Source organism: Onthophagus taurus, chromosome 7, assembly GCF_036711975.1.
Source record: "Onthophagus taurus isolate NC chromosome 7, IU_Otau_3.0, whole genome shotgun sequence".
Lineage (NCBI taxonomy): Eukaryota > Metazoa > Arthropoda > Insecta > Coleoptera > Scarabaeidae > Onthophagus > Onthophagus taurus.
In genome coordinates this window covers 30,455,130-30,710,474 of record NC_091972.1, presented here as the reverse complement: position 1 = coordinate 30,710,474, position 255,345 = coordinate 30,455,130, and the positions used below count along the sequence as shown (strand labels likewise).

At 32.4% G+C, this 255,345-nt stretch overlaps 1 protein-coding gene, 2 long non-coding RNA genes and 7 other non-coding genes across 16 annotated transcripts; 5 read left to right on the top strand and 5 right to left on the bottom strand.

Annotated features, from left to right (window-relative positions):
* The first annotated feature begins 34,583 nt into the window (after positions 1 to 34,583).
* On the top strand, positions 34,584 to 249,445 carry LOC111418615 (multiple C2 domain and transmembrane region protein). 7 transcript variants are annotated; one of them, XM_071197280.1, is made up of 13 exons: positions 34,584 to 34,878; positions 91,662 to 91,870; positions 127,768 to 127,918; positions 175,080 to 175,204; positions 188,474 to 188,591; positions 188,979 to 189,148; positions 189,202 to 189,366; positions 240,574 to 240,725; positions 241,255 to 241,597; positions 241,653 to 242,209; positions 242,262 to 242,588; positions 247,090 to 247,297; positions 247,859 to 249,445. In XM_071197280.1, the coding sequence occupies exons 1-13, from the start codon at positions 34,842 to 34,844 to the stop codon at positions 248,021 to 248,023; spliced, it is 2,727 nt and encodes a 908-aa protein (XP_071053381.1). In that variant the 5' UTR covers positions 34,584 to 34,841; the 3' UTR covers positions 248,024 to 249,445. The 7 variants fall into 7 exon arrangements, with proteins under 7 accessions (XP_071053381.1, XP_071053382.1, XP_071053380.1 ...); XM_071197281.1 differs by lacking the exon at positions 34,584 to 34,878 and adding an exon at positions 75,340 to 75,444 and having other exon boundaries at positions 247,934 to 249,445; XM_071197279.1 differs by lacking the exon at positions 34,584 to 34,878 and adding an exon at positions 75,340 to 75,444.
* On the top strand, positions 91,517 to 91,589 carry TRNAF-GAA (transfer RNA phenylalanine (anticodon GAA)). The gene has a single exon. It is a non-coding gene; the product is annotated as a tRNA-Phe (tRNA).
* TRNAE-UUC (transfer RNA glutamic acid (anticodon UUC)) lies at positions 108,107 to 108,178 on the bottom strand. The gene has a single exon. It is a non-coding gene; the product is annotated as a tRNA-Glu (tRNA).
* On the top strand, positions 112,178 to 112,249 carry TRNAE-UUC (transfer RNA glutamic acid (anticodon UUC)). Its single transcript has one exon. It is a non-coding gene; the product is annotated as a tRNA-Glu (tRNA).
* Positions 127,436 to 127,509, top strand: TRNAN-GUU (transfer RNA asparagine (anticodon GUU)). Its single transcript has one exon. It is a non-coding gene; the product is annotated as a tRNA-Asn (tRNA).
* On the bottom strand, positions 132,015 to 132,088 carry TRNAI-AAU (transfer RNA isoleucine (anticodon AAU)). The gene has a single exon. It is a non-coding gene; the product is annotated as a tRNA-Ile (tRNA).
* TRNAY-GUA (transfer RNA tyrosine (anticodon GUA)) lies at positions 150,362 to 150,457 on the bottom strand. The gene is made up of 2 exons: positions 150,421 to 150,457; positions 150,362 to 150,397 (listed from the first exon to the last, which is right to left on the bottom strand). It is a non-coding gene; the product is annotated as a tRNA-Tyr (tRNA).
* Positions 150,581 to 150,674, bottom strand: TRNAY-GUA (transfer RNA tyrosine (anticodon GUA)). The gene is made up of 2 exons: positions 150,638 to 150,674; positions 150,581 to 150,616 (listed from the first exon to the last, which is right to left on the bottom strand). It is a non-coding gene; the product is annotated as a tRNA-Tyr (tRNA).
* On the bottom strand, positions 161,787 to 162,355 carry LOC139430381 (uncharacterized). Its single transcript, XR_011640866.1, has 3 exons — positions 162,271 to 162,355; positions 161,945 to 162,215; positions 161,787 to 161,866 (listed from the first exon to the last, which is right to left on the bottom strand). It is a non-coding gene; the product is annotated as an uncharacterized lncRNA (long non-coding RNA).
* Positions 165,215 to 165,784, top strand: LOC139430380 (uncharacterized). Its single transcript, XR_011640865.1, has 3 exons — positions 165,215 to 165,301; positions 165,357 to 165,626; positions 165,705 to 165,784. It is a non-coding gene; the product is annotated as an uncharacterized lncRNA (long non-coding RNA).
* Positions 249,446 to 255,345: the final 5,900 nt, after the last annotated feature.

Sequence of the window (255,345 nt, the reverse complement as noted above, 5' to 3'; positions counted from 1 at the left end):
TTGACGAAAACATAACAACATACACATAATGATGTAACCTACATCACGAAAACGTTTTTATGCAATGTGTTTGATATTTTAACATCGTAGGATTTAATTTAATTAAAACACTTTTTGCACTTTAACGATGTAATTAAATTTTATTATTTTCTATTAGTTTCGGGGACTAGTTATCGCCATCTTCAGGAAAAACCTGGATGCAAGATAAACGACTTATACGTGAATTTGATCCACATGTTGAAAAAAGCTATTTAATGGAATTGCTCCTCACCGATCATCAAAATATCGAATGTCTCAATGAACAAATTCAATCAATTAATCGACCCCTATACACATATCTGAAAAAATCCTTTACACCATCTAGAAAAGAATGAGATCGTCAGGGCAAGATAGCACCTTGACGATACAACTTCTCTAGTTCCTTGGTTATCCATCAATTTTCAAACCTATTTACCTTTTTCCTTCATATTTTTCCAAAATAGTCAATGTTCCTTAATCATCCTAATAAAAGTTAAATCAGTAACTGAAACTGATTAGGAGATTATATAATTAACGGTGAAATTTCGATAGTTATAGAAAATTTGTTTGAATACATAATCAGCTAGATAATGACATAAAACATTGTAACACATTTTGGATTGTTATATCAAAATACTTTTTCTGGCAATAATAATTGGATAACTTTGAGGATATAGAAGTTTACAAATAGAACAATAATAATGTTTGTTGTTAAGTTACTATACGGAAAAAGTGTTGAATAGGAAAAACCTTATAAAAATTAATTAATAAAAATAAAATTAATGATTATCATTAAAAACCATATTGAGCAAAATACTGCAAAAACTCTTGCAAATTCAAATTTTGCTCTAAAAATCGACGAAACAACAGATATTACAGGAAAAGCTCAATTAATTGCATTCGTTAGATTTATTCACGAAAATGATATAATTAATCAATTTTTATTTGTCGGGAGTTACCTGATTTTACAACAAGCAAACATATTTTTGATGTAATTAGTTTATGTTTAGAAGAAATTAAAGTTTCGTGGAAGTCATGTATTGGCATTTGTACAGATGGTGCTCCAGCTATGACTGGGCATCTAAAAGGATTAGTAGCATATATTAAAGAACTGAATGGGGATATATTTGTTACCCATTGTTTTTTGCATCGAGAAGCACTTGTTACAAAATATTTGCCATCAGAATTGAAAATAGTTCTGGATCATCAGCTATTAGAATCATCACCACATTAAGAAATCCTAGAAATCCTCTGTACAATCCCTCTAATAAATCCCTGTATGAGAAAGCACTAATTATTCCAATCCTTGAACGCTTATCCGTCCTAGCACAAACGTCATACACGAAAATGTCTTCAAACCTTTCTTTCTATTCCAACGCTCTGATTTTGACACCATTTCTAAAACCATCAACGAATTTAAACAATGATCAGCGAACTTTACATGGGCAGGAGTACCACGGTCGGCAGCCCGTTTCAGTACTATGGCTAATGAGTGTTATATAATTTATTGTATGATATGTTTCAATATTTAATTGTACATTTACTGAAATAAATATCTTCTCTCTCTCAAGACCATTGAAAAGTCGCTTATTTAGTAAATTATGCTAAACTATGGAAGCCAAGTACGAATCCTTGTTACTGCATACGGAAGTAAGGTGGTTGTCCAGAGGAAAGGTTTTATCTCGTATGCTGGAATTAAAGGACGAAATGAAAATGTTTTTTGAATAAGATAAAAATTATGATTTTGCTCATTTGTTGGAAGATAAAATATGGTGTACTAAACTGGCTTACTTATCAGACATTTTTGTTATTTTTAATAACATAAATTCAAGTATACAAGGGCCTAATGAAAATATCTTAAACTCAACCGATAAACTGGTAGGATTCCAAAAACAAATAACTTTATGGAAGAATAAAGGTCAGAAAGGCAATTTAAAAAAATTTGATTCAGTACCAAAAGACTGTTATAAAAATATTAAAATAATTATTATTGACCATTTGACAACATTAGAGGAACTCATTTTGCTTTCCAATAATCGAGATTTCATTTTAAAACATTCAGAAGAATCAATTAATTCATTTTGGATGAACATTAGATGCGATTATCCAATGATAGCCAAAACAGCTTTAAACATATTACTACAATTTTCCATATCTTATTTGCAGCATTAACCAACATTAAAACTAAAAAAAGATCAAGATTGTTAAATGTAGAAGACGATATGAAGGTAGCATTGTCATATGACCAAATATAAATGAAATTATCAAAAACCATCGAGCCCAAATTTCGCATTAAAAGTATTCTTATTATTAACTTGTAATTAATCCCTTAATAAACGTACTGCTATTTTTGTAGTACATATTATATGATTTCGCACATTTAAAGTTATTATCATAAACTGTTTTACGCAGTGTGTTATAGGTAACTAAATAATTTTTAAACTTATCTTTTTGTTTGTGTGCCGCCAAATTTTGAAATCGTTAAAAGTGTGCCGCAACAAAAAAAAGGTTGAGAATCACTGCTCTAAGAACTAGCAAAACTTTTTATCAAGATTAACTTTTTTCAATGAAATTGAAAATAAAAAAGTTTTTCCTATTCAAACCTTTTCCTATTCAAACCTTTTCCATAGACATACTGTATACAATGATATGAAAGATTTTTTATTCTTTGAGGTTCTCTTTGTTCCCGCTCTGGACAATTCGTAAGAAATATTCCTAAGTTTTAGTAGGGTACTTGGTTTTTAATAGTCTTGACTTAACGAAACGAGACTGAACCTAACTTTTTATATAATAAACCACATGAAAACGTTATATTACAAGGAATTTTACTGGTAACTTTTTATTTAATTTTTTTACAACAGTTAAATATCAAAATTGCGATCTAGAATGGTTTTGAATTTATGATATTAGTTGTATTCAATAATACGACGTAAGTTTTATATTTTGATATTTCATAATGATATTTAATTAAGTCATTTATCTTGTATCCAGGTTTTTCCTGAAGAACTATTTAGTAGAAAATAATAAAATTTTATTACATCGTTAAAGTGCAAAAAGTGTTTCAATTTTAATTTTTATGTTATGTAAGTTTTTATGTTTCAAGATCTTCTTCTCAAGTTCTATATAAGATATCAACTTAGATGTATTTTTATGTTTAAGATGTCTTTTCCATCATTTCCTCACTTTCAATCCAATGTTTGCTTTATCTTGCATTTCCCTATGTAACCATCATTAAAACTTTTTACAGTTACGTAAACCGGTGTTAGAGTCTCACAAAAATATTTCAAGAAAAATATCCCAAATTTCGTTAATAAAGAACTCATTAACGTTTTGAGTTTGTGCTTTTCCCTGCAGTTTCATCTTTTCTACTAAATCTGTGTTTCTCCTCATTATCATGCCATAATTTTGTATTGACCCAGATATCACTTTTTTTTGTATCTATCTCTAGTTTTCTTGTGAAAGAAGAAGTTTATACACCAATTAATTTTAATACAAAGAATTACCAAAGATTATATTATTTTTTAGTAGGTGGGTTAATTTGTAACAAAATGTACTTGGCCTTCAAACCATGACATAGTTTATCTAACATAGTAATAATAAAACAGCAAATATAAATCCCTTCAATCACATATCAATGGTTACCATCAACTTCCTTGCAAACAATTTTTTTATTGGTGCTTTTAAATACTTCTTAGTATTTATCTTTGGGGGGCCTATAAAAGCCGCTGTACTAATTTGTATTCATGATAGAGTTGGTTGGTTGGTTGGCCATCGGGCCGAGTCCCCGTAAACGTCTTGAGCTATTGCGATCACGTATGCATCGCTTCCGCCACCGAACAGCGCAGCGTCCGAACAGGCGTCGTCGTCGTCGTCGCCGTCGGCGTCATCATCACCGCCTGTCGATTTACGACCGGGGAGTGGACGCGGTGGCATGACACTATCCGACGACTCTTGGACTTGGTGCGCCTCCGCGAGACGACTACAAATTACTTAAGTCGAGGTGCTAAGTGGGGCCTTCTACATAAAGCCCAAAGGGAAATCGCTTCGAGTAAAACCCAAACAAGCTACCTGGTTGTGTTTTGGATTTGTAATACGAGAATAGATTCTTTTTTTTAAGATTTCTAAGAATTTTGTGTGAATATTGTTTGTTTCAGAACCCTATTTAGAAATTTTTTTATGTTTTTTAAAAGAGGATTTTGGTCAAAACCGACAATGCTTAAATTACTAAATGTATTCTCACAAAAATACGACTTAGAAAATTCTTTTGTTCAATGATTTTAATGTAAAAGTTAAAAAAACGTTGAGATTTAAAATTCACACGCAGACAAAAATTACAATTTAACTTAAGTTTAAACTTGTTTTAGTCAAAGTATTATAGAATTGACTGAAATAATGCAGATGTAGACTGAAATGTGACTTAAAACTACAAATAATTAAGAAATAAGTAGTTAAAAGAATTATTTGCTTGGACCCATTTACCAACGAAAATCTCATTCAAACTCGTATCGATTGAAAAAATCGATTAAAAGTTCTAAGTATATTAAAAAAGCAGTCAGACAAGGAATACTATTGATAGTAGGAGATTTGTTTCTTCAATCCCGTTAGCAACTCGAAAAAATACGCTAATTCAGGATAGGATTGAGGACGTTAAAGAACAATTATTTTTTCATTCACCAATATTTCGCTTTGTTTATTAAAGCTTCTTCAGGGTTTGAATTTCTACAATCAAACAACAATTAACTTTAACGTTAAAACAAACTAACAGTTAAAGACTTACAAATTGATATGAAATGGGCGAAAAAATTAATAAAATCAGCTACAACGTAAATCTCAAACCATGTGAGAACCGTAAAGGTTGAACATCGGTCAAATAATAAGAACAAGTTAAAAAGTTTTGAACGTAAAACACGTGTTTCTCGTGAACCGGGAAAACGTGGAATTAAAAATCTTTAAATTTAAAATTAAATTTATTTGGTTTCTTTGATCATTGACATAATTGTTGAAAATTGGCATCATTTTGCGGACCAGTTTGATGTCGACAGGGACCTGTTTCTCAGAGCCCTTTCTTTTATTTGTAATAACACCTTTTTCAATTTTAATAATAATAATAATTATAATAATAATAATAATAATTTATTATGTTAATAACCCAGAGGGCATACATTCGTCACAATCGAAATAGAAATACAACATAAAAACATATATAAGAAAGAATAAATTACTAAATACATTACATTACACTAAACCCTTGATAAAATAATCGGTGTAATAAATCGGTGTCCGGTCAGTAGCGACAAAGGCACAGTCGTAATACATCATAAAAATATCAATCGAAGGACTGTATATCGTTTAAGAAATCATCTATGGAGTAATACGCCTTCCCTACTAAAACATTTTTAATTTTGGTTACAAAAGCTTTATAAGGTAAGCTTCTATAACCACAATGCAAGACATTGAAGAACGTCACTCCATAGTAATTATATGCGTTTCTCGACCTCTCCAGTCGCAGTGCCTCCGGTCGAATGTCATTCCTCCCCCTAGTGCCATAATTGTGAACATCACTATTTTTCCTGTGCTGACTATGATATAAAAAAGTGAGCTTTAAACATTCCAAAATATATAATGAAGGAAGTGTTAATATTTTTAATTTGATAAAAGAACGCCTACAGTCATCAGTATAGTTCAAGTTACCAACATTTCTAATAGCTCTTCTTTGTATCCCAAATATTCTTTTATTGATCGGGGCATGTCCCCAGGCCAGTAACCCATAACTTAGATGGCTCTGAAAAAGCGCAAAATACGCGGAACGCAATACCCGAGTAGAGGAAAACTCAGACAGACGACCCAACAGAAAGGCAATGGAGCTTAAGCGTGAGGCTAATTTCTCACCATGAACATTCCAGGTAAGAACGGAATCCAGATGAACACCCAAAAACCTGCCTCCTCTATCCGCTATATAGGATTTAATAGTAGTTTGCTTTAGTGTAAAGGTCATTACTTCTGTTTTATCACCATTCAGTGTTAGACGATTACTTGCAAACCAATGCCTTGCCGATTTTAACATTAAATCTTGCAATCCCCTGGCATCAACGTCAGAATCATGTTTTGTCAGCAAACTTGTGTCATCCGCATACAAGATTGAACTTGAGCTTCCACCACTCAGGAAAAAAGGCAAATCATTTACATATATTAAGAATAAAATAGGACCCAAAATTAACCCCTGAGGAACACCACTTGTAATATTCCCAGGGTTAGACATCACCGAGTTAAATTTAACAAATTGACTTCTATTTGTAAGAGAAGATGACAAAAGCTTGCAAGCGTCCGGGGCGACATTGTAAGCGTACAATTTACGTATTAAAATAGAATGGGACACGCAATCAAAAGCTTTGGTAAGATCCAAAAAACTAACTTCAGTCTATTGCGACGCCTCAAAACCATCGACCACATACTCGATAAAATTTTGTATAGCCAGTGCCGTAGAGATTCCTTTTCTAAAGCCAAATTGTTGTTTGTTAAAAATATTATTAGTTTCAAAATAATTGATTAATTGATTTTTCAATAGCATTTCAAAAATTTTCGACAACACTGGCAGTATACTAATTGGTCTAAAGTTCGAAGGATCATCAATATCACCTTTTTTGAATAGCGGCAAAACACTTGCCAACTTAAATTTATCAGGAAAACATCCTGTGTTTAAACGCTGTACATACCAGCAAATTTTTGGTATTCCCATGGGTTCACCTATATCACCCATTTTGGCTCAAATAGTAATGGATCACAGTCTTAATAGAGTTATACCTAAATTAAATTTCAACTTATCCTTCATTAAGAAGTATGTGGATGACATAATTTTAGCGTTTGCTATTGGAGAAGGAGGTCCTTCAGACGTTTAATGGTTTTAATAATCACATTCAGTTCACAATTGAAATAGAAAATAATAACTTTGTTCCTTTTCTTGATACAAAGGTAATCAGGGATGTTGACAATAATATAAGGTTTGATTGGTATAATAAACCAACATTTTCAGGAAGATACATTCAATTTAATTCTTTTCATAAACTTAAACATAAAATCAATACTGTCCTCGCTATGAAACATGGAATTATCAACATCTCTGAACCTCACTTTTTGCAAACTAACTTGACTAAATTAAAACATATTTTTTTGTAGAATTCTTACCCCCACAAATTACTTTTCAACGCTAACACTAACAATATCACTGAAAGCCTTCGGCCACCATCTAACGAACTTGTTATATATCAGAAGTTGACTTACACTCCAGAATTAACTGACAAACTTATAAAAAATTTTAAAACTTATTCACTTAATAGTAATTTAAAAATAGTAGAATATTATCCCTTCAAACATAACAAAATTTTTTCAAAGTTAAAAGATAAAGTTCCAGTTGAATATCAATATAATGTCATCTGTGTGCCGTGTGGTTCATGTAACCAGTGTTATATAGGTCATACTGGCCAATAGTTGAAAAAACGTTTAAGTCAGCACAGAAGTGATATTAGAAATATAAAAGGTGGTTGTGCGTTAGCACAGCATAGCTTAGACACAGGTCATTTATTCAATTTTGATGAAACAAAGATCTTGGATAGAGAGGATAATTATCATAAACGGTTGTTTTTAGAAATGTTTCACATTGTCCACACCAATAATACAGTTAATTTCAGAACGGACGTCAACTCGTTAAGTAATGTATACTCCTTAATTTTTGAAATTCATAAAAACATTAACAACAGCTTTGACCCTCAACCCTCTGATTAACACTCTTTTGGTTGGCGACGTATTTAATTTTAAATTTAAAGATTTTTAATTCCACGTTTTCCCGCTTCACGAGAAACACGTGTTTTACGTTCAAAACTTGTTAACTTGTTCTTATTATTTGACCGATGTTCAACCTTTACGGTTCTCACATGGTTTGAGATGTACGTTGTAGCTGATAATATTAATTTTTTCGCCCATTTCATATCAATTTGTAAGTCTTTAACAGTTAGTTTATTTTAAAGTTAAGATTAATTGTTGTTTGATTGTAGAAATTCAAACCCTGAAGAAGCTTTAATAAACAAAGCGAAATATTGGTGAATGAAAAAATAATTGTTCTTTAACGTCCTCAATCCTATCCGGAATTAGCGTATTTTTTCGACTATTGATAGTATTATCCTCGACTTGACATTGCACGCCAAGCAGTTACTGGTTTGGGGTGGTGACAATTCTCCATTGCTAATTAGAGATTTTTAGTTCAAAAAGATCAAATTGCGGTATTTCTACTTATTACCATATTTACTGAAATGAAATTGAGCCTCGCCGCTATACCAAACCATTCACCGTAAATTCTTGTTTGTCAATCGCATCGACAACAGTGTTGACAAAATACAAAAGCCGTTCAATGGCGATGGCGTTCAATGTCTTCCAGTTGAAGCCTGTTGTAACGCATGTCTGATCGACGTTTGAGCTATTTAGATACATAGTTCGTGTTTACTCGATATCTCTGAAACGCAGTATTTCAAAATTTTTAACGAAAAATTGCAACAATGCGTTGCAATAACTCAAAATAATCTCTAAGTTTTAACTCAACCCCGTCAATGGTCTAAAATATCTTATTTTTTTTATACAGCTCAATAATAAATTATCACCATGTACAGGTGTCCAAATTTCGATGGGTTTGCAGGGTATTTCAAGATAGAAAGTTGCGGCTTTCGCGAACCTGAGCTACTTTTTTGTGAAACTTACAATGGCGCAAACCAAATTTTCATAGCCCTCTTCATTTTTGATATACAGGGAGTGCTTCAAAATTTACGATTTTCAGACACCTCCTGTATCTCGGCTATCCGGAAACGTAAAAACGGGTTGTAATAGATTTTTTCATGTAGAATCCAATGGTGCACGTAGAATTTTTCTAGTCGTCACGGTTTTTGAGTTATAAAGAGTTAAGTATTTTAGAAATTGAGTATTCAGTATTTGAGTTGTGTTTATAACTCAAAAACCGTGATGACTAGGATTCCACGTGAAAAAATCTATTAGAACCCGTTTTTACTTTTTTACTAAGTTTCCGGATAGCCGAGATACAGGAGGTATCTGAAAATCGTAAATTTCAAACACTCCCTATATCAAAAACGAAGAGGGCTATGAAAATCTGGTTTGCGCCATTGTAAGTTTCACAAAAAAGTAGCTCAGGTTCGCGAAAGCCGCATCTTTCATAATAACTGAGATACCCTGCAAACCCATCGAAATTTGGACACCCTGTACATTGTAGGATAAACTATATTGTTATTGGCCATTTACGAACATTTTCAATTATAAAAATTCACAGATCAATAAAACCCACATTGAAGTACCCGCTTCAATTCCCATAACTTATCATTTTCAGTATTATCATTCTGCCTGAAACATATAACATACAATATACAAGAATAAATCATCAGTTTCTTTATGTGAAATGTGAATTTTATGGTTTTTCTGGGTTACACTACTTGTATTATTTGTTGAAGTTCAGCTCATATCAATACCGTAATGTGCATTGATATGAGTCAACCATCGATGCCACCCCTTTTTTTATAAAATTTCATCTAGTTTCTTTTCACGATAGCTAGAATCGTTGATGTCAATCTTAACAGTCGAATGATACGGAGAAAGTAAAGAAAGACAACATACACGCCTAAAGATTGTGGTCATAGACAAACTCGCTGTTGTATAACGGTTGTATTTTCATATTCACCAATATTGGTGAAATTTCTATGAGTCTCTTTCGAATCGTATCGATGACTGACACATATCACTGCCTCACGATTTGCTTTGCTTTCATTGCCACAACATGCGCTTTTAGGATGAAATAAACTTTCTTACCAATATCGAGGTGCAAAGTAATATTATTAACGTCTTATATAGCCTTAATTTGATTTTACTAATAACATTCATGTAAGGAACTACCAGTTACTTCAGATATAGATGAATTCAGATACGCAATGCAGCATATCTGAACTCCTAACCTGTACTGGTCCTCCTGGTAAGTCCTTCAGGCTGGTGCTCCACAAATAGAATCGTATGGCTATCAAAGACACGAAGGATAAAAAAGTTCCACAACATAGAAATCTAAGCAGTCTATGGCGATCTATCTCGTCTAAAACCATTTAGGTTGTTAACAACTCAATTAGATATATTCAAATAAAATAAAAATCGATCAACTAGTTCAAACGTTGTGAAAAAGACATTATAGACACACATTCTTAGTTGATAATATTATTCAACGATTCCTTCTGATGAATTTTACTATTGGTCAGACATGTTACGTTAGACCTGTTATGACATACGCGATAGTGACAAGAGCAAAAAAATATTACCACAAGAAGGATGCACAGAACAGATGAAGACCTAAGGTCATTAACAGGATAGACCATAGGACAGTATGAACGCTGAAGCTCAATTTGATATTTTAAATAATAATAACAATATATGGAAGAATACTTAGAAATAGAATTGAAGACGAGTACAGCGTAATCGAGGAAAATGAACAAGCCGACTTCAGAGCAGGGAGATCCATTATTGACCATCTATTTACTTTAACACAAGTCATAAAAAAGTACATCAACACTCCACACTTTGGCAATCGCTGACGATCAAGTTGTAATTGCACAGGATGATGATGCATATATGACGCGCAAACTAATTGAAGAGATCAGTGATAAGTGATAAATGGGGCTTAAAGGTTGACTTGAAAAAAAACTGAATATATATGTATTAGAGGAGCACAACAATATATGCCTATCTCTAGAGACTAAATATCAAACATTGCTGCTCATACAAATACTTGGGCGTAAAAATATTGAAAGAGAGAATACTTGACGAGGGGATAGCGAATAAACAGGACAGACATTTTATAATACTATATAATAAGTATAAGACCCATTAACAAGTTAACATAAACCGTTACTTCAGGAGGATAGAATAGAATACTTGGAAGCAGGAAATATATATATTCTATAAAAAGAATGACAAACGGCATATGTTCGGGATTGGGAAACATATACATAATATAGAACATAATATAGGATATGTATTACATATATAGAAATGATTAGAGAGCCGTCAAAAAAACTTTTACGAATATTGACAACACTCATAAGGAAAAACCAAATGGATACAAAATACCTTACGACTGGAAAAAATCATGGATCATATCAATACATAAAACGAAACAAACAAATTGTCCCGAGGACTATAAAAGTATCGTAATAATGAATACATTAATTTAGTAGTGAGTAGAATAGGTAATTGAAAAAAAAATACGAACTGTTTGAAAGCGAAGAACAAGCTGGTTTTCGAGCAGGGCGTTCGACGATAGAAACGAACACATAGGAAATATAATTAAAATAAAACGTGACATTATAACGAACATGTACAAAGAGTTGGTCAAGTCCGATTATAAAAGAAAGTACTACACAGGATACCATACCGAAGAAGAAGGAGAGGAAGACCACGGAAGAGTTTGAAAAAAGGTATTGATGGCGAAATGCGGGTGAGTGGGTTGGAAGAGAAGACATGGAGAAGTAAACGCGAATGGAGATTAGAAGTCGGGTAACGTTATAACCCGATGGATATATTTATACTAACAACATAGACAGTTAAGATGTTCTATAAATTATACCGCATGTGACCTCTTGGCATTAGCATTACATAGTATACAGGGTGGTTCAGTTTTTAATCGAGAAACTTTACTAGGACGTAGTACTTGCCAAAATAACACAAGTTTTCTATATAAACGTAGTGTCGCAACTGGTTTGTTTTCGAGCTATGAGCTATGACATAAAAAATATTGGTTGTAATGTTAATTCTTTCGTGGTACTTTTTTGTCTCTTTAGTATTTGCTTTAAAGTTAATAGCTTCCGTGTCAAAAAATAAAATATCGTGTCATGTACCGCTATGTGTCGCCATGTTTATCTAAAATTATTCTAAAAATTTTTGTCTGTTATTAAGCAAGAGTATCAATTTTTTAATGTTGTTTAAAACAACGTAATTTGTTCAGACAGATATTCATCTTATTTATAGTTTTTCTTATGAAAATCACAATTAATTGGTGTTACTTAGTTAGTACAAGATCCTAGTAAGTGCACAACTTCCATAGACATATATAAACAATAATTTTTTTTTAATAATAGCAGCATTTTACAGTACAATAAAAAAAAGCGAAAAAACTAAAGAGACAAAAAAATACCAATAATGAATAAGCTTTACAACTTACAACCCATATTTTTTTATGTTAATATTCAAATCATGCCAATTTAGAGCTTTTTTAAACGAACGTTGGCTGAAATATAGAGTTTTAAAGAGCATGGTAAAATTTAGGTACCAATAACTTTTATCAAAGTCAACATATTTATTACGTACACTTAAAAGGTGCAATAAAAACTATAGCATTCATCATTTAAAATAACGAAGTTATGGTCTACTTTCGGCAGACCGGAAGTGGCGGCCATCTTGAAAATATTTTAGATCGAAAGTTCCGAATGAACTACCCATGCTACCAAAATTTCCAACTGCTACGAATAGTGGAACCTGAAAAAGTTCTAACGAACCAGTTACGTGAGACATCCTGTATAGATAGGCATCTATAAACGTTTGATTGGAATGCGTAATTAGTTTTGAATACTGTCATCTACAGCGCTGAAATCATTGGTAGGCGGGAAATAAAAATTAAATTTGATATTGGAAAGCTTTATCGATGTTTTTTTTTGAAAACATTGTTTGGCGACAAAACTTTATAAACCGTACAAAATTTTAAACACATTAAATTTTGTGGTTTACAATGTTTTACAAAAAAAAACATCGAAAATCCATGGCAAGGTATTAAATTATTATTTGGTAAAGGGTTTATTAAAAAGTCTTTAAATGAATAACAAAGACTTGATTCTTTAATTTTTTTAATATTATTTATACCACATCGTTTCCTTTTAATTTTATTGTATTTACCCAATGCTGCTTACGCATGACTGATTATAACATGAATCGAACTACTTATTATAAAGCAACAAGAAATCGCTCTTTCTTCAAATCAAAAAAAAATAATCAAACGCAATCAAAAACATTACCACATATGTCGAACCTGGTCTAACCAGTCAAACTGACAACTCAAAAATGACCAAAATGGCTTCTGTAATCGAAAGCAACGCTATAGTGACAGTATACAGAATTAAACGCATGTTCTCTTCTTCATTAATACGAGTGAGTGCTGCATGTGTCAAATTCGACTTACAGACACAGTCTTCTCTGACACAGAATATCGAGCGGCTGCATTTTTTTATCAAACCATGTTTCTGGGGGCATTTTATGCCTAAAGCTAAGTTAAGTTATAAAAAAAACTAAAATGGACAAATCCGCTAATAAACCGTCCAATAAATGGACATTAGAACAAACAGTACTGTTTCTAGAAACGTATGAACAATATCCTTGTTTGTGGAATCAGAAAATTCCACAATATAAGGACCGACTAGCACGAAATGAAGCTGTCAGAAGGATAGTTGAAATTATGAAGAAAACTGTTCCTAATTTTGAGGAAATCTTGGTAAAAGCAAAAACACGAAGTATACGCAATGCGTATACAATTGAATACCATAAAGTTTTATATTCATGCAGAAGTGGAGCATCAGCTGACGATGTATATAAACCCACAGTACCATTCTGTGGTTAATCGGTTTCTACACTCACTTGTGGAAATAAGAGAAACGCAGGATACTTTGGTAAGTATTTATTAATTATTATTCTATTTGTGTATAATGTTTATATACAAATATATATTTAAATGTTTAATTTTAATTATCTTAGCAATATTCAAATCATATCATTTTGCCACGGTACTTTTCCGGAATTTGTAAAATATTCAGAGTATCTATCTCGTATTAGTGTCGCTTCTCTTGAGCGATTATTACTACCAATGTTCTGACTCTAATGTAGATCAGATGACTGTCGTTCACGCCATATATCAGGGATCATCTCTCCAGTCTCTAAATTTTCAAAGTCTATTAACCCCGACGTTAAGGGAAACGCCTGCTAAGAAAAAATATCTAGAAATAGAACTTTCTGTCTATTTAGAAAAATATCACGAAAGTTATCCATATTCACCAAAATAGTTAATTGATTATTAATTAATTTGTCCTAAGGACAATTAAAATAAAACAACATCAAAAAGTATATTAAGAGAAATTTTAATTCAATTATTTAGAAAAATGTTAGTAATATACTTGCTGTGACCAAAGCAGTTGACGCTTTAAAAGAAATTTCACAGCAACTCAATACACCTCAACCTACCTGCGATGAGTTTGAAGCATTTGAGAAAACTATTGCTGCCCACCTACGGCAACTTCCATTAAACAAAGCCTTGAAAAGTCAGGCTAAACTTCATAATTATTTAGTAAAACAAAGCCTAAATCAGCCAAGTTCACTATCAGCATCCCATCAGGTTCAAAATTCAAATTCAAATAGCTGTTCGCTTTTATGGAAGATTCATCTACCGCTTTTGGGTTAGGAACAGAAGGCACAACTTATGATGACATATAACACTGGGCGACTAATACGGTAAGCAATGAATGATGTAGACTTAAATTTATAAATATATCTAAATCACGAAGAAAAGTTGTAATAAGGTAGTAGTTAATAAAGATGTTTTTCTTATTAATTACCAGAAGTATTAATCAAAAGTCAAACTCACTTTTAAATAATCCTTTAAAGCTTCGTAAATAGCATCAAGCACATCACATATAAATTTAGAAATTGTGAGCTGGAATGGCATCTCTCATATGCGTATGTTGTTTTTGTATTTTAGAGGATACTTGCCTCAACAAAAACATGAAACTCTCTTCAGTCATTCTTAAATGATTAAAAAATGCTTCTTGATCTTCATGGCATAATTCTCTAATTAAAGTATTAGACGCACCTAGGTTATTTCTACGTGCAATCCACGATCTAACCCAGCAACTATGTTTTCGCTTTTTTTTGTTAATAACGTGTGCAGTTCCAAGGAGCACATTTGGACTACCACATTGATGACAGCGCGCAGTACATCACTTGACGCCATTTTTATTACTGTCAATTTATTGTGGCAGTACACAATTATAATAATAATAATAATAAATTGCTTTATTGTTCTCATAGCATACAAAGAAAATCATTGTAATAAATCATTGAAAATATTAGAAGAAAAAACAAAATAAACAGAAAATTAAATTAAATAATTACCAATAATAAAAATAACAAAAAATCATCCATGAGAACAATCTTATGGCGTGGTTCAACCCATGTTGTTCTTCCACCATACCATAGAGAATTTAAACATTAATAGAATGCGCATTAACTGTAACATACAACAAAAAGAAAAAACCTAATGCAGATACAAAGCCATTTTTACAAACGTGAAGGTCACTGCCGCCCTTGCAAATAATTTAGCATGTGTCTTTTAAAAGTTATTGATGATGCACACACTGTCCACTCAAGAGGAAGTTCATTCAGTGTCTTAGTGATCTGATAGGAAAATGAATTTTTGAAAGAATCAGTATGAAAAGTAGGTGGAGATAATCTCCCTTTAAATCTAATATTTACAGTGTGTACATCCTCGCGAAAGCTTATTTTGTTATAAAGGTAAGGTGGCTTATAAAGATGGAGGATTCGGTGGTAGAGATATACAGAGTGCAGAGAGCATTCCCTGCACGTTTAACCATTTTAGTTCCGGCAACTTATCACTTATATGATAACTTCGGTGAAGACCAAACAGTAAACGTATACAGGAATTTTGCGTTTTTTGAATTTTTGCTTTTAAGACATAGGACAAAAAATGAGAGTACAGAACATCTGCATAGTTAAAAAGTGACAGGACCAGACTTTCACAGAGACATTTCCCTGTGTTACGGTTTAAATAATGTCTGTTCGAGTAGATAACCTTCAAACTCCCATACGGCCTTTGTATGCATTTGTTGATGTGATCATTAAAAGTCAAATTCTCATCTAATAAGACACCCAAATTCCTTACTGTTTTATGGAATTGTAGCGATTCATTGTTCACAATTAGATGGAGATTGTCTGCAACTTGCTGTCTGAGGCTCTTCGGGCCGAAAATAATGGCAAGAAACTTACTCTGATTTATATGAAGACCATGGCGGTCAGAGATATCACATAAAGCTTGCAAATCACTATTTATATCTACACCCGCTTTAACCACCTCAGACGGAGGGAAGGACACGTACAGCTGAGTGTCGTCTGCGTAAAAGTACGCCTTACAATGTGAAATCGATTTGATAAAGTTTGATGTATATAATGCATACAAAATATGATATTTATATGGAAACAACTTCTGTCGCCAGCTAATTGCCACTAAACTGGCGTCGCACTGGCGCCAGTAATCCGTGCATGTGGAAACTTAGCTTAGATTAAGCTTTTTTCTTTTTGCTGCAATATCTGTAATTTCTTCATGTACCATTATTTGGCCAGACCGGTATTTTACAAATAGTAAGACGACACAAGATTTTGAAGTATTTACTCAAACGTCAAATTGATGCTTTAAAATTATACATACAACATACAAATATAAGTTTTGAGGTAAGTTACTTGATGGAACACTAAATTAAAACTTATATTTCGCGATGTTGGCAAGTTTCGCGGAATTGGACACTTATTTTGGGACAGAGGGAGTACAATATCTACAATAAATTGTAGAGTAGCAGAGCATAATAAATAGAATAAAGTAGTTTTAACTAGTATAGGAACCATAATTATTCTTTTATTTGCCATTATTTTCACTGATTTAGATATTTTATTGATTCTTATCAATCTTTTAGTCAATTTATCAATTACTATAATAAACTATCGCATAGAGCAGAAAATTTCCAATCGATTCTATACGGTATCGGAGTTTTGTATGTGTCATATCAAAAACTGTTCATCCTAAAAAGTGGTTTATGCGTGACAAAAATGCACCGACATGGCTGTTTTTTCGGAAAGAAATGTTTTCAAAACCTTGTAACCGTTTTTTGTTGTGTACCGATAGTAAAAGCAACAAATTTCAAATAACTTTTGTCATTTATTTATGCTAATTAAAAAAGTTTTATTCAGGATCAACCTACCGATTATATGTGTAGGATTGTTTATTAGGCCGACAAAATCTGTGGTTAGAAATGAATAACAATATACAGCAAAATAGGAAACATTTATGCAAGGAAAATTAGAAATGTGTGAATGTAATGCATACAAATCAACTTAATTGTTGCATTACAGAAATACTGCACGGAAAGGTGTTTAAAAAACATTATTGCAAAACAAAGGAAAAGCAAGTTTTTAAAAAGTCATACAACGTTAGTATATTTATCACAAATTTACAGGTGTGCCTAGACGAGCGGATCGATACAGGAAGTAATTTTCATAAACACGTGCAAACCCCATGAGGGTACTATATAAAAATCAATAATAATGGTGAAAAACGAGTTCAGTTTCAGAATTTATGCACAACTACATTTTCTTTGCAACATTTTTTTTAAATGCTATGAGATTAATAAGTTTCTTTCCATGGAAACAATTTAATCACAATAGTATTTGTCAATTAAATTTTTTTTTAGTTTTTACTAAATTTTCAAAAATTCCTAAAAACATGGCGAGCCATTCGGAAATATACATCGCAACGCATCAACAATTACACGAATTTCACCACCGAAGATTCAAGAAACGTATTGAAAGTATAAGGCGTCTTCGGCCAATTTTTTTACATTTGATAAGTGATTTGAAGCGATCGAAAGGAAAGGTGTCTTCGTTACAACAAAAGTACCAAGATATTGCGGAAAATTGTAAACCAGTGAGTTTAAAATCGTTTTCCTTAAATGATTTAAATCACCGCGAAAATAGGAGGAATAAGAGATACCGTAAAATGACGAAGACAGCGTCTGATAATGTTAATAGTAGGGATTCTTCGAATCGTCTTTGTCAAGATAAACGCTGCTGTACCGCACCTGAAGATTATAAACGACACGATAAGGAATAACTGTGTTTCCGTTGTGTGTGTCCCCACTTTATAACTTCCGGTGTTTGCTTTCTCGAAATATTTTTAAAATCATTATAATGTACGTGACGTACTGTGTTTGTTATAAAATTTGATTTTGCTTTGATTCAAAATAAAAATAATTTTAGTTTTTTTTTATACTTTTAATAAGAAAAAATATTAAACACCGTGATTTATATAACAAAAACAAATAGAAGCATGACTTACCTTGCATGAGATAATCACGCAAAACAATTTAACGTTCGACGATGTACTAATAATAAAAGAAAAAGCGTTGTGTCGCTTAATGCACTAAAAATTATCACCACACTTGACATATAAACACACAATTAACACAGTTTAAAAGGTTTGGGTTTTTGATTATACTATGGTGCGGTACGGACTTGGTGAAACTGTTGAATTTATTCATGCACAGGAGAAAATAAACACATTTTCACGATAACTACACCGTATTTACCGCGCTAACCGCACATCGAACATAATCGTTGTCGCGAACGAATAAAATGAACCATTCTAACAATAGCTTAAATTTAAAATAAAAATAAAAATTCCAACTTGTTCTTCGTCATTTTTAATCAAGGCCTTAATCAAGGTTTCTCGAGACCTTTTTGTTCGTAATAAAATTAAAATTTAGAATTAAGATTAAAAAATATCTCAATACAAATCTAATTTTGTAGATGAATAATAAATATTTTGTTGATGTTATAACATATACGGGCAATTCGGACCACTTACGGTAATAATGCGAAAATCATGTACAATGAATGATAAAATAACAAAACGTTGATTTAATGGAATTACCATGAAATAAATTTAAATTAATGCTTGTAACTGTGGAATGGATAAACGAGGATCTATGGAAATTTATTTAATAATACATAATTTCCGGTTATATTGATAAATCATTCTACTTTTTGCTCAAATAGTTGGGGTCAAATTGAAAGTACAGAATAAGTTGTTATTTGTGTTGGCAAATTAAAGACCATTAAAGTATTATTGGTTGCAGAATGGTTTGTTTTTTCTTTACTTTATTCGCAAATAAAATAATTTACAATTTTTCCTTTTAAGTTAATAGCTTCAACATGAATTTAAAAATTTTATAAATAGAAATGATACGTTTATAAAATTAGTCATTTTTTTAAAAAATTATTTTTTAAAGTTTGATTTCAGAATAAATTTTATACACTATCATTTGTGGTGGAATTGATCCAAGAAATGTTTTTTTTTTTAAGAAATGTGGAACAATCTGTCGATAAAGGACTGGGACATGTAAAGAGCATTAATATTACTTTTCTGATCAATCTCGAACTTGTTTCGGAACGAGATTGATCACTGAACTTGTGATACATATAAAGTGAAGTGGGGTAAGTGTTGAGCAAAATTTGAATAGTTCAACTCTATAAATATCTAATTGTAGTGAAATTAATATCGGGTATTGCAGCCAAAGCGCTGAATTAAAAGAAAACTATCCTTTTATAACGTTTAGCTTTCGGTCTTTATTTAGGCCTTCGTCAGAACATTACATCTACAACAACATCTATAAATAACATATATAAAATAATAGCAGACCTTTCAATAACATCCTTAATATAAACAAATAAGATAGTTTTCAAATAAGCAATTACACATTTTTTTATTTTTTAATATTATTATTATTATATTACACTTGCCCCACAAAATGGGGCGTATCCAGGCATAGACATATCACTCCTCTGAACTAGCTTTAAACTTGGGCAATCGTGTAAAAGAGCGTAAAAAATTGCATAGACCAAAAACTTTATTTCAAAATTAAAGTTTAACATATCACTACAAAATATTTTAAAGAAAAGCTGGAATGGTAACGTAATTAAACTTCTACGGTTAAAAACTACATCATGACTTCTTTTAACGTATAAGCTATTTTATAACACACAAAAAAATAAAATTAAAAAGTAAGTTTTAAAATTCGTAACAAACATTGTAGGAGGAAAGATCTACTTAAAATTTTAAAAAATTTCTTCGGTGTGATAAATTTGGTTTCGGCGATATCGTTTTGATACCGCTTCTTGGTACCAAAGAATCATCTTCATCCACCCATGTAAAAGTGGATGATTGGGGATTTAAAGAGGGTACTCTTTTAACAAACTTGACATCTACAAATTCATCTTCCGTCGAAACCACTTTGCCAATATAATATTTCAGCATTTTCTTTCCTAAAAATTTCACCAATATCCAATCGTCAGTTGTGATATCTTCTATAGGTTTACTGATTTCAAAAAAAGATTTTTCTAAATTTTCTTGTTTTCTTATTTCTTCTTCAATATCCTCATCATCGTCTTCATAAGTTAGTTCAGATTCACTCTCACTGCTATCTTTTTCTATTAAATTCTTGTCGTTCGCGGTTGTAATGACCTCTTCTTGTCTTTGTTGGTTTGAATCCTCTACACTAGTAATTACCTAGGCACCTTTTCATATTCCTTTCCATGCTTTCTTTGGTTCTGAAGATGCTTACTTAATAGTCTCTAACAATAGTTCATAAAAAGTGCAGTGGCTGTGATTTGGTGTTGGTGTGCTTGAAGATGGCCCAGGCTGACCATTTTCATGATTATTTACTAAACCATCTAGCAGTTCATTGTTATTGTTTTCTGGAACGGTATTGTTATTGGCATCATGCCGCTCCCATCTTTTGTAAGCCAGAGGATCGTATTGTTCCTTTTTAATGACATTTGAGTCACATGGAAAAATCCCTCCTTTTTTGAAACCGTTAGAGATAACTTCTGGAGTTATTTGCGACCAACTTGTCCCACCAGCTCACTAAATTTTTTCTTACTTCTTATTTTTTCTGTTGCGGCATATCTTGTACCTGGATATGCTTGTGATGGAGGAGCAACCCATTCGTCCCACATGTTTTTACCTTTATACACAATTAGTGGTGGTGCCTTATGGCGGTCGGCACTTACCGCCATTAATACGGTTATATTTTTTCTACCAGATTCGGCCGTGGTTCTGGAAGACGGCGTTCCTCTTTTGCCCACGATTTTTGTTCTTGATGAGTCTGAGGAAACGTTCGTTTCATCAAGATTCCAAATCTGGCGTGGTTTATTGTCTAGTAAGAATTTCTAGTAAGAATGATTAATAATATAATCCGAAAAATTAAAATAAAACAAGATACCTTATTTTCTAAACAAACCGTTTCTAAAATGTATAAACCAATAGCAGCTAGGCACATTTTTTTAAGATATAATATTAATTTAGCATATTCTAATATTACAACACTAATTAAATTATTCTCTAACTACCATCATAACGATTGCAGTATAAATACTGAAAATACTGAGTGGTGTATATTTGATTAATTGTAATAACTGTAATAGTATTTGTATTTTGTAAACCGGATGTAAATTGGAAAACAGACTAATAGAACATAAAAACAGAATAATTCTAATGTGTACAAACATGAAATGGAAACAAATCACGAAATAGATTACGAAAATGTAAAACTTATACATAAACGTAAAAAAAATTAAGTTATACCTCTTAGAGGGATTCGAAATTAATAAATATAAAACACGTGCCTTTCTTTTCAAGAGATACTTTGTGTTATATTCAATACTTTTTAGGAGTTCTATTTTCGTTAAGCGTGTATTGTCTGGTTAAGTATTTAGTTTAAATAATAGTTTCTTATAAATGTTTAAAGAAGTTTGATATGTTGTTGATTTATGTTAATTTTTGAAAAGAAAAATTTGACCGTAAGTTATTTTTTATAAATTAGACAGTATTTTTTTTTAAAAAGTACATAAGATAAATAAAATTTTCCAATAAATCGGCTGATGATGAGCTAATATAAAGGTCGAAACCGGTACCGAGGAAATTTATAAAATAACGCAGGAGAGAAGTTTTTTAAAGCGTTTTCTTATTATTAATACTTCATTTAATCCTGCAACATGGATTCTATCAAACGAGTCCGTACACCTATCTGTTACAGTTATTAATTTATCAAAATCATACAAAATGTGTCAGATATTCTATTGTTTATGTTCTTATTTGTGCATTTGGACGAATTATAAAAGCTAGTAAAATAGGTAGAAGTACAGCAATAAATACAAAGTAGGTTTTTTTGTTAAATGAACAATTATTTTTAATTAGTGCAAATTCTATCGAAATTCTCACATTTGTTTCTCACAAAAACTTCTTTCTGAACACCAAACGAGAACGTGGTTTAAAACTTTTTCATTATTTTACTTACTTGTAGTTCAGGCTATAGCTCTAAACCTAAGTTTTAATGATCTATTTGACTGAATTGTTTCAGATTATCTACAGAGACGAATGCATCAACCACAAAAACCCGCCTTTTTGTTTTGCAGCTCATAATCACAGTGATTCAGATTTCACAGTCACAACAGAGTACAACACGTTGCCGTTTTCATTTCAATATTTATTAACAAATGATCTTTTACTATGTAATTTCAATGTTAAATGATAATGAGAAAAAGGTTATAATGATATTTTTGTCTACTTTCTAAAGAAAACACAAAAAGAAACGTTGTGTAACATTATCTTTTACACTAGAATATCCCCAAAAGCTAAGTAAGTACCTCGCTGAATTAGATTACAAATGTTATGTTCTGGTTATGTGTGTTGAGAATAGCGTCATTTTCAATCCCAGTCACTGTTAGTCTATTGTAAAGAGTAGAAGGGACATTCGTTCTACATGTGCATTTGAAGGGGTCTCCGCTAGGGTAGGCAAGGAGGTGTGTGACATTGATTGTAATGATGTTTTGTTCTTTGTGTCGTATAGAATTTGGGTTGAACGAAGTAGAGGAATCTCTTAAATCCATTAAGCTTAATAAAACCGTAGGAGCTAACGGTATCTCTTTGATTCTAGTTAAAGAATATTCTAGTTCTCTTGCGTTGTCACTCACTATCCTGTTTAACAAATCTCTTTATTGTGGTGATTGTCTAATAGTTTAGTCACGCCTACGTTCTTTTTATCCTTAAATCGGAAGTTCGTGGAGCTGTTACCAATTATGGTCCAAATCATACTAATATTTGGTAAGATTTTTGAGAAATTACTGCATACTCGACTTTTCTGGATTTTCGCCGATGATTTAAAGCTATTTATACGAGTTGTTTCCCTTCTTGACTGCCCCTGGTTATAGTGTGATCTCGATAATCTTCACTTTATTGTTTAAACAATAGTCTCACTTTAAATTACTCTAAATGTAACGTCATCTTTTTCTCTAGGAGGAGTACTACATGCTACAATTCTACGGCTGCTGTGATGTTCGCAGCCGTGTATGTTCCATTAAGGATCTGGGTGTTACTTTCGGCAATAAGCTATTATTTGACATACATATCAATTTGATGGTATCCAAAGCCATGTGATTGCTAGGACTTATGAAGAGATGCACAGTTTCTTTTACAAATGTTAAGTCGCGTTCCCACAGACTGTTCGAGAAATACTCTCCGTGCGAACAAAGTGTCGTGAGTTAGTTACTGACGTTGCAGGCAAACGTGGTGCTCACGCTTCAGATCATACTGGTTTGATTTTTATCGTGACTTCGCTATAGCGCATCAAGATGGCAAGTAATGCAATGAAAAGTGGTATTATTAAATTACAAAACAATAAGACCATACGGTTTCTTGAATTGTATGCTAGTGAATCAAAGTTGTATGACGCAACTATCGAAAAGTACAGAAACCGAGATTTGAGACTGGTAGCAGCTGAGAAAATTCCTAACGCGTTAAATAATCCTGGATTTCGACCGAAACACGATATTTAAAAATTTAGAAACCTAAAGAATTTGTCAAAACTGTCAGGAATCCTTAGTGTAATTACTTTATAGATTAGACCAAATTATGTGGTTACCTTACCGATATCCATTCCAGTATCCAATTTCCAATCCACCACCACCTTTTCCTTTATAAATTTTATAAAGCAGTTTCCTCTAATTTAAATAATTAAATGTACAAATATTGTAATCAGCTAATAAATATATAAAAATATACAGATATATCCTCCGAAATTGAGGTAAAATTATGTTATGTTCTTTGATTCTGGTTCTTATAGATCAGCCAATGTCTTTAGGATCATATATGTATGTAACGGTCAAGCTTCTCCGCAATGCGTTTACTACCTCCTCGCATATACGAAGAAATCAAAATTTATATATAGAAGTTCCAAATGTAAAATTTATATATAAAAGTTCCAAATGCTAACTTTATTGAATTTTGGAAAGTTTTTAACTATGACACCATGTATCAACATAAAAAGATATACAGTATGAATACGTTTAATACAACCTAAACATAATCATGATTTATATACAGGGTGCCCATTATGTATGGAATATTGTATATATCTTGGCAAGTATCAACTTTATAAAAAAACATTTTATACAAAAGTTGGTTAGTATTTTATTTGCCATAATAAGACACCATTCAATTGTTTTTATTTCAGAAAACAAATGAGCAACGAATAACATTTAATTTTTTTTAAATGGCAATGTTTCCTTTTATTAGGCTTATTTGATAGAGATTTCTTTTCTCTTTATGATGACGTAAAATTTTTGTACCCTTACATCAGAAAATTTTTGCCTAAAATGTAAAAATTGTTTATTAAGAAAATTTAACCAATAACATTAATCTAGATATTCGAGATCGTCAACTACCTCGAATTATTACCGTAAATTAAATCTACATACAAAATAAAACAAATAAACTAAAAATTAGTGTAAATGAAAATTATTAAACTTTGAAGACAAAACGAAATTAGCACTAAAATGGTTTTCACGACAATAAATGTTCAAAATGTTCACCATTAACTGCAAGGCAGTGGCCCAATCTATCATAAAAGGCTTGAAAAGAATTTCTTAGCGATCTGGGAGAAATAGCTGCAGCTTCATCTTTTATTCTTTGCTCTAATTCTGTCAGATTTTGAGGTCGGTTTACATAAACTTTAGATTTTAAATATCCCCAGAAGAAGAAATCGCAAGGTGTAAGATCCGGAGATCGGGGTGGCCACTCTACAGACCCTCTTCTGCCTATCCAACGGGCCGGAAATACCGTATCTAAATATCGGCGTACATCTAAATGATAGTGGGCGGTGCCCCATCTTGTTGAAACCAAAGATCATCAAGATTTTCTTGGCAAGCTGGGATAATTTGCTGTTGCAATAATTGTAAATAACGGTGACCAGTTAGAGTACCTCGAATAAAGAAAGGTCCAATTATGTGATCTGCACAAATTCCCACCCATACGTTTAATTTCTGTGGTGTTTGAGTATGATTTTGAATCATCCAATGGGGATTTTTAGCGGCCCAATATCGAGAATTTTGCTTATTTGCATTACCATTTAAACAAAACGTAGCCTCGTCAGAGAAAACCATATTATTGAGAAAATTTGGATTGCTGTTGATTCGCTCCATCATAAATTCACAAAATTCAACACGTCGACCGTAGTCATCTTCGGATAATTCTTGCAATAAAGTCGGTTTGTACGGATGTAAATTTTCTGCATGTAATATTTTGTGTATTGAACCTTTACTTAGAGCATGGTTTAAACATAACTGACGAGTTGAAATGTTTGGATTTTCTTCGCTTTCTATGAGAATATCGATCTTTTTATCTTCATCTGTTGCAGATCTCTGCGGACCAGTCTTTGGCAGATCTTTAACGTTACCAGTTTCCCTAAAACGTTTCGAAGTTTTGCTAACTACTGATTGACTGATTGGTTCTCGATGTGGATAACGCTCATTGAAAATTTCACATACTTCTAATTGTGTTCGTTTGCGATCCCCATAACCGACCATAATTAAAATTTCTATGCGTTCAGTTTCTGTTAAATGAACCATTTTTCTTTTTTGATCTACCAACTTATTTAAATAAACAAGATTCTGTCACATTCAATAGCTTACATTCAATTGTTAGGACAAATAAGATTTCGGATATCTAGATTCATGTTATTGGCAAAATTAACTTAATAAACTGTTTTTACATTTTTTTCAAAAATTTTCTAGTATAAGGGTACTAAAATTTTACGTCATCGTAAAGAGAAAAAAAATCTCTATTAAATGAGCCTAACGAAAGGGTACATTGCCATTTAAAAAAAATTAAATGTTATTCGTTGCTCATTTGTTTTCTGAAATAAAAACAATTGAATGGTGTCTTATTATGGCAAATCAAATATTAAACAACTTTTGTATAAAATGTTTTTTTGTAAAGTTGATACTTACCAAGATATATACTATATTCCATACATAATGGGCATCCTGTATATAGTTATGTAGAGATAGTTCATTTTAATCGATTTACAAAACGAAAGTCATTATAACCTCAGCACAACAGATGTCATTAATCGAACTGTTCAATTAAATAGAGGGAGCTTTCTACTGTTTATCCTGGAACATAATGCTTAACTGTGTAAGATCACTCACCGACGCCGACGTAAAGGAAGCCAACAGCGAAATTTTTTTCGCAAAATCAGATCTGGAGCCAATTATCTAGGCGAGCGTTCTAGCGAAGCTTTAGTTGCCGCTCAATACTCATTATTCCCAAGATGTTCTAAAACAACAACAACCAATTCTTACTCGCTTAGACTATTTCTATTGTATTTCTAATTGTTACGTTTTTATTTACAGTCGTTAATTCCGTTTGTTTTAAAAAGTAGAACTATTGAAAACAATTAATAAAAATCTTTATCTTCAAAGATTGTTCTTTGTACTTTTCCTTCGCGGTTTTCGGATGATATAAATCGGTAAGACTTCTCATTTTCAATCGCCATTACTAAACCTGATTCTCCAGATACATATCGTCCACCTATTACCTGATAAATGGTGTTTCATTAAGGTGTTTCATTAAAAAAAAAACAAAGTTGACCCATTTTCCGGAAAAATACCAGTGATAAACATCTGTTTATGCTTATACAGTGAAATTCCCCTAACTCGAATCACTAAGGGAGTGGAAGAAAACTTCGAATTATGGAGAATTCGAGTTAGAGAAAAATTAGTAGAATTTCAGCTCTAAAGAAAAAAATTAGAAATGTGCTTTTTTAATACGTATATTTAAAACAGAAACCTTAATACTATTGTAAGTAGAAAATTAATCAAGTTTTTTAAAGTAATCCGTAATTTTCTTTTGGCTTAAAGTGGACAACCGCTCTTTGTCGAAAAAATCTTCTATTAAATGTAAAGAATTATAAATATTATCTGGAACATTCTCTCTTAATAATACAAAGGTATCAAGCTTTCTAAGAGACGAATAAGCTTCATCAAATGTAGACACAGCGATAAGTATTTCATTTTCAAGATTATCATCACCCTCATCTTATTCTGAAACAATAAGAACATTAGGTTTGTTTTGGTTCAAGAGTCTGTAGTTTCTGAGCCAGAGTCTATGTGGTTTGATTCTGTAGTTAAAATTACTTACTTCTTTGGTAAATTCGACTTATAAAAGTAAAAGATGAAGAAATTCCACAGAAGTTCAGTTCGAGTTACAGAGAAATTCGAGTTAGGGAAATTCGACTTAGAGAGATAAAAACACATTTGAAACCTGGTCAAACGTTTGAGCTTACGAAAATTATTCGACTTAGAGGATAATTCGAGATATAGACGTTCGAGTTAGAGGAATTTTACTGTAAATTTGGGAGGCGTTTACTTTTGACTCTATATATACATGACATCAACAAAATCATCATCGACGACACAGTCATGTTTGATTGATACGGTTTATTCATGAAGGAACGCGACGTAGTTATAGCATTAAGAAAATTTCAAGCAAACGTATTTAAAATAAGCAATTAGTGGAAATTAAAAGTCAATGAACAAGTATATGCTGCAATCTTGCTCAGACTAATAAATAATCTCTAGCAACTAGAAATGAGTGATCAATAGATTGAATGGAGATCTAATGTAGAATCGGTTAAATATTTGTAAACTACAAAAATGGGGGCGATACAAAACAAGGTACTAAGAATAGTTGCATTCGTGTGTTACAAATAAACATCTTTCCAGGGAACTGCGAATCAAGATGAACCAGGACTTTATAACATTAAAAAGAAAAACATTCTCGAGAAGCTACACAATTGAATGTTTTGATATTTTATAAAATAAAATTTTTCTTCTTATTATTTAACTTATTTATTTAACTTTGTCATAATTTTCTTAGGAGCCATTTTTGAATGAGGCCACGAGCGGAATTAAAGTGGATAACTATGCACTTTAAGTCCATCATCATGGCTGGAGTAGAACTAAAGTGAACGGTAGTTCAACAAGATTTCAACTTTAGGGGTCTTGATAAAAAGACGTTTGAAATAAAAGCTAAATACCGATTAAAATCAAATAAGTATATGAAGATATTCACTTTCGATGAAAAGATTTTATTCCGTCTAGAAACTATTTTCTATGATTCGTAAGGCATTTATAGATTATAATTTAGAAGGTAATATAAAAACTATAACTTATACCCCATATGACTAATTAAACAAAATAACATCATTTGAATTTCTTTTTATTTTATTTATTTTGTATAATTTGTGGATATTTTATACATAGCTGTTTTCTTTATACAGTTACTTTACCAACTCGTAATACAACTATTTAAATATTAATTCCCCCAAGTATCGAAGTCTTTTCCGCTCCACGAGACCATTCATAAAATGGAAATCCGAAAATGTTTAGTTCCCAGCATTTAGTTTCATGAAAAGCTGTAATAGGATTTGCTTGTTCTGGTTCGTGGTAATTCACAACGCCATTTGGGTATGAAGCTAATGAAAACCTTGTTAAAGACAATGATCGGTAGACCGTGCCTGAGAACAGTGATGTTAAATTCTCTAAATATATAAAGTATATTCTAAATATATTCTCTAATATATGTTTTGCATTATAATATTCAGATTTCTAAGAGTTTAAGGTTTTCCCAAAACCCTTGCCATTCGACATTGCTGCTTACTCCCAAAAATTTAATGACATGGTTGCAGGAATATTATGTGGTAGCTTACAAGTGGTAGTTTACTTGCCACTGAATGTTGACTTCGGGATCTTTCTTGGCATATTAGTTACTATATTTTAATGTGAATTTCCACAGGGAGAAATTGGGGATTACTGAGACACTACTTTGCATGTTGTATTATTCATACTAACTTCTCCTGTGTTGTCGCTTGAGGTATTCAGAATGACGTTATTTTAATAAAAAGTTTTTTGTCGATTTTATATCGCTTTTTACAATCCTCCATAGAGTTATCAAGAGATATCAGCTGATGGTATTAGACTGGGAACGGAGACGATTCAAACGGTAATGAGTCCAGCTAACAATACTGGCGGTAAATTTTTTCATTAAAACTTCTGCTCACCACAGTTGTAGCAATTTTACAGGATACTGCTGTAATACTGAAAATTTCTGCGGAGCTGCTTAGAGAAATAACTTAATTCGATCAACTTAACTTAATTCGACTAACGCAGAAAACCAACATGAAGTGGTTATGGGATATAAAACAAAAAACAAAGTTTTTAATAAAAATTAACAACGTGAACTGTGTAAGTATTTAATCTGTTGCGCAAAAATGTATTTTGATCTTTCTTTGAAAGGTGAGGAAATTTGCGTACGAACTGACAGTGGTATAATTTGACTGGCCAAAAATGGTTTCGTTCTTTTCAAAAAAGAATCCCCGATTTCATTATTATTATTACATTCAATAAAACCAAAATAAATAGGTATAACCCTACAATACTATTCCTTCATAAAATGTACAATATCCTCGTATATCAAAACCACTATGTATTCTAGGGTTAATGACAATTTAACAACTGTTATGGATCGTTATAAGTTTGAATCAGAAAATATGTATCTATAATGCTGATGAATCTGATGTGATTAAGATATGGACCAGTGGGGTTAAAAGGCTTTGCCAACCCTTCATGATGAATGCAAGAGATGTGTTTCACTTGAACTCACCTGTGCGATCGAACAAAGTTAACGAACACTCTCTTATTAATCATGGGAATACTTCTTGTAAATCTAGAGAGAACACAAAGAGCCGAATCATACATTAAAAAAAGGAATTTGCAAAGTTGTTTTTCATAAAAGTTTCTATTAAATGCTAAATATATATCTAAAAATAGAATATTAACGAATTTGAGCACATTTTTGTTGTCTTTAAATCTAATTTTTAGATTCAGCATTATATATTAACATTACGATTTTTAAAATAAAAACTGAAAAGCAAGATATATACGGATGTGTCCAACATATATTTGAATATATTCAACTTTCGGTAGATCGGAAGCAGTGGCCATCTTGAAAATATTTTAAATAGAAAGATGTACAACCCTTATAATTTTAATTTTGAAGATATAGAATCCAAGGAAATTCGAATGCAACATATTCTTGGGAATACTTTGAATATAGCACGTAAAACAAAACTATCTGCAGAAATTCTGTTCTTTATCTCTCAAGTAGTAAATATAAAACTTGACGACCTTATCATGCAAATAACTATCGCATACTGAGGCAAAGAAGATATATTTTTGCTAGTCGTACTAGTTTCTAGCCGAGATCGTTTGCGGCTGAGGGGCAACCTGAATCTCGTTGTACCATTTGAAGTCATTTCTCATTATTATTCATGTTAATTTAAAAGCCTTGGATTGTTGCCAGAAAATTATATCATGCTCCAGAAGCGGAAGTCTAGTAGATCTAGTAATTTCACTTTTACTGGTTAGTAAAAAATCTTGTATTAAATATAATACGTCTCTTTATTTACATGTTTCGCCTGTCCTGGCAGGCATCTTCAGAATAACTACAAAAGAATGATTGAATTTATGATAATTTAAACATGTTAGATTATAGAATCAAGGTAAATTAAATCTAAATAAAATGATACTTACAGAGTAAGGTATAAGTTGAAAATAAAATTTTGAACCGCGGAAACTATTATATTGTTGAATTAATGGTAAAATTCTGTTTAAAAATCACAAATGGGCAGTTTTTGGAGATAAAACAATCTTTACAATCTCTCATGGTAACGTGTCGAAAATGTCTTAATAACTGGTATTGAAAAATGTAAAACATGTTTTTATGTTGATATCTAAATTTAAAAGTAACTAAATAAGTAGATAAGGTCAGGATGGTGATATAGGAGACAGGGAGGGGGGGGGGGTAAATCCAAAAGCCAAACAAAACCTAAAATCTGCCACTCCTATGTATGGCTAACCATTGGAGTCCTCGGTATTTTGGAATAAGGGTCAGATAGGGATTTATATATTGGTACCTGTGAGCAATATATCTGATCATTCAGACATTCTATATCGTTTGAATTGAATCTGAATCTATCAATTTCATAGTTTTCGAGTAGATTAAGTTTGAACTGTCGTTGTTTATGAGAGTCAGATCTAGGAAATTAAGTTCGTTATTTTGTTCAACCTCCATAGTAAATTTAATTTTATTGTGCAAGGTGTTTATGTGAGCGTAAAAATCTTCGATTAAACTCAATCCATCGTTGTTCCATATCACTAACAATAAGATATCGTCTACATATTTCCGCCACAGGATGATGTTATCGTTAATGTTATTGTGTTTATCAAGTAAATTATGTTCCATATGGTTAAGAAATAAATCAGAAAAAAGGCCACTCAAAGGTGAGCCCATCGGTAAACCTTCGTTATAAGTGTAAAATGTATGGTGAAATTGGCAAAAGTTCTGTTCAATACAGATTTTTATATGGTTGTACATATGTGTAGCATTATCAGTGCCTATCTTATTGATTAGTAAATTTTTGGTGATATCTAAAGTGTCTCTTATAGGCATGTTCGTGTACAAGTTAGATATGTCGACTGAAATCAAAGTAAAATTACGTAGATATTTTAAGTTTTGTAGAGTGCTAATTAGGTCGTATCGGTTATTATATTTAAAATTAATAAATTAATTTTAAAATATTGTAAGTTTATATATATATATATATATATATATATATATATATATATTATATGTATATATTGTAAAGTTTCTGGTACCTGAGGAAGGTCGAATGTGTAGAATAAGTACAATGTTGGGCCAAGCACACCTCCTTGAGGAACTCCGGCTCGTATTTAATGTATTGGTGAATAAGCGTTTTCGTATTTTACTCTAAAAAAACCCATCAGAAAGATACGATTTTAATAGTTGACTATATACGTTGATGGTAGTATTTGGTCTAGTTTGTAATTTGAACCATCTAACCAGACTTTGTCGAAAGCTTGTGCAACATTGGAGGTGTATGTGTTTTTGGAACCTTAAGCTTTCTTGTTGGCTTCCATAGAGAATAATCAGTACTGGCATCGTCGGTAAGATCTTCTAAGTAATTTTGATTATTTTATTTGTGGCTATCTGTTAATGCTCTTAATGTGGCTGTTATTTTATTTAATTTAGTTTTATCACTAAGAAATCTACTGGTTGGTAACTTCTTTCTCGCTTTACGTTTTTCTGCAATTTTGTCTCTAATCAATTTAAGATATATGTTAGATTTAGGTTTTGGTGTTAAAATAGCTGTTGAGGTCCAGGTTGAGTTTTGTATGTCTTTTAAAAACTTTTCTACTTCCCTGTCAATGTTTTCGTTAGTTTTCATAAGAACATTAAGATGAATTTTATTATCTAATGTTTGTTGAAATAGATTCCAGTTAGTGAATTTATTAGTTAGTGATAAAAAGGGTTCTTTGTTACATACTTTGTTATTTAGGTCCGGAATTTTACTTCTATCTGTTGACCAGTAAGTTGGCTTACCAGTGGAGAGCACCTCACAATTTAAGGCCTCTATTGCATGTTTCAGTTCTCTTCCTTTTGTATTTGTCAAGCGAGAACCCCAAAACATATGTTTTGCGCTAAAGTCCCCTACGAGTATAAATTTGTATTCAAGATGTAGTAGAATTTCTTGATAATCTTCTCTTTTGAGATTATGTCTTGGTGGTATGTACGTTGCTGCTACATATGTATATTCAGCCATTAACGATTTGAACTTTTACCACTGTAGTTTGATGTTGTATTTTAATTTTTACATTTTAATTTCTTTTTTGAATCGCGCCTTGGTTTAAGTTGCTTTCAATGAAATCTAGACGTATATGTAATATTTTTATTGTTTCTTCTTGTTAAAGTATTTTGAGGCCTTGTTATCGACTAATGTACTTACAGTTTTCTCTGCAGTTTCACCACTCGACATTTGTTTTGGCTTTCTGTACATTTCGATTTCGACACGCATTCCTAATATGTTTGTTAATTCATGGATTCTTTTTACATCTTGTGACGGTGCAAAATCCAAGATGTACAAAGGATTTTGTTTTGTATTTTAACATTTGGGTTACTTTACAATTGTTGTAATTGCGCACCAATAGTTTATCTTTGATATCATTAACATTACAGCTTTAATGCATCTTTTTAGCTACCACTTTCAGATTTCTGGCTTGCTTATTTTTATAAGTGGACCAGGACAAATTCTTTTCAGTAAGTATCTTGAATACCAAAATAATTTGAAAAGATTGAAAACTTAAGCAGTTAAGAAAAAAGTAAACGGACAAGAAATTAAATGGAGATGAACAACAAGAAAGAAAGTCAACACATTACCTGAATCTTCAGAACTGGAAGAAGATGTTTTTGCCTGAAAGAAAATCTGCAAAACCTAAATAATGACAATTGTATTTGTAAAGTACAAGTAATCTGCAAAGATCAATGTTGTCAGTTACTGAAATTTTTTAGTATTGATTTCAGCTTGACAAACACTTTATCTCACAAACCAATTATATTTTAATGGTGTCGATAATCCATGGACGAAAATGTTTTCCTAGAATTATTGTTCAAAATCATCCCTTGCATTAACCCGGCAGTGGGAATGTGAATAATCTTCACATACACTTTATATATGTCCCTGGGTCAGATCGACCCAACGTTCCCACTGCCGAGTTAATATGTTGCCCAATTAAAATGCAAGAAAATTGAGGCTAGCTATTACAAATTTAGTCATCTATATTAGATCATCATCAAAATGTATTTACTTTACTGTAAAAACCAAATATTGCAGTGAATTTATTTGTAATCTTCTTATCTACATATCAATCTGCTTTAGTATTCCAACACCTTCATAATACATCAAACAAAGAAAGAAGTTTTTTCCCATCCATAAAACAACATCAAAACATGTCAGCACCATTCAGTTATTTATGAAACAAACAACAAAACTCCCATTCCATACATCTCGTCAATATAGGTTAGTGTCACCACGACCCCATTGCAGTCACGTGACCTGTTTACAGAGTTCAGGGGTAGCGCCATCTTCATTAAGAATAAAGATCGTTCAGAACACCGAACCGTACTAATCCACAAAGTTTTCTTATGATGGACGACTTTTTATTAAATACATATTTTTTTGGACATAATTTAAATTTTCTTATATGATAAGAACGTGTTCATATCGCGGTTTTCCTACCGGAAGGTGGGACTCTGGGAATCGATATTGCGAACGCCCGGCATCAGTTCGTAGACGGAGTTCGAGACCGACGCACACGCCGTCCCGACGCCGGTCGCCATAACCTATAAAACGCGACTGCAACGGCGCGATGTAATAAATATAAAGAGAAAGAAAAAATAAAGATAGATATAAAGGTGCTTTGTGGTGCGACATGTGGAGGTTCCGGGCGGTGATTAACTACTGCCTATTACAATGATTTAGTTTACAGATAAAGAATTTAGAATAATTTAAAAAACGATTTGGATATTAGCCCAAGTTTTTACATTTATTTTTTGTGTCTTCGCCGAAGAACCAACGGAAAAATCCTCTTATTCCGAAATGATTCCGTCTCATTACTGTGATCAATCATCTTCCAGTAAGCATCAAACAAATTTTTTTTCTTAAATAATTATTTTGAACAAATCTTTGATTTATATTATAAAAAAAAAAGTGATAACTGTTTGAAAGGGCGATTAATTTAATTGACCTGGAAAAAAATATTGACAAAAAGAAATGCGTGATGGACCAAAATAGATAGATGATGATGGATCGTAATAGAATATCGCAGAGTATAGAAGCACTTGAATACTTTTTTGTTTATTTTGTTTTTGTTTTATTCTCGCTTTGAAGCTTTTTTTCAATAAAATACAAGCTATCATAAATTTCAATAATATCTTGGAAAATTATTAATGACGTGTCAAACTTTAACTGTTCATATCATAACTGAAAACTCGTTAAAGTTCCTAACGATCGATTCGAGACCACGTCTTGTTAATAAAATTAACAAACTTTTAATTATCTTTGATAATTTTTGACAACTTCTAATTATTAATTTAGTAAATTATTAAACTCATTGTTCATTGTCAAAACATTGTTAAGATGAGCCAATTTTCTCATTTATACCTTCAAGCGGGTGTTTAAATCACTCATCGGCTATATGTAGTTATTTCCAATCATCAACAACCTTATAAAATAAGAGTAATATTATAAAACCAAAAATTATTTGGTTTTAGATATAATTTTTACATTACAGTAGTTGAAGTTTTAAATTATAAAACGGATACCTGCCTATTACGTTTTGTACTCATCTCCGAGTCTGGTCTAAATATAGCAAGTCATCAATTTTTCGATTCTTATTGGCACTAACTGGATCAATATCACACTGACGCTTCAGATGTTCCCGACAAAGGTCGAAAGCTATTGACTTATAGAGTCAAGTACTTTAGGAAAATCCTGTCGTTTCATCAACTTTGCTGGTCATTTAGGGCGATTATAGAAGGTGGTAATAGAAGGGTTTTTCTTGTCACTTGTTGAATCGTATGTAGATTAATGCGTCGTTGAAGCTACTCACAAATGTATAGCGTTTCCTCGAAGAAATAAATGCTAGTTAATAAACGCTGTCTTTTTATTATGTCGTTTAATTCCAATTAGAGTCAATTTCTTCTTTAATAATTCTTGGTATAACGGGATGGAAGTAAACCAATTATCGTTCGAGAACGTTTGTACCATTTTCTTTCGGATTTGAATGCACGACCTGAATTCAGATATAAACTTTCATGTACAGGGTGTAGTAACACGCAGTGTTAATTAGTCTGAAAATTTTCAAGGCTTATTTAATAGTTAAAAGGTATTAAACGCAGTTTTCAGAAACATAAATCTATTCCATCAAACTCCATATGAGCTTTTGGCAGTGACCCAAACCGATAATTCTAAACTTTCCATTGAAAATCAATATGACTTATTGTTAGATCATTCTGGCATATAATGAGTTTGGTGAACTGCAAACAAAGCCTTTTGGTGGAAGTGAGAGTGCTAAACCCAACTCCAAAATAATTTTAGACAAAAATCAGTTAAAACTCTGCTATGTGAGGTACCATATTTCTTTGTAAGCTATATAGGTATTTATGTAGGGGGTTTCTATAGAACGTCTAAACCTGAATGCATAATCAGAAAACAACATCTAATAGTTATTATGTAAATCTGTCATCATATTTCCATCAGGTTATAACACTATTCATCTTTCGATTCCCAACCTCCATTAGCATTTCTCCATCAATACCTTCTCTCCAACTCCTACGTGGTCTTCTTCTCCTTCTTCTTTCTTGTGGGGTTCGACACAGTACTAATTATCATATTATATTCTTTGTAAGTCGATCTCGATTATTCTTTGTACATGTCTATACAATCTATGTTGGGCAATTCTTATGTCATCAGCAATGTCGTGTTTTACTTCGTCAAGTATTTGTCTTGCTATAATCAAGTCTTTCGATATTGTTACGTCCAGGTATTTGACGAGTTACAATGATTGATGTTTTGTTTGTCCGAGATAAGCAGATTTTGTTGTACTCTTCCTATACACATGTATTCAGTTATTTGCAAGTTGAGCTTAATTAAGTTTAGCATATTTTTTTCCATCTTAGTAATGCGCTTTCTAAATAAGTTATAAACAGTGTTCGCGATAATAACCTTGTTTGAAATATGAGGAACGATATAACGAGTATTCCCCTTCTTGTGCTAAATTTCATTGTATATTATGTGAGTGTTGATTTCTGTGATCATTAAGAGCTAGTAAAATACCTTTCTCCACCATTTCATTGATTTCCTATCGAAATCATAAAGGCTTGAGACAATGTGATAAAACCACCACTCCCATGTATGCGTTATAGTCGGAAATAGATAATGGGCACTCAAAAAGCAGATTATCGCCATTTTTCAATTTTCTATTATGTTTATGTTTATTTTCTTAATTACCTCCTTTACTTCGTCGTTGACATAATATGACATGTTAGATATTAGATATGCAAACTCTTGTACCACTTCAAACTTGTATTCGTTTATTGTGATGTTTCGTCCAATCTGATTTCGCAGTTTCTATGATTAGAATAATGTAAATAGTTGGTCAATAGTGGATCTCCCTGCTCTGAAGTCAGCTTGTACTGTACTTTATACTACTTGTACTGTACTATATCTTCGGTGATAGTATCGATTACCAATGTTTCTCTGTAATTGTCGCATTTATTTTTATACCCGTTCTTGTGCATTACTGATTGACATTTATTTAATAGATTTCCGAGCATCTGGCTTAGTTTATCTGTTTCATATTTAATAAGTTCTCCAGATATATTCCCCGGTCCCGTTGCTCTTTCATATTTTATTGCGGTGATTGTTGTTTTCACTTCTGACACAGTTATTTTAATTGGTGATCTCTGCGTAATTATATTTGTGTAATTGTTATCTGTATTTTGAAACTTCTTTCTGTCTCCTATTAGCATTTTTTTTTTAAATATTGATCCCATGTTTCAACATTTATTGGTGAAATTATCTTGTATTCGTTTCCATCGCATGTTCTTGAGTATTCTCTTACTCTCTCTGGTTTTTTTTCCTCTTAGGTAGGTGTTAAGTATAGAACTATTCTATACCATTTATCAAGATTATCGTTTAACCTTTTAGAACTTAATACAGTGTTGTATAATTTTCTTTTTTTTCTATTTCTGATATATCCTATACATATATTATATACTTGATTGAAATGTGACTTATTCAAAGGAAAATTCAAGCAGGGTTGAATCAGTGCGGTAGGAAAAACTGAATTAAGCACAAAACACGTTTTACACCTGAAAAATGCGGAAAATGCTAGGAAATCTTTGCACACCGCAAAGCATCGTTTATTTTAATTAAAAACCAGATTCATGCGTTTACATTCCACTTTGAAAAACTTTACCATTTGGTACAAACTTGATTCATAACAAATTATAAAAGAAAATATGTATAAATAAAACCAAGGAGTAAACAAAGTAATTGAAAGGTATTATTAAATAGTCAGTAGTAAAGTGTAGTCTTTACAAATGCTATCTAATTATAGTTCCTGGGAGAGTTTACATATAATAATAAAATTAACTGTAAGCAACAAACTAAATAAATGTATATAATAAATGTGTTGAGTGGATATACATATAATATGATATGATGAAATTTTGTACGATACAGTATGTTGGAAGTTGTATGTAATATAAGTTTAATACGCTCAAAAATTTGTCATTTACGTAGAGAAATTGTCAATTTTCGAAGCCATTCCACGACGGAATGTAATTTCACGTTTAATTTTCCGGGAATATGTAGCTACCTAAATATACTAATATTTAGAAAACGTAAAGTCAAGTAAAATTTTCATGTTTTTATCATTTATCTACATTTTTGTGTTGTAATAAATATTATGCATAAAGGTGTATTTTTAAAAGAAATACACTACCCACGATAATGTAATAAGTCTTGTTCCACGTCGAAATCTTCCTATTCAATAGCTCAAAAGAGTTTCTCGTACAAGCTTTAGGTTCTTTCATAATATTGAATAGACACTTTTTCTTTGATGTTTCTCCATCAAGTTAATATCAATAAGTTATGTAAATTTCAGTAATAAATGATTTTTACAGGAATTCATGGGTTATCCTATCAAAGGACTTTCAGGACACCCAAAGGGTTTTCAATTACCTTGGATATGTTGAAAGTATTATAATAAATCCTTAAATTAATAAAGAAACCATTTAAAAACGTAATTGTATACCCATAATCGATCTCAACGGCCTATATGTTATTAATTAAAGTTCATAGTTCAAGAATTTATACTTATTGAAAAAGAATTTTTCAATAATTATAAATTAATAAATCATTCCTTTAGATGTTCTGTTAGGGTGTGTCCAAACTTGCGCGCGGCAAAATTGTCTGCTAACGCTACGTGTTGCTGCCGGACTATGTTTGGACACACATTAAAATGAACTGTTGTGATATCACAGCAGAGATTGCGGAGAGGTCATTCTCTCGGACCAGTTTAAGGACTCAGTTATAGTTTGTGCTGCTCCCCTTTCTCTAATTACTAGTATGTTGTTTTGTTTATCGAGGTCCAAATACGTAGAAAATACAACAGGTGAAGGAATTCCCTATCTGAACAGTGCTTATTCATGCAAATTCTCCGCCTTCTTGCTTCCTTTTGTTCTACCTCAAAGGAAAACTCTTACTCCTTTAATTTTATGTATTCGTTATTCTACTGAATTAGTTGGTGGGTAATATATTGGCGTTGTGTAATCTAAAGAGAAAAGTGCTGAGCCGAAAAGTGAAAATATAAAAAAACTTGTTATGTATTTGACACCGCTTATATTTAGGTAGTGAATAAATCCGTCTTAACTATTATGTAACAGTTTCCCTGAATACTATTGTGTTGTAAAATCATATGATGCTGACTACTAATACTCTCCTACAGTGCATGATCAGCGATGTTGCAGTAGAGCTTTTATTGCAGGAACATCTCTTGATTGTTGTGCAACACCAAACAGATCCGCATACTTTCAACCAAGCTTAATCAGAAGTTGAAAATTTCTCGCAGTTTTTTTGCAATTCTGGCATAATCTATTCTTCTTTGAGTGCTACGAAACTACTAATAACTCTTATTCGTGGTACTACGTGCACAACGTGGTTCTAAGATATGCAGTATTCTGAAAGTGCTTCATATCCTAAATGTTGCCCAGGTATGAATAAATAATTTCGGTAATTCCAGCAGATACACACTGGGCGGTTTTTAAGATTGAGTGACACTTCACCCTGAAAATGACATAGTTCATTTGGGATCAACTTAACATTTCTCCCTTTTAAGGTTCATACAAATATCAAAACAAATATTGAAAGCAGTGAAGATCTCGAAATAGCTTCATTTCAACTAAACAATCTCATACATAGTGTATATACGTCATGCTGTCCAATAAAACACAAAAGAGCACAATTCAATGTGCCTTGGTGGAATAACGACCTTGAAAAACAGCGAGTCATGGTTAGAAGACTATATAATAAAGTCGGGCATTGGGACTTTTATAGGAAAGCCCTAACGTAATATAACTTGGCTATTAGAATTATTAACCTCAAAACAGAAGTTAAATACCTAGGGGTAATACTAGAGATAAACTAAACTGGAACTCACACTTAGACAAGGTGAGGAAAAAGACCATCATGGCAAACCAGATCTGCCGCAGACTCCTAGGAAGGAACTGGGGTCTCAAACCACGAATGGCTTATTGGGCCTTCGTAGCAATAATCAGACCCATGGTCGCCTACGCCTCATTGGTTTAGGGGCCAAAAACAAAACATAAGACAGCACAACAACAGCTGGCACAAATCTAGCGGTTAGCATGCTTTAATATAACGGGTGTAATGACATCTTGTCCGACGGCTGCTCTGGAAGCCCTACTCGGTCTCACACCACTCCATTTATATATACAAAAGGAGGCAGCTTCAAGTGTCTTATCACTAAAAACTGTTTCTTCACTCAAGTTGATGCAGAGTAACCTCAGAGGACACCTCGAAATCCTCAAGGACCCATGTCTAAATCACCTGATTGAAATTAAAACGGATCTTATACCGACTGAATACAATTTCAATCAGCCGTATAAGGTCATATTTAGAAGCAGGGATGACGAAAAAAGAGGAGCCCTAGCCTGGTACACCGATGCTTCAAAGACAGTTAGATCCGGACTAGGTATGGGCATCAGTGGACCAAATAGCCACATTAAACTGCCCCTGGGCTCGGACATAACAATTTTTCAAGCAGAAGTTCTTGCTATAAACTTCTGCGCCGCTTTGAACCTACAGAAGGGACAGAAAGGGGCATCCATAAACATATTATTTATATATACAGACAGTCGGGACGCCTTAAAGGCAATTCAGACCTACACGTGTGACTCCGCACTGATGTACAGAGTATATCAGCAACCTGAGAAAACTCATTAGGGGCAATGATGTTACCCTATGGTGGGTTCCAGGTCACAGCAACATTGAGGACAATGAGAAGGCGGACAAGTAGTCCACAACCTGGTTGTGGACTACAAAAAAGCCACCTAAAACAAATAATCAACAGTTGGGAGGTTTCAAAGGTAGCCTTACGCTAGAAAGAACTTCCAGGTCACAGACAAGCGAAGAATTTTATGCCTCAGCAAAGGGGATTTAAGGACGCTCTCAGGTTATTTGATCGGCCATGCGCCCCTAAAATACCATCTCTTCCACATTGGACAAGCTGAGCATCAAACTTGTCGACTTTGCAACGACGTGTCAGAAACAGCTGATCATATACTGTGCAAATGCGTCGCCATAGGCCGTCTAAGACACAAAATTTTCGGTAAAACTCTCTTGACACCTACCGACATAAAGGTTCAAAACCTGAGAGCAATACTAAGGTTCATCAAGTACCTACATTTGCCCTAAACTTTTGGAGTGCTAAAGTTACAATAGATCTTATAGGTCGTGGCAACGAGGGGGCCCCCTCAGCCTGGCAGCAATAATAATAATAAGATTCATACCCATAACAGAGCGCAAGGTAAACTGTTAATCTTCGAAGTAGGACTGGAAATGGCGAACTTCTCAAAGTAATCATCAAATTGATAAATTTATTAATGTGTTATTTTCCCATTTTTTCTATAAAATACTATGTACTACTTGGGTTTGTTTTATCACAAATTACTTCTCCAGTTTGGAACGGTGAAATCAAACAGTCTTTTTCAAGAATTTCAAACTGAAGGTGGATTTTATTTGAAGGTATGATCAAAGGGCGAGCTTGTTCGTGAAATGAACGATCATAATGATGATTTTACAAATAATTGTAAGATTGTTGTTCTGTTTTTAGTTGTGTATGGTGGTATTTTTAGTTGGTTGAGCAGATGCAGTCGTTCGTATGTACCTGACAATGTACTCGTCTCAAGTGCAATATATGTACTTTTCAGTTCCTATTAAATATAATGACATCTTCAAGATAGGTCAATTTGAATTTCCGCAGAGCAACACATTTTGTAGCACAGCCTTTGAAATGTTAATAGATTTAGTATGTTAATTTAGTATGATTACTACCCTTGATGGCTATTACCTTTGCTTAACCAAAAATTAAACCCTGAAATCGCGTTTAGTGCGCTCAAATTAACTCGAGCGTGTACGTTAATGAACACATTGTTTTAATGAAGAAGTTTCTAAGTGCTCATATAAACTGGCAATTCTTAAACTTGTCAATTTTGATCAATTGGGGTTTTCGAAACGATGATTGCGATGCGACTATGGGAATTTCTTTCACCTAAACATTCTGGTTCTTAGCTATATTACCACAACTCTGGACGTGAGGATGTTTATGGCGCTGGCGTAATGAATAACAAATGTATAAAAATTCTTATAACGTTATTTTTTTTCCATGGTCTTAATATTCATGCCTCGTTTCCATATTTTTTCTTTTATTTTTTTATAATGTGCTATAAACTTGCAAGAAGTATAATTTGTAATGACTCTGAATTGAACGGGGATCGTATAACATCAGGATTCCTGGAATCAATTTGAGGTTCAATATTGTAGTTAATTGATAAATTTTGAGCACAACTAGATCATTATATGGCACACATGTACGCTGATGACACACAATTACATTATACATTCAAAAGCGAGGAGTTCTCTACGGCACGAAAAGTTGTTGCTAATGACTTAGGAAAACTAATCTATGCATCTAATCTACATTGTTTTGTAATGAATTTCTATACGTCTCCAGCTATCGTCTATGAGATCGATCGTGCTACGAACTTTCAACAAGCGGCTGAATCATTAAGTATTGTATATTTCATGAGAATAAATTCGCTGTTGCTTATAAAGCGCCAAATTTTGGGGTTATACGGAATATATCTAACAGATTTAAATAGTTTGAAAACGATTTTATTTCTTAATATCTCTTAAGCTTCTATGTACATCAAAACGTATTCTTAGCCGTGATATTTCGTTTGCATTAAAGCTTACGATAGCTAAAAACTTTATGTTATATCTATGTATGTATTAGGAACCAAATCTCTCACAGCCTTCCTTGAGCTTATTGAAATAGTCGAAACGATGCACAGTGGTTTAACTTGATGAAAAATAATAATACTTATTTTAAATGCAACATGTTGTATTGCATTTAAAGCGTCGTTACGAGGAGCAATAAAATGCTAACTTTTGAACTTTGACAATAAGCAAAATCACAATTCTAATTAATGCTATATAAACTAAAAAAAAGTTAATAAGTTAATAAAATTAAATCTGAACTTTCTCACAATTTTAGAAAGTATGTACTAATGGATTATTAATTTTTAAAAAGGCTACTTTTAAAATGTGCATCTTATGAGTAAAAAAAAAATTTAATGTTTCAGTAACAAGCAATTGAAAAATAAATCGATATCGGTGATAATTAAATTTTCTTATTTATGAGACCCTTTTGTAACCTCATAAAGGTTTCATTTTTCAATTTCAAACCATTTCTTAGAATAAATTGATTTTTTTATTTTACTTTCCATAAAAGTCAAAGTTAAATCAGCGCTATTTAAAATTGTTTGAAAAAAAAGGTATTTACTTTTCAACTAAAACATCGTTTACCACCTAAAACCAAGATTGATGAAGAAAAGTGAGCGCCTCGTTACTCCTCGATCTGCTACATAGACGGACATGCGAGTAGCTATGAGGTGAGAATTCTAGCAAGTGCAAGACTATTCTTCACTGTTTTTGTTTAAAGTATTGAATCTGTTGTTGTAATTCCAAGTTATTAGTTCATTATTTGCCCAAGTTTCAAAGTTAAGATTTAGTTTCTGAATAAATATTTTGAGTGCATTTTGGTTTCACTTTTTCATTAAATTACTTATCAAGCGCAATCATACTCACAACGTTTAAGTGCCTACTTGTATGTATATATCTATGGATAGGGGAGTGTGTACGTTACCGCACACCACACTTAGGCCCCATCGGGCTCATGGTGCATCCTTCCATCCCACACTTTGGTCTCATCAACCAGCCTAAGGATCTGCCAAAGGCTAGGACAGCCCCAAAAGGTGTATTCCTGTGAAGGTGCTTATTTACCTTACAGTGTCCTGTGAGGAGACCAGTGGCAGTGCGAAGGGCACTTTTACCAAGCCCTACGAAGAACTGAGCTGTAGTTGCCGAAGGATATTTTAACAATTCCTTGGCAAGATGACAACCCGGAGTTCTATCCCATCCGTTTAGGAACGAGAAGGGAACGAAAAGAGGGGACAATTATCGGCTCGGGTGCACGGGGTGCTCTACAATCCATTACAATCCATTACTAGCGCAGACGTCATCATTACTCTGCTTAAAGCTAAAACAGTTTGTCTACTGTCAGTATAAATAGCGAAACACTTACCCCACTTGTTGGAATCAACAATGCAGTCAGCAGCAAGTTTAATAGCAGTCAATTCCGCTTGTATGACGGTGGATCCTAAAGGTTCCGAAAGGCAAATCCGAGGATCGAGAGAAGAGAGCCTGCACCACTCCGTCTTTTTAAACCATCAGTATAGATCTTAAAGATTCAGTATGTAAACCTGCCCACTTATAACAGAAGAACTTTTTTCTCTCTCTTCCCTATGACGATGCAGTTCGCTGTCAAACTCTGGCCAACTTCACTTCTTGCCCCTATAGTTTTCTATTTCTTGTTTCTTTCTTATAATTCCGGCATCCTAGCATTTCTTTTGCATCAATATCAATCGTCTTTTTCGTGGTTTTCTTTTTGGTAGCTTTTACATTTTTCTGTGTATTAGTTCTAGGGAGTCCTTCTCCTTTTATGCTCGAAGTACATCTGCCCATTGTAGTTTGTGGATTACAATGTAATTGGATTACTTTGACTCCTTGAGGTGATAATTCTCCTCAGGGTTTTTTTTCTCAAATATATCAATATTATCCGTTAGTTTTTCAGTTAAAACCTATGTTTTGCGGCCAGATAAGGTGATGGGTCTTATTTTGGGTTTGTATACTCAAATTTTAATGTTGCGGTATATTGTTCTTGCCTTTAATATGTCTGCAAGTATAAAATATGCTTTGTTAGCTGGGTATATTAGCTAACAAAGCCTTCGGATTTCTCTTTCATCTCCGCCAAGACGAGAGAATTTCTCCCAAATAATTATATATTATCACAGAATCGACTTTATAATCTTGTTAGTTGTGGTTTTGATTTAATTATTTTACTAATAATGTTGCTATCATTTGCAAATGAAGTTATTGAGCAGTTTTATTGATCACTTGGTTGGATCTTTCTATTTCTATTTTCCTTATTACATATTTATATCTGAGGTTAAATAGTGTTGGAACAAGCCCATTTCCTTGTTTTAGCTTTTGTGTGATGATAAATTATCCGGTCAGCTGATTTTGTGTATGGACACGTGCCTCTGTGTTTGTTTGGGTGTGTTTTATTAATCTTACTAGCTCTGAGGTTATCTTAAATTCCCTAAGGACGTTAAGTAGCTACTTTTTATTGATACAGTCGTATGCTTATTTGATGTTTATAAATATGTTGTACACATGTACATAATATTCCTACGCGTTCCGTAGAATTAGTTTGGCTGTAAAAATTTGATGAATTATTGATTTTCCTCTTCTAAATCTCGTTTGATTCTCTTATGATAAGCCTATGATTTCGTCTGTTTATGGATGGAGTTGTTGGTTTAGTATACAGGCTGTCCCGTATCTTCCGCATCAGAGCATTATACGGTTGTAGGATACGTTATTCTGAAGCGATTGTTCTAATAATTTTTTTTCGAAATGTTTATAATAACCGCACGGGAACTGTTTAAAAATGTCCAATAGCGGATTCACGAATTCACAGAAAAAGTTTATTTCTCTTTCCGTGTCGAATCTATTGATGAGTACACGTGAGAAACGTGTTATCAGCGGCGCGTCAGACCGGCCGAGGGTGGGGCCGATTATCTGAATCTGATTTACGATCTGCTATGGGACGTCGTTAAATACTTCCCATGCTGTTATTATAAACATTTCGAAAAAAATGTATTAGAAAAATCTAATATAATGCTGTGATGGGGAAGATACGGGACACCTGTATACGTGAATGTCTTATATCGCGTACATGACAATGATATTCTTCGGTAGTTTTGTATTGACTTTTTGTGTCCTTTATTGTATATCTTTTTAATTTTTAATTTTCTTCCCATATCTTTTTAATCAATGCATTTCTATGATACTTTCACTTTCCATTTCGTGCTTTCCCATTTTTAATGCAGTTATTGAATTGTGAGTTTCATCTATTGTATTGGGTTCCATTAGTTCATGTTCTTCCTGTGCCCACTCGTCATCTTGTGAGTCTCTTCCTCATTTACCACTGTTTCGGTACTCACCAAATCATTGAAATATTCCTTCCAAATATATAATTTCTTCGATGTTAGTAATCATTTAACTGTTCGTGTCTCTGTGGTGTGAGGCTTGAATCACTGTCTCTGTCGCTTTATGTATTGTTGGCATTTCTTGTACTCTTGTTCTTAAATGCTTTGTTTTTATTGTAAATTGTTTTTTATTTCCCTTGCAGACCTTATCCGCTTTCTTGTGTGCGCTATAGATTTCTACCCTTTCACGTTCGTCATTCCATACATTAATGTAAGCATAATCTCTTTGCTGTGTGCTATTCCTGCATTGTTTATTGAACCACGGTTCTATTTTTCCACTCCCAACATTTCTTGTAGAATTCGTAGGTGTTCATTTTTTATTTCTGTTGGAGGTTGTTGCACTATTTATCTATTTCTTTTTCCTCCTTTCTCGAATGTGTGTGTAATCTATGTTCCCAATGATCAGTTTTTCTTGTTTTAGGCTACCATGTATTGGTCGTTTACCAATTCTGCATATAACTTGTACCAAGAGATGGTCTGATCCACAGCATCCTTTTCTGCTCCTTATTTTCAGAATATTCGTTGCTGTTCTTGTATGTATTAAGAAGTGGTCTATTTGGTTATTTGTAGTATCATCTCTTGATATTCAGGTAGCTTTAGGTATTTCTCTCTTTGAATAGTGTTGCTTATAGCATAATTTATTAAGTGCTTGGCGTTTTCACAGGTTTTCATGGAGGCTATATCTTCCTTTTCGATTTTTGTATTCACGTCTCCATATTTTATATATACTAATTTTAGTTATTGGAAGAATGTTTCTATTATTTCTAGATTTTTCTCTTCAGTTAGACACTGTACATTAATTATTGTTAGATTGAAAAACTGTGTTGTAGCTCGTAAAGTGCGTATTCTTTCGCTTATAGAGTGGAAGTCTAAAATACTGGATTTGATTTTATTACCCACAATAAATCCTACACCGTATTTTTTCACTTCAGCTTTCTTGCGGCTATATGGTATGTGTTGTTGCCTGAAATGCCATAATATAGCTTTGTAGAGCTTCAAGCATTGCTATTTTTACTCCTGGTTTACTCAATCTACATATATTCTATGATCCTACTATATTCTGCCCCAGGCGAAGTTCTAGCAGTACCAAATACGTACTTATTCCCTTTGATCATACGCAGACATGACACTTTTCCAGGAAATTTTTGCCAAGCACTTCATCCGTTTGATAAGATTTACATTACGTAAAATCGCCAGACACCATTTAATATTACGTTATACATACTTGAATTAATAATAATTGAATATTTCAAATTATTTTATTTAAAACATAGCACCCGGTATGAAATGATAGTTTTGTTTTTATTTCTTCTTGACATAATTTTTAACAAAAAAAGTTCATTATTGAGAAAATTATTAATGATGTGTCAAAGTTTAAGTGCTCGTATAATAGCTGACTGAACTGGTTAATGTTCGGTTTAAAATGATCGATCAGTAAAGCTTACCCTTCCAATGAAAAGCCCCAACTAAATATTACCTCAAAACTTTCCAAACTCATTACGAAGAGGTAAAAATGAAACTCTTTTTAATTTTGTTTAGGTTGTTACTCGATAGACGGTTTGAATCGAAACATCCAAAGCTTTTAATGAAGCCAGAGGGTAATTATCCAATTGGTTTTGCTGCTTTTCGTTTCCCACAATACTCCAAATGCAAAACTCCAAAAGCTTGATTCAACCAACAAACAAAAGTTCGTTAAATCCTTATGCGGAACGGATTTACCCAACCCCGTTGTTTCAACGATCATGTTTTGCAATTTTCGTTTCAGTAATAAACTTGTGAAAATCTTTAACGTAGTCTAATGGTTAAAGCTCTTAAAGTTTAACGCTCATTTTGTCGATAAAAAAGGGATAAAACCCTGGTTATTCGTAACGGTTGCGATAAAAACGACTAAAAAACAAAAAATCTCCTTATTACGGCTTTAAACTGAGTCTCAAGGGTCGAGAGGAAGGTTTGAGCCTAAACTTTACGGTTTCCACCGTTCCATCCCATCAATTATCCCGACCCGCGTGTATGTTTATCTTTTCGTATTCAACTCCCACATCTGCTTTTGACGCCCAGTTTGTTTGGCCACTGTAAGATAAACTCTTTACGTTCTCCTAAACCCGAAGATAAATCCGATTTCTACATTTACGCATTCCCAACACGTAGATAAAGAATAAAATATCGTACACTACCTCTACGTACGTTGTTGTATACTATAACGAAAATCCCTTGAGAACCTATGAAAACATCGAATTTAGTTTTTCATATTTTCTATGTTGTTTTCTGAATTTCCTGAAATATTCTTCATGTCGTAAATAACTAGGAATGATTGTAGTGTTGAATTCGAATGAAGTGATAAAAGTAGCTATATATTAGGTCGAAATTCAATATGCGGCACGGTTCTTCACGTTAACGATCGCGAGCGGTTGTAAATGTATCGTAAAGGTTTGGTGACGGTATAAAGCTAGATTTCTGGGTAGTTTGAGACGTAATTGAACAACATACTGTGCTTTCATAAATTAGGTAATAAGGATTTGTGAGGAGTTAATTAATTATAAATAAATATAAAAACTTTTGTATTCACAAATTAATTTCGCCCAGGTTTATCTATTTGTTTTTAATTATGCTTTGAAGGAGTTTTTGATTGAAAAAATACGTTAACAAGAACAAGCTCTTGAGGTCATGATACAAATCCAGAGTGTAACGCAGCTACAAGAACGGTAGCTCATTATTAATTAGCTATATTTGACAGTCAAACTACATTATTTTATTCATGATTATAATAGTAAAGTACACTTCGACAATAGAGCCAGTTCAAAGTCTCAAAAAACTGAAACTAACGATTTGTTTTATGTCGCAATTATTATGATTCAATGCCGAGTCTATTACATAAAGAACTTATTTAAATTTTCTGTGACAAACAAAATATTTCATTCCGGACTGGTGTGACAAAGTTCATACAAATAAAAAACTGTGTAATACAATGTAAATTTCAAGTAAATATTAAATAGCAGAGAATTACGCTGGTTTGATCCTTGACTTCGACAAATCGATTTATTGTATCGCGATCGGTTCTGTAAAGCTCAAAATTGTTTATGATGAGTGAATTTGATTCAGACGAGAGTGTCGAAGATCTTGATTTTGTTAGCGGTGGGTATGACGATAGCTTTTTTCATCAAATTACAAAGTGGTTTTAGATTACTTTGAAGTAATGCCCTTTTTGATTATTTATAAATATGTAATATTTGAAACATGATTTTACCGTAGAAGTTGGAAATTGAATGAAAATGAAAAGCTATTAACCAATACTCTAACACACATTCACCACTCGACACCGCAGAAATAAAATCAACGAGGTTCTGCGTCGAAGCTTTTATGACTAAAGAGATGGCCACAAATACTTGTACATGGAAAAATAAACTGACTAACTACTTAGAAACCAACAACAGTTAAAAGTGCATGGCAAAAATTGAAAAGAACTGTCACCCTGCCTTCAACAACAGCGTCGGGTTGGGTTGTCTATTTTATCATCCTTTTGTATGATATAATTGTGTGCCTTTACATTCCTCCATCGCAGGCCTTTCTTGAGGATTAGATTTATTTTATGTTCCATTATATGCTTGCCATGTCCGGAGCTTCGCTTTATTTCCAACTTTTCAACAAGTTCGACTTTGTTTCTTTTAGCACATCACACAGTGCTTTAATGTCTCTGGTTTCCAGCATACCTGCGTTCCTTACATAGTATGGGGTATTTATTGCTGAACACAGAATTTTATTCGTAACAATTCCAACTTATGCAGTTATTGACCATCATGGATTCTATTGTCATTATTTTTGGTGCTCCTGGAAACAGCTTATTTGCCATTCTTTTCACAATCTTTAATCTCTTGACTGTTTGTTTTCCGGCGTTCAATTTCCATTAACTCTACTCCTAGGTATGTGATTTGTTCGTTTGCAATACGAATTCAACGAGAGAAGCACTCCTTCTGTTCTACCTCATATCTCTGCGAAACTTCACTGTCCCCGTGTAATCTGCGAATTGATTTATTTCGTGTAATTGTGTATAAAAGCATTGTATAACAGAGGAGAAAGCGGACGTCCTTATTGTAGATCTTCTATCATTCTTCTTAGAAGGGACATTTTATTTCACATGGAAGTATCTATCCAAGTTCCACTCTAACCAAGTTCCCTTCCTGGTTGGCCTCGATCATCTTTGCGAGCAGACCATCTTCCCAGATGGGGTTGTAGGCAACTCCGCGTCTAGCATTACACTCGTCTGATGTCGTCTGGTGAACTGTGTAAGGTTCATAGACATGAGTGAAACATCGATTGTTGATGAATGCCTCCTGCTTTATAAAGCACGACTTCATATTGTCAATACAAAAACAAAAAGCCCTAGTGACCATAGTGACCATGGTCATACATATAATTTCTGTGTATACAGTGGAGAGGATGTCTATAAAATTGATCACAATCCATATATCGCTTCCTTGACTATGCTAAAACTTGTTGTACTGTAAAATTTATTAGATGAAGGACGAGATATTATTTTTGGTAACTAGTAGGTCTCTGTTAGGTGGGCAAAATTCTTGTTTGAGCGAGACACAAATGTGACAGAAACTATCACAGTATAGTTGTATAGTTCTGTACCTAGAGAACTTTTGACAATCGTATTCTGTCAAGCAGATTTCGAGCAAACATGTTTTATACGGAAACTAGATATTTTGCTTGTCAAATGCAGAGACAAGATTGATAATTATTAATATTTTTATCAGTATAATTAATGTCATATACACGGTGCAAGTTTTATTGAAAGGAGTATTGACTACCTGTCATGAACTATTTCAAAATATGAATATGTACAATTTCCATTTGCTAGCTTTTGTGCTACATGTAAGAAGAAAAGTCTGCATTATGTGATTCTGAACATTTTGAATTATATAACGTTATCGAGAGAACCACATCATATATGCTTGCTATATCTTGCTTTATGCTTCATATACATCAAATTTGAACCAAGGGGATATACATTGCAAGACCCATTTTTACGCCGACGACACGCAAATATACTATTCTTTTCCGGCTCATGATATAAAACAGGCTTGTGCACGAATTAATAGTGATCTAGAATATTTGTGTGATACCTCCCGCCGACATGGACTTAAAATTAATCAGAAAAAATCAAACGTTATTATGTTTGGTCCTCAGAAACAAAAACAAAAAGTCATTAATGACTTACAAATTTGTGTAAATAACGAATTACTACCTATTCAGAAAATAGTAAAAAACTTAGGCATTTTAATCGATGAGAGCTACTGACAGAGTAGATACTAACAGAGCCTTTGTTAATCGTAGTGCAAAAGTGCGCCTATGTGAAAGTTTAGTACTATCAATGTTTAATTATGGCGATGCATTGTATGCACCCTTTCTGTCTTATGCATTGAAGAGGAAAATTTAATAGGTGCAAAACACCGCAGAGTTGAAACGCAGAGATCATGTCAGCTGTAAGCTACCGGTTTTAAAGTGGTTGAACATGCAGGGGAGAAGAATGTTGCATGCTGTAGGTTTTTACCTGTAAATTTCTTAATAGTCACAGATCTTTGCTTTTGCGTTTGAATGTTTTTGTAATCTTCTTGTTCTACCTAAATTTGTTCTTAATTTCTGGGGAACCCTTTCGAGTACTGACATGGTATCGATAACGACTTGTTGTGGCCTTTGGTAGTACTCACCTAAGTATTATATGTTAAAACTCTTGTTTTGTTTATAGCTTTATACCATTGTCGCGGTTCTTTTTTTTTATATTTAACACGCTATACTGTTTTCTTTTCTCTTTATATACTTTATGGTGAGGTGGAAGAACAATATATATTGATCCTCACCATAAGATTGATCAGTTGTTTATTGGAAACCATTTTTAGTTGCTTATTCTGAAGTGTAGTACATTGTGATCAATAAACATTATTATTATTATTATCATGTAGGTATCATACCTAGGTGTCATATCTAGATATCTAAATATATGGCCTTTTAGCGTCTCGTGAGATGTAAAATTTAGCTGTTTAAAAGTCAACAGGTTTCTTGATAAGATGTGGTATGTGGTGAAGTTTACTGTCCCAATATCAACGGCTTTAATTGGAGAAGAACTCATGGCACATAAACAGATCCATAGAGTGTTACTCTTAATCACATACACATTTTAAACAATATTCTGTTATGTTGCCATAAATACTAAAACCGAATTGTATTAAGGCAGCTTATGTAAAAGAGGAAAAAAGAAGGAAAATAATCAGAAACCAAATTTCGAGTATTATTAAACTACAGATTATATGTAATAAACAGATTTTAATGTTAAAAGTTATTTTAAACTTTTCGGGTTAAAATTGTATGGGAATTAGGTTTGTGTTGTTCAAATAACCAGTATTTATTAGCGTGTAAGTATAAAATGTTAGAGCGCTGAATCGATTTATATTTGTAATCTTGTTTAGTTCAGGCAGATTAAGTTTAAATAGCTTTATTCTTTTCTGTGGAATAATAATCTAAATAGGCATCTATTTTTAATTAAAAATGCAAGAAAGAAATAAAATAAAATGTTATTCATGCTGGAAACGAGTTGATTAAAAGTACGATAAAAGTCATACATACTCGGCTGCACAATTAACCACCCAAACATATTTTTCGTCATCATGTTTATTTACTCCAACAAACAACTACATTTAGTCTCATATGAAATTTTCCGGTTTTCGTGACTATGAGTGCATTTTATTTGTTTTTGTTTCTGAATATTCAATTATAGATTCAGAAAAACTTTAGGTCGATTTACAAAATGCTATTTATTACTGGAATAGTTAGTGCTGTGAGTTTAACTTAACTGCTGCAGGATAAAGTCCATGAAGCATCGCTAGAACAGTCGGCGTAATACCTCAAATCACCGTGCGAGATGCTATTAGACGATTTTGATAAATTAAGCCAACCATTTTGTTGTCAATATCGTGTTTGGAAATCGGTTTTGCACATCCAATGCACCTTGTGCTTGTCTTTTGGAATTGATATACATTAATACGAGTGGATGAACCATTAGATGAATGTTATTATTGAGAAATGTCAGGTAGTCCAGATGGACGTCGGCGCGAATACAAACCAAGAAACTATGTCGTTATGTGGAGTGTGTATGTTCAAGCATCCAGACACATAATCAAATATTCAAGATGTAGTAAACACACTTCCAAAGATGTTTCAGGAAGTCATTTGAGACTAATTACTGCGCGATTCTGTGTAAGATGTGTCACTGACAATTAGTCCTGCCAAGATATCTCATTGGAAGAGGAATGAAAGAATAATACGCGAAAACATTGACTTAATTTAAGATAAAATAAAGATAAGAATCCAAGAATCATGTAAGAATGAACAAAGACTAAGTAAGTCACATTTCTTTTCAAACATTGAAGATAGGAGAACGCCGTCGCAACAAAACTCTCATGAGAGGCATTATTCGACATAAAGCTTTAGTTTTTTATGAAAAATCTACAAGAATAAAGAATTTAAACGATGCGGTTGTCGTTCCATTTACCGCACAGTTCAGGAAAACAGTACATGATCTTAATTTAATTCCTGATCAAGTCTACAATGTCGATAAAAGTGGATTATTCTGGAAAGTTTTTCCAAATAAGACACACGTTAACAGAGAAGAGTGGGAACCACCGGGCAGAAAAGTGTTCAAAGACAGGGTTACTGGACTTTATGTGTACCATTAGCATTGGTACAACGTATGAATCAGAATGTGATCCAAATGATAAAGACTAATTATAAAAAAAATCTCCTGAATGCAGTTTTGCGAGAAGATTTTGTATTTACCGTGACTGAGGCTTGGAATAGTGTACCTGAGACTTCAATATAATCGTCATGGCGAATGTTATGGTCATCATTAGATAATAATGAAGTAGAAGCTGAATGGTACTTAGAAGATTAGCTATCAATTGCAGAACTGAAAAAGATGCTACAAAATCGAGAAGCAAACATCAGCAAGATATTGAAGAGTGGTTTGGGGACGATCCATAACGCTGCATAACATGTTCGAATTTAAAATAACATAATAAATACAATTATCTATGCTTCTCAAATTTACATATAATAATCTAAGGCTTTTAAATTAATATAAGTTGAGTGATTGTTTAACATTACTAGCAGTCTGTGCAATAGTGCTAAATTTGTGAATTTAACAAAGTGCTACTTGATCCCACTGGTCTCTCTCGTATAAAATGATTGTGATACCGCAATTGTGAACATAGGAATACTGACTACTTCTGAATACTGTCTTTAATGTACAACTTTCTGCTGATGTTAGTGAAAACTAGATCGAAGTTTGTTATCATAAAAGAGTGCAACCATCCTTGGGTAGTCATCTAATTTCTATCGCACATTGGAGATCGTGCAAAATTATATTTAACTGTCAGTTCGTACGTAAGTGTCTTCATCTCATTCGTAGAAAGACAAAAATATAGTTCTGGACAACGAATTAAATAGTTAATTTACGTTCTTAATTTGTATTGAAAACTTTGTCATGTGCTTTATATTCCATGTTCACATCCTGTTGGTTTTCTTCGTTAGCCGAATCTCGATTTCGAATATACCGTAACTGTGAACCATCATTAACGTTGTTGCTCAGAGCAGCTTTTCGCAGAGATTTTTCCCTTTTTCTCTCACCATAAGCATCCTTTTAATGTTGTAAATTAATCTGTGCTCTCGTTTTTTCTGTAACACGTTTCCTCTGCAACCAAATAATTAAAAAAAGTTATGTAGCGCGAGAATACAGTTGTAACTCTCTAAAATTGTTACTCCTGTCACGTTCAAGTACACTATCTTGCACTCCACAACTCGACGAACTACATAACGCTGTGAATCGTGTTTAAACTTGTCAGGCGTATTATATTTCCTAATATGTCAGTTCGCACTATAATTTAGATGAAACAAATGTGAAAGACAATTTACATTTATCGCTTTGTATGATTCCTCCAAGATGAACATCCAAAGTAACAAGCGTAAATTAGACTTAACACCCATTATACTAAGTAGTTAAAAATCGCTTTATTTAAAAATAATGTTTTACAAATATTAATATTTTTAAAACGTTTGGCATTTGTTGCCACTGCTAAATAATTACCTACAAAAACACAGCTTGTATGAAATTTACTTATCACTTCTTAGTGGTAACATAAAATGTCTTACAAAACGTCAGGACTCACAAAGATGTATATAATCAGCAAGTTTTGAGAGTTTATGTAGGTACATATTAAATTACAAAAGATGAGGTAGAAATTTGGAAAATAGATTATGACAAAATTGGCGAAGATGACATAAAAGACAACAGCTAAAAAGATGTGAAAGAAGATGCAAAAGAAACTAGTAGAGAAAGGATCACAATGGAAAAGAGATGTAATTTTGTGTTTTTAAAAACCTGCGAGTTCTGGCTGCTCTGTGTTTCATAATCTGATACTTTATACGCCAATCGAACTTCCGTCCAGTTTGCCCTACATAGTATTTTCCACATCTCCCGGCTATCCGTTCTTTACACCTGAAAAAAAGGGAAGGCAGATGAAACCTACTACTTACCGTATCTGTTGTCTGTAGCTTCTCTTTTTTGGCCCGTTGGATATCATAGTATTTCTAATATCGTGTTAACAATGTAATAAAAAAAATCCTGAAATATCAACTAAGAATAGATTCAAGATGTATGTTGTAGAGAGTCCCTGAGTATCCCAATGCATCATTTCTCCTCAATGACCCATCATCCTGTTGGTAAAAGTAAATGTATTTTTCTGATGTTGGTTGGTCTAGCAACTGTAGCAGCTTCATGGGTGTAGCCTAATGAACGGTAAATTTTTTGTTACTTTTATGGAAAATTCTCCTTGCTAAATGCACTACGGGAAACTACCAAAGGAGAAGTAAAAAAGAATGTAAATGAAGATGATAAAGTAATTAGTAAATAATGTCGAAAGACGATGGAAGAGATATTAAATATGATGGAATAATTAACAAAGACGATATCCAAATGGAGATTAAAGACGTGTCAAAAAAGTATTTTAGATTTATACTTGGTATTTTACTAATATAAATAGTTTATTATGCAATAAAATTGAATAATTTGTAACTTTCGAATTCTTATGATTAACATAATAATGATTAGTGTTTACAATTGATGTACGTTGTATGTTTTATGTTGACCTTTCTCAGAGTTGGATTGAGTTGACTCAGATCGCCAACTTTCACTAATGCAAGCTTGAATAATTTACTGATTGTAAGTTAAGTAACTAAGATTTCCTGCAATCTACATTTTTAATAGTCCTATATATAATGAACTCATTCAAGCTGGAATATCACACATTTAAGAATTGTTAGAATGGCCATCTAACAATAAGTACAAGAATACTCTATCTGCATTATCAATCCCACCCTAGCTGTTATTGTACGGGGTGATTTTTTGAAAACGATCCGCCTGAGATATTTCAGAAACCAAAAGGAAACTGAAAATTTCCGAAAACAAGTCCACTTATGAACTTTATGAACACTTTTGAACTGGCGGAGATGGAAGTAATTGGAAATTTTACGATGGAGCCAACCAGTTCTTTGCGTCAGGTTGCAGCATCCATCGGACTTTCTTACTCGTCGGTACGCAAAGTGACAAAGCTGCATAAATTTCTCCCTTACAACATGCAGAAGAACTTAGCGAGGGCGATTACGACCAACGACTAGAATTTGCGAAACTATGGCCGAAATGATCATTGTAAATCCAAAATTAGTAAAAAAAATTTGCTTCAGTGATGAGCGTTTGAACTTTTTACCTAAATTGACATGTGAACAAGCATAATGTGCGATATTGGAGCGACGAAAATCCCCATATGGCAAGAGAGGAACATACCCAGAGACCTCAAAAGATTAATGTTTGGGCAGGACTACTAGGTGGTTCAATCATCGATCCTCTAATAACTGAAGAAGTGGAAAACCAGCTTGATGAAGTAATCAAATACTCGACGAATATCAATTGTTCTTCCAGCAGGATGGTGCTCCACTGCATTATGCTGCTAATGTTCGTATCTGGCTTAACCGAAGATTTCCAAATCACCGGATTGGTAGACAAAGAACAATCGAATGGCCTCCACGATCATCGGACCTCACAAGTCCTGACTTCTTCCATTGGGGTAATTTAAAGTTAATAGTTTATAAGAGACCCATAGATTTAAATGACTTTCGTCAACGAATTGTCAACGAGTGCCGAAACATTCCACGAGAAACTTTTCAGAAAGTAAGGTAAGAATTTGAAACCCGGCTTTACTATTACATGGAAGCCATCGGTGCTCATTTTGAGCAGTTCCTGTGAATGTTCTTTTTTTAGTTTTGTTAAAATGTTATTTTCAACGCCTACTTAGATGTTTAAATTGATCATTCCTTAATGCAAAAAATGCTCAAGTGACACATCACCATACTCCTTATAAGATAAGCTTTCATTTGAGATACCACGCAATGGGTCATTTTTGGGGAGGTAAATTTTCAATTTCCTTTTGGTTTTTAAAATATCTCAGGCGGATCGGTTTCAAGAAATCATCCTGTATTTCTAAATTAGTGTTGATTTCTAATGGTTCTCATCAGATACCTGTTTATCATGATGTTCAAATGATATGACATGGACCATTCTCCTTTATTTGAAACGTGTGGCACCATTACAATATTGACTTTATACTGACTTTGACTTTATGAATTGCCGAAATTGGTATATCCCTCGAATTACAACTAGCAATTCACCAACTGTTAATATTTTATACGGTATTGTTATACGGTATCCTTCTTGACAAATTTATCAAACTCCGTAATAAGTGCTCATTTATCGTACTGCCTTCTAAGCGGTTTGAGTAAATGTATATCGGCAGTGACAATTAATCTTCAAATGATTTCAACAAATTTATTATTACATAATTGTTAAGCTCTAACAGCTTCTTGATTTGTAAACTTGTGTATAGAGTACCATTAACGCTTTTCAGAACAGTGATGTTTTAGCGTGAATCTTACAGTCACGATGACTGTTATTTTTGTTTCCTTTTAAACAATCTCCTTTTAAATCGACGATATTTCTCCAATTTCACCAAATTTGTTTGGTCATGGATTTAGGTTTACCTAAACATAAATCTGAACTGCTAGGTTCACGACTAAAAGAGAGAAATCTCCTTGCACCTGGAACTACCTTCTCTTGGTATACACATCGAGAGAAGTGATTTATTGAGTTCTTCTCTAAAGGTGGTAGCTATGTTTATTGTAATAATGTCTATGCCCTCGTGCAAAAATGTGGACTGTTATATTTATGATACTGTCAATTGGAGATTTATTGATTCCTCTAAGAGAATAAGTTTGAAAGCAGTTTGGTACATAACTCCAATTCATACGCTTCCTTACCTATTACTCATTCAGCACATATAAAAGAATCATACGACAATGTTAATACTATTCTTGAAGCTATTAAATATAAACAGCACAAATGTTTTTGGTTTCACAGAATACCCATGTTTTATATGTTTATGAGATAGCAGAGATAGGGAACAGCACTATGTTAAACAGAATTGGCCTATTCGTACTTGCCTCGAAGCAGCAGACTCAAGCATTTTCAAAGATCTGTTGATTAATGCGAAAAAAAGAACTTACTACCCCCACTTCATATCAAATTAGGAATAATGAAGCTGTTCGTAAAGGCGCTTAATAAAAATGGTGCTTGTTTTACGTACTTGAGGAATGCCAAAATAAAAGACCCTCAGATTCGAGAATTGATGAAAACTACTGAATTTGAAAATGTGATGATTTGGAAGAGATGCCTGAATTAGCTTCAAAGAAGTTGTCAATGGTTTCTTAGGCAATAATAAAGCTGCTAATTATAAGGTGCTTGTCGCTGAGATGCTAAAAAACTTTAAAAAATTAGGTTGTAACATGAGCGTAAAGTTGCACTATTTACACTCTCATTTACATTGGTTCCTGACAATGTATGTGATGTTAGCGAAAACCAAGGAGAGTGTTTCCATCAGGATATGAATGAAATGGAAAACAGTAGCCAACAAATCCATTTTATTTGTACATATCCCCAAATATCTCCAAATCCTGGCGTGAAAGTCTAATTCTAAGCTCGGATTATGATTCCACCTAGAAAATTACTTCGGAAAGAAATCGAATTATGCAGATCTGTGTGGAAAACATCAACTATCAATAACGTGCAACATTGACGTGAGGTCAGGTTTATCTCTTGCATCATTTTCACGGCGATGACATCTCTTTCTTGACGCGAACTTACTGCTCTTTAAAATGTATATCATCTACACATCAAACAGCAAATTTTTCGTCTTATTCATACAAATCTTCCATTTCTTTTCGTATAACACGAAGTAGGTAAAAAGTAGATAAAACCTTACACGTTTTGTAGGGTTTTTGAAAATAAATAATAAAAATATAATAAATACAACTTTTTAACACTTAAAATTATTTTTATTACAAGGAAGTATTCAAGTAATAGATGTGTTTTACCAGAATCGCCTATTATTAATACCAAAACAGTATTTCGGATTATTTAGAGAAAATTTATGTAACGGTTAATATTTAGCATTTTCTACACATATTTTATTATGGGTGCGCGGTTAATTGTATATTAGTTTTTATATGAGGACTATTATAGAAGATCTGATTAATACTTAATATTCCAATCGGTTGTATCTGAAACCCGCTTTTCCAAGCTACAAAATTTCATTTCCTGAAAAGTGCGCTACAGGGAATATAGTTCGAGATTTCAGCCGAATTCAATATCTTCCTAGAGTTTCCAGAGATTACTAAACAAGAAATATAGGTCTACAAAATCGAGACCATTGATATCTGATTTGAGTCTTATTTAGTTTCGACGAAATAAAAATGTTATAAACTTTTGTTATATTTGAAATAAATAAAATATATAATTCATGTACTCTACTTCTAACACCTAGGGTGGCTCGAAACTAACCGGACAAAAGCTACATCGATTAAATAAATCAACATAATGCTGTATGAACATGCGAGAAACACGCACAATGGTGTTTTGTCGTCCGATTTATACTCGCAACGCCACATTGTAATAATTCCCGAGCTTGCGGTTTTAGTTTATGTTATTGTAGAGTTGCTTTATTTATAAGTAAATTCGTGCGAGCTCATGTGAAATTCTTGTATGATATAATCCTTAAATATGCGGTTTTACTAACTGTTTTAAATTGTTATACAGAAAGAATGTTATCTTATCGGGTTTTTATCATTTGTGGCTTCGCGAGTTCCTTTTTGAGTTAAATACAATTAAAAGTTGGTTTAGAATTTTGATGTAGGTATGTGAACTGTTTTTTTTTTATAAAGATTTGGCTCACTTCCAGAACTAAGGTATACTCTCAATCAATCTGCAACAAGTGTCTTAGAAAGTTTTATTCAAACATTTACTTTTTCTACTCGTATACACAAAACACTTTTCTCTCATTTATTTTTATTTTTTCTATTTCTTTTTTTTATTCTACTTTATATATTTCTTGTGATCTTTCCTTTTTGATAAATCCCTCCAGTTCTTATAACCGCCCAAGTTGACATTTCCATTGAATCTCTGACGACTCATTTAAAGTTCAAAAGAAATGCTTTAAAAGCTAAAAAGGGATCTGCCAACGACCAAGGAGTATTTAAACTTTAGGATGGCAACATTACGACCGCTTTATGGTTCCATTTCGTAATAGGCAATATTTTACGATCTTGCTGTGTTAGCTCTTACATTAAAATATAGCCGGTATTGCGATCGTAATTTTTAGTGATGTTATGGCGTTGTTTCCTAGTTGAAATTACTTCCGACTAAATTAAAATTGAAAAGGTACGAAGATATTATTCATAAGATGTCATGATACAATAAGATAAAATTTCCAACCATATCCGGAGCACGCTACAATAAAAGACCCATTCTTGGCAGAGTTCCAACTGGAACTCTGACGTATAAAGTAATGAGTTTAATTACATTATATCCATTTGGAACATGTCTTTCTAATAGTAATTGATTAAATGCTGTGTATCGTAGTTCTCCAATAATAAATATTTCAACCGAAAAACTTCAAACTATTAGTCTTGATAAGCGCTTATAATTGAAAATTAATATGGAATAATGATTGATACAAAATAGTCAATATGCAACGTATGTATACAAAAGCTTGAAGTTATTCATATGTCTTATTACTAAATGTGTACATTTACGGGGAAGTATACATAGCCCAGGTTTTTGTTGTGATATTGTCTACCTGACTATACTTGACTTAACCTATGGTTAAAGTATAGCTAAAATAGAAACAAAAATATAGATGACAAAACTATATTTAGGTATTCCTTCCATCTACTTTAATTTTTGAGTTGGCATCTATTCTTAATTCGTTCTGCTAAATATGGCAACTTAACAAAAATTTCTTTTTACAAGTTTGATGAAAATTTTTGCCATTACTGCGATCTGTCTCATATTTGGCACACTTGTTTTTACACGTGCAGCTTAGCTGGAGCGCATATATTACAACTTGATGATGTACTTGTTGTAACGAATCAGCCAATCTTTGATGGTTGACTTGTGTCATAACTGGCACAATTAGTGATGATAGGTATGAATCCAAAGGCCTTCTATGGTGAAAATAAAGTAACAATGAGTGTAATATCAGGCAGATACGAACAGGAACACAACTGTCTTTCAGATATACGACAAAAAGTGGAATTCGGTTATACAATCGCAGAAGAATCTGATAGTACCTATTAGTGAAAAATAAGCTATACAGAGTGGGACACTGAACATGATTTGTCGCTCTCCATACTGATACACGTAAAAGGTCATCAGAATAACAAAGATGGTATTCCAAATCCAGCATCTGCTACACATGGAAGTCCAAAAAAAAGAAAAATCAAAAACAAGTTACCATGAAATTAAAACTTTAAACCTTTCAGAAAATGACGAAGTTCAAAGGCTCTAAGACACTTCCTGACGTTATAACTTAAATGGATTAGCTTCCCAAATTTTTAAATATTTTTTTACCAATAAAAAGTGTTATACAACCAAAGAAGCAAATATGAATGCAACCCAACTGAGACCTGAAAGGACAACCTGCATTTCGTATGTGTTTTTTATGTCAATTGTTCATTTATCAGCATGAATCGAAATTATAAACTGTTTTGTGATAATTTGTTTATTGGAATATCTTTGCTTGTACATATATCTATCTAAAGAAGGAATACTGCCTCTCGGAAAATTTCGAATGAATCGAATTCCTACGGTTGCTACGTATTCCTAATGGAATCAGCAATGAATAAGCGAGGAAAGGAATGCTCCTTGTTGAGAAAGTTGCAAACATTCACGATGTCGATGTAAGTTCTGTTAGCTGATACTACATAAAGTGGTGACAACCGTTTCAACATATGTGGAAAGTTGACACAACACATTTTTGACACATAAATCTTTCTGAACATCCTTGAAGTTTTGAATGATTACTTATTCAAGATTTATAAAAGTCAAATTTCGGTGTTTTCGCTTTTAGATTAGATTATATTACAAAATGGATTAATGGAACAATATGGTTAACTGGAAATGCTTGTCAATTCGAATTAAAATTACAGTGTTCTTGCTTTTATGATGAGGTGGATGATATAAATGTTGAACGGGTTATAGTTAGTGCATGTTCTTTTATATATTAACTGGACACTCAATGTATCATATAATCACTGATCTAGAATTATTGAAAAGTGTAAGAGAGAAACGATAGTAATTACAATGGAGACAAAACGTTAATCTACTGTCGGGATACCAATACTAAGCAAACGGAGATCCGACCGTCGTGGATAACAAACAATGGATAACAATTTACGCTTTTGTTATCGATCATAAGATACATAAGGCCTTATAGTTCTGTATCATTCAAATTAGATGAAATTACAGGTGTTAATGTCTACTTTATTTCGTAATTTAATCTCATTTCCCGTCAGTAATTGGATTGCCTGGTCCGTACATGAACAGGATACTGAAATTCAGAATAAATTGAAAACTTCATATGAATTGGTGCTTGCAGACCTTCGTGAACTGATGCAGCAAAATTACCATCAAGATCTCAAAGTATTTAGTGGTAATAAAGGATGAATTTATTAAAAGAGTCAAAAATGAATCGGACAGAAACGTATTACATATTACCAGTACATTTCTTTTCGAAGTACAAGTTTTCTGAAAACAGTATGTAGTCTTCTGCTAGCAACAAATATATAGTATTATGTAAGCCGTATCTATTCTTCTGCCGTCAGTGTCTAGCTTCTGGCAAACTTCTGGTAGCTGTATCTAATCTTCTATTAGCAGTGTCTTCTAGTAGAAACTTCTAGTCTTCTACCATCGCACTCTTCTGTAAGAAGTATCAGCCCTCTGCTAATAATATCTAGTCTTCTGCCAGCAATATAAGATAACGAAATACTCGTAAAATACCTAAATACCCAACCTAACTACTGTACGACATCGGTTACAGTTCTGTCGCTTTTAGCACATCAATATCACAACGATTTGTTAATACTTATACTCCACTCTTTAATACATTACACTGTTCAACATCGTTTCCTTAAAATTAATCCTACCAAATCCCAACCTATACAGGATGCAACAAAACTCCCTCCCTAGTTCTTAAGATGATTAATAAAGGTTAAGTACTGCCAATCTTTGCTTTGATACTGCAAAAACTCCTTCCACACAAAAACGACGTGATTTCATACAGAAATGGGGATGGATCCAGGAGAATAGGAAATTTATTATAAAACTGTTCTAAAAAGGTATGGCTGTAGCGTAGTTTGTATTGCAAGCTCGGTATTCTTTCGACTGGAGATATCTGGCCTAAAGTCGATGCTCTTGTGGATAGCAAACTATACGGAAACGGAATCTCTTATCAATAAAACAGGTGGACGACTTCTACGTATAACTCGAACACCACATTACATTGACCCAGTTAGGCGTGCAGTTTTGTAATTACCTTAACCCATTAAGGACCGGTGATAGAAATAATTGTAAAAATTCTATTTTTGTTATCAATAAATGTTTATTTAGGTGTTACGCAATACGTAATACAATTTAATAGATTTTTTGAACGTTGCATTAACGCAACATTAGGACAAACTCCACACTAAACAACTATTGGTGATAGTGTTTAAAACAATGTGAATGTAACGGAATTTTACATTTGATGCACATAAATACCGTCGTGCTTTGAAATACCCTGCAGCGTCGTCTCCGGTTTTCATTGTTTCTTTGAATTATGTGTCCCACACTGTTCAATCTGGAGCTTCAAGATACAAAAATTGTGAAACCACGTCCTTTATTGTGTCTTGAGCAAGTTTTGGTGACACTAATAAGGCTTCATACAAGTTCCGATCTAAAATCCAACTGAGAAATTGGTTTGTCATTATATAGGCTGTGAATTATCCAAGCATTTACTATGGCGGAGTCTAACATATTTATAAATAACGGCCACCACCATTATTTTCTTCACACAGTAATTCAATAATTTGCAACGGCATTATCATGTAAATCTACACCTCCCATGTTCTTATTATGTGGCAATTACTTTTGGTTGTGGGACAGATACATCTTTTATTCGTCTTTTCGTAATTTGTAAAATAATATTCTCTCTAATTTTACTTCCTAGCAAATGAATAATTTCATTTTGAATTGTGAGGCTTAAATAATTTATGTCACCTTTTGGTTTTAAAAGGAGTTCTTTTATGACAGAATCATAATTCGATAGCAAATATAAAATTGATATGAAATTTCCAGATTTGGAATCGTGACCTCTTAAGGGTAGATTGCAGGACGCAAAGGTAGTTATGACATTAATTAAACGGTGCAGCACATTTCGCCAGAACATAATTTTACTAATGATTTCACTTCCTAAATAATTATCAATTGTTTTTCCTTGAAACCACCTGTTATATGATAAGGCTGAATTAATATGTTGTTGCGATTTTTCATGATCAATTATATTTTGCGTAAAATTGCTTCTAACCGAAACGGCATTAACCCAAGCAGGAGAATACGATTTTTTTTGACGATCTGCTAATAACCAACAAAAATGGCAATATGCTTTCTTCAAAATAAGAGAATAACACAACCACAACCTTTCAATTTTTATACCACCTTTATTTAAATATGTTTAGTGAGCTGTTGTAAAATTTCTCATTGTTTTGGGATCTTTTGGAAACGGTCCTTGAGATTGAAATGGTCCCAATATAAAAATAATTTTAATTTCGCAATCTGTCAGATCTTCACCAAAATTTCCTCTATCTGACGAAGATATACTGTGAGATTCTATCCTACTATCCTCGTTGGAATTTATTTCTAAAAAAACTTTGCATGTTTAGTAATACTTACCAAAATTTTTGGTTCCAATATTAGAAGTACCGGACACTGGATTTGTACTGGGAATATTTGCCTCATCCTCATTGTAAACCACTTCTGGCAAATCTATTAAAAAAACTTTTAAGTGCTTCTCAAAAACAAATACGAATATGAATAAATTAAAATACAATTAAATAAAAAACTAAATTTATTAAAAAAAAATTAAACAATCGAATATCGGAAGTCTGTTTTAAATTTAAGCTTTAATTTACAAAAAATATTTATTCAAATAATTATATATAAAGTAAATATTATATTTAATAGGTTTTTCTTAAATTTATGTAGGTACTTACCAAGAGAAATATTCAAATCTGTTGCACTATTTGATTGCTAAAAAAATGACGATTTTTTTTTGAAATTTCATCTTTTCACGACAATAACGTTCGATCAGCTGTCAACATCTGGTTATTTATTTAAAATTATCCAAACTACCACTACACATTGTGATATGCAGCCACAATTACACAGGTCACGTGGGTTACGATAATTAATTAACACAGTGTATATGCATCGGGTTATAACGTTATCCGACTTCTAGTTTGTAATCTCCATTCGCGTTTACTTCTCCACATCTCCTCTTCCAACCCGCTTATCCGCATCTCGCCATCAATACCTTCTTTGAAACTCCACCGTGGTCTTCCTCTCTTTCTTCTTCGGTGTGGTATCTTGTGCAGTACTTTCTTTTATAATCGGTATTGATCAACTCATCTAGTTACTAATTTAAAATAATAATTCCAACCACCACTACATATTGAGATATGTAGCCACAATTACACAGGTCACGTGGGTTACGATAATTAATTAACACAGTGTATATGCATCCGGTTATAACGTTATCCGACTTCTAGTTTGTAATCTCCATTCGCGTTTACTTCTCCACATCTCCTCTTCCAACCCGCTTATCCGCATCTCGCCATCAATACCTTCTTTCAAACTCCACCGTGGTCTTCCTCTCCTTCTTCTTCGGTGTCGTATCTTGTGCAGTACTTTCTTTTATAATCGGTATTGATCAACTCATCTAGTTACTAATTTAAAATTATAATTCCAACTACCATTACATATTGAGATATGCAACCAATATTACACAGGTCACGTGGGCTACGATAATTAATTAACACAGTGTATATATCGTAAACAACCTTTTTCTTCTCTTTAACTGACTGTATTTTGTCGCAATTTGGGTCGAAAATGAAACGCGGATCGGCAAATACATACATGCTTTTTACAAAATATATAAAATAACATAAAAACATATACAGGGTTATTCAAAAAACCGCTGACAGACTTCTAGAGTAGATAATACGTGAAAAATTAAGATGAATAGTCTTAATATACATGGAGTCGCAAATGCCTCCTTAAGGAGATATTGCGGGTCAAAGCATCTTTAAAATTAAACATTATCTGCTTTTATGCAGTCCTTTTTTAAAAATATTTTCGCGTAAAGTGATCAATTATCTATCAATTGGTCTCTTACAAAACTTTGATTAAAGCAATAGTTTTTAAGAAAAACATGTTTGTAGAAAATTTGTTAATCCAATCAAAAACTGTTGCTTTAATCAAAGTTTTGTAAGAGACCAATTAATAGATAATTGATCACTTTACACGAAAATACTGCCCGTTTGACAAAATTAGCAGTGATACCAACAACCATTCCTTATGACTCTGCTCACCCTCTCAACCAAAAACTAGCCAATTTCAGATTTCTGATAAACAGGCTCTTAAAATATCCTTTATCAGAAGATAACAAAATCAAGGAATATAACTACATACATGGTCTAGCGGCTTAGAATGGTTTCCCTAATAAAATCATAAATAATCTTTTCCGGAAAATACATATTCAAACAGTTCCACTATATGTTAAACCTGAAAAAACAAAAAATAAATACAAACCTATCACTTTTAACAGCATCACATTTAAATCAAGCATTTTGAAAAGATTTCAAAATATAACATCTCATTAGCATTCTCCAACAACAATTTACTTCGAATTTTTTCTAACTATCATAATAATAAAAACAACGATAAATTGAAGGAAAGTGGGGTCTACTCTATTGCATGTTCTGAGTGTGAATGTATCTATGTTGGACAAACAGGAAGAAACCTTGAAACGCGAATTCAAGAACATAAAACTAAAGAAAACTCAAACGTTTATAAACATGCAACAGAAACAAAACATAAAATAGATTATGAAAATGTGAACCTCATTCATAAATGCGAAAAAGGCTTTAAGCTTGATTTATTGGAATCATTGGAAATTCACAAACATAAAGTTAAAAACAAACACAAATTACTTAATGAACAAATTCAATTGCAACATAAACCTTTTTACATGTATTTAAAAAACATAACATCGTAATACCAGCTCAACAAAACAAGTTCTTCCTCTTTCAAATATTTCAATACCTCCGTTCATTCCGAAATACAACCAGTCGTTTCTTCATAAGGATCAAGTGCAGAACTAATAACATCGATAACAAAAAAATTTTTAACGTGTTCGTGATTCGTTTATATGTAGAAATGTTAGTTCTAATATAAGATATATGTGTACATCTGTCGTTTTTTTAAAAAGTTTTAATGATTGATTTGTATGTAACAACAAAATTTCCAAGATAGTTTTATTGACAGTAAGTTCACGTTTTATACTTATCTGAATATTACTAACTATTTTTATATATACAGGCTGTCCCGCAACCATTGTACAATACTGCATCAGCGTATTCTCTGATCGAAAATAAACAAAAAAAGTGTAATAAACATAGGTCCGAAAATGGACCATTTTCGAGATATTCAAAGTTTTAGTTTCATAAGTTGACCTACTGTTAACATCATTAATTGTAACGATTTAGATGCAGTAATTATATGATTACCATGGTTACGATGGTTAAGATAAAGTTTAATAAATAATAAGATAATATTAAGTTAATTAATACAGTTCATTAAAAATTTAACAAAACAAGTAACAAAGATTGTCGAAGAAAATCGTTCAACCAACATAAAAACAACGAATATTTAACAAATTGGCAAAAATTCATGTCATAAGAAATGTTCAATATGCGCACCATTTACTGCTAAACACAAAGGGATACGTTTTTTAAATGAGCTTCTAATGCGTTCAAAGATACCGAGAATTTGTTTTACTATGTCAAATGCATTACTAATTTTATTTTTCAAATCCTGCACATTTTGAACGTCTTCAGAATAAACTATTTGTTTTAAATGTCCCCAAAACCAAAAATCTAACTGATTTAAATCTGGTGAACGAGGTGACTACGGCACAGGATCTCCTCGGCCAATACACTTATTGCCAAATCTGTTATTTAAGCATGCTCAAGTAGCGCGTGCATAATATGCTGGTGCTCCATCGTGCATAAAGTAGCAATCTTCTAGAATTTGTTGAGGTAATTCATCAAATGCCTCTGTAAGGTCATTTTGTAAAAAATGTATGTAAGCATCGGCTGTCAATCTCTTTGGGAGAAAAAATGGACCTAATAACTGATCACCTATAACTCCAGCCCATACATTAACACTGAATCGCCACTGATGATGAGTTTCTAATATTGCATGGGGATTTTCATCACTCCAAACGTGCGCATGTTTATGGGAAAGTCGATATTTACTACCTCTTCCTGTATGGCGCACCTACAAAAGATCTCTCTTTTTTCGCCATCATTTTCTGTTAGAGCTTGAACGGTGTTGTAATGATAAGGATAAAGCAACTGCTCCCTTAAAGTGCGGTGAACGGTTGTTTTGTTAATGTTTTCTTGTGCAGAAATTCTTCTAATACTGGTTGAGGCATTTTCATCAACTGTTCTCAAAACTGCTTCTTCTAATTCTACCGGCCTTGTGGAATGTCTGTGGGTTACGCTTTCCGTTTCTTTTAATTTAAGAATAATTTGCTAAAGGTGTGACTACAAGCTGCTAACGATCCATTTCCATCGGCTAGTCCGTAACAATACACCATATCCGCCATCTCTTCCTTGGAGTAATTAATAGGAGCCATACTTAATAGTTTTATTAAATTAAATAGTAAAATAATAATTTCGTGAGGTATTATTTTTTTTTATTTATTAGACAACTTATCGTAATCATAGTAACGACTTAATTATTATAAAAACAAATTTAAATTCATGATGTTAACAATATAAACTTATGAAACTAAATCTTTGAATATCTCGAAAATGGTCCATTTTCGGATCTATGTTTATTAAGCTTTTTTTGTTTATTTTTGATCATAGAATACACTGATGCAGTATTGTACAATCGTTGCGGGACACCCTGTATATAGCTTCGGCTGATGATGGGAAACTGAGTTTTTCCCGAAACTGGTACCGTTAAAATAAATTTTAAAAAGCAAGTAAGAAGTTTCAATTTCCATTCTCAAAATTAGCAGTGGCGTTGAAAATATTTTTAAAAAAGGGCTTTTTATTGTAGATAATGTTTAATATTAAAGAAATTATTGATCCGCTATATCTCGTTAAGGAGACATTTGCGACCCAATGTGTATTAAGACTTTTCATCTTAATTTTTGATGTATTACCTGCCCTAGAAGTCTGTCAGCGGTTTTTTGAATCACCCTGTATAAAATAATATTTATTAAAAATATTTTATATAAAAACATATTCTTTAATTTTTATTAATTTTTTTTTGTATAAATAGTAATTTTTAATTTTTATTTATTTAATACTTTCAATGCCACCCTAACCATCAGTTTCCAGTTACAAGAACAAATTCATACAAGTTTACGAATGCAATTTATATGTATAGCTAGTGGTAGGTACTAGGACCCCATGTTGCGTTATCGCAATGGTCAACTTCAAAGTCATTTGGAAACTAGATTTATTAAAGGTATTCATCACCATTCTTGTTCTGTGAAGTGAGCTGCATATGAAAATAATTCAGGATTAAGAAAAATTATAGTAAGAGATTTTTTTTACAATATTTTTAAATGCATATTACCATCTTAAAAATTTGATCATTTTTGTTAATTTATATTTACGCTTAACAGTTGAATTATCTACCATAAAAAAATGCATAAGCGTGCTAAAATCCTTCTTAAACGAATAGTATTTCTCTTATTCAAAATCAATACTTTTAAATATTAAAAAAAAATCATTAAGGGAACCTAAATGGGTTAACGATCCTTTGGTAAACATGCGATTGGTCTGCAGCTCTTTAATCGCAGTTATTGATAAATTCTTGGAGAAACTGAAATATATTCCATCTTTTTAGAAGTGAAACAAGTGGAACCTGCAGTATTGGAGTGAAAACAATTTAAGGAAGAACTAGTACAGTTTTCACGAATAGGGATGATTGAACCTTATGTTTAAGGAAGGAAGATCATACAGTTGCTATTCATTCTGAGTGATATGTGAATATAACTGGAAAGAATTTCATTTGGAGACTATCTTTAATAAGATAGTTCACACAGCGCGAATAATATTGTAGGTTTTGAGGGCAATGTTCCATCGGTACTTGATATCCCTTAGCGATTAGCATGTTTACCAAAGGAGTGGAGACTAGGTATTTCGTGCCTCTCTTTGTTCTTTATTTGGTTTCTTTCTTTTTGTTAATTTTGTCTGTATATAGAATAACTATAGTTTATTATTTGTATGTATTTGATACGCCTTGCACATCTGAATGTCAGATCGCTTTTGCCTAAATTAGTAGATGTTAAAACTATATTATGTGATAATCATTTTGATGTTTTGGTTTTGACCGATTTTAAAAATGCTGTTATGACATTGTTGGATGTCATCGTCACATCTTGCTGTCGTTTAGTGAGTGTTAGTGGTGTATTGCCGTGTGATTTGTCTGATCATGACTTGATTTTTTGCGAAATAGATTTGAAAGTACCTAAGATTCCTCCTCGGTTATTAACCGTGCGTATGCTGCGTGGTGTCGATGAGTGTGCTTTCAATAGCGATCTGCAGTCGGTGCCTTTTCACAAAATATTTTTCATGGATAACATTAATTGTAAAGTTCAAAACTTTAATAACTTGTTGCTGGCTTTATTTGACAGACATGCCCCTTTAGCCGTAAGGAGGTTTACCAAAAAGGTCGTACCTTGGTTAACACCAAATATTAAATTGCTTATTGACGAACGTGATAGGACAAAGAATAAATACAAGCGTACTCGTTCAGGTGCTGATTGGGTTGCTTATAAGGAGCTGAGGAATTTTACTACAACCTGCATTAGAAGAGAAAGAAAATCATATCTGGAATTTTTTATATCAGACGTCTCGGGGTGCTGAACTGTGGAAACAATTGAATCATTTGGGTATTTGTGGTACGAAATGTTCACAGCAAATCCCTGCTCACTTGAATCGACCAGATGAGGTTAACGATTTCTTTATTGATTCAGTCCCTTCTTTGAACCTTGCAACGCGTTTCAGTTTTAATGACTTAATGCCTTTAAATTTGATTCAAACTAATTTTAAGTTTGTCTTTGTATCCGAAGCTGATGTAATAAAAGCTATTTCCTCAATTTCTTCCAGAGCTGCCGGTGCTGATAATATCAGTATGAGTATGTTGAATATGTGTCTTCCATTTATATTACCCTACTTGACACATTTACTCAATGTTTGCATTGAAACTTCGGATGTACCTGACTGTTGGAAGTTGTCAATTGTGGTTCCTATCCCAAAAAAACGTGACCCATCTGAGCCTAAAGATCTGCGGCCGATTAGCATATTGCCAATTTTATCTAAAGTTCTGGAAAGAATTATGTTTAATCAGTTGCATCAATTTGTGCAACTTAATAATATTTTACCGAAGCATGCTGCTCTTCTCAAGGTAACTAATGATATTTTACAGGGTAGAGATAAAGGATTATATACGTTGGTAGTCTTGTTGGATTTTAGTAGAGCTTTTGATAGTGTTTGTCATGACTTGCTTGTGGAATTGTTAAAGTATATTGGCTTCAGTGAATCCGCTTTAAACTTAATTGAAAATTATTTAAGTAATAGGCATCAGTCGGTTAGAATCGGTGATGCTTTGTCTGAATTTCGCTGTTTGAGCAAGGGTGTACCACAAGGTACTATTTTAGGGCCTATTCTATTTTCTTTATATACATCTCAAATCGTTAGGGGGTTAAATCATTGTGAGTACCATATGTATGCGGATGACTTGCAGATGTATGTTTTCTTTGATCCACGCGACTTCGCGTTGGGTATTACGAATATGCAAAAAGACCTTGATTACATTCATAAAGTAGCTCGGGAATACGGTCTACATCTTAATCCGAGTAAATCCAATGCTATACTTTTTGGAAATTCCGCTATACGTAATGGTTTTCGGGAAAGTATTGATTTGCAAATTGATGGTTGTAACATTCCTTTGGTTAGTGAGGTAAAGAATTTGGGTATGATTATGGACAACAGTTTTCGCTATAAGAAGCATGTCTCCAACTGTATATGCAGGGCTTATTATCATTTGAGGATGTTGTTTCCTCATCGACACTACCTTGGTATTCATCTGAAAAAGGTGTTGTGCGAAGCCTCTGTGTTGTCTCAATTCACTTATTGTGCTGAGGTCTACCATCCGTGCATTGACGTTAGCGATGTAACACGTACTCAACGAGTGCAAAATTCGTGTCTTCGGTATATATATGGAATTAGAAAATATAACAGAATATCTTATAAACTGAAGGATGCGGGATGGCTAAATATGTATCATCGTAGGAAAGTGCAGTGTTTGTGCCTATACCATAAAATTATAAACTACAAGGAACCACAGTATCTCTACCAACTGATAACTTTCCGAAATGATGTCCACCGAATAAATACGCGATTTCGCGGAAGACTGTCGCCACCCTTCTATCGTTTGTCTTTGTTTCAGAGATCATACATATTTCAAATAACTTCGAAATATAATGAGGTGGACGATAATTGCAAGGGGTTCTCACTACGAAGGTTTAAATTTACACAGAAATATTCTTGCTTTCTTGAACAATGTCTACATGGGGGCAAACGCTGATCTGACATGTTTTGCAATCTTGTTGTTGTATCTAGCTGTTGCTTTGTAATTTTTGGCCGAGTCATGTTTTTCTTTTTTTGTTTCTTAGGTTAGTTAGAGCAGCTGTACTAACTAGTACAACCTGAAACTCGCCTATTTTCTTTTGTATGTTTTTTTTTTGTACAATTAAGCTTATTTTCTAATAAAGGCAAAAATAATAAAGGAATAAATAATCTAATAAATAATCTAATTTCTAATAAAGGAGTGCTGAAAAGTGGTACTCAAAACTTGGGATTTTGCTCGCAGCAGTGTCTGAACAATCATGGGGTTCACATTACAAAGTTTTAAGATACAAAAATAAACATGTCGTTTATTATCCTGTACTTACGTGCAATGATTCAGTTTTCTTAACGATCCGCTATGTTTTTATGTAGAAACTTGATATATAATTTTAATAAGCAACATTAAAGAAATTATAATATAATTTACTCGATAAAAAGTAATCACTTCTGTTTAGTAAATAATATGGTAAAATTTTTCTAATAATTCAATATAACTTGTTTATGTAGATGCATTAGAGATAATTACACTAAATTACAATTGGAATTTAAATGCATTTTGCATATTATACATCGACCTAAAATTAGTATCCAGCTAGAGTTACCAATGATTCATCAATCGTAATTAAAGCTGTCATTGTCAACATCTATTATTATAGAACGTGTATGTGATAGTTGTAATCTTTAAATAAACAAAATTGCAAAATTCCAACAGTTAACATTTCTCCACTTGTTTAACTTACAGTAATTGCTCTTTTCTGACGTTTGAGTTTCTATTAATTTTATAATTAATGGTGTAAATAAGTTGAGTGATGAGAAAAAAATTAAAAATAATTGACTTAACCGGTAGTAATTTTCCTCATCGAAAAAAACAATTTAAATTTGATTCCAAAATATTTTTTTGATTATTCGAACATTTTACTACTTCATCAATTTTTGCGTTAAGATGACGTTCAATTAAGTTATATTTAAACATTTAGAAACAAACGTCTTAATTTCGCGTGAAATCGACGTTATCTACCGTTAATTTACTATTTACGAACGAAATGCTTTATCGTTTCCTTGATATCGTGTAAAAATCCTTGAGAAAAAAAAAACAAGGTTTTTGCTTCTGAACTATTAAACGAAATCGAACGAAAGCACAACGTTTCAGTCAACCAGTAGCTACGTACGATGTGATAACGTTTTCCTCAGATTCAAGTGTTTTCTTTTCTTTTAAACGATGCCTCTGCGGAAAAAAATAGTGAAATGGAAAAGTTACGGTAAATATCGTTGAAAGTTATTAGTTTATGACGTGTGGGTTGTTAATTTAAATTTTTTTTAATGTGATCTATACAGTTTTTGTTTGAGTGTTTCGATTAATTTTCGTTCAAAGTGCAATTAATAAAACCTGTATAATAATGGTTTGAAATTTCCTTGTAATTTTTCGTTTTAATTTAATTTCATTTTTATATATTTTTTGTTGGATTTATTTTTATAACTGAATTATTAAAATAAATTTAGGTAGTCATTAATGACTACCTAAAATTCACCCCATATTATTCTAGTATTCCTAGTATATTCGTTCCCCTCTCTAGGGGGTAATTGCTTCTAGAAACGAAAAAAAAGTTGCATATCAACAAGTTTCTGAAGTCACGCGATTCGATTTTCCTGGTTTGTTTCATGATAAGCCGGCTTACTATCACTATAATCAAGGTTCATTGTTTTTTTTCACCCTAATTAAAGGAAAATTTTTCTCTCTATGTGTAATTATATTCATTGCATTAAAAGCTTTTAAGGTGTAATAAAAAGTTTTTTAAATTCTTTAATAAATCTTAAAAACTGTGTTTTTAATGATATTAATCTTTCTCATAATCGGTGTGATTTATTATATACGATTGAAGTGATTAAGATTAGTGTTAAAATTTTTAATTGTTTCTCCCGATCGTTTTCTATTGATTTTTTAAGTTATATAACATTAACAAATGATTTAAGAATTTCTTATTAATTTATTCTTGAAACTTGTTTCTTTACAAAATGAAATACAACCAAGATTTATGACAAATGTCCTCAACGTACCATTTTGTGCAGAAGTATATATAAGGTATCTGCCCTTTCGGATCAATGTACATGGTCATTTAAACCCGATGGCCCACTTGCTTTATAATAAACCGGTTTGCTTTTGGGATAAATAATAAACAATAGTGATTAATTAAAGGTACCTAATATATGACAAATGTCTTAACAAAATAAAATGCTACGTTAAATTTTTTTATTAAAGTTAAAAACTTATAATTTTCTATAATATTGATTTGATACCTCTAATAGTTTTCAAGATAAAGCCGGTTTCTCAAATGCTTAGTTACATGATTTCACTTGTGTAGTGCTAATCTATTCGCCAACCATTCCTTCTAATAAACAAGCTTAGTTAGAGAATTTAAGTAATTAAGACATGACATAATTTTCGATTTTCTGAAAAACACTGTTTTTATTGGACTAAAACTACAACTAACACCAGCACTATCACTAGAACTAACACTAGACCTAAAACTAGACACTTTCCGCTTAAGCCGTGCGTCTTTTATAAAGTGTTTGTCATTTCGGATGCCATGTCTTCCTTACCTTCTTCAGAAACAAGTTATCTTGTAGAAATCCCTCAACTTTCTTTACATCGTTTTTGGACATAGCCTTTCTAATCGTTGGAAGAAGGCTTGGATCACTGACATCTTCTGTTGTGGGTGGTGATGGAATGAAGCCCGTAGATACTTGTTCAGGAAAGGTAATTGTTTTGCAACTTCTTTAGTTTCCATAGACTCTTCTTTAACGCTTCTTCTTCAAACATCTCCATGTACAAATTAGCGATTATAGTGACAATGGTTGAACCAAAACCATGGTTCCATGGGCCCCTTCGCATTGCTCATTGTATTTCCCTTCCAACTAAAATATGTTGATTATAGGCAGTACTCCATTTGCCCTGGAATATACTTCGGTAAGCGCTCCGGGATGAGTTTCTAGCGAAGACCATCCACGGTATCTTTGACTTTGGTACCCTGGTAAATAGAGATTCCACATCTAAACTTACCAGGATATCTTGGAGATCTAACTTCATTCTTCTGATTGATTCCACAAAATGCATAGATTCTATTTTACCTGTATAAGGAAACACAATCTTGACAAGGTGTTTCGCCTGCTGGACTTCGGGTTTATGGATTTTAGATAATATTTAGGATGCATCATTTCTCGCATCGCCTGACTCAAATGGAATTGGGCTGGACACGTAGCCCGAAGGACAAACGAAAGGTGGACGAAAAGGCTGTTGGAATGGAGACCTCGAGCTGACAAACGGAGTAGTGGGATGCTACCAACTCGATGGATGGATGACATTAAGAGATTTGCTAATTACTGGATCCAGGCAGCACAGGACAGGAAGAACTGGGCGGAAATAGGGGAATTATTATTATTTTTACTTTTATCATTATCTATCACATAAGCATAAATGTTACTCAAAAATTGAGTATCTGTTTTGAAATTAATGGTATTATTCGAGTAATTGATGTATAGCATTTCCAAGAATGTTCTGTTACCACTTATGTTTCCGAAATTAAACTTATGTCCTGTATCAGTTGAATGCTGTGAAAGGGTACAGGTAGACTTAAGGAGTCTGCAGTCGTTCTTATGTTTAGACATTTTACTTTTCAACCATTGACTAGTTTGGCCTACATATTGACCCTCACATTAACCACAAGGTAGACGCAGTAGACCACACCTGATTTTAGCTAGGGTTCAGTGGTGTCTTTAACCCTTGTAAATAATTTCTATATTTTGTTTTCATAACAGTCGACAGTTTTTATGTTATTGAAACCAATGAACACCTTTTTAATTTTTCCACTTAGATTGTTTACGAAAGGAATGTTCCGATATTTAATAACTTGATTGTCTGAAATGTTATTTTTAGGTAGATTACTTTGTGGATTTGATGAAAACAATAATTTACTAATTGAATACGGTGGGTAACCATTGTTGACAAAAATTTCTTTTAAGAAGTTAAGATTTCTAACTAGAAACAAAGGATCACTTTGTGTTTGATTATTTGTACTGTTGCTATTTTATGGCCAAAGTTGTGGTTTGAATTGAAGTTTAGATATCTAACAGAGTAGGTAGGTTTCCTGTCAAACATAATGGTATTTGTGTTACTACGAATGATTTTGGTACCTAAGAAAGAAATTTTCTTATTCGTCTCAATTTCAATTGTAAACTTAATGCTTGGGTGAAATTTCTTAAAGCATTCTAGTATAGCTCAGGTATCAACCCTGTGAACCCAACCCAACCCAGAATCAAGTCATCTACATACTTTTTAATAAAATTTACTCTAAATGGTTTTTTTATCTTTTAATATTTCATCTATGGCGTAGTCCATAACTAGTAAGGCCAGAAAAGGTGATATTTTGGAGCCCATAGGAGTCCCTTATGTTTGATGGTAAATAATGTTATTGAAAGTAAAGACAGAAGTGTCAAGGGCAATTTTTAGTCCTAATAAGAAAGTATCCTTGTCCCCAGTAACAAAATTTTTATAACAGAACATTCTTGGAAATGCTATACATCAATTATACGGATAATACCATTAATTTCAAAACAGCTACTCAATTTTTGAGTAACATTTATGCTTAGGAAATAGGGGAGTCTATTACCAGCAGTGGACACAGGGCTGAATGATGATGATGATGATATATTCCTGGTGGTACTAAGCCCTGTACGAACAAATTTCTCTGCTGTTCTGCTGGAATTTCGGTAGATTTCACCAATTCTTTCATTTTTCTTATTGTCTTCTCAGTTGGGTCCTTCTTGATTTTCTTATAGGTGGCTAGATCCAAAAAGCTCGTCATCTTGTCATTCTATTCGTTCCTGTTCATGACATTGGTTGCATTCCCTTTGTCTGCTAGCAGAACGATGATGTCTGTTTTTTCTCTTATCGTGCCCTTCTTTCGTTAATTGTTAGGTTTGATTTTGGTGGCTTCGCTGTTTGAAGTACTCTCGCTATATCTTGTCAAATTTCTTCTGCTTTCACTGCAGGTATTCTACGTATGGCAATTGTGTAATTCAAGCCTTTGGCGAGCACTGTAGTTTCCTTCTGGGACGTTTGATAACTTGATGACGACCGTTTCGATTGGCAAATCGTTGTTCTTCTTTTTGTGGGTGCGGCGATCCAACGACTCGAATTTCTTAATTTGCTTGTCACAACTTCTTTGCAATTCGCGTTCGACCTTCTCCATGATTATTCTGTTTATTTTGTCCCAGTCTTCTCTCGCCATAGAATTGGAATGTGCGAGGTGAAGTCGTAGTAACCTCTCACTTATTTGCTGCGAATCTTTAAAGGTCTTGTGAAATCTTTCTCGTATTAGTGCTTGTTGTGTCCTAATGAATATCCTACGGGCCGCAACAGAGTAGATCTGTATGTTCGTAGGAAGACCAAGCTACTTAATACCTTGCATTGTCTAATCCGTAAGTTGTCAAACTCTTCCTCATAAACGCCGATAATATATGTCCGAAGGCTGAAGTGGTTCACTTTAAGCTTTTCACTTCAAACTTGTTTCTAAACAAGTTTGCAACGTAGCATCCGAAACGTCAAATACTTTTTCAAAAGACGCACGACTTAAGCAGAAAGTTTCTAGTTGTAGGTGTAGTGTTAGTTCTAGTGATAGTGCAAGTGTAAGTTCTAGTTGTAGTTCAATTTCTACTAGTCGTGAAAGTCTTCGTACTTATACTTTTTTATTATTATGTAATCCTTAGGATATAGTTAAAAATGTTTTTAATGCGTTTATTAGAGTAGCTCGAACTTTTCCTCTTCGATATAACAATTTTGTTTTTAAATAAATACAGAATAACTGACATATTGGGCTGAAATTTGTTCCAGGTGCAGTACTTAGCAATATTTAACTATGCAATTCGATATCGTTTGCAATGAATGATTTAGACAGAATTTTGCACCACTCTTTCACTCATATCGGCCGGAACGTTGGCAATTTCGCGTTCGATATTATCACTGATCTCCCCTGACTTTCTTGGCTTGTTTGCATGAACCAATGACTTAACATAACCTCACAAGAAAATCTAACGGTGTTAAATTGGTTGCTGGAATCATATATCACTGATATCAAGCCCATCTAATTCTAGCCAAAAATAGTCTTTCAACATAACACAATGGCGAACTCCATTGTAACATGGCGATAATTTCATGGAGAAATAATATGGTCCAATTACATTCGGTATGAAATCCATACCACACGGTCACTTTTAAGATTGTAAGAGTGTCTTGAACCACATGTGTATATTTTATTGTTGATAAAGCCATGAAGACAAAAATGAAGATGTTAATAAGATCTTCGCCGAAAATTCGATAAACTTTTGCAAAAGAGTCCAAACTGAGAAGATTCGGCTCCGATTCTAGTATTCATTTGTTCTTGTAAAAGGGTACGCTAAGATATTGACGCAAATTTTCCCACAATGTGGTTACAAAGATTCCCAACTCTTGAGATAGTCAATATTTCGACCAGTGCATAGTCTAACGGACTCAAATTGATCGAAACATTGGCGAAGTTCTTCACTACGATAAAAATGTTAACCTGACCTTAACTAGCTTTAATCTCAAGTTTTATTTATTGATTGAATAAACGAATCTTTATTATGTATAGGGTGTGTATAAATTGGTGGAAAAGCTATACGTGACGATATTCTTCGTTTGATTCTGAAGTGAAAATCTTAATGCAAAAATGTTGTACCTTGCTCATCAATGGGCAAATACCCGGTATATTGAAATTTGGGTATATACCTAAAGTTTGCACCCGGTATGTACCTAATGGGTAAATACTGGGTATATTGCAATTTGGGTAAATACCATGTACCCGGTATATACTCAAGCCAAATAATATACTGAACAAACTTACTTTGTTAATTTAAGGTAAAAGTGACTAAATAAATCGAAATAAAAATCACAAAATAATAAACGAATGTTAAAACATTTATTTTAATTTTCAGCAAAACAAAATAGTCTCAGTTGTCGATGTCGTGACTCGTTTCCATGTGGGTGTCTGAGTCTGTATCTGACAATGAGTCTGATTGCATGTCCTTAAGACTCATCACAACATCATTACCTTCACTTTCTCGTCGTTCACCTTCGATAGCTGTATGGAAGTACTTGGTTTTGGTTGTTATTCCGATTTATTGGACTCGAAATTGATTTTCCGTCAGCTCTTTCGGTTGTCAATCTGTTTCTTATTTTATGATGAATGAACGAAAAAGTTTTAAATGATCTTTCAGTTTCGGCTGACGAAACTGGAGCAGTTCGAATTCTTATTGCAACTTTTGATAATGACGTTGTACCACACAGTCCTCTCCGCCAAGAAACTGGAGATGTAGAGTGGATACAACTCCAAAGGAAGTTTTTAAACCATAATTTGTGTTTTGAGCGGTAATGTGCTAAATCCGTCATAACATTGTCCAGAGAATCAACGTTCATATCCGCGGATACTTTATATATGAACTCCATTGCATCAATTTGTTGTTCTGGAGTATGTTTTGAACCCTGATTTAATGGATCTAGTAATGCAGCTGCAAAATGGAGTGGCTTTAAAGCACGCTCTTTTCTCTTATCAAATGACCAAAATATTAGCGATCTCATTTTCATTCATATTCATGCCACTTTCGAAAAGATTTTCTCTTAAAGTTACTTCAACATCTGACATATATTCATAAACCTTGTGACCAATAGAGTCTTGTGTTTGAAATTTTTCTAAACATCCCACAATTGGTTTCAGTATTCGAATAATCGTATCAATTTTAGGCCAAAATGTTGGATTATCTAATAAGTTTCTTTTCATATCTACTGGTAGCACTTCAGATGATTCTTCTTTTACAGATGCTGAAGAGACGTTTTTGATTTTTTGAAAGACTCGAGACAGGTCAGAAAGCTACTCCAACGTGTTACACCAGGCAATTTTAACGAAATATTCAGTTTCCTGTCTTTATTAATTTGTATGAATAAAGCATTCAAAACATTGCAGTTAAATTGTCCATAAATTCCTGAATAGAGTTACATTTTAGTATATCCCGGCAAAGTAAATGAAAAGTGTGAGCTAAACATCCTAAAGGAATTATATGAATGTATTTTTCTTGGATGTGTTTAAAAGATTTTTGCATATTTGCAGCGGTGTCACCTATCACACAGAAAAATTTTTCAGGTCCATATTTTTCAATCACCTCGCTTAATTTTTCAGACAAATATTCTGCGGTGTGCCGGTGTATTTATAAAATCCACAAAAATAGGTTCTGGTTTTGTTACCATGAAGTTGATGATGGCTTCATTCCCAATATTGCTCCACCCATCACATTGCAGGTTAAGGTTATCCGAATTTTGTAGTTCTAATTCTAATTCACGTTTTAATAAAGCATACTATTATCTAGATACGTCGTTGAAATGGACTTTCATGAAGGTAATATACAGCGTGTCCCGTATCTTCCGCATCAGAGCATTATACGGTTGTAGAATACATTATTCTGAAGCGATCTTTCTAATAAAATTTTTTCGAAATGTTTATAATAACCGCACGGGAACTGTTTAACGACGACCAATAACGGACAACTTTGATTCATCGAAAAAGTTTATTTCTCTTTCCATGACGAATTTATTGGTGAGTACACGTGGGAAACGAGTTATCATCGGCGTAGCGGACCGGCCGAGGGTGGCACCGATTACCTGAGTCTGATTTGCGATCTGCTGATTGGACGAAAAACAGTTCCTTTAAACAGTTCCCGTGCGGTTATTATAAACATTTCGAAAAAATTTTATTAGATAGATCGCTTCAGAATAATGTATCCTACAACCGTATAATGCTCTGATGCGGAAGATACGGGACACGCTGTATAAGCTGGTCTTAATGTATTAAAAAAACTTTTCCACAGAGGATGCTCTACGATGGAGAAGGGTGTTCCGGACGCAAAAAAATAGCAAAAATAGCTGTGGCCACCTTACTATTCAAGTTTTCCTAACCATATAATAATGAACTATGTTATTTAAGAAACTATTGCCAAAAACTTAGGTTTTCTGTAGGATTTATAGAGTCTACAAATTGTTTCAATCGCGTGGGCGTGGCATATTCTTGCTGCTATTGACATTATTGAGGTCATTGATGATGATGATCACATCATTTGGAGATTTTATACACTTTAAAATATGATTCTTTATTTTGTTTACGTTGATAGCTTTGCAGTATTTACAATCTACTGATTTGTTTTTTTTTTTATGTAACAAATCACGAATTTTATGCCTTGGCTTTCCCATATTATATAGATTTCTGTAATGGATAACAATAAAAAAATATTTATATAACCGTTTTTACCTTTGCGCTAAGTCTAATAGAAATCGAAGCAAAGGGGGTGTCCAAAACCAAAAAGTTTCAAAATTTCCTTGTATTTCAAAAACTAGGAACGCAATGATTTTTTTTAGTGGTATTTTCGTTTTATGAAAAATTAACAATGGGATGCGAAACTCGCATCGCTTTGTCTCTAATAATAACGGAGATCCCCGTATTTGCAACAAAAATGTACATTTACTGTTTTAGTAACAAATAATTAGTACGCACTTACCTCTATAATACCTTTAATATCTATATGTATCTGTATGAACGAATACTAACCACTAAATTTTATCGAAAACACGACGCGACGACGGTGCGATTTAGGGGAATACCCTAATTTTATAAGACGATTCCCCGGCGACCAGATAGTAAATACCTGGTATATAACCGGTATATGTACAATATTCCCCAAATAGGTATATACCCTACACCTTGTAGGTATATACGAGGTATATACCCAAATTCTATTTACCTACCCGTTGGGTATTTACCCACTGACCTTGCTTCGTACCTGTTCACGAGGTTCTCAAAGGTCGGACAATTAGTTCATACATAATCATTAATATTGAAAATCTGTTGATGGAAACGGTTGCAATTTATTATAAAAAGAACTTTAAAATGATTTTTCTTGTTCACGTTATTTTATTTAGGTTTTAAAATTTGTTCTTAACATTTGTTAATTAACATAGATTCACGAAAAACACACTTGACAACATAGTAGAATTTCGTTTACAGTTTTGTCAGTCAGAAGTGATTTAAAATTAAAAAAATTAATAATTTACAATAAATTTAGTTAATAAAATTCTAATTTGATTAGTATTATACGATGAAATGACGAGAAAATGTATTCTCGTAGATTGAATTTCAGAAAATATTACAGTACGCAAGCGCAATGTTGCCACATATTTACGTTTCTTTTAAGTGCTTCCTGAAACCATACAAAGCGCGATACAACATTTTTGTATTAAGATTTTCACTTCAGAATCAAACGAAGAATGACGTCACGTATAGCTTTTCAGCCAATTTATACACAATCTATATTTATATACAGATGAAATAATAATTAGCACAATTTCTGAATTTACATTTATTTATTTGTATAAAAAAATTAGAAACTTTAAATGCGCAAATTTTACGCAGACTATCTTTCTAGAGTTAAAATGTATTTACATAATTTTTCAGATTGAAAAGTCTTGTGAATACTTTCAAATGTTCAAGTATCCATCTGCCACAATTATAACATCCAGATATATCAAATCAGACCAGTCACAAGAACACTTTTAATGTACTTCCAATTAATCGTCCAAAAGTGACCAACATTATTCATAACCAGTTCTACTTCCTTGGCCATGGCGTAAGGCTCTAAATCCATCTACCTTTCAAATTAATAGTCTTTGGTGATGCTAATTAATTTGAAGATTCTGTAATATTGTATTATTGTTCCATGCCAAAGTCAGAGGAAAATTCGGTTGCCTCTTTGTCTCAAATGTTTTAACATTCTGCTTCAGTGAACTAAACGATGACAGTAATTACACCATAATAATGATTCACAATCAGATATTTAAAGTGGTTAAATGAGATTGTCGGAGAGTTACGGTGATGTGTAGTTGCGATACAATAGAACCTATAAATTATTGTTATTATTGTGGTAATTGCAATTATGCCAATAATTTTGAACGAAACACACAGCTATCATTTACATTATAACAATAAAATTGTTACTAATTGTTGGGGCAAATTCACATGACCAGTTTATGGATCTTCTAAGACTCTAAGTTTAATATAACTAATATTGCAGGTATAAGTAAAGAGTTATCAAAACTAGATATTTAGGTGTATATTGTTCAATCTTTGTTAACTATAATCCTTCGTACACTATTAATAACATATGAGAGTATAGTATAGTTAGACTACTGACATTTTCACGTAAGACAGCTAGAAATTTTACACCCAAAAATAGAGCTACATATAAAATTAACGACTTTCAATGGAAAATTTTTTACTTTCTTTAATAAAATATGTCTATTAATTCATCATCCAGTTTAATATTTTAACCGTAGTCCATATGGACCAGTTTGGACGTGTCTAAATTGACCCATATACGGAGATTGACGTTTGCTAAATTATTTCGGTTGGACGAGGATTAATTACTTTTTAAAGTTTTAACAGTATAGGATCTATGAGTTTGACGCTTTTCTGTCCGCAATGCAGTAATCGATAATTTTATTGTTAATAGAATTACTGTCAATAAAAGGCACACATACGTTTAAAAAAGAGTTTAAAATTACAAAAATGTTTAATTAAATGTTAATTTTTCCTGTAGTATCGCGATTATTAAAAACAAATGTTCAAACGGTCAAAAGCGAAACACTTAAACAGTTATTTTACTTAAATACATTTTTATGCACAATCATGACGTGAATGTCATACCTATCGCTTGTTAGTATCGCTTATTTATTGTTTTTTAATGTTAAACAGTTTTACGGATAAAATTGCATTAAAACATTTAAACACCATTTACCTTTCTACGTAAAATTAAATTCACTTTAAGATCTATGACTATTATTGTCCTTAATTTAATTGGAAAAATAAGTGTAGATCACTAGAGTAATTAGAAAGACGTAGCTTAAAATTTTTGGAAATCTTAAAACTATGAAATTTTACGTAGATGCTGTTAAAGCTTGTTATTGAAGAAATGAAAAAAAAATAAAAGATTTTGGACCTAAACATGCAATATTGGCAGATGGCATCGTAAATAACATTTGAGGAATTCTGAAATTTCCTATATTTTCTCACTCACCCTGGATGTTTTTAGTTACTTTTAGTTCAGATCCAGTTTTTTGTGGATACATTTTGTGAACCTTATAAAGGTCATATTAAAGGACAACATTACACCATCCTCAACCGTTTAGTATTTCCACGACCATTAAGAAAATATAAGCGATACTAAAACTACACCAGAAGCATGTCAACTAATTTGTAATAAGTTACTTACTTTAAGTCATTCAACATATTTTACAATGTTTGAATCAATGATTAGGTTCAAATGGCTTCAAAGATCTGATTTGAGAATATCAAACTAGAAACAAAAAAGTTTCCCTCGCAGAGTTTGTTGACAATCTATCTTGTATATTCGAAGGATTTGAACACTAACATAATTATCAAAAAGGGTTACTTTTTCTGAAATTGATTTTTCAAACTAAATAAAAATATGAAGGTTATAAAGATCGCTATCTCCCTAGTAATTAGGATATTAGCTTATAAATTCACGTTAGCTACACTAGAAACATTAGAGTCAGTACAAGTTCCAAGTATCGATTACCTTGATCCGTTGTTGTCTCCCTACAAATATACAAGACGGTGGATGAGATTTTTTTTTATTATCTTAGGGAAACTTGTATAGTTAATTGTTACATAACACTTCAGAATCCAAGAAGAAACTGTGTCGCAGCTTCAATTTCGATTACTTTTAACATTACAACTTATTAAATCGGTTTCTTACTAACGCAAGAGGAGAAGTTCTGTTTTAGACGTTAGTAGATCTTTGAGTGGATTAATCCCGGTGGTCGATCAATTATTGAGAATGTAGAATTATTGTAATATACAAAAGTAGCAGTGCTCTATCATATAATAAAAAAAATCATAAATCTGTGCGAGGACCCATGCCTGAAAACGGCTTTTATTATAATAAACAACTTGACGATCTTGCTGACATTAATGCCATAACCAAATGATTAAAGAATTTCAATTCAAGACATAACATAAGGCGACTATTCAAGGGGAATGTTTATCTTAGGCCAATTCTGCCATAGATAAATGATATTTTTGTAGATAACAATTTTTGAATTTTCTAAGCAATATGCCGAAACCAGCATAAATTGGAAAGTTCTGCCTTAAAAAGCCTCAAGTTGCCGCAGAGACAAAGCTGAACAGCGATGTGCAAACGCTAGTGGTGATCATGCACTGTCCCTATTAGTTGACTTATGGAAATGCACACAGAACAGTGGCTTCAATGAAAATATTACTAATCATCACCCGTCTATTAAACCCAATGAATCAATTGTGTTATTGAAAAATTAAAGAGAATGCTCAAAAAACGAATGGTACGTAAGTTTCTTTTAGCTGAAAATAATGAAGAGGTCGTCACTCACTATAGAAAACTTAAAAAAGGGTGGAACAAGCTTTGGCCTGACAACAAAGAAATTGCATCATGAAAATGAAACAAAACGCTTGAAAGTGTAAAAACGGTGGCAGAACTGTACCAGTTAGTTCATGGTTTTCAAGATTGAGATGAATCTGATGCTGTAGAATGGTATACAGGGTGATTCTCAACCTATACGCATAAACTTGGGGATTTCCACCTCATGACAAATAATGACTAATAGGCGAAAAAATGTGTAGTAACAGATTTTCTGTTTCATAGATATCTGTGATATTTACTTTCAAATCAAGAATACACAGAACATTTTAAAATACCATCACAGCAAGTGTTCGAAGTTATTTCCCATGTTTTTTATCAATTGGGCTCCCCGAATCCACGATGGGCAAGGTGTTGGCAGATTGTCTAGGCAGCAACATGTACCTGATTTTGCAATATTTGCTCAGTATTAACTTCCGTGGCGTACACTATGCTTTTTAAGTGACTCGAAAAGTAAAACTCAAGAGGATTGAGGCCGAGCGATCACTGTGGCCAGGCCATTGGACCATCTCGATCTATCCATCTTCCAGGAAACACATTATCTAGATGTCGCCTATTATATCGGATATCTAGGACATTAAAAAAAATTAACTACAATTTCATTTTTCATCTATGAGTCATTATTTGTCATGAGGAATATCATCCCAAGTTTATGCGTATAGGTTGAGAATCACGCTGTATGTACAAAAGTGATCTCAACTATGAAATCCTCGATGAGAACGATATTGTTACCTCAATTGAAGTGTCTGGAAATCAAGATGGCAGTGAAAGTGAATACAACGCTGCACATAGAAGCGTTCACGGCGTTAAAGATGTCTTGTTACGAAACGCAGCCTAAATTTAATGAAGTCCAACATTTGTTATTAAGCGAATGAAGGACTTAGCAACTAGAAAGAATGTTTGATCGGTTACGATCAGCGTACCCCACTTCATTATTAATCTAACTTTCGCTAATAATGGAGAAACTGATAAATGTTATAATGAGAGTTTTCTTTGATTGTCTAAATATGTTCGAAATGATCCTTTTGATTTTCTTTTGTTTTCTTGGTTAACCCTCCAGTGGGCGCGTGCGTTTTTTCAACACGAAAGAGCGCCCGCGACTCCTATTCCGCATCATAAAAATGCTTTATAATCATAACAAATAAAGTAAGCGCTACTGCAAAGAATATTTTGATTAATATAGAAACATAACGGAAACGTAAAGAAAAGGAAATTATGCCATAAGTGAGAATAAACAAGAGAATGCAACAAGAAAAAACAGTTTAATGCTATAGATTAATCTAAACAATCGCTACATAGAAATGACGCATGTTCAAGGCACATGAATGCGTGACACTTTTTACAATAATGCTTTGATGATCGGTTTTTTCCATGACAGTATTTACATCTACCCTTTTCGGCAGAAAAAACTATATTTTCACCCAAAGCTCTCCGAGACGCAGTTGAATAGTTTTCGGCAAATAGGTTCTTTTTGCTCTTTTTTGTATGTGTGTGCGTAATAAAGAGAAACCAAGATTTTGAAGAAGCTTCGTACGTAGAAGATTAGTATCAGTGTTGTTTGCTTGATAAATTACTTGCGAATTTATGCCAGCAACGTTCAAACATGAGTAAAAAATGACCATAGGCCATCTTCTCATCTATTTTTTATCTATCTTCTCAATTTATCTACTACATCTACTCTACCTTTTCTCTGATTGTAAACCGTCAATATTACAGGTTTATATGAAATTCCACTTTCCGGATGAATTTCATTATCGTTATGCATATTTAAAGCCAACAAAACAAATTTATTTCTTTAGGGCAATAGGACACAAGGGTACATTTTTCTTTGAAGGCAAACATGCTTGATTTTATTGGTCGATTGGTGCATAATAATTTCGCAGGTAATTCTCATTTATTTTTTTGGACTGTTCTTATAACCGTAACTCTGTAGTTCTTTTCTAAATTATCAATCAATGGAAAACTTGTAAATCAATTGTCTATCGTAATGTTTCTTCCAGATTCACAACGGCAGAAGGAGAATTGTTTACAAAAAATGGACCTTCTGGTTGACGTCCCACATAAACTTCTAAATTTGCAGTGTAATACATTCTAGCATCACACAACGCAAATATTTTTATGTCGTATTTGTTGGGCTTAGTCGGAATATACTGACGAAAAGAATTTTTTATCAGTTGTAAAATCAGTTAAATTATATCCCTTTCTGCAATTTGACACAAATAAGCCAAAAAGTTCTCGAATCGGAGCTAATTTGTCACACTTGACATCTCTGTTGCGTTCGAATTTATTAGCTATAGTTTGAATATATTTATTGGTATACTCTACTATAATCGATAAAATGTATCTAGGGCATTGTTCAAATTTTTTCTTCTAGACGTGGGTCCAGGCAAACTTTTCGTTATATTAGATCTTTGTCGCCTAACACGCGTATTAGTAGGTGCATGTACTTTCCATTGTGTACCATCCCTCCCCACATAAATTGGTTCCCGCCTACGGTCATTAGATGATGGTTTTTCTTGAATATCCATAGCATCTTCTTCATTTCACTATCACTACTTTGTTTGTAGATAGTCTCTTCTCGAAAACTATCATCGGAATCATCTATTTCTGGTACATCCTCAATATCACTTTCCATACACTCTTCCATTAACTTCATCAGCCGTGCCTGTTCCTTTTCATAATCACCCATTTTACTAAAAATATTTTGTGAACATAAATATTTATCATGAGCTATACAAATACCTACATCTCGATTAGAATTATTGTACAGTGAAATTCCCCTAACTCGAATCTCTAAGGGAGCGGAAGAAAACTTCGAGTTATGGAAAATTCGAGTTAGAGAAACACATTTAAACACATTTGAACCCTAGTCAAACGCTTGAGCTTACGAAAATTATTCGACTTAGAGGATAATTCGAGATATAGAAGTTCGAGTTAGGGGAATTTCACTGTATTTACTCGAATCAAAGATATGCCGTTTCTACATTAAACTGTTCTATTCTAGGTTAAACATGTAGGTATTTTGTAAATATAGATTATTATTTTTTTAGTATTATTTCTTTATTTAAAAAAGTATAACTAATTGCGATTTTAATGATCTTTCGTAGTAATACAAACTTCGAAAGGAAATTATAAAGTAATATTTTAAAATTAAATAATAATCAACTTTTTGTAATTCGCAATGGTAATGAAAGCTATTACAGTGCTCAAACGGGTGCTGTAATGAGACCCCTTACAGCATCCGATGCTGTAATGAGATTTTAGTAACAATTTATGGAACCAGTTCAAGTTAGTGACATTGGGTCATTAATTCTTCTAGTTGTCAAGGTGACAATTTTTGTCTATGGATATTTAAACACGTTCTCTTACTTCGGGAGGTGTATATGAAACTTTTTTTTTCAGGTGAATACATTTTGTGTTTTGACAATTTCTAATTGTCAATAGAAATTTCTATGTTCAAGTGTTACGGTGTTACCAACTGTTACCTATTTCCCTACATTGTCAAAATTTATTTCATTTTTATTAAAAAAAGGATAAAAACGCGAATTACACAAAATTAGTTTGTAATGAGTTTCATTAAGAAACTCGTGGCTTCGCCATTCGTTTTTAAACTTGAATTCGTGCATTTCAAGCGTGTCTTACGAAACTAGTTACAGTATATTACAAATACTGTTACAAGTATCAATTTATTCTTATATAATGCGAGTGCGAGTCAAAGGTTTATTTCTAAACGCACTTTAAACATCAGCCGAAATAGCTCAGTTGGGAGAGCGTTAGACTGAAGATCTAAAGGTCCCCGGTTCAATCCCGGGTTTCGGCAAAAATTTTTTTTTTAATATCTTTTTTATTTCTATATCCAAATTGACGTTATCATATTTTTTCATTTTTGTAGAACGAGCTTTAGAAACGACAGACCTAAAGCATATTTCCAGTTCGAAATTGCGTGGAAAACACCTAAGTAAATCGGCATCAGAATTAAGTTGCGGCACTGAACTGAAAGATGAAATGACTGAAATTCGACCGCAATCGGCGGCTGGTCCAGGACCTTCACATCACTTCTCTGTTTACCACAAAGCACACAACTTTTTTGCTCAACTAAAGGTAAGGATTTTTTAATATGATTTTCTGAGTATCTAGTAAATAGAAATAATTATGCACAGGTTTTAAATTATAACCGATGAGTAACGCGTTTAAAATACAATTTTATGCATAACGGGTTTTACTAAGCTGGGTAAAGTAAAATTTGATTTCGAATCTGTAATAAAAAGTTTTAATTTACAGGTAAAACGTCAACTTGAACTTAGTACTATAAACTTGCATTTAAATAAGTAATTGATGATGACAAAAACAACGACAAATTTGTTATTTTATTTTTACGTTTGAATCGAAAACTTTTTTTGGTTTGTTTTTTGTTATACACGTGTTAGTTTTTTATATTTAAAACGTATAAAATGCGTGTTTCAAAGTTGTTATGCAAATCAATAAGGTTTGTTTGAATGGCAATAAAAAATTGTATTCAATTTAGTATGGAATTTTACTACAATGGAAAAATCGGGTAAAAATGTTTAATTGCTTTAATTTATTTAGAATGTTATCGCTCAATTTGCAATAACAACAATGATTGATTTTTAACACTCGATAAAATTTTTACCATTTAATATTATTTATTTATTTTAAACTAAACTGAAAGTATATAAAAATAATTTACAGATGCAAATGATAGTAATATACGCTCATTTCTATCATTAATCTTAGATGTTATCTTTGTTTTAACATCGTCTTCCTCGAAAACCTTCAATACACTCTGCTCTTGCAACAAACGGTAACGAAAATCTAATAAGTAAAAAATAATCTATAATTTTAGTGATACCATATTTTGTCACGGCAACTTGTTCTTGAGTTAATGCCATATGATGTATATGTTACGGTAAAAATACTAAACTGGTGATTATACAGGCTGCCCACGTAAGCAACAAAGTACATAAATGGTATTAAGGAGCCAAGATACGCAGTTCGTCTTAGACAAAAGTTGTAGGAAATTTAGCACACTATAAACGGAAAATATTTTTGTACATACAGGTGTTCCATAACGACGTACTGAAATAAACAAATGTTATTTTAAAGGGAATGATATAGTTTTTTTATTGCGTCTTCTGATTCTACACACAAAACTAAATTGATTAAGAGACATGTTGATACCTAGTGCTTTTAGTTTTTGTGTTATTTTAATTAGAAGCTTTTTTTAGCAATTAACACTGTGCCCTTCAAGTCTGAATGTCTTGGCGACTGATCGAGCTAGAAAGTTAAAATTTGTGACAGTTGCTGCTTGGATATCTTTAAATGGAGTGTCTACATCGGTCTATCTTAGACAGGGTGTTCAAAAATGTAACTACTGCTTTACTATATGCAATTGCAAAAGTCGAAAATTTTAAATGGAACACCCCATATTTGACTAGTTAATCAGATACAGAATTTAATTCTCTATAAATATTAGTAGTACATGTCCTATACCTATCAGTTATGTAGTTTTTGAGATATTGTGGAATTAATCAATATCGGGCAAAGTATGGCAAATCTTGTTAATTTTTTGATTAATAGGCCATGAAATTAGACGATAAATAATTTTCAACCAAACTTTATTTATAAGTGTTCAAATATCTGTCATCTGTGCTTTAAGCTAAGTTTCCACATGCACGAATTACTGGCGCCAGTTCATTTGCATGTGGAAATAGCAAAAAGCCACTGGCGTCAATAAATGGGTGCCTGAAATCATAGCGCCAATAAAGTTGACGCTACTTCTACTTTTTGTCGCCAGTAACAGTATTTATAAAGAAAACTTGTAACTATTAACGTGTTCGTGCAACTAAAATGAATAAATCAAAAGAATGGACATCAAAAGAAACAGTACTATTTCTAGAAACGTATGAACAATATCGTTGTTTGTGGAATCAGAAAATTCAACAGTATAAGGACCAACTAGCACGAAATGAAGCTGTCAGAAGGATAGTTGAAATTATGAAGAAAACAGTTTCTAATTTTGACGAACGAAACCTCGGCAAAAGCAAAAATACGAAGTATACAATTGAATACCATCAAGTACTTCACCATAAAGCACTTCATATATAAATTTAGAAATTGTGCTTTTTGGCAAACGGTACATATATTGCAAGGATGTAGAAGAATCTCCAGAAGCCAAAAATCTTAAAGTTGCTTGCAGTTTTACATGAGCTGGAATGGCATCTCTCAAATGCGTATGTTGTTTTTGTATTTTAGAGGGTACTTGCCTTAACAAAAACATGACCCCTTTACATAAAAACATGAAACTCTCTTTAGCCATTCTTAAATGATTAACAAATACTTGCTGATCTTCATGGCATAATTCTCTAATTAAAGTACTAGACGCACCTAGGCTATTTCTACGTGCAATCCACGATCTAACCCAGCAACTATGTTTTCGCTGTTTTTTGTTGTTAATAACGTGTGCAGTTCCAAGGAGCAAAATATTTCTAAAGCTTTCCCTTATTCTATTCTTCATATCTTCTTTCGTCGTTGGAATATTATCATACCATTTGCGTTTTGACATATCCCCAAAGGAAGAAGTCGCGGGGAGTTAGATCACGTAATCTTGCTGGTCACGGTATTAGACCTTTACGACCAATCGAACGTCTTCCATATTCAATATTTAAAAAGTTTTGAAAAACATCCCTGAAATAACGTGTAGATGCCCCGTCGTGTTGAAATATCATTTTTAGTCTAGTTTCTAAATCTACATCTTCTAGCAACTCTGGCAACTCTTCTTCTAAAAAAGTTTTGCAAATTTCTCCCGCCAGTATGCCTAATTATTTTACGGTTAAATATTCCGTCCCAAACATTTGAAGACCATACATTTTTTATTATTTGCGCGCCTTAGCCATACATTATTATTATTATCATCTCGGTTTACTAACCCGTTACTTTTAAAAGTAGCTTCATCACTTAATAGAAGAGAATAGATGATACGAAAAGAGGGTTTTCATTCATTTCATCTAAAGTTGTCGTACAGAAAGCTACTCTGTTAGCAAAATTATCTTTCATCATTCAGTTTAGTGAGCTTTTACTCATATCTGTTGCTCTAGCGATCTGTCGTGTACTCACATGCGGATTCTCTTACAAACTTAATAAAAGATTTAATTCGTTGTTCTCTTCTCGAACTACATACGACTTTTTTTGACGTTTAGGTATATTGTGTTAATTAATTATCGTATCCGACGTCATCATTGCAAGTATGCAACCAATTTCACAGTATTCGTATTGCAATACGCCAATCGCGTTATTGGTTGCATACTTGCAATGATGACATCGGGTACGATAATTAATTAACACACTGTATGTCGACACTTCCAATATCTCCAATCTCCAACATCATTGAAATGCATATATTTTATGGCCTACTAATAGAAAAAATAAATAAAATCTACCATTCTTTGCATGATTGTGATTCATTCCGCTCTATCTCACCACCTGCAAGATAGGTATAGAGACATGTACTGAAGATTTTTGGAGAATTAAATTCTATATCTAATAAGCTAATCAAATATTACTATTGTTTTTACTATTATTCACTTTTTGTAACAAATCATCCTATCTTTCTTTCGCCAGAAAACCACTGTTTGCTCTTAGTATTAGTAGTTCTTAGTATCCATAATATTAACTAATTTGGAATTAAAACGTTCAAGCATACCACCCATTATTCAATATTTTATAAAATACGAGAGGGTAGCGAAAAAACGTCTACACGAAATGAGAACTACTACTGAAATCACGTAAATACTTCACTGAAATCACTCACATAAATAAAGAGCAGGCACTATGCAGGGATTTTCTAAAACGAATTTAAGGCATAAAGTGATGCAGCAAAGATGTCACTGGCTGTCGATTTTCTATCGATTTTATTATTGGAATTGGATTTGCCTTTATCGGGATGATTTTGCAAAATGCAAAATTTTACGGTTGATATTTATTTGTTGCTTTTGTTGTTATCCTATATTCTCATAATTAGTTGGGGTCAACTTTTTTAGTTCGTGTGCTGTAAAACTTTGTTCTCATGCCATAGCTGATAACGACATCAGTATGGAATGTATTACAACCTGTCGAAAGAAACACAATCAGCGTTCAATGCGATTCGTACTGAACTTGTTTCAGACGAATCCGATTTCGTCGCGGGTTCGTCATAGAAATGTGCAGAGTCACTCACCGGCTCCGCATTACATTTCTTTGCACGATTATGACATTTTTGCAATCTTGCTTAATTCTTTTCTTAACATGTTCCAGAGGTAAGAATCGATACGAAATCTATGAGCTCCAACTATGGTAACATCATCGTGTTCGTACAGGTTTGCAATAACAAATTTCTTAATTTGAATCTGCAATAATACAGATCACATCGCAACTTAAATTGATAGATAAATTAAGTGTAGAACATGTACTCTTAAAAAAGCATGTCCGTTATTTGGATCAATGATCCTTGCTTGATCCTCTGCCTTAAACTGCAAGTGTTGCATAACAATCAATTGAGACGTGGCTACTTTCCAGAGTTCCTTTGGAAAATTCCTCCAAAAGATTTTCTAACTCGTTTAATATAATAATAATTTAAGATTTTTTTTAAATCAAATTGTTTTAATTATCAGAATTTAATTTGTGGCGATTTTAATTTTCCGATGTTGGATTGCCCTATTGAGCTTGATTTTGGTGTTGTTATTTTTTATAGCTTTCTTCTTTATATCATCATTAAGGTAAATAGTGAGAGAAAGAAGTCGCACAGAAAATTGAAATGATTTTTAAGCCGACCTCACTACTTCACTTCTTATAGTTTGAGACATGTTCAAAATATCTATCCATCTCGACTATATGGAATATGTTAGAAAAAAGCCAAAAGCAGAATCTGATTTGAATTTATTTCATATATGTGATGGGTGAAGTCTAAACGGAGTTATAATGAAGCAGCAAATATCGCTTCCTTTGTGGCAGTGCTTTGAACAGTATATATGATTCTGCAATACTTGCTTTCTATTAAGCAGTATAAGCTATAAGCTCTTCTTATTGCGGATGGCAAGATATCCAATACGGAGTTAATGTAGAGCAACACAAGGGTAAGAACACAAACAGAACGTAAAGATTACACACGATCATACCTACACTTCAGATCGTGTAAAAGAGATACAGAGACAGAGGGCAGAGCTGTTAGAGCAGCATTAATATAGATATAGCAAATATGGCGGAAAAATTATAACACAGGTGGAATACAAAGTTTACAAGTATATATTCATTAGTTAGTCTGACTCACGGAGTTAAGAGTAGTTTTTATCTTCTTTCTACTTATAGGATCTTTATGAAACGTGAACATGAAAAGCTGATTTGAGACTGTTATCTACCTTGATTTCTACAAAAGGAAAAATCAACTTCTTTTCTATTATCTACTGTTTCGAAATAGCTGAAAAATCCACATGTTAGACAAATTCTGTATTTTTGGATGAGGAGCAGCATTGACGAATTGTATGTGCAATGACTAGAAGTTGTGATATATTTGTAGTATTCATTTTCTACTAAAGGAGCTTGAAATCTCACTCAAGTACCATTATTGACGTGTAATATATTTTTAATCGCTCTATGAGAAGTTACATTTTATTAGAGGAAAATCCTAAGCGTGTTAAGGTGGCAATTCCGGATGGATTAACTAACTAGATAGAAGATCCAAAAGAAAATATTTTTAGTTTTGCTTTCCGCAATCTTTTACAAAGGTTATTCTTGAATGAGAGGTGGAATCAACTATACTCGTTGGATCCGCAATACGATTGACAAAAGAGTTATTTGTGATATTATTTACGAAGATTGAATATGCTTTAAGTCATAAAGTTCTTTACAATAAAATAATTGTAACCATCGATACTGTGGATGTTGAATATGCAGATGATATTACCGCTATTGTCAATGGAATCTGCCTATTTAAAGTTTCAAAAGCCCTCCTTTGAAAAGTACCTTTCAATCATAGTCATCTGAAAACGAAATTAAAAAGACTTCACTCAACCAACTAAACAAATTTTCGAAAACAGTTCAATATCTAAGATTAGAAATAAACTTACATAATCCTTGCGAAAAACTTTTGTTGTCAAAGAAATTTTTACAAAGTATGGATCTCCACGTGACCATGATTACACCTATCCGTAATCTGTCCGAAACAACAGCCGGACAAAGAACGTCTAACAAACCCGTTTTGTAAAATCACATTTCGTTGTGAAAAAATACATTTTTTATTGTTATTCGGTTTTTAAAATCGTCAATTGTTATCCATTTACTTGAATAATGTGTATAAAATCCATATTTTGAAAAATTTTAATGTAAAAGTCAGAAAATGTAAAAAATATCGTCTACTTTTCATGTTTTTACTGTTATACATTTGAAATTATTTATATTAGGTACATCTTGATACCTCAATAATATTTTAAGATGAGGTTAAGAAAAAATCGATGTTTCATTTTTGAACGATTACATAGGTTTGTTCTTAGAAATGTTTCTAACTGAATGAATATTCGTTTTATAGTCATTCATGTACAATAATGTACTCATATTTCAGTTTTCATTATTTGAAATGTGGGAATGAAAGCAACGTAAATTAGTAATAAAAGCTGGGTGAGTGTTAAGAGCAATAAAACACGTATATCAAAGTACACATTGAAGGTTGATTATTAGAGATTTATTTGTAAAGCGGTTGACTTGATTTGATTTAAAGATATAAAGGTTTATTGATGGTTATTGTATTCTCGATATTAAGAGAAATTGTGTTGGGGTTGTTACGACTAAATTTATTGATTCCGTTTTCAAGGATTTATAGAAGGTATCGTTTGTATATAACATTTTTAAATTTAAGTTTGAACAAAAGTTATGGTTCATAAATTTAATATTTTACAAAATTGTTTTTTTTTTTGTAATTTGTTATTTCTAATAAATTTTCCCCTAGTTTTGTTACTTTGAAAGGATAATGATGTAATCATTAAACATTGTTTTAAAATTTAGCAAAGAAATCCTTGGTAATTATGGCTCCATATTATGTTATCATAGAATCCTGTGACTGTAGTGTGGATCTTGTTGTAGATTTATAGAACAAATTTATGCAGAAAAATGTCTACAATACAAGTATTTAAAAGCGATCTTATGTTGTTAATTTTATTAATATTAGGTATTAATCATAAATAAAATAAACTTATTTTAAGTAATTTCTATGTATTTGTAGAGTGGTTGAATGATTCACATCTTCACGTAATCTGAATGCGTTTATCATTTAAGAATGTTTGAAGAAAAAGCATTTTTAGTTCCTGGAATCAACTAAATCTATTAACGCCCACTTGATAAATTTATCCGATAGATAATTACCATGGTTACAGCGGTTTTAAGCGCCAATTTATCTATCGGATAAATTTATCAAGAGGTGGTAAAAGTGAGCCTAAACAAATATAGAACGTAAATTTGCACATTATTATTTTTTACTATAAAAATATATATCTATATCGTATATCCGTGAAAATAAAAATATTTCAGTTATATACCCAAAACTATATCACAATCGTAAATTAGTCATAGCATGTTAACTCGAATGTAGGTGGATTTACGATCCGATTAACGTTTTCAAAACAAAACCAACATGTTGGTAAATTAAAAACCGATAAATTTACCGCACGAAATATTCTGAGTCACATATCTTGACGTATATTTGTGAAGCATTCTTTATGAACAGAAAGAATGCATAAATCTTAATAAAGGAGGTCAATGAGTTTAAAAAATATAAAATTGACAAAACTTAATAGGAACAAAAGCAAGATTGTACACATCACAAACGAAGAAGGAAGAGGAAACTTAATTCTAAGAATAGATGGATTACGACGACAGCTAGTAGAAATATACGATATATCTGGGTACCATTAGTAAAGATAGTAAGATAGATTAAGAAATGCGCAATAGCAAAAGCAAGAAGGGTCTGTTTGCAGATAAATAATACCCTGTTAGATAAGAAACAACTACGCACTAAATCAAATTTACATCTATACAAAATCATACCACACCACATACGTGTGGGAAACTTGGACAGTGTTAGACAGACACAAATCGAAAATAGGAGCATCACAAAAGTATCTGCCAAAAATAGCAGGAAGAACCAGAGGAGACAGAATACGAAACAAGAGCATCAGAGAAAAACTTGAGAAGTGTTTGAGAACTGTAGTAGAGGAGATGGAAGAGAACCCCACCTGATTCGAATGAATGAGGAAAGAATACAAAATAAAATTTTCAATATAAAACCAGAAGATGAAGATGGGGTAGACCAAGAAGAAGGAAGTGGCGTTTAAAAGGGGGAAATATGTCGTCGAAGGACGAAGAATAGCTGGAGATAGGAACACCTACAGAAGATGGATCCAAGACTCAATACCGTGAAATGGAAAAAGGACAAGAGAAAGATGAAAAATTTTATATTGTTAATATAATTATCTTCTATGATTGATTAGGAAATGATCGCATATCGAAAATATGAATTTTATTTTCTACGCAAAACCGATTTGTTATTTTTCTTTGCAAAATTAAAATCACTGTTAATAGCCACAACTCAACGGTAAATCAATCACTTTGTTCAAAATTAGTTTCGATTAGAAACATCCGTTTCAGTGTTTGAGTAGTTTGTGGATTAATATAATTTATGTGACAATACATTATGTAAATCTACTATTAGTTGATATTAACTCATCAACTAATGTAACTAAATACTTAAATGAAACTCGTCAATAACGAATAGTATGAAAGCGAAATAAATCACTATTGACCTAATAAACGCCATAGAATATAGCTGAAAGAACGCCACCAACTAAGATATAAAATCCCCAAAACAGCAATGAAATCCTTAAGTAGACCAAGCTTGGTCTTTGGAGGAATCCCGGTTGGAATTAATTTCCTTATAGTTTTTCTTCTATTTCATTATTACAATCCTAGACCACATGATTATTGTCTCTGCTCGTTGCCACTATTGTATAAAGTAAATTCAGTAATACCCTGTAATATTCTTGGAACTGATATGCGGTATATTTTCTGCCGAGATTTTTACTTTCATACAACAGTATTTTCAGTTAATTATATCCCCAGATAATTATAGTGTTTTTATATTTGTTTTATATTTACTTATATGTACATATATGTTTTGAAATGTTTGGCGAAAAATATGCTGCAAAAATTAATAATATTTCTATGTCTAACCATATCGTAAGTTAACGAATTCTGGCTGTAGCAACTCAGCAGCGCAGCAACTCATAAAGATATTGTAAAAACTTATTGTAAGCTTCATTGTAAATAATTGGCTACATTGACATGAATGAAGAATTAAGATATTATTAATATATAAATAAAGAATAGTGCTGTTAAGACGCGTATTTCTCTACTATTCAATAAAACAGGATCAGAGCATACAAATTTATACTATTCACACATCTACGTTGACTTTCAAAGGGTAATGTACTCAAAAAGTTATTCGACCTAAGAGTAGAAATAGAGACATCATGAATAAGAAATGGTGGGAAGGGGATGGAGGTAAACGTCGAGGAGACAAAGATTATGAAAATTTCACATTTATCCATGTTGCAAGTTAAATAATTAAATTAAATGATTTAAAAGAAGAACTTCTTTTACTTTACCAAATTTATTCGGGTTTCAACCCCATCATCAGTCTGAAACTATAAATACATATAGATATAGATACATGAAAATAGACAAGCATACACGTTTAAATATTAAATTAATGTTAAAAAAAACTTACAGTCAATAAAACTATATAAAACACATAATATTGATGTAAAAATATACATGTCACAAAATGAAAAAACTTAAATTAGACATATAACATTCGAACATTTTTATAAAATAAATTCCAAGATGGACATTATTGGCCAAGAGAAATTTCAAGACTAAGGTCCAATATAGAAGAAAAACCCCTTCTTTAAAACAAGTTCGACGAGTGCACAATGGGAACAGAAACCAAAAAAAAATTACTCAGAAACTAGTTTCTGATTTAATTAATAAATAAATTTGGCAAGCAAAAGAAGTTTTTCTTTTAAATCATTTAATTTAAAGATTATGAAGTTCTGTAAGGGGGAGAAGAAGAGGGAGGAGTGGAGGTGGAAGGAGTCAGAGAGTATACGTACTTACCTGGGATATGGGTTCTCAAAGGGTAATAACCTTGAGTAATAAGGTCGGGTCGCACGTGATTGCTGTGGCAAAAAGGGGTGATGGGACAGGATTGGGGATGGAGCGAGAGAACTTTTGGGAGGGATGTGGGAAAAAGAAAAGTTATGTTTGAGGGCTTGGTAAGGGGCGCAATGATGTACGGCGCAGAAGTAATGGGATGGAGAGAACAAGGAATGCTGGAGGATCTGCAAACAAGGTATTGGAGATGATACTAGGATTAGCGAACGAGACTTCAGGGTACATAGTGAGGGAAGAGGTTAAGGTGGATGTAATAGGGGTGGGGGCTGGAAGAAGAGCAATGAAATTCGAAGAAAGGATAGAAGGAAGGCCGCATTGCAGGATCCTGGGAGAGTGCTAGAGGGAAATCAAGGAGAAAGGTTGATGTATGGGGAGGGAGATAGGTAAGGATATTACCGGAGAGTGGGATCGGCAATGAAAGAGTGGAAAGAGATGAAATGTGGGCAGAACCTAGGGATAGGACTGAGGGATACAGAGGCAGGAGAGAAGGTCACTGATACGGGAAAGGAGATATGGGGAGATAGTGACAGAGAAACTGCCAAAGTATCTGTTAATGGAAGGGGACGAGGAAGGGAAGAGATTCGTGACCAGATTCCGCTGTGGCAATGAAGAGAGAGGGAACAAGTAGTGGGCGGACGATGTAGAGAGGTAGTCTAACTGAAAAAATTAGAATTTTATATGTTCCCATATTTTTATCAAGTTACTGAAGTAAAAATATCACCTTATGGAATAATTTCGAGTGCATCAACCTGCACGAGATGTTGCACGACAAAGCAATAAACATACTTCTTCCATTTTCATCTACATATCTAACACAAACTGGATTTTCAGCTCTAATTGGTATCAAAACTAAATCCAGAAATCGACTTGGAGATATGGATTCTACATTAATGAATTAAGAAAATCAATTTAAACATTGATAAAATAATTGTTGATAAAATTATTTCGTGTGGGTTGCAATATAAAAAAGGTTGTGAAATACTGATCTAGAGCAATTCAGAATTAAAATTATTAAACACTTTCCTAACTATAACGCAGAGATGATCATACATTACGCCGAAACATAATTTTTTAACTGAAATATATTGTTTGAAATATTTTATTTGAAAATTTATTTACTTATTATTACTAATAGTTGAATAAGAGTTCTTTCTTAGCTATAAAAGACCAACTATTTTATAGTACCCTATTACAATTTTTTTTTAAATTCCAGTAATTCAGTTTTTATACCATTAAATTCCACAAAATATGGCAAACTGACACCTTTATACTCAAATAAAAGTAGCTTACTACCTGACTCATACCTCTAGTTATTGCTGCCGACTCATGTGTGCTGGAGGTTTTAAATCAACTACTTAGGACACATGGGTACATTGGTCGTAAAACCGAGTTACGGGGAACTTCGCCAGAAAGTGGTATCAGAATCTATCGAGGTTATCTCGATAATAAAATATACCCCCAAAATATTACAGTGAAAATAATTGGCTATTTCGCTAATGTTATAATATATACGCACATCATAATTCTCATTAAATGATCATGAAGGTAATTTAATTAACTCATGCATATTCGTTGAGTTATAAATAAGCACAACAAATTAATTCAATAAAATATATTTCAATGTATCATTTATTATTTAAAAGTATCTATGAGATTCATTATTTGATGAACAATTTTCGTTATATTCGTAATTCGTTTTTAATCGAATTAGGGCCAATTCGGTTTCCGATATTTTCAAACATAACCCATTCGTTAGCAAATTATGATTGATTTAATTTTTTCGTGGCATTAAAGTGCATTGAATTATCAACCACCAACCAAATCAATTGAATGAATGATGTTAATTATATTAATAGCAGTTTTGCGCACACGTTATCATTGATACAATGAATTGTTAATTATTCTGCGATATCGATTATGAGACAACGAATATTTGTTTGTTGATCCTTTAACCCCGCACATAGGGCGAATATTAATTTTAAAGAAAGACTAATTACCTATCAACATAGATAAAAAAGAATTCGATTTTAGCATTTTTACTTGCACTCAACGAATTATGTACTTAAAAAACTTAAAACGGAACATAATTGGAATCTTTTTCAATCCGATATTGCGGAAATTATCAATGATTCCACTGCCTCATGATAAGAAACGTTTATATAAAGGGTCATTTGTTTTTGACATAACTACATTAAAGTTTATCGTAGTAGTAAACCGATTTAACTCGTATTTTCCTTACACTGAATCTGCAATCCAACGATGTAAGTTCACAAGTAGTGACACTAAATTCGTTTTGGCACGTGATACCAAACGTTTTTGAAAGATCGTTATACTGATACAAGATTAGCCCATCGAAATTTATAACATTCACATTCTTTTAGTTGTAGTTCCTTCGTTTTCAAACCGTCTAGTGGTTTCAAGGAAATATTATATTTCGCTTTTCGCTGGATTTATTGCTTAACTTCTACATTTTTTTGTATTATTTATTATGTTTCGATTTTCATGTTTATTAGTAACGTCACCTTTAAATAAAAGGTGGTATAAACTTCTTCTTATCGAGGAAACGAACAATGGTATGTATAAGCTCTCTTGGTTTGATATCTCATAACTCTTTGCCCATTTATAATGAGTTGTTGAACTATGTTTTGCATAGAAAGTTTACCTAAGTTTTTTAGTGGGTAAATCTGCAGAATTGATTACAGAAGGAAAGACAAACACCGAATTATCATTACTGGCAAGTATGGCAGTATTAGACCAACATTACTTCTTCCTCACATCTTTATGTAAAGGTTATTTAATCTATGCAATTTCACGCTCTAATAGTGGTTAACTATTTTACAAACAAATGAGTTTTTGTATGGACAACTTGTCCAAATAATTTTGCTTAGGGGTCATCCCGTGTGACTGGTTCAAAAAAGTCGATATATAGTTAATCCAACCATGCTTGGATTAACTATATTTCGATTTTACTGTTTAACTACGCCTGCCTTCAGCATTTACTACCATTTACCACATTTTGCACCATATTTTCTTTTCCTATCGCCCAACGTTGGTGTTTTAACTTATTATGGTAAAACCCACGTTGTTTTTAAAAATTTCAATTAAAAACTTTTAATCTTTCAATATTTAATACATCGTTGGTTCGTCGTCGTTATTTGATAAAGAATTTTCCATATGATCGCTTTTCACCTTTGCATCATTTTTAGTTTGATTCATTTTTATGTTATTTTTAACTATAATATTATAATTAATTGTTATTATTCTAGTCGTACTTGAAGATGCTTTTACTAAAAGCAAAACACTCTATCTAGTAGTGAAATAAGAAAATAATAATATCATCGTGGATTATATTTCTTTTATTCTATGAATATTCACCATGATGAACATGGAGGCCATAATTGCCAATTTACATTTACATCGTGGATTACATTTCTTTTATTCTATGAATATTCACCATGATGAACATGGAGGCCATAATTGCCAATTTACATTTTTGAAGTAGTATATACTTTGGCATAAATCGAGAAATGGACACAGGTCGATCCACGATGATTGTCTATTTTTAAATTCGGTACTACAATGTTCGCTCATAACATAACATAACTCATGTTATGTTTAAAAATTTTAACTTTGTGTGAACCGCATAAACCTAAATCTGTAGGGTTTGTAAATTCTTTTTAATTCACGAAATAACGAATATCCCATTGGAAACATACAGGATTTAGATTAAATATGTATCAAATCGCCAATTAATTATTTCAATGCATACTAAACTGCAAAGTTGTATTGGTGACAATGATTTAATATTTATGATAATATGAAACTGTAATATTATTTTTAATATTTATTGCTACAATTGATTTTATTGCGCACTTGTTTTATTTAATTTATTTATTAGAACTAAACCTTGAATATGTTCTGAAATTCACTATTTTTAGTTGATTTATAGTTTTTATAGTAGTTTAATTTTAGAAAATAAATCGTTTTTATATTATGTAATAAATATCCAATTACTGAGTTTATTTTCCTTTCAAATTTATTTTCTTATTCTATGATATTTTTTCAATTATATTATTATTTCGAGAAAAAAGTGTTATTTCGGAAGGATCATTAATTACACACAGCTTTTACGAGCAACATCGGTTCATCCTATTTTTCCAGGGTGAATGTATGTATAGTTACATGCGAGTTACAATAGACGTAAAATTTCTGACCTTTTTTATCTCAAAAAGATAATGGTATAAAAGCACACCACGATGCTTTGTGCTTTAATTTATTATCTCACATTGGTAAAACTCACCGCGCTCTAATTATTATGAATGCAATTCTTTATAATAATTAAGAGAAGTGCGAATATAACATCAATCTTTGTTTAATTAATAAGATTATTATATTTATTTGTGTTTTATAACATTTTTGTATTTTATAATTAAACGACTTTGAATCGACATGACAACTAAGAGACGTTAACGCTGGGCTTGATATGCAAGTAAAATTACAGAGACTGGAAATTAAAAGTCGATATACAGAAGAAAATATGCTTGGATTTTTTTATAAATGTATGTGTTTAATAGTGTCCCGTATTATCTTACTAGATGGCTCAGATACCCCTTCTTCCATGAATATGATATCACGTCTTGTAACTAATTGAAGCAAAATACTATTTTAAGACTATTAACTCTTTATGTTTAATACAGAATGGATGGCTGCCGACCTTTCCATTAGCGTTCATCTCCAGAGTTATTGATTGAAATGGGATAAGAGTCATATTTTTAAATGCTCGCGTTAACTAATTTGTTGCAATTTATACAGGGTGAGGTTTTTTCCATGTTTAGTATAGAGATCTTGAAAAGTAGCGGAGATTAAATAGGGGAAGAACTGCAGTTCTCAAAGAAACTCACCCTGTATATAGCTTCAAGAACAAACAATGACTTCAGAATTTGAATGGATTTTCTTTCAAAACAATGATTTTGAGCAGATGTTGAAGTTCTTTAATGACACTCCCATTCTGAGAAACTTATTAAATACTGAAGAACTGCACAGTCGACAAAGAAATTTAAAATTGATGGTGAAATTGGTGGTATGATTCATCAATTAGATAGTTAATGTACTGAAATATGTAATAGCTCTTGGCGTAACTGTATTATCAAATCTTCTCATCTTATCTCTGAAATCATATATATTTATTGAATTAATCGATGTTAATACGAAATTTAATAACGTTAAACAGTAAGATGATTTTTAAGTTATTTTGATATACAATAATATTCAAAGGGTCAGGTAGGGTGAAGTTCTTGTTCGGTTTGTCAATCTATTAGAAAAAATAAAGATATTCTTGAATGAAAAAAAAAGACAACAGTTACGTTTCATACGAATTTTCAAATATGAAATGCTGAGTTAATTCAACAAAAAGCAGGGAGATGGACAATTTGTAGAAATGATATTTGACGAAGGAAATGTAAGTAATTCTGTAATGTCTAAAAATTTATAAGCGAAATCGTAAAATTTTTTCTTATCACAAAAACATTTTCAAAACATTGGTAACAGTTTTTACAAAACGATTTAATTTTTAAAATTGGTCTTTCATAAAGGATTTAATCAACTTAAAAGTTGGGAAAATAAATTTCATTTTATTTTGTATCTACACAAAACGCATTTCAAAACAATCGAGTTATTTGAATTTATGTAACTAGATATCTATATGGAAAAATAAATTTGAAAGCTTGATTGAAACAATTTTATATTAAGAAGAAATTTACTTAAAAATTAAACCCAATTCTTAAAAAAGTTCGCTATAATTGCTGTAGTGGCTAGAATATCTGACTTTCACTGAGGATATTTTCCCGATATCGTAATTGTAATCAACATTGTTTGTTATTGTTTTTCATATTTTTAATATGTATTGATGTATAAATATCAATAATATTTATATATAATATATAAATATATATATATATATATATATATATATATATATATATATTAATTAGCTTCTTTATTAATATTTAATATTAATCATGACTTTTATTTCTTAGACCAAACAGAAAAATAAGAATAAAAAAAAACTTCCGATACCGGGAATCGAACCCGAGCCTCCTGGGTGAAAGCCAGGTATCCTAGCCACTAGACCATATCGGAGACCTGAAGATGGTTCTGCCAGAAAAAATCACTTAACACTTACCGCTGCAGTGGTACAAAAATAAACCACCTAAATTTTCACCCAACTGACGCAGTGGTCTATAATGTAGACCACCAATTCAAAATTATTTTTCTACTTTCGCAGCGTCAAAAATGTACTGCATTATTACACGAATAAACCTGTTTAGCGCATAGCGGGCGAATTTAAAGTTAAATGGTTATAGTTCGTATATGTCTCTACAAATTGTGCACACATTTATCAAAAATAATGTTTTATTTGTGTTTTTTTTTATTTGAAAGAGTGTTACATCAGTTCAGGTAAGTTGCATACACCCATACCTCGCTTTACGGCCTAGATACGTTCCACGAAACTTGGCCGCATAGTAAAAAGCCGTATAAGAAATCAATTATTCTAATACATCGAAAAAAAGTTTTTTTTGCCGTTATAGCGAAACATTTTGGACCGTAAATCGAAAACGTGCCTTAATTGAAGAGGGCCGTTATAACGAAATGCCGTATAAAGAGCGGCCGTATAGCGAGGTATGGGTGTATATTGTTTTAAAAATATATAGTTTTGATAAACAGTAATTATTTTGATTATCTGGTAATGTCCGGCAATGACGATTTATCATTTCCTCTAGTAGGAATGAGTCGAGAGCATTTTGAGAATGACTTGGAAAAAGACCTATACGCTTGTTCTTTTCCGTTTGGTGACGAGTCAGATTTAGAGGATATGAAGATATAAATACAAATATTGATATTTATTCCAGTGAAAATGATTCAGATAATAACAAACCTTTATCTGTACTTCAAGCAAGAATTAAAAAAAAAATTAACTACAGTTATCCAGCCACCAATTTGGGGTAAAACGGAAAGACTTTCTTCACCTCGCCCTTTTAGCCAAATCAGCGGTGTTCACATAAATCATATAGTTTTTTAAACAAACTTATATGCCTAGCAAGAACAAATGCGTACTGTAAACATTACAGGAGAACGACGCGCGAAGAAATAAATGGCTTTCTAGGAATAAATTTACTTATGGGGATCAAGCATTTACCAGGTCCAGTGCACCAGATTTACGTGATTTTTACATTAGCTCCCTTATGACGCAAAAAAGATTTGGTTGGCTTGTAGGACACTTACATATCAATGATACCTCTGCTATGCCTAATAGGGTTTCGGAATATTTTGATCGTCTTTATAAAGTACGGCCGTTGTTAGATCATTTAGAAAAAGCTTTTAAATATTGTCTTTTACCAAGTGAAGTATTAGCCTTGGACGAGTCGATGATCAAATTTAAAGGTAGAAGTGTGCTAAAACTGAAAATTCCAAGATCAACTTATGAGACAGAGTCTAGGGTTGTGTACAAGCTTGTTGAGGGTCTTGAACAAAAAAACCATACAATATTTTTTGATAATTTTTTAACAGTGTGGAACTAATGTAAAATTTAGAGCAACGTGGGATATATGCAGTTGGAACAGTGAATGTATCTCAAAAATATTACCTAATTTCAAAACGGACAAGCAGCTCCAAAGAGTTGAATTCGACTGGTACACAAGTGATACAAAACTATTTGCACTAAAATGGAAAGATAAAAGATCAGTACACTTTTTATATCAAATTATCACAATCCTGAAGATTGCACGAAAGTTAATAGAAGAGAAAAAAATGGAAACATATTGGAAATATTGTGCCCAAAAGTGCTAACTGATTATAACGCCGACATGAACAGTGTCAATAAATTCAATCAACTTTTAGCCAGCTACAAAATAGATTGTCAAAGCAACAAATGGTGGCATCGTATATTTTTGTACTTCCTAGATACTTCTATGGTAAATGCATATTGCCTATATAAAACAATGAATCTGCCTGATAGATTAACGGCAAAAGATTTCAGGAGGGTTGTTGTAGCCGGTCTTGAAGGCCCAGTTTTAATATCTAATTCCAAAAGGAATAAGAAATCACAACCAAAAACACAAAATAAAAAATCAAAGCCGTTTGTACCAGAAAGTGTGCGATTAAATTCTGTTGCGCATCAGCCTAAGCGTGGAACAAGAAGAAGGTGCAGTGTATGTAGCACCAAGGCAAAGCCAGTGCGCACTGACTGGCTATGTAGTACTTGTCAAATACCACTTTGTTTACAGAAACTAAAATCCTGTTTTTAAGCTTATCACAGTAAATATTTTTTTTATTTTTATTTTATATTTAAAGAATATATTTTTGTTTTTGTCATGATTATTGTCGTTTGCTGAACATCTGAAAGAAACTTTTACATCAGACAGTCCAACAACTATGCTAAATAGTGTCCCTAGCGTATTTCAAAGTGATCAGCGGAGTAATATACCATATCGAAGCATATACAACTTGAAGCTAATACTAATAACGGAATACTATACATATTAAATATCAAGCCAGTTGAAAAGGTGTTATTATGAACACTATTTCTTTAATAAGCAATTTAAATTTATATTTAATTACTGTGGTTTTTGTAATGTATTGTTTATCGATAGCGGGTAAACTCCGTCAATGCTGTTATTGGGAATATTATCATATGAAATAATAAAAAGGTAATTTGTAACTCATGCAGTTTATAATGAAATAATATTTTCGTTGTAAATTTCTATAAGCTTACAGATTTCAAAAATAATAATTGTTCTTTTTTACGCCTCACTTTGGTGAAGCATTTTTTGTTTCACTCACAAACACATTGATTATTCCTATTTATAAGACCTTTGCGTTAACGTAATTTCCTCAGAACTAATGACGCGTGGGCTCATAAATCAAAAACCGTTTTATTCTATAGAAAATAAACAAAATATTATGCCCCAAAGAGTTTTAGAACCCAAAGATAACCCAAAGAATATCAGATTTTTAAACCGTGTCCCAACAAAAATACACCGAGTTAAAATTTTGATTTTTTTTGTTAAATATTATTTTATTTGAACATTCTACTTTATAACAAAAACTGTACAAAATGACTTCGAACGAATACAGAAAATATATCAATTTAATTTAAATTAGTTATATAAAAATTTCGTGAAATATCCACAGGGCATAATATTTTGTTTATTTTCTATAGAATAAAACGGGTTTTGATTTATGAGCCTAGGCGTCATTACTTCATTAACGCAAAGCTCTTATAAATAGGAATAATCAATATGTTTAGTGAAATAAAAAATACTACACCAAAGTAAGGCGAAAAATCGAAAATTATTATTTTTAGACTCTGTAAGCATATAGAAATTTACAACGAAAATATTATTTCATTATAAAATGATTGAGTTACAAATTATCTCTTTATTATTTCATATGGTAATATTCCCAATAACAACATTGACGGAGTTTACCAGCTATCGGTAAACAATTCATTACAAAAAGCTCAATAACTAAATATAAATTTAAATTACTTATTAATGACATAGTGTTCCTAATACACCTTTTCAACTCATTTGAAATTTAATGTGTAGAGTATTCCGTTATTTACCTTCAAGTTATATATGCTTCGATAGACATATTATTGTTTATACATATACTTCGCATATGCTAGAAAATAAAGATCATTTATCGAAATTGCAGTGTGAAAAAGTGTACCTTGATCTATTACACCACCTGTTATTGATGTTTCATACCCTTTCAAGATAATTTCAGTAAATGTGTTGTTCTTTGTTGACCATCTATTGTAAAAAGAAATCAGCATGTATTTAATTTTGAATTTACTCATCCTTGCTTTTTTTTGGTAGAGACGTTAAAGTTTGCCATTCTATGCTCTGACGCTTTCCAGGTCCTCAACACCCAAATCTTGTTATTAGTTGTGTCAAATTGCGCAAGATTTTTCGTTTCGCAGTGTAAAAGTTTCTATGCGCTTTGAACTAGTCCGAAGAATAAGTTATAACTAGAAAAGATTGTTTCACGAAAGTATTTTGTGTTCAGATTAAGGTTATAAAATTCGTATTTAAAACTGTATTAACAGATTTTTTCTGGCAGAACCGTCTTCACATATCCGATATGGTCTAGTGGCTAGGATACCTGGCTTTCACCCAGGAGGCTCGGGTTCGATTCCCGGTATCGGAAGATCTTTTTTTATTCTTATTTTTCTGTTTGGGCCAAAAAATAAAAATCAGGATTAAACTTAAATATTAATAAGGATATAAATAAATAAAGCTAATTAATTTATACATCAATAAATGTTATAAATATGAAAAACAAAACGATAACAAGCAATGTTGATTACAATAATCACGATATGGGGAATGTCTTCTCAGTGAAAGTTAGATTATCCACTGCAGCAATTATAGCGAACCTCTTTAAGAATTGGGTCTAATTTTGCTCCTTTTTTTGCTGTAATGTTAATACTGTAATAGATACTGTATGCATGTCGTATAATAAAGTTGATAAAAATACACTTAAAGTGCAATCTATTGTTGCTTATTTTTCTGTAATTGTTTCTATAACACGTTTTTCCTAGTTATTCATTTCCTAATTTATTTCTGTTGGTACAGTATTCTTTAGAGAAACAATATCACATGAATATGCGGATTCGAACTCGTTAAAAGAGCATCAAGTAAATTTCTTCTTGATATAAAATTGTTTCAATAAAGCTTTCAAATTTATTTTTCCATACAGATACATAATGCTGCTTTAAAATGCAACTCATCAAAATGCTATTTCCACAAATACCTAGTTACATAAATTCAAATAACTGGATTGTTTTGAAATGCGTTTTGTGTAGATACAAAATAAAATTAAATTTATTTTCCCAACGTTTAAGTTGATTAAATCCTGTATGAAAGACCAATTTTAAAAATTAAATCGTTTTGTAAAAACTATTACCAATGTTTTGAAAATGTTGTTGTGATAAGAAAAAATTTTACGATTTCACTTATAAATTTTTAGTCATTATAGGTATAATTATGTACTTACATTTCCTTAGTCAAACATTATTAGTACAATATACAAATTGGCCATCTCCCTGCTTTTTGTTGAATTAACTCAAGATGTGTAATAATGAATTATAGCATTTAACCTATCAAGAATATCTTTATTTTTTCTAATTGACAAACCGAACAAGAAGTTCACCCTACCTGAGCCTTTGAATATTATTGTATATAGTTCAAATTTTCATTATCTTTTCACTTTATTTAATTTTTTAAATAATTTAACCCTTTAAAATTTAACTTGTAATATTTTCAATTTTGTTAGAATATTTTGAATTTTCTCTTTCTTTCTTTGTGCAACATTTTGCTATTTTACTGAAGATTTTTGTTACCATTCCAATCTTACGCAAGTTTTGCCCCTAATTTTACGACGGTAAATATTTTTATTATAATTTTTCTTTAATTAAGATTTTATTATTTTATAGTTTAATTTTACAGTCGTGCTTGAAGACGACTCATTAATTCGAGTCGAAACAATATTGTAGCACTGAAATTTATCAATAAATTTTCATCATAATAATATTACATTTTTCAATTTTTAATATAATGATGAACCTGGAGAAATCATTGGCTAATATTAATATTGACTGCACTAGATTAAATAAACTTTATTTAAAATTATCAATATCAGGAAGAAAATAAGTACAAAATTATCGAATTTAATGTGACACTTGTTGTTGTCTTTCGGACGATAATTTATTTATACGTGGTTCGATATTTGAAACTTTTAATCGTACGCACGCAGTGGACAAGTCGATACCGAGGCGATTTTTATTCTTACTTTTAATAAAATTTATTGTCGAAAACAATGTTGATCCAAACATTATCAAAAGAGCTCTTGTTAACTTTTTCATCGACGTTAGCGAATTAGACAACGAGTTCCATTTAGTTAAAATAATATTTTCAGTGCTTGTTGTTGAAATATATATTCGTTACAATTTTCCAGATCTTGTAATTTTTTTCTAAGTTTACGTTTAGTTCTGCAAATTTATTCGTCCATACATGTTTTGAAATTCGAAAGAAGATAATTTAAGATCTTCAAATTTAAGTTTGTGTAGTAAAATGACAAACTGTAAAGTTTCTCTCCATTTTACGAAATTGAGAGAATCTTTCATCAAATATTTCCTTAGATTCGCTACTACTGAAGAATAGTATTTTAAGACTCTATTAAATTTTGTTTTCGATATTGCTAGCAAAATAGGACGATGTTCTTTTATTGATGGAAAATACTCCAATTTTCCAAGAACCAGGTCATTTGAATATATGTCTAGCTTTGTTACAAATGCTTTAAGAATTTCGTACATTGTTAAGACGATTTGATCACGGCCTTGAAGATTCGTATTTAGCTCATTAAAGTGCACTGACAAATCACAAAAGAACATGAGATCATTCAACCAGTTCAAATTTATAAGTTCTGGAAACACTTTACCCCTTTCATCTAAGAATGACCTAATTTCGTTTAACAAATTAACGAAACGTTTCAAGACTTGACCTCGACTTAGCCAACGAACGTTATTATACATAACCAAACCCGAATACTGAGCATCCACTTCCTCCAATAAATTTGAAAATTGCCGTTTAGCAACAGTATGTGCTGCAATAAAATGAACAACTTTCGTTACAACGGAAAGCACATGTTCAAAATAATTTATAATGTCTTTTGCCCAAAGTGCCTCTTGGTGCACAATGCAGTGAAATTCGACCAAAGGGTGTTCTACTTCTTTTGTTAGAAGCTTAATGAAACCAACATGTTTTCCTATCATACTTGGAGCTCCATCAGACGTTACGGATACGATCTTCTTTAGGTCAACATTCAATTCAATAAATTCTTTCTTAACTTCATTCATAATATCAATACCGGTAGTTCTTCCTCTTAGTGTCATTAATTTAATCAATTCCTCGATCATCATATTCCAAAAGTGTATCTGACAATAACTGCAAGTCGGGCAAGTCCGGTGACATCTATGCTCTCGTCCAAAGATATAGAATACATTTCTGAATTTTTTAAATCGGACGAAAGTTGATCGCAAACATCTTTGTTCAGTAACAAGATTCTATCTTTTACCGTATTCCTACTTAACGGCAATTCTTAGATACGTTTAATTATAGAGTCCTTATTTTCAAAATCGTCAAATAGGCTGTCCGAGCACACTAGAAAAGATTCTTTCAAAAAGTCGCTATCTGACAGTGGTTTCCCATGTTTTGCAATACAGTATGACAAATGATAACTCGCCGCAGTAATACTGTTTTTAGGACAAAATGTAGATTTGAAAATAGAAGTCTATACCTGGCATTCCTTTAATTTCCTATTAAAAATTTCAATCTTTTCTTCTTCAGACAGCGACAACAATTTTTTGTGATTATTTTCAAAATGGCATTTTACGTGAAAATAAAAAAAATAAAACTACGTGAAACAACAGTTTCGTTACAATTAACACATAAAACTTTTTCATCTTTTTCTATGACCCCGAATTTTGAAACCACTCCTTGTGATATGATTTTCCACTTCCATTCGCTACGCTTCCATACTTTCGTTTCAGGGTCTTCGACATATCACCATTCACATTAAAAACACACGAGAAATATGTATCTACTAATCACAGCATTGGCAACTGGCAGCGTGGACGAAAGGTTGTAAATCGTAGGGTAGAACTATGGTAGCGCCATCTAGCAAAAACTTCACGTGTTTGTAATGAAATCCTTCATTTAAGGAATTGAAGTTTGGCAAAAAGAGGAAAAACAAATTTCAAACAATAATTATATTTCAAAATTGTTTCTAGCATAAATGAGGTTAAGAACCTCTCCGTCTTACGAATGAAAATCAAAATTTGAGAAGTTAAATTAAATTGATGTTAAAACAGCGTCATCGTATCGCCTGTCACTATGTGATCCGCGGGTCACAGGTTCGCCATCACTGCCATATATAAATTGCAACAAATTAGTTAACGCAAGCATTTAAAAATATGACTTTTAAATCATTTCAATCAATAACTTTGCAGATGAACGTTAATGGAAAGGTTGGCAGCTATCCATTTTGTATTAAACATAAAGATTTAATAGTCTTAGTTGTGATGTCGATTCAAAGTCGTTTAATTATAAAATACAAAAAGTTATAAAACACAAATAAATATAAGCGGTGAGTTTTACCGATGTGAGATAATAAATTAAAGCACAAAACATCGTGGTGTGCTTTTATACCATTATCTTTTTGAGATAAAGAAGTTCAGAAATTTTATGTCTATTGTAACTCGCATGTACCTATACATACATTCACCCTGGAAAAATAAGATGAACCGATATTGCTTGTAAAAGCTGTGTATAATTATTGATCCTTCCGAAATAACCCTTTTTTCTATAAATAATAACATAATTATTTTATGTTGAAAAAAGATCATAAGATAATAAAATAAATTTGAAAGGAAAATAAACAAATAAATAAACTCAGTAATTGGATATTTATTACATAATATAAAAACGATTTATTTTCTAAAATTAAACTACTATAAAAACCATAAATTAACTAAAAATAGTGAATTTCAGATTTCTAAAGAGTTTGCATGAGTAAAATGTCTGTCCGTATAAAAATCACTACTACTTAGGCTAAGTTAACATATTCAAGTTTTAATTCTAATAAATAAATTAAATAAAACAAGTATACGTAATAAAATCAATTGTATAAAAACACATATTAAATAATAATAAATATTAAAAATAATCTTGCAGTTTCATATTATCATAAATATTAAACCATTGTCACCAATACAACATTGCAGTTTAGTACGCATTGAAGCAATTAATTTGCGATTTGATACATATTTAATTTAAATCCTGTATGTTTCCAAAGAGATATTCGTTATTTCGTGAATTAAAAAGAATTTACAAACCCTACAGATTTAGGTTTATGCGGTTCACACAAAGTGAAAATTTTTACAAATTAATACGGTTTATGAAACGTACAATCTATGTGAGCATTATAATAAATGAATAATAATCATATTAATAATAGTAATAATAATAAATCTTTGCGTGTATATGTGTAATCGTTACATCTCTGCGCGTGTTGTAACACCTGTCAGTTGAAAGGTTCCCACTAAAGATAGCCGTCCTCTGTTTGAATCTTATGAGCTTGTCTTATAATACGTATAGACTTTCATAGAGAGAAATGGATTGTACTATGCACTAAAAATATACTATAAGGTATAATATATTTACTACAAATAGTGACAGCGAGACGAGATTTGGTTCAGTACAATAAATATAATACAATGAATTGCTGCATGTATAATATTTTTTCTATAATACGATTCGTACAATCTATTTCTCTAAGTGTAATAATTTATAAAGTCACTACTTAGGATATTAAAAAAGTAGTAGTAATAATAGTGGCGCACAGTGGGGTAATTGATATCAAAGGTAGGCAAAAATGCCTTTTCACTTGTATTTCCAAGATTTTGACATGAAATCCTGAGTGACCACATCCTATCGCAGGTACCAGCTAGCAACATAAAATCAGCAACAACCCAGAGTGCCTAGTAGCCCTAGTAGAATGAATATCCAACGCTTGCAACAAGACGCTATTAGGTTATTGTATCATCATTGTTTTGGTAGACCAAAGAAATAGCCGAGGCGAGAAGAGAATGCATAACAGCAAGACAGTAGTTTAAAAAAGCAAAAAAAAAGATGTTTCGGTTATTATTAAAAAACACAAAGACAGAAGTGGAAGAAACAAAAGAATGGGGATTATTTTGCACGAGGACGCAGTCTACAGTAAGTAGTGAACTGCGTTGAAGCGAGTTCGGAGGACTTCTTGCACGTCTTTAATGACTGTAAAAGTACTAGCAGCATTCCAAGGGTTTCGAAGGAGATTTAACTAATACTGGGCAAGAATGCTGTGAAGTCAGGTCAGGTGCAATCATATCGCCCCCTCTGTTTTATGAGTACAATCTAAATACTGATTAACAAAAAGCTCACCTGCCAACTAGAAGCCGCTAGCGGTATAAATCAATCAGAGAGACACTCAGACGAGGCAAGAATCTGTAGTATATGGCAGATGCTATGGACTCGATATTACAACAGAATCTTTTCGTTAAAACAGGAGAAAGGAGTTAATGTTGTAGGCTATACGGACTATCTTGGGATATCAGCATCAGGGCAACACAAGAAAAAATAGTTGACTAAACCGAGTAATTGTAGGAACCGTGTAACGGATATAATTTCATCTAATGCACGTTGTCTCTTAGTGTTTCATTAAATACATGTTCAAATTCTGTATAACTGAAATTGTCTTTCTATCTTTTTCAATTTGAGTTTAGATCACATTACGTTGTTCTGAAGCTGTTTTAGTATGATTTCTAGCCTGCTGTTAATTACGATCTGATATGGACACTCGTAATGCTTGACTCTTCAAAGGCGTTTGACACAATAAACCGTCCGCTATTCTTAAAAATATTGCATTCTATTGGTTTTTGAGGTGTAGCGGTTCCGCTGTTTCAGAGTGTCGCAGGGTTGTACACAGTAAAAAATAATTACATGGTCCAGTACTGGTAATTTATTGCCATGGATATTCATGTAAAAAGTTACACATATGTAATAGCAAAATAAATACATATCTAAACAAGCGCATTTTCCATTTCTATGTTTGTGCTTTTCGTTTGTGATTGATGTAATTTTACTTCTTAATCCAGGTAATGTACACGTATTAACACGTAAAAATGACTATATTTATATGTAAAATTACTTGTACTATGAATATTGTAGTTCGTCTGCTATGTAATAATTCATTATTCAGCCCTGTATATTTACATAATTTTAAGCTCAAATAAATGTAAAAATATGAATGTCATTATGGAAGTTCTACTTATCCAAATTCGTTTTATGTCCAAATTATGAAAGCCAATAGTTTTTCCACAATTGTTATAATGTTTTACAGTACAAAAGCATTAAAAGAATAAGGGAAAAAGTGTAAACTTTTACAATTTTAACAAACGGCAAACTTGGAACACAAAAACTTTGTGTACAACCTGTATACGTACTAAAGGGCCAAACAACCAAACACTAAATGGACAGATTAAAGTGGTTTATTATTATTATAAGAGAGCGCGTATAACGTTCGACGATTCATACATTATTAGACTGTACTCGGCACAATGATGTCAACGCGTTGTGCGTAGTTCCAAGCGCACAGTTGTGCGAACGCAGAAAGTGGTGGTGGGGCCATCCCGTATTTTACATGTTCGTAATAGTAATTTTTAACAATATTACATGATTTCCCAATTTATTAAATACATTTACATTGTTTTACTTGATTTTCCATTTATTTAAAGGTTTTTCCTATAGTTTACAATGCTTTGTGTAATTCATATTAAAAAAATGTGATATTTTGTAAATATACTAATTTCCTGTCATCTTACTTGGTATTAACTGGATTTCGAAAATTACGTTGTTAATTCACGTATTATTTCATAAGTCAATCTTGTAGTTTAATGTAGTATAATGTATTTTTACATACATTTTTTACCGTGTAACTTGCTGCCTTGCATCCAATTTTATTTACAATGTATATGAGCCTGGTGGTGTATGATTCGACTGGACTTATTTCTGCTTCTTTTTAATCTATAATTCGCTTAAATCGCTTTAAAAAAAGTTAGGGAGACAAAACATAAGATATAAAATATATCCCATGATGTTTATCTAATTGTAAGTGATGACCAATAAATATACTGTGTAGTAGCAATTGATGCAAGATAACCAAGAATAAAGTATATGAATAAAAAAAATGTTAAACGAACAATTTGACAGACAATCTAAATGTGACCCTGTACATCTTAACTTCCAACAACAATTTTTCCAAATCGTGTACAAATTATTTTGTCACTTCTTCATCTATTCGGTTCCATTCTTGTAAAATTGTCATCTTATGCAGTTTTTTGTTTCAAATGTCGTGTTTGCAAACTTTCTTTCGAATTTTATCCTACAGATGCATTATAGGATTTATCAACCGATTGTGGAGATGTATGAACTTGCTTTTCCCATAAATATTAACCATACCTTTATCCGTTTTACGGTGTATTCATAATCTTGTTGAAAAATAAATTTTATCATTTTAGGTAGTATAGATGCGCTATTTCGCAGATGTTCATTAATTACCTTGCTAGTAGCGCGTTTATAAATAGCACTAAATGCCTTAGGTCTACCCAAACGAAGACTATTTCACAATTTTGTAATTATTGATGTCTATTTACTATGAATAACATCGTTGTATAACGTAGAATGATTTGCTTACTTTTCTTAAGCTTTAACTCGGAAATTGGTTGTGAAATCTGTACATTCTATAAACTTACAGAATATGCTGCTACGTCGCTACAGTTAACGGTACTACCGATTCTTGTAAACCATTGATATGTAAACAGCTGATTCTTAATGAAGTAGAAAAGTTTCAGGGCTCTGTTCGTTCTATAGGGGAACTTCTCTTGCAGCGTTTTCTGCACGAATATAAGATTATTTCTTATACATTTATTGTCATAAACTAAAATAATACATCTGAGATGCCTGTCTGTTTGTTTGTGTGTTACAATACCTAACTGAATTATTTATATATTTGTTATAAATGCGATATTAGATGAACTAGAGCCGAATGTTGAAAATGCTATTATGATTGGAGACTTTTTTGACCAACAGTATGTACGACTGATAACTCTTTAAGTGATAACTTGAGATAAGTATCCAGTAGAGATGCTTTGTAGAATGCTGTGCAAGTTTATTTCGTGCAAAAAGCATTCTAAAACTTTCACCCAGGGAAGACAATTCCCGGCAGACCCTTCAATGAAAAATTATGACAAAGAACAGCATTAGTATAATCAGGAAATGGTGTTTCGTACTGTTGGCTGTCGCTCGCGGTATTAAACGGCATACTCACGAGACATCCTGCCCTTTGGGTTAGCCGTTAGGTAATGATTAATAGTAACTCTCATCCGTTCTTTTAATCATTCGTATTGCGTCGGTTTGAGGTTGAATTCTTGAATTGTCGCTTCTTTGATAAAGTGAATTTTTTTAGTAAGTTATTTAATTATTATTTTATTAAGTTAGTAACAAAGTTAGTTCTTTACATAATAAATACATTTATAATTCCATTCTATCTTCTTAACCTCCTTAAAGACTAGTGTTAATAAGAAAAAGCATTACCACTTAACAATGCCTTAAACACATTATAATTCCCATTCCATTTACAACTTTTATGACTATAATCTTTATAACGACAATGCAGACATCTTGCACTATTATCGACAGGATGTAGGTATTTTGTTATGAACCTACAGGTATGAAGCGCTTATTCATTTCAAAGTTAATAATATGTCATATACAATGTTCATCTTATTGTCATTGAGGTCGGTTAAAGGATTATAGAAATTCCAGTTACGGTTGAAGTAGTCCTTTCTGCATATAAATCCTTTGATAACAATTGTCAAAGGATAGAAGTGCGCCAACACTAACACGAAATTTTATTCAGAATGTACTCGCGTGCAACAATCCATCATGAGTTGGATGAAAAGGAGTTTATTTTTGAAATATATTGTAAATTAAAGTGTTTCAAGCCATTAGAACGCTATTTAATACCTAAACTAATAGCGGTTTTATGCATTTTCCATGGTTACAATATATGCTGCGAATGTCTCAGTATAAACCAAATTGAGGTAAAACTGCGAAAGGTTCATTAAATCAGCTATAATTCTAATTCATCCTAATTCTAGAGCTAGCACATACAGAATTCCGATTTTAGCAACGCTTTTATTAAATTAAAGCGAATCGGTGGCGGTTCAAACGTATAACTCAATTTGGTAGCTCTACATAATTTTTTGCTGATCACATCCGAGTTTTACCCAATACTAACACGGCGATGTAGGTAGTGCCGTGTAATTACGGTACAACACTGTTTTATAATCAGGCCCCCGTAATCGGAATGATTTGTATTAATCGGAGAACATGTTTCCGTAACCATATTTTACAGTTGTTACGATTAATACGAACCAAATTGTGTCCCGGACGTAAATTCGTCGCATGTGGTGTCAAAAGGCGTGTTTGAAAAGCTGAAACTTAAAGGAATTTGCGGAAGTATACCACCAGGTGTGGATTCCATGACTTAATTTAACCCAATACCGGAAATTTCACCATATCCGGAGTCCGGAAAGGTTGGTGAAGTGATCTATCGAGTTAATTACGTAAACCAAACTCGTTTACCAACTAGGCGTATTACTTTGGATATCTCTAAACCATAAAACAAGTTCGTAAGGGACACATTTTATCAATGTGTTATATATATATATAATAAAATTAAGATTATTTTGTATTCAATAGCTGGTAAAAATGGATTTGTATTTAATGGTATTGTAACTTCTAGTATTGTAAAATCAAATAATCTAAAATTAAAGCTTTTTTAATTTACTCTGTTCGGAATATCAACGCGGTTTAATATATTATCCCTATCTGTTTGACTTATCAAATTGCATTTTATTCCATCTCTTTCCATTTTACATAGGTATATCCTATTTAATTAATGAAACCGCCGAATTTAGATTCCCTTTGTCTTATATTATTCCATTAATAAAGTTGACGAATTTAGATACGTATCGAGCGGCTACACAAAATATTAATACAAGGAAAAAAGTTGATCATTTGAACTGTTTTATGAATTAATAAGTGGCAATTTTTTTTAAATTTTTGAGTAATATCTTTTTTAATTAATAAAATATATGAGTTATATCACTCTTAATAAATGAAATTGACTAATTAATATACGTTTGAGTTATGAAACGATACAATTTTCGCCAGGGGAATAGGATTTAAACGTTTTAAAAATTAATGTTCTATTTTATGTATTAAAAACTTTGTTCCATCATTTTTAATTAATCAAAACATCGAATTTAGATACTTATCTGTTTTAGAATGGCGTGAAGAATAATGTGTTAAAATTGCAACTCAATAAGTTGAATCGAATTTAAGTTCTACGAATTGAAATAAGTCGGTTTCAAGATAAACTTCTCTAGCTCTCTTTACACGCGTAAACTAACGCCCTGGCATCTTATATGACCTAGAACTTTGTAAATACTTTAAATTTTCATAGTATTTGTTTTATGCATTACTAATAACATAATATAACTATATATTGCATAAAACAGGAGAAGAGAATCGATTAATGCTTTATTATTAAATGGTTTATTGAATATTAACCAATATTTTATGTTTTAATAATAATAATAATAATAAATGACTTTATTCAGATAACAATACAGAATTTACAATTATAAGTACCTTGAATCGGCGAAGTTCAGTCCAAGACTGCTTTTCAACTTAACCAAAGTAGAGTAAACAAAAAAAACCAAAGATATTGAAATTATATTGTACTGTAATACTAGAATAATTATAATTATAAAGCTGGTGCGTTGAACGGAAAAACATTTTGTACACTTTGTTGCATATCTTATCATTTTTAAATTTCATGTATGTCTCTTCTTATAAGTGTTTTATGGACTATTACGTAACATTTTATGCATAAGACGTTTTATTCCATGTTTTTCCATTTCAGACTATATATCCTTTTTCTTTAATAAAATTGTCAAATTTAAATACTTTTGATTTTTTGAGAATAAAGTTGATTGTTAAAAATTTTTTACGGATTAATAAATAATTAACATTTGATGTATTAAATATTTTAATATATTTTGATTTTGATATTATTAATTCAACTTTATTAACTTTACTACATGCATATTATTCAAGTTTTTAACTAATAAATTGAATTGCAATATTACAATGATTATTACATCAAGTGATAATGGTCTTTCGAAGAAATTACGAGAAATCCATACGGGATAAATTCATTAATACTCTAAACAAATAATCCGATTGAAAATTGTTATATAGAGAATTTATAACCAGCTATATTACACTTATTTTAATTAAAAACACGTTGCAATCGATTAAATACAATTTCTTTCTCTCTCGTACATCTTGAGCTCTTCCTTCTCTCTTCTAATTTCTGCATCCTAGCATTTCTGTTGCAACAATATCAACCGCTTTTCCTATCTTTGTCGTGACCTTTCTTTCAGTCTCACTCTTTGCATTTTCTTGCTAATTATAGTCCCTGGATTAAGGTAATAGTATAATTGTATCGACTTCTCCACTTATTGTTTTTTTACATGGGTCTAAAATTCTTCTCAACACTTTTCTCTCAAATATATCAATATCGTTTGTTAAAATCCATGTTTCACAGCCATAGATGATGATGATGTGTCTTATTATGGTTTTGTACACTCTAATTCAAAACATTTAGACACGCAAAAATAAGTGTGGCTTTAAGATTTTTTTTCAATAAGATGTTAAGAATTTCATTAAATTCCATAAGTTAGAAGAAATTAATTCCATAAGATCCGCTAGCGTTAGTTTTTCTAGCTGCTCCTGCTAAAGTCATTCTTTTATCTATGTGGCAACCGCCACATTCATTATAATATCGTAATGATAAGTTATGTTAATAACATAATAATAATAATAATAATAAAAACCATAACTACAAAAAACAATAAACAAATAATAGATATTAACATACCGAGAAATGTTATGACATTTATTACAGCCGCAGATGTCAGGTTTAAGACATCTAAGGCTGTAATGTGGCATAACATCGAGGTTTGTTCAATAGTTTATCGGTTTCAGGCGACCACCTTCGCATTTTGATGACTTTAATGCGAACAATAGTAAATCAAAAATTCTTTTGCAACTTTTTCCGTAAAAGTTAAAGTCGTTATACAAGTTGGTTGCTAGGTAGTCACAAAGATGTTTATTTGTCAACAAATATTTTATGTTTTAAAAATTCAATAATTTGTAAAATGAGTGACGTTAATTTACCTAAACTAACTAATGCATCACTAATGCTTTTTCGGGTTGTTCTAATTGCACGGTGAACAAAAATAATTACTATTATTAAAAGTAGCATTAGGTTTCTGTTCCATTGTTACTTAAAATTTTCATAATAACGGTTTATTAAATATGTAGCTTCTTTTCATGTATTGTAAAAATATAACATTACCAATATGTCATGTTTACATTACCGATATGTCATTTTTACATTCCTAATACGGTTATAAGGTACATTACAAACCAACTTTTGTGAATGTTAACTCTTACACCCTGAAAGCGATAAAAATAATAAATAAATCATTCTAATTAAAAACTGTAAAAACTGGCGTTCTCATTCTTAGTTAGCAGCTTTAAATTAGGTCTTACTATTTTATTATAAAATCATTACACCATTCTTTTTTGAGATGTTGTTTAGATTCCCCTATGTAAATTTTATTGCAGTCAGTGCAGTTTAATTGATATACGGTATCTACTCTATCTAATGTCTTGATTTTATCCTTCATATGTGATATTAAGGTGCCAATTTTGTTGTTATTATATTTCTTGTTAATATTTCCCTGAGTACTAAGATCGCTTTCTGGAACATTCTGCCCTGTATTAGTTTATCTAGGTATGAATTGTGTAATTAGAGATTGTCTAATAGTTGGTTTATTCGTTTTATTCATATCATTGCCCTTTGTTGATCATCTTGTGGGGTTATATTATTTGTTTTGACTTTCAATCCATCTATATTATTTAGTATTGTAAACCATGACTTTGGGATAAAAATTATTTAACAAAATATCATATATTTTTTGTTTTATTTCTTTCAAAAATGGTTTATCTGTCAATTTTATTGCTCTATATACAGGATGTCCCGTTAAGCGTACGGAGCGGCTGTATCTCGACAACGGTAAGGCCTAGAGGTTTGGGAAAAAAATCCTTATAAGCAAAGTGGGCAAGACAAATAGCTGGAAATTATTTTGAAATTCGACCCATAGGGGGCGTAACTGCCATAGAGAAACATAAAATTCCCGCTATCTCAGAAAGTTAGACGATGAGCTATAACTTTGACAACATCATTTAGTAGCTTGGATAATACCGCATCGCTTTTGTTTTGCGATATTTCTCATACCTGTCATAATAAGGGAGGGGGAGGCCAATGCGTTTTCAAATGTTTACATTTTAATATGTCGTGGACCGTTCAACCGATTTGAATATTTTTGGTCTTGTTTGAAAGAGCATTACATGCTCTTTTAAAAGACTTGTTAATCGAAAGTTGGAACGAATTTTTAATGAAAAAATCTTAGTAGGCTTTGCAATCTTTGTCATAAATATTTTTGACGTTTAAATGTCAGTGGTTTTCTTACTATTATTATTGTTTTATTTAAAATTTTAAAACGTCGAGTGAACGAGCGCAAAATGCAAACTTTATTTAAAAATTAATTTGAAAAAAATAATAATAGTAAGAAAAACACTGACATTTAAACGTCAAAAATATTTCTGACAAAGATTGCAAAACCTACTAAGATTTTTTCATTAAAAATTTATTCCAACTTTCAATTAACAACCCTACAGCTTAACAGTTAGTGTTTGCTTAATTATTTTTTTTCTCAGAAATTATTAAATTTTAGAAGAACATCAGAGAGACAAAAAAGTTTTAGAATAGTTTTATCTATCTAACTGAAATTTTTCCAATGTATTTATCATCTTCATAAAAAAAATCTAGGCATAAATTGAACGGGGGTGGTTACGTTTAGTAGTTTAGAAGGGCAGGATGAAGTACAAATAAGGTCAAAACGTGCGCTATTATGAGTTAAACATATTCCCCAAATTTCATTTTCCTAGCGTTTATAGTTTTTGAGAAAAGCAAATTTAACCAAAATTTTCCGCCATTTTTGGAGGGGTAGCCCATGGTTAATATATCAAAGTACCCTTAAAATTGCCTGTAGAATCACCCCCTGAAGTTTGGGCAGTTTAAAAAAGTTGCCCATATAATGTTTTATTTATAATACTCCATCTTTGATAATAAGTGAGATATTCACGATTGTCGTTTTCGTAAAATTTTCAGTTTTTGCCGATAGGGCGAAAACAAAAGACGATAGCTGTTCGGAGTTTAAGGCATTAGCATTTTCTCGAAAAACGAGATCATGACATGTAAGCTACTTTTTATCTATCTCTTTTAGTTTCGGAGATAGCCTATGCGGACAGCGAAATTTGGACACCCTGTACTTTATGTTACAAGAAAATGTGACAAATATGTCAGGAATAGGAACTGGATCAGTAAAGAGTATTTTTACCTTAATATTAAATATGTACTTAATATTAAATACAAGTGACTTATAACTATGAGAAAATTGAGTGTAGACCATTTTAAATTTTTATTTTTTTGTATTACTGTTTGTGTTAAATTTATATTAAATATACGCACACAGCCTCCGTGGCGCAATTGGTTAGCGCGTTCGGCTGTTAACCGAAAGGTTGGTGGTTCGATCCCACCCGGGGGCGATTATTTTTTTTTCAGTCATCGTAAAAAAAATCGTAAAAGCGCCCTGAAGTATTTATTATATTTCTCCATTCAAAACCACTCTAATATTTTTTATTTATAAAGCGTGTTTTAATCCAAATGAGATTAATAAAATTTGCGCCCGCAGGCGTCGCGCTAAGCATGCGCCATACACGATTTTTCGATAATCTCTGACCGCTCGCAGTACACCTATCTAAAGCATTTCATCGTCGTTCAAGTTCGCGTCGGTTGTGTTGCAGAACCGTTGGGGCCACGGGAAGCACAAGGAGCGCGCCAGGCACAAGTCTCCGGGAAGACAAGATTCCACCACCGATTACGCAGCAGACCTTAGCAGTGATCATAGTACACCAAGTACGCAAAGTCCAAGACATAGATTAACAACTTGTACAGGTAAGAAAAAAACTTTTTTTGCATTAAAACTTTTCAAAGTTAATTTTTGTACTAAAATTATTTTCAAAGAAACAATGTGTTTATAATATTTCAATTTAGGAAAGGATATTTGCGTCATTAGAAATAACATGGAAGTGCTATATATAGAAATATGATAAACGTTCGTTTTTGTATTGATTTAACTTCGAAAACTAAGTATGCAGAAACTTTGAAAACGTTTCATTTCAAATGTAAAGTTTGAAAGGATACGTACAATTTTAGATTCCAAATATGCAGTCAAAGAATGCATAGGAAGAAAAGTCAAGGGGAAGGGTCAAGTGTTTCTCTCTTTACAGTTCACGTCGTTAGTTGGTACGTTCGTGCCTTTGTCGATTGCCTTTGAAAGGAACTCCTAACTCAACTCAATTTGTTTTTAAACAATAGCAGGAAGTTTGGTTAAACTATAAATTGGTTTATAGATCCGAAATTAACTTTACAATTTAATTAGATAGTATTCTAGAGAATTTCAAACAAAGTTGTAACTTAGTTTTGATAACATGTATATGTTTATTTTACTTCAAACTTACAACAAATTTTCTTTTGTATCTTTATATAAAGTTTTAAAGAAGTTTGTACAAAACGAATCCTTCAATAACCATTATATTTTTAGAACACCTTATTATAATAAATTCATTTCACTTAAATTTCCAATGTAAATTTTAATTATCTATATCCGGAAGATTACTCATTTTAATTGATACCTTTCAATACTTGTTACAAAATGTTTCTGCAACAGGATATTGGGGAGTAACCGCTGGCCTATTTTCAAGTTTACGAGATCGATATCGCGCTTGATACAATTCAGAACTGATCACTCCTGATTAATCCGATCCGGTCTATGCAATTTCACTCATTTTGCCATTAATTAACCTTCATAAACACGTGGTCAAAAACTTACATTAAATACCGAGTGGGGTCCAAATGTACCCCAACATTTTTTTGGCTTATTATTATTTTTTTTAATGTTATAATTAGGTAATATTAAAAATAAAACACATTCTGCTTATAAAATGCATTGATAAATAAGTAAACGCATTTTGAAAAAATAACTGATTGCACCGAATACAAAACTTTCGAGATTTCCTGTCTTTACTTCTGTCGCATAAGAAACATCGCTGCTTTCTGCCAATAACGAGAACAGGTTGTTCGTTCCTTACGTTTAATTCTGGCAAAATGGTTAACATGGATTGTTTTATACTGGAATGTAACGACTTGTCAGTTTGGTATCTACGAATTATGTTTTTCCTAATTAATTCTTGGCCCAACTCCAACAAAAACATTCTTCTCCTATCCAAGCGATTTTTTTTTCCAATCTGGATTTTTCAACATCCAAAGTTTATAGGCGTTGATGCCACCAATCATCCAGCAGATGAAAAAATATTGCCATCGGCCACCGATTACTTTTTCTTTGTGTCGTAAATTCCTTCGCTAATTTATCTGTTGTGTCCACTGCACCCTTTGTTTTATTGTATTGTAAGATAATGTCTGGTTTGTAATCAGTTTTTTCTCCACTTATTTTGTCATCGTTATGTTCTGTCGATAAAAGAATATCTGCCGCATTTTTTTTTGGTACGTAGGAAACTAATGTTTTATTTTCCATAAAAGCAAACATGCTTGAAAAGTCTTTCTTATATCTTGCTGGAAGTAGTTCTTTTGGAATATAAGGTTTATTTTTACGCAGTGTACCACACAAGGTAAGGTTTTTATCTAAAAGCTTATTAGCTAACTCAATACTGGTAAAAGAGTTATCAGTAGTTATTCCATATCCTGAAGATAAATGGTTTACCAGGTCCATCACTACCCTTTGTCCTTGGCCTTTCTCCGGTTTTTTTCCTACTTTGCCTAAAATTATTATTCTGTAATAAAAATCTACATTTCTTTCATGAAAAAACTTACCTAAATAAGATTGCATATTCGCTGTATATGCCGAACTACAATCAGCCAGTGCCCAAATTACGTACTTGTCCGGCTTACTCTTCATGTAAACCCGAAAAAGAGCCTTGCCTCGGATTTCTTGCAATTACATTATGTATTTATTTATTTAATCATCCAAAATAAACAGGGTTTCCCCTAATTACAGATTTCGGAATTACTACATAATAATTAAACAAAATTGAACTAAATGTTAAACTAAATTAAATATTAAACTAAGCCGTACTCGATTTGTAAGCAAACAATAAAAAAGCAAATAAGTAAAAATAAATAAAATGAAACAAAATAAAACAATAACATAAAAACAGAACAGAGGAATGGAACAGTATGCGCGAAGAATTATGAACTATAATAAGATTCTATAAGATCAGCCACTGCACTGGGCGGTTGCAACGTTCATCACAGACATCAAATTCTTTTTTACTGTTTTTACATCAACGCCAAATAGTGGGATGAAGGAAGCCATAGACAGTGTGTTATATAACAAGAGAATTCTAATAAAAGGAGAATTTCTTCTGAGTTCAGTGGTAAAGCGGGGAATGTAAAATAGATTTTTCAATCGTCCACAATATGCCGGCACGTAAAAACCAATCTTTTCCAAGATTAAAGGTGCATCTATTTTATGATTTAATATTTTACATAGAAAACAAAGCGATATGATTTTCCTTCTAATAGATAACTTAGTTATATCAAATAATGTACGCGCAAATTCGTACGATCTGAACCCGATAAAGGCATTAAATTGTTTGTAATAAGTATACCGAATAAACTTATTTTGAATAATTTCGATTAAGTTTGAATAAAGGTCTGATCCAAGATCCCATACAATTACCGCGTATTCTAATTTAGATCGCACCAATGAATTGAATAATAATTTCAACGACTCCACATTTGAAAAACTGTAAGCATTTCTTATAATAAATCCTAAGAGTCGAAGTGCTGCGGAAGTTATGGTTTTCACGTGCTCGGCAAAGCATAAACTGTTGGTAAAAATAATACCTAGGTCCCTCTTTCTGACAACTGATTTGTTACAAAACCATCAAAAACATCTCTGGTTGGGGCAAATTTATCAGTGACTTTTCTTTTTTCTCTTGTTTCAAAATTGTCGAATCTTAGAAAATACATAATCTGTTGGAATCTGTTGCGAGACAAGGCAGATGATACTAGAGGCCGACATAAAGTTGGATCTTGGCTCCATAGTACACATATTGGCTCTTTAGCAGCGTGCCAGGCTCCAAAAATAATAAGCAAACCAATAAATGCTTCTAGTTCTTCTTGCACAAAAGGAGAAAATCCGTCTCATTTCTCGCATAATATGATTCGGCTTTTCTATTCGTCTCCGATAAAATCACATCCATAATATCTTATGAAAAAATAGGTCAAAAGCTTCTTTTATGGTGGAAAATTGGGAACTATATCTAGTCAAACCTGGAGAAACCTTTTGGATATTACATTTTCGTCTCTTGATCTTCGTAGTAAAAGGAACCTTTGCACACACACATCTTTAGACGAATATATTGGATGATCGGTTTAAAAGTTTACTGACGGGCCAACTTCATCTACAGAATCTGTCGACTCATTTTCCCTACCACTAACTTGTAAAACGTCATCTATCTCATCAGTTTCAGTCAGTATGTCAGTCTTCTCAATACTACAACTTGCACCATCCTGTAGTGCTAAATCATTAAAGTAAGTGTCGTAATCGTCCGTTTCTAATATCGCCAATAGTGCTTCGTCAGTTAGCTTATTTTCATTTCGAAACTTTCGTAGTTCTCATTTTTATAAACGTGTACTTGACAATCACTGTAAACGTGAAGCCAAGAAACGGGGAATCCCCGTCGTTTGAACAATTTGGGGTTTATTTGTACCTCGGTTGGTTTTTAACGTAGGCAAAATTTATATCTGTCGTTACATACCGAGCAGGGTGCAGCTGGACCCCAAGCAACAAAACTCTCTATAATTAGTTACAACATTGTCTTTAAATATTAATATTTAAAGACAATGGTTACAATAAGAAACATAAACAAAATAAATAAATTTATTCAAAATTTTGTATACCAATTTAGATATATATTTAAGAAACATAGCTCGAGGGAAATTAAGAAAAAAAAAATATTTTAAAAAATGGCCCATGGGGGGATCGAACCCGCGACCTTCGCGTTATTAGCACGACGCTCTAACCAACTGAGCTAATGGGCCGCCGGATTATTACAGTTTTGTTCATTTTCATCAGATTGTACAGTGTGTCTGTAAAGTAGCGACCTGTATATTCGCTGGTTCAGTTTTTAATCGGGAAACGTTACTAGGACGTAGTACTTGCCCAAATAACACAAGTTTTTTATATAAACGTAGGGTCGCAACGTGTCAACGTTGAGCCAAAAATTTACATTTTGTTTTGTAATTTGGCTGTAAGTAAACCGTAGAATTTGAAACTTTGTACGTATTTACTACTGATTAAGACCTTATTTTCAAGCATACATTAAACTCTCCCAGCACCCTCTAAAGGGATGAAATTCGCCACCCCCTTGTTTTTTTTTATAAGAACTTTTTAACGCTGTGGAATATTAACTTAAAAATATTCCACAAACAGTGCTGTTGCGGATCATAACGAATATAAAGAATTAAGAAACTTTATGGCTCGTGTTATTCGACACGAAAAGCGAGCTTATCTTAACTTTCGTGTGTGTAGACCGGGGGATGCGTCCTCAGATGTCTGGAAACGTTTACGAAAGACGCTACCAGAAAGCTTATTTATTTATTTATTACATGTTCGGGATGCATACAGAGCATTCGGAGCATAGGGAGAATATCTCCAACAAAGCATCCTGATAATACCGAAAAATTTACATAAAAAAAATTGTAACATAAACTAACATAATTACAACAATAAAGCGATCTACAAAACATCCGCTATACGTTAGTTAGTACACATTCTCTGAAAGAGCGTAAAGAAACGTCGAAGAGAGATACATGGTGGAAGCCCTGGTCATAGCAATTAAGAATTCGAACTAATGGCGAGTTTTGATAAAGGTTGGTGTCAGCTATATTAAGGCGAAATGTGGCATTGTAACGTGTAAGCTGTTGTGGTACATTGAAGCTCAATTCAGGCAGAAGATCGGGGGCATCCAGCATGCTATTAACAAACTTGAAAAGGAAGATCAAGTCAGAAACAATTCGACGTTGCTGCAGCGTTACTTCAATGATTGTACTTAGCGCATCTAAACGTCTTTTAATTTTCTCAAGTTCTTCTGTTATCCACTGGAAATGAAGATGATCATTAGATTATAAATTATATTATCATTATAAACGGTTTATGGAAAAATCCCTGAAATGGGTCTCAAATTTTAAATTTTTTCTGTCATTTTTAAACGAATTATGACATCATCTATATTTGTTTCAAATGGCAATCCCCCATTTTTATTACAGAATATGAAAGAGGATTTTTTCTGAATCTAGTACAGTCAATATTAATATTTGTTACATAAATATAAAATAATATAAATTTTCGAGAAAAATTACTTCTAATTTAACTACTTCAAATTTCAATGATATAATAAAAATAGCAGTAACCATGAGTAACTATGGTAACCAATTATTTTAAACAATTTCCTAAGTGTCATAAAGGGACCGAAAGTGGCGGCCATGTTGAAAATATTTTAGATCGAAAGTTCCGAATGAACAACCCATGCTACCAAACTTTCAAATCTCTACGAATAGTGGAACCTGAAAAAGTTACAACGATCCAGTTACGTGAGACATCCTGTATACTAAACTCTTATCTGAAGAGCTTCGTCAACTTTTATCTAAATCGCATTCTTTTCTCGGTTGTTAACTCCTTGGAGTGAGTCAGGGGTTTGTACGATTATTTCCAGAATCCTGGTTCGTTAGCTGTGCTATTATTTTCTTCTGGATGTTGTAGTAACGTATTCCGATCAGGATAAGGGTTAACGCTGTAGTTGCGATGATTACTGATGATATCGAACTCTAGGAACTATTTACATGAATCTTGTACAACTTTCGCAAGTTTTCAGTTTTTGCCGATGGGGCGACAAACGCGAATATCTCACTTATTAGCAAAGATGCACTATTATAATTAAAACATTGTATGGGTAACTTTTTACGAAGAATTCAGTGGCGTAGGTAGAATTTTTTTCGTATGCTTTATTTTCGAGATTTTACAAGTAACTTTATTTTTTTAAATACAAACCATAGTTGGCTATGACCTAAAATAATGCGTTATTTTTTTCTGATAAGAAATATATATAATTTGTTGGGTATATTTCTTATAGTTACTGAAGAGTTAGTAAAAATTTTTTGTTCTTTCTAAAACTATTACAACTCTGGCATTATGTGCTGGTGCTCCGTCATGTTGAAAATATATCATTTGAGACATATTTAATGGCAAATTGTCGACATAAGGCTCAATGTACTGTCTAATATATTGCGTTATCTACCTGAGCTTAAGTTTTCATGGTAGATACTATATGCCAAAATTGTATTATTTAAAAGGGCACACCATACATTGAACTCGAATCTTCCTTGAGAACATTCAAAGAAATACGTTTATTGTTAGAAAAGATATTCCCGCACTACTAACGGGAACTTCATCGGTCCAGATGTCATTTTGAACAAACAGCAAATTATTTAATTTTTCTAAATATCATCGACAAAATTCTAATCTTAGATTGGCATCTTCGGCACGTGAGTGATGAGTTACCTGCTCTTTGTATTGTTTACACTTATATTTCTTAAATATTCGGGAGCAGCGGCTTGTTGATGGCTTTATCGCAACTGAAGCCCACACATTGACTTCATCCTCCTGAAGGTCATTTTGGTATGTTTTTGCACGTGCTTTCCTGAAGAACCAAAAATCCATTAAGTTTTCTGCTAACCGACTGAAGGTTCTTGTGTGCGGTTGTTTTCTTTCCGGTACATCAGTAGCTACTTTTTATCTATCTCTTTTAGTTTCGAAGATAGCCTATGCCGACGAATTTGGGACACCTGTACAGTACTTCCAAGGAGTTTTAACTTTTGTCAAACTCTTTTGAGCTTCATTAAGGTTGGGTCCATATTGATCCTTTTGAGATTAATATCTTCTATTTCCCAATGAAGTTGTCCTGTCGGTCATATTTATTAGCGTTATATGGATTGGTCGATCCAAATAACGAATTGATGTGGCCATTGAGATATCTGGTCTTATTGTCAAGAAACATTCTTATGTTATTAATTTTTAGCTAAATGTTCTTTGGCTCTGGTTTTTAAATTATGCCCGTTTTGTCGTATAATTGTCGTAATTTAGTACAATTCTCGCAGGTGATTTTATAGAATCCACTTAATTCAAGACTGTCAAATTTGTAGTTGGTGTTAACTAGCAACTGACATAATTTACTATTAGATATGAAAGCTAAATTGATGTTTATTTTGTTTAAGTTTTTTTTTTAATCCATTAAGGAGGGGTTAAAAGGTAATGAAATAATGTTGACTTTTATAATGAGGGTAAATAAATCTATTAACTTATCTGTTATAGACATTAAAATAGATATTTTGCATTTCGCTCATATTAAAACCGTTGTTAAAGCCAACTTTTAGAATTTTCTTTAGTTCTATTATGTAATCATTAGTATTTAATAGGAGATTTATTAATCTATTAAAAAGAAATCTAAATGAAGCAAACTTGTGTTGAGTATTACTGTGCGAGAATTTAGGAATGATGGAGTCAGTGCATGTAGGTTTTCTAAAGATGTTAAGCTCAAGTTTGTTAGTTAGATTGTTTTTTGTTATCTCTAGATCCAAGAAATTGATTTGTAAATTAGATTAGAGTTCGGTGGTAAATTTTAAAGCGCATAAATTATTGATGCTGTTACTAAGTGCGGAAATTTTGCTCTGTTACCTTCGTAAACAAACAGGATGTCGTCAACGTATCTATAGTAAAACTTAATGTCCTTGTTGAACAAATCGTACTGTACTTATCAGTGAAAATTTTAGTTTCATAATAGTTAACGTAAATGTCAGCCAGAACACCAGATATTTGAGAACTCCCATATCGGGAGGCCGGCCTTCATTTGAAAATATTGGTTGTTGAAAAGGAAGAAATTCTGATTACAAACCAGCTCGAGGAGGTCGGATAAAGCTTTAATGCTTAAATACTGTTGAAATAATTAATAAAATATATATATATATATATATATATATATATATATATATAATAAAATAAATCCTTTTTTCAAATAACAACATAACGTAAAAACTACAAACTTTTTGTTATCATAACAGACGCATAAGTACCTATATATTTTTACTGATACATCTACAAAACGAAATCTAGTTTTCTTCTTTTCTGTTGAAGTTAATCCAATACTTCTTCGGGCGTAATTGTTATTGAAGAATAAATATACAATGGCGTTATTCCATTTAATCTATCCTCACTTATAGTATTTCTTAAATATGTTTTCAACAATTTTAGACTTGAAAATATTCTCTCTGCAGTAGCTGTGCTTACTGGTAAGGTTTTCAACTACGTATAAATATGAGGAAGGATAATCAAATCACAAATTGGTAATGCATTTAAAGGAGAATTGGGAAATTCTTCTGGAATTTCTGGAATTTTTTAAATTCACCAGCTGTAACAGGTTTTGCGACGACATCTAAATCATATTTATAAAATTCTAATGAAATTTTAATAGCTGCTCTTCTAAATTTTCAATTTCTAGTTCTAGTAATGGAACTAAACAGCCAAAGGCTACTAAGATATCTTTGTGTGCAATAAATGTCTTATCTAATTGTATTATGACGTTGTCTATGAATGGAATGAAAGGTGATATTTTGTAATATCTTCTGTAGTTTCTGTTTCAGAATTCGCTCTATTTCTTTGTCTAAGTACAAGTCTTTTCAATTGTTTTCCAAATATATTCCACACCAACTGGTTTCCTTCCAGAAATATATTGTTAAAAGATGTGTCAACATTGTTTCGCAGATTTTCTAGTTCCTTTTTTCAAATTTATCATTTGAAGTAATTTTGACCAAAAAGAAAAGACTTCCATTACTAAAAGAGACAACATAAATTCGGAAGAATTTAAATTCTCGATCTTTCCAAGTAGATATGTCCTTTAGAGCAGAAACTACGGACTCTAACAGATCTTTCATTGCAACAATGGACTCTTACCGTTGAATCCATCGGGGACACAGCTGTTTCAATTTCAAGGAATTCAAGGGATCATCCTAATTTGTTGGAAATATCATATTTGTAAATTAATCAAAAACAATGACGTTTTATTTAAATAAAATAAGAGAAACGTGACTATTTGGATTTTTTAATGTCAATAAATTGGACGAAGCTTTAGTTTATTGTTTGTTTTACATTCATGATTTAATTTTATTGTTTTTGACTTTTAATTTAATTGGAAAATTTGTATTATAAAGAGTAATATTTTGTCTGGGAGGGGCAAAAGAGGCAATTGCATGAATTGCAGAATACGCCACTGCAATCCAAAGTGTTTGTCGATTAACGATTTATATTGTCTTTTTTATAGGAATGTTAGCGTATAGATTTGTAATATCAAAAGAAATGAGTTTTGAATTCTTACTAAGCATCAAGTTTTTAGTTTTTTGTATAAGTTCGTGTGAATTTATAATATTGTAGCAAAATCTTTATTTAAAAATTGTAAGTTTCATGTTGTGGTATTATTGTTACCAATGATGGGTCTAATGCTTTTTTCTTTTTGTGTAACTTAATTAAACTCTTTATTATAGTGATTAACGGGTTCATAACGGAGGTGTTGTAAATGTTAATGTTGAATGGCTTTAGTAGTTCACAATTATTTTGATAACATTTCACGGCCAGTGTCAATTGAACTAAAATTAGAACTAAAACTAGAACTCACAATAGAAACTTTCGGGCTTTGCCGTGCATCCTTTAAGAAAAGGTTTGACTTTTTGGATGCCATGTTGCAACCTTTGAATCAGTTTCTGAAGAAAATATGTTATATTTTTTAACGCGCATTTTTTTGAGATAAAATTGAAATGTACAGGTGTCCCAAAATTGAAGTACCATGCTAAGTCGACATTTTTAAATAAGAACCCCCATTTTTTGTTGCATTTATGGATTCTACGTTAAATTCTGAGTATTTTTCTTCGAAAGCTTAGCGTAGCTGTCTTCGAAAAAATGACAGTTAAAAAAATACTGTTACTCATTTTATTTCGGGTAAAAGATAAAATGCTTTGTCTTAATATTGTAATTGATATGGAACAAAAATTTTCTACTTAATTAAATGTTGAAAGTGAAACCCTTCTTGTGCCTGGCAGTACCCCAAACGATCGATGAATTCTTGCTGAACCCTAGTAATTGTTTCGTGACTAATGTCAGCACATTCTGTTTTAATTCTGGTTTTTAAGGCGTCAAGCGATTTAGGTTTCTTGTACACAATATTTTTAAGATGACCCCATAAAAATAATCCAACGGATTGATCCTAAATCCTCAATTGATCCACGCCTTCCAATCCATCTGATACTGAGTGTGTTGTTCTCTCATCCATCTGGGATTTTCTTTTGCCCAGTAGTGACAGTTTTGTCTATTAACTTGTCAGGTTAATATGTGAAGGTAGATTCATCTGAGAACAAAATGCTTTCAACATGACGCCGAATTTATATGGCACATATCCATTAAGGTTTGATAAAATTGGATTCGTCGGGCCGGATCGTCTTTATTTAATTCATGTACCAGTTGTATTTTATCAGGATGTCACTTCTCTAATCGTAAAACCTTATGTAACTACAGATGAAGGAGGAATATCATAGATGCGATTAACTGACAGGTGGATTTTCTTCTAAAGCTAGTAAAATATTTAGTTTCCTGTCCCCGTTAATTACAGGACATCCTTTTTTAGCTTATCTTCTACAGAGCCAGTATCTCGAAACTTCCTCTCAATTTTGCTGACTACTGACTGGTTTATTGGTCTGTTGGGATACTCGTTATTAAATAAAACACATATCTCGCGGTGAGTTCACGCTCTATCACCATACTCGATCATCATAAGAATTTCAATTCTTTATATTGTCGATAAACGCATTGTAAGATTATTGGAATGCTGTTTATTAAATAAATCAAAGTAAAATTACTATAGAACCAAATATCACAATGAACAAAATCCCAGCCCTATCAGTATTATATTATTTCAAGTACAACTTTTCTGTGCATTAATTAGAGTTTTTCTAGTGTGAATGTGCAGAATAATAAGAAATTGAAGAATTGCTTTATGGTTCCTTTTTGCTTTTTCCCTTTAGCACTTAAATCTTACGACTTTATGTATATTCCGCACATTACTCAGCCATAATACCTTTTATGTATATTACCGAGTTACGTGATTCCGCCTTACTCGACGAATTGGCCTCGCCACTGGACATAGAAAATGGCTACTGGTTATGATGACTATGGTAATATATTCTGTATTCTAGTTGTTCTAGCTAGATAACATAAGATGGTTAATTAAATAGGAAATAGTACCGTAACTTTATGGCAACAGCACAATAACTTGTTTAAAGCTTATCCAATTATCGTTTGCGCAAGTATGTAAATGCATTTTCAAGAAACTAATTAGAAATAATTAGATTAATTAAGGAGAATGATAGATTCTCTAACAATCGATTGTTAATTGGGAAGATTCAACATTTCCTTTTGGAGGATAAAACGAAAAGTAATCTTGCTTTGTAGGCGATAACAAAGGTAAACATTGGAAATTTATAAGCGTGATATTTCTTAATATTCTGAGGAAAAAAGAAATTTAATGAATTTGGCCGTATCAGTAACAAATAATAAAGTCGTTTCTATATCTTTCAAAGAGGGGAACGATATCAAGTACAAATGAACATCTTTTCGAGTCGACTTCTTCACCCAGAAGATGTAATCTTGTGTAAGTATGAAGGAAAAGGTTCTTTTAAAGTAAAACGCTAAACTAACAAGTATCTGAGAAAAATACGTTCAAGTATCACAATACATCTACAATCCAAACGGAAACTCCACTTTAATACATTAAAACGATGCGGGCAATGTTGCTTTAGCAAATTTATTTTAAGAAATGTCAGTTTCCTAAATTTATTTTTACTTGTAGCTTGTTTATTGAAAAATTTACCGGTAGTAGGAACCCTAGAACTTTGTCTAGAGATGCATATGATCCAATTACAATCTTTGCATTTATGAATACATGGACCCACACTGAAAGAAATAGATTGTACGAATCGTATTATAGAAAAAATATTATACATGCAGCAATTCATTGTATTATATTCATTATATTTATTGTACTGTATACAATCTCGTCTCGCTGTCACATTTCGTAGTAAAGTATTATACCTTATAGTATATTTTTGGTGCATAGTACAATCCATTTCTCTCAGTGCATGCAACGACAGCTACAAATTTGTACCTTTGTTTTCCACCTACTTTACAAGTCAATATCTTCTTACATCGCAAAATTACAAAACTTCAAAGTATACAGACGTTAAGGAACCGAATTTAAAAAAAAAAAGGTTTATCAATTTGAAAGGAACGAACTTTCAGCTATCTAAATCCGGGTTTTGTCCGGTCAATATCTATCGGCGTCGGCAAAAAACACGCCTAATAAACTCAATACAGCTTTTTTATTTGGTAGGAACAAAAATTAAAGCAGTTTTAATCATGTAGAAAATTGTCTGTTCTTTCAATCGTTGCATAACAAAAATCGAATATGATAGTATTTGTAAAAACAGCCTTACCGGCGCATTTTTGGACCGCATTAAATCACTTTCCGGGTAATAACTTTCTTGTATGATACGGACAAAACTCCGAGACCCGTAGAATATATAGGAATTTTTTCGCTCTATGCAGTGATATATCAGTTTAGGTGGCATCAGTGCACAAGCACTTTCCCCCCCAAAATCTGCGAAAACCGCGTATAATTTCCGCATTTAAATGATTTGTAACCAGGTGATCTACTAAAGTTATATATCACTGCATAAAGCTGAAAATTTCCTATCTGATTAATAGGTACTGCTTTAGTTTTTGTTCCAAATAAGAGAGTTGTATTGTGAAAGATCAATCTACCGATTCTAGGTGTAGGGCTGTTTGACTGGACAATACCCGGATTTAGATAACTCAAAGCTGTATTCTTTTCAAATTAACAAACCTTTTTTTTAAATTCGCTTCCGTAGATGATTAAAGGAACTAAAATTTTCACAACTCACTACAATGATTTGAACTAAAAATGGAGGTGTATATAAAACACGCAATAAAAGTTATTTTAACTCGTTAGTATCCAGGTAATACACTCATAATTTCTTTGCAAAGTAATAGAAACCACATTGAGAAAGATTTTTTGTTAGGATTCTTTGTGGTTGCATTCTTTCAAAACTGATACTTTGATAACCATGGTCATTTCACGTGTCCAAGATATTATTCAGTTTTACACCTCCTAAATCGATTTTTATCATCAAAATATTTTATTCGATTTATCAATAGTGCTTGGTCTAAAGAAGTTATTAGCATCGCTATCTCTACTTCGGCATAGTATTATTTAGTATGTATTTAACCTGTACCTGTGGATTGTCAAACAGTTTAAATCGACAGTTTTTATTTTTTTTTATAAAAAAGCTCTCCACGTTCGAATTTTAAATATAGGCACAATAGGCACAACTTAGCCTTAAACATTTATTACCATTTTTCCTCATACAATTTTTTTCTTAATTATAAAGCACGGTTTTGAGAAAGAAACAAGAAACTTAATATCTAAATATTTTTCGTAATTATACCAACTCCGCATATTAATCATGTATCTTAATTGAAAATGCAACTTTATATTACAAAAGTTTGATACGTGTTCAGGTTCAATATTACTGCCAGATGACGTATTTAGTCCAAATTTGTTACGGATCCATGATTTTAATGTAAATCCATAAAGCAAGATTCGACACCGAAGCTAATTGCGTTTGTGAATTATGGCGTTTACTAACATACATACACACAAACATAATACTAACAATAGTCGAAATGGATTCAGCAAACCTCAAAATATTTTATTCGATTTATCAATAGTGCTTGGTCTAAAGAAGTTATTAGCATCGCTATCTCTACTTCGGCATAGTATTATTTAGTATGTATTTAACCTGTACCTGTGGATTGTCAAACAGTTTAAATCGACAGTTTTTATTTTTTTTTATAAAAAAGCTCTCCACGTTCGAATTTTAAATATAGGCACAATAGGCACAACTTAGCCTTAAACATTTATTACCATTTTTCCTCATACAATTTTTTTCTTAATTATAAAGCACGGTTTTGAGAAAGAAACAAGAAACTTAATATCTAAATATTTTTCGTAATTATACCAACTCCGCATATTAATCATGTATCTTAATTGAAAATGCAACTTTATATTACAAAAGTTTGATACGTGTTCAGGTTCAATATTACTGCCAGATGACGTATTTAGTCCAAATTTGTTACGGATCCATGATTTTAATGTAAATCCATAAAGCAAGATTCGACACCGAAGCTAATTGCGTTTGTGAATTATGGCGTTTACTAACATACATACACACAAACATAATACTAACAATAGTCGAAATGGATTCAGCAAACCTCAAAATATTTAATTGATCTACAACGTATAGCTACATAATGTGTTGTAGCTAATTTTTCGTTAGCACGTTTTTAAGGCTATGAATGATTCAGAGTTGCCATTTGCCTGTGAGACATTAAATCAATAAATAGCCTACATATTTAATTCATGCCTAAAATTAACAATTGACTTTTGAAGTTGACAACTATTGCATATTCTGAGTTTAATTGTTAATATAATTGCACTTTTAAGATAAAACAAATTAAATAGTGCTTACTATTATCATCAACTTTGTTTCGTTGATTAAAGTCTAAATTAATTAATTTGTTATATCTTGGATAGTAAATATTTTCTTTACTTTCTTCTTTCGTTAGGCTCTCTTGATAAAGAGTTTTGTGTTCTTTTTGATGGCCCGACCTATCATGAAAACCTTAAAAAGAATATATTATGGCGATATGGGAGAATTTATTACACCTTCATCTTGTAATCGCTGCTTTGAATCGGCCATATATTATCTTGAGGTAGGTTTGTATACACTTTTGATAAAATGTTTGAAAATAAAATGTCAACTTTTGTATAAAAAGTTTGCACCTGTATACAGGGTGTTTCGGTGACTCGGGGAACAAATTTAACCACATATACTAGAGTGAAAATGATGACGATTCATGTAAAAAAAAATTAGTAAAAGTCTTCAAATTTCAAAGATACAGGCCAACAGGAAATACAGGAAATTTTAACACATTTCTCCAAATATCTTAAACACTATTTACAGTAGAACGCTGAAATTTGGTACAGTATAATCCAATGTAATGTAAAATCGTTAGGTAATTTATGGTTTGGATCGGTCCGCGGGAACAATGCTATACAGACTGTTCCTAAAGTTTGTTTGCTCAGAACTTTTTTATTCTATCATAACCCTACATTTATTTTTGGAGTTTCTAATAGTAAATTTAGTTTAGAAACTTTTATTACTCTTAGATAATATTGATAAAAATCACCGTTTTCGTGTTAAATGCAAAATGGTTCCGATTTCAATGATAGCACAAAAAAAAAAGAAATCTAAGTTTTTGAACGTTTCCTTTAGTATTTTTTATTACTTGTCTTGTTATTTTATGTACTTTTTTTATTATTCCTGTTAGTGTTGTCGTTTTTTGTTTATTTTTAATTTATTGTTTTTGGATTCTTTTATTAAACCAACTAAAACAAATTAAAAATGTGATTTAGCTAAATCTACACTTTTACATGTTGCATACATAATAGTTATGACAGCTCAGTTCGATTTTCAGTTGTCATTGCCAATTCAGATTATTTATTTATTTATTCTTTTTAGTGTTATTGAATTCGGAGCCTAACATTTTTGCATTTAATACGAAAACAGTGGTTTCTATCAATATTCTCTAAGATTGGTAAAAGTTTCTAAACTAAAATTGCTCCTAGAAACTGCAAAAATAAATGTAGTGTTATGATAGAATAAAAATGTTCTGAGCAAACAAAGTTTCGGAACAGCCTGTATAGCATTGTTCCCGCGTACCGATCCAGCTCAAAAATTGCCTAAAGATTTTACGTGATATTAGTTTACACTGTACCAAATTTCAACACTTTACCATAAATAGTGTTTAAGATATTTAGAAAAATGTGTTAAAATTTCCTAACTTGGATGGCCTGTATCTTTGCAATTTGAGGACTTTTACTAATTTTTTTTACATGAATCGTCATCATTTTCACTCTAGTACATGTGGTTACATTTGTTCCCTGAGTCACCGAAACACCCTGTATATCCATCCCACTCATGACTGCGAAAGTGAATTATGACAAAAAGGCATGAGAGCCGAATACAGGTGATGGAAATGAAATATTTGAGGTACGTCCTTGAGATGGCAAAGATCGATAGAGCGAGAAACGAGGAAATTAGAAGAAGATTAATCACGATTTACAAATGGTGGAGGATGTTAAGCTGAGTTGGTATAAGCATGTGGTGAGGATGGAGGACAATAGATAGGTGAAAAGCTTTTGGCAAGCCAAGATGGAGGATAGAAACACGAACTAAGTGCAACTGACGGTAAATCGGAGGCAATGAAGTTGGCAGCTAATGGAGAGGACTGCAAACCTGAAAAGGAAAACGTGAAAACCGCAAGTGCGACAACACTGAGTCGTTTCATTTCTTTTTCTGTTTTTCCTATTTATTTACTCATTGTCAGCGAAATCGTCGTGGAGCTTGCTCGGAGGAGCAATACTTTGGCGTCATTCAAATGTAAGCAAAACGCCTGGGGTTGGGTTGTATCCCGGGTTGAAAATGCTACACTAAGTGATTTCTGTCATTTTTTATATTTCTTATTATAATATTTCAAATATCCTATTTTCTGTTTACCTTCATTTTCGTAACTAGTTATTTCTTTCTTTAGTAGTTTTCTTTTATGCTATTGTTTTTTCTTAATTTAAGATATTACTTGTCACAATACTATTATAATCATTTATTTATTTTTCTATTAACTCGCCTTGAAGAAGTGCCATATCAATGTTAGTTATTTGGAGACGATAAATGCTAACTCGGCAATTAAATTCTTTTTATTTTTGCTATAATTAATCAACACGTCTTATAATTAATACTTCTACATACCTCACTCTTCTACGGGGTTTTGTGGTATCATAAAATGCTTTTGTTGTATGATTATATTATTTTAGATGGTACTAAAAAGATTTGTGTCTTTTGAACATTTACGATTAACTTAAACTGCTATTTTAAATATGTTTTCAAGGTTTTTAAACTATTTTGAAATATGTCAAGTGATAAGAAAATAGTTTTAATCAATTTTTAAAAAATATTAGATAATTTTAGACGTATATAGTATTTAAGGAAACCACTACACTTAGCTGATACATACTAAAAGCAACAAACATTTGCTAGAACATTTTTGGATCAGATGAGAATTTTAGGAACACATTAATTCTAAAAATAAAAAGCTCAAGGTTAAACAAGAAATTCTTGAGTATGCCACATATCTATCTTTTAGATTATTATTACTTATTACACACTTTTAGTGTGACATTTTATTTAACAGGAGTGTGACCAGAATTGAATCTGACAATGAGAAAAAAGTATAACATAAATACTTTAAAAATCGCAAATTGTCTTCATTTTTTTCTTTTTCACTTTTATTTACATTTTAGATTGAAACTACTTAAAAGTAATGTTAAACCTTATTGCACGTGTATTGTATATGTAAGTCAAAACTTATGTTTTCTATATTTTGTTATAAGAAACAACGGATTTCAATTTTTCACCAAATTATATTAAGAGTATACGCCAGTTTCACTATAAAATCACTATAAAATTTATGGAAAATGATGACTACTTTTAAAATAAAAGTTTTAGATAAAGGCGTATGTTTTTTTAAAAATAATTGTTTTTGCTTGTTAAACTTTTTGTTTGATAGTATTTTTGCTTATTATCTTTTTGCATTTCAAAAATAATCCGCAATATCGTACATTGTCGTCATAAATCCACTTTTGAATTGTTATTACAGTTAATAAGATTTTGTTTGGACAAAAGACTAGTCATTAGAAATATCATCTCCTATTATAATCCAATATCCTATTAAAAGGTGTCTAACACAAAGCATAATTTGTTTTCTTTGGTTTAATATATTTTATTATTTTTTATTTATTTGCAAGATATTCCAAGAGAGTACACTTCAAATGGCCTAAATATATCCGATTTCTATTGATCTTATACATTCAAGCATGTGAAGAAACTGATTGTTCACTATGGAATGCAATTAAGTAGATCAAGCAACTTGTAACGTATGTTTCTCCTATTAGCAATGATAGATCGTGGGAAAAAGATTTCTACTCCCAATCCAAGGAAAAACAATCAAGAAATGATCAATATTGAAAAGTGGGTCTTAATGAAGTGGTTGACGAGATAAGAACTAACTTGAATCAAAAGAAAGGTCCAGGATTCTTGTACCGGCATGCTGGAATACTGCAAAGGCTGTCATGTTGCCAACTTTACGATGTTAAATCTTACAGACTGATTTCACTATTACCAATAGTCTCAAAATTCTTCTCAAACTTCGCAGGAGACGGTCAGAGGCAAATGGGGGAAAACATGTAATTAATATTTTTAAACGTGCTATAAGGGTACTTAATGTAGGCAAAATCGACAGGATAGTTTTTAAATGATTCCAAAGAACTAGGGGTACTATATATGTGATATATAAATATTTCGATAGCTGTTTTCGTCTTCAAACTATAAGCGAATACATACCGTTCGCCTCGATTTCCAACCCTTATAACTCGCCCCATGAGCTTATTGGCATGTATCCAAAAATATGTAAACCTCGTTTATTTATTTATTTACATTCGGGATGCAAATAGGATTGACCCGCCCAACAAAGCATTCACAAGAGATCCAAACAAAAATTATCACAGAAAACATAAGGGTACAACAAAAAATAGTATTGTAAATCAAAGAGAAAACAAAATTAAAATCAAAAGCGACACTCCAACAAAAAAAAAACTAATCAAAAAGCACATAAAATAAATTGTTACTTATTTAAATAATAATACATTAACGAAGTAGCAACGACCCCTCCACACCTACGCCCCGCAAGAAACGTCTGAAAGCAGCCAAAGAAACATTAAAGATATGGATATTCCTACAGTAAGACTCATGCGTATTTATTATTCTAACAAGAAGAGAGTAAAGATGTGCTGAAGATAAGGATTTACTAATTTTAAACAAATATTCACCACGTGTTTGATATGAGGACACATAAAAAATAATTCTCTCAACAATTCCGAGGAATAGAAAAGTTTCTTGACTAATTTATACAGGAATAGTAACTCATAGCACAATTTCCTTCGCTTCAATGTCTGAAACCCTAAGGCATTGCAACGCAAAAGATAGTCACCGTAAGGCAGAAATTTTTGCGTGATAAATACCTTAAGAACACGGATTCAATGCGGTTAATATGAATAGCATAATAAAGGTTCCAGACAGTAGAGGCGTAGTTAAGAACACTAACCACTGACGCCATATAAAGAGATTTAATACATTGAATATTTGTGAACACACGACAGGTCCTAATCACAATCCGTTTTAGAGCCTTGGCAATAGTAAAGTCCACATGTAAATGACCTGTATTACCCTGTATATGCTATACAGGTAACATATCATGGTTGGGTTGAGTTGGTTTGGGTTGAGATCACGACCAAAAAATGAAGGATAAAGTTAAAAAGGAAAGAGCGGAATTAACAATAAAATACAAACAGGTGTATTGGCTGTTTGGGAGAAACTCCAAACTTACAATCTCCAGCAGACTACTGATCAAATCCTAAAAGCCCTATCCAGCTTTGGAGCTGTGCCAGTGACTCGAACATCAAGTGTGTCCAAATATTCCAGAACAGTGATTCTTAAACAGTGATTATCTTGGAAACGGAGAACTTTAGAGAAGATTGTAATATGATGATTGCAAGTTATGTGAGTTGTAAAAATTTTAACGATGAAAAAGATATGACTACTTTAAGGGAGTTATTTAGGGTAGGCAGCGCCATCTGAAAGATAGATCAAAACTAATACCAAATTATTATTTATCGTCTCAAAAAATGATAATGTACTAATTTTCATGTTTATAATTTAAGCAAAAGCGAAATTATTAAAGAAAAACGAAAATAAAGTATTAACTTTAACCATCTGTATCTTCGTTATTATTAACAATTGGACTAAAATAAATAGGGTTAAATCGATGATGAAGACAACGAAAAAATATTTCATCGTATTTTATTGGCTTTCCAAATGAAATTTAATAAAAAATTGATATTTTAAATTTATATCCAGTTATCCAAATATAATTTTTATCATTAAATATTTGTTTTCATTACTTCATTTATTTTTGGTAAATAAAAGCTAGTAATCTAAAGGTTAATCAATCGTAGATAACTGTAAAAATAAATTCAACGAAAAACTATCAAAGTAAATTTCCCAATATGTGGGAATCTATAACAAATAGGTATAGGAATGTTTGTAGATGATTTGTAGAGAATTGAATTCCCTTTCTGGTAGGCTAATAAAATATAGGTCATTCCATTTAAAATTATTGACTTTCTTACCATTGAATGTGGAAAAACGGTCATTCAATTTTTGACTAGTCTGTATAAGATGTTCTGATACAACAAATGACGATCTATTGATATCATCTGAAGAGTAATCGAAATGGGGTTTTGAAAAGCACTGCGAAATTTACCAATAACTTTCATCAAAGTCTATATTTTATGTTTGCCATATGTATATGGAAAGCTAAGATCCACATCATCAGCTGTCACGGGTCCTTTAGAACTGATAGCAAATGCTTTCAACAAAAAGGAAGAAGCACTACTCAAATGCTGCGATCTGACAAAGGCTTTTGATTGCGTCGACTACCAGATTCTGCTCGCTAAGCTAGAGTACTACTGTACAGGTCTTCACTTTCACTCTTCAAGACATATCTCCAGGATAGAACACAAATGGTTTACTGGAAAGGAAGATTCTCGGAAAGAAGACAGATAGGACAGGGAGTGCCACAGGGATCTGTTCTGGGCCCGGTTTTGTTCCTGATCTATATCAATGACCTACCACAAAACTTGACAGATGATTTGACGTTCCTTTCGCTGATGATACTTCGCTGTTGGTGACATTTAGAGATAGACAGGAACTCCTCGGAAAGTCCGAAGAAGTCGAGCTGGAAGCGAAATAGTGGTTCGCCAGCAATAAGCTAAGACTGAATGAGAAAAAGACGCAATCACTCATACTCACCAATAGAGAGCCAGGTACGGGACCTGAAATGGAATTCACATATAGAATACGTTACAAAAAAGTTTTCCACAGCAACCTACCTCATCAGAAGAATAAGGATTATCTTAACGCATAAAGCTGCTAGAACCGCCTACTTCAGCCACTTTAATTTCATACTTCAATATGGCATCGAATTGTGGGGATCATCGCCTCAAAGTTCCAAGCTCTAAATCCAGCAAAAGGAAGCCCTTAGAGCTTTGGCGTGTGCAGGACCGCGAAATAGCTGCAGAAGCATATTTAAAGCGATGCAAATATTAACTGTCCCTGGCGTCTACATACTGGCGGCAGTTACCTTTCAGCATAAGAACAAAATGAGATATTCATCTTATAGTAATATCCACCAACATGACACTAGGCAAAAGAACAGGATCGTCATTCCACAGCACCGCATCAAAAGAGCACAACAAAGCACTAATTATATGTGCATAAAATTATATAATAAATTGCCACCAGCCTATTCTGAGCTGCCGTTGCCCATCTTCTGAGGAAAAGTGAAGCGATTGTTACTACAATACTCCTTCTACTCAATAGAGGAATACTTCAATTACATTTTTTATTGAATATTATTATTATTTTTTTGTATTGTTGACTATTGTACGCACATTTCTTTGCGACAAATAAACATTATTATTATTAAAATAATAAGTTCTATAATAATTAACTCGATATTGACAAAAGCTGGAGTTACCATCCTTTACCCCTAATATAGACTCAGCTCGTCGTGACAGACCCAGTACAGTCGTGTTCACGGGAAATGCGCACTCAAGGTCAAGCGCTATTGTGAGATCCGACATGCGCTTGACCTTGAGTGCGCATTTCCCGTGAACACGACTGTACATGTAGTTAAAACGTCTAATAAAAACTATTGCATTCCATTTAAAGTAACGAAGTTGTGGTCTACTTTCGGTAGACCGGAAGTGGCGGCCATCTTGAAAGTATTTCAGTTCGAAAGTTTCGGATGATTAACCCCTACTACCCAAATTTCAAAACTTTACGAGTAGTGGAACCTAAAAGTTGTAACGAACCTATTCCATGAAACGCTCAGTATAAAAAAATTCCTTCGAGCCGGATTTGAACCAGCGACCTATGGATATCTACAAGTATTACAAATTCCTCTACAGTCCACCGCTCTACCAACTGAGCTATCGAAGGCTGTGTATTTCATTCCTTCGATCGTCGAGAGTAATTAAGAATTAAAGTGTTAAAATAAAATTATTGTTAAATCTTTGAATGTTGTCGTTGAATTCTTGTAATTACTTAACAATAAAAAAAGGTTCCTTCGAGCCGGATTTGAACCAGCGACCTATGGATATCTACAAGTTGCGAATTCCTCTACAGTCCACCGCTCTACCAACTGAGCTATCGAAGGATATGGATTAGTTTTATACATTCGTGAAAAGTAATTTCAAATCTTTAGAAAGTAACCACGTCATCTCGTTCGTTCTTGAGATAAGCGGTTATAATCCAATGTTAACCGGATTAAAAAATATGCAGTTACTGTTATTAATTTACAATGAAAATTTGAGTTATTTCTTGCGATTAAAAACTCATAAAAAATCCTGTTTTTAATTTCTATGAAGCAAACAATAAGGTTGAGTTTAGATGGGAGATATTGGGTCAAGAAAATGTTTAAATACAGTGGCGGTGAACTAATTAAGAACAACACTGTTATTAATAAATATTTAAATATTTAAAATCAAAGGTTCGTTAGAACTTTTTCCATTATTCGTAGAGCTTTCAAATTTTGGTAGCATGGGTTGTTCATTCGGAACTTTCGATCTAAAATATTTTCAAGATGGCCGCCACTTCCGGTCTACCGGAAGTACACCATAACTTCGCTATTTTAAATGGAATGCTATAGTTTTTATTACACCGCTTAATTGTACGTAAAAAAATAGGTTGACTTTGATAAAAGTGATTGGTACCTAGCGTTTTTCATTTTCGAGTTATTTTGGTTTTAAGTTTTTTTGGTAAATTTCAACATGCTCTTTAAAACTTCATATCTCAGCCAACGTTCATTCAGAAAACATCTACGTTGGCACGATTACTCTTCAGATGTTGTCAAATAAATTGTCATTTGTTGTATCGGAGTATCTTATACAGAATGGTCAAAAATTGAATTACTGTTTCTCCATATTCAATGGCGAGAAAGTCGAAAATTTTAAATGGAACGCCCCATAGTTTTTTAGCCTATCAGAAAGAGAATTTAATTCTCTACAAATTATCTATAAACATTCCCATACCTACTTATTGTAGTTTGCCTCATATTGCGAAATTTATTAAAACATGCACGATATGCAGGTTTTTTGTTAGAAACCTATGGAATTTTGACAGTTTTTGGTCCATGTTTGTGTTATTGTTATCATTAGTTACATTTGACGACGGGTGTAAGTCATTGAACATCATGGTGAATTATTCCAACGCCGATATTTGAAATTTATTTTCTATTGATGGCGAATGTAATAAACTTTTGGACAGGACGTGTCGAACACTTAATGAGAGATGCCTAACAAACCTAACGCCCATCACAAGGAAAAATTTAAAAAAATTGATAAAGAATTTCTTAGTTTTGGATATATCGAGACCAAAAGAAATCGCATATTTCCGGTCACCAGTGATGAAGACAACGAAATAAATATTATATCATACTTTTTTGCATTTCCAAATTCAATTTAATAACAAATTTATATTATAAATTTATATTTTTATTCAAATCTAATTTTTGTCATTAACTTTTTGTTTTAATAGTTTCATTTATTTGATCTTTTGTTTGTTATTTTTGGTAAGTAAAAGCTAGTAAACTAAAAGATTATCAATCGTAGTTAATAGTACAAATAATAATAGAAATAAATTAAACAAAAAACTGTCAAAATGTCATGGCCTTCTAATAAAAATACAAACGGTTAACGGTAATTCAATTTTTGACCACCCTGTATAAGATACTCTCACACAACATATGACAATCTATTTGAGAGCATCTGAAGAGTAATCGTGCTAATTTAGAGCTTTTTTGAATGAACGTTGGCTGGGATATAGGGTTTTAAAGAGCATGGTGAAATTTGCTAAAAAAACCTTAAAATCAAAATAACTCGAAAACGAAAAACGCTAGGTACCAATAACTTGTATGAAAGTCAACATATTTTTTTACGTACAATTAAAAGGTGTAATAAAAATTATAGCATTCCATTTAAAATAACGAAGTTATGGTCTACTTCCGGTAGAAGTAGTGGCAGCCATCTTGAAAATATGTTAGATCGAAAGTTCCGAACCCATACGACGAAGATTTCAAAACTGTACGAATACTGGAACCTAAAAAAGTTCTAACGAACCAGGTACGTGAGACACCCTGTATAGTAAAACCTCGATACAATGATCCTCGTTATAAGGGACTACGGATATAACGGACAAAATATTTTTAAGTCTTACTATTAATATTATCTATATAATACTTCAGTATATTTAACCTTTCGTCGGGCGCAATGCAAAAAAGTGTTATATCGGGCGCAATGTATCAACATGATCACAATGTGTTTACTATGTTATGAAGCTGACTAAATATTATTTTATACATTTTTATTATTATATTTATGATTATTACAATAAATCAAAATTTTTACTGTTATTATTTATTGAAACATTATTAATAATTTATTAACTGTATAACTGAGATAATCGTAAAACACAATAACAATAAACAGAAAGATCAGTAAACGAGAATGAATCTATGAAAGCGAAAACGCTTATTACTCATTTGATGATGCTTGAGATATTTCTTGGCTGTACAAACAGTACATAGCTTTGAGCACAACTATGACAAAATGTCTGAATATGTGATAAATATATTAATTTATGACAATTTTTGCAATCGTATTTTGTCAATCGTCGTGCTGAAAAATTACAGTGAGGACTGTAAATACCTTTTCCTTTTGACAGCACCACCATCTGTTTTAAGTATCTTCCTCGTTACCATCGGTAGATTGGAAACGTTTCAATCTTTCTTGCATATTTCTCGCTTCAATTGGGGCAAGTCTAACTCCTGTGCTTACCTTATGAGGAACATTTTTCTGTGAATAGATTTTTAATTATTCTCAAAATAAATTACCAGTACATTTATGCCCGTAACGTTCAGCATGGCAAAAAATACTACAGCTGGCCATCGTCTTATATTCCTTGCAACATTATATGAGGCGCACAATTTATCGACTCCTTTTACAAATTACAATTTACCTCCTTTTGTACTGTTGTAGAACGTTGATGGTTTTTGTTGACTACTTTTGGCGGCATCGATTGAATTGTCTTCATAAAGCGTTGAAGCAAGAAGTACACATTTCCCTTTCTTTGGTATGTACGATACTAACGTACAGTTATGATTGAACGCAAACATACTACTACAGACATCTCTTCCTTTAGTGGTAACAAATTGTGGTAATGACAACTTTTTAATTTTTAATTTGTCGATAAGGTCGAAACTACTGAACCAGTTGTCAGCAGTAATATTTCTACCTGTATTAAAAATAAGCTGAGCTAATCTAAGAACGACATCGGTTGGTTTATTAGATACACGGTATGGGCCAGGATGCAAGCCAGCATAAATTTCAAGATTATACAAATAAAATGTTTGAGCATACATTTTAATTCCGTACTTGTTTGGTTTATTTGGTATGTACTGTTTGAAACCACACTTACCTCTGAATGCTTCTAACTTCTCATCCACAATAACACTCACTCCCTGACTGTAGTATTTTTGACAGTTGTGAACAATCTTTGTAAACACGTCACGAATTGCAGCTAACTACTTAGTCTGTATTTTTTCTTTCTTTCCGAGTAGTTTTATCGTCGAATCTTAAACATTTCATGATAAATTTGAATCATGTGAGCATAACATGATCAGTCTAAATTTTTTAACGTCATGTTCAGAATCCCACAAATCTTATAATATAATAATATTTTTTCACAGGATTATTAAAATAAAAGTTGTCTTTACGGTTGGCCATGATTAGCTTTCTAAAGATCTAAAATATATATATAATATATACATGTATGTATATAATTATATACAGTGTGTCCCCGGATAGGTGAAACGACTCTTATAAAATGTAAATTTTTTTCGATATTAACTGTCATCTTTTGGGGTTCAGGCCTGCTTGATTAAAGACTAATTTTGAACATATTTTCAAATTTTAAAAAACAAATGAGTGTTGATACTGAAGCTAAAACTTCTTGTGTGTCAGGTAAAGTACCTTTTCTGTTTACAGTATCGTAAAATGTTACTAAGAAATTTTATTCAGAATGAAAAGTTATGGCCATATGCAAATTTTCATCAGCCTACTTTGATAAAACCTATTGTTTATTATTTTCGTCAATAGTAAGGTACTACGACTTTTTGTTTTGAAATTCAGATTATTAGGGAGAAATAAACTAACCGTTCTGAAAATGTTCACAAGAAATTAAGTGTGTGTTCGCCCACAAAGGAAAACAGTTGATCATAGTTAATCAGTTTCATCATAATTTTTTTTTCTTAGAGTGAATACTTCCTGCTGTAAGAAATCTTTTGATTAAACGCCGACAAGTACTTCTTTTAATTGCAGTATTTGGAAATTTTTCACAAAATAAAGCAATAATCGGTTTTTTCCCGGTTCCATAACACTGAATCACGTAAACTTTTTCCTGTAATGTTAACATTCTGTTTAAAAAACACTTTAAGTTTACTAAATTACAGTTTGAGAGATTAGCAGTGACAGGAAAGCAATTTTGTTTTTCCATGGCAGTCTTTGTTAGAAATAAAATAGTTTGATATGGATTTTTTCAAAGTAGGCCGATCAATCCGAAAATTCGCATATGCCCATAGTTTTTCATTCTGAACAAAACTTCTTAGTAACACTTTCACGTACTGTAAACAGAAAAGGTACTTTACCTGCCACAAAAAGAGTTTTTCTTTCACTGTCAAGGCTCACTTGTTTTTTAATAATTGATAATATGTTCAAAATTAGTCGTTAATCAAGCAGGGCTAAACCCCAAAAGATGACAATTAATATCGAAAAAATTTTACCTTTTATAAGAGTCGTTTCACCTATCCGGGGACACACTGTATATACATACATATATTTTATTGTATATAAAATAAAAATAAAATTGATTCTTACTTACATGATTCTTACTATCACTCACTATTATATTGCTGATTATTATAACATACGATGTATTATGACTTGTTTTTGTATATAAATTGGGTTAGGTTCAATAAAATACGTCTGTACCGAATCCAGTTTTCGTTCTTCTGTCAACACAATTACCAACATAACTTTACCCGAATATAAAATTCTTAAATGGCAGCAATAACAATGTGATATAAATGTTATGAGTAACAGAAAATACTTTTGAAATAAAGGACACTTATAATATAAAATTATAACATTCGAAATTGTAACACAAATGACCGCAATGTATCAAAACGATCAAAATGTGTAGAATTCGCTTTTACCTAAGATTCTGGAATACTTATTTATAATGTTCACGTTGTAGAGGGTCGCAAAATAAAAAACTATTAACAACCAGATACATTTGGAGATTCGCGGTAAAATATACCAAGCCGAATTGTTCCACATGTATCACTTTCAACAGTTGCGCCCGACGAAAGTTAATATCTGTTGTCCATAGTCAGCACCTTTGTTTGCTCGAAGTCTATAACACTTTACTCTTTAAAAATTAAAGTTTTTAGAAGTTTCAGTCAGTAATTCTTTCATAAATTTATAAGCAAGTTTCATTAGCATTTGTTTCAATAAAAAATGTATTGTTCAAAATACTAGCGGATTCGACAGTATATTTCATATTTTAGCATATGCCAGTACACACAATTTATTTAGAAATCATGTTGAGAATGGTTGCACAGATTGCCTTAGTTTCCTAAAATTATTTTTAAAATCCCGTTCTAGTAAAGCAACATATAAAAAAGCTGAACTATTAACAGGAATAAATTATTTTGTAAGCGAGAATATTGCTGGCGTAAAAATAGTGAATGCTACTTTAAATATTGCGTTTCTTTGCACACAACTACTTAAAGAAGAATTTAGTTATTGTAGGACTAAAAACTGCAATAATTGTTTAAACTTTAGAATAAGTTATATTGTAATACTAATCGAATAGTTATTGTTTATTTGTTAGTTTAGTTTATTTATTAATTTAATACTTGGTTTATACAAAATAAAATACACTTTAAATCGCAACTTATGTTTTATTATTATAAGTTTAAAGAGAAAAGTGACAGTTCTGATTTTTAGAAAATTAGGATGGTTATTCCATACTTTTTAATTTTTTAAAACTATTATTATATTAAAGGTTAGGTTCACTGATTCAACAAAACCAGTCCGATATCATAACAACTCAAATTTAAGGTTTTTCTAGTGAAAATAACAGCTGTTCTGAATTGTCTGAATTTTTAATATGATACTTTAAAAAACTAAAGCTGCAGTAATTAAATAAACATTTTAAGTAAGTAGAACACCAAGAACCATTTAGAGGAACAAAGAAGATGTGATTTTGCAAAATTGATGTTCTTGTATCCAGAAAAGCCTTTTTTCTTTAGTTTAAACGTAAAACATATTAGAATTTGAATTGAACAATTTGAATCAGCAAAGTTTGATTATTTTAGATCGCTAGGAGAGAGCGGGGCACGTGAGTCCATACGGGGCAAGTGCGTCTTTCAAAACAAGTTTTCTATTTAGATACGTAAGTGATCTAAGTTAGGTTAAATTGTGTTGTAATGTTATTGTAAAGGTGTGCGTTACGTTATGTTTCGAAATAACGGATAATAAGGTAAATAAATATCTTTCATTTTCGTATTTTGTTGCTTTACATATTATATTTGTGACCGCTTGGTGTCAAAAGTTTTCTAAGTTTTCATAAGAGTATAAGTGTAACATCTCGTACTTTAACCTATTAGTAATTATACATCTCACTTGAAACTTTCCCATATGTCGTTATTATTTTTTTTTTGAGATTTATTCTTTCATAACAACATTAGGGCAAGTGCGACACTACTGACTCACTTACCCCATCACCTAAATCAAATCTGTTATTTTAGATTGTTACTTTGGTACCGTTAATTCGTATACATAATTGCAAAAAATATGGTTCGCAATTACGTACGAAAAACAAACAGAGAAACAACATATTCAAACGACGTCGTAGATCGTGCACTAGAGGTCATTAGAAGTGGGGAAATGTCCATTAGAAAAGCTAGTGTGCATTTTGGTTTTCCAAGAAAATATTTTTATTCCAAAATAAAAAAGCAAATAACACATCCTGTAAACAAAGAAAGATTTAAACCAGTATTTAATGAAACTATGGAATTAGAGTTGCGAAATCATTTGATAAATTTAGAAAAACGATTTTATGGACTGTCAACAACAGAGGTACGAAGAATAACATTTCAATTTGCTGAAGCTAACAATCTAGATTATGGTTTCAGCAAGCAACGAAAAATGGCTGAAAAGGACTGGTTGACCAATTTTTTGAAACGGCAGGGTATTTTGTCTATTCGATCGCCTGAGCCAACCAGTATTGCTAGGGTGACTGGTTTTCCAAGCGCAATATATTGGAGTTTTTTAAAAATTTAAAAGACGTTATTGAACAGTACAATTTTATTCCATTCCAGATATTTAATTGCGATGAAACAGGCATTACGTGCGTTCAGAAACCGGGAAAAATCGTCGCTGAAAAGGTAAAAAACAAGTGGGCAGAATAACGTCATTGGATAGGGGCAAAAATACCACTCTTTTGGCCTGTGTTAGTGCTTCAAGTTCATTTATATCACCATTTATGGTATTTCCCAGAGTAAGGATGCATCCTGCGTTGTTAGTAGGTTCATTTCTTGGTACAGTAGGGTACCCAAACCCTTTTTGAGTTTTTTTCAAGTTTTTGAAACACTTTATTGAATGTACAAAAACGACTAAAGAATCACCAAGCCTATTAATATTAGATGGACATTCAAGTCAAAAGTCATTAGAATGTATAACACTGGCTAGAGAGTCTGGGGTTGTTATGTTGACATTACCACCCCATACATCAAATAGACTCCAGCCGCTTGACGTTAGTGTTTGTGCACCATTCAAAACATATTTATCTCGAGAAATGGACAACAGGCTTACTAATCATCCTGGTTTTAGTCTAACAGAATACGAAATGCCCATTATTATCAAAAATGCTTTCATTAAGGCTTTCACACCAAACAACATTATAAAAGGTTTTGAAAAGACAGGTGTCACAATACCTTCTCCTATAACATCAGAAATTCGTCAAGATGGATGTAGCCCTAGACCTGATGATAATTCGGATAATGGATCAACCTTAGGTCTCTTGAAGAAACAAAATTTATACCTTTTTCGAACACCAGACATACAACATTCTACAACTTCTGGTGACCCAGATCCTAAAATATTACAGAAAAAAAACGAATCTCCAATACGAAGAATACAATACCACGATAATCTCCAATCATCAATCAATTACGAAGACCAGAAACCATCGTGTAGTTATGTTCCAGTTTCATACGTTTCATCTATTCCTCAAGCAATTTCAAATGACAAAAATATACAAAGGAAGAAACGACGTGTAGAAGGATCCCAAATAATTACTAGTTCGCCTTACAAAAATCAAATTGAAGAAAAAATAAAATTCTCAAAGCAAAATCAGTAAAAAAAACCCGAGAAAAAATAATAAAATGTCAGAAAAATCAGAAAAGAAAATGTGCAGAAAAGCAGGAAGAAAAAAAGTGCATCGTTAGTTAATAATTAAATTTAAACTTTTTTGGTATAATTTTGTTTTATGATTAAAACCTTACAAACTGTGGCCTCTCTTACCTTAACATGACTCACTTGCCCCGCTCTCCCCTGTATGTTTTTTAATTGTTATTGTGTAGTTTAAAACAGCTGACGCAAAAATTACTGACTGAAAACCTCCAAAAACTTCAATTTTCAAAGAGTTAGGTGTCCTTTATAGAGTTGTACTAGTGAAAATAATAGCTGTTCCAGATTGTGTTAGATATAATGAGCTGTTCTGAATTGTTCTTATTGTTATAAGTACTAATTTTTAACATGAAACTTTAAAAAACTAAAGCTGCAGTAATTAAATAAACATTTTAAGTAAGTAGAACAACAAGAACCATTTAGAGCAACAAAGAAGATATGATTTTGCAAAATTAATGTCCTTGTAACCAGAAAAGTCTTTTTTCCTTAGTTTAAACGTAAAACACACTAGAACAAATTGATGCAGCAGAGTTTGAATTATTTTAGATCGTTATATGTTTTTTAATTGTTATTGTGTAGTTTAAAACAGATGACGCAAAAATTACTGACTGAAAAGCTCCAAAAACTTCTATTTTCAAAGAGTAAGGTGTCTTCTATAGAGTTGTCCTAGTGAAAATAATAGCTGTTCCTGATTGTGTTAGATATAATAAGTATATATTTGTAACATGGAATTGAAACTAGAAAACTATGGTCACAGCAATCAACTAGACATTTTGGCAGCCAAACCTATTTTTAGTTATAACTTCGTAATGCTGTATCCCATAATTTTGATTTTTTAGAAGAATAGCTAGAACAACCCAGAACAACAAAGAAAATCTGATTTTTCCAAAAATGTTAAAAAAACCGGTATTTAGTTTTTCTCGCCGAGTTTTTATTTTTTCTATTTGATTGTTGTATATTTTTATTGAACTAAAAGTGGAACTAACACAATACTTACAACTAGAAACACTCAGGTTTAGCCGTCTTCAGAGACGCACGGTTAAACTCGATCAAGATCTTTATTTTATATTATGAACCTTAAGTCCCAAACATTAGAAAACACGAATAGAATAAATTAAGCATTTCCTTATTCAAAGTATGACATAGTAGTTGCTTACCTGTGCGTGTCGTCACGAATGGGCTTTCGAGTTGTGCACCTGTTCCCGGGATGTAACAGTCCTCTTAAATTCTACCTTCCTTTGTATAAATATAAAGCCAGGTAGCTGAACGCAACGGTGTGAATAGCTGTTCGAATTTGTGTGCATTAAAATTATTCAACCAAACAGTTTAAAATGCAAATTAAAAATGTTTCTTCCCCGTGTTTGTTCGTTATATCGAGGTATAACGATATATTAAAATTGTTCATTTGTGATCTATAATTATAGCATTCGTACGGCTTGATAAGTGGACGATTCTAATCCTGAAGCTCTTTGTTTCCATAATGGCTAACTTATGAAGGTCGGATAATTAAATAAGGACAGAAATTAGTAGTAGTTTCAGTAATAGTTTGATTATGTTAGAAGTTACAACTGTACAGTCGTGTTCAAGTTTGTGTGTATTGTATAAAATTGTAACAATTATAATACATTTGTTATACAATCAGAGGCGGCGCTACCGGGGGGTGCAAGGGGTGCACTGCAACCGGGCGCCGCCTAAAAGGGGGCGCCTTTTTAATGTTTTCTCCAACAATATCTTATCTTTCTTTTGCAGTGTTTAGACCTGTCAGTAGTAGCTAGTCTTCAGAAAGCAGTATTTAGTCTCCACAAAGCAACTTTAGTCTTTAGAAGGCAGTATTTAGTGCTTCAGACGCTGTATTTAGACCTGTCGGAAGTATCTAGTCTTCAGAAAGCAGTATTTAGTCTTCTAGAAGCAATATCTAGTATTCTGCTAACGTTATGTATGTTTTCTCCAACAATATCTTATCTTTCTTTTGCAGTACTTAGACCTGTCGGCAGTATCTAGTCTTCAGAAAGCAGTATTTAGTCTCCACAAAGCAATTTTAGTCTTTAGAAAGCAGTATTTAGTGTTCCAGATGCTGTATTTAGACCTGTCGGCTGTATTTAGTCTTCAGAAAGCAGTGTTTAATCTTCCAGAGCAGTATCTATTCTTCAGAAAGCAGTACTTAGTTTTTTAGAAGCAGTATCTAGTCTTCTGCCAACGTTATGTATGTTTTGTTATTGATACTGACAGGTACTTCTTTCTGGGTGTCTATCATCATCTTTTTGGGAGCCTCTTATTATCTATACGGATCTTGTACCACCCGGTATCCCATTTCTGCAGCTGTTACTTTGCTTTTGTGCTTATCCTGCATTTGCAAAGTTTTCGTGTTGGTGATTTCCTGTCCTGTGCAATAACAAGACAAGTCCATTGGTTTCTTGTTCATATTCTTCGCATTCTTTTATTGAACACATAAGTATTGCCGTGAAAAATCATGTTTGGTTTATAATCAATTTTTTGTTTTCTCTGAACAGTAATTTCAGACTTCATGTGGACTTTGAACAGTGTAACTCCTGTTCTTTGCTGAAGTCTAGCTTATAACTATTGCAATTTCAGACTTTTTTTTGCAAATTAACCTTCTGACCAGAGTATTCCCGACTATTCCCTTAAGTTTGGTTTTTCACTAGTATAATTCTTAACTATTTGCTGAAGTATGGACTATGATTATTCCAGTCTTTTTTAATAGGATAAAAAAGAATAAGTCCACGATGATTATTTATTATTTTTTTCTAATTTCGGTACAACAATGTTTCGCTTTTTCTAAAAGCGTCTTCAGGTACGACTAGAATAATATGGAACATAATTATTACTAGTTGACGGGTTTTTTTGTTGGTGATATAAAATTATAAAAAGTTCTTACCGTCAAAAACTAAGAATAATGAACACGTGAAAAAATGATCATGTGGAAAAATTTCTCTTACAAAAAACTACGACGGACCGATGATTAAAAATATAATTTTGGATTAAAGAAAAAAGTGAAATTTTTGAAAACGGCGTGGGTTTACCATGTCAGGTTAAAAACTCCAACGTCGGGTGATAGGTTAATAAAATTTTGAAATGCTGAAGGCAGGCGTAAAAGAAAATGTGAAAGCTGAAGGCGTGTTATAAAAAGGGAATTTATCGTTAAAAATCTAAAAGAAAAGGGTATTAATATTATTGAAAGCGTATTATAACGTTAAGTGTTACCGAAAAACTTGAGTCGTGTGCACATATCGACTGGTTACAACGGACTGAGGTCAGTTAAAAGAGGAAGTAAGTAATATGACAACTTAAGAAAATGAAAGATTGGTACCAGGATGTGACAAACCAAATGCAAGAGCGGTGAGTTTGAAATTATATGAAAGGTGTAAAATATCTATTATAATTGTTAAAATCAGTAATTTCATTCAAAATATGTTCAGGGTTTTTAACGTGGTATGATTTTATATAGTATTCCTCAAATAGGTCCATTTTTCTGGATTTATTAAGATGTTTTAGAAGTTTAATTTTTGATATATCAGTTTTATGTTTATGTTCTTTTAAATGTTTATAAAAAGTAGAATTTTCTTTATTTAAGTGTTCCTTGAATCTAGTACTGATATTCCTTCCAGTTTGTCCTATATAAAAGAATTCGCAATCGTTACAATTAAGTTTGTAAATCCCACTTTTAAGTTTATCATCGAATTTGTGTTTATTATTAGTTAATAATTGGCCCAATTTAGCATTAGCACGGTATACCGGTGTGACATTAAACTTATTGAAAATATCGGAAAATTGTTTTTGGATTAAAGGGTGGAAAGGTATAGAGACAAAAACGCCGGGGTTGGAAAAGTGGGGATATATGAGATTATTAATTCTAGCTTGATGAATGCGGAAAAATAAATTTTGAAGCTCCTGAAGGGAGTAACCATTATCGAAGCCTAGCTTGATGATAGTATTAATTTCCTTGTTAAAACTAGCACGTGAAAGAGGGTAATTTAAAATTCTATCAAAAAAGAAACGAAAAGTATTTATGTTGAAATGATGTAAATGAATTTTTTGGGATTAAGGTATTGGTAGTAGTAGGTTTTCTATATATGTCGAATAGGATTCTGTTCTCGGAGGTGCACTTTATTATAGTAAGATCAAGGAAGCAAATAGATGAACATTTTTCTACTTCGTAAGTAAATTGAAGATTATTAATATTGTTAAAAATGTTATTAAGAGCTATAATGTGGGATCTTTTACCGTTGTATAGCAGAAGGATATCATCAACGTATCTTTTATAAAAGATAATATTTTTAGTAAAAAATTCATATTTCTCCGAGAACAGAATCCCTTCGAAGTGGTTAACAAAAATATCAGCAATTATCCTTGAAATGGGTGAACCCATGGGGAGGCCATCCTTCATCGGGTAAAATTTGTTGTCAAAAATGAAAAAATTCTGAATGCATACTAATTCCAACAAGGAAATGAAGTTATATATGTCTTGGTATTGAACACTGTCATATTTGCATATGTTATTACAAAGGTGGGCTTCGATTATTTTTAATGAATCTTTTATAGGAATATTAGAATATAAGTTTTTAATATCGAAAGAGATGAGGATGGAGTTATTATTGATTTGGATATCTTGAAGAGAATCAATTAATTGTTTTGAGTTTTTAACACTATATTTTATATTACTATTAAAATTGTGATATAATATTTCTCTGAAGGAGTATTAACATTACTACTATTAATACTCCTTCAGAGAAGATTGCCAAACAGTTTCAAAAATTCCTATACAACACTTTTAATAGTGATATAAAATATAGTGTTAAAAACTCAAAACAATTAATTGATTCTCTTCAAGATATCCAAATCAATAATAACTCCATCCTCATCTCTTTCGATATTAAAAACTTATATTCTAATATTCCTATAAAAGATTCATTAAAAATAATCGAAGCCCACCTTTGTAATAACATATGCAAATATGACAGTGTTCAATACCAAGACATATATAACTTCATTTCCTTGTTGGAATTAGTATGCATTCAGAATTTTTTCATTTTTGACAACAAATTTTACCCGATGAAGGATGGCCTCCCCATGGGTTCACCCATTTCAAGGATAATTGCTGATATTTTTGTTAACCACTTCGAAGGGATTCTGTTCTCGGAGAAATATGAATTTTTTACTAAAAATATTATCTTTTATAAAAGATACGTTGATGATATCCTTCTGCTATACAACGGTAAAAGATCCCACATTATAGCTCTTAATAACATTTTTAACAATATTAATAATCTTCAATTTACTTACGAAGTAGAAAAATGTTCATCTATTTGCTTCCTTGATCTTACTATAACAAAGTGCACCTCCGAGAACAGAATCCTATTCGACATATATAGAAAACCTACTACTACCAATACCTTAATCCCAAAAAATTCATTTACATCATTTCAACATAAATACTTTTCGTTTCTTTTTTGATAGAATTTTAAATTACCCTCTTTCACGTGCTAGTTTTAACAAGGAAATTAATACTATCGTCAAGCTAGGCTTCGATAATGGTTACTCCCTTCAGGAGCTTCAAAATTTATTGTTCCGCATTCATCAAGCTAGAATTAATAATCTCATATATCCCCACTTTTCCAACCCCGGCGTTTTTGTCTCTATACCTTTCCACCCTTTAATCCAAAAACAATTTTCCGATATTTTCAATAAGTTTAATGTCACACCGGTATACCGTGCTAATGCTAAATTGGGCCAATTATTAACTAATAATAAACACAAATTCGATGATAAACTTAAAAGTGGGATTTACAAACTTAATTGTAACGATTGCGAATTCTTTTATATAGGACAAACTGGAAGGAATATCAGTACTAGATTCAAGGAACACTTAAATAAAGAAAATTCTACTTTTTATAAACATTTAAAAGAACATAAACATAAAACTGATATATCAAAAATTAAACTTCTAAAACATCTTAATAAATCCAGAAAAATGGACCTATTTGAGGAATACTATATAAAATCATACCACGTTAAAAACCCTGAACATATTTTGAATGAAATTACTGATTTTAACAATTATAATAGATATTTTACACCTTTCATATAATTTCAAACTCACCGCTCTTGCATTTGGTTTGTCACATCCTGGTACCAATCTTTCATTTTCTTAAGTTGTCATATTACTTACTTCCTCTTTTAACTGACCTCAGTCCGTTGTAACCAGTCGATATGTGCACACGACTCAAGTTTTTCGGTAACACTTAACGTTATAATACGCTTTCAATAATATTAATACCCTTTTCTTTTAGATTTTTAACGATAAATTCCCTTTTTATAACACGCCTTCAGCTTTCACATTTTCTTTTACGCCTGCCTTCAGCATTTCAAAATTTTATTAACCTATCACCCGACGTTGGAGTTTTTAACCTGACATGGTAACCCACGCCGTTTTCAAAAATTTCACTTTTTTCTTTAATCCAAAATTATATTTTTAATCATGGGTCCGTCGTAGTTTTTTGTAAGAGAAATTTTTCCACATGATCATTTTTTCACGTGTTCATCATTCTTAGTTTTTGACGGTAAGAACTTTTTATAATTTTATATCACCAACAAAAAAACCCGTCAACTAGTAATAATTATGTTCCATATTATTCTAGTCGTACCTGAAGACGCTTTTAGAAAAAGCGAAACATTGTTGTACCGAAATTAGAAAAAAATAATAAATAATCATCGTGGACTTATTCTTTTTTATCCTACTAATATACACCATGATGAACCTGGAGGCTACAATTGCCAGTCTTTTTTAAGTTTATTTATATTTCTTTATATATATTTTTTTAATTAAAATGCATTTTTTAAATTAAAATGAATTTTTAATTGTTCCCCCGCATTTTGGGCGCTCCCCCCCCGCATTCTGTCCAAAATGCTTGAGGGGGGGCACTCCGGTTCTCGCACCCTGGTGCTTCATTTACTAGCGCCGGCACTGTATACAATAAGAATAAATAAAGGTTGTAAACCTGCTACAAAAATAACTAATGCTACATATCTGAAAGTACAACACCCCAGGAAATATTCAACGAAAAAAAACGGCGTAGTGAAACTTCAAGAACTGATTCTCTAAAAGTTCGCTTATCTAAATCTCATCCAGAGGGTCTACTCTAACTGTTAAAAGAATTGCTCGAGAAAAGCCGTTGAGAAATTTGAGTTAATTTGACAATATTTAAATTAGACTCATTTAGAATAGAACATTATTTTGTTTACATACCAATCACAAATAAATCGATTAAGTTATGATGGAAAAAGATTCATACGGCATCATAATTCAAATAATAAACCAACATCAATACAAAGATATTTTACAAGAAAGTATGCTTGCTTATGCAAAAAACTGCGATCTGCGAAAACACTTGGATTAATCTCTTAATGGAACAGATTTGAATTCAATCGAAAATCTGTGACAGGAAATGAAACTTAGTGTGGCAGATAAAAAGTGTAGTAATTTAAAAGAACTTTATAAAGAAGTTATTGATTCCTGGAATGTGATTCCCGCTGAAACTTTTGGAATCAATGTCTGCAAGGTGTAAGCGGTAATAGATAATAAAGGGTTTCCTACAAATTCTTAAATTGTTCACTCATAAAATAGACCATTTCAAAGAAAAAAATAGAAAATATTGGAAGTGTTCTTAATTAGATGTTCTTTAACAAATATATTACAATTTGATGTTATTGTTAAATAATAATGTACCGTATTTTCTCGAATCTTATCCGCATTCGAATCTAATCCGCACCCCGATTTTAAAAATGCATAATGGTAAAAAAATTTAGTTTGCGAATGTAATCCGCATCTTTTTCTGAGCAATTCGACAACAACAAAATGATGCGATGCTTGTTGTTAACCATAAATATATAATAATAATAATATATTTATGCATAGTATACATATATACATAAAATTATTATAAATTAAGCCAGCACAAATTAGGCGGAGTTCAGGTGCAGCCGTAACAGCACCTGCTCTTCCACTCAAACCTAATAAAACTAATTCTAAATATACAAGAGAGAAAAAGAAAAGAAAAACGAAAAGAAAAAGACCCGATGATGAAATCATAATTAATTACTAAGCGTAAACTGCCCGATCCCTGTCGCCCTACAATGCATTCTGAATTTGAGACAAGCGGCCGTTCACTCTGTGACGAAACAACCTTGAAGAAATGCAACATTTTATAGTTGATGGCAAATCATTAAGAATATGTGTTATTTGGTATGAAAAGCATTTCTTAAATAGCTGGTGATGATGTATCGGCGGGGTAAGAGTGCCCTTGAATCGAATATTCAAGGTATGAACATCGGTACGAAATTTTATTTTATTGAACAAGTATGGAGGTTTCTTCAAAGTAATTATATTAAAGAACAAAACCGCCGAATGAAGTATGCGCCTGTTTTTCATGTTGAGCCAACTCAAATCCTTTAATTTGTGCGAAACATGCTGACGTCCCCGTAACCCAAATATCAAGCGCAAGCAAGAATTTTGAATTTTCTGAATTTTTTTCGTATTACTATACGAAATACACTGGTCATACAATGTATCACAATAATTAAAATGCGCTAACACCAAGGCCTCGCACAAAAGCACCCTTGTTCTACGATTGAGGAACGACGGACCGCCATAAATCAGCTTAAGAGCAGCATACGCGGAAGCAGTGCACTTATTGATGTGTTTATTAAAGTTTAAATTTTCGTCCAATAAGACACCCAAGCTTTTCACACAATCCTTCAACGGCAATACTTGATTGTTGACAACTATCTTGACCCGATCCCGAGCAGAATTATCACTTATCACCTTTCTTGGCCCAAATAAAATCAGCTCTGTTTTAGCAGCTTTAAGACAAAAGCAGTGACGCCTATCATCGACATCCGATGGCAGAAAAGATATATATAACTGGGTGTCATCCGCGTAGAAATGATGATTACAACTTTTTATGTATCTGTTAAAATGCGATGTGTAAAGTGAGTATAGCAGTGGACCCAAAATTGAACCCTGAGGAACACCGGACGTTGTCGAAAGAAACGATGAAACGCGACCATTCATCTTCACGCACTGCATTCTGCCCGTCAAGTAACTGTGCAAGAACCCCGATGCAAGATCATCAAACCCAATGTAGCGAAGCATGGCATACATCATGTCAAGCCTTTGAATAATCTAAGAGACACCTCAAAGTCAATTTTCCTTGGTCTGTGCTTCGTATGACATCGTCCACAATATTCGATAGAGCTGTATTACAGCCATAATGCTTTCCAAAACCTGACTGTGTAGGCGGTAAAAGGTTGTATTCCGTAACATAGTCCATTAATTGTAATTCGATTACTCTTTCTGTAATTTTAATACTAGCAAAGGTTGGACAAACTACAATTTCCCAAAAGCTCCTAATGATTTTCAAAAAAATTTCAATTTGTCTCAAACTGTGAATGCCGACGAAATGGCAGTATATCTGGATATGCCTCCCAATTTCCTTAGAAACGAGTGGTTGCGAAAAATTGTGCATAACATTAGTATGCTAGCAGTAACAAGTGATAGGGAAAAATTGCTGTCATTATTAATATTGAGAAAAAAACCATTCTGAAATCCGAAAGACTTCCCGAATGACGTCTTAGTTAGGGCACAATAAAAGGATGAATAATGGAAAAGCTGATGATGGAATGGTTAAGACAAGTATGGAGTCGTAGACCAGGAACACACATGGAAAACGATACCTGAAAACAATATTATAACATCATTTAAGAAGTTTTGTATAACCACTGCTTTGGACAGATCCGAAGATGACGTAATATGGGCAGAAAATGATACATAAAAATGTAAATATCGTTCTAAAACCCTAAATAGCGTTATTGTTATAATGCGATTTTATTTTACTATTTTCCAAATCGCAACTATACGACTGCGAATCTAATCCGCACTCGATTGTAATCCGCATTTGATTTTAGAGCATATAAAATTTGTAAAAAGGGTGCGGATTAGATTCGAGAAAATACGGTATATCTTATTGGGCAAGGTATTACTTTTATGTTAAGTAGGCAATGATTATCTACTGTCCTTAGTTAGTTGGTCACCACCGTATTTATAAAAAAAAGAAGTATCTGTTCATTAACGTGTTAAACAAATATAAATATACTTTTAAATATTTAAATAAAATATTCGATGTAGGTTAAGAAGTAGAAGGTACTTCTTGGCAGTAAGACAACCTAGGCAAATGTACTCCCTCACACGGCCTAGTACGTCGGAATCAATATTTCTGCAGGTTTCAATAATATTTTCTTTCAATTTCTCAATGGTCTCCATCGGTTTTACGTATACACTAGAATTTACATAGCCTCATAAAAATACAAAGAGGGTTTTGCGATCGATAACAGAAGCGCATTACGATGAAACAGTGATACAAGTGCCACCTAAATCATAAAAATCCATCTAAAATTATTTAAATGAGAACATTTAACCCAACCATTTTAAACTGTTTACTTAACGAATGCAATGTCTTCGTTAATCTTGTATTAAATTTCGATGATGTCTAAATCAAGTTTATTACATCTGCTCCAAAACCGTTTCTATGGTGTAATTCAATTCTAAAATCTATGTCAAAGTTATGTACATTAAAGCTGCGAAAAGTATTGCTCTTGATATCCAATCCTATATCACGAACATATGCAATTTCTTTCTTTTATTCTCAGCAGCTCCCACAAGATTGAAAGAAATCACACACAACAAAAATCTAGATTCGGTTTCATACAAAATCGTTACTACCATCTTCTGGTTAAGCCATCTAAGGGATTATTACCACGGTTACGGCTATTTTACGCGCTCTTATTGGCTACTAGATGGGTTTGTCTATAAGATAAATTTAACTAAAAGATGGTAGTAATGGACCTTAATGCATCATTTTCTTGCAGACTGTATGTCAGTCGTCAAGGTTAGGAAAGGCAACTCCCACATGATCACCGCCCACTAAAATCTTCCTAAGGTTATTCCTATCTCAACACTATTCTACAACTTTGTGACAACATTTACCATGAAAATTCTGAAGTATAATAACACAGCAAAAATGATATATATGTTACTCCCAAAAACCGAAATTACTCTGTGAGTGAAAAAAACGCCTATGTCTGTCACCACTCGGGTGATGCGTGATAGAAAACAACCTCAACGCGTTTTGCGTAATAGACAAACAACCTCTACGCGAAAACTGACTGAGGTATATAGTCAAATATTTATTTATCAAATAGAACAAAATATAACACTAACGAAACACTGTTTATATAACATACATTATATAACATGCATTTTGAATTGAACTTTTCCACGGCAATTACACTTTTTGGTACTGCAGTACCGTTTACATTGGCACATAACAAAACCTTGCTTAGATCCTGACGACAAAGCTGACGCATTTTTTTAAAGTTAACAAGGAACTAGGCACATCTGACTGGCTAAAAAATTTGAATCTGCGAAGGTGTCACTTACATTCAGAATACAGCTATCACATTTCTAGGCGCAAGTCGTCTTCTGTCGACCTATGGAACTTTAACCACAACATTTTGCCCAATTTCTGCAGGAAGAAATTTTTGCTGGGACATATTTAACATTTTCAAAGTTTGTTTCACTAATCCGACCTTCGCATTTTCTCGCTGATTTTGAATAAGGTTAATTCTGCTTCAAAGTCCGCATACAATCTTTCCATCAATTTCAACTCCGCATTTCCAGTGCTGTGATAAAGCAAAAATCAACCCACTTTAACCAATTTTGTACGCATGGCTAGCATTTTAAAGCGCATTATTCTACGTTTTCTATTTAAATATGTTTGCTAAAATAGGCCAGCAAAATAGCATTTTGATCGATGATTTCGGCGGTGATTCCCACACCTTATTGAAAGTGTAGTTAATTTTTTTATCACCTGATATTACTATATTGATACTTTTCTCTTTTATTTATGATAAGAAGGTGGTCTTTTGGTTTATTTGTGGTTTATTTATTCTTGTCTAAATAAAGGTACGATTTTTATTTTTCAAAAGAAGAAGACTTTCTTTCTTTCCTTGAATAAAAAAACACTGGACAATATTTTATTTCAACTATTGAAAGGTAACAAGGTCCTCGTCAATAAGAAAGGGTAGCGCCTCAGTATATTTAAAGCAGGACATTGGTGGTTTGAGCAATTTAGGATGCTTGTTTCATTATTTTCGAAAAAAAAAACACGCGAAGGAAATTGATGCAACAATTTCGAATACCTTAAACGGAAAAACGAAAACCAAAGAATCGACCGGTAATTTATATATGCTTCGGGGTAATGATAATGAGTAATGATATAGCCATTATGTTATAAATGAAATTATCTTTTCGATGTAATCTTATAATATTACAAAATCGTTCTTCATCAATTATTATATTAAAAGATTTATTTTGTAACTTTTAAGTTATTACTTCATTTCTCCATTACATTACCCCAGCAAGATTGATACAAAAAAAAAAAATGAATAATTGTTTTTTTTTTTTTACTAATTTCTCCACGTTAATTTTTGTATAGTTTTATTCATTGTACTTTTTAATGCCATCTTTGTGCACCAAAATTTCGTTATACTTTGTTCTCAATAAAACATTAAGTGTAGTATTATTATACTGAAAACAGCAGTAGGATACTCACGTACTCCACGAATTTGTAATGGTGCACAATAACTTCCTGAAGACACACCCATATTCGTGTGAGAGTTTTTAAGGCGCTTAATGTTCGGTGCGGGTACCCTGTACTTTACAGGATTCTTTAAAAAGTAACGATTTAAATTCAGTTTCCTGAATAAGTAAGTACAATTTTCAGAATGCTTACCTGTGCCTACTTCTTTATTCCCAGTAAAGTATGCTTTAACAAACTTTGTTAGTTCCCATTGTGTCGTTAAAATATACTTATTAAGTTTACATTAAACGTATTAAGTGTACAAAATTATTTAAGAACTAACGATTTAAAATTGAAATTAACTTCAGTTTTATAATCAGTAAGAATAATTTACGGAATGCCATATTCTAGAACTAAATTTTCTACGATCGTTCTTTTACAAACGTTGTTAGTCTCATTTTATATATAGGTATATATTCATGGAAGAGTGCCACTAGATCGAGATGCAATTTCGGTAAAATCGATGAAGCTGAAAAGAAGTTGGTAAAATGTGGAAGCCATTTACTATTATCAATAAAATTGTTGTATTGACATTAATATACATGTATAGACATTAATATTGTATTGCTATCCCATTAATAAGAATCATAACAAGTGGCAAATTCGTTCAACGATACATACCAAAAATTTTGCTATTCATTTTTGGGAAACTGGAAGTGTAAAAAATTGACACTGATAAAGTGAACCAAACACTGTTGTGAATGACAACAAAACTTTAGATGCAATGGAAACTTTGCAATGTAATGTAACCTTTGCATGGTTTGGAAATGTAAATTGACATAATGTACGGTATTGAAATGATTGAAACCGTACTCAAAAATCATAAAAGTTAAATGGTATGGTCGGGTATTGTGGATATTCAGTTCATTTGGTTCATTTTTCTTTCTTGAACTTTACAAGGTAATAGGTATGAAATGCTACTTAGAAATGAAATGGTACCTACACTAAGAAATCTGTGTAAAGCTAAACGATGCTCCAGCGTAAATGTTCGGCGTTATCTATATGAGTATTTCCTGGACAATGGATTGGTAGACGAGGCCTCATTGTTCACCGTATCTTAATCTTAAAAACTTGAAAAGTCAAGTTTATAAACCTGGAACTCTCGCAGAGTTAATGCAACGAATGATCAATGAATTACGATTAATTCCAGGAGAATCATTGGGGAAAGTGATAGACAAATTCTACCATCGATACTGTCAAATTAACAACGGAACAAGTTTTGATCACTTAATTCAGTTGTCATTATGTATTTTAGCTAGTTTAGCATCAAAGAAAGAGTAAATTTGGTAACATTGCAAGGACTTTTGTCTAACAAAAGTTGACCCAGATATTTTCGATATAATTAAAATAAGTAGAGACCCTAGAATTTGTTGAAAAACTTTTTTTTGGAGAACTGTTAATCATTCAACAATTCTAAGTATTTATAGCGGTATTAATTTCACTAAATATTAAACACAAAAAATGTAAGACAAAGTTAACATTAAGATAAGATGGAGATACCGATTAGGTCATCCAGATAGATTATATTTTAGACCAACATGGTTACCATTGAAACTTTAAAAGTTATTTTTGGACACTTTGTATCTCCTAAACCAGCGATATAATACAAGTTAGCTAAATTATTTTGGCATAGTAGTTTTAGTTTAGACGTGCTTCACACTTCCTGTCCCACAATTATATTATGTATATTACGTCCGAAGTGTAATAAATTACATTACTTTCTGCAATGGATAAAGTAGGTCACATATCTTCGTAATATATTATCTAAATGACAATTTATCCATTTCGTCGATACAGCATTTTTGTTCTGGCACTATTGATTTATGAAAGATATCAAACTGTATTTATGAAAGATTTCTCATTCAATAACCGTTCATTGGATTTTATTACCAAGGCGAAAATAGTTATATCTGTGGCTGCTGTAGATGGATTTCGACGGACATCTTTTATACTCAATGTATAATGAGCATAACGATTACTTGCTTCCACAATACAGTCAATAACATCAACTTAATTAACCACAAACAGTTAAAAGAAATGATTCCCTTCTGTCGAAAATGTAGGTAAAATGATCTTGACATTTCTCCATATTATCTTTGATAGAACAACTATAATTTAGTACTCTATAATTAGATATCACACTTGTATGATACAATGATTTGGCGAAGAATTTATTGCTAGTAACTTCAATGTATGTACCTTGAAGTGAAGGAGTGATTGACTGTGATTCCCTCTTTCGCTTGACAATAAATCAATAGGTTTTTGTAAATGAATGCTAATACTTGTATAATAAGTTTTTGATACAAAAATAGTTTTTATTGCTGCAGAAACTATTTCAAAGTAATTAAAGTGTAGGCATATTAAAACTCAAACCCGTTTATCCTCCAAGTGGTAATGCTGAAGAACCAGATTGACCATTTTGTAAAAAATAAAGACGCCAAGTATGAAATCTATTTCTACAATTTCATAAATCAAAATTTTGCTGCTAATATCATCAATCATTTAAGTGTATATAAATTGGATACCTGTTAAATTTGACTGTTTCTAAGTAAAATACGATAGATTGTTATGTTTCAAGTCAAATTAATAATTACTATCGGGTTGTAATACATAAATAACTATTATAATCTACAAATGCAATAAATATTTAAGATGTGGAAATTTAAATACGGTCCACAAAGATTAAAAATAATCTGAATGTTCAACATCAGAAAAGTTCTATAAAAATTACATGAGTAAAAATTGTTATTTTCATCAAAGAATAAATCTGTGACATTATTATTGTTTTGGAACGTGCACATATTAATTTTGTTTAGAATTTAAGTTTCCACTCAGTAAATTACAGAGAGATTTATAATGAAATAAACGTACATAGATCCATAAAGTTGAGACTTTAAAGGTTTCCATAAAAGCATTTTCGTTAAAGTTACTAACGCCAAAAATAGGTCACATTGCTTTCAATCTGATTGAGATCCCGTTTTCAATTAAAATGTTATTAAAAATCAACAACAATCGCAAATGACACTGGAAACCAATAAAACTTTCAACAACCTGAAAGTAATATTAAAACGGTGTGCTCGAGATTCAATCTCGTTTTAAAGCTGTTTATAACTTTTATGTTTCGACAGTGCATGAAATGTACATCTCTCACCATTTTAAAAATAAACCCTTTTCACATCATCACTTTATTAATTAAAAGAATCCTTAATGAAGTTCACGTGAAAAACATATCTGTCTCTTTATTTGTCCACACCTATATTAATTAACGTCACGCTCTTTTCATTTTTTTAATGACTTAGGAGTGTTTTTATGTTTTAGACTCTCCCCTGAGCCGAGCCGGTTTAGTGACTGGAAGTGGCGATACCCCCCATAGCAGTCCCGGGGGATCACCGAGACCAAGAGCACCAACTCTAGGAGCGGTGGCAGGACTGGACCTCATACCAGTAAGTTTCCACCCATTTAAACTTAAAACACCAACGAGTAAGTTAATTTTACTCGTTAGAAAAGGCAAGTTCAAAACATTATTTATATGTTAAAATGTGGTTATTGCGGAATATCTAATTTATAAATTGGATTGTTTTACTCTTTTGAGGATTCTTTGAAATAATTTATTTTTGTTCATCCTCCAGGGGAGCAGTATTTACATGCATTTCATATGATAAAAATGCAAACTCTGTTCTTTTGAAGTGTTGAAAGCATGTGATTTGTACAAGGAGCATTCCTTTGAACTAAAATAAGGAGTAAGTTTAGAATGTGCTTTAAAGGTGCTACAGATATTTTTGTTTATTTCTTCAGCTGTAGTATAATCCATAATAATATTTGAAAATTATCTCAAAAACTATACGTTTTTGATTTTAAAAGTTTAAAGTTTTTATTAATTTACTGTAATTATTTTAAGGGTTGTTTACTAACGTATTTAGGTGTAAATGTGTATTAAACGCAACTAAAACTTTAATGAATTCATAAATTATTGGTGCTGAATCTCATATTTTTGCAATTTTTGCAACAGGGTGGTATTTCAGGACATTGAATTTGATTTTCTATTTTTGTATCCACTGAGGGGTTGTACTTTCGTAGCCTACTTCTTGTACTCTTAATCCAGTAGTAAGTATCATCAACGAATAACTGATGTCTTTGAAATTTACATATTTCGTTACCTGTCGCACATTAAAAAATCGTTCAGTTAGGTAGAATTGCAAGAGTTACATTTGAGCTAGTAGCATATTATTTAGTTTATGAAGCAATCCTTGGTGCCAAACTTTATCAAATGATTAAGCTACATTAAAGAATGTTGATTGCGAAATGCAGACTAGCGGTCCGAAATCAGTTGTCTTCTACCTACGACTGGTTTTAATCTCTTTAACAAAAGCTTTTCAAATCTTTGACTTGATAGGAAGCCATGACATTGGTCTATACGACTTATATCATTAGGTAGCTAACACGGTTTCGAAGCATGATGACTTCTGTTACTTTGCAGCAATCTGGAACATGTCTGAGTAAAATTGTCTGAGTTCTTTGAATACTTGCCCTGTGATTATATCATTTCCGGGAGCCTCCTTTGAACTTAAGTTGGTGTAAATTTCTTTTGCAATTCACGAGCTGTTACGAAGTCAATGTGATGTTCTCATTGTCTGTATTGACTTTATTATGTGGTGTAAAGATCTACAAGACGGTTGGTAATTGCTTCTGCACTTCGGGCATGGATTAGGGGATCTATACATTCTTAGATCTACGTCCTATCATGATTTTTGAGTGTCCTTGTTAGCTGTTAATTCGTTATTGTAAATTACAATTGATTCTTCATTCAGTTTTCAAGTTTCTCACTTAAGTTGCTGGCATTTGTTGTTAAGGGTAATTTTGTCTGCTGTGCGTTTTTCCTTGAGGGGGTCTCTCACTTCTATTGGGTAATGAATATTCCATGCCGTCGTCTGGATGGTCGTGGCGAATCACTCCGCTTCTATATCGATCTGGAGTTTGATTTATTCACGATCTAACTCGATTTAGAAATTGTTCTAATTCGTAGTGTCCATGGCATGATCAGAATTCAGATTGAATGCTATTCCCACCACCGCGAAATTTGTTCAAACTTTTCAGCCGATAAAGAAGTCCAGCAAATCATTGAATTTTTGCAAATCCGTTCGAGTTTTGCGGTAGATTATACTGTGCAGCCCAATTGTTCATTTGCTATTTTCTGTTCACGATCTTTTTTGTTGAAGTCGATTCGGAAAATCAGTTGACGTGTTTTTCTTTGAAATCTTCTCCAAGAACAAAAACTTGATGAATTGATGATTCTTCATCTTGTACCATAGTAGTTTCTTAACACCACCCGCTTTTCCATATGTGGTTGCTGGACACTTTTTTGCAGAAAATGTCCTAGGTTTTGGTGCTTGTTGTAGTTTTCTTAACTTTTTCCTTCGTGTCTATAAGTCCATTGCTGCTAGATACTCTCGATAGTTGGCCGAATGAAGCTCCTAGCAATTAGAGTATCTCTCTGGTACATTTCTTGGCATAGCGCACTTCTCCATTCAATGTTTTTCTGCGCATATAACACACACGTCTGCGTTTCAACATAGTTATTTAGTATTTCCATATATCTATCACTTCGAGAACTACGGTATTAACTGCTTCTTCACATTGCGTCTATTTTCATTTTGAAGCTCCGGACGTAATTTATTCAGAAGATTTTTTCAGTACTATTTATATTTTCGAAGGTTGGCATAAACAGCGGGACCTTCATCCTTAGTCACTATTTCCCCATTTCGCTCTTTTTTGATTTTATTGATTACCTTACATATCTGAAAACCCCGTTTTATTAACATGATTTTGATGTCCTCTAGATTAGTGCTCGCATGGTGGTTTTCAGCATGACCTTTAAAGAGCTATGCTGTTTGTCCTCGTAAGGGTGCCATTCGTACTCGTTTCCACTTAATGTGCGCGACAAATCTCTTTACATATGTTCATTAGTGACGTAAATTGTTAGCTGGTCGTTATTTAAGAGTCTGGCATTGTTGTTAATTAGGTTGCTATCCTTTAACATGGTATTTAGTTTTCTCAAATATTTTATATTGCTTATTACCATGATGCTTTTATGTGGCTTTGATGGCACTTTTCTCTTCTTCCTCGTTGTTCTTGTTACCATGTTCTACTGCGCATTCAAGTTGTTTTATTTTTCATTTTGCTCATTATCAGCCAGAACGTTGAAATTGCACTCCACACCGTTTTAGTTCAAGTTCGCCCTCGACGGCGAACAGCTTATCACGCTATGATCAAAGTTTTGCCGATCTGATTTCAATAATTCATGCAAAACATTGTACTTCCAAAGCATGTACTGGAACACTATTTACGCGTTATTAGGATACTATTCATTTATTGTCTCTTATGAGGCACTGAAAATAATATATTGTTTTATATGAAAGATTATCTGTGGTTTCTATGACGAGTAAGATACATTGATAAATGAGTCTGTCAATGATATATGAACCACTGCAAATAGCTTTTACTCCGAGTAAATTACATTACTGTTTTTCTCTGATGTAATTTTTATCAAGATCGATAAAATATTCGTATTATACCAGCGTTCATTTCAGTTACGTTCAGTTCATAGCGACGGATTTAAAGTGAGTACTTACCCACTTTGGTACCGTACACAAATAGAAAACTTTTTAATTAGGTATAATAACTGCGAATCCATAGAAACATATTTACAAAATTATATTCGGAAATCAGTTCGTGTTATAATAGCAACCTAAAATTGAAAAATAACATTTTTCGTACTTTTAGGGGGAAAATGTTATTGTCTCTGTGAATTACTTGTAATAACAACTTCAATATTTCTGGTGTATTTACAGGAAATTTGAAATAAACTGTAAATTAGATTTAAATTAGATTAAAATGCAAATTAGAGTTTTGATAGTATGACGAACAGTCCTTCGTCTCCAGAAGAGATTTCCGCTTCTGAGACCGTTGATAACCTTGACAAAGAAAACTTCTGTCGAAGAGGGATATCCACGTGCCAATGAAATCTTGTTTAGTGTGATAAGGTTTAATTATATTTAAGCTTATCAAACGTGTTTCCATTCATTTTTAAATAATTTCTAATCGGTATAAAATTTAAATCTTTCATCGAGATTATTATATCTCAAATCTGCCTTTTTCACATGAAATTCGGTCATTTAAACGTTCGTCCGTTGTCCGCTCATTTTCCAGCTATTAGGGATCAGATTGTTGATGGAGACTTTGATATATTTGCTATCACTGAAACTTGGGTTTATACGGATGCAGACGTTTCGACATATTCTGTCAACGGCTATCGTGGCCTCTTTACTAGTCGATCTTGCTTTCATAATTACTCGAACGCCGGTGGCGGTGGTGGAGTCGGTTTCTACATCAGGTCGACTCTGAAATTTGATGTTTTACTTCAAGAGATATCTCCTGTTATCGAGCATCTTTGGCTTAAACTTGTCACTGCTCGTGTTACCATGGTTATTGCCGTTGTTTACCGGCCTCACAATGGCCTTAGCGAGTTTCTCTCTCGTTTCGAGGATGTTCTATCTTCTCTTGCTCCAACATCAGAAGAACTTGTCTGCATGGGTGATTTTAACATTAATGGCTTAGATATAAATGGCTGCTATGGGAGTCGGTTCATTCCTACTATTGAACAATTTAGTCTTCAACAAATTATCTCGAGCCCAACTCGTCTGACCGTCTCCTCCGCTACATTGATTGACTTTGTGATTTTAAATGTAGATGCTCCTGTTCTTGAATCGGGTGTGACAACTATACATAACATTGCTGATCATTCACTTGTGTTTGTTATCTTATCTTTTGATTAGCATCGTTCTACAATAGAAAGCATTACTTATAGAGACTTCAGAAACTTTAACTCTGAAATTTTTCTAGATCAGCTGAGTACACTTCCTTGGCAGGAACTTTTGCAGCTGTCGAATATTAACGATAAAGTTGACTTTTTTAATTATCATATCATTAACCTTTTTAATCTTTATGCACCTATTAAGACATCGGTTCTACATAAGCATTATCGCCCTTGGGTTACGGACAACATTAAACTTCTTAGGAGATTGAGAGATACGGCCTATAAGAAGTTCAAATCCTCTAATTCACCATCTGATTTTACTTACTACAAACAACTACGTAACTTCACCAATATTGCACTCCAACATGAAAAGAAAGGCTTTTTATCTCACGTATTCAGGCATAATAATTCAAAAAAACTATGGGGTGCCTTCAGATCTTTGGGAGTTTATAAAAATAAAACTAGTGGCATTCCTAGTAACATTGGCGATGCTGATTCTATTAACAATTTTTTTCTATCCTCTCAAAATAACAGCCCTGGTGATGCAGATCTTATTCAATTCTATAATTGTAATTTACTGCCTCAGGTATCTGGTAGGCTGTACTTTTCGCTTGACTCGGAAGAGGAAGTCTTTCGTACGTTACAATCTATTAAAACTAATGCAGTTGGGTGTGATGGTATTAGCGTAAAAATGTTGTTGTTGTGTTGCCCTGTTATTGTTCCATATTTGTGTCATATTATTAACTGTTGTCTGGAATTTGGGGTTTATCCCGACCAATGGAAAACTGCATTGGTTTCACCTATTCCAAAAAACAAGAATCCAAATGCATTGGTTGATTTATGGCCTATTAGTATTTTAAATGTTACCTCGAAGGTTGAGAGAGGATTGTGGAGCGAGAATATGGGGCCATCTTAATGAATTTAATATATTACCAGCCAATCAGTCTGGATTTCGACCTGGTTTCAGCTGTACCACGGCTCTTCTTGATGTTACCGACGATGCCTTGCGTGGGATGAATGAGAGGAGTGTCACTGCACTTGTTTTGATCGACTTTTCTAAGGCTTTTGACACGATTCATCATTTAACACTTCTAGCAATTCTTCATTATATTGGCCTCTCTCCGATAGCTGTTGATTTCTTTAAAAATTATTTTTTACATCGCTCTCAGATTGTTAAATTTCAGGATGCTCTAATAATAATAATATATATTTTATTAAATATGTAGATACATATATACATACAACCAAAAAAAAGCAAGAAATGGAATAATGGAATAAAGTTTACAATCATAATATTATTCTCTTATTTCTAATGGTTTCTAACAATTTCTTCTTAATTGCTGAAATAGTTGTTTGACTTCTAATTTCGTTGTCTAAATTATTAAACAAAATAAACCCCCTAAAAAATAAACAATCCTGCGAATATGAATGACTAACCCGTCTAATATACAAACTGTTGCGAGCTCTTGTGTTATAGGTATGTATGTCGGATACTTTTGTCACTTGCAAATATCGAGGTAACAAATTATTAACCAATTTATATACAAAACACATATTTAACATATACAATCTCTCTTTCACAGAATAAAAACATAATGCGTCTAACATATCATTAATTCTAGTAAACATATTACAACCCAAAATCGCTCGCATGGCCCTATTTTGTATGATGTGTAAATTTTGCATTTCCGATTCCCCAGCATAATAAACAATTGTAGGATAACACTCAAAAATTGGGCTAATTAATGACTTATACACCACAATTCGAACGATTACAGATAACAACCTACAAATTCTACAAAAGTAATTCACTTTATCTTTAACATTATCAATAACATTTGCGATATGGTATTTAAATTTGAGATCTTTATCAATAAATACTCCTAGGTATTTTATAATATTTACATACTCAATCACATCACTATTTAAAGAAACCTCATTAAAACAATTAATTCCGCACTGACCGAGAACCATAGCTTTAGTTTTACCCGTGTTCACAATTACTTTATTAACTATTAGCCATTTTTCCAAGTTACGCATGATCACATTCATTTTATCTGTAGCTAAATCGATGCTGCTGTCTTCAACTGCTATAAGTGTGTCGTCAGCAAAAAGATTTATTAGGGCCTCACCATTACAGACGGATACGATGTCGTTGATGTATATAATAAACAGTAACGGACCTAGTACCGTTCCTTATGGAACTCCATAAGTTGTTTCTATTTCTGTAGATAGCACATCCCCAAATTTTACCTGTTGAACTCGATCGTTAAGGTAGCTTCTAAACCACATAATTGTCCTACTTCCAACTCCAATACATCGTAGCTTATGTAGCAAACGTTCTCTATCTACCGTTTCGAAGGCTCGTTTTAAATCTAAAAAGACAGCCAATATAATCTTGTTTCGTGTATCCAATACATATTTCCATTTGGATATAATCAGTTGTAATGCAGTCTCACAAGAATGGCCGTCCCGGAACCCCGACTGATAGTCAGAGAGCACCTCATTGCGAGAAATAAAATCCTTCAACTGTTTATAGACCACTTTTTCCATAATTTTAGCTGATAACAAAATTGTATTGAGAGGTCTTTGATTTTCGCATTTTCTCGAATTTTTAATTTTTGCTACTGGAATTATTGTAGTCTTCTTCCAGATCTTAGGAAAAACACAGTCTCTTATAGAAGAGTTCACGATCAGTAAAAGTTGATTTATTATCAAATCACCACCTATTTGAATAACCTGCTTACTTATGTCATCTTCAGAATTGCCACCCTTTATCTCATTCAATATTCCTTTTAATTCAACTGTATTTATTGGCTTGAGTTCAAAAAAAATATCACTCACATTGTTATTTAAAAACACAGGTTCATATACCATCGCATTTGTGGAATAACTTTGCAAGAGATCATCAATGCTAGATTTCACATATTCATTGAATTTATTTGCGATTTTATACGGATCCATCAATATTTCATCTCCAAAAGACATGTTAGTTTGCATTAAATGCGGTTTGTTGTTAATCGCTTCTGTTATATATTGCCACATTCGTTTAGGGACTCCACTAGCACTCTTAATTTTATTTTCGAAATATGCTTTTCTTGTCTTTTGAATTTCGGCAGTATATTTATTTCTACTGATTCTATATAATTCCCAATCGGATTCAGATTCATTTAATATAGCCTTTTGGTATAGATTATCACGTTCATGCGCCAAAGATTTCAATTTATTATTGTACCACCTATTGTGATTTCCATTGATGTTTATGTTAAACTTTGGTACTAACTGGTCTAATGTATCAACTATATTTTTGTTATAGTTTGATACCAAGTCACTAACTCCACCCGTCATCAACCAATGTAATCCTTCTAATTTTACTCTAAATAAAATAGGATCAAGAGATCGAAGTTTTCTGAAATTTCTGTTATAAGAGTCTGTAATATGCTGTGTTATTTTGTTATGCTTGTATATATCTATAATAAAATGATCAGATATTCTTGGTTGATTCAAAGTCGAAGCTTTCCATTTATCACAATTTATAAAAACCAAATCTATACAAGTTTGACTAATTAATGTAATTCTAGTGGAATCATTAACAATTTGCTTAAATCCGTACAAACTCATTAAGCCAATCAGTCTTGATGCATACGTAGTATCACTATTCACGTTTATATTAAAAAGAAGAGAGGCCTTATTACTTCTGGAGTGCCTTAAGGACCGATTTTGGGACCTATACTGTATCTTATTTACACGATTAATCTGTGTTCTAACCTAAAGCACTGTAAAACCTGTTAAAAAAGCCTGTAAATATGTATGCTGACGACACACAAGTATACTTTCGCTTTAGTAGGGATAACATAGGTGAGTCGCAATCTCTAATAAATTCTGACTTGAAATTACTAGTTGACAACGGCAAACGCCATTGTTTATCTATTAATGCTTCTAAATCGTCTGTCATTATTTTCGGAACCGGTGCTCCCGCGGATGAGGCTAGGCAATCCTTGGACATTCTTGTTAACGATGAACAACTAAACTTTACGCATGTTGCCCGTAATTTAGGTATTGCCATGGACTCTGATTTGAGATTTAAAGGGCATGTCAGTAATCTCCTTCAAAGAGCCTACTCCACCCTTAAGCTTTTGTATTCAAGTAAAAATTTACTGCATCAATAATTAAGATTTCATTTATGTGAGTCACTTGTGTTATCCATTTTTAATTATGTGGATGCTCTTTATCACTCTTGCATCGATGCTGCAAATGGATGTCGTATTCAGCGGGTGCAGAATTCTTGCCTTCGCTTTATCTGTGGTATTAGAGCACGTGAGAAAATTTCTCATACGCTCGGTTGGGTCGGTTGGCTGAATATGTCACGACATAAAATCCTTACTTATAAAACCCCTCCTTATTTACACGAAAAAAATTGCTATCAGACAGATATTCATAATATAAATGTCAGGCACCGTTACACGTTAACAATACCGAAGCATCGGCTCGAACTGTTCAAGAGAGCCTTTTCCTACTGTGTGCCTAGCATTTATAACAATATCCCACTTACTATAAAGTGGGAGAATGTGCGTGGTTTCAGAAACAAATTAAAAATTGAACTGCGGAGACAGCAGGAGGAAGCGGGCAATCATTAGGCGTATCAAGCATTTTATGACACCTTGAAACCTTTGAATTGGCGTTGCACTTGGGGTGGGTGGTGGGATGGGTTTTAAATATAATTTCATTTAATACTTCTTAGGGCCAATGAAAAACAGTTTGCGCATTCGCTAATTGACTTGGCCCTCTTTAACTCCATTGATTGTTTATTAGTATTATTATTAGTTTATATACTTTCCTTTGTTCATTTGATTTTTTTTTGTATTACTCTTCTTTTTTCAATGTATTACATGGGGTTAATAAATATTATATTATTATTATTATCAGCCAAGTCTCTATCAGTCAGCCAAGTTTTATGCCATATACGTCCTTTTTTCCTTTCGTCTTTAGAGATTCCCATGGCTATAACCACACATGCAACAATACAAATTTGTATCTTTTTATCCATCACTTAACAGTCAGCAAACGAGATCAAGGCGCAACGTAGGTAACGAAAATCACGTTGAAAATTTCTACATGACATCCAGATTGAACGATACAATAAATGACACTTTTTGCCCACATACAACTCAACTTTTTGGCACCCGCAATCACATGCCAAATCATTTGGATACTTTACCAAGTGTATGGAACATGACAGAGAGGACTGGGAAATGCTAGAACATATGGTGAGAGGATGTAGCGAGCTAATAGAAGAGAAAAGGAACCGAAGTCAGATTCTGGAAGAGGGGGGAGAAGGCTTGGGATAGATGAGGGAGGTGGTTGGAACGAGGGGTGGAAGGAAGGGGGGTGATAGGGGAAGTTGAATTTTGTTTGTAAGTTTGTCATATATTTTAATGGAAAAATTGTAAACTTTTAGTTGACAATAAAAACCCTTATATAGTACATATACAGATACTAAATAGAATTGTAAGTTGGTTGTCGTATTGTTATTGGGTTCTCCTAATCACTACTGTACTTCTTACGATATGTTCCACTGGTGCTTATCCACGGTCTGGGTCTCATTTTGCACTGACTCTCGGCCATCAGAAATATTTTTGTGCCAATCGTAGAGTTGGATCCTTGACTGCTCTTCCTCAGACATTATGCCACTAATAGCCAATCTGCTCTGGCAAACCGAACCGGTTTACTCCCCTCCAGTTTACATACCCACCCAACATATATCAAGACGTCACGTTAATAACTTCACCTAAAGACCGTTAAAAGAAAAGTCCGGTTAATATTTCAATGTCAATGTTATATGCGAATGTTTTAACAAATTCATGAGAAGTTTCTTGTTTTAGTTTTATTCCTAACAACCAACAACACTGATCTTGTGTTGATACGCACTATGCATTGTTCCCTACACTGATATACAACGATGGCACGTTACTCGGATACGCAATATATATATATCCACCGCTTAAGGTGGATAGACCTTTTCTTCCAATTTTTTATTTATTCGTATAATAAAAATAAACAAATATTTAATTGTGGTAAAAATGTAAAAAGTAAAAACTTTTTGTGAGAAATAACAAAATACTTAATTTATTTCAATAAATAGACATGTTTCGAAACAAATAACTTATCTTATTAACTTAGATAAGTTAATTTCCAAGTAATTTAAGGATTTAATTTAATTTTGTAAAAAATTTGTTGGAAGTATTTTGTTTGTTAGAACAATAACTAGAATTCAGATCTATTCCCAACATTTTTTAAAACAAATTTTCCATCATTTTGTAATTATTTTTAAGTACTGAAGAAGAAACATTTGTTTCGAAACATGTCTATTTATTGAAATAAATTAAGTTTTTACTTTTTCCATTTTTATTATTTATTCTTGAGAAATATGGAGAATTTCATCCCTTTTATTTAATTGTGGATTTCTAAATCCATGATGAAAAATAAATATGATGAAAATTAATATCTTAAAAAGTTATGGAGTGGTAACTGCAAAAAATGTCAAGTAGAAGACCCAAAGTTGACGTATCTCAAACGGGTGTGGTTATCAACTGTCTCAAGACACGTTATTGATAGTATTCATAGACCTTTTTTTACTCCCTTTAATTCTCTTTTAATTTACACGTTGATGAGTTAAAATTTAAGAACGTTTCATATTTTTGCCCTTAATTTTATTTTAAATAATTGCGGAACTGTAACTTTTGTAAACTTAATATTTAACGATATGACTTCTTTGTGATCTCTTGTGGAATAGTCTCTGAAGATGGCCATGGGCCGAAACTAGTCAGACTAAAATTAAATAAAACCAGTTTAAAAGTACAGATTAAAAAAATTTAATTATTTACCTATTCAGAAATATAAAAGCTGTGATCATGTTTCTATTTCTAGTAAATTCTACTTATTAATCTACGATGAAACAGGAGTACGAAAGAGGAATGTCGTCGAGAGGAGATATGAAAAAACTTTAGATCAGTTAACAGCTGCATTAACCTCTTTTACGATCTTCTATCAAAATATATTAAATTTACAGATCAGAATAGATACCCGAATATTGTTATACAAACCATATGACTTTGTACATGATTTAACTTCAGCTTTCGTAACACGTCTTCAGGGGAGGTCAAAGAGGTCTGGTCCAATATTGTTTTGTCTCTCCGGTAATTTTCAGAAATCTGTGTTCTAGAATTTTCTCGACATGGTCTCTCCATTCTCTCCTTCTGCCCCGCTCCCATCTAACTAAGTCATAGACCCCACATTTTCAGTGATAGCTTCGCTTCTTATGTTGTCTAGCAAAGAGTAACCAGCAATCACAATTTAGAATTTTCATCTGTGTAGTTCTGAAAAGCTTTTTGGTTGTGGTGTTTTTTGCCCTTCTTTCAATGGCATATGTCAACATTGGTCTCACAATTGTCTTATCCTCCATATTCCTCCATAATTCTGGAAGCACCCCGATACTACCGCAGCACTTGTGGTTTGTGTTCTGACTTTGTGTTTCAGATCTCTATAGCTTGATCTGACCTATAGTACGATTGTCGTTTTTTCCAATTTAAATAAAATTATTTGGAAGCTCTTTTCGTCTTCAGAGATTAAAACTTCTTTCCCAAGAAACAATGCGATTTCTTCTATTTAATTATTTCGTCTATCGCTAAATTGAATAGAGCCTGGAACTTTGTGGCCTTCTCTATTTTTCGGATAAAGAAGATTGCATCTATAGTTGACTTATTTTTTTCTGAAACTCTATTATTCGCAGATCTGAGTTGTTGTTGTTTCTTCTAATAGCATTATGGACATCAATTTTTGAATAGATTTCTTGGATAGATCAATACTATTTTCAACGACGTATATTGAGCATCCCCTATAATTACTCCTTTGTTCTCCATAAATGAAAATGATTTCTATTTTTTCTTCTAGAGTTAAATAATCCATGGTGCAATGTCGAGTTTTGTACGTGACTAAATTTTTAAATTATCCCCCAATCTAATCCTCGGGGGGAGGTGGAATAGCGCATGGGATAGCTCTCATTAAACCGAACAAACATTTTATCACGATATTCTTTTGGTTAGATGCGTAGATTATGAGATTCCGTTTTATTAAATTAATGGATCTTTCTGTTACTAATTAAAAATAAGCTGCTGGGTATGCGGATTTTAAAGTATCAATACTACTGAAAAAATGTGTTTTTAATTTTTTTTCCATGCAATATATATTGCAGAAGATTGCAGACGTAGATATTTGTGCTACATGATACTTCAAAAATACGATAACATTGTTAACACTTCATTTCAATTATCAATTCGTTAATCATCCATTGGAATATAATTAACCGTGAACACTCGCTTTCTAATGGGCTAACGAAACGTTGTGTTTATGAAAAAGTAAACGTTTGAGAATAAACAAATTAACTCACAATATAAAAAAAATAGCCATAATGAAATGAATGATTTTGTAATTAGTTTTACATATTAATTATTGTGTTAGTTGATTCTAAATGACTTAGAAAAAAAAAACGATCCAATTCAGATGAATTTCCCGGTGCTTTTAATATTAAAATGTGTACAATTTTTGTTTACCGGAAAAGATATGAAGTACACTTTTCAGTGACACGTTCGTAATATTTTATGAGAGAAACGGTGAACTTTTCGGGGTCATTTCCACTATTACAAAATTCTGAGGTCATCGATTTTTAAATACCAACGTCAAAAACAGCGGTTAACTCGGTGTCTAATGGATAACCCCACTGGAAAAACATTTACCGAGAAAATAATCTTGTTTTCTTTCCTCTTCTTTTTATGTTTTCATGTTTTTTATGTTGAGTGCTTAACTCTGTTTTTGACCCCTTCTCTGTTTATTTTATTTTTAGGTAACGACTACCGATGAGATTTCCAGGAGGAAAGAAATCACCCTCCGACAACACTCGTTCTTCCAGCTTCGGATTCACTTACGACGAGGTCATGGCTTGGTGGCGATGGACAAAAATGGTAATCTAAAGTTTATTTATAATAATTAATGTATGTAGTATAAAGTTTTTATTAAAGCAAAATAAGCACTTCAAAGACAAAACCATCTAATAGTTCTAATTACCCCAACGAAGTTCACGAAAAGCAAGATATGGGTTAAATTAAATGTCCCCTTTGACTTTCAAACGTTTTGACCCGTATAAACTCGTCCCTACATCCACCATGCTAATGAGTGTAAACTCTCTAGAAGTTCTCTGGAACGTATATGGGGCGGGATAATGAAGTAATTTTGTCCATGTTGGTTAAAGGAAATAAATATGCGTTTTAATTTTTATAATTAGCCAATTCTTACTTTAAGCTAAATTAGTAACTTATTGGATTAATTTGCATTTCCGGTTTAATTTCCAGGAACGAGCGATCCTTATGTCAAGTTTAAGGTCGGAGGGAGGTTGGTGTATAAATCGAGGACTGTCTACAGGGATTTAAATCCGGTTTGGGATGAGAGTTTCACTGTTCCCATAGAAGATCCCTTCATTCCCATTCAAATTAAGGTGTTCGACTACGATTGGGGTCTTCAGGTAAGCTCGAACAATTTCACAACTTAAAAATAACTTATTTCAACACATTTTAGGATGATTTTATGGGTGCTGGTAGTTTGGATTTAGTTAGTTTAGATTTGGGCAGACCATGTGATATTACAATAGTCCTTCAGGACACTGCCAAGCCTGGTGCTGCTTTAGGCGACATATCCTTGACGGCGACCCTCTATCCTAAGACTCAAGAGGATAAAGAGTTGGTAAGTCTTGTTTGTTTTACTATGTCATAGTAATGAATGCGTGGATTGACAATTTTAATAAGAGACCACCACGTTGCGCGCTTTAATCATGCGACAAACACCATCGTAAATGAAATGACTCTTGTGAAATGGAGACCTTCAGTCCACACTTGACCCAAAAAATAACGAGAACGTCAAGATGAGTTATCGTAAGAACTGAAGAGGCTAAAAATTTTTATAGGAAAGCCTTTGTGAGTTGCACAATGCGAATAAATCGTTGAGCTAAAGAGGAAAGTAATTGTGGGAAGATAAAAGATTAAATTTTCAACGAAATAATATTTCACTTAAAATTTAAAACTTAATTAACATCTTTTTGTTTTCGTTAACATTTTTGTAAAGGAATGTGAATCTTTCAAGCATTTATATTTTAAATAAAAATCTTAACACAACAGTATCTGTAAAGTTAATTACGCGAAAGTCATTTCTGGATAACGGATAATGTAAATATATGACATATTTAAAATATTTTATTTAAGCCACACTTCTTCACAGTTCCCAGACCTTAATAATACTTAATAAATATGGACTATAGTTTACTTTATAGTTCAATGTTACATAAGAGAGAGGTGGCAAACTGGCTTACGAGACTGGTAACCTCTTCATGAATTTTTTTGTACTTAAATTTAAATTTTCATCATTTCTATTTACCGCATTACAGTGTAATTGGCTTAGTACTAAACGCAATGGTAGTTGTTATGAATTATTTTCAGTCAGTTTCTTCCGGATTTATCATTTATTATTTATATGCAGGTTGAAAGCTTCCAGTTAAACCCGTTAATGCACCCTTGCGGCGCGGCGGAGATAATTATAGATAAAATATTTAAAATATCGAATTGATCACGGTCACATCCGGTCTTTTATAAACTCCTTAGTTAAGGGATAGTATTCAATTATTGACACTTTAATAAAATGTCATAAATTATATTTAGGTGAAATAACACTCTATGACGTTATTAGTTTGCTCATTCGAATTTCTTGTGAAAATAACATATTTTTATATTATATGAGCTTATATTAGGTTATATTAGCTTGTTTTAACATTACTGCTTAATATACGTGTAATGTTTGGACGTGAAGTTAACACTGTTAACTCAACAAAATATCAATTATTTTAACACTTTATTTGCCATGATTGGGATAATAAAATTTCTAATTATAATAACTAATATAAAGATAGAATTAAGATGTTAAAGAAAGCTTTGCACACAGTTGCTGTTTAATCTTTCGTTTGAGTTTTAAATATACCCAACCAAGTAACGCGTCTGTAACTCATCATTGCTTAACTATTTATAAGTACGCTTTATATTTTGAATGTTCATGATTAATTTCATCTCCTGTAATTGCTTTTCGTGTTTGTCAAGCACATCACGATCTCGGATCTTCCAAGCATAAAAGATGTTCTTCATAAAAGACTTCTTATTAATAACGGATAATGTTATTATAATGCATAACGTCGGTAGCCTAAATAGCTTTTTTCATATCTTTAATAAAGTTGTAGTATCTACGTATGGCTACTCCATAATAAATAATTAGTTCACCAGATAACTCGCTTGTTAATTTACATCTGCTGCCAATTTTTTTAATTCTCCGCTACATCTTAGAACCGACTTCCGAATCCTTTTTGAACGTGATCGATACACTTGGATTTACCTTAACCATTGTTTTGAAGGTACTAAAATATTACCTGTCGCATATGATTTTGTAGGACACTTTCCATTTAATGTATAACGATGTATCTTCCTTACTTGTGGCGTAAAGGATGCCTTATACAATTTAGTTGTCACCACAACATCACCTACTTTTCCAATTTACCACCCTGCAAACGAAACAATTCCGAAAAGTAATGAAAATTCTACTTTTCGCCAGTATCCATCGCCTGACATGAGGATTCCGTTGTTTTCGCCTATACCAGTAGTCTTTTATTTTCGGCATATATCAAGATTAGGAGTCTCTCTGAAAAATCGATGATTTTTTTTTAATCGATAGGAAATGAGTCAAAAGAGGCGTTAATGATAAAAAAAAAGTGCGGAAAAGTGTAGTACTTACCGAAAAATCACTTTAAAGTTGCGTTTTGACGTTTCTTTTTGGAAGTTCAAAGCAATGTTAAAATTGCATTTTCGTATTAAATCCTAACCTGAAATTGTTTAATTTATACCCACGCACAAAATAAAAAGTTATTTTCACTAAACTTATTGAGATTACAACATATTTTCGGATGAAAACCTTATTTCTTAGGCTATCAATGCATAACGACAACTACCTGTCGTTAGATAGAATTGTTTCTACCAAATGTGTGTTAATAGACTTTGTGTTAATAGATTGTGTATGAATTGATCTGTCAAACGACTGAAATATCTTTATATTGTAAATATAAATGATAAATAAGTATAATAGCTTATTTAATAGTACCTTACTTAAGTTAAAATAGTTAATTAATTAAAAATTAATATTAAAAAAGACGTGTACATGGTTACAAAATAATAATAAAAAAATAACCCGTGTGACGATGGCAACAAACTGTGTATTTAACCAAATGACAATTACAACTAACAACACAAGTAATGTTAACCATGACATGTATTTTCGTATTAAATCCTAACCTCAAATTGTTTAATTTATACCCACGCACAAAATAATAAGTTATTTTCATTTAACTTGTTGAGATTACAACATAACTATTCATAATGACACCTATTTGAAGTTAGCCCCCAATTAGATAGGATTTTACATGTATAGTATTTTGATTATAACATGAGAACCAGTGAACCGATTTCGATAAACAATGTCTCATTCGAAAGCTTAATCTTTGGTCAATACGACAGTGGAAATGCACGATTCGAAATCTCTTTCGATTTTAGTTATAACGCCAAAATAATGCGAACATACACGAAAATTACACAAAATTGACCTTGTTTAAATGGTGATAACTCGTAAACGATGTACCCGTTAATCAAGATCTATACGTCACTCGATTCGTCATAGCGTCTTCTATCGAAATTACGAGATGCCAGATTTCAATTCTCTCCCGTTAACTTTATACAGCCCTCGGAATGACACCGTCTTCGGCTCGTTTATGCACGTGTGAACGCTCACAAGTATAGTCCCTAATCTAAAAAAATTAATTTAAACTAAATCGACTATAATTAAAGAACAGTTTGACGGATTTTAATGTTTTATATCTCAATCGAAAGTTTATGTCTGGCTGAATGCTGTTGTCGAAATGCCCGATTCGAAATATTTGAGGATTTTGATTAAAATACAACAAACGAATTAATTAAACACATCAATTATCTCCGTAACTAATTGACCAATTTTAGTCATCAAAATCTCGGTCGAAAGTATGATCTGCAATGAATGCGAAGGCGGAAATGCCCGATTTCAAAATTTACTAATTATGTACATACAAACATTGAAATGACCCCGCGAGAGATTTCGAGTCGGGCATTTCCACTTTCGTATTGGCCAAAGATTAAGCTTTCGAATGAAATTTTGATTATCGAAATCGACTGACTGGTTTTCTTGTTATAATCAAAATACTATACATGTAAAATCCTATCTAATTGTGGGCTAGAAAAATTTGGAGCTAACCTCGCATAGGTCATAATGACTAAGTGCCTGTCGTTACATAGACTGTGTGTCTATTAACTATGTACAAGAGCGTCGCCAGATAGGAGCAAAGATAGATTCGAAAAAAGAAATTGAATAGAATATCAGATACAAATAGATTCTCAAAATCTATTTGAAATGTTTATAATCTGTTATCGCATTTAAATAGAGAGCATGAGAGTTAAATAAAAATTTGTTATTAAAAAACTTCAAACATAAATATTATAATTAGGATAATTATTAGTTAGTTTAACGTTATTTTAGAACTTAATAACACATATTATTGATGAAAATCTCTTTCGTAGTTACAAAGTTTTTTGCATCAAAAGGTCATAACGTAGTGTGAAATATTCGTCAAATCCTTTGGTCAAATCTGAAAGAGAAGAATAATAAACCTTATTTTGGAGAAATTCAAAAGATTAAGGTAGAAATTTTGCATATTTTAAGTTACAAATCCATCGAATCCACTTGGCGTCATGCGAAGAGTAGTATGTCAACATCTGGCCGTACTAAAAGTCATCTCCCAGGGAATCTTGCCAGATATATTTTCCACAAATCGTGCACAGTGAAGAAGCTTGAAAAGGCGGCGGAATTTTATCGAATAGCTGCGATTATGTAAGTACGACCCTATGAAGCCAGCTGAGCAACGGGACCTGGAGGAAATCGCAAATGAGTATCCATCCGATAACGAACCGTCTATATATATTCGTCTACTCGGATACACTTGCGTAGCGTCATTGTCATTGTTATAGGTATTTTTTATGTTACACGTGAATTAACAATGTAAGGCCAATGTTTACACAAATATTTGCGTACTTGCCAATTACACCAGTCGTGTGGGACCACCTTAAGAACAGAATGAACAATAGTCATCAATTGTAAAAACAGATTGAGTTCCTATAAATAGTTATTCTTATTTTTATAGCTGGTGTTTATATTTGACTCACACCCTTCTCCATATCTAATCCGACATTTGGGAAATTTTCGCAAGTTTAAATGTAAATTAACCTAACTCAAAATCTAATTTCTACACAAAATTGTTATTTGGGCGATATTACATCGATAAAAGCAAGATTGACGATTTTTACGCAACATAATTTATATTATGTTCAGTCTTTATGTGGTGCGTAGAAATATTGGAATTTTCTTTAGTTTTATGTTTACGAATTCTAGTTTTCAGCCTCCTCCACATTTGTCCGATAGCAACAAACTTTCCAGCAACAAACTTGTATCTGTAATTTTTTATCTACTTTCTTAGCTGATATCTTTCTTATTATTAGAGATAATTCGAGATAATAATTAGAGATTCTTTCTCTATCTAAAACCGGTCTTTGTTTGTCGATAAGTTAATACTAAGATCAATCTGTACTTAAACTACAAAGCGGTGGCTCTGTACTTAGATTAAATAGCTTAAAATTACCAAACTTCAAGCCTTTGTGCAATTGTTATCAAACCGAATTTTAAAAAACTATTATCACACTCGGAAAGAGCACTCTTTAAATTATCTTAACCCGGGTTTTCGTTGGTAAATGTCTATCGGCGTCATGCTTAAATCGCCCTTAATATACATCCCTACACGCAAAAACGCTTAATTACTATTCCTTTAAACAAATTTCTTATTTGATAGGGGAAAAACTATAGAAGTATAGATCTATCTTATCTACAATTTTCTGGTCTTTCTAATGGTGTATAACACGTGGCTATCGCTGCTTGGTTATAGAGTTTTTTCCTGGTGATATAAGTAAGTTATTGGTCCCAACAATGTTTAAAAGTAGCTAAAACGTGTGAATTTGGTAATTTTTTGACCAAAAACGTCCTTGTGTAAGTCTATAACTTCATGATATACTATATACTATAGTTTTCCTCATATCAAATAAGACAGTTGTTTAGAGGTAGAGCAATTAAACGTTTCTGTATATAGAGATGTATATTAAAGGTGATTTAACCATGATGCTAATAGATATTGACCGACAAAAACCCGGATTAAGATATTTGAAGGAGCGTTCTTTCTGATTGTGAACACAGTTTTTTAAAATTCGGTTTGATAACAATTGCACAAGGGCTTGAAGTTTGGTAATATTAAGATATTTTACGTACAGAGCGGTGTTCTTCATCTTTTATTGATTTTAATATTAACATATAAGGCAAACGAAGGATTAAGCTTTCGAATGAGACATTGTTTATCGAAATCGGTTCACTGGTGATACATGTAAAATTCTGTTTAATTGGGGGCTAACTTCACATAGGTGTCATTATGAATAATTATGTTGTAATCTCAACAAGTTTAGTGAAAATAACTTTTTATTTTGTGCGTGGGTATAAATTAAGCAATTTGAGGTTAGGATTTAATATGTGAAAATACATGGTTAACTTTGTTTGTGTTGTCAGTTATAATTGTCATTTGGTTAAATACACAGTTTGTTGCTATCGTCACACGGATTATTTATTTATTTTTATTTTGTAAGCATGTCTTTTTTAATAACTATTTTAATTTAACTAAACTACTATTAAATAAGCTACTATACTTATTTATCATTTATATTTACAACATAAAGATATTTCAGCTTTCAATCATTTGACAGATCAATTGATACGCAATCTATTAACACAAAGTCTATTAATACACATTTGGTAGAAACAATTCTATCTAACGACATTTAATTGTCGTTCTGCATCGATAGCCTAAGAAACAAGGTTTTCATCCGAAAATATGTTGTAATCTCAACAAGTTCAGTGAAAATAACTTTTTATTTTGTGCGTGGATATAAATTAAACAATTTCAGGTTAGGATTTAATACGAAAATGCAATTTTAACATTGCTTTGAACTTCCAAAAAGAAACGTCAAATCGCAACTTTAAAGTGATTTTTCGGTAAGTACTACACTTTTCCGCACTTTTTTTTTATCATTAACGCCTCTTTTGACTCATTTCCTATCGATTAAAAAAAAAATCATCGATTTTTAAGAGAGACTCCTAATCTTGAATTATTCCAAAATAATAAGTAAAGATTTCTCCTCAGTATTAATATATACACTATAGGCTCAGGCAGTCGTGCTGACGAGACAGTGGTTTAAATACTACAAAGTAATAAGTAACGGACCTTGTCAGTATTACATCTATCAATACCTTGTCAGGACCTTGATACTCATTCTGTGAAACTCTCCATATTTCCAACGGAATGGAAAAAAGCCTATATAATTACCAAGCATTAAGAAAAGGTTTTTTTTTAGTATTAACATATTTAAAGGTGTTAATTGCCTCTGACTACACCTCGTATCTCAAACGCATACAAGATTTTCTAATCAATTCTCCTTCTCATCTATGGTCGTTTGTTAAGAGCAAGAAGCGTGGTGGGGGCTGATGATGGGCAACAAATAGTCAACTATTCTCCGAGAACTTCTCTTCTGTATATATTGACAGGATGAAGCATCTCTTCTAGTCATGTTAAATTAATTACCCTAAATTAGGTCCTGGTCCGGACGGTCTGCCGGGTAAGCTCATCGTCCGCTGCGCAGGGGACCTTGCTGCACCCTTGTTTCATATTTTCTCTCATTTTGTGAAACTCTCCATATTTCCAACGGAATGGAAAAAAGCCAATATAATACCGATCTTCAAATCCGGTAAGAAACACCTTGCCAATAATTATCGTCCAATTTCGCTTCTTTTCATTATTTCGAAAGTTTTTGATAAATTAATTTACAATAAATTTTACTTTAACCTTCAACCTCAATTTATTCCTCAACAACATGGTTTTCTGCTTGGACGGTCTGTTGAAACGAATTTGGTTGAGTTTGTAAACTATATTCAGAAATCCATCAATGACGGCCTTCAGGTTGACGCCATTTACACGGACTTTAGCAAGGCATTTGATAAATCATTGTACTCTCTTGAAAAAACTCGCTAGGTTCAACTTGTTGAATGACTTGCTATCATGGATTGCTTCTTACATTTTGAACAGACGTCAAGCAGTTAAGGTGGACAGTTTTGTTTCTAATCTCTTGATCTTTTCTGGAATTGGATTCATATGACTGTTTAACGGTTCAGCAGGATCTGGAACGTCTGGAAGAGTATTGCTTAAAAAATTACTTGTTTCTGAATTACGATAAGTGCTATAGTATCATATTCAGCAGAAACAGATATCATATAAATTTTGAGTACCGTTTGGGAACACATTCGGTGAATTAGGGACCTGAGCGTTGTTCTTGATTCAAAATTGCTCTATTGCGGTCATGTTGGTACGGTTATGTCTAAAGCCTCGGAAAGATTGGGATTTATTATTCGAGTATCACGTCCTTTTACCAATATCAAGACCACCATTTCCTTGTATGCAGCTTATGTTGGTAGTGTTTTGAATTTCGCTTCGGTGGTTTGGAATCCCTCATACGCTGTATATATTGATCGTTTGGAGGGTCTGCAAAGAAAGTTTGTTAGATACCTGGCCCACAAATTTCTCCTTCCGTATTGTTCTTATGCCCAGTGTTGTATGGTTTTTGGAATCACATCTTTAATTGGTCGCCGAGGTGTTGCTAATATGATATAGATTGGTTCGTGGTTTCGTTATTCCATGGAGCTCGTGCGGAAGATTCGCTTTAATACACCGTCTTATGTAACCCGAATACAGCCACTTTTCTATCTACCTGCCTCTAGGTCTTTAGCCTATGCGTACTCACCCTTATTACGTTTAATGCACTTTTTCAATACCCATTGTAACAATATTGATTTATTTATTGTCTCGCCTCTTTTTTCCAAAAAATATGTACGGAATTTGAGCGTTTGTTATTGATTTTGTTAAGTTTATTGTTATTTTTTTTTGTATATAAATTGATATAAATATTGTTTTGTTAGAAGATACTTGATTGGGGTTCCTCCCTGTATGTATTCCGAATAATAAAATAAAATAAAACATGTGGAAATGTTAATAAAACAAATGGAAATAAAACCCGAGAGAACTGCGTTGACGAGAAAGTGGTTTCAAGTATAACACGGCAATAACTAGAGGCTTCTATGCAGTATTAATGTATCATTTAGAAGTCCGTGGCAGTCATACTGACAAAACAGTGACTTAAATACTACAAAGCAGTATGTAAAGAATTGCATTCAGTATTGATGTATTACTAAAGATAGAAATAGTCGTGCTACCAAGGCAGTGTCGCAAGTATTACAAGGCAAAGTGTAACGATTTCTATACAGAATATATTATGAAAGGAAGCCATGCTGCAATGGTAGGTGAATGGTGGTGAAACAAGTATTACAAATCAATATTAAGTTTCTTTTCAGAAATAATGTATTATTAAAATCTGAGGCTGTTGTGCTGGCGAAGTAAGACTCAAGCTAGTTAAAACAATAAAGTATTCCTCTCTGTTATAATGTTATCTTTATGCCAAAACGTTCTACTTCAAAAAATGAAATGATCTCATTATGCAGATGTCAAGGTGCAGCTGCCACCCAGTTCAGACAATTTTCTTTATTAAATCGTTTTCAATTGTCAAAGCATCGCATTGAGCCTAGTATAATTTTAATGTTTGAAACATTAACCACTGCCAAAGTGTTTGGTCGTTTTTTAGCCGTGTCTGAATGCTTCTGGTACTAATTCTTCGTTCACCTAGTCATGGTTGACGGCATAAAGATAACTTTTTCGTATCCATCTTGTAACGCAATATTGAAGTTGAGATTAAACGATTTCACATTAACGATATAATAATGTATTCTCACCCATTTTCCGTCAATCTTCTCAAATGTTTATTCAAGTCATCTAATTTTAAACAAAGTGTTTATACTTAAATGATTCTTAGACCAACAAAGTTTGGAACGGCGTGAATTCTGCCAGGGTCTATAGCCAGTTTCTTGTAAGGTCTAATATGTCCAAGACAAAATCTTTAATATGACTATAAACACGATGGTTACATTTTTAACATCATCCGAGATATGATTACATCCGGCTGTCGACCTATCATTAATTTCTAACCTTAACCATATTAAAGAAAAAAATCGAAAAACAATATTACTGATTTAACGATAGTTTTAAATTAAATGTGTGTTGTTAAATAACGAATTAAAGAATTTTAAATTAATTTTGATAATTAAAATAATTGTTATTAGGTGAAAATTTTCCATCAAACGATTATGCACATTCACACGTAATGTTAAAGTTACATTGGCAATATCATCGTGTACTTTTTCGCACGGAATTGTTTCCTTAAACAAATTTAATAATGCAAAAACGATTAAAAGTGGTCCATAATCATGCTCTAATATCGTATTGTATGTTGACAAGGTAAAGATCCTAAACTTCATTTTTAGTCTACCAAAAACTGGCTCTATAACGCACCGTACTTTCGTAAAAAATCGTGATGAATTTATATTTGAAGTGTCTAAATTCCATTTTACCTTGAAAACTTCTGTCAATCTAGTCTATCATGAGTCTATCTCTGTTTTTAAACCAGGAGGAGTATATTAAATTTGTCACCAGATTGACCTTGCACGTGATTGGTTGAATGCGAGGAAAGTTCACACACATGCAATTTTGAATTTTGATTTTAAATTTGAAGGTTAAATTATTGATCGTTCCACCGTTTCGTGTCATTATTGTAAATTTTATGTTCATAAACCCTTCTTTATTATATTTTAAAATAAATACACTCATAACTTCAATGTTAGCTTGTATGTTTAGTGTTGACGATAACAAACGAAAATAAATACAATAATAAGTAAATAAACAAATAATAATAATTATTAATTTAAGTTTACCGCCAAAATATCTAGTGATATTTTCTGGTGATTTTTCCTGGTGTAAATCTGACTTTCGCGTTTACTCCTCCTGGTTTAAAAACAGAGTATAGTTTAAAGATAATGTTCATTACATTTCTTTTGAAACATTCTTGCAGCCTATACATGTTACTATGATTTGCTGCATGTGGACCAAGATCAAGTAAAACCATGATGTTTTCAAAACTGGTTTCTTTAACATATTGTTAAAATATTTTTAACAAAATCATGTGTTTTGTTAAGGGCAATATTTTTGATTTATTGTCGGGACGATATGTAGCATCAATGATACACAACTTTGTCATCAAATCCTTTAGACAATGAACAGAGGCATAGATGTAATTTAGACATTATTAATAAATTAAAACATCAAGTATAGTAGAAACCACGAGAGGTGAGTTGACTTGACGCCACCGACTCATTTTCTAGGAGAACAAGTGGAGGGGGTAAATCGTATCGTACCGTTACAAAAGTTCCGGGCCCTACTGATGACAAATTTAAAATACTCCTCCTGGTTTAAAAACAGAGTATAACAGATTCATGACAACGCTCACAAGACGTTTCGATTTGAGGTTATAATTATAGAGTGACATCCCTTAGAAGAACAGACGTACTTTTTCGACGTGGCCATTTGAATTGTACAGCAGACATATTAAACTAATGCTATCTCTTTCCAACACACATTACTCTCTAGCGGTTTGTGAACTACGTATGGCATTTGTAAGAGCGGAAAATGATGATTTACTGCCAGCTCTCGTGGCCTCTACTATAGTTTTTTAGTGGATTTAGCATCAGTTGTATAATTTGCAATGGTTCGTTAGCCAACATTGAACTTTGAAGCTTCTTAGAGACTACACTGTGTAATTTGTACAAGAAAAGTACCACATGCTTAGGTTTACTTAAATATGTTGTTTTCAACTGAATCTATATAATCAATATTAAAGAAATAGTATTCAAACATGATAATACTTGCTTGATGAATGGCCAGTAAATGCCCACCCCAATGTAATTATACACAACCATCGGGTTGAATTACGTATTTGTAATTCATAACGAGGCTATCAACAATCTTACAAACAAATATTCATTGTGTAAATTAAGTGCTTTTCTCTAAAATAAGAAATCTGATGTATTTAGATCAGAATTTTTTTTTTATTTATTGTTAGATATCTATATCTGTGTAATAAAGAATGAGAAATATTTCCATAATAGGTAATTAATGTTTTTTATTTTATTAGTTTAGATCTATATCAGATAGATAATACAATTTTTTATTACGCTGAACACGAAAAAAAAAAGAATTTGTTAAATCTAGAATTTCCAGCCTGATCGACGATATAAAACAGCTGATTTGAATTAATCTGATTACAACATTATAGTTTAAGATCTTTTGATGAATTAAAGCATATATGAATCTCGTTACCAGAGAAGCAAGCTTGAACAGTTTTGTGTTGATAGATAGAGAGAAATGAGGCTGATAATCGATAATGGAATACTACTGCACATTCGAGAGCGGTTCACGTTCAAAAAATAAGCTGTTGAAGCCGTATATTGACTGTGATTTGGTACCTCGGATATGAGCATAATCATAATTTAGAATTACCAACCCCAGAAATAATATGTAATAACGTTTAGATTTAGATCTATAACTTTTTAGGAATCATCATTCATATCTGAATTAATAATATCATTATTAATAAGTACATTCATAACGATTATCCCCTTTTATGCTTGTTTTTTATTTATCTTGACATGTGATAGTGATCGATATAAAATTGCTGGGAAATATTCAATATTCATTTCAACAAAATGTTTGTGGACTTGCAATAGTTAAATTTTACCGGTCGGATGTCATCCCAAGCTACATGAAATTGCACTTTGAAATACATATATAGAAACATATACTCTGCAATGGAGGAGTCCAAACATATATTCTCGCGATGTCTAATAGCAATCAACAGTTTATACTCGTAGTCAGCGAATAGGGCGTGCACAGCTAGAGGCAATGAAAGGGAATGAAAATGTATTGCGCATTAAACAGGGTAAAGCTATACAATCTATTTTGAAGTAAAGCGTAACAACTTCAGGGTTGATAATCAAATTTTACCGTACAAAACTCTTGGAGCAACTAATTAATTTTTAACATTGTTAGAATAATTAACAACAAAAATTTGGTTTGATAAACAATTATAAATGACACAACAATAATGTAATGAAAATCATCTACCTTAACGGTAGTCAATCAAATACGCAGATAATCTCAATATCATAGTTATTTTTAACGTGTTTGGCGAATTTGAAAGGATTCTTATAATTTAAGTTTTTACAGTTTAGTTTGTGTGTGTTAGTACAATTATAATTATTAAATTGACGTGTTGATGTAAGTGGAATAAAAAGAAAAAATTTAAAATAAACTTTAATTCAAAACAGATTAGCAATTATCTGATTCATACAAGTCAATTATTAGATAGAATAATAACATTCTCCAATTGAAGTTGATTTTTAATTTTTCTCTTATTATTACATTTTCATCAACACGTCAATTCAATAATTATAATTGTACTAACACACACAAACTAAACTTTAAAAACTTAAATTATAAGAATTCTTTCAAATCTCATCTAATACTTTCAAATCCTTCTTTCAAACATTAAAACATTCTAGCATTCTCCGTAATTAACATTTAATTGAACCTAAAAGTTTACGTAAGTTTACAAATATACACTCCCGGATATTACAAGAGAACAAATAAAAGCTTTTGAAGTTTCAACCGATGTCATAAGATAAGTTTTGAAAGTTCTGCTGCAGAAATAATAGTATATTAAATTTCTTTATTTTACCTGAAATAAAATTTATGTTTGTATGATCAAATAAATTATTATTATATTAATGAAATATATTATTATGAAATATAAATTATATTAATTATTCGTTATTAATTAAACTAAAATTAGAACTAAAACTAGGACTAACACTAGAAACTTTCGGGTTTTGCCGTGCGTCTTTTAATAAAAGGTTTGACGTTTCGGATGCCATGTTGCAACCTTCTTCAGAAACTGGTTCGCAGTTTCGAACCTTTTATTACAAGACGCACGGCAAAACCCGAAAGTTTCTAGTGTTAGTTCTAATTTTAGTTTAATTCACACCGGCCGTGAAAGCCTTCGTACTTATATTCGTTATTATTTATATCGAAACTAATTACGAAGAAATACGAAGATGAAATTCGTTACGCAATCTTTTCAGAACATATTTTGAAAACGAATAATGTTATTTAAAACATTTTACTATTATTACAGAGCTTAATGACTAAGTTTGTAAAGTATTTAAGCTTGGCCGCATTTGGCGAATAATTTCATGCGATATCTTTTTACAGAATTAGTATTTCTCCTAATTGCGGAACCATAGTAGACTTGTAATTGCTTAATCGCAGACAGCGTATTTTTTCATAGTACAGTCCCATATGGTAATATTTAAGTGTCTCCAACTCGCTTGAAAATATTGATCGCTCCAGATACCTCCATTGCGCTATCTGTTCCAGAGAAATTAGCGTAATAAGCTTGCGAAATATTCAGTTTTTATATCTATTTATAAAAGTTGACAAATCTTTAGAGGATATTAGACCAAGTAAATAGATAAAAACAGTTTCAAAACATCGTAGTGCAGCCCCTGGAGGCGATTATCATAGTACATATCCTTGAATCTAGATGAGGTGGTCGATCGTAGCTTGAGTTATGGTCCATCATGCATCTTCTAGTTGTGCAAGCTTTTGGTAGACATTTTGCGGTATGACGCCATTGGTACATCTATAGAGTTTATCTCACATATTCTTATTGGGGAGTGTTGATGGCGCTTACACTGGGATATTCCATGACGTTTGCATAATGGTTTCTCAACCACATTGATGTTTAAGGTAATTATTATGCTAGTATTTTCGAATATGTTTCTGTAAACGTCCTGATCCATAATTCTCTGAATACGATGAAAAAACTTCATTCAGCGAGACTAAATGTACCAGACTACCACATTTTGGTAACGGCAATCGTACCTGAGTCTTTTAAGCTTTTGCAAATAACGTATTCTATCACCTTTGAAGAGCATATACTTTTGTTCATCATTTTACAGGGCGCTGCATCATTGTACTTTGATGATGATGATGGACTTCTCGCTCCAACGGCCATACCGCGCATAATATCCAATTCCGACTTTCATTGGTCGTTCCGTGACTGCATTGTGTTGTATTTTCAACATTAATCGTACATTTTGGTCTTCGCAACATTTTTCCAGATAGCTCTGTTCTTATTATACAGGGTGTACCATCGCTTGTGGTTTAGACTTTTTTGACGTCTAAATTTCAAGATAGAAACTAATTCAATATGTATTAGGAACCTTACTAGGCTAGGTGGTGATCACGTTAAATTTTATTGCACAGTTTCTTGTTTACTATTATATTATTTTTAAATATAGATCACATATCCCGAGAATTAGGGTCTAAATAATAACCCACTGTATTTAAAGCACTAAATCCGAGTATAGAGTGAACGAATAGTAAGGATAGAATTAAGACGCGTTTATTCAGACGGCAAGAATTAGTGTTTACTATTGTTTATATGTTATCCCAGCATTAGGAAAGGTAAAGAATAGCAGTTTTAATGAAAATAATGTTGAAGATATGCTGGTTTATTCCAAAAATTTATTTCTCTTATTAATCTTACATTATTACCTAGATAATAGTTTATACCTAGTTTATATACAACAATATTATAAGTATCTTGTGTGCATTATAACATTCATTGCATAAGATATTACTACGGCCGAAATAAATATTTCGCTCTCATTTTATAAATTATTTGTCTGTGATGGCATTAGTCTTCTTTTGAAATCGTTTACTGGACATTATTATTTGCTTGGATAGGATGTTGCAATAACTACACTAATCAAGATCTACTGATTCAAACCGCAAAATAAACTCAATACAAAATTGCACAGGAACATTCGATCGGGAAGTTCTACTTCCATTCCTCTTTTGCATTACTCTAATTTTAGTCACTTCCAGGAAGAACCTATTTGTAAGGTACATTTGCGAATTTTGAATGTCAATCAGATACTGTTTTCAGGTAATATCTAGCAATAAATAAATGCTCTGCTGCTTGTTTTTCGTTGTGCTTTATTCTGACCCTTCTTTTTTAACTCGAAATATTCTAATAAGAGACGAAAAAATTCTATATTATAAATGAAACAATTAAGCAATGTCGTGTTCTGTTCGTATTATTGATACACCTGTATAAGTAATGACTTTGGAACTGAAATTGGCTTAGAGGTGCCAAGCGAGCAGTCAAACGTAAAGTGCTCCTCGATTACCTCGCTATGGCTTCACATGCATGATTTCGCTTAATTTATTCTGAATTTTTTTCTTTTTCAAGTGAAAGCTATACAAAATCCAACACAAAAATCTATAGTTTTGAAGGATTTTTTGAAGATTTTAATGATTATAGCTCTCAAAAAACTTATACGTACATTCATATTTAAAAAAATCAGCAAGTGTGATCTCTGATGTGTATTTTGTCAACTTTCCAAGATGATTTCCTAATTTTTAGTTATCACCAATAGTTACACCGTGATTATTTTTAACGGTATTGATTATATCCTTGTAATCTTGTATCTTCGGAAGTGACACTTTAGCTGACCATGTATCTAAATTTTTTTCAATATAGTTATAGTTTTATTTTAGACATACACGAATAAGATTTATATAATCTTTTATAACCATGAAAATTTTTCAAATAAAATATATCAATTAAATCCTGATACTTTATCTGTACGTTTACAAAGATTATTTTTGTATAAATTAGCGCAAAATTGTTATTAATGAACCAAGTGTTTTATATAAGTCTTTATAATCCTGACATTTACGTATAAATTACTATAAAATTTCAACCAAAATGTTACCAAAGGTGTAATTTTAAGAACTGAAATTTAACAAGATGATAATTCTGAAATACTTTTTATATGCCTTTCTAAAATTTTGCAAATATTGTCATTTTATTAGTGCTATAGAGAAATGTAAAGTATAGGTTAACGTATTAAACAAATATTGGAAGTAGACTTTTTTATTTTCAAATATTTATAACATTACAGTATCTTTAATGAGATGTTCTGTAACTTTAGTTGGACGCTCTTATCCACTTGATCTTCGCAGAATTTATTACAATTAAGATAACCTAGTTTATAGACACCTTTCGATACGTTGTGGTTCACTTTGTTTTGTGTTAATTAGGATTTCAATAATTTTATTTCCCGATTTTAAAGCTAATTTTATATCTATGTAGTTTCTTCTTAAATTAAGACGTCAGAACTGAAATATTTTCTATATCTAATAATATAGCTTTATAATGTGCTTAGCTAATTGGAGTTATGTTATTATAATTATGCAATTTAACTTTAATATTATAGTCCCTTTTTATTTGTCTACCTACTTATCAATATAATATGAATACCATACCTTTATAGTGTCTGGATTTAATGAATTGGCCGGAATAACTGTATCTCTACTAATCTATAATATTAAAATAAAAGAAAACATTTTCTACTTCTGTTATGAGTTCTAGATTATACTCACTGTATCAATTAAGTCCCCATACAAATTAAATTATAGAACTTTTCCAAAAAAGTACATAAAGACACATCTCTAAGAAAGTTGTTAGGATTGATAACAGAATGTAAGGAATTCGAACTGTAACATTTATTACACTATTGAACATTTTTGAAATTAAGAAAATAATAATAATTTTGAAAAAGCTACTTCATCAGAAACAATCGTAACTCACAAAAATACAGTCTCATCTTCTAAATTATTCTACTCCTCAATTGAATGTTTGAAATGAAGCTCCAAAGGGTAGTAATCCATTCAAAATGTTCTTTAAAAATTGGGTATCCTGGCCTTAGATACAATAGTCTTTCTTGCTTATACATGTCTTAATTATGTCGTTAATGATTTAGAAAACACTGCGGTGGATTTAATGAGTTAGTTGATCGGAATTAGAAATACATAACCGGAAACAATTCCACCATCGGCAAGCTTGTATCAGGTTAGAGCTGAATCCTGAACGCCTAACCAAAATTGATTAAAATTCTGGAGCTACCCGACATTATAACTTTTTATAATCATACCAAATGTGGAATTAATACAGTGAATTTGTGTCAAGTCGGATCAGTTCTTTCTTTTTTCAATGCTGATTATAAATGCTATAAACGTGCAAATTCTGCATGCAGGCAATAAAAATAAAGCCAAAAATGACAAATCTTTCTAAACCAGCTAAGTAGAGAAATAGTAACAAAAACATCAGAAGTTTATATCTACTAGCGATTCACAAACCGGAGAACCACCACATTGATAAATAAAAGAAAACGATGTAACAAGGTTTTGTGTAACGAATAAAAAACAAAGATTCTAACTAGAACATGCAATAGTAGTTTGTGAAAGCTGTTTTAGTTCAAAAATTGATGGCAATTGAAGGTAACGAAAAATAATCAGATGAGTTGTTTTGCATCTAATATAATGAACATTTTTATTACTTTAAAATTTAATAATAAAAGCTTATTACAAAACTGCTAATAAATGTTTCCATATTTGAATTTTGTAAAAGCGTTACGCCCGATCACGTAATTTTCCCTATTGCACCCGATGGAGAGTTAGATGACACTCCAGGGTATGTAATTTTCACCTTTATCTCTATCTACTTCTGGGTAACATCTGCAGCAATTCGTTAATTCTTTCTTTACTTCTTGCAGGCACAGTCTCGAAAGTTCCCTTTAGGCCAGTGTTTCCAAACTTTTAACATCTCCGTACTCTGTGTGTTAAATTACTATATTAGTTGATTTTTAATTACAACGATATCACGAAGTAGAAGTATTAGTTTTAACTACACATATTTTGTAACAACAAAATATATTATGAGTTAAATTTTATTTTTATTTAGAGAATCAATTTAATCTTTCTGTTCAAGTTAAATTTGTATATTGATTTCTCATTATAATATGAAATCATAGCAACCAGTTATCTTGGATACACAAAAAAGGCAATTTGATGCTTTAAATTTAAATTCTACAACTTTCGTAACGCTGAGCATATATTTTAATAACAACTAATTTTTTGCCAAACTCGGCCAACCACTCATCTTTGTATAACCTACAAATTGAAAAACTACTTTTGTCTTAGTTTTCACCATCGATGCTGGGAGTTCATATACGAATATGTTACTAGCAGACGAGATAGCGACGAATCGTGCGATAAATCTTTGGAATCTACCCTTTGGAAAGGAAGTCGTTATTCTTATCAAGTTTTCTTCTAGATTGGCAATTTTTCCAGACAGAGTCGTAAGCCTTCCCAACTTTTAATATCACCGTAACCGGCTTTCTTCTTGCTGTGCATCTTTCCTATGTTCCCTGAATTTAAACAGATTTTTAGGAGTAAAACTTCTCTTTCGATACTATTCATACGCAATTTAGGCATCTCACCAGCGATACTTTTGTTATCGGGCATTCAAAAGATGGATGATTTCGGCATTTCATACAGCTTCTATATTTGAACTATTGGCTTGCACAAGTTGTTTCTATTTGGGTTTTTGGACTCGAATTTCATCCGTAATTAAAACATTTCTTTAATACCGACAATTTTCTTCCCTCTTTCGATTTGATGTTCACCAGTACTTACGATAACTTCCTGTCTTTTCTGCTCATCTTCTCGATACTGTTTCCTTCTCAACCACTTTGAACTTTTCTCTGCATCGTTTTTTCTGTTTAGGTAAAATTTATTCTCCCTACTTTTAATTCTTCTTTTTCTTCTATATACATAATCAGATCGCAAGTACAAACATCTGTCAACTTAGTTATTAGACTCTTCAGTTGTTCTGAATAGCATTATAGATCTTTGCTGGTTATTTTTAAAGATTTTGGTACAAATCGCTTTGTTGGAAGTTCTTCAACATTAAAAAACCACTATTTTCCTCAGCTCCTTACTTTTGGAAACACACCCCTCCCTACTCTTCTCTTTCTTTTGCTTCTGAAAAAGTTTAATTGACATTTTAAGATTACCAATTTTTTATACGCAGCTCAAAAATGGTCTTTATTTAGGTTGCGAAAGTTTAGTTCTCGTTCTTCTATCGTCTGCTATTATCGCCTTGGTCTTCTCTAGTTAATTGCTGGGCATTTCCTAAAATAGAGTATACCTCAGATGAAATCATAAGAGAATCGAATTAGATAAAAAAAAATAGAAAATTTGTGTTCAACAACAAAAAACGAAATTTTGTGATTATGATATGTTTAATGTTTCAACAAGATAATAATTCTACAACCCTCTAAAATCACCAGATCTTAATCCTGTAAAGTATCTCGCCGGCATAAGATGAACCGCAAACTAAAACTATTAAAAATCAAATCAAATTATATAAAACCAAAATAACAGAGGAATAGAGCAAAATGAAAACATATTCAAGATTTTTTTCTTTTTATGTATTTATTTATAAATCACAAAAACCTTCAACACAGAAATATATGTTAGACTTCAAATACTTTATTTTCTTAATCAATTCTAATAACTTTTTCATTTCTCTAACATTTTTTTTTGTAAACGTTTTAAAATTAAATGTTTATGACGTCTTTATTATGATAGCGTAAATAAAAATATTTCGCAAAGCGGTAAATTTTGCCGAGAAACTCACATAAATAAAAAGCATCGTCCACATATCTCGCGTAAAGCTTTATATCGCCATTAATCAGTTTAAACCTATCAGAGAAATTTTCCTTTTCAAAACGGTTTATATAAATGCCTGTCGTAATACATGAATCCATACAAAACCTATCTTTCATGTTGGAAAATTTATTATTGAAAATAAATAGTTTTTGTTCGCATCCACATTTGAGCATTAAAAGAAAATATATTTCTAATATTAAGTTTAAAGTTCTAGATTAAGTAATCAAGTAATTTTTAATAATAAATAATGTTTTCTATATATAATTATTTATATTAAATAAAAATTTGAGTTCCAATGATATACATTTTTGATTAGGCACAAGTACAGTATGTTAATTAATTATCGTACCCGACGTCGTCATTGCAAGTATGCAACACAATACGCGATTTGCGTATTACAATACCAATACTGTGATATTGGTTGCATACTTGCAATGATGACGTCGGGTACGATAATTAATTAACACAGTGTATAAATAGGATATGAGGATCACCAAGTTTCACATGATGTTTTTATCTTGATCCTCCTTTATCTCCCAGAGAACTTTGCGGGTTGATAAACTTTTCATTTCACTTTACATCATTTTAAAGATGCTTTTATCATATTAAATAATTTTAAAAAACTCGTATATTATTACCGTAAATAATAAATAGTGTTCTGTGAAACTACATTTGCGAAAACCGACTCTATAATAACAATAAATTGCTGGTAACCAAGATGGGTATATATTTAATTGGTATTTCTTATTCAATTTTCAACTTTTAATAAAATACTTATCCAACAGAAACAACTTTGTCACATATAAATATACAGTCTATTAATATACAGTAGCCTTTATTGTGTTTATTATTTATGAATGATTCACATCTGGTAATTAATTCATTTACGTGCTAACTCTTTGTGGACGGTCTGATATGGAACATAATTGGATCGCATAATAATCGCATAATTTTGAACCACATGAAATTATTATTATGAACCCAAATTCCATTGGGAGAGAAGAGAAAGAAGGAAAAACATTCAAATTAGAGTATATAATAATCATGTTATCAAAGTTAAACGGTCCAGCATAAGTATTTTCAAAATAAATCATGGTAATAGGAAATAAAACGTTAAATGCTGTACTTTAGCAAATAGCCTAATAGCAGGTATTATAACCACATTTTTGAAAAATTTATTGTTTACGTCAAATAAAAGTTGTATAACTCTTTTACGATGTACATTCTACTATATTTTTAATATTTACAAATCTTTTTTATGGAAGGGCTAAAAAACAATTATTACAATTTATTCTAGAATGATAAATAGTGGTGTTCAGCATATTTAATTGATAGTGATTCAGACGAACGTAGTTAATATCCAACAAAAGAGAAACTAAAGAGCAATTAAGGTTACAAATGGTTATTCGAAACCAATTCAATTTAGATTCAAAGAATGTGCTGTGCATAAATGTTGAATGCGGGGAGAAGAAATGATGACTGACATTTACAAGGCCACGGTGTAACTGTTATAAAGAACTAGACGGTTCAAATCTGAGTAGAAAGAAATCAACAGTAAGTATAATAAGTTTATGGGAGGTATTTTCCTATTTTTACAAACATAATCGACACAAATGTTGCATACGTACTGTTACCATACTGACAACAAAATTTTGAAGAAGTGTTATCCCAGCATAACATATCAAAAAAAAGCAATTCAATTAGAGATAAAGGTAATTTGCAGTTTTTGTATCAATGAATGAAAGCTATAAAAGAAAGCTAACTAACAGATTGTCAGACATAGGAGACCTACTTATATATCGAGAAGCACTGAGGTAAGCTCAAAACTGAAATATCAGAAATGGCAACGCGAACGAAGCTTATATCAGAAAATTATCGTGGTATAACACTACTGTGTACAGCCTACAAAATATTCACCCATATACTTAACCAGCGCTTACAACTCATCACAGAAAACTTAATCGGCGAATATCAAGCTGATTTTAGAAAAGAACGCTACACAATCGATCAGCTTTTCTGTCTCATCCTATGCCGATGATATTAATATTATGTTTCGTAAGACAAATAAACAAAAGACATAGATATTAACGCAAACGAACAAAAAGGAATGCATACCATATCACAGCTGAGAAAAATGATGAAGAAGTGAGAAGCCCATAAATACAAAATTGAATAACAACCGCGAACAGCACCTACTTTGCCTATCACATGTATTCCGCTCCAAAACTGTACATAGACACTTAAAAATTAGAGTCTAAATAAAACCGTCATTAGACCATTAGACCTGGATGCGAGACATGAACTATGACAGAGACCGTGTAATGTCGGGAGTTAAATAAATGTTTCTTTTGACAGTGTAAACAGATGATTTTATTAAAAGTCAATTGCATATTGTTCGTTCAATGTTCGAACCACAATTATATTATATTTCGCAATTCAAGCGTTTATTAACCTTCGGTGTAACGACGTTCAATTCGCAACATGAACCGTCAAAAACACCAGAAATTGCATTGATTCTTAGCTTACGCTATCAATCTTCATCAAGTAATAACAGTATAAGCTAAGATTAACTTATTTTACCACTACGACCGCAAAGAATGAGCTGCAAGTATTTGAAAGAAAAATACTGATGAAAATCTTTCGTCCAATAAAGGAGAGTGTGATATGGAGAAGGCCTATATTTGAAGTCCCCATCTCAGAATTTGTCAGTTTATAAAGACTGCAATGGGTTGGTCATGTGACACGAGTGAGCGATGATAGAATGCTAAAAAGGCTCTTAAGCAGCAGAATGCAAAGAGACCAAAAAGAAGGCCACGAAAATGATGAGAGGACGAAGTGATGGAAAACGCACATGTGAGCATCAGAACCTGCAAGAAATAATATATGAATTTGCAAGGAATCGGTGGAGTTGTTTTTTTATAATTTTTATAGTTATGTTATAAAATTATACAATTTCACATATTTCAAGTAATCCAAAGAATAAACTCAAACAATTTATACGAATTTATTCCGTCGGCGTATCTTCTGACTTGGTATTGTTGTTGTCTCTAAACTCATATTTATCATTTGGAGCAGAAGAACTCCATTCCAAACTATTATGATGCCCGGAAGTCTGATTGTGTTTGTGTAATTCTCCCAAGCTCACGCTATTTAGAATAAAACTAGAAAAAGTTAAATTAAATCTATTTTTAAACATAAAAATCTACATTCGACATATTTTTTAATCATTTTTTCTTCAACGCACGATCTAAGTAGTTATAAAAATCACCTTCTATCTTATTTCTATTTTATTAGAAGTTTGAAAGTACAAAATCTTTTCATTTATCGCCTGCCATTTATCTTAACAACTGTTCATTCAAACGTTTGCGCTTTCATCTATAACATTATCACTCCACAACTAATTTCGACCATTCTACTTCGGAACTCTAAGTGATACAAATATCGTTTTTCTTGCGGCAGCGACGCAGTTCTTGGATACTGTATGATATCGATTTTTAACTTGCTTAGTAGGTAACGTTTCACGTTGACCACCAAAAACAATTCTATTTGTCAAGACCATTAAATCGAGAAAGATTTAGGTTGTAGATAGGTTTTATTATAAAATTCTTTTACGAAATTAATGTCTTAATTTAATATACAATTTGACGTATTGGCTAATTTTTCTAATGTTCAATAATGTTGTGACCTTCCATTATTTTACCGTTTAGTAATCGTATTTGATTACACATATTCATTTGTTATAGGTGCTATTAAAACTGTTTAACGTTTAGTGTTTATGAAACTTTAACAGTGAGTATGTTATAATTTTTATCAGCCTTCTATTATTTCTTGGCATTTAATTAACACTTTTCAAATAAAATGTTAATTACTGTTCATGAAATTTTATTCCTACTAAGTACAACTTTGTTAAATAGTCGTTAATAGATTTCGTTGCAACCGTATTTAATTTCCACAGTATCCTGCCTTACTTGCTGGTGTAATTTATTAGTCTGCGATTCCTAAGGAGTAACATGCTATTTCAGAGGTTGTCGTTAATCATGTTCCTCCTACAACAAACTAGCAGGGTAATTACTCTACATATGTTTTCTTAATTTTGAGTTTGTAGTTTTACAAGATAAAAATATCTGCACACTAAATGACAAGAGTAAAGTACACCAAACACTTTCAAAAATTTGCGTTTCGAGATACTTCCAAAAAACAGGATATCAAAATAAAAGAGACAGTGCCTGCAATACTCTGTAACAAATGATGTTATGATGTTTATCTCTTAATAGGATGGTTAAATTGCTAGCGTAATTAACTCTAAAGGAGTGAGGGCATTATTTAGACTCTGTACCGTCTATCTTTAGTTTTAGCCGAAACAACTCCACTTGCAAGTATCTTTATACCCCGCACAAAATCATTGACATAACACTTGGTATATCATCAGTACTATTAATTAATACGAATGTATGTATGAATACATAATGAAATAAGTTAATATAGAAAGGGTCATTCTCCATTTAACAGAATCCACACAGACACACGTATCGATACTTAATTTGGTGTCTATGAACACATCTATCAATTCTCTTTAAAGTTACCAATTTGTATAGTTTTAATAATCCTATTATAATTAGAAAAACCCACAAATTAGCGACGTACGAGGTTAATTGAAATTGAAAGTAAAAATTCACGAGCGGCACGTGTTTTATAAACGATTACAGTTGTTTTTCTATTGTTAATGCCATGAATACGGAAGACAAGTAAAGGGCGATCCTATTAATTTGTTTGTCAGACGACTCGTACACATTAATAATAAATTTGTGTACACCTGAAACACCCAACGATTACTTACCATTACATGCAATAGCGGACCATCTTTGTCGAACGATAAGGGTTTTATAATTTAAAAAGGAAAGTAGAATCAGTCGGGACATGTATACCTATTACCTCATAAACTTATTGGATTATAACTTGGTAAAATTATATATCAGTCATTTTTAGAGGACAACACCTTGACATTCTCTAAAGCAGCTGAAATCCAGAAACCACAGAAAGTGCAAACAAATGTGCGTAAAGACTAAAACTAACATTATGATTAATTTGATGTTAAAATTGGGATTCTGGGTCAACTAAAACCTGACTATGTAGTAGAAATTATGACAACAGAATCAGAAAATTTGTCAATAACACAGAAATATCTTTCAAATATTTTCAGATAATTGGCATTGACGTATATTTAAGAATACGTCTATATATGATTCTGTACGATTCTGGGTATAATTAATATAATTGAGAAGTACTTACTGTTACTAGGATAGCTAATAGAGAAGACAAGTGAATCAAATAAAACAAAACCTTGGGTAGACGGGAAAATCGTTCTGTAGTCTAAGACTAGAAATTTAGTTATCATGCCCGATTGGAATGTTGATCATCGTAATCTTAAATTATCTTAAAATTCACCCTAGTAAGATAGATTATGGTGGTCCAGAAGCTCATTCCAATTGCAATTTAGTGAGTGTATATTGGATATTCTTCAGAACCAATTTACATTAATTATCACACCATTTTCACTTAGATGATTGCATTTCATGTAGGAACAGACAAAACTGTCGATATTGGGCAATTAACAACCTAAGAGAATTGTACCAGCAACCGTTTCACAGTCAACAAGTTGCAGTGTGGTGTGCTTTATAAAAACTTCTGATAGTCAGACCTTATTTTTTTTTAACGCAACCGCTGTTCATACCGCGAGAGTTTGAATGAATCTCACCTATCTTATGAGGGTCCTTGAAGTCCAAAGTGTACAAACCACGCACTATTCCATATTTGAAAGAAGCCGAATGACGTTGAATTGCAGTCATTCCGAAATGTTGAAACATTAACAACCGTTTGCGTACCCTTGGAAGGACGGTTTTTATGGGGTGATATTTATTAACTACAAATTGTGACTTTTTACTCTGATATCTCAAAAATTAAGGTGGTATTCTTTTTTTTTCACCCTGTATATAAAGAAATTTATTAAAAGTTTTGCTCGGAAGTATTCTAATATTACAAGTTAATAAGCTGCGTTGAAACTACGTTTAGTCTTCTGAATCCTAAGTTTATAAAATATGTCGAATATAAGTTCGAAAAAGAGTTTTAAAAGATTTTCTCACAAAACAGTGGAAATGTTAGTATGTTCAATGAAATGTTAAAAGAGAAAAAGATCACACCTAGAATACCAGGAATAAAAGGAATTAATTTCTTCTGTGATAGCGTTAGACGCTGATCTACAATTAATTAGTTTAGTTAATAAATTTAAAATTTCATCTCGCTCAATGTTATAGTTTAAATGCTGTTTTAGAGACATAATTTTTTAGAGCATCCTTGAAAACTGTGGTGTCTTGCGTCGATATGGCATCGAAATTCTTTATCGCAAACCATCTTACTTAAGTTAAGATTCGTACATCTTTAAAAACTGTCTAGATTTCGATACTACATCGATATAGCGCCTTGGCCGCAAGCGACCATGACAATGGAATTATAACTTCTTGAATACTGTGGAGTTTTGTATCGATATGGCATCGAAATAACGATTCGGCCACAAGTAACATCGGCTTTTTTTGCACTTTTGTCTAAAGTTAAGCCGCAATCGTTTACTGTCAGAGATTAGAGTTCTACTTAACCCCACCATTAAACAAATGCTCGAAATTTTTTTAGTTATAAATTAGCTAATGTATACAATAACATTCTATACGCAATCTCTTCCACTCTCTCACTTTCCGAGATTAAGATACTTCATTCTAAGTTTAAAGAAAGAACTATGAATAAATAGAATGTTGATTATGGAAAATAAGGAATTAATTATTGCATATTAAATCTTCATTAATTTTGCTTCAAAACGCTTTTTATTTCATTGTTATATATCAATCCGTACTTGAAATTCAAATTTTTGAAATTGAATTCTTCAAACTTACAACGTTTAATTATTGTATGCAGCGTGGGTTAAAAACAATCATAACTACGGTGTTTATGAAAAGTAAGGAATAATTAATGGCACAAATACAATATTCACAAAATTTCCTTTAAAACGATTGTTATTTCATTATAGTACCTCAATACGTTTGTAAAATACGACTTTTTGAATTTCTATATTTTAAATCTATGTTTAACAATCTCTTCTTTGAGACATACAGCTTCATACAATTGTTCGTCTGATACCAATCTGTGATATCTTATCCAGAATATAAATAAAAATGTATTTTAATAATAATAATATTTTAATGGATGAAGGACTGTAAAAATAACGTTGATTGAATTTGAATGAATTTTATATAGCAATACAATCTTGTTTGTACATGTCGTGTGCACAGCATGCTATAGCCACTTTCCCTCATATAAAGACTAATAAAAAGAGGAAAATGGTGGTCAGAAAAGTTTTTGTTTTAATTTTTATGTTATCAGAATTGATTATCTCGCTGTGGTGACATGTTAAGTTGTGTGATTGTTTTGTTTTGTGAAATTTATAATTGTAACAGGATTTCTTCCTGATGATGAGGGCTCAGATTCCTCGAAACATGTAGAAAAACAAAAAAATAAATAACATCGATAAGTACAAAGAAAATAATTTAACCTCATATCCATATTAAGTTTTGTTTTAAAAGGAATGCTGGTTTAAGATTGTTGATGTGAACAGTTAATTCCTGTTTTTTTTTTTTTGAAAATTACAAAATATTTCGGAAATGTTATTATTACTTTAAATGGGCCTTCATGTCTTGGAGTTAAAGAGGGTTGAATCCCCCATTAATTTTAACAAAAACAAATTTTGAATTGAATAAATCTTTGTGAATAAATGATTTTTGTTTTGAATGAAAAACTGTTTTTACTGGTTTCATACAAGAGAATGTTTCTCGTAAAGAAGATAGCAAAGGATCAGATTCTAAAGGGTGTTGATTATTAATTCTCCAGGAAGCGTAACTGGTTGACCGTATACTAGTTCGGCAGATAAACAACCTAGGTCTTCCTTAAGAGATAACCTGAAGCCCAGGAGAACCAAGGAAGATCATTGTTCCACCTCGTAGTGTTACCTCTGACAGTGATGGCTATTTTAAAGAACGGTGAAATCTTTCTAAAATTCCGTTGCTTTGGGGATGGAAGGTAGATGTATGAATTTGACGTTTTCCTAGAATAGTGTGAAATTTTGAAAAGAGTTTTGATTCGAATTGTCGTCCCTGATCATGGATGATAGTGAAGAAGAACATTATCTATATTTACAGCCAAACAAAATGTGTTTTTGGAGTTAGAAATTTAAATTTTCTAAGTCATCATGTTTCTACAGAAAGCATTCGTCCTTCACAATCTAAGGGTAATGCCATAACTGAATTTCCAAAACCAACCACACTTAAACAATTACAATTAAAAATATGATATTTTTAATCCTATAACCTCATTCACGGGCAAAGAGTCGTAGTTTTTGCAACAACAATTTTGCAACGATGACGAAGTCTTTGTCAAAAATATCATTTTTCCGGAAAGGGAACATTTACATTGAGTGGATGAGTAAATAGACAAAAATGTCGGTATTGCGCTACCCAAAATCCACATTGGACAAGAAAGTCGCGCACCCAATATCCGCAAAAAACCAATGTGTGGAGCGAAATAGTACGGGATACTGTCCTGGGTCCTTACTTTTTTGAGGAAACTTTAACTGGAGAGAGATGTTCACATTTTTTCAGAACGATATCATATTGTTGACCCAACTCAATTCCAACGGCACTTATTCCAACAAGAACTTTAAAGTAATTTTTCTCGAAAATTTTCTTATACAGGTGTCTCACGTAACTGGTTCGTTAGAACTTTTTTAGGTTCGAGTATTCGTACAGTTTTGAAATTTTGGTAGTATGGGTTGTTCAGTCGGAACATTCGATCTAAAATATTTTCAAGATGGCTGCCACTTCCGGTCTACCGGAAGTAAAACATAACTTCGTTATTTTAAATGGAATGCTATAGTTTTTATTGCACCTTTTAATTGTACGTAAAACGAAAATCGCTAGGTACCAATAACATTTATCAAAGTCAACCTATTTTTTTATGTACAATTAAACGGTGTAATAAAAACTATAGCATTCCATTTCAAATAGCGAAGTTATGGTCTACTTCCGGTAGACCAGAAGTGGCGGCCATCTTGAAAATATTTTAGATCGAAAGTTCCGAATGAATAACCCATGCTACCAAAATTTCAAATCTCTACGAATAGTGAAACCTGAAATAGTTCTAACGAACCAGTTACGTGAGACACCCTGTATAATCAATACTAATATTAACTGCACTGGATTCAGAAAAAAATCGTCTTTCATATTCCGTAAAAAAACAAGGGATTACCATTTAAGCAAAAAATATCGATGACGTTTAAAAAATTTAAATCTTTAGACTCGTTTCAAGGATTTTTCCAAAAACTGTTTATAATGATATAAGTACGAAGGTTTTCACGGCCGATGTTAATTAAACTAAAACTAGAACTAACACTAGACCTAGATCTAGAAACTTTCGGGTTAAACCGTGCGTTGTTTGAGAAAAATGTTTCAGATGCCATGTTGCAACCTTCTTCAGAAACAAGTTCGAGTCTAACTTCGAATTTGTTTCTGAAGAAGGTTGCAATGGATAGAACGGGATGGATGGCAATTTTAGCATTTAAGGAGGCATTAAAAAGCTTTCAGAAGCTGAAACTAATTTCTTTAGGGCAATTAAAAATTAGAATTAGAAAATAACAAAATTAGAAAATTATCCAAGGAAATCGATTAGGATTCGGGATTATGTTTATGTCATTAATTTACTATTTTTTGAAGAATAGGGCTCGATCTGTTGTTGACACTACAACCACGCATTCGATAGTACTTTTCCCTCGATATTTGTGTTCTTCCCCGAGTTAGATAAGGTTATTTATAGGTTAGATAGTGAAATTAATTGTGTTTCTTTTCATTGTGGAAGAAATTACACGAACAGAGAATGAGTGTAGGTAAGTCGGAAAATCTTTTTAACACGTTCATTGCCAATCACGCGATTTTGGATTTTACATTTATATTTATCACCTTCAGTGCATCTCTCGAATGAATATAAAATATTAAAATACTCATCACAAGATCGCAGATGATGGAATAGGCACCGAAACTGGTCCGATCAATTTATAAAAATAAACTATTGAGAACAATAAGGAATTTCATTTCAAACCAGTATCAACTTTTAGCACTATGAATGAAACATCAGTAATTTCGAAAAGCAGAAGATAAATATTCGGTATGGCACTACTATCTAACTGATCATGGTAAAACGGCAAAATGTAAAAAATGTTTTACCATTCTGAAAACAAAGGAAATCAAACTAATAATAAACATTAAAGAGCAACGAAAAGAACGAGCTTGGCTTGCAACTTTAAATGCACCTAGTACTTCAGGCACATCAACGTCCTCAAGCCACCAGTTATGTTTAGCACATGGTTTACATCTGCCAATAATAGATGTGTTATACAAAAAGCTAAAAAAGCAATTATATTACGTTTAACATCAAAAGATAAACAAAATATATTTGAAAATGATGAAGATGACTTACTAATTGCGGAGCCTCAACGGCCTGAAACGAATTAGACACTGAAAGAAATACTTTATTCTGCTCTAAACAAACAACAGCCACTTATCCGGTTAACTAAGGAAGCACTCTTCAATACATTGATCCAAGAAATTGATCATGATGGTAGCATGGGTAAAAATCTTTAATTCGATTTTCAATGTTTGAAAATTATTTCATCAACAAGTATGGAGTCAGAACGGTACTTCTCTTCAGCAAGTTTATTAAATACAAACTTTAGATCTCGTTTAGGAGATAAAACAATAGATAAATTGCTTGTTCTGCGACATTTCTTTAAAAATAGTTTTATGGATGGTAGATTTTTTTATAATGCTTTGTTTTATGGTTAGAATAAACTGTAACGTTAGAAACACCATGAACACTTTTTATTTATAATTACATCTGTAGCCAAAAACCCAGGATTACTCGGGATAGATCCCGAAATCCCTGGATTATAAAAACCCTTCTTGATTACAATCCCTAACAATTAGTAGTAGTTAGTGTTACAATTATTATGTGTTTAAAATTATCTTTATTTTCGTGAATATATCAAATTTTCGCTTCTAATTGGACTAAAAAACAATAGAATGAGGAATGCTAAAAAAATGATGGGAATTCATTGAATTTTCTCATAAAATTTTCTTTTGCCGATATTTTAGGTTAAGAAAAGATAGCTTATTTGGGCTTCATTTTGCTATTTTTTTGCCAAATTTGAATTTTTTAAATTTGAATTGATGAAATTTCTATGCACTCAGTTTCTTTCGAATCTACCAACTTAATTAATATTCTTAAAAAGTTTTTAAGTGTTATTAGAAAGTATACACTTCACGCCTTCAAACAGGACACATAACATCATATGAATTATATTCTCATTAGATGGAAGTAGTTATTAAAAGTAATTTTATTGTATTTTTATCGTGAACCTTAAAATTGAATGTCAATCATTAATAATAATTGGTGACAATCATAGACTTCGAACTTTCCAATATTAGAAATAAATTTATTCCCATTACTTTATAGCATTTCCGGATATATTTTTAAAAATCTTTCCGCCATTTATTTTTTTTGTTATTATCTATTTTAGTTTCCCGGTAACCATTTTTATGTTAAACCCGATAAATCGATGGTAAATTTCCAGTCTGCGCCACCACTCACTTCGAAAATTTAACACTTCCAAACGTTTTAGCCTTGCGTTGTTGTTGTATGTGCCGTTGATACTCGTAGCCATGGCCAAATGGAACCACCGCAAAACTTTGTCGTCGCTATTGACTGATTCACGTAAAACCGTCAATCGATATCCAATCAGCGTGGGGAATCGGTGCGATTTTAACGAGAATCCAGAAACAGTTTCGCTGATAAGCCATCAAAGCGTAGATGGGTGAGCGAACTCGATAATTAAATAATTTTCGCGTACAGTTGTGTTTTTATCTGTGTAGATCAGTGTTTTAGTGAGTGTCGTACGAAATGTGTCGATGGTGTTTATGTTGGTGTGATATTTCAGGGGAAAATTGATTTGATTTAAACTGAAAAAAAAACCAGAGGTTGGTCTAGTTATTAATAAAAATTAAATTCATTATTAAAACGTATCTTAACACGTTATCTTAAAATTGTTGTTATTTAATTTAATTTTGGGAAAAAAGTTGGTAAAGTTAATCTGGTTATGTTTGATTTATTAGATTTGTTTGGAGGCGTTTCTATTCAAGGTTTATTAAACTTTATTCAATTTTTGTTGATTTATTAAATTGTCATTGACATTTTCGATAACTATATTTTATTTGACCTCTTCTTAAATGTTCTCGATATAAATCAAAAAATAACATTGGGATTTCCAAACACAATAAACAAATCTGGAAAACTACGTACAATTTAGAAAACAATTTTCTCTAATTTACTTATAGTTTAAAAAAGTCATAATATTTTTATACGCTTTTCTGCGTCAACAAAATTTTTCCCAATAACTCCTACAAAACATCAATTTTCGAGTAATTTCTTATTCGTTTTTTCATTTTGCTTGGAATTAACCGGCAATTAATATGTTACATATTAATGGTAGCTGTTAACTGAAGTCCAATTAATGTTGCTCAATAAAAATAATCGAGTGTAATTGAATTTGAAACATCAATTTGGTGCAATCGAGGGAAACCCCACGATTGTACTAAAATATGACCCCAAATTTCCGCTTCAATGGCGACATATGTCTTAATAATGCAGCTGGCGTATATAAAAAATTTAAATATACCCGCTGAATATCAATGAATTTAAATAATCGATTCGCCTTCAAACAACGAACCTTCATTTTATAGTCATACCGGAAGATTCGGAACTTTATTTTTCACTTTGTTTGTATTTTAATTTTATGGCATATAAAATTTTGTTTATATAGAACAACCTCTGATTTTATTTCTTTTTCTTTCATGAAAAATTTAATAAAAGACTATACAAAAATGTTAGATTATACGGCGACAAGTAGACTTCGCAGAAAACTGAAAACAAACGCTTCGAAGTTGGGTGGAAAACTTCAAAGGGTCGACGTTATCGGTTCGCTTAGCGACTTAACAAAATTAAATTACGCCAATTTGAAGCAGAAGGTTAAAAAATTACGAAAAGCTGAATCCGATACCGACGAATACGACTCCGATGATTATCGGTTAAACTATCACAAGTAAGAATTACTCATTAAAACACAACGAAATTATTATTTAAGTAATTATTAAGGCTTACTCAGAAATTTCACATTTTTCGCTTAGTTACAAATTAAATTTTTATCTCTGAGTCAGTCGTTTCTTTCTTTTCGTAATGAACAAGTTCAATCGAGATTTCAATTACTTACATAGAAAGCGATCTCCTCACTTCACGCCAAGAAATTTTTATGCGGATGAAAATTCGATCCCTTCATCCAGGTACAATTCAGAGGAACATCTTTATAGGAGGTATTCTAGAAATTCCACAGATACGATTTCAGATGAAAGTGGAGTTTTTATGAAGGTATGTTGATATAATTTCAAATTTGTTTTAGTGTGTAAGTAATTAATAAAAGTTAGATAAAAATATGGCATATCCGTTATAATCTAATCTAAAACTCTTTGTGAGCCATAATCTCGTTTAAATCACCGATTTTATTTCGTATAATGTGAAAGTTTAAGTTATACAATAAAAAAATTTAAGATGCATTAATTTTTCTTATTCCATATCGCTAAATTCATAATTCACATCTAATATCGTCATAATTTAAATGAAATGTATTAACTCGAATAATTACTTTCATGAATATAAATCACATAATTTGAAATTTTGTAAAGTGAGCAAAGCTAAAATTAATTAATCCTGTGATATCAACAAATTTATCTTTAGCTTAAGACATAATAACAAGCCGTGAATAACATGAAACTAATTAAGATAATCGAGAAGTTTAAGTTTCATTAAAACTCCTAATCCAGATTATAAATAAGCTCTGAACCGATTTCAGACGAAATAAATCTTACAAGATAAAAGAATAACTTTTTATTTTAAAAAGTAAAAAATACGCCATTATGAATTATAATCTTAAATAAGCTGACTTTAATGTGTTGTTGTTGTGTTTCGATATATGTTAGTATTAAAGAAGACATTAGAAGCTTTCATTTAACTTATATATTTTTCTTATTTGTGGGAAAATTTACTATGTGGCTCGACATTAATGCTCAATAGATGCGCTCTTAAGATGCTAGGGTTCGAGAACGTAAAAGAACAATTTAATTTAGAAATAATTAAATCAAACTACTCAATTTACTTTAAAATCCTTAGCGAATGATGAGAGTATTAGAGCAAGGTGCAATTTAATTGAATATAGATAAATATGATAAATCACAGACCAAACGAACCGGCTATAGAATCACCTTTGAAAAAACATCTAGAAAGTACTGAGATCACTAAAGAGCGGAAAAGACAACATCTCAGCAGAACTCTTCAAGAATGGAGGAGATTCATACGCAAAAGCTATCCACAAGCTAATAAATAAAATATAGGTGAGCGAGCAGATATAAGAGGAATGGAAAACAAGTGTGATATGCCCAATATTTAAATAGGGAGACAAACTACTATGTGTTTTAAAACAAAAATAATACTATGTGAAAACTATAGAGGTATATCCCTACTTAGCACGGCCTACAAAATATTTACAACATAGATTGTATAGACAGAAGTAAACTCCTATCAATAATGTTCGATTTCGACTTTCCACCAAAGCTGGTTAGAATGATAGGCATAATAATGACTAATAGGTACATCAAGTAGAGTGATGATTGTTGGGAAAATCGGAGAAACAGGAAAATTTTAATTCAGACATGACCTGAAATAGGAAGATGGGCTGACGCATGTCGTTTAATATAGTCCTGGAAAGTGTAATAACCAAAACCAGCCTAGATACAGGACCGACGTTATTACGGCGCTCAAAACAAATCATAGGGTATGCAGGACATATCAACATACTCATAAGAAAAGTAACAGTTATAGATGACTCCTTCGGGGAACTGGAAAGCGCATGAAACAAAGTAGACCTGCAAGTCAATGAAAAAAAACAAGCTCTTACTGCAGAGCAAGCACGTAATCGGATAGGACCAAACATCACAATAAACCAATACAACTTTGAAGTGGTGTAATACTCATATGACAGTGACGGAGCAAACGAGCTAATTAAAAGAGTAAATGCAGCAAATAAGGTATAGTAAATGCGTATGAACCACGAATTGTACCAACTATATGAGGAATCACGAGTCCCAAAATATATAAAGCTCAAACTGTTACAATGGCACCATATCTAGAGGATGAAAATGCAGAGGATGAAAAGCATGTCTAGAGGATAAAAAAGTACCAAAGTAGACACTAAAAGGACAGCCTAGAATTAGGACTATTAGGAAACCGTTTGGGAAAGAAACCCAGAAAATGATATGGGATGAGGTGCAAAAGGATGCCAGGCACATGGTAGTAGCTGCAAACTGGAGAAGAGCATCAAAAGACTGAGATAGATTCACTTTATATAACTTCGACAACTGTTAAATATGCAGCGTTGTAATGATAACATTGTAACAATGAGATTTATGGGAACTAAAAAATCATTTATGACACAATAAAGTTGTTATTAGAAACATTTTTGTGGCTTCTTTCACGTTGTTATTGGAAATAAAACTAAACCAGAAACTGCCGGGTTATGCCGTGTGTTTATTAAAACATTGTTTGTCGTTTCGGATAACAAAAGCGGTAGCAAGTTGACAATATGTACTCTAGTAACTAATTATTAACTAATTAATCATCTAATTACTATTCATTAATTCTTCATCGAGTCTCATAAGTGTATCTTTGTTCGGTTTTGCTCCATACCATCTTCTCTATTGATGTTATTTTTATGAAGATGAGTTTCTATGGCTATCCTCTGGTGATAGTAACTGCTTCTGGCAAGTATCTTCGTCTTATCGGGATCTATATTATGGTATCGTCCAGTTTACCCTACATAGTGCTACCTATACATGCCGACAATCTGTAGCACAGAAGCTGTTAGCAATGTGTTCTGTATTTTGCAGTGTCCCTTGTCTCACCACCATGTCGTCCTTTTTTATGCGCCTGGCTATCCTTTCCGTTACACCTGAAACAAATGGATAATAGATGAAACACACAGGTTGACTACTTATCGTATTTGTTGTCTGTAGCTTCTTCTCCCTTTTCCTTTCTGTTGTCCAACTGGACAACAGGGATTATCTCCGTCGCACAGTATCCTGGATCTTTGAAAAAGAATGCATAGAAGAATTATGCATATCTTCTTTTGTGGGTGGTGGTATGATGATTCTTGTAGGTGCCTATTTGTGTGTGTTTTCTTCCGGTACACTCCGTATTAGTCCCGGTTACTGACACATCGAGGGATAGTAGCTGCTTGCCCTTTTCTTCCAACATGTTGTACGTTATCATTGAATATTAACTGTTTAAATAAGATAAAGGCTTAAGATACTCAAGCCTTTATTTGCTGTATTGCCAGATCACAAAAGTATTATCCACGTTCGTTGTCGTAACTTTGGTTTCAAAGATCTGGATTTTAAAGTCACTTCTTCAAATAACTCCATACAAAAAACTGGCGATGACAGATGATACGTTGATCTCTTAATTCCGCTCGCTCGTATTGCTCACAAAACTCTCTCTTCTAGTAGCTCTAGTATGGCATCTTCTTCCGGCATTTTGGTGAAAAGTGATTCCACGTTGAAACTGACTAATATAAGCTATAGATCCCAGAAAATGGCGACAAAACTTTGACGAGGTGTTTCGCTAGCTGATATGTGAGTTAATTGCGCTTACGGTAGGTCGTAAGAGAACGTATTCCTTTCTATCCATTACCGCGGTGGCATTACCTTTGTCTGCAGGTAGGATGACTATGTCAGTTCTCTTTCTTATACTTCGTAAAACTTTTCTTTCAGCATCTGTCAAGTTAGACTTTGATGGCTTTTCTGCTGGCATCTTACGAATGTAATGTTGAAACTCGGTTCTTTCGTCAGTGGAATGCTGGATTGGTTTATAACCAGTGATTCGTCTCGAAAATATCGTTCTTCTTTTTCTGTATTCGACGTTTTAATCACTCTGAATTTTTGATATGTGATTTTCAGCTCTTCTGGAACTCACGCTCCTCCTTCTCCCTGGTTATCCTACCTGCTTTGCCCCAGTCTTGTCTGGATATGAAATTCAATTTTGTAAGATGAAGTCGGAATAGTTTTTCACTCAACAGTTATAGATTCCTTGGGTATTCTTTTAAGATTTTACGAGCTACAGCTGAATTGATATGGTGCTTCACTTTACGAAATGTTTATTTTACATCATTGTTGAGATGCGATTTTTTATTAAAACCTCTATAATTACGAAAAATCCTTGGTTGAATTCATAACAACAAAGCTACGAAGTTTACGAAAACTAATAGATTATTTAAGGAACACTAAAACTAGATTGTATTGAGCAGACTCTAAGATAACTATTAAACATACAGAGTTGTATTAATAACATTGTAATAATAAGATTCATAAGAATTAAAAAATCATTTATGACACAATAAAACTAGTTTAAATTTCCTTTAATATATTTTTTATTTCATTATAATATCTCAGATCATTGTTGAGATACGATTTTTTTATTACCATCCTTTTGAATGCAATTTCCGTACTTACGAAAAATGTATGTGTAGTTGAAGAAAGAAGTTCCACAGTTCTTCTACGTTTTATATTTATTATATATTTACATTTTTGACTTAATAACATAAACTGTTTATATCGTTTATTCTCTTCAGATTTATCTTAATGTTACATTTATTCTTAAATCCTTCACCACATGAAGGTCTAAGAATGTGCAAATTCTTTAATTTATTATGTTTTATATTCTTCCATTATTCAGCTGAGTGCATAAGCTTTTCACGTTTTCTCTCATCTCCATTTTTTAGTTACATGGTTTGTTATCTCATTATCATCAGGTTCTTCCGGCTTCTATTCTATTATTTGCCATACATTCCACATATCTTTTATAATTCCAGAATATTTCTATAAACTATTTGCAAATGTAATGACAGTTCAAAATAACACATAATACTAAACCACCTTTAACAGGTGCAGGCTATTCGTTTCTGATATTAACTAAAAATAAAACAGGTACAGACAACATTTTATGTATAGCATCAGTAAGTTCAAAATCTTGGAATAAATGCTACTTTTTCTGGATACCCCTAATTGATTTAGTGAAATTGGAAAAAACATCAGATCATAGACAAGGCATATATCTTAGCAAGATTTTGAGGTTGCCTTAAATTATCATAATGTCAGTATTCGATAAGTTCTAAAAATAAGTAGTAACGACCAGCATACTAGTAGCTTATACAATTTCATCTGTCATATCGTAGCATCAGCGCGAGGATGCTCATGTGCGTCAGCGAAATGAGTATAATTTGCAGCTTTATTTAGACATTATTTTACATACATTGATGGTATGGCGTTAATTGGAGATGAATCAACGAAGTACTATGCAAGGATGATGAGATGGCAAAAATTATAAAGAACGCGACCGCGAGTTATTAAGAACACTTAAAACTAATTGGTACGTGAAATAGTAAGCAATCAACCAGCAATTACTTCTAGGAACCTAGTTGTTATTTAAAATTTTGTTGTATCCTCTCACTCAATCGTCAAAATTCATCGATTACCATAACAAATTATGCAATAAATGCAAATTACAATTAAGTTATTGTAATCTAAACTAGTAAAAGTAATTACAATGCCTTGGTTGCAGGTGACTTCAACTAAACTCAGAACAGACAATGTAGGATTTTGCCTGTATAAGCCAATGTCACTTGCATCCAAGGTATTACAATTAATACTATATGCATCCAAAATTAGTTATTAAATAGTGTCGTGTCTCAACCGCATGCGACCTCTGCTCAATGAGATGAAATCATACATTTTTGCACCACCAGCTTAGCCAAATTGATACAGTATTTGCTAACTAGTTTTAGACGGATGGTATTAATTATACCGTCTTGCCCGCTATCAACCTCGACTTAATGAGAAGAATATATATCTTTTAGACTACATTTAGGTCGTTTCAGTTCAAGACGCTGTGATGTGATGTTTCAATCGTAAGCAACATTGGCTCAATCAAAGGAAATCATACATTTTCACCATTATCAGGCAAAATAATAGTTTTTCTGCCCTAAGTTCAGCTAAGATTGTTAACATCCGTGGCATTACATTACTAAAGCACCTTTTCCGCATTCAATATCTGCTCAATTCACAATCAGAACAGAGATTATGAGTGTTTTCTAACTAAGCCGTGGCCATTGGTGCGGCCGAGGTACAGTAATGTATTGACCACATTTCTTTACGGTTGTTACGAGATTAACTGTAAAGCGTCGGCCGCAAAGAATCTGGGCTTAAGTAGGCAAGACTTTGGCTAAACTTAGGACAGTGAGTTCTGTGTGAGTTCTGGACAGGAATTTCCTAAGCAAGGTCGATGACGGAAAAGGCTCTACAAATAATATTGTAACAATCTAAAACTGGTCAATGCATATTTCATCACCGACTTTGATTCAATTTGTGCATCCGAACAAAAAATAATGTTGTAAACGAAAAACTGTCAAATAGCATGAAAAGTATATATATTGGGTTTTGTCTAGTACAGAGTTGTTTGGAATTACTTCGCCTGTTGTCGTTTATAGAGCCGAAAATCAATGTTTGAACTGCCGTACAATTTATTAAAGTGCCTTCTGATAAGAATACATCTCATAGATATGTCCTAAATAAAACATAATCATCCGAGTACAAGTGTTGGATATTTTGTCATAAATCCTAATATGTAGTATTACGTGATACCAAGAGATTGGTCCATTGTTTATCAAGCTCTCGAAAATCAATTGGATAGAGAAGGAAATATGCTACTTGATGAATTCTTAATTATACAGTTAAAGTATGTTTGAGTAATAGACATTTAACCATAAAACAAAAAGAAGAAATTAAACCAATAACCTCAAAAACGAATCGAGGAATATGAAAAAACTAAACTGCAAAATATAGTTTCAAAAACCTCTAAAATGAAATATTAGTTAATTCAGGTGAGAACATCATGTATATTATAGAATAAAAGTTCATAAGTTGAATCGATGTATACATTTCTTTATTAAATAAGTGCTACATATGTTTCGAATCTAATGATTCTTCTTCTTTGGCACGACTAAAATTTAAGAAAAAACAACAGGAAATGACATATAAGTATTACATAAAGAATTGGAGTTAAAATTATAAAATATACAGGGTGATTCATAAGTAATGGGCCAAATTGTAAATGTACGTTCAGGAGGCCAAAATAATAATATTTTCATTAACAATAATGGGTCTTAGTCTGCTCCTTACTGAGATACAGGATGTTAAAGCGAAAAAAATAAAATAGATTTTTGTTAATAGATCAGCTACTTTTCTACATAATGACTCATAGTTGACTTATAGTTTTTGTAAGGGTAAACAATAATGTGTGAGAGGATTTGAGTTAACTCGTAGATGTCGCCACATGCGCCATATGAATTATGAAACGTCAATGAGCTTTTACGTTTAATGAATAGTTTAAAACATTTTATTGTTAAGTAAACTGATTCATTCTTGTCCTAACATAAATCAAAATGCCGAGACATAATCACTTTTCAAACGAAGAAATGAGAGACATGTTATGCGTTTACGCACAAGAACGTTTTTCTGGGCAAGCAGCATCCAGAAAATATCGTGAAATGTACCCTTACAGAAGGCAGCCAAACCGGAAGATATTTCAAAATATTTATAATCGATTGGGTGAAACAGGTTCATTTCGTCCAAAATATCATACAGGACGTCCTAAGATTATCACTCCGCAGCAAGGAGATGAAATTTTGGTAAGAATTGCGCAAAATTCTGAAATAAGCACTCGTCGATTGTCTGCAGCAACTGGAATAAGCCAACCATCCGTGACTAGAATTTTACACAAGGAAAATTTATATCCCTATCATTTTATACCTGTGCAAAATTTACTTCCAACAGATTATCGAATCAGAGTTCAATTTTGTCAGTGGCTAAAAGGAAAATTGAATAATAATCCAACATTCCTAAATAACATTCTTTTCACGGATGAAGCAACCTTTACCAGACGCGGAGTTTTTAATTGGCGAAATAGTCATGCCTGGGAAACCGAAAACCCTCGTTTAAAAAAAGATAGACATTTCCAGCACTACTACCAGCAATACATTACTGGGCCCAGTTGAATTACCTCCTAATTTAAATGGAGAGTCATATTTAATTTTTTTAAATAATGACTTAGTCGACCTCTTGGGAGATCTTCCATTACAACTAAGAAGAAATATGTGGTTCATGCAAGACGGTGCTCCTCCACATTTTTCACGTGCTGTGCGCGAACATCTGAATGAAACATTCCCTCACCGTTGGATTGGACGTGGTAGTGAATTTCAGTGGCCACCTCGCAGTCCCGATTTTAATCCACTTGATTTTTATGTGTGGGGTTACATGAAATCAATGGTCTATGCTGAACCTACTATAAATACACGAGACGAGTTATGGAATAGAATTCAAGATGCAGCCAATTCAATACGAAATAATCCTGCTACATTTTTTAAAGTCAGACAATCCTTAACCAAACGGTTAAATGCGTGTATAAATGCTGGTGGTGGTCATGTTGAAAACCTTTTGCAGTAGCTCATAATTAAGCTTAAATTTAATTTAACTTCGCACAACATTAACATGTAGGTTTTGATAACAGTTGTCGTAAGTGGTCTTAGTTCAAGTCTGTTCTAATGTTGTATTTCGTTTTATTAACTGGCGTACAATAAATTGTTTTATTACGTAATTTTTTTATGGTTTCAGTTTAATATTGTTATCAATTATCAATTACGGTTAGGTAAATGTCAACATTCCATGCCATGCTTGTGTCTTAACAGATTAATGCTACGTCGACCACCGTGAAATGTAGTGTAGTGAATTAGTAAAATTCAAATATCTCGAAAATCGTTAATATTTTCAAGATCAAAGAAGTATAGCTTTTTTCTACAGAAATGATGGGGCTATCCAAATTAAACAAGTATGTTGTAAAATAATGAGCGATAAAAAATTTGTAACTGATTTCATCTAATTCATATGGCGCATGTGGCGACATCTACGAGTTAACTCAAATCCTCTCACACATTATTGTTTACCCTTACAAAAACTATAAGTCAACTATGAGTCATTATGTAGAAAAGTAGCTGATCTATTAACAAAAATCTATTTTATTTTTTTCGCTTTAACATCCTGTATCTCAGTAAGGAGCAGACTAAGACCCATTATTGTTAATGAAAATATTATTATTTTGGCCTCCTGAACGTACATTTACAATTTGGCCCATTACTTATGAATCACCCTGTATAATAAAGGTAATTTACCGTCAAAAATTAGGTTGTTTGATGGAATTGAACATTCAAAACCGTTTGTAGAACATTTAATTCTTAATAAAATCACAACGCGACAATCTTACTAAGAAAACAGGTATCACATCGAAGGTTAAAACACGATAGAATAAGAAAGGTGGAGTACAATTGAGCATGTGCGGGGGTTACAGGTTTTTAAATTGATATTCATCGGGAAAATGTGTGAAAAGGCAGTTATTTTTATTTTTACAGGAAATTCAAAAAATGTCTATTGTTATTGGTATCAACGAAATCGTTCATTAGTATGTTCTTTTTGTTATTAATGTTAATGTGTAACTCTTCATAAAGGTCCATCTCTCTCGATTTTTTAAGATTCTTCAGCAGTTTTATGTTTTCTGCAGGAATGTTATGTGACGTTTCTTTTTTATGTTTAAAGACAGCTGAGTTTTCTTTAGAGGAGTGTTCTTTGAAACGGGTTAAGATGTACCTATCGGTTTGCCCTATGTATATTTTTGGGCAGTCTGAACAGTTGATTTGATATATACCGCTGAGTTCTTCATGTTTAGGTTTTTGTTTGTTATTCATGAGCAGTTTACTAATCTTAAAACCAGAGGAGAAAGCTGTAGTAATGTTAAATTTTAGTAGGTTTCTTTTTAGTTTTTGCTCAAGTAGTGGATGGAAAAGGATACCTATATGTTTAGTCTTTGTCTTAAAGTGTGGGAATATAATGTTATTATTATTACTATCATGTATATTGACTTTTTAGAATAACACGAATAACAACATGATGATACTGTCTTATCATGTATGTTAATCATCTATATAAATATGAATCATTCATTAATATGAATTCAATTCATTTTTGTTCAATTTATTAAACTCAATTCTTTTTATAAATCTTTTTTCAATGATTTTCTCGACGTTTTTTATACCGATTATTATACATCATCGTAAGAAAGAGATTTTGCGTGTTGATTTAAGTTATAAATCGATTCCAATGCCATTTGTAGATTACGCAAAGCAAAGCAAGCAACCAAACATGTGTTGCTTATAACTAAATGATAAATTGTTTCTCGTTTGCTACCAAGCAATTAATTGCGCAACTAATCGTACATGTATAGCAGTATTTAATCAAGGGGAATTAGTAGTGGAACCAAGAAAAAGAAGTTCTTTTCCGCCTCAATATTAATCAAAACTTATACATATAACTTTGTGCGAAAAGAGTAGATATTTTATAATGTTAAAAATTAAGTAGAAATAAATCCACCTGATGATATTGAAAATCTATAAGTAAACCGCTTGATTTTCCACAACAGGTTTCTCATTATATCTCAACCCCACACAATTCACTTTACAATTGCATTAAACGGACAAAGCAGTTATTTTCGTTGTGTTATAATAAATCTTATTTCACCACTACCCCAGAAGCTTTTAATACCGCCTTCTAGCTCGGTCTGTTGAATCTTTCTTGAAATAACCAACTAGTTGTAGTTGTATATGGGGCATTTTGTGTGGTTCTCTGTACAATTTTCATTTAATGTAATACGAATGATAACGATTTATGTACAAATTGTGACCCTTAATCCCATTAATAGTTGCTATAAATAAATCGATTCCTTTGCATTAACAGAAAATTATGCCCGCAACAGTTCGTTATTTCATAATAAACTTTATTTACAACATTTTTGAAATAAATATAATCTTGATCCAAATTAAAAAATTTTGAAAAAAAACTGCTACTACTACAACCGTCATCTTTTAGTTCTCAAATCTATCCGATACCAAGTCTACTATTGTGACGATGTCTGTGTTAATCAAATCTTGTAACAAAATATAGCAACCTTGTATTGATCTATCATTGGTATTGATAACAACGAAAAGCTTGAAAATGACATAGACAGGATGTAATATGTGAACGACCGACTACTATACGTGGCACTCAGATTAAGAGCAGCCTAAGAATTCCCATTTTATTTTATTAGTGTTTATGCGCAGTACACCAGCAAACCAAAGGAAGAAATAACGAAATTTTACAGCCAACAGGTTTTAATACCTAATAGAGAGCGCCCGACGCAACACTAACTCATGCTGATGGAGAGTTTCAACATCAGGATCGGAACTGATGTTATCGACAGACTGAAACAACGATACAACGAAGAAGCGTCAAATCGGAGACCTACAAATTTATTCTTCTTGCTCAGTCTACGAATAAATAATACCTACTTTCGCTAAAAGAGCTTACGCGGTTAGAAAAATATATGGAATATGTTTAGACAACTAAAAAAGACGGGAAATGAATATGTGACACTCAATAGCAAAATTGGAAAGCAAACTTGGAAGCAAACACGAGACCACACTAGACCCACAGTATAACAATGTATATCAAAAAGACATAACTAAATTAAAAGAGATAAAGATCCTAGGCGTAGACAAAGTGACAAACGAACTTCTAAAGTATGGAGGTTAACATCTGGCAAAAGAACTTACAATAAAAAAAACCTGTGCACAAAATATATGACAATGGTCAGTTACACTTTTCAAAAGAGATAATAAACAAGATACCAAGAACTATAGCGCTGTTTTCAAGCTTCTAATAAAAATTAAGGAGCTGGCGAACGAAATCGGATTTGACCACAATATGACAAATGTAATATTCTGTTGGTTTCGGACTGTAATTGATACAATGAGTTTAACATAAAATTTTCCTCATGCCGGGGACGCTTATTGAAGAATCGTGTTCTGGCTCTCGAATCACTTTCCACTAAGTGTCCAAAAAAAATTTTAACCTTCCTGTTAGTGAGCACATTTATTTGCCAACAGAAAAAAAAGCTGTTTACCACAAATCCTAAGACTTATCACAACATCTATATAAAGCATGGGATAATTTACGTGTTGGATAAAGGCTGGCATCTTTATAACGTTAAGCAATTAGAAGAGTATTATAAGAAAGTCGACAATACAGAACAAAACGCACCTACAGCATATCTACTGCGAATTGAAGGCTCTGAGTGTTTGTAACACTGATAAAGTGTTGGAAGAAAGCAAGGCGTTGCTTAAAACTATTGTTACATCAAAACTTATTAGATTTTCAACAGTTAATGTCTTAAACCTGAAAAAGAAGGATAATGCAAAAATATTGTTGGTAAAACAATTCGGAGAGAATTGGGTGGAGAACCAGATATCGCGGAATGTGTGTGATGTGCTTTGCTTTTTGGTTTGCAACATTTGTTTAATGTTTGTTAAGAGAGACACTTGATGTTTAAGTTTTATTTTTATCAATCAAAATCGGACTTGTCCATTTTTCTTTTCAGATAACAAAATATATCTAGGCATATTTATTGCTTTTTTATTGAAAATCTATCTATAAGACCAAAAATGAGCTTCATTTCTCTTTATAACTTCTGCAGTTTTTTGATGCTCCTGAATAATTTTTATTGAAGAACAATATCACGTTTGTTCCCGAGCTCCTCAATTATAATTAGCGATCTGAGTGATGTAATTGCTATCTCAGCCTTTCTTTCTTTTGTCCAAAAATCACACGATTTCAAAATAGTAACTAAATACTAATAATCTGCAGTGCTTACTTCACAAATTCTATCAGATGGCGAACCACTATAACATGAAAATATCAATACCAAACACAAAATCAACGGCTATCACCAGTAAACGAGCAGACATATAACAAACTATGTCATTTAAATGAAAGATCACCGAGAAGATTCCCAAAACGATGAGCTGATTCATGAACATCAACATCACAAGAACAGAATGAACAGAAATAATTGGGTAAAAAATATAAAAAATATTTTGGGAAAAGTGTAGGATTAGTAGCCAATCTACCTGTCATATGGGAACTAAAATACTTAAAGATCTAGCAACAAAGCCATAGACTAACGTAACTACAACGAAAGCTCATTAGAGTCGACAGCAATATTTGACAACCTTCCATTGAAAGTTCATTATCACCACGGTCATAACAACAAAGTATAGTTAGAAAATAGGGCATATCGTCAATATTCTTCAAGATGTAAGCATAAATTCTCACTATGCTAAGAAACACATAGTACGAAAATAGTAGCCAGTACTTACCCATTAAGAATTAGACTACAATTTTGAAACTTCGGTAAAATAATGCTTTATTATCAACTAAGAAACGATGAAAGTTTAGTTGAAAAAACAAAACAAAAATTAACATTTTTCAAGAAAAAGCTAGTAGTGGGTTGTATCCTCACGCGCAGCTATGCATGCATTAACTCTTCTACCCATGCTCTCTATTAAGTGGTCGATGTCTTCCTGGGGTATCTCGTTCCATGCAACCTCTAGATGGTGTCGAAGTTCATGAAGATTCTCAGGAAGCCTGGGTACTTTTCTTCGTCGCCGACCCATCATATCCCAGACATGTTCAATCGGCGACAAGTCCGGTGACCGTGCAGGCCAGTGCAAAATTTGCAATCCAACCTGCTCCAGCAACCTTCTTGTAACCACAGTAATATGGGGTCTTGTATTATTCTGTTGGAAACTGTTGGAAACTTTCATTGTTTCTTAGTTAATAATAAAGGATTATTTTACCGAAGTTTCAAAATTGTAGTTTAAAGTTTAATGAGTGGTGGATTTCATATGAACGTGAGCATATTTTGCAAGCATACATCAAGAAATTATTGAAATAACCAATAAAATATAGATCTATATAATAATCGATATATAAATCAGCGACAAAAATATAGAGAAAATCCAAATGCAGATCAACTGTACGGAGACAATAGCAGTTTGAATTGCAATCTTGAACATCTGCGAATCCAACATATTTGAAGACTAAACTATAATGTGCCGACAAAGTTTATTCTATACGAAACCTTTGTGAAGAAACTGACACATTGTTACAATATTGTCAAGGGAACCAAATTCCTATAGATTTAACTATTCATGAGATTCTCAGGAGGCCTGGGTACTTTTCTTCGTCGCCGACCCATCATATCCCAGACATGTTCAATCGGCGACAAGTCCGGTGACCGTGCAGGCCAGTGCAAAATTTGCAATCCAACCTGCTCCAGGAACCTTCTTGTAACCACAGTAATATGGGATCTTGTATTATTCTGTTGGAAACTGGCATTCTGCAACTTCTGAATGGAAGGTACTAACACCGGTTCCAGAACGTTGTCGTTGCAACGACGTGCAATTAATGTACCTGGAATGAACGTAAAGGGTGACTTTCATCCAGCACATATCGCCCCCCAAACCATAAGCCTAGATGTTAAGGTTTTGGACGAACACTAAATTCCGTCTTTCCCCTCGATGTCGCTGCACCCTTGTACGACCATCATTAACCCATAAACAAAACCTTGATCATCACTGAAGACGATATCATTCTATTGATGAACCCACCGTTGCCGTTCTTGACATCATGCAAGTCTGGCTGCTTTATGAGGAGGTGTTAATGGAAGCCGAAGGTAAGGACGGTATGAGTGAAGCCCAAAGGAAGAAATTCTTCTGTAAACAGTTACCATCGACAAGTGTCGATTCAAAGCTCTCGTTCAATCCACAGCAACCGACCTTGTTGTTTGAAATCGATCCCTGGTAGCCATCCACCTAAGGAGTCGGTCTTCGCGTGCGTTCCTTCTTCGAGCGGGTGTTCCAGCAGGATGGCGCCTCTGAATACCTTCTTCGAACCATAAAGACCATATCCGAGCAACTGTATTGTGGTCCCGATTCAGCCTTCTCCCAATCTCTTGGAATGAGAGACCCGCTTCTTTCATACCGATAATTCGGCTCCTATCAAAGTCAATTGATATGGGCAAAATTTCGACGACGTCGCACTGGGGGCGACGTGAGAGCGACATCGATTACAAGGCGTCTACTTGACAATCAAATAAACTGACATTTTGTGGGCAGAAATTCATTAATTGCTAGGAAGAAAATATTGAAAGTTAGAGATAACAATGGTACAGGAAACATAACAGTTGAGTTTTTTCGGCGGAAACTTTCATTGTTTCTTAGTTAATAATAAAGGATTATTTTACCGAAGTTTCAAAATTGTAGTTTAAAGTTTAATGGGTGGTGGATTTCATATAAAAGTGAGCATATTTTGCAAGCATACATCAAGAAATTATTGAAATAACCAATAAAATATAGATCTATATAATAATCGATATATAAATCAGCGACAAAAATATAGAGAAAATCCAAATGCAGATCAACTGTACGGAGACAATAGCAGTTTGAATTGCAATCTTGAACATCTGCGAATCCAACATATTTGAAGACTAAACTATAATGTGCCGACAAAGTTTATTCTATACGAAACCTTTGTGAAGAAACTGACACATTGTTACAATATTGTCAAGGGAACCAAATTCCTATAGATTTAACAATTCATGACGCTAACACGGTGATTACTTTTATGACTTTTCCGCTAACAACTTGTTCTGCTGAAAAATTTTTATGATGTATCTACATCTATATCTATAGCTCAAGACTACAATGATTAACCAGTGACCGATTGGATTGTGTATCTATCCTAAGTGTCCATCGAAAAAAAACAATCGCGTAATGATGTCTTAAACATTTTTGCATAAATTTCACGGAAACTTGTTTTTACTTTCTCTGATACGTGAAAATAATAAGAATGTTTTAAAAATAAAAAGAAATCTTTTTCTATATTTCGAAAAGAATAGATATATTTTACTATGCCTTTCTGAATGAGTGACGTTATTGTTCCAATTTACGAAGCAATAACAGAAATAAATAATGATATTCAACAATTCTATTGCTAGGAACTTTAGTTATAGGTTACAAATCTGTGTTAATGAAAATGATAACAATATTGAACGTTAGTTTTCGTTGCGCTTAACCCGACTTGGAAAGTGTTTATTTTTGTTTCTAATTTGTTTTAAATGTTATTGAAAACGTAAATTTGTTTCAATTTTACCTGATAGTGGCTTCGCCTTTAGGATTGTAGTATTCTATGTTTTAGTAGAACACATATCAAATGTATAACGTTCATCTGAGTGTTAATCGTTCGTAAAAAGAGGTTCCTCGTAGAATTGATATCTTAGATTTGCGTAAACACGGTACATAAATTATTCATTATTAAAATTAATGTGCTTAATCGTTGTTACAATTTAATTTATAACTTAAGAACATATTTTCCAAGTAGGATATACAACATATGCATATGTGCTCAAATCATATCATATTTGTAATACAGAAAGAAGTAACGTTAGTAAATGCCTGCTTCCTTTGCTGTAATATATTCAAAACGAAAATAGGTTGTGAAATGTACATATTATAAATTAAATTAAACCATTACTTTTAGGTGTTTGACCTTATATTACGAAATTTAAAACACTTTAATATAAGCTCAAATACAAAAGTTACAATATTTTTGTTTTACTCAAAATGTTTCATGATTTAAATAAATTTCTTTTACTTTATCCCATTGCTACGATCAATAAATAGAGGAAAACTGAGGTGAGTGAAGTAGTGAAGAAAATAAAATCGCCTCACCTCTGTTGCATAGTCAATCACTTATTTAGAAGTTTTGCTTTGTAGTTTAGTCAAGGTAAAGTTAATAATTCGTGAATGTCGCGTAAAGTTTAAAGTAAATTCGTGAGTTCGTTGTGATGTTAACTTTTCGCCGAAGGAAAAAATCAATATTTGATTATAAAGATAATTTTATCGCTTCGTAAACACATCTGTTAAAGTCAAATAGATTAATCGGGTACACGTCCAATACATCTTTTTTTTTTGTTTTTTTTTTAGTTGGTGGTGAATCATAAATATTATAATAATTGTTGTGTGTTTATAGAATAATAGTAATCATCTACGTGATTTATTTAAAGATAAATATATTGAGACGTGAATCATTAATGTTTTTATTTGAACTGTTAACAAAGTGATAAGTGTAAAAAAATCGTGATAAAATCCCGATAAAATTTACAATTAATTACTTATAGTAACTATGGTTATAAAATAAACGGGATGACGTTAGAAAAATAACCGTTCAAAATTTACAATTAGTAGTAATTTTCGTTCAAAAACTTTTCCTTTTCGGATACATTCCTAGTTCCATTCAACTTATTTCGCTGTTCAGATGTCGGATCAATGTCAAACCTTGACCGCCTCTTCAGGGAGAAAAGCTGTTGGGAAGCATATGAAAAGTACTTATTAAGATATTACAACTTTTACAAAATTTATCCGGAAAATGCGATTAATAATGAAAGAAGATTCTGTAATCGTAATCCAATAACACCGTTTACCTGTCGAAAATTGCCAAATAACGTTGACCTACCACCATATTTGGACGGCAATTTTAACGTATTAGATCGAGAATGGGACGAGGATCCAGAAAAATTACATAGCGTTACTCTAAAAACCATCTTATCTACTCGACATAAAGATTTTTCCACTTCACAAGATGACGAAACCGATTTAGATGCAATTACCATATTTGATGATGAAATAGATGTTTTAGATGATGTTTTTATTATTCGATATTGATAAATTAACATTTTCAATTTATTTTATCTTTATTTTACAGTATTTCCAGAAGAATGCCAAGGTTGCCGATGTTAATAAACGATTAAAATCGCAAATTTGGAGTTCCGTGGTTACAATTGTCTTGATTGAAGGAAAAAACCTTTTAGCGTGCGATCCCGAAACAGGAACATCAGATCCATACGTCAAGTTTAGGTATTTAACCTTCCAGTTTATACACTTACACAATTACACTCTACTGTAATCCGCAACTTTTTTGTATTAAATCCATATTGCGCAACAACTAAAATTAGAACTGATATTAACACTAGAACTAACACTAGACCGAATGTTTCGTATTTGTAGGTATAGTGTTAGTTCTAGTTTTAGTTCAATAAAAATATACAAGAACTAGAAACATTCGAGTTTAGCCGTGCGTCTCTTAAGACGGCTAAATCCGAATGTTTCTAGTTCTATGTCTAGTGTTAATTAACAACTAAAACTAGAACTAACACTTGACATTTCACAAATATTAATATTTATTAGAATTGTTATTATCGCCTGTGAACAATGTATTCATTTAAATATTGTCATTTGAAATAGCTAGCCAACAAATGACGTTAAGTAGGGCAAAATTAGAAATTTAAATTTTGCGGACTGATAGTTGCTCGCGTATATTAAAAGGTTAAATTAAATAAATATAGAACTGTTCTAATTAACACGAACTGTTTTATTGTTTGTTTAGATTAGGAAATGAAAAATATAAAAGTAGAGTCATTTGGCGTTCTTGTAACCCAAGATGGTTGGAACAATTTGATCTTCATCTATACGATGATGGAGATCAACAATTGGAAATTACCGTCTGGGATAAAGACCGGGCAAAAGACGACTTTATTGGAAGGATAGTAATCGATTTAATGGATTTAGAAAGAGAAAAAACACACAGCATATGGACCAAATTAGAAGATGGAGCGGGATCTATACATCTTTTATTAACAATAAGCGGAACTACAGCTTCCGAAACCATTTCAGATTTAACTACTCACGAAGAGAATCCGAACGAACGAGAAATAGTTTTAAGTAGATATGTAAGACCAATTACAACCAAATTTAATCAATCATTTACTGAAAATTTTGTTTTAGGCTTGGCATAAAACTCTTCAAAATATAAAAGACGTTGGTCATCTCACGGTAAAAGTATTTAGGGCAACGGGTTTAGCAGCAGCAGATTTAGGTGGTAAAAGTGACCCATTTTGCGTTTTGGAACTAGGAAACGCACGCCTACAAACACAAACCGAATATAAAACTTTAACACCTTCCTGGCAAAAAATCTTCACTTTCAACGTAAAAGACATCAATAATGTCCTCGAAGTGACCGTTTACGACGAAGATCGAGACCATAAAGTTGAGTTTTTAGGAAAAATAGCGATACCTTTATTGAGGATACGAAACGGTGAGAAGAGATGGTACGCTTTAAAAGATAAAAAATTAAGAAGTCGAGCGAAAGGTCAATCGCCGCAGATTTTATTGGAAATGACCGTAATTTGGAATCCAATTAGGGCTTGTATAAGAACTTTAAATCCTAGAGAAGAAAAATACATGCAGACTGAAGTTAAATTTAAGAGACAAGTTTTTGTGAAAAATGTTTTAAGATTGAAAAGTATTGCTATGCATTTCTATGAATTTGGAAAAGTTCTTCAGTGAGTTATATCTTAATAAATCATAATCATTTTTTAAATGAACTCTTTTTAGGAGTTGTTTTGAATGGGAATCCCGAATACAAAGCTTCATTGCGTTGGTATTCTTTTTAATACTATGCTATTATTTCGAACCGTGGATGATACCGATAGCAGGTTTATTGGTTTTCCTCAAACAGTACATCGTCAAACAGATTACAGGTCCTCAAACAGTGCCTTGGGACGAAGTAGCAGATTCCGATTTAGATGAAGACGAGGATGACGATAAGGAGAAAGAGGAAAAGAAAAGCTTAAAAGAACGACTTCAAGTAATCCAAGAAGTTACTCAAGGCGTTCAAAATGCTATTGGAAAAATTGCTACGTTTGGCGAAAGCGTAAAAAAGTATGTATTAACTTTTATTATAAATATATCTCTACTTATACTATTGCGATTGTGACATTTTGAATCTACATATTAATGCATGATACCTGTTAAAATCTAGTAGTAGTTACATTGAAGTTTCTGTTTTGTCATATAATGGGTTTAATATGACTTCATTTTTATGGTTTTGCGAAAGAACTGTAAAATTCCGTAGCCGTACAGCGGCTTTCTATAGCTATATTATATTTAAAACCAGACCAGAAATGACATAATGCGCATTCTTTTCTTACAGCTACTATATAAAATTGGTTGCCTAAATCAATTATTTCTTTCAAACTTGTATCGAAGCCTTCATAGTTTATAATTATTAATAATGTTACGACCGTAATCGTTGTAACTTTTTGTACTTAGCCATAACATTCTAGTAAGTAAAATTGTGATATTAAAAGGATATTGGAGATACATGAGCGTTTCTAACATTTTGATCAAATCGTCAAAGTACACCATTGATTTGAGGTCAAAGTATCAATATTTTCCTGAAAATAAATTCAGTTTTACAGCCCATAAAAAAGAAATGGCGTGGTAAATTAAAATATGACACAATAAATAATTGACGCCATAAAACGTTCGTTCGAATGAAGCTGTCCAATCTCTTCACCTCTTTTAGAACTTACATTGGTATGCATCAAGTATTCAGCAAACATATACAGGGCATTTATTAAAAATTCGGCAATAATTCCGGTTATTCTTTGGGCTATTCTAAGAATATTTTGTCCTTTATTGATTTTTGGAAACCCGCGTTGTTTCAAAGATATAGGGCGAAACAAAATTTTCAGCAGAACCATTTTTAATATTTTTAAAGTTACTAATGCAGCCGCAATAGAAGTATCTGTTAATAATATTTCGATTACTAACTTTTTGAGGATGTGAAATGGAAGACGAGACTGTAACTCATATTGTTTGTGACTATCCCAACCTAGCGTACTTAAGGTAATCCATTTTTGGCGTACCATGGCCCCATATTTCGAACATAAAGAACATATGGTTCTGTTCTATGTTAACGTGCTTTAAATCCTTGGGCTGATTTTCTGATCCCTGAATGGACTGTAAATTATGGGGATGTACAAGGGACCGCTGTGGCCTAAGTGCTGTGCAGGAATTCACCCCCACATGAAACTACATACAATACACATACCATTTACAACACGTTCAAGCACTTCTACCTGCTAATTTCTTCCATGTTTAGCATTCTGTCAATGGTTCTTAGGCAAATTGATTCAAATCCCTCAACTACTGACTTTGTTTTTTTTTTACTGATGAGTGGAATTTTTGAATAAATACAATCGGGCTAAAGAAAATCGACATGAGCTAAGTGAGAGCTATGAAGAACGTTTGGATTGGAATTGTAGGTAACTAGCTAGTTGAACCAGTATTTCTACAAAGAGGACTTACCGGCGAAGTGCATTCTAACTTTATGGAACAAACGTTACATCAGTTTCTAGAGGATGTATCATTGGCAATAAGAAATTCAGTTTATTGCCTCAAAACCAATATTTACATTATTATTATATATTATAAATATACATATACATACATAACAAATATAGACATCAAGGCCAACGGATCAATTTATCGCAATAAGTGATATCTTCCAAGAGACCCAACTGGTAACAGTATATATGTAATTTTAAATAAATAATTATGGCTACCAGAAAAGTAATAATAAGTGATGTGCTAATACGACTGAGCGAATGAGCTTATTTGAGTTATATAACGGATCGACAGTCAGTTACTACAAGGAAGGAAATAGACACAAAAAAGATTCAGTAAAATATAGATGAAAGGCAGACTAGAGAAGAAAACAAACACGTATAGGTCAAGAAGAAGATAGTTGAAGAGATAGCAGATGGTGCCTCAAGGCATTTTTAAAACTTATTAAACTAGCTGCATTGCGAACAACGGCAGGCAAATCGTTCCACAACGCAATCGACTGTACTGTAAAAGATCTGTGGTAGATTTCAGTACTATGGACTGGAAACATGAGTGTATAATCCGACATTGATCGAGTGGGCAAGTCATATGATGCTAAATAAAAAGTGAAAGGCATCAGAAAAATAAGCAGGAGTGCGGGTATGGACAATTTTGTACAACATAGTAAGCATACGAAATGATCTACGACTCTGGCAAGTCATCATCTGCAGATTGTTACGATATGGAGTAATGTGCTGAAACTTTCCTAAATCAAAAATGTACCGTATACAATTGTTCTATATATGTTCGTATACAATTTTAGTAGAGTTGCTCGTGAGTTTTTGACAGTAACATATGGAGATCGCTGGATTGGTCGAGGTGGACCTCACTTGTGGCGTGCCTGATTCCCAAATTTATACCCTCTGAATTTTTTTCTATGACGCCATCTTAAATTGTTAGTTTACACTACTCCAGTGGAAAATGTGAAAGACTTGCGAAATCATATAACTGTTGGCTGTAATTCAATAAGAAACGATCTTGGTGTTTTTGAAAGGGTTCGGCAGTCAATGAGAAGAGGATTCTTGCAACTTAGCTGGAGGTGCTCATTTTCATCAGTTATTGTAGATTAGGAAGTTTATATTTGTAATTTTTAGTAATAAAATATTGTTGAAATCTTTGTTCATTCTGTATATTCGAAGCAAACCGGGTTTTCAAAAATTATCAAAGGATAAAATATTCTTAGAATAGTCCAAAGAATAATTTTTGCCACATGTTTTATAAACAGCCTGTATAGTGAAAATCAATCGGAACTTGAAAAATTAGGTAAAAATGTAGTCCGCCACATAACACTGTTATAGTCCAGTAATATGCGATTGAGTATAAGAGCTTCACGCCAGACTTTTAACTATTGTCTTTTAACCTAAATCACGGAGCTATTGCGGTAAGCAGATGACTGGATTCTTTCAGAAAGCGAAGAATATAATCAATTTCTTAATAAATATTATGAAAGCAACATACACCTTTCACCATGTGTCCAATGTAACGAACTATTTTGTACATGGCACACAATGCGCTTGGCTCCATACAAAGTTGCAACTTCTGCAGTGCTCAGTCTTTAGAGAAGAACCCAAGTTACTAAATTCTATCAGTTTGTTGTTTCAAGACAGCATTGATTAAGAAGTCCGTAGTGTTGCGTAAGATTGTAAACAGAACCTTTTCAATGGAGAAAAAGAATCTCTCGAAGTTGAGAAAACCCAATTTATTGTCAGACTACTGTGATTGAGTTTGACCGAAATGGATATGTCTAATCAACCAATAAATCAATGAGAATTCCTGAAAAAAATCGTGGTACACATCAAATCAGTAGTTATAGTCATTTCGTAGTTATATTCCGGAATATAGCAATTACGTAAACAACATTAACGTTTAATAGGTGGGTTTACTTAAAGTTTCCGAGACGCTCCTGCTAAAAGTGTACATTACGAAGATGGTATGCACCTTGGTGGTATGAACCCAACCCAACCGTAATCACCTATTACGGCACTCAATTTGTTGGTCTAGTTTTCCAAAATCACTTAGAAGCCCAAAAACATCGCCGACCTACACCACCATACACATCGCAAAGCTAACCCAGTTGAACCATTAACACCACACTAGTTCATTTCTGCGAAGATAATCATAAATCATCGGAAGAATTATTACCATATTTAGTATTTGCAATGCATAGAATTAGACATTCGATCAGGTCTTCTGAACAGCAACCGAATCAAATACTAAAATAGTATAAGCAGATACTATTATACAGGGTGATTCAAAAAACCGCTGACAGACTTCTAGGGCAGGTAATACATCAAAAATTAACATGAAAAGTCTTAATATACATGGGGTCGCAAATGCCTCCTTAACCCGCTATAGGTCAAAGTTTCTTTAAAATTAAACATTACCTGCAAAAACAACATACAATAACTACATACAATACTGTCGCCAGAGAGAAATCTTCTGCGAATAATTACGCGGAATGGCACAAACATCTGACGTGATGATGACACATTCTTGAGGTTTCATCATAGCCATTCAGCATTTGATCCTTATGGCGACTTTCTTAGGGTGGTTTCTTTGGAAAAATTCTTTAGATTTTGTATGTTTACTCTTCGCGCAGTGTGATTCAGCATGGTGTGTGCTACAGTGATATTTAATCATATCTTTCACTGTGTGATGATTTAGTATGTTCTTACATTTTTGCAACATGGTGATTTTCTACAATGCAGATCATGTTGTCAATTTATTATGTACATAATATATTTCGTAGCGGGGTGTACCGCAGTGAGTTTTTGAAACTTGGGAATGATTTTGCCAAGTTTGGCATTACCAATAATGTAATTGTTCCGTCATATAGGGTATGTTTATAAAATTGTTAAATAAGTAGTAATTGTTTACACATTATGTATTTTTATCCTCAATAGGAGGAATTCAAAATTTCAAAGCTAATGTTTCATCTTTAAGTAGTTTAAAATAAAAATACTAATACAATTTTATAATTTTTTGTTTATAGTACCTTTAACTTCACGGTTCCATATTTATCATGGATTGCGATAACTTTGTTGGTATCAGCAGCCGTGGTTTTGTACATTATGCCAATAAGATACCTGCTGATGATTTGGGGTACAAATAAATTTTTCCGAAGACTTCTGCGGCCGCATTCAGTACCTAACAACGAACTCTTCGACTTGATATCAAGAGTACCGGACGATGAGATGCTGGTAAGGAAATCTTTTTATTATAATCTTGTGATTTTAACAAAGAGGTGCGGCTCCAGATCGTTTTGACTAATAATTATAAATAAACACGAAGGGCATATTCCAATTCTTCTAGGTATTAACACTTGTTGCATGGCGGTACATTGGTTTGGATTTTGGTTTAGATTTAAATATTATAAAGATGGGTAATTTTATGTTCTCATAGTTTATAATTGTGGTGGTTCATCGTTTCTTTTGGGAGGTATGTTTTAACATTTAAAAGATCCTATATCTAAGATTAAATTTATATTACACTTTTTTGGGTTACGATTGTTGTTATTTAGATATAGGAGATTTTAAAACAACCATTAAAAAAATAATGGTGAAATCATCGGCAATAGTGGCGCATTGGTGTTTCAATTAGCATAAAAACAAGCAATGTAAATCTGATTTATAGTCCCCCAATCCCATTTCTGTGCCAGCTACAGTTGAAGCACCACGCTGCTAAGCCGATGAGTATCGCTGAAGAGGCCGCCGGATAGCGCAAGTGTTAATATAGATAAAGAGGATACGTTGTTGAAACAGTTGTGGACAAAGATAATGGCAGCCGCTCTCTCGAGCAATATCGGTCGTTTGACGGTATTTGAATGGTACTTCCAGCTGGATTATAGAGATCTGAAAATTCTGTTGAGCACCACCGATCCGGAAGCAAAACGCCGAGAACCACGCAAGAAACATAAAGGATCCTAGTGGAGAACCTTCTTTCATATAAAGGGTGTAAGAAGAAGAATGCCTTCGCCAGTTTACGAATCAAAAGTCTGATGATAATCACGGTTTAAAAGAAAATGTTTTTAAAAAATGTTCGGTTTTTGGGTTTTCTTAATGTTATCGTGGAAATTTTGTTTAATTTCGAATAAAATATATTTGAAACTGAAATAACGACTTAGAGCAGTAACATTTTTAATGTTACTGCTCTCTGATGTAAATGTTTGAAAAAAATCACCATTTTAGAATATCTTAAAAGGAAATTTTCACACACGGCTGTAAAAAAATGTAATAAAGCTTCTCTTTTCCATGTCATTAACAAATGTATCTAATGCAAGGCCGTGATATTAGCGATTATTTTATACCTCAAAATATGTATTATAAAAAATTATGTAACAAAACGATTAACACCAACTACAAAGAAAATATAATACATTATCAAGTAGGTAGTTAAAATAACATAATAAAACGTTACATGTTCGAAAATCCATGATAATGATTGTTGTTGGTTAATTAACGGTAAAATTAACGACAGAATTAGATCGAAATAGTAAAATAAAATAAATAGTTGTTTTTATGAGATTAAAAGTAAAGGAAAGTATAAGAATTAATAAAGTTGTAAATACGTCTACCAAATTAATAAACGATTACAAAACAAGGGATTAAAGTAGATTTTAGTTGAAATAGTTTAGATTTTTGACCGGATTAGTTACGTTAACGGAGTTGTTTTCCGAAAAAGTTTTATATTTTTCTACCCGACCGTTAACGACTAGTTTATCGATTAGTGAGTTTGTCTTGCCTCCGGTTATAAAGAATTACAGAAACGACACGATAAAAGGGAGATTAAATCGTAATCTATAACGCACTTTCGTTCTTCCACAACACTTTATAGATATAATAATTTATTAATTTAAGGTACTTTTGGCCTAAACATTACATTATTAAAACCTTTCCATTTAAAATTTACTTATTTAATTGATTTTTATCCTTATTAGTATTATTTATCCTTTAGGTACTTAGAACGTAGACGTAGTTAGAAAATCATTACGTAAATATTCGATACATCTTTATAACTCATACCATTCTTTTAAAGTTATATTGCTTTTATTCCTGTATTTGCTGTTTTCCATTATTAAAACGGTCGCCGTTTTAAAAGAATATATGTATATCGCGAGCTTTCCACGTCGTTGTGATATGTACTTAATACTTAAATTCCTGTTTAAATTCCTTCCATGTTTATAACAAAAATTTCAAATTCTACGCACTACGAAATTATCGCACTTAAGCGCGTCTTTTCGCTGCTTATCGAGATGTTATTTAAAAAAGAATTAATAAAAAATTGTAAGGTGACAAGTGGCGCGGTGATATTGTAATTTAACGATTTAATAAATGTTCTTTTTTATTCCATGTTATTGTTTTTTTTTAATGTCCATAAATATTTTTATCAAGTGATTGAAAACTCTTTTTTCTAGAATTTAATTATTTTTGATCTTATCTTGAGCACGATATATCCAAACATGGGCGTTTAATTGCTATTTATAATGAAAATTACTCCGCGAAATGCCGTATGCGCTTGGATTTCTTCAGACTTTTCTCCCAGTTTTGAAAGTTGTCGAACAAGTTTGTGAGTTAAACAGGAATTTTAACATATACCACAATGCCATTCTCTTGTTGCTCTCTATAAACCATTTAATCCCAAAAATTTTGTAAAACTCTAAATTATTGGTATGATTAATATGATTTCCTTATACACAAAGAATATAACTATGTTCAAACAATTTTTCCTTTTTTTCATCATTACACAATCTACGATTTTTGTTGAAACGTTTTCATGCATACAAGTATCAGTACATATAAGAAACCCAACACTGAGCATAGATGATAAACTAGACCCAGTTTTAATTCTGTAAATCTCGAAAAAAATAATAAATAACTTATTTCTCGAAATTAAAATAATATCGTATACGATATTAAAACGATAAGACGTACATTACTAAGATGACGTTTTGTGGCTAATATGTATAGTTTACCGGTTGAGTAAATCAGAATTTTCAAACTCTCACAAAGGTCAAAATCTAAAGTATTTTACATTTCAGAATGTAGCATAGCACATTAATTAACAACAAAAGTTAAAAAAGGTCATTTATAAACATCACAGATATAGAGCTTGTTGTTCTAGGAAATGTTATAAACATCTGTAGTGCATCGGTTGCTTCTTTCCAGCTGATTCACTGGATCTCTTCTACATCATTATCCAAATCTTGCTCTTCAACATTCACTGGTTGAGGATCAAAAACACTTTGTAAAATAGCTTCATCCGTTGTTCCTCGATTCATTCATTCTTATCAGTCTCTATCCCTGAGTTGAGGTGTTCAACCAATTTCGACGAATGCGTTTGGTTATAGCTTCCTCGAACAGTGTTGTAAATTAACTTCTTTTCGAGACCAAGAGTGTGCTCTAACATATACGGCATCCTTGACATCATATTTCTTTTAAAAGTCAAGTCACGTCACAATCAGAGTTTAATAAGTCCTGAAGCAAGGAGCTTCTATAATAGTATATTAAAAAACTAGTTTCGTAAGACACGCTTGAAATGCACGAATTCAAGTTGAAAAACGAGTGGCGAAGCCACGAATTTTTTAATGAATGAGTGCTTTAAGTCTTATGAAACGTGTTTTTTATGCTATTTTTTGTAATTCGTGTTTTTATACTTTTTTTTAACAAAAATAAAATAAATTTTGGCAATGTAGGGAAATAGGTATGTAGCAGTTGGTAACACCGAAACACTTGAAAATAGAAACTTTGAATTGACAATTAGAAACTGTCAAAACACAAAATATATTCACCTGAAAAAAATGTTTGATGTACACCATTTGATTACTGTCTTTGATTACATTTGATTACTACACCATTTGATTACACAGTGCAACAGCCATTCTGGGGGGTGAAAAATTTTAAGTCAGGGTGAAAGTACTAGGTCAATATAGTAAAACCTCCAAAGGGTTTGACGTTCCCAGGTCAAACTTTTTTTTTATGACCTTTTATATTTCTTTCCTTATCTTCATGTTTGTTTGCTTAGTTTTTCAGTTATAACTCAAGAATCATTGATGATTTCTCATTTCATTCTTCAGCAAAGATTAAGGCTTAGCTAAGGCATAAATAAATAATTTTCATTAATATATCCATGTAAAAAATTAAGTTGGAATAATTTTATCGACTGAAATCTTCAAAAAATTGTCAAATTTCGAAAAAAAAAATTATCTAGAATTGTAACTACAAAAGAGTATTCTAATATAAGTAATATAGTAGTACTATATTAGAGAGAGAGAACAATATATATTTGGAATATAAAAATAATAACTATAACAAATACGAATAAATAAAAAAAAATACATATACAAGGTAATTCAAATTCGACCCCCATCATTGGGATCTCAGAAACCATAAGAGATACAGAAATGGTTAAATGGGGGCAAAGTTGGGTATCTTAGAGCACATCATTTTTCAACTAAGTTTTTGGATCTAGCCGTTTCAGTTTTTTTTTTCTTATATTTAATAAGATAAGTTCAAAAGGGAGACCTGAGACCTGAGTATTCCTGCCCGAAGAGTATTGATTTTATGAAAATTAACAAAAATTAAGGCCAAACTTAGTTTAAAGAAGAACAAAGTTTATAAACAAAAACTTTCCAAAGTTCATAAACATTTCTCTAGAGTCGACGCCTTTTCGATGATGATTGTTCTGGGCTAGTGTCATCGCTATTGCAATCATCGCTGTCATCAGTTTCTAAGCCACACATAATGTCAACTTGTGACTCCATTGCTGACCCTTCTGCAACTTCTGGAAATTCTTCATCATCAGGATAATCCATGTCTTCCAAGACATGTCTACTCCACTAGCAAATTTCCGCAAGTATTGCACTTGGCAACTGTTTTCCTCTGTATCTGTGATTTGTTTTTTTATTAAAATGAGATTGAAAAAAAATCTCATAGATATTACCTAATTTCAAATGGCATAGCAACTTCATGGTAGCGTTCGCCTTGTTCATCAGATTCAGTGGCCAATAGTCTGCTGAAGTAGTCCAGATGATGACGTAAATAGTGAATTTTCAAGGACATGTGGACGCCAATTTTCGAGAACGATGTTAACATCCTTGCGACAGAAACATCGTAGTTGCTAGAACGATGCTTTCCCAACAAGTCTTCTATTACTTCTTTAATTGCCTTCCAAGCAACCAATTCAGGCAAAATATTGCTGAATGCGTCACTTTTAATAAGCTTTCGTATAGCTGGACCATTTAGTACGCCTGATGAAAAAAATTAATTTATTGCGATAGAAAATCATGAGAAATATGTTTGGAAAAGTTGGAATTTTCCAGGAAATTGAACAAATGAATGTTATTGTAACTACCTTCTTTAATTTTACTTTCGCTGAGTCTCGAGTAAATTAATTTCAAAAACATGAAAACTGTATCTCGTCGACAGTTTTGATGAAATTCTTAATAATTACAAGTGTAATGTGCAGTGGAGGGCAATATCTTTTCTTTCGGCACCAGAGGTCCACGAATAATATTGGCCATTTCTAACCTGCTGTGCTCTCTATGTTTACATTCGTGGCAGGCATATTGGTCTTCGGTAAATCTTGTCTCCCAATTGCACAAAAAGCACATATATTTTATATAGCCGCTTCGAAGACAGCAAAGCAATGCAACAACTAACCATTTTTAAAATATGTTGTAGTGCATCATATGTTTCTTTCGTTTCTGTACTATACACGATTGCAACCGAAGGTTTTTCATTGGTTTTATGCAGCAAAACCGCTTTCGAGCTGAGTTTTGAACTGTCAATAAATAATTTCCAGTCACCTGCTTCATATTTTATTTCCATTAAGTTTCTGTCGCAAGGATGTTTACATCGTTTTCGAAAATTGGCGTCCACATGTCCTTGAAAATTCACTATTTACATCATCATTTGGACTACTTCAGCAGACAATTGGCCACTGAATCTGAACAAGGCGAACGCTACCATCAAGTTGCTATGCCATTTGAAATTAGGTAATATCTATGAGATTTTTTTTCAAACTCATTTTAATAAAAAAAAATCACAGATACAGAGGAAAACAGTCGCCAAGTGCAATACTTGCGGAAATTTGCTGGTGAAGTAGACATGTCTTCGAAGACATGGATTATCCTGATGATGAAGAATTTCCAGAAGTTGCAGAAGGGTCAGCAATGGAGTCACAAGTTGACATTATATGTGGCTTAGAAACTGATGACATCGATGATTGCAATAGCAATGACACTAGCCCAGAACAATCATCATCGAAAAGGCGTAGACTCTAGAGAAATGTTTATGAACTTTTTAAAGTTTTTGTTTATAAACTTTGTTCTTCTTTAAACTAAGTTTGGCCTTAATTTTTGTTAATTTTCATAAAATCAATACTCTTCGGGCAGGAATATCAGATCTCAGGTCTCCCTTTTGGACTTATCTTATATTTGTTTTATATATGTATTTTTTTTTATTTATTCGTATTTGTTATAGTTATTATTTTTATATTCCAAATAAATATTGTTCTCTCTCTCTCTAATATAGTACAACTATATTACTGTATACTTATATGAGAATACACTTTTATAATTACAATTCGTAGAACTCTCAAGTAAAGAAGTTATTTTTCAAAGAGAATGTTTTTTTTCGAAATTTGGCAATTTTTTGAAGATTTCAGTCGATAAAATTATTCCAACTTAATTTTTTACATGGATATATTAATGAAAATTACTTATTTAAGCCTTAGCTATGCCTTAGTCTTTCCTGAAGAATGAAATGAGAAATCAGCAATGATTCTTGAGTTATAGATAACTGAAAAACTAAGCAAACAAACATCAAGATAAGGAAAGAAATATAAAAGGTCATAAAAAAAAAGTTTGGCCTGAGAACGCCAAACTCTTTGGAGGTTTTATTATACTGGCCAAGTACTTTCATCCTAACTTGGAATTTCTCACCCTCCAGACAATGACCCCGAAAATGTTCCACAGTGTTATTGACCGTTTGATTACAGCATCGGATGCTGTAAGGAGTCTTATTACAGCACCCGTTTGAGTACTGTTATAGCTTCTATTACCGTAGCGAATTACAAAAAAACATTTAAAATTTTGAATGACCCGTTGATTCATAGGTTGGATCAGTTAGGTAACATTTGAAAGCAAAAATGTTGCAAATATGTCGCCAAAGAGCAACTCTGTTATTGGTGTTTTTTAAATTGATCCTTGACTATGGAATAAAGTGGTGCAAAAAAATCTTTAAATAATGTCATCCAGGCATTTTATTTGACATCGTCATGAACAAAGTTTTAATGTTCTTAAAAGCCCTTGATTTTTTAGTTATGGCAATTACAAAAGGGGTTAGTCGATGGTTTCCAGATGCATTAGCGCATAGTAAAACTGTCAAGCTATCTTTGATAGGTTTTGTAAGAGTGTGCTTAGAAACAACTTTATCAGATACAGATTTGGAAACAAAATGCATGAATTCATCTTTTTGTTTTTTAATGTCATAAATAGTTAATGATCCAATATTAAATTCATTCATCAAAACATTTCTATTTTCACCCTTTTCCAAGCGTTTGATGATTTCCAGCTCGTGATTAGTGGTAAGAGTAACGTGTTTCCCTTTCGAGTTTTTATCGCTTGGCATTTTAGAAAACATGATAAACGACAACTCACAAAACAGTGCACTTTAACTTTTTTACTTCAACTTCATCGATACGGCACGCAATTAATAAAACAGAGCAATGCATAAAAAATGGCAAACTTTTCGCTATGCAGCAATCAGCTCAACGTCACCTATGAATTATTTTGAAACATATCTAAAACACTATCTTACTATGTGCAATTGTATTGTACCAATGATAACGCAGCATGCAGCCACGTGACATAGGACTTGATACCACTAATCTTAACATGAATTTAGACATAGCCTGTAGTGACAAGCACGAAAGAAAAACGAACTGCTAACATTTAAATCCAAATTACTACTTTGTAGTAATAAGGGACAAACCCAAAATAAGAGCAATCCCGAATAAACCCGAGTAAACCCCAAACATTAAAGAAGATGCCAGATTATCGGTAATTCTCGGTAATAAAAAAATCAACCAGCAGATCAAATTATAAGTACTACTACAAATTTGGTAGTTGAAATTAAAATTACTCTTTTAAAGTAAAATTAATTATTATCTTGTTTCTTCTGAACAAACAGTTCTATGGGTTACAGAACTAAACCTAAAGCGTCGAAGATACGAAGAAAAAGGACGAAAA

Bases quoted from the DNA above. Each gene is read 5' to 3' on its own strand.
- LOC111418615 (XM_071197279.1), top strand. From the start codon at position 75,405: ATGCCTCTGCGGAAAAAAATAGTGAAATGGAAAAGTTACG. The intron at 189,149-189,201 runs GTAAGCTCGAAC...AACACATTTTAG, and splicing joins ACTACGATTGGGGTCTTCAG to GATGATTTTATGGGTGCTGG. The intron at 241,598-241,652 runs GTAAGACCAATT...ATTTTGTTTTAG, and splicing joins AAATAGTTTTAAGTAGATAT to GCTTGGCATAAAACTCTTCA.